Source organism: Salvelinus fontinalis, chromosome 13, assembly GCF_029448725.1.
Source record: "Salvelinus fontinalis isolate EN_2023a chromosome 13, ASM2944872v1, whole genome shotgun sequence".
Classification (NCBI taxonomy): domain Eukaryota; kingdom Metazoa; phylum Chordata; class Actinopteri; order Salmoniformes; family Salmonidae; genus Salvelinus; species Salvelinus fontinalis.
Window position 1 is genome coordinate 40,291,881 of NC_074677.1, and position 261,934 is coordinate 40,553,814.

The following is a 261,934-nucleotide window of genomic DNA, read 5'->3' on the forward strand; positions in this document are numbered from 1 at the left end:
CCCACTACTTGACCACACCTGATCTTAATGAGTGCTTGTTTCCTTTGAAATTGGGTCTGTTTTAATATACAAAACTGTTCATTTTAGTATGAGTAAAAAAAAAAACATGGCATGCTATTTCCGTCCATGTGGCACAGTGGCCTAAATCCATGTATAGAGAACAGAAGATCATAGGTTTGAATCTCACTGACGCACTGCCACAATAGAAAAATATGTGCGTTTGCATGATTAATGCCTAAGGAAATTAATTTCCATGTGTCCTATCTGTGCTTGGAGTTCAAAACAGTTAACCTAAGCTAGCAGTGTTAATACAAGTCTTATTGAAACATTCAGTGAAAGTTAAGGAAATTATTTTAAAAACTCAAAATAACCTTTAATTTCCATTCTCAGAACGTTGATAAAACTTCCTAGGAAAACTTTCAGGAAACCATAGTAAAACGTTCTCAGAACCACTCAAAAATTTCAATTTTACTGGTAAGGAAACTTATGGCTTCGTTCCTAGAACCAATGGGAAACCAAAAACACACGTTCCCACAACTTCCAAGGAACCATATGTGCTAGCTGGGTTGGTTGCATGTCAGGGAGTTTGGCAACAGACTATGGGAACCAGACCATGGTGCGTGATGTGTTCACAACACCTTCTCCAATCACAAAAGAAAGGCAATGAAAACACACACCCCTGCAGTGGAAATGGATCTGGGACCTTCGTCTCAAATTCCTCATACCCGCCATATGTGTTCGGAACAATAAACACACTACATCGAGGTCAATTGCAGAGAGATCTAATTCCTTTCTGGCTTGTGTCTGTAGAAACTGCCATCCACAGTTGGTACTCTAAACCAGCTCATTCCTCTGTACAGAAACGTGACAGCGTAGCTAAACTGAGTGATAGTATCTTTTGTTTGTGATTTTCAAAACAGTTTGGTTTATACATACAGAGTAGAGACAGTACTTGAGACAGGAAGGTTGACTTCACTTTTTATCAAGGGTTATTTGTTTTCTTAGAGGAGAGGTCACATCGTTTTGTTTTTACAAGGTTAAATACTCTGAATGTCACTACAAGGAAAAGCCATTGTATTTCAAGGCTGCACCTCAATCTTACATAAAGTGTCTATCGTCTTATGAAATGTAATTTTCTCTTCCTGCCTTGTGTTGCTCTTAAACCTGGAGCATTCATTAATCCATCAACAGGTGCTATTATTGGGGGTGAGGAATGGATAGACACACAATTCTCTTGGCATAAATTGTGGTAAAGACACTATGTATTGCCCGGCCAGTACACTCAAGTCTGAATCTGCAATGTGAAGTCTTAATAATCGTCACGAAATCATCTGAATAAACAACTGACTGCAGCAACCTTTGATTTGGATAAACATTATGTGATGCTGGACACGTTCATTCACGTTCTCACCTCATGAAAAACAACTGACAGAGAGAAGTATAAATGGGCAGTATAAGGGTGGATTTACATGATTAAAATATGTCTAGTGAGATCTCGCTCTTCAACATCAGCCTTGGATGTGGTGTGGCCAAAGCTACATTCCTGCTTCATGTGTGTGTGCACCTATTAGCATACTGTAAATAGAATATAGACAAACTAAGTAAGGATAGCAATTCAAACTGCACACGTGCTTCTCATCTAAACCATATTGCAGTTGATAAACGCAACGATTGACACATTTTAAAATCCTGCGTGCAGTTCTAAAGAAATCGCTAACTAGCGTTAGCACATTGACTGGAAGTCTATGGGTATCCGCAAGCACACTAAAAGATACCCATACACGTCCAGTCCTTGTGCTAACGCTAGTTAGCATTGGCTAGGGAAACTACCTCCAACTTCCTTCATACTGGACACAGAGACATAAAAATGGTTCACCTGACTCTGTTTGAAGTAGATCAAGGGTCTCATTGACAAAATCCGGAAGTGTCCCGTTAAAAGGTAATTAGGGTAATTATTGGGAAAGGGAAAGGTGGATACCTAGTCAGTTGGACCCGAGATGTGTCTTCCGCATTTAAACCAACCCCTCTGAATCAGAGGTAGTGTGGGAGACGTCGCTTAAAAGTGAGATTTCAATCTAAATCTCTCTCTTTACCCAAGTATCTCTCCTGGATCTACTTTGTGTCGTCAAAGTAGCGTAGTGTAAAGAGGCCCTAAGATTGCAACCAGCTGTCTACATTCAAAAGTGAGATGTAGCAATAAAGAGATCGGAAGTGTATTAGTGCTGCTAGGGGTATGTATATGAGTGCTTATTGAGGCCTCAGCAGTCACCACCACAGCGGGAGAGAGAGAGAGAGAGTGACTGTTGCTTTGCCACTCATGTCTGGAGAGAGGGAGTTTAATAGCCCAGCAGTATTACTGTGATTGGGTGTCGGTTCTCCTTTCAGTCAGTTCACAGCAGCAACAGCGTGAGACGACCAGTCTCACAGTATCTTTACATATACAACCAAATGGGGCTGAGGGGGAATAGAATGATGGCTTTCCTGTCAATTTCCTTTTCAACCACCACCTGTTCAAACACAGAGGTCTCTTGAGACAGACACCCATGTTTAAGGAAATATTATTGATTTCTGTGAAACTAGCCCGTGGAGCTCTGTCTGTTTCTCTCTAAGGAAATGTGGTCTAGTACCCCTTCTGCTTGAAGCTATTTGTCAGTGAAGATATGATTGGGAGTGTATGTATTTGTCAGTGAAGATACACTCCCAATCATATGTATTTGTCAGTGAAGGTACACTCCCACCATATGTATTTGGACAGTGAAGATACACTCCCACCATATGTATTTGTCAGTGAAGGTACACTCCCACCATATGTATTTGGACAGTGAAGATACACTCCCACCATATGTATTTGTCAGTGAAGGTACACTCCCACCATATGTATTTGGACAGTGAAGATACACTCCCACCATATGTATTTGTCAGTGAAGATACACTCCCACCATATGTATTTGTCAGTGAAGATACACTCCCACCATATGTATTTGTCAGTGAAGGTACACTCCCAGCATATGTATTTGTCAGTGAAGGTACACTCCCAATCATATGTATTTGTCAGTGAAGATAGGGGCGGCAGGGTAGCCTAGTGGTTAGAGCGTTGGGCTAGTAACTGAAAGGTTGCAAGTTCAAATCCCCGAGCTGACAAGGTACAAATCTGTCGTTCTGCCCCTGAACAAGGCAGTTAACCCACTGTTCCTAGGCCGTCATTGAAAATAAGAGTTTGTTCTTAACTGACTTGCCTAGTTAAATAAAAAAAAAAAGGTTAAATGTAAGTCGCTCTGGATAAGAGCGTCTGCTAAATGACTTAAATGTAAATGTAAATGTAAGATACACTCCCAATCATATGTATTTGTCAGTGAAGATACACTCCCAATCATATGTATTTGTCAGTGAAGGTACACTCCCAATCATATTTATTTGTCAGTGAAGGTACACTCCCAATCATATTTGTCAGTGAAGGTACACTCCCACCATATGTATTTGTCAGTGAAGATACACTCCCACCATATGTATTTGTCAGTGAAGATACACTCCCACCATATGTATTTGTCAGTGAAGATACACTCCCACCATATGTATTTGTCAGTGAAGATACACTCCCAATCATATGTATTTGTCAGTGAAGATACACTCCCAATCATATGTATTTGTCAGTGAAGATACACTCCCACCATATGTATTTGTCAGTGAAGATACACTCCCACCATATGTATTTGTCAGTGAAGATACACTCCCACCATATGTATTTGGACAGTGAAGATACACTCCCACCATATGTATTTGGACAGTGAAGCTACACTCCCACCATATGTATTTGGACAGTGAAGCTACACTCCCACCATATGTATTTGGACAGTGAAGCTACACTCCCACCATATGTATTTGGACAGTGAAGCTACACTCCCACCATATGTATTTGGACAGTGAAGATACACTCCCGCCATATGTATTTGGACAGTGAAGATACACTCCCACCATATGTATTTGGACAGTGAAGATACACTCCCACCATATGTATTTGGACAGTGAAGATACACTCCCACCATATGTATTTGGACAGTGAAGATACACTCCCACCATATGTATTTGGACAGTGAAGATACACTCCCACCATATGTATTCGGACAGTGAAGGTACACTCCCACCATATGTATTCGGACAGTGAAGGTACACTCCCAATCATATGTATTTGGACAGTGAAGATACACTCCCACCATATGTATTTGGACAGTGAAGATACACTCCCACCATATGTATTTGGACAGTGAAGATACACTCCCAATCATATGTATTTGGACAGTGAAGATACACTCCCACCATATGTATTTGGACAGTGAAGATACACTCCCACCATATGTATTTGGACAGTGAAGATACACTCCCACCATATGTATTTGGACAGTGAAGATACACTCCCAATCATATGTATTTGGACAGTGAAGATACACTCCCAATCATATGTATTTGGACAGTGAAGATACACTCCCACCATATGTATTTGGACAGTGAAGATACACTCCCAATCATATGTATTTGGACAGTGAAGATACACTCCCAATCATATGTATTTGGACAGTGAAGATACACTCCCACCATATGTATTTGGATAGTGAAGATACACTCCCACCATATGTATTTGGACAGTGAAGATACACTCCCACCATATGTATTTGGACAGTGAAGATACACTCCCACCATATGTGGTGGCATTTGCAGTTTGTTTTGAGTTGTTTTGCCTCGTAGTAAAAGATGACAGTATAGACTGGCTGTGACTGTGAGGCTGATTGAGCTGTGATGTGAATGCTGTAATACATTTGACACACTGCATCTCCCGCTACAAGAAACAGTGCAAATAAAAAAATAAAAACTGTTGAACACATTTAAACACACAGAACTGTTGAACAAATAACAAAGATGAGCATTTTCTAAAGAGATAAAAAAAAGGGAACGTTTGCAACAGTTGATCCTATACTGTAGGTGGTGGTAGACCTCATAAAAAAAAAAATTAGAGTTCCTCAACACACAGTGGAGACCTAAGATCTCGGCAAGATGCAAACAAATTGCATCAGTTACCTCGAGAATGAAACTGCTTGTGGATGGAACTGTGTCCGACCATGTTAATGCGTTCACATTTGCCAAGATGTTGGAATGTGTGACGCAAGTTAACTTTCTGGAATGAAAACAGCCCCCCCCCCCCCCCCCCCACACAATAATCAGAAGAATCCGAAGACGGTGTTTCACCTTTCAATACATGATTGCTTGGGTGGGAAAACATCCGATACAACAGCCAATCGCAACTAGCTTCTCAGGACTTGAGTTGTGATGCACTGGTGTGGTGTGATGTGTGCATTAAAGCGGCAATCCGCAGTTTGAACAATAACAAAGCGGCACCCTGCCACTGATTTGGTAAACAGCTGAGGGATGGGGCTGGAATAATGTAACCACTCTCAAAATCCTTGTCAGAGCTTTGGATACAAGGACTTACCATCCATGATATCATCATTATAGTTGCGGGTATACAGTGTTTGTTTAGATTTACATTGAGTTAAAACAAGCTTATATTTTGTGTTCTGATGGGGTAGGACAACTAAGCTCATAAGTTATTTCCTTCAAGAATCAAAAGAGTATACATCATTCATTTAAAAGTCTAAAAATAAATGTACCAACTACAGATTGCCCCTTAAGTAACACAAGAGCATTTCTCAACCTCCACAGCAAGTGTCTGCTTGCACTGTAGACTATACAGTGTTTGTTGAAATCAACACAGTAAATCCACATTCCTGTCATTATATTCAAGTTCACTTCCCTGTATTTCTTATGTTAAGGTTTTCACCAAATAAATAAATACATACAGGGAGTGAGTTTGGCATATGGCATTGTGACAAGACTTGCTGCCAGAGCTGTTATACTGCCAGCCTTACATGATTAGTCAGAGTTTACTACAGTAAGCAAAGCAGACACTATTGTTAATGTGTACACAGTACAGGTAATGTAGAGATGATATCAGTGAGAAGTGTTGGCCTGCAGCTCCCAGGAAGACAGGTAACATGATTATAGCCCTATGATTATAGCACCTGGCTCTTCAGTGCCAGAGAGACACAGTGTGGGAATTAGTAAACACAGATTCTACTGAAAAATCTCAACCCTGCAACATGCAATCCCGATCTCTCCCAACACACAACCCAAGCTCTCCCAGCCATACTGTATTATTCAAATCAGCAGCTGTAAACCAAGCACAGGAGATCTGAATAAACTATGCTGTGATCAGAGAGGAAAAGCTCTCCTCATTTAAACCCACTTCTCTACAACAACGACAAAGGAGAAGAGATGCAGATGGCGCCGTGACTTAATTGAAACATTCCAACTTTACTCCAACATGATCTAATCTTTTATGGGTAGACTGGAACAATAAAAGGATAATGTGATGACATTATCCATGAGTTCACATCAATTACTGTCTCACTTAGCAACAATAAAACAGTGTTGCTGTCACAGACCTCGGACGATCAAAACAAAGCCACGCCTCATTCATGGTGGCTAGTCCTCTAGCGCTATAAAATGAAGACATAAAATCGTGTGTAACCCTTCCTATAAAGTGCCCAAGTTTCTCTAGATATCATAGCCAGAACACTGTCATCAGTGAAAAACAAAGCCTAAGACGCCACCTTCTGGTGGCTTCTCCTTGCATCCGTCTCCATGGAGGTAGACACGTCAGAAAAGCTGGAAGAACGGAACTTCCTCATTGTCTAACTACAGAACCGACATAAATAACAGTTCGTGACATCAACCTACTGCTGCATAAAAATACATTAAAAAAGGAATACTTCCACCACAAATCAGATTTATTTGGTCTTATCGTGTACGATACACATGTAATGCAATGCCACCGTCAACAGAAGCAGGCCGCAGGCTTTACAGCATTCTTATTGCTCTTATGATTATGTACATGGGGGGGGGGGGGGGGGGGGGGGGGGATAAGTCATTGAAAACTGTAGGCTAAACCAGGAATAATACATTGGGCCTTGTGTACAATCAAAGCAATATTAGCTCCAGTAAAATACTGTTCACAAGGCTGTCCAAGGGAGGTTATAGTATTTCATAGTACTGACACTTCTGACAGAAGCACTTTAACCAAACAAGACACCATAGGGAAAGGCTGTATCAAACGTAAACAATCGACATAAAACAGGGATAAAAGTATCTTTGTATTGTCAGAATTGGTGGAGCTCGGTAATAGCGATACACTGCAATCAAAGGCAATTCATTAAAAAACTCCCCCCCCAAAAATGTATAAGCCCATTGCATAATTACAGGAAAACCATGTCAAAATATGTGGAATCTCGACATACAAAAGCAAAAGACAGAGTAAGCCTAAAAGTTGAATTTCAATGGCTTTCACATAGACGTCCGAGAGTCCTCACGGTTCCACAACCTAACAGATAAGTTCCAAAAGTGTCATTATTGATCTAGTCAGAGTTAGCTGTGCTTGCTGGTGTCCAGACTCTGGTCTACTTCCTGTGTGTGCAGGAGGTCCGGGTTTAAGTTGCGTGTTTCGGCGATGAGACGTTTGACCCCCACCATCCACTGACTGACCTCGTTAACATGGTCCACTATCAGAGCCCGGTGGATCTCATCAGCAGCGTCCCAGTTACAACTCTTCAACTCTGACAGGAGCATAAAGACAGGAGCGTCGCAGACGTGGTTAGGTCATTTGAACATTCGTTTGTCACATTTGTTTCATATAAAAATGGCGGGTGACCCATTTAAATCAGAGATTTAAACTGCTGAGGGACCAAAAAGGTGACACTTTTTTTGTTGTTGCACTGAAACATGCAAAGAAAATCCCTGCTAGGGGGAAATGCAGGTTTTAACTAATTAAACAACAAAGAATATGATCTACGTGATCAGTCTCTGTGTGTAAAATAAAAAGTGGTTCATGTGAACCTCAATCACAGCTAAAAAAAAATGATAAAAGAAAGCAATCCAATGTTATTTGTTGCCTAGACTTTACTGCAAATGACACTCAAGTCTTGAGAGAAAACAATACACTAATACTGCAGTTAGCCAAGACAGCCTTTATAATAGAACGCGTGTGACCACACACACATCTAAATATTGCACTTAGGGGGAAAAAACATCTTAAAGTAGAAATAGAATGCCTGTTTGTTTCATTCTATTTTTGCTCTATTATAGTGGCCACTATAGTAGATATTGATCAAGTACACAAGGCTACATGTGTGCAAAAAAACGTTTACAGAGTAAAATGTATTTTAATAATCCCCCTAAAAGTCACACACACACACACACACATGCTGTCAAGTTCAACAACAAAAAGAATACATTTGGGCTACACTGCACATTATGACATTGTACACTTTCTGCAGAGAGTACACCTGGCATACCCCTTTTTATATACGGTATTGCAAAAGTGAGAAAGAGGGAAAGTGTGTGGTGTTCCTTTCACCTCTATAGTGGCATCCTGTTTAAGCCAGACCCAGCTACACTCGATCCCTGAATTCACTTGTTTAACAAGCAACGCCTCATTTTCACCTAATTCTCTCATTCTGAAAATTAACCACATACCATAGAGGGAAAACATTAGTTCACAGATAGTAGTTAGTTAACTTTTCACACAGATTGCCAGGGTCCAGTAAGCAACTAACGAGTTATAACTTGAAGAACGGCAAGGAGTCTTATAATGTTGCCAGTTAATACTATAACGAATTGGTTCGGTTACTAACGTTGGCTCATCTGATGTTGTAACGTTAGCTAGCTGTCTGACTTCATTAGCCAGCTAATTTTCACACCATAAACTCAATTATTTGATCAGTTAGTAAGTCGTCTTATTTTGCTCAACATTTCTCTGGCCAGCTAACGGAGAATTCGATCCAGCTAACGTTAGCAAGATACTTAACCATGCTAATACTTGTTCCACCACACTTTCTCCCTCCTTTCAAACTCTCCAAATGCCAGTTGTTTTTCGGTTACAGCTCATGAAGTACACTTCATCACCTTCTCAACCCCGTCTCCGTGGTCAGGCTTCTCACCTACCTCTTCGTTATCGTTAAGGGGACGTGCTGCTAGATAACGGGAAAGCTGATGCTGTGACTAGCAAATGGGTTGTCTCTTCTCTCCAGTCACGTGCTGCATTCTGTTAAGTGAACGATGGGCTGAGCCTTGGATACAGTCAGTATTGCGCCAAACGCGCATTACCCTATTGCATACAGCCAGTAGTGATCCACCCCCCCCCAAAATATACACGAATGACGTAGGTCACTAGTTTGCATCCCTGATTTATTTTTCATCAGTAGAAATATGACCTCATCTATCAAACTATACAGGTTCTCCTACCTTGCACCAGTCCATTCATTCTTCTCCTAACAGGAAGTGACAGCTTCCCAGATTTCCACATGTCCTCAAAGAGCTTCAGACGCTTCGCCACATCATTACACACCTGTTTCTGCAAGGTGCACAATAAAAAATTCAGCAATTTGGTTAGCAAAGCAGTGAGTGTCATTTCAAACAGTGCACTGCACCATATCACAGCTACATACAACATGCTATTTGTAATTGGTTTGCCAACTGTGGCTGGGAATTAGAGCTATAGAAATCATTCTTACTTTGACTGTGTGTCTACAAGCTGTCAGTGCCCAGTTGAGAAGAGTGACTACATCGTCGACATCTGGCTCACTCTCTGATTGGCTACTGGAAGAGTCTGTGTGCTCTACCACAGGGAAAGGTGGTGGAGGTGTGGCCATCATCATCACCCCAACAAGAGGTGCTGCGACAGGACATGGGCGAGGGGGCGTGTTCATACTACATGGAGGGGCCAGTGGGTTGGTAGGAGGAGTCATTGGAGCTGTTCGGGAAGGAAAATCTCCTAGGACAGGACCTGTGGATAAATAGAACCAGGATGAGTCATTATCTGCTCTGACAGTCTGGGGAAAGTACAGTCATCAGAAAGACAATCTCACAACCCCTGAGTAAACATCAAAAGTACCAAGGTACTCAAAAGATCAATGAATTTAAACCATGTTCAAGGCACAATTTCCAATTCTCTGCCAAAGTCTAGAACGTACAAGGGGATCCTGTGAGTTGAGGTGGGGGCACTCTCTTGTTGAGAGGGGTCCTCTTGGGACCACCTTGTGCTGCTGTCTGCAAACCATAGGAAAACTGTGGAGGGTCATTCCAGCCCCGCTCCTGATTACCTTAAAAGGCAAAGAGGGTTTTATTTATTTTTTAAACTACCAATTTACTAACTACTCATTAGCAGCTAGCACACACGCACACAGTTGAAGTCGGAAGTTTCCATACACCTTACCTAAATACGTTTAAACTCAGTTTCACAATTCCTGACATTTAATCCTAGTAAAAATTCCCTGTCTTAGCTCAGTTAGGATCACCACTTCATTTTAAGAATGTGAAATGTCAGAATAATAGTAGAGAGATTGTAATATTTCAGCTTTTATTTCTTTCATCACATTCCCAGTGGGTCAGAAGTTTACATACACTCAATTAGTATTTGGTAGCATTGCCTTTAAATTGCTTAACTTGGGTCAAACGTTTCAGGTAGCCTTCCACAAGCTTCCCACAATAAGTTGGGTGAATTTTGGCCTATTCCTCCTGACATAGCTCTTGTAACTGAGTCAGGTTCTTATGCCTCCTTGCTCACGCACACTTTTTCAGTTCTGCCAACAAATGTTCTATAGGTTTGAGGTCAGGGCTTTGTGATGGCCACTCCAATACCTTGAGTTTGTTGTCCTATAGCCATTTTGACACGACTTTGGAAGTATGCTTAGGGTCATTGTCCATTTGGAAGACCCATTTGCGACCAAGCTTTAATTTCCTGACTGACTGAACCCTGGTCCCGTGTGGCTCAGTTGGTAGAGCATGGCGCTTGCAACGCCAGGGTTATGGGTTCAATTCCCACGGGGGGACCAGGGTTCAATTCCCACGGGGGGACCAGGATGAATATGTATGAACTTTCCAATTTGTAAGTCGCTCTGGATAAGAGCGTCTGCTAAATGACTTAAATGTAAATGATGTCTTGAGATGTTGCTTCAATATATCCACATAATTTTCCATCCACATCATTTTCCATCGTCATGATGCCATCTATTTTGTGAAGTGCATCAGTCCCTCCTGCAGCAAAGCACCCCCACAACATGATGTTGCCACCCCGTGCTTCACGGTTGGGATGGTGTTCTTCGGCTTGCAAGCGTCCCCCTTTTTCCTCCAAATATAACAAGGGTCATTATGGCCAAACAGTTCTATTTTTGTTTCATCAGACCAGAGGACATTTCTCCAAAAGGTACAATCTTTGTCCCCATGTGCAATTGCAAACCGTAGTCTGACTTTTTTATGGTGGTTTTGGAGCAGTGGCTTCTTCCTGTGGATATAGATACTTTTGTACCGGTTTCCTCCAGCATCTTCACAAGGTCCTTTGCTGTTGTCCTGGGATTGATTTTCACTTTTCGCACCAAAGTATGTTCATCTCTAGGAGACAGAACGCGTCTCCTTCCTGAGCGGTATGACGACTGCGTGGTCCCATTGTGTTTAAACTTGCGTACTATTGTACAGATGAACGTGGTACCTTCAGGCATTTGGAAATTGCTCCCAAGGATGAACCAGACTTGTGGGGGTCTACAATTCATTTTCTGAGGTCTTGGCTGATTTCTTTAGAGTTTCCCATGATGTCAATTAAAGAGACACTGAGTTTAAAGGTAGCCCTTGAAATAGATCCACAGGTACACCTCCAATTGACTCAAATCAAAAGCTTCTAAAGCCATGACATTTTCTGGAATTTTCCAAGCTGCTTAAAGGCACAATCCACTTAGTGTATGTAAACTTCTGACCCACTGGAATTGTGATACAGTGAATAATAAGTGAAATAATCTGTCTGTAAACAATTGTTGGAAAAATTATTTGTGTCATACACAAACTAGATGTCCTAACAGACTTGCCAAAACTATAGTTTGTTAACAAGAAATGTGTGGAGTGGTTGAAAAACGAGTTTTAATGACTCCAACCTAAGTGTATGTAAACTTCCGATTTGAGCTGAACATGAACATGAAACTGATTATGTTTATAATCATGATCAACATCATGTGATAACGTTACCTGTAGTCACGCTCAAATTAGATGTCATAAAGCAGTGGGGAAATAACTCAAGTGAAGAGGTAGTGTAAAGTCTATGCAAACGCATCTTCAAGATATTTTGACAACTTTGTTAGCAAGAGAGCAATGTAGTTTGATAGTTACTGCTAGCTAGCTTGTCTTCAAACTAGCTTGCATTATAACCCTAGCACAGTTGCAGTACACTGATGTCTATCGTTAGCGAACTTTTCTCGCTAAATAAACAAAGTAGAACTATTCAATTGGACAGAACATACCTGGTTTGATGTAAAGGTCCTCCGCCTCCATGGCTTCTTTTCTTCTTTCATATACAACAAATCAACTTGTTTTCCGGGACACGTGGACAGGATGTTGAACATTGACATTACGCATGTCCGGTTGGTCAATAGAATAGAATGGAGTAAATTAGTAAATTTTTCTGGTCTAGTAAACAGTGGATGACTTAATGTAGAGCAAAGTGCCCAGATTCTGGGTAATGAGACTAGACTTCATGTTGAAATAAAAGGCTCTTTCTTTGTAAGAGGAGTTGAAGTTGAACTTTGATAAACGTAACACACAAAAAAACAGAACAGGATTTCCAAGCAATTTATTATTCCAGCATAGACCACCACAGTGTGGACCTAGTGAGGTATAACTGCGCGAAATAATCACAATTTAAAATAGTTTGCATTTACATGACATCCTATTTTCTTTTGTGCTAAAATATTGCAAATATATAGAGACATATGTATTTACTAGTAGTATAAATAGCAAAAACCAAAAAAATCTCAAGGTGCTACATTAGCATTTTTATGACATTACCTCTCCCAAGTTCTCCTGGATAAAACGGATTTCACTTCTCCATCCATGTTATTTTACGCCAAAGCTCCACCTTTTCATTCTTCCAACTTTGACATGAACCTTCCACTAATATGGAGACCTGAGTTATTTTCTCATATAATATATATTTAGAATGGGGGAAGAGGAGCTGTTGCATATCGGTAATATATAGCATGACCTCTCTGAAGTGCCATTCCTTTTATGTGCCCAAGTGTTTCACAGCATACAGACAGCATACAGTGGGCCGGCCTACTGTCGCAAGTGACTTTGAAAATCAGCATGCAATAAACCAAGTGCCTTTCACCCCCCCCCCCCCCCCATACTTAATTCAATGCAGTGCAAATAAATCTGTATTTTGGGGGGAATCACAAAAGTGATATCAATTCAGTGTGTTTTGGTGTTTTCTCAAGTGAACATGCTGTTTAGCGTGTCTTTCAATAGGAACAACATAACACGGGCTTTCAGTGGTGGGGACTGGTTGAATTTAGAGTTTAGTCATTGACTTGATTTCTAAGTGTTTTCAGTTTTACTAGTGAGAGTCAAGTCTTTTTTTTCTCTTCATTGCCAATAGCATGGAAAGTACCTGAGCAAAGCATTTCATTCCCAAGCGTGTGCGAAAGCATGCAGTGCTTCTGTAGAGCTTCAGGGGACTGTCTACATACCTTTCTAAATCTTTTTTTTTATTTTTTTACACTTTTATGCGTTTTGTGCTGCATGTACTAACACAAACTTTTTTCAGAACAGAACTAAAACACCTTCTCTTTCACTCTAATGTGAAGACCACTGTGGCACTGGCGCCACTCCTGAATCCTGCTTAATAAAGGGATTCTTTCTGAGTATGCTGCATCAAAATTGTACCAAAGCCCAGATCTGATTGGACTTCATTTGCTGTTGACAAACTGGGGTCTCGGATGTTCATCGGTCTGATTCTCGATTTTGCCACGTCTAATTTGAATAATGGAGGAATATATAGTGTGATATCTTCTCTCCCATCTTTATGATGCCTAATCTGACATTTGAAATCTATTTGTTGTCAACTGTCAGAGGGACTATAGGCTATAAATTGACACACTTATATGAATATATCTGAAGTTAAAGATCCCTTTACATTTATTAGAAAGAACAGTATAGGTATTTAACACAACCTACCTAGCTACATTGATTGTACAAGAATGAGGTCACTGTTACATTTTGCTGATGTTCAATATCAGAAAACTATATTAAAGAGTAGTCAATTACTGCACCATATTTTTTGCTACTGTATGCTTCACTTAGAACCAGGGAGCCATTGTTGTGTATTTGATGGCATTTTGCAATAAAAGTACAAGATCCTAATGACCTAAACTCTTCCTTGACAAGAAAGGTGTGGAATGTGAGAGTACAGCACCTCAGTGTTCTTTTCTAAATCTGTACCACAAACCAGCCTAGTTGAGATATGTTGTATACCCAAAGAAACACAGTAGAAGCAGATATGCAGCACGTTTGTTTTGTTTAGGATAATGGTCATCCCCTGCCTGGTCAAATAGAAACTCAGCTGGCCTTCAATCTTCACATTCTAATGGCTGGTTATACATCTGTTATACATTCTACCCTTCCCCTAAAACTGATTTGCCGTACCTCCCTTTACCCAAGTCCCCTTCCCTCACTCGCTCCCTCCCTATCTGGTTGCTATGGTGTGGAAACTGCTGACTGTTTATTTCGGAAAGTCTCAAAAAACGCCAGCATGCCCTTTTTGGCTGTGGAGGAGCCAGTCATGGGTGGGGACAGTCCTTGGTGAAGGGGAGCTGGGAAAGTGAAGCCGTCCATGGAGTTGGCCCTCTTCACCTTGGAACCCGCCTGCCACATTTTGGACCTGGGTGGTGGAGTCTGGGCCACCAAGCACTTCTGGTACTGGACCTGCAGGGGGCACAATGGAGCCATGTTAAGCAGTGACCTTAACTTCTCTTTCATTTTAGAAAGATACCATACATGACTCATGGCTCTAGTACATTCTCTACCGTTACCTACTAATTCCATTAAAATATTCATCATTCAGCCATGATAGCATGTATAAATTCAAGTATTTTTCATGCTAGCTTCACCTCTGCGTCTACAGAAGCCATTTTGTACATTAGTTCTCCAGCCCTGTGTTTCATCCCTCAGGGTGACCCCTGAGTCACTCACCATGCACGCAGCCTGCACAGCCTCAGAGATGATCCCTGCGTCTGGCTCACACCAGAAAACATGACAATCAAACCGCTGCGTCCCGCCATCCACTATCACTGCAAAGGTGTGTGTGTCATGGCCCACACCCAGAAAGGTCAGGTAACGCACTTGACATTCCCAGAAGGGATCATCTCCATCCTGAAAGAGAAAGAGAAAGAGAGAGAGAGAAAGAGAGAGAGAAAGAGAGAGAGAAAGAGAGAGAGAAAGAGAGAGAGAAAGAGAGAGAGAAAGAGAGAGAGAAAGAGAAAGAGAGAGAGAGAAAGAGAAAGAGAGAGAGAAAGAGAAAGAGAAAGAGAGAGAGAGAGAAAAAGAGAGAGAGAGAGAGAGAGAAAGAGAAAGAGAAAGAGAGAGAGAGAGAGAGAGAGAGAGAAAGGGAGAGAGAGAAAGGGAGAGAAAGGGAGAAAGGAAGAGAGTGTAAGAGAGAGAATCAGGTGGACAGAGAAATGTAATCATTTCATTGGTTGGTCTGACCACTGCATTTACAGGTTTCCTGAGCACTCCTCACCTCTCCTTTCCAGAGTGAAAGCACAGTATCAGAGATGTGGATGACGATGGGCTCCCACTCGTCACTGTCTGAGGTGTTCATGATGCTCTCTATGGCCCGGTTCAGCACCTCCATACCTGCCAGAGGGTCTCACATAAAGCCCCTTAATAAAGCTGCTTCAGTAACAGCACAGTGACTTCTAAAAGTACTGCAAAACCAAGGTTACGGTTAGATCACCTGTTTTGAGAGAAAATGCTCCTAGCGTCAACTCTTCTTCATTGTAACACACAGTATGATCAAACGACCTTCCAGTGATTGCGAACCTATGCGATCATCCCCTCGGGTGTGTAATCGCCAATGACGACTAATGGCTTGTCATCATTAATAAGAAAACCTCTTTGGTAGCTACAATCTGCCTTTATTGCCTTGCAGAAAGCCTTTAGTCAACTGAAATTGGTACTTAACGCAGGTAAAACCAAGCATATGTTGTTTTCCAAAACGCTTAAAAATGTATCTGATGATTTATGCATATATACATTGATCGTGGGGCGCCTTTTAAATATCTGGGCATCTTGACGTTTAAGAAGTTAAGACTTAAAATGGGCTTCCTTTATAGGAATAGACCATGCCTTTCGTTAAATAGCAGAAAGCAAATAATTCAGTCGACATTCATACCGGTTATAGACTATGGCGATATTGTCTATATGCATGCAGCTGCCACTGTATTGAAGCCATTGAATGCAGTTTATTACAGGCAGCAGGTTCAGTGCACATTACTGCTTTCTGTATCAGAAAGTAGACTGGCCCTCTTAGAAGTCTCATAGATCATTGCATTGCACTCTTTTTGTATATAAAGCCCTCTTGCACTAACTTTCGCAGTACCGTACTTCATTGTTAACCTACAGACGTACGAGCTACCAGAACCGGGATCAGGGATGGCTAACTCTGGGGATCCCTTCTATCTCCACTGAGTTAGGTTAATCTGCTTTTCGTTTCTTTTCTTCTTCAACTTACTTGTGAAATAATCTCTGAAAGTTGAAAGGTTAAATAAAAACCTCAGTGGACCATAATATCTCAGACATAAAGCATCTGTGACTGGGCGTTTATGTCAGTTAGTCAGCTGATCCAGCTAACAACACCTTGATGGATGCTACCGTTTTGGAGCCTGTAATCAATAATTCATTTTCTGAAAGTGCCGTGTTACATACTGCGATACGACGCCTCGCCTGGGGACAGCCAACAACACAGTGAACCTGAGAGTTAGCTAGCCATGAGACGTGACTCTGCGTATTTGCTGAGGATAAAGAGACGATGTCTCGTTATCAAGCACCAATTTTAAACATGCCTGTGACTCCTGGCTGCTGTCTAATCCGCTATATCTGATGATGTGATATTACAGATCCTGTTCCCCTGTTGACTCTCAAGGTTGTTATAGGAAAGGGAACATTGGCTCGTTTAAAAAAATCTAGTTCAATAGATGACAAGTTTGATGGTATTTTGCCAGTTTAATAAATCAATAGGATGAGATTAGAATACAGTACACCTACCCATCGCCCTGGAGACAGGCAGGTTTCCGATGTACTGCACCTCAAACTTCTGCACCCTTTTCCTCATTGCATCCAGGAAGTCCACTGCAGCAAAAAATACGAATAAAATGTATCATGTGATTTCTGCCATATTATGGAGTTTACCATCCGTATAAACTACACATTGTAGCTGATGGGTTTCTGTGGGCTCTGAGCTCAGCCAGGCTACAGCACCTTGACGTGGCAGGTCCTCAGGGGAGATGTTCTCCATGGTGAGGGAGCGGGCCATAGATGGGCTTCTAGTCGTCTTCTCTGCCATGATCTGGATACACACACAGACACATCCTTCACACTGGCTCACTCTAGAATGAACCTAAATTACTACGATGGGCTAAAAGGGATGTTCAACCACTTCCTATGCTGGAAACCTTGGGTTACCTTTGAGGACATTTCATGCAAAGCCGTGGCGATGGTTTTTGCTGGGGCGTTACAGCGAAACACATGGCACTTCAGCATACAGGTGTCTTTGTCACTGGCCACAAAGGCAAAGTCTCTGTAAACGGTACAGAACACAAAGGCAAAGATTAGCACAGAGAACGGGCCTCTATATGTCTGGTTTGTGGGGAAGTCAACCGACTTCACAATTTATCTGGTGATCTGGTACTGTGTGTATGACAAGATAATAGCATTAGTATGAATGGAATGGAATTCAAAGCCATATTGAGTACACGTGACACATCAACCTATTGCTTCTTCTGCACGACTACTGTACCGCATGACCGCGTTGGTCCACTGAACTGAAACCAATGGTACACCAGCCAGTATCACGTAACAGTTGGTTTGGTGAAAATGCACAATCATCAAACGACTAAGCAACTGAGCCCTGAAGACAGCACAGGCTCTCGCAACATTGATGCTATCAGTTCCATTCTGGCTCAACACATTGTGACCTCAGGCTGTGTCGCTCAGCAGCTGATAGGAGTAGGCCGTGTCAGATGTCAGGTCTATAAATACCAGTGATGCATATGGACAGACATTGTTCTCAGGACTTTGAGGAACAGGGACATGGAATACGTCGCCCTGTCACCAATTTCTAATATCAGAAAAGGATGCAAGAGATTCACGATCTCTTCTACGCTATAATCACATACCAGAGCAAAGATACTCAACTGACAAGTAGTTAGTTCATAAAGAACTGTTCTGTGTGCTATGTGCAGTTGCTAATTGGGGAAAAAGCTCAGTGGTCGCAGTTTGATGGCTTTATGTGGCTTTACGTGTGTAATTCTCTCTATAACATCCTTTGTGAGTTTTGAAAAGATCTTGAAATGACCTCGAGCAACAGTGCTGTTTTATAGTCCACAACTCTGGTGCACCAGAACATGCCGATGCCTGGGAAAAGAACTAAGATACCTGCAGAGTTTTAATTATTGAGGGAAAAGCGGGAATAACAGATGCGCTTCCCTTTTGGCATCGAAGGTGGGCCCACAAACGGTAGGGTGGGATCCTTCCTCTCTATTAAATCTCAGGGAACCACTCAAACAGATTGGCAGTCAGTGCAGGCCACTATGTCCTCTGATCTTGTCTACACAGCATCTCGCCACCACGTCACAAAGAAAGAGTGAATCTGCCTGCCTTCATCTGAGGCCGTGTGTGTGTATACAATACTCTGTATTCTGACCAGGGTGGAATGACAGCTATTTTATGACCGATGTAGCCGGCCCTAGCCTTTTGGGGGCCTTAAGCAAGATTTGGTTGCGGGGCCTCCCCACCTAGTGGGCAAAACCTTTTAGAGGCCCCCCTCTTGACAGCGGAGAGAACATTTGCCATTTTAAAGTACATTTCGTGCAATTCTACACAGTTCGCCATGGGGAGTAGAGAAAATGTTGCAGGTTTAAAGCAAGCTTTCATGCCATTCTACTCATTTTGCCATGCGGCAGAGAAAACATTTGTAGTTTTCCAGCTAATTTCTTGCAATTATACCCATTTTACCATGGGGTGGAGAGCACAGAAGGTTGGTAGCACCTTAATTGGGGAGAACGGGCTCGTGGTAATGACTAGGGCCAAATGAGTGGTATTGGTATCAAATACATGGTTTCCAGGTGTTTGATGCCATTCCATTTGCTCCGTTCTGGCCATTATTATGATCCGTTCTTCCATCATCAGCCTCCAGAGTGGAGAGACATTTTTAGTTATAAAGCAAATTTCCTGCAATTCTACAAATGTTACTAAGACTTATATGTCATGTTAATAATAGCTGAGTGAGAGTAACTAACACAATCAATAGGGGCCCCATAGAGGTCAGGGCCCCTGGGCACATGCCCTGCACGCCCGATCGGTATTCGGCCATGATTACTACAAGTTTAGATAGCTGGCTAGACTAACATACCAATAAAAACATTGTTAGCTGATATGGCTAATTGAGTGACTGTCAGTGATTGACATAAGAGAAAAACTACTGATGCACAAACACATTGCGAAATCGCACCTTGTGAATTCTACTATTCTAACTCTGAACAGTAATTTGAGAGTGGGGGCCCTTAGTGACCGCTTATGTCGCTTATGCTTGGAGCCGACCCTGCATAATCCACATCTTTCGTTTGGGTGTAATACAGTAAAAGCGAGGAGTAGAGTGCCTTTCAGAAAGTACTCACACCCCTTTACTTTCCCCCCAAAACATTGTGTTACCACCTGAATTTAAAATGTATTCAATTATGATTTTGTGTCACTGGCCTACACACAACACCCTATAACGTCAAAGTGAAATTATATTTTAGAAATATTTAGAAATTCATTTAAAGTTAAAAGCTGACATGTCTTGAGTCAATAAGTATTCAAGCCCTTTGTTATTGCACGCTTAAATAAGTTCAGGAGTAAAAATGTGCTTAACAAGTCACATAATAAGTTGCATGGATTCACTCTGTGTGCAAGAATAATGTATAGCTTCTTAAGGATCGGACTCTTTTTTCAATTTTCGCCTAAAATGACATACACAAATGTAACTGCCTGTAGCTCAGGACCTGAAGCAAGGATGTAATACTACAAAGATACATTCGTCCCTCCTAATTCAGTTGCCGGAGAGGAAGGAAACTGCTCAGGGATTTCACCATGAGGCCAATGGTGACTTTTAAACAATTACATAGCCTAATGGCTGTGATAGGAGAACACTGAGGATGGATCAAGAAAATTGTAGTTACTCCACAATACTAACCTAAATGACAGAGTGAAAATAAGGAAGCCTGTACAGACTAAAAATATTCCAATACATGCATCCTGTTTGCAATAAGGCATTAAAGTAAAACTACAAAATCTTAAAATTAACTTAACTTAATTAACTTAATGTCCTGAATGCAAAGTGTTATGTTTGGGCCAAATCCAACAAAACACATTACTGAGTACCACTCTTCATATTTTTAAGCATGGTGGTTGCTGCATCATGTTATGGGTATGCTTGTCATCGGCAAGGACTAGGGAGAGCTCAGCACAGGCAAAATCCTAGAGGAAAACCTGGTTCAGTCTGCTTTCAAACAGACACTGGGAGACAAATTCACCTTTCAGCTGGACAATAACCTAAAACACAAGGCTTACCAAGACGACATTGAATGTTCCGGAGTGGCATAGTTACATTTTTGACTTAAATCGGCTTGAAAATCTATGTCAAGATTTGAAAATGGCTCTTCAACAATGAACTTGACAGTGTTTGAAGAATTTAGTCATGTGTAATGTGCAAATATTGTACAATCCAGGTGTGCAAAGCTCTTAGAGACTTACCCAGAAAGACTCACACCAAAGGTGATTCTAACATGTGTGTTAGAAGGGGTGTGAATACTTACGTAAATTAGATATTTCTGTATTTCATTTTCAGTAAATCTATAAAAACATGTTTTCACTTTGTCATTATGGGGTATTGCATGTAGATGGGTGAGAACAAATATATATGTATAACATTTTGAATTCAGGCTGTAACACAACAACATGTGGTATAAGGCAAGGGGAATACTTTCTGAAGGCACTGTATATGGGGAGTCTTTGTCACAGCGAAAGGTGCGACTGTGCAGTTTAACTCAGGCTGGCACAATAGAAAGGACTGCTACTTGGCAGAGGCTCAGGGGAGCTGATCAATTGGACACGACCCAGCAATCTCTCCTGGTCCATTCGTCAACAAAAAAAAGCCCATTCAACTGTAGTAGAAAACCTGTAAGATGAATTTACACATTGATGCGTCCTCCACTTGGCTCTCAAAGGAATGCAATCACTATGGCTTCTAATTGATTAAAATGCAGTTTGAGCTGAATTTACCTCAGGTAGATAATACCATTATGAATCTCACTTTATAGATCAATCATCACCAGTAATAATTTGGCAAGACAACAGATTGGGATAGTACTGAGTGGGCATTTGTTGTGAGACAAGGACAGAACAGCACATTGCATAAGAAACAAGGGTCACTACAAGTCGAGAAGGAAATGGACAGGGGTTCCTTTGAACATGCATGAGAAACAGGGCAGCCATTCACATACAGTACATTACATGTCGGCAGAAGCACGTTACATTACCGATGAGACGCTAGAGCACGACTACAGAAACTACACAGAAACCTACCGAGGCACCAAGCGTTCACTTGCGACCATGGCGCAAGCTGTCAAAGTCACAAATGGCACGTCAACAGGAAATGAGTTGACCAAGAAGAGAGTGATTACCTGTCTCTGTTTTCATGAGTGGCAGTTAAAAAAAAAGAAAGAAAGTTCATTATTACAACTACTTCAAATATGAGACAAAACTGTTGCATTGGTTTACAACTATGATCATAACACAATATAGCGTACCGTGTGTAAAAAATGTTGAGCCCAAAAATTGACTTATTTTCAGTAGTTTCAGTCTTGGATTTTATCAAATCCTTAGCGTTTTCTATCGTTGTCACGTTTCTTCCTCGGGGCTATTCCATTCTACTTAGATGTAGTTCCACTGACACTGCCATCAGGTCAATGCCTGAATGTTCTCCAACAAGAGCGTAGACGAAAATATAGCTGCCCTCAAATCCACTCAAGATGAACTCCCAATGTATTACAATGGGCCATAAACATCAGTGACCCAGAAGAACTAACCTTACCAAAGGCTGTCTGGCCCGTATGAAAACAATATCATATGAATCCTTTACTTTCTTCACTCAATGGAATATTTCCATGTCATCAAGTATACACAATAACAAACACTTTGAACAGTCTTTCCTGACCTAACAACCCAAGAGCATTGTGCTTAGTTGGCCAGTTCACCATATTATACCGTATTTCAAAATGTAGCTACAGATATATTCATCTCTCGTAGACAGGATGGAACGTGTAAGGATAATGAGCAGCACTGGTTCCGTTGTTTGGGTTTTCGTCACTGATCATTTGTACATATCAGGACGAGGGAACTTCACGCGTGTGGTGAAATGAGCTACGGCTGAGAGTTGACTTTTGCGAGGGAGGAGACTTCGTAAACCGGAACTCCCCATTTCTAACACCTATGGACCAGGAAATAAATCACACAGCTGACCAAATAATGTGATATTTTCGTTCTGGGTTAACCCGAGATCACAGGTACATTATATAAACACTGGCCATAAGAAAGAGGGGGGGGGGGGAGAGAGGACTGGGGGCATTTGCCCATACGATCCCCCAAGTTGGCCCACCTGCCGTTGTTGCATCCCACGCCCCACACACGGATGTTGATGATAGGTTGGCAGTGGATAAGGCTGCGGTCCACTGGGTCCATCAGGCTAAGGGTGTCCTTCTTCAGCACCATCATCATGTCCTGGCCCTGGGAGAGACAGAGATGACAGGGTGGGGGGGGGGGGGGCTTCAGTGGGACTGCTTTATGGTGACAGTAAGGGTAATCTGGCCTGCAAACTGCAAGCTCACATGTACTGGACCAAACCCAAGGTCGTATGAGGTACTGCGGATTCTCAAAGCTACTAATGGTTTAATTTAAAGGAGTAACGCACAATAAACAATTGCACAATGAGCCATGTACTGCTTGCCAAAATAGACCAAACTAAAACAAAACCTAATAAACAAGTAATGTTACTGTATTCTACTTCGCCACCCACCATTACTCCCCCCCCCTTACCTCTCCCCAGGCGCCTAGTGCATCGCGGCCCTCTGCCTTGCTGCTGGACAGCTGCTGGATGCAGTTATTGACAGCCAGACTGCTCTTCCCCGGGGTCAGCTCCTCCTCTGGGATCTCCACCCAGCCCAGGGAGCGCACCGCAAAACACTGACCAAGACAACCACACCACGCCAACAGGGCCCAGGAGGCAGCGGAGAGGAGTGGATGGTAGAAGTGAGGAGGAGGCAGAAAGAAAAGGGAATGAGCAGAGAGTGTAAGAGAGAGAGAGATGTGCATGGATACGCAGTGTTTTTTCCGATCATGTACAGCATAAAAGGTTAAGTGTCTTCAGCATCTTCAGTATATCGACATGATGCATCCACGAAATGCATTTAGAGACGTTCAAAGATAACGCTCAAATCCTTTTAGTGGACATGGTCTATGAACTCCTCTAAGAGCTGCCTAGCCTGGGCCAAAAAACAACTATCGACCAGGGCTTGCATAAAAAAAGGTGTCCTCTTTTAACCCTCAACGAATACATGCTGGCAAACACTGTTAGAGTTCTGATTCGTCGAGAATGTATGAAAGAAAACGTTTTACAATAAGCTGACAGAAATGGACAAATCTGGTTTTATGGATGTTATTGGTCAGAACATGCTGTTCTGCAAAAGGGGAGGGATTTGGACATCGTAGCCCACTCTACCTTGGAGTCAGGATCCATGTTGGTGCAGAAATAATCGTCCTGCCAGGAGATCCTGTGGGAGATTAGCAGAACAGTCAAATGACATGAAGGATTACCACCACGGCAGCCCAGATGACACGGTAGCCTTTTCTGCATCCCTCACTGCTGCCCTGGATGATGCTGTGTGGAATATTGTGTTACATGTCACCATCTAGTCCTTTGTTGATCTGTTTGTGTTTGACTTTGAAAGTAAAGCCCTTGCCTGCCACTGATGGAAACAGCTGTTGAGTGAGCAGTGGATGATAAAAACAAACAGAGAGCTGGTTTGATCACCTCATGCGGACTGTCTCAGAGGTGGAGTTCTCATTAGCCCTCTGATACAGCTGACTGGAGACAATCACAAGGGCTGCTATTCCTGCAACCAGGAGCCCACTGAGTCAAGACTCTCCCTCCCTTTCCATTGCACTCTTTGGTGAAGCAGAGTAGGATATGATTATGTCCATTATAAGACCTATGGATTTCTTGACGCTATGCTCAGTGAGCTGAGTTTCACTATTCTCCACAATCTCTGCCCATACAGAATGTTGACACTCCCAGGTGTCAAATGCATCCTGATTCTACACATAACCACTGCAGCAGAGACTGTGTTTATTGGTGGAGTCAACTACCTCTACATGTTACAGGACACAGTGCCCCTCAAGGGGCTGCCAGAATAACTCCTGATAATTGAATTGTTGAGTGCTTTTACCCTTAGGTGGTAAAAGCAAGGCAGCCATATGTACTGTTAAAGAACTTATGAACATCCATCAAGTTCATATGACTAAACAGGTTGTACCTCGCCTTTATGCTAAAGAAACCTTAGAATACTGGTTTGTGTGACAGATGGTTAAGACTTATCTTCAGGCACTCTATTGGACAGATTTTTCCCCCCGTAATTGCCTGTATGTGTTCAGATTATGGTACAAAGGCTGGACTGTGATGATATGACGTAGTTTGGTGCAGAACTAGGACCTTAAATGGTTGTCCCATCTGCACACGACGCCTCAGAGAACTTATCCATTACCGATAAGGCAGGGGACAGATCTGGCCTCTGCTCAGAACACAGAGAATGGAATAATGGGTAGTGTTCCAGGAGGCATAGGGATATGTGGTCTGCCACATTCCCGGGCTAGTGAAGCCATCATGAGCCCTTTTGCCATCAAACAGATTCAAAGAGAGAGAATACATTCCATGCACTAACCCTCTCAGTTGATTACACAATCAATGTCTTTTATTTCAAAGAGCTCCCTAAGCATCCCGGATCTGCAGGTGATACAAATGTACCTCATCGACCCATTAACCTTGTAGAATAACTTTGGCACAGAGCTTAATTGTGTAGTACTCAATACTCTACCATGGATGGCCTGAGCGAGTTTGTAACAAGGCTACAGTGCTTGTGAAGGTCAATGAGTGTTGGTGTGGGTCTGCAGAGGATTTTGAAGGAGTACCTGTCATTTACGGAGGCCACTGGGCTCTCTGTCAGCCTTGCCCTTGATCCACGTCTGCCACCAGCCTCCAAGCTCTGGAAAACAGGACATGAGACATTATTAGAGGTGGGATCCTTTCCTCTCTGATGAAACCACATTCAGTCTAAAGCAGCCAAAGTCAAAGAGCAGGACTGAACGGTGTTTTGAAATTGAAACCCTAACCTTGAGGTCCGTGGCAGCGACGCTGTTGCCGGCGCTCTGGTCCTCCTCATTGCTGTAAGATGGGTGCTGCCATTGTGTGGTGCCTGTAGGCACGTGCCAGTAGTAGGTGCCAGTGCTGTCCCGGATGGTGCGCCACCCTGACGGCAGGTCAGTGTCCAGATCAAGACTCGGGTCATTCCAGATGTTGTCTGAAGAACACAGAACAGGCAAGGATCACAACGATGAGAGGCGAAAGTAAGTACGCTTAATGAATAAGCACCCGTGACCAATATTACAGTGCATTTGGTGTCATATGAATTAAGCGATGAGGACGATAATAGTTTCAGATCAATATTTCATTATGTTCATAATGGTAACTGGCTGGAGCATAAACACAGCTCTGAGGTCCATCGTACCCAGGGGGCTGCATCCCATAGGCATCTAGCGTTAGCCTCACCCAGTCTAAAGCCACACGGCTGACCTTACTCTCCACAGCCCCTGCCACACGAGACTGGCAGAGGAAAGCAAAACAGATCCTCGTGAGATCATCTGGCAACAAGCCAATTCTGCCAAATTCCAGATCGGAATTCAGAGCAGTCCCTCTGCATCACAGCTGGCTAGCAAAGCTACCGTGTCTGAGGCGCGACTCCTTTGTTTTTCCCATAACACTGAATATGTGATGGAACAGCTTCGAGTTCGGGAAAGGGCAAATGATTATGTAACGCACTCACGAAAATGACAAATTCTGCACATTAACTCAATGTGATGAGCTCGAAGGGAGAGCGAGCCGAATAGAGTGGTGGTAAAAATAAATAAGAAGAGAGAGAGAAAGCAAGAAGTGGGTCAGTAGTGACACGAGGGGGCTGTGTCCCAAATGGTACCCTATTCCCTATGCGGTGCACTACTTTTGACCAGGCCGCATAGGAAATAGGGTGTAATTTGGGACACGGCCGAGGTCACCTGGGCACGGGTGTCTCTCGCACAGCAGAATGCCACAGTGGCTGTGTCACCCTCAACCCGGGGGCACAGAATGAAAATAGAGAGGCTAAATCAAGCATGCAAAAAGCACTTATGCCTATTTTTCTTGATTTAATTCTGGGCTGTCATTTGTGTGTGCGTGACCCAAATGAAATTTGACATGGTTTCATGCCTTGTACATCTCATCCCCATTCATCTGGCTTTTTAACCCTGGTCACCCCTGTGTCTGGCAATGAAAAACACCACCACGCATCCCTGGGATAAATAGCATGAGAAGATTATACCCAGGAACAGATCGGCTAAACCCTGCTACAGGGAGGGACAAATCAATAAGAGACAGCAGTGTTAGAGAGAGATGGAGGCAGAACTCTTCCTTCTTCGTGGATGCTTCTATAGGCAGGCGGGCGGGCGGGCGGGCCTCCTGGGCTTGGATGACACTACTATTCAATACATTTCACAGTCTGATTGACGGGTCAGTGCACCATCTCTGGGGCGTGATGGAGCTGTGTGAAGAATTAGAACTCATCCCGACCCGGAGGACGAAGCCTCCAGAGGAGACAATTTGGCACAGAGTTCTCCTACTGCAGCCTCCCTTCTCCCATTATTGATATTATAACCAGTGAGTAATACAGGGGAGGGATTCTAAGACCTAGCATCCGTGGGACATAGTAATGCATGACAGTTTGAAAGAAATGGATATTTTCTGCTTTTAAAATGGAACGGTAAAGTATACTTGTCACAAACAACTACTGTATATCACAATGGCTGATGAGGTCACTGGTCATACCAGACTAGAGTAGAGCGTTACTCCCTCCTTCAGATCAGAACAAAGTCTCGGAGTCTATATGACGTCGCCTAGTCCTAATCCGTGTTGCAAAGGTGGGAGTCAGCTCCTAATGCTGGGTTCTTACCGGTACCCCAGGGTTTTTACTTCTACGGTGGGTTTGTAGTTTAAGTCAAGCTACTTGGTATTACCAGGGCTGATGGGTAATCCTCATATCACAAGACCTCAATGTGAAAGCATAAAACATAGCGAATCGTCGTCTTCCATGCCACTGACCCCATTCACCAAGATAGTGGCATGAATCCTCTCCTAGATAGCAACATCGTACCGCTCAGACGGCCAACTGTACAGAGTGGACGTCCAGTCCTTCTGGGATCTATGGAAGACTACGAGGGACTATGAGAGTTCCAATAGCTCCAATCATGAACCGATCAAACATTCTTCTGTTCCCCCGTCGGCTGCAGCAAAGCCTTCTGCTGACAGCCCATAAGCAACGACCGCCCAAATTACTTTTTTAGTGTTTTAGGCTGACTAGTAATTGTGTTGTCAGCATCGTGTGATGAAGCACACTTGGGGACAGCCACTAAAAGAACAAAGCTTGGGGAAATGGGAAAATCTATCATGTAGTCTCCACTGTAAAATGATTTCCAATAACAGATGAACTGTGCCGTGCAATTCCTACGGTAAGCGAATAGTATTTATGTAACTATTTTGATGTTGACACAGTGCACAAAATAGCCCTCGTTTACAGTTGGCATGGATCTGTAATGGGGCATTTCCAAGTAAAAGGACCCCATGAGCACTAACATGTGAAGTTCAAAACTCATGTCAAACGAAAGCTACATGTCTATCTTTGAGAAATGAAGGCATATATACATTTTTCAAAAATGTTCTATCCTAAATATTAAGACAGACCAGAGGGTGTAATAAAGGCAGAGATTTAACGTGCCCTACTCGTCAGTGGCACCTGCCAATAGTCCTTTAACAGGTCAAAGTTGCTCACAAACTTTGCTGCTCCGACTTGATCAATGCAGTCCTCCATCCGAGGAAGAGGAAATGAATCTGGCTTTGTGACACTGTTTACCTTACGGTAGTCCGTACAACATCTGTTTGTCCCATCCGGTTTACTGACCAAGATACAGGGAGGAGCCCATCTGGAGAAAGAAGGCTCTGCTATTTCACTCTCCAGCATGTACCTGACCTCAGCATCCAGACAACGCAGTTTCTCTGAAGACACTCTATAGAACCGCTGACGAATGGGGTCAGCATCTCCAACGTCAATATCGTGTTCTATTAAGTTTGTCCATGTAGGTGTATCAAACCTGGAAATCTCAGAATCAGACCGACCATCTCTTCCCGCCCATCAACAGGTAGATTTAAAAAAAAAAAAAAATTTTTACCGTTATTTTACCAGGTAAGTTGACTGAGAACACGTTCTCATTTGCAGCAACGACCTGGGGAATAGTTACAGGGGAGAGGAGGGGGATGAATGAGCCAATTGTAAACTGGGGATTATTAGGTGACCATGATGGTTTGAGGGCCAGATTGGGAATTTAGCCAGGACACCGGGGTTAACACCCCTACTCTTACGATAAGTGCCATGGGATCTTTAATGACCTCAGAGAGTCAGGACACCCGTTTAACGTCCCATCCGAAAGACGGCACCCTACACAGGGCAGTGTCCCCAATCACTGCCCTGGGGCATTGGGATATTTTTTAGACCAGAGGAAAGAGTGCCTCCTACTGGCCCTCCAACACCACTTCCAGCAGCATCTGGTCTCCCATCCAGGGACTGACCAGGACCAACCCTGCTTAGCTTCAGAAGCAAGCCCGCAGTGGTATGCAGGGTGTGTCCTTAGATGAGCGAGAAGGCTGTCTAAAACATCCAGTGTCTCTGAATTTTTCTACTCTGCAGTATGCAATCGTCGGAACCAGGAACATCTTCCTCCCCATGCACGGACCTAGCATGACAAGAACCCAGCGAAATAACGGTAACGGCCAAAAGAACAGGTTTACCGTCCTCTGTAGACTCCCCCTGTTCAGCCTCAGAGGAACGTGCATCATAGGGTTTTAACAGATTTACATGGCACAGCCGGTGTGCTTTTCGTCGTTCTGGAGTGGCAACTAGATCGTTTTGCTCAGTGCACTGGCGCACAACCGTATATGGACCTTGAAACTTGGCTTGAAAAGGAGAACCAACAATTGGCAGCAGAGCAAGAACCTGGTCACCTGGACTAAAGTGACGAGGCTCAGTTCGCCGATCAAATATGCCCTTCATCCTCTCCTGTGAAGATGATAGCTTCTCTTTAGCCATTTCACCAGCGGCGTACAGGTGTTGCCGGAAATCACACACATAAGATAACAGGGACTGAGGGGGCTCGGGAGACTTCCAGTCATCTTGGAGAACAGATAGAAGTCCACGCACCCTATGTCCAAACACAAGGTCATTTGGACTGAAACCCGTGCTCTCCTGTGAAACCGCCCTAGCGGCTAACAGTAACCAAGGCAACCCCTCCTCCCAATCCTTATCCATCTCAGTACAATAAGCTCTCAACAAAGACTTAAGTGTTTGATGGAAATGTTCCAGCGCTCCTAGACAAATTGTGTTTAATATGGAGCTCTTGGAAAACCTGACCAAACAGATTAGAGGTGAAATTAGATCCTTGATCACTCTGGATGACCTTAGGATTCCAAACAGTGAGATAAACTGAGTCAAAGCTTTTAGCACAGACTTAGTGGTGATAGACCGGAGAAGATAGGCAGCAGGAAACCTAGTGGTCTGACACAGCACAGTGAACAGGTAACTACTACCCTTTTTAGAACAAAGCAGAGGACCAACACAGTCAATAATCAGATACTCAAAAGGTTGGCTGAGTACAGGAATAGAAAACAGTAGTACCGGCTTAATAGCGATATTAGGTTTACCAGTTAATTGGCAGGTGTGTTGATGAACTCAGAAACATCCCTCTTTAACCTAGGCCAAAAGAAATTAATATGCAATTGTAGGTTTTCCACACACCCATATGTCCAGCAACGTCATCGTGGGAAGTTGTCAACACCAACTCACAAAGCTTAACTGGTACAACAACTTGACTAATAGCCTCCCCCACAAAACAACTAACATGAGACACCCACTTCCTCATCAGGACATCCTCCCGGAGAAAATAGCCATGGGCGACATTTCCCAACTGTTCCACGGGCACGCAACTCTTCCAATATGTGGCAGCCCGTTGCTCCTTGATTAGATTGGAGCGGGGTACAGATAACGGGATAACAGGGAAAGTAGTGACAGATTTCTTTGTGCCATTCTCGTTAGCCGGCGCAGTGACCAGTTCGCCACGGCACATAGAACGCGTCACTGCACACACAGAAAACACATCTGGGAAACTCTGCGCACTCTCATCAGGAATCCCTACAAATTACGGCTTAGTTGAAACCACTAGGGATTCCCAAGGATAACGTCGATAGCCTCAATAGGCAACGAAGGACGCACCCCCACAACAACCTCACCTTTCACCAGTCCACAATCCAGCATCAGTTTATGCAATGGAACTGACAGAGTGTTCAAACCTATTCCCCTAATTAGAACACTATTCCCCGAATCGGTCTCAGCAGAGAAGGGTAACACAGACTGACTCCAACACAAACGACTCAGAGGCACCTGTGTCTCTCAGGATCTTCACTGGCACTAGGTCGTTACTTCCTAACATAGATACAAAACCCTCCGTAATGAAAGGTAAATAGTCTGGGTCAAAATGGACTTTCACATGCCCCTGGGCATGAGACAGTGTGTCAGGAGTGAACTGATGTGAGACAGGTGCTGCGTACACCATAGGCTTAGATTTAACATAAGCGCTGCATTTACCCTTAGCCCTGAGAACCGGACAGTCGTTTCTCCAATGACCTGAACCTTGACAGTAGTGACACTCTTGACCAAAGTCAGCTTTACCACAGGAGCCAGGCTCAACCCTAGTTGAATGACACTCTGCCCGTGAACCAGTATCTCGGTGAGCAAAGCCCAAATCTCTCTGAACGCCCCCACTCACTCCGAATACGGGGCTCTGCAAAGACACTTTTGTGAGTCAAAACATACTCGTCCGCCAAAACCGCAGCTTCAGTGACAGTCTTTACTTTTTGTTCGTTAATGTACGTGGCTATACGAGCAGGGATTGTGTCCTTAAATTGCTCTAGCATAATCAGATCACACAGCCCTTGGAAAGTCATAACTGCAGAGGTGGAACACCATCGATTAAACTGTGAAGATAACTCTCGCGCAAACTCAACATGAGTTTGTTTATCATCCCTTTTTAAAGTTGTAAATCGTTGGCGGTAAGCCTCAGGAACCAATTCGTAAATCTGTTCACAGCCATTTTAACCTTATCATAACTGACACTGTCGGCTACACGAAGATCTGAATATGCTTCCTGCGCTTTACCAGTCAACACACACTGCAACACTAAAGTGCGGTCAGAGTCAGGCCAACTCCTAGTGTCAGCAATACGCTCAAACAATGAAAAGAATGTCTCAGGGTCCTTCTCATTACATTTTGGCAACAATCGTAAGTTCCCAACGATACCAAATGTGTCCGGGGCATGACCAAAAGAGGAGCGACCCCCTAGGTAAATCTGGATCACCTTCCCAGAGCAAACTCCCCCCTAAGAGCTTTTCTTCCCTAACCAACCGGTTTTAGCACACTCCAAATCCTGTTTAAATGGCAATTATTTTTCATACTTTACACGGTCGTGCTCTAGCTTCTCACGGTCGTGCTCTAGCTTCTCACGGTCGTGCTCTAGCTTCTCACGGTCGTGCTCTAGCTTCTCACGGTCGTGCTCTAGCTTCTCACGGTCGTGCTCTAGCTTCTCACGGTCGTGCTCTAGCTTCTCACGGTCGTGCTCTAGCTTCTCACGGTCGTGCTCTAGCTTCTCACGGTCGTGCTCTAGCTTCTCACAGTCGTGCTCTAGCTTCTCACAGTCGTGCTCTAGCTTCTCACGGTCGTGCTCTAGCTTCTCACAGTCGTGCTCTAGCTTCTCACAGTCGTGCTCTAGCTTCTCACAGTCGTGCTCTAGCTTCTCACAGTCGTGCTCTAGCTTCTCACAGTCGTGCTCTAGCTTCTCACAGTCGTGCTCTAGCTTCTCACGGTCGTGCTCTAGCTGTAACAGAAGCAGTTCTTTCTGCTGTTCAAAAAGAAGACTCTTTCTGCTGTTCAAAAAGAAGACTAGTAGGGCTAACAGATGGAGCGGCCATTGTAACGAAACGGGGAGACGGTGAGTCCTTGGCTGAGGCTGCTCCAGTGGTAACTTCAAGAGTACCACTCTCCGTCAGATTGGCCTTCAATATCAACCTAACAGAATTTGACATTTATCACTAATTTCAACCTTGTAGTCTTCAGCAATCTTCAACAGCCATTCTTCAGTACATAATTCTAACAGTTCCTCTGAAGGAAAGTGAATGAACTCGTCTACGTAAGACGCCATAGTCACAAGTAAATACAAAACAATTCAATCTTGCTCTTCCCCTCTGCTGAGCACACCAGACCACAAGATAAATGACAATCACACCGGGCACCACAGAAGAGATGAGATATATGGAGCTTCCCCAAAACCTACAATAACTCAACCCTAGTCTTCGTGCGGATTTGCGGTGGGTAATTACAAAAAAAACACCCAGCAAGCTGGCAGATTCCCCCCAAGCCACGGATGTGCCCCTGAGACAACTGCTCAGTCCACGGACACCACACAAAAATAACAAACAAGATAACCATGTATTCCAAAGTGAAACACGTCGCTAAACCTAACAGGGGGAAAAGGCTATAGCTCTGGGTAGCAAGTTTCACTGGCCTACCCAAATCTCCCACTGAGGTACACAGCCGATTGTACTCACCTCAGACCGATGTCCCAACAGCGAGTAGAGCAAGAGTCTCCAGCCTCGGCAGGGGCCTGGAAACTAACCAATATACTCTCTCCAACGCAGCACACAACCAACTATCCACCGCAGTGGAAAGTTTACCAAACAAACAAAGGCAACCAACACTGGGCCTACCAAACATTATAATTTAAAAGCTGTAATCAAAAGATGCAAACAAAGCACCTACAGTTCTCAAACATTAACTCCACGTTTTCTCCCAAACACAACACACATACTAGTAAGCCCAATGACACTAGTATTAGTCCTTCATAATGCAACAAAGTGCTATACGCCAAAATGTCTAGGAACCAACCTTATGATCCCGGACAAGCCCCCACTTGTCACGAACCGGCTCAAAGTCCGTAACAAAAAGGGAGACAACGTGGAGATTAGGAATAACAAAAATATATTTGTTAACTGAGGTAATGTAAATACAATTAATAATGGTGTGTGTAATCAGTAGTGTAAGTGAGTGGTTGCGTGCTTAAATGTGATAACGAGGGGTGTTGAAAGGTGCCAAAGCAAGCAAACAAAACGGCCACAACCAAACTATCAGTGTGTCTGCATGGAGAGAGTCTCCTCAATGAACGGGGAAGAGGTGTATTTATCCCAGGACACACCCGAGTCCAAGTGTGTCCCATTTCGCTGACGACCCTCCCGGCTCCGCCCACTGACATCCTATTAAGGAAAACAAGAGAAAAAATTTGGCAGACAGAGTGGGAGGGTCGTCACACGTCATAGCTGACACCCCATTCTTTCATTTACATTTTACATTTACATTTAAGTCATTTAGCAGACGCTCTTATCCAGAGCGACTTACAAATTGGTGCATTCACCTTATGACATCCAGTGGAACAGCCACTTTACAATAGTGCATCTAAATCTTTTAAGGGGGGGGGGGGGGGGGGGGGGGGGCAGAAGGATTGCTTTATCCTATCCTAGGTATTCCTTGAAGAGAAATACCTGCTGACATCTTGGAATCTTAATCCGGAGTGTAAGGACAGACGCTGGAGACGAGAAGCAGGTACAGGGAGTGAACATTTAATGAAACACAGACATGAAACAGAACACGGACAGCGTCTGGACAGGGGAAACGTAAATGACAATGCTGACGCGGGGAACCAACGGAGGAACAGACTGATATAGACGGGGCAATCAACAATGTGAAGAAGTCCAAGTCAGTCCAATGAACGCTGATGCGCGTAATGATGGTGACAGGTGTGCGTAATGAAGGGCAGCAGACGTAACAGTACCTTTGGGGAGCCACCTGGCATCCCACATGGGCGAGCCTGACGGGCTGGCCGAAGCATGGGCGATGGACAAGCCGGCTGAGGCGTAGGAGCCCGACGAGCCGGCAGAGGCGTAGGAGCCCGACGAGCCGGCAGAGGCGTGGGAGCCCGACGAGCCGGCTGAGGCGTGGGAGCCCGACGAGCCGGCTGAGGCGTGGGAGCCCGACGAGCCGGCTGAGGCGTGGGAGCCCGACGAGCCGGCTGAGGCGTGGGAGCCCGACGAGCCGGCTGAGGTGTGGGAGCCCGACGAGCCGGCGGAGGCGTGGGATCCCGACGAGCCGGCTGAGGCGTGATGTGGGATGGGCGCCTGCCAAGCCAACTGAGGCAATAAAACCTCACGAGCCAGCAAAGGCGTGGGGCAATCAACATAGTGAAGGAGTCCAGGGGAGTCCAATGAGCGCTGATGCTCATAATGATGGTGACAGGTGTGTGTAATGAAGGGCAGCATGGCACGCTCGAGCGCCAGAGAAGGAGAGCGGGAGCATGGTGACACGGAGAAGATATAGAGAGCAATAATAGTATTTTTTTAGGCACAGGGAGATTTTACTGAAATTCTTTTTCCGAACTTTGCATCTGCACAGTTCTTCCAGTAAATGTGTTTTTGTGTAAAATGTTCCGTGTAAATTGTTAAAAGTAGTCCTTCTGCATAGAGTTGTATGGTTCGTTAACCTTTGAAATCAACATTTTTAGTTTGGAATACAATTCAAAGTGAAACATCTGAGTCTCAGCACCAATGGCTTTCCTGACTCAAGAGGGCTTTCTATTGAATAGTGGAGTTCATGAAGTCCGTGAAGTATTAGTGTATTGTCAACACCAATGACACAGGGGAGTAATAATTAAGCCCGTGGTTGGTCATTTCAAACGGTCATCTCTGAAGTAATATATGTCATCACCATGCTATTTTGAACCAGTTCCTGTCTATTGTCATAAATACTCTTCTCTATATCATGGCTTTTCTTCTACCTAAATATTTACTGATCTGATGTAAGTGAAGCCTCCATTATGACTTCCATTGTAGTGCTAGGCTTCTGTCCGTGGATTGTACTGACCTGTAAAGGTGAACAAGTGTATGTGTTCTAATCGCACAGAAGGTAAGCTACACATGCATTTCTTGCAGTTTCACTTAGTGTTGGGAGTAGAGAGCAGAATGCAGACGAGTGAAAGTGTGTCATATACAGCAGTGAATCTCCAGGAGAGGGTGTTAGTGAATTATTGATGAATCCCAGAGTCTGCACTGCTTGATCAGTCCCTATAGCAACTCCTGCTGTAAACCAGCTGGTCCAATGAGCTAACAGGGGAACAGACATTCGCGTGATATTGTTGTGTGTGTGCACGTGCATTAGATTAATGCATGAGCATGAATGTGACTGCTATTCCTATGACAGGCAGAAACGAGCTAGTCCACCATGCGGTATCAGCCATAGCTTTGTCAGAGTTGCCTTTACTCATTGGTGCCAGTCTGCACTTGAGAGGTGTTCCCAAGTATTTTGTTACATTGATTTTGGCAGGCTTTATTTAATTATGGTCCCCGTTCAAATAACTCAAGTCTCCATTGGGACTAAGTGGATGTAGGGCCGCGGTGTTTCTATGGGGGAGGAGTACAGTACAGTCCTCGCCCCCCTTTGTTATTGTCACTGATGGGTGACTATCTACTCTACTCTAGATACAGATACACACTTGAGTCTCTCAACACACGTTTGGACTGAGCCTGTTACCAAAGCACTCCAAAATGGCCAATCAAGACAGAGCCGCAGATTGCGCTCCCTACGAGGCTGTAAACAGCTGTAATTGAGCAGTCGTGATGGCAGTGATTGCAGTCAGGTAGCTCTCTCTGCCCAGAACTGCCCCTTACACTAGAGAATGGGGAACGAGTAACTGGGACAGCAAATAGAATATTGAAGCATAATGGGATTTAGAAATGAGAGCTACGATTAAATATAGAGAAAGAATGTAGAATATGTTTATAACAATGTAAAACACCTGTGCTGTAGACTAGAGCCAAAGAGAAAGTGAGACTAGAAATTACATTATGCAGAGAGAATTAAGTAGAGACTATAAATAACAGTAATATGATAAACTGTAGAAAAGGAAAGAGAGGGCGGGGGGAGAGAGAGAGACAGAGAGAGAAAGACACAGACAGAGAGAGAGAGAGAGACAGACACAGACAGACAGACAGACAGACAGACAGACAGACAGACAGACAGACAGACAGACAGACAGACAGACAGACAGACAGACACAGACAGAGAGAGAGACAGAGACAGACAGACAGACACAGACAGATACAGATGGAGAGAGAGAGAGAGTGGAGGGAGAGACAGAGAGAGAGACAGAGAGAGAGGCAGAGAGAGGGGGTGGGGGGGAGAGAGACTACAGTACATCTGGAGGAGAGAGTAATCCCAATGGTGCGTCTGTGCAAGGTCAGAGCTGGGCTCTATCTGCCAGAGGGATTATGGGCCAGAGTGGATCACAACTTCAATCTGGGATTCAGCTCTCAATCCGGGAGCAGGACGGCTATATCCTTTTCTACCAGCCATGCCACGCACCCCTTGACTAGTCGTAGATCTGAAGCCTATGTGCCAACCCAACCCAACCATGGATGGCATGACAACGAAAGTCAGAAAAATTAATTCAAAACACATACTGTACAGATATGGGACCAGTTTTATGTTCCGCAGGGTGCTATTAAGACTCCATTCCCCACCCTAACCCCCTCCAACCCTGCAGGATAATGTGTATGCGATGTTAACATTAGACAATACAGTTTTTTCACAATAAACTACTGACACACAGTGTCCCTGTTTACATGTATCATGCCCAGCATAAGGATGACGCTCTCTCTATCTCTCCATTTCTCTCCCTCCGCCTCTTTTGAGGGGAATTATTTTGGGATCAATGACGTACACAGTCAAGGCAAGCGCTTTGTTTGAGGAACCTGTGGTGTTGATAGCAAAAAAAGGTACAACAAAGGGACAAGACTTCTATAGTCTCCTGAGAGGATATTAACAATGTTGTTGCTCAACAATATGCATTGAACTTGACAGTTAATTCATCATTACTACAATACTAAACTGTCGAATAAATAATTGATGGTAATATCAACAGTTTAGTCCACAAACGTATAATTGACTCTGCTCTCCTTTGTGCTGACAACTAAACATTGTGCCTGCTGCCTACTGTGCAATGCATTACCCTCCCTAATAAAAACCAGCCACTCCTAACACCAGGAGAGCAACAGTTACCAAGACAACGCCGAGTCACATGGCAACCCACACAGTCACCAAGGTGAACAACACATCCTGCCCTCTGTAAATAAGAGCTCTGGGCTTGTTTTTGTTTACTGTGTGTGTGTGTGGAGAGAGGAACACTCAATTGAACACAAAAAATGAAACTACCCTCATCTAAACAATCATACTAACACATTCTCTATTTAGAAATGATGGCATGATATTGATGGTATTGATTTCAATACCACAAAATCCAAGAATTACATCAAGATCGGCGGCAAACATACGATGTACAGAAGTTTAACCAGCCATGCAATGAAGAGTTGAATTCATGTCGGCCCTCGGGGAACACAGAGTGCAAGGGCAAACTGTAAAAAATAAATAATAATAATTGTCCGGAGGAACTCACAAGGAGAGGTCGACCGATTAATCGGAATGGCCGATTAATTAGGGACGATTTCAAGTTTTCATAACAATCGGTAATCGGCATTTTTCGACACAGATTATGGATGATTACATTGCACTCAACGAGGAGACTGCGTGGCAGGCTGTTACGCGAGTGCAGCAAGGAGCCAAGGTAAATTGCTAGCTATCTTATAAAAAACAATCAATCTTAACATAATCACTAGTTAACTACACATGGTTGATGATATTACTAGTTTATCTAGCTTGTCCTGCGTTGCATATAATCGATGCGGTACCTGTTAATTTATCATTGAATCACAGCCTACTTCGCCAAACGGGTGAGTTAACAAGTGCATTCGCGAAAAAAGCACTGTCGTTGCACCAATGTACCTAACCATAAACATCAACGCTTTTCTTTAACATCAATACAGAAGTATATATTTTTAAACCTGCATATTTAGTTAATATTGCCTGCTAACATGAATTTATTTTAACTAGGGAAATTGTGTCACTTCTCTTGCGTTCTGTGCAACAGAGTCAGGGTATATGCAGCAGTTTGGGCCGCCTGGCTCGTTGCGAACTGTGTGAAGACTATTTCTTCCTAACAAAGACAGCCAATTTCGCCAAACGGGGGATGATTTAACAAAAGCTCATTTGCGAAAAAAGCACAAACATTGCACGAATGTACCTAACCATAAACATCAATGCCTTTCTTAAAATCAATACACAGAAGTATATTTTTTTAAACTTGCATATTTAGTTAAAAGAAATCCAGGTTAGCAGGCAATATTAAACTAGGGAAATTGTGTCACTTCTCTTGCGTTCATTGCACGCAGAGTCAGGGTATATGCAACAGTTTGGGCCGCCTGGCTCGTTGCGAAATACTTTTTCAGAATTTTACGTAATTATGACATAACATTGAAGGTTGTGCAATGTACCGGGAATATTTAGACTTATGGATGCCACCCGTTAGATAAAATACGGAACGGTTCCGTATTTCACTGAAAGAATAAACGTTTTGTTTTCGAAATGATAGTTTCCGGATTTGACCATATCAATGACCTAAGGCTCGTGTTTCTGTGTGTTATTATATTTATAATTAAGTCTATGATTTGATAGAGCAGTCTGACTGAGCGGTGGTAGGCAGCAGCAGGCTCGTAAGCATTCATTCAAAAAGCACTTTACTGCGTTTGCCAGCAGCTCTTAGCAATGCTTCAAGCATTGCTCTGTTTATGACTTCAAGCCTATCAACTCCCGATATTAGACTGGCAATACTAAAGTACCTATTAGAACATCCAATAGTCAAAGGTATATGAAATGCAAATGGTAGAGAGAGAAATAGAATTCTTACCTGGGAATATTGAAGACTCGTGTTAAAAGGAACCACCAGCTTTCATATGTTCTCATGTTCTGAGCAAGGAACTTAAACGTTAGCTTTTTTACATGGCACATATTGCACTTTTACTTTCTTCTCCAACACTTTGTTTTTGCATTATTTAAACCAAATTGAACATGTTTCATTATTTATTTGAGACTAAATTGATTTTATTGATGTAATAGAAGTTAAAATAAAAGTGTTCATTGAGTATTGTTGTAATTGTCATTATTACGAATAAATATATAAAAATCGGCTGGTTAATCGGTATCGACTTTTTTAGGTCCTCCAATAATCGGTATCGGCGTTGAAAAATCATAATCGGTCGACCTCTACTCTCAAGGGTGTAATGATCCCATAATGATGTGTGAGCAAGAACACCTAGTAACACTGTGATATATGATACTGTTCAGAAGCAACAGACAGATACATCACAGCTTGTGAAATCCCCACCATCGCCCTTATTATCATGAAAGGGAAAGTTCACCCAAATTACAAAATGACATATTGGTTGATTTACCCTGTAAGCAGTCTATAGACAAGGTATGACATCAATCCATGTTTTGGTTGAGTTTCCCCGGCACTGTTTCCAAATGCTAACGTTTTAGCATTTGTGGAACAAATCCCAGTCAAGTCATGGTACCGATATTAGCACTTCTCGCGCATCATGTTCAAATCATCTGTAAGTTACTTTGTTTGAGCTGCACAATAAATGTTAAATACTTTGGGATGATTTGGAAATGATGTGCAAAAAATGCTATTGACTTGAATTGGATTTGTGCCATGACTTGAATAGAGAGAACTAGTAATGGCTTTTTTTTGTAGGCACTAACTCTGCCGTGATTCGTTTGACAAAGCCTATGGGGAAATGAATGCCGTTTTTGGATAAATCCCGAAAATAAGGTATGTGGTAAACACAGGCTTAGGAGATCTTATTCTTTTGGTCTATGAGACAAACTTCATCAGCAAACATCACATTTTGTGAATTTTGAAGCTCATAAAGGACATAAAGGCTTCATAATTCCTAAAGGTCAGGTTAACTGACTGATATTATCTCATAAAACAAAATGTATAAGATCTCCTAAGCCTGTGTTAACCTCAGACCTTATTTTCGGGATTCATCCCTAAACCCCATTCTTTCTCATTAATTTTCCCCATAGGGATGGCTGAACGAACTAGAGGTAACTCATTTCCGGGTTTTAGGACTACAAGCCGGCAAGCTCTATGGGATTTGTGCCACAAATGCTACAATGTTAGCATTTGGAAACAGTGCCAGGTAAACTAAACCAAAGCATGGTCTGCTGTAGACTGCTAACAGGGTAAGGAAACTAATGTTATTTTGCAATTTGGGTGAACTATCCTTTTAATACAAAGCTAAATACAAAAAAATCTAGTCCACTACCTGAACTCTCAACAAACACACAATCGCCCAACTCAATCTTAATAACCCTTCAAACTTTCCGACAGGTAGCCTAGCGGTTAGAGCGTTGGGACAGTAACAGAATCCCCGCGCTGACAAGGTGAAGAAAAAAAAACACCTTTACATTGCACACGTGTATAATACACACTTTTACACGTGTATAATACACACTTTTACAAATATAAGCACCCATCGTGTATTTCCAGTTTCACTCTACAAAGTGTGTGGGACAGAATGCCTGGCTGGCCCTAGATGACACAGCACCTGTAGTTGACCCTGTCTACCAGTGAAAATCAGATTATGAGCTCGCACCTGTAGGCCAGTACCTACTGCACTCACTACTCCTCGGCCGGCCGGCCGTCTCCTCTCCCTCTGGGGAACCAGGGACGAGGAGAGAAAAAGGTCTGGAGGAGCCCAGGACAGTGTGTGTGTGTGTGTGTGTGTGTGTGTGTGTTTACTCACCGTCGTAATTGACTATGATGATGGCGAGCATGTAATCCTTCCCCAGCATGCTGATAGGTGTTCCTTCCTTCCTGGCCACCTGGCTTAGCTGCACCACATTCCAGTCCAAAACGCCCTGATGCCGCCAGGACAACTCTCCCCCGCACACTCCTTACAACTGCACACCCCGCCAAGCGTCAAGGGACACACTCACATGCCAAGAAGATTCAAATAGATTCACTCTTTCTTTCTCTGTCTGACTCTCTGTGCAAGCCCCGTCCGGGAACTCTCTGAATAGAAAATAAACAATCCCTTCTCCCCCCCGTCTTGATGATCTCTTTCTCTCTCTATCTCTCTATCTGTGCTGGAGGGATGCTGTTTGTTACGCTGCTGCTGCCTTTCGTTTCGCTCTCTTTGTATTGCGCTCAGTGATGCCTGCAGCTTCAGCCACTCCCCCTCCTTTCTCCCCGCCCCTTTACCTCTCTCTCGCACACGCTTTTCTATCGCTCTTCCTCTTTCTCTCCCTCCTTCCCTCCCTCTCTGGTTGTCCCCTGGCTCTCTGTGCCTTAAGGACTGCTGAGGCAGAGAAAAGGGCACTAAAGACAAAGGCACACCCAAAAAGCATGCTTTTTCTAGAAGAAATACATTACTACAGTTATATCTGAGGCCAACAAAAGCGCAATAATACAGAAATCAAAACAAACGTGCTTTCTCACAGACTGAATGCGACTGGTGTAGCCTATCAAGTATTCTCGTAGTGAGGGAGTCGTAATAGGTTTCAATTCAATTTGAGATGGGATGCCTCTGTGTAAAAGGGGTGTCTCGGGAAGATTGGAGACATAAATCTGCCCCTCACAAAGAACCTGCATCTGCCAAGCCCTACTCTAAAAAGATATGAGAAGGGACACTTTGAGAGTGCTTTTCATAGCAATGCCAGCAACACCACAGAATAGAGGATGATTTACTGTACATCTTAACTTTCCTGATGGCTGCATCAGTACGCTGTGGGTGCTCTATAGGCAGGCTTCCTTGAAGGCAGCGTCTGTTGCTGCAGCTTTTCTAAACCCATCTCTTTTCCCTCGATGCAATGTTGTAGTGTAATGATAGTGTAGTTCTAGTGTAGTTGTGTGTAGCTCAGTTGGTTTGATTCCCACAGGGGACCAGTATGAAAATGTATGCACTCACTATTGTAAATTGTTCTGGATAAGAGGGTCTGCTAAATGATGTAAATGAATCTGGCAGTTACACTATCCTTGTCACAGTACAACCAGAGGTTTCAACCGAGCAAATGTTAGAGGCAATGTAAGATAGAGAGCCTATGGCTGCATCTGTCATATGGCCAGTACAATCCACAGACAATCTACATCCCGGCTGCATATTCATTAATCAAAGGGCCATACATGTTGTATTCAGCGCGTGTGACAAATAACATTTGATTTGACGTAGCCTAATAATGTGTCCCTTTGAGCATTCTTATATGGAAATTGTTTGGAAAACATGACTGCCATTGGCATCACATGGTCTGTAGCTCCATCATGTACTTTATTTCTATGGTTCACCTTAATCAGCATCCATGTCTTGACGGCTCACACTGCCCGTCAACGTTCAGTCTGCTTGCATCAACCTCTTCTCACATCCACCAAATTAATGTATATATGAAGCCTCCACTTCGGTTGCCGTGGCACCACCACCCAGTTCGCGTGTGGAATTACAACCCCTCTTGATGTACAAAGCTCCTCTGATGGCATTAGGCAGAGCCATGTATTTGTGCAAACTCTTAGAATTTTGAATATTGTTGTACTTGTTGACATTCAGTTTCATAGCATTATGCGAATGTTCCCCATGTAATCCCCCCAAAAGGCTGTCCAATTACAATTACTAATAGTTTCAAATCAGTTTATTTTACTTGCGAATACTGCAAGCTAACTGTACGCCTGCCGTGTCCTGTAACTGTACTGGCCTCAATTCCAATTCTAATCATGTAATAAATAAATAATGCTAGTAGCTAGATTTTAAAATGAATTGATATTGCCACATTGTAAAGAATGCTTATAACAGCGATGTAATCCAGAAAGCAAGCTGAGTAAAAACAGTCGGCACAGCGCACATTACTTTTAGTCACACATATTTTAGCAGGAAAGAAAATCGAGCCCAGTCATAAATCAGTACCACCAGCATTGATTCAAGACATGGCGGACGACAAGGTTAGTGCCGTAAACTTTAGCCTGTGGAGAGTTAAAAATCCGACCTTGTATTCGCGGTTGTAGCAGTTGCTTATTAGCTAGTTTTAGGTATATTCGGTGTAGCTAACGTTACGTGTAGATAGTCGACTGACCGTTATTTAGCTTGCTAGCTTTTATGTTTTTGCTAAGAAACTGTCAAACTAGCCCAGCTATGCGAGCTAGCTAACGTTTACTAAACATTACATTCATGTAGCAACCTGACCTGCTGGGCCATTGGTGACTGCTAGTCTATATAGCTAGCAATTGTGCTGGATATGATTGTGATAATGTAGACTGGAAACACGATACTCATATGCCATATTGTTTTAACCGGTAGAATACACATTTTCCTTGACTGAGTTACGGATAGAACGAGCAGACCGGTGTTTCACCAGATGTATAAATCAGAAGCAACCGGTTGGAATTGCGACTACCCACCAATTATGTTGAAGAGACGAGGGAGTATGGAGCGAGATGGAACTGATCCGACATTCCGCTGATTTTCTAATCGAAGAGCCCGATCTCAGTATAGTTTTCTGTTCGCCAAACTATAAACGGTTACGAACAGAATGCACACATTTTTGTAGACGTGACCGTTTGCCAAAGTTTCAAAAAATGTGCGTTGTTTACAAAGAATGGAGGGGCTAATTGAGTTACGGCGCACTTCACAGAGAAGGCGTTCTCTAACTGTTATATGCAAATTATGCTTAATCACGCCAATAAAATCTCTAGCCCGTGTTTGGTTCTGCCCACCTCCTTGCTTGTTCGGCCTACTATGCCTCATTTGCTCCCATTGAAAACGACACAGAGGAAATATCTTAGTTTTACATATCTTTGTCTGAGTGGTCAAAGCTGTGCACACTAGTCCAGGGTAATCAATAGTCGATCAAGATGTTAAGTTCATTCATTCATTAGTATCGGCGAAGAATGGATTTCGTATACAATATAATGGGACTCAGTAAGAGGAAGAATTCGGATGGAATATTTGATTGTTTTGGGACACACATTTGGGACTAAAAAATCACTTGAGTGTAGATCTACCTTAGATATCAAATCAAATTGTATGTGTCACTTGCGCAAAATACAACAGGTGTCGACCTTACAGTGAAATGCTTACTTACAAGCCCTTAACCAACAATGTATTTTTTCTATTTTATTGATAAGAAATAGAAGTAAAGAGGAGGTTGGTGGCACCTTAATTGGGGAGGACGGATTCAAGTTTTATGTGTCAATAACTTGCCTTGCTTACAGTCCTAAATTGACTTTTGACATGTACTACTACCCTTTGAGACAGCTAAAGGATCTGGCAGAGCTCAAGGACCAGCTAGAGGACATTCAGCGCCGTGTGGAGAAGGAAGTACAGGCTGGGATCCCACAGGTGAGCAGTCAGATATCCGACACACAAACCAGGGTTTTCCAAAAATGTGGAGCCATACATTTGACCAGCAGCACTTTTAATTTACTGGACGTTTAAGAAATGCACCGGACCCATATGCATTGGATGCTTAACCCAATTATGGCGTCCACAAACAGTGCTCAGAATGACTGAATGCAACAGAGAGACTCATGCAACAGATCAGAACATTTAGCTTAAGATTTTGATAAACTAGGATTTCTTTACATTATAAGCACAGCAATGCACACAAGGCAGTAAGCTACGCGTGAATGTTAATTCCATAATGCAATTAGTGGGAAAACACCATTGGCAAAAGCACACAGCACATGTGAGCGATTTCATACCGAGATGAAAATATCTGTTTGAAATTTAGACAGAGGGGAGATAAAGATGCAACAATTAGCATGGGTTGCTAATATGACTAGGATTGTGCCTTTGGCTACTGGACAATGAAAGACATTTGAAAACCAATTGAACATGAGAGAATAGGCTACTGATTTCATTGGCATAGTCTTTATAAAATAATTTCCTGCTGCACATTTGGTTGGATTTTTGCTAGGTTTCTTTGAAGCAAGGTAAGACATGCCTCATAATATGTAGTAAAACGTTCAGGTTTCAAAAAATGAAGTAGTTACATATGTTTTCAAAATGCATATTGGCTCCAGCTTATTGCAAAGTGTGATGTCCTGTGTGATGTCCTGAAGCCTGCCTAGTTGCCTATGCACTTGAATGGTAAACGGGAAACATATATTAGCTCTTTTTAATCGTGGCCATCAAAACGTTTTTTTAACAAGCGATTACGTTCAGAATTGTTGCGCAATTATTAGGCTGATAAAAGCACGTTTCACTCCAGCATTAACGAACAAGCTGTTTGATGAGCTGCAGTAACCGTTCTAGCGCTACATCGACAGGTATTTCAATCAATGAATAGGCTAAAATGCATTTTCGCAATGGGATTTTTTAAATTCTCCTGGACAATTGGCCGGAGCTCATTTTATTTGTCTTTTCATATATTTTGGGGGGGAAGCCCTGAAACACACACACACACACACACACACACACACACACACACACACACAGGCCTCACTAGGGTGGCCTCACTAGGGTGTCCACCCATGATATGAGTAGGTGAAAACGTGCTTTGGTGATGAAATTTCACTTCCGTAAGTTATAAAATATTTTTTGACCAAAACAAATATGATTGTTCACGTTCAGTGGGGTCTTTCTCTAACATATCATTAACATTATATCCCAAAAGTCAGATTTTGTAACCTAGTACATACGATAATAAGCACCGAGCTCTGTTGACATAGTGGTGCAGGTTTCTCGTAACAACTTTTGAGCATTTTACATTTTGTGGCCTTTGTCTTCAAATTTGTTTCCACGGGTAGCAAAAAGCTAAATTAGCATGGCAAGAGCTGAATTAAAAGTAAAAGGCTTTGAAAATCAAAAGTTTTGATATATCCGTTGACATTTCACAAATAAACGCTTTTTTTGGTGAGAAATCTTCGAAAAAGAACAGGAATTTCAAATTAATATTTAAAGTGTATACTAAAATATGAAAATACTACATGTCATGTCTCAAAACCGATATCCACCTTACCTCTATATTGTTTTATGTCCTGCGGATTTGAGAAGAAAATGATGAGTTCAACGAAAAAGCGAGCCTGTCAGGTAGCCAGTAGCCTTAACTCTTGCACAGAATCCAGCCTAGCTGATACAACCCATTTTTTTCTCTGGCATCCATTGAATTAGTCACCCTAATGCCGGCCATCCTACAAAAGTACAAGGGTAAACACTCCAATAGCTTTTGAAAAATATTATGATGGAGACATGACGTTTGGACCATTGGTTTTCTTAGAGGATTATCTACACAATTAACTTATTAGTTTACCAATTGGTCAAAGATACGTTTTTGATTGGACACCCTAGCCTCAGGCTGTGTTTTCACATAAACATGACCTCATACAAGCCCTCTCTCTTCTGTAGTTATTAGGCAATATATCAAGTCTGTTTGTGTGCATGGATGCATAGTGCACAGGTTTTCCATACATCTTGTCAAACTGTCAGATGAGAGCAACTACACACCTGTGTGTTGCGTTTGTTTCTAACATGAGGATTATTGTGCATTTATTTGTTCCAGGGTGGCAGTGTGCTGGCCTCTCCTTTCCTCAAGGGCTTCTTGGCAGGGTATGTCGTGTCTAGGCTGCGATCCTCTGCGGTTTTGGCCGTGGTCCTTGGGACTTGCACAGGCATCTTTGCAGCTCAAAACTTTGGCGTGCCCAACATCGAGGAAACTCTGAAAGACTATTTCAACACTCTTAAAGGACCCAGCAAGTAGCAGCCCTGGTTTTGGGGGGAAATATGGATCTCTGAACCAATAAACCACACCTCCTTGCCCCCTCAAGAAGATCCATTGGACTACCCCACCTCCAAGCCCTCTATTTTAGAACTGAGAGAAATTATACGATGTGTGTTTGTTAGGAGACATTTTGGGGGAAACGATATATTCCTTGAATTACGCATTAAGTGTCTTTACAATCATCTCTTGCAATGTGTGCAATAGTCCTGCAGGGACTTTAGCCTATGTTTTTATATTAACTGGAAAGATAACATTGTTCCTATTTTATGCAATAGGGATTTTACTTATGGAAGTAGGTGCTTTATAGTGGGAGATCTTGTTTGCCTCAGGTCAGCTTTCTATTTCGTCTTGCTCACAGATCAACCATATAACCTTGTTATACCCAAAACAATATGTATAACCTGTAGTATCCAGACTTTAAACATGACTAAGATAATATTATGTTCATATATACAAATATGTCCCCAGGGAGATACCAGGTTCTCAACCTATTTCTGGACTTTTAGGTCACTGTAAGTCTACAGTGTTCACACCCCTTGACTTTTTCCACATGTTGTTGTGTTACAGCCTGAATTTAAAATGGATTACATGTGGATTGTTTTGTCACTGGTCTACACACTACCCCATAATGTCAAAGTGGAATTACGTTTTTAGACATTTGCACAAATTAATTAAAAATTAAACGCTGAAATGTCTTCAGTCAATAAGTATTCAACCCCTTTGTTATTGCACGCCTAAATACGTTCAGGAGTCAAATGATAATAAGTTTCATGGACTCACTCCATGTGCAATAAGTTTTTTGCATGATTTTTTAATGACTACCTCATCTCTGTACCCCACACATACAATTATCTGTAAGGTCCCTCAGTCGAGCAGTGATTTTCAACCACAAAGACCAGGAACTTTTTACAATGCCTTGCAAAGAAGGGCACCTATTGGCAGATGTATATATAGAAAAAAAAGTAAGTCCAGTAAAAATGTGCTTAACAAGTCACATAATAAGTTGCATGGTCTCTGTGTGCAATAACAGAGTTTAACATGATTTTTGAATGACTACCTCGCATACAATTATCTGTCCCTCAGTCAAGCAGTGAATTTCAAACACAGATTTAACCACAAAGACCAGGGAGGTTTTCCAGTGCCTTGTAAAGAAGGGCAACTATTGGTAGATGGGTAAAAAATAAAAAAGCAGACATTGAAAATCCCTTTGAGCATAGTGGTTATTAATTACACTTTGGATGGTGTATCAATACACACAGTCACTACAAAGATACAGCAATCCTTACAAACTCAGTTGCCAGAGAGGAAGAAAACCGCTCAGGGATTTCACCATGAGACCAATGGTGACTTTAAAACAGTTACAGAGTTAATGGCTGTGATAGGAGAAAACTGGGGATGTGTGAAACTTACTCCTCAGCCTTAAGTGTCCTGCTTGCGTCACCTCATTAGCTAGCTTTTGAGATGGCGCGATCGGCTAAGACACTTGAGGAGGGCAGTCACATGGGTTTGTGAGGTACTGGTACTCGCTAAGCAAGCAGCGTGACATCCTTTACAAAGGCACTAAAGCAATACTGCAAAAAATGTGGCAAAGCAATTTACTTTTTGTCCTGAATACTGTGCTATGTTTGGGGCAAATCCATCACTTTACTGAGTACCGATCTCCATATTTTCAAGCATAGTGATGGCTGCATCATGTTACGGGCAATGTTCCCTGTTTTTTGGCACTGAGCAAATGTCAGGTCTGCTGAGCGCAAACTTGAACGTTGTGAAAATTCTGTGCAGCCAATGTTTGGTGTTCAATGTAGGCCTACATTCCATGAGATTTTTGGGAAAAAAACATGTTGTGGTGTTTCATGCAAGAAGACATTTTACAAAATAAAATGCATTATTATTCCCATACCATTATTACAGAGAATCAGACCAATTATGCTTCCCTCTGCCTTTTGGCTACTTAGCTTATTCAAGCCTGTCTCAAAATACAACACGGCCCCTTTAAGAGGGAAAAAAAGCTCTTTACCTGACATGCTTTTCAAAGATGTCTAGAAATGTACATGTTTTGTGCTCTTGTAGGAAGCAATCACTTCCCTATTGCTGACTACAAATTACCTATAACTGGGCTAATAACTCACTAACTTGCAAAGAGTATGTACAAAATGTGCATATGTGGCTACATGCAGCTCTCGCTTTCATCTCAAAACAAGTTCATCTACTCACGACCGCTCATGCTGTAAACACAGTCCAGTTCAAAGTAAATGGCACAGATCCATATATGGCAATGGTCTAGCTGCATATAGACCTACTGCAGCTCTGATTGTTTATGCAGCACCAGTCTTGTTTATGCCTCACCGTGTAGAGTACGTGTCACGCCCTGACCTTAGAGATCCTTTTTATGTCTCTATTTTGGTTTGGTCAGGGTGTGAGTTGGGGTGGGTATTCTATGTTCTATTATTTGTATTTCTATGTTTTGGCCGGGTAGGGTTCTCAATCATGGACAGCTGTCTATCGTTGTCTCTGATTGAGAACCATACTTAGGTATCCCTTTTTCCCACCTGTCTTTGTGGGAAGTTGACTTTGTTTATGGCACATAGCCTTTAGCTTCACTTTTTTTTTTGTAGTGTTTATTGTTTTGTTTGGCGTCTTTTCGAATAAAAATAAAATGTACGCTCACCACGCTGCGCTTTGGTCAAGTTCTTTCAACGGCCGTGACAGTACGGGCTGATGCATTCCGCCTACAACAAAATCTCTTGCATAGTTTGTTTTGTTTCGGTATGTAGCATTGAAAGTGGATAATATTGTGTTGATTCGATCACAATTGCCACATTAAAGGGAAACGTTATAACAGGGAAAACTCTAGAACATTGGTCACCAACCTTTTCTAAGTCAAGATCACTTCTGAGTCAAAACGCAAGCCGAGATCTACCACTCAGATTTTTTTTTAACATGGCTTAAAAAACGTAAGCCTTTGCAACGTTAACCAATTAAAAACAGTACTGTAGCAATGAGGTTTGTGCAGTAAACTATAGGCCCAATACATTATCACCGCATATTGGCTTCGCTTGAATTGCCCTGTCAATGCATTGTTCAGGACATTTTTTTAAATTATATTTCAAAATTTGAGGTAGAATATATGATCACACCGGTAATAGATCCGTTGTTCTATTACTTGTGAGGCACAGCTGCGTGAGCATACATTTAAAGACTGGACTAGATAAGACTGAACTAGATCAATTCAATAGTCAATATTGTGTTGCACCTTCAACCAAAAGCCTAACAATTGAACAACTCTTACAAATAAAGTACAAAGACCTAACTTTTAATTGGCTTTTTTAAGTCATCCTCTATATCCAATTTTAGCCCGAGCTGCCTGCACACCCGACTCCCACCAGTCTAGTCAATAACTCAACTGTCTCCCGAACAACTTCCTTCCTATCTTTTTACGTCTCAAGCGTAAGGTTTGAAAAACATATGTTTAATAAAAACACACCTACACCTACACATTAACACACAGAAACAGTACATCCTCCATATAATTCATATCATGGGCCTAATAAAGTTATTTTTGCACACAATATAGCTGGGTCACCCCGTCCTGCCCCTAGGGGTCCACGGCCCTGCAGCGCCACAACCCAACACACCTACTCAACTTTAGGATCTTAGTAAATCATTCATTATTGGTTTCAGGTGTGTTAGGCCAAGGCCAGAGTGACAACCAACAGTACGGCAGACCCCCAGGGCCAGGACTGAGCGGCCTAGCAGCTAGGGATGGCCTAAATAGGTATCTCCCCTGATGTGGGCATGTTTTCAATACAGACTCCTTTTGTCGTACAGTATTCCATATAAGGCATCCAGACGTTATGAAAGTTGCACAGTATACCCTTAATCTTGTAATAAATCAAATCTAGTGATACATCATTTGACATTTCAGCCATCCATTGTGGCATTGTGGGAGGATAACCAACCTTCCAATTAATGACAATACATTTCTTAGCCACTATAAATGCTAGATTACACATTTTCTACTGATAACAGTCTCCATTAACAGTCTCCATTATCAACATTTTCAAGCAAACAAAAACAAGGAGAATCTGTAGACATGCTGAGATTAAAAAACATACTCTTTGCCAGCATTCAGCCAGCATTCACAAGACCATAAGGTAGCCTAGTGGTTAGAGCGTTGGGCCAGTAAGCTAACATTTGCCAACTTTTGGCTAGCTCTAGCTAACGCTACATCGTTAAATTGACTTCTGTTGAAACAGGACAAAACAAAGGCTACAAAACATTTCCATACACACAAGACCTGTTAGATACTGCTACCTGACAGATAACGAGAGGCTAGCTAGACCTGACCTGGCTGTGGAGGCTACTAGCTAGCTAACTAAACTAGCTGCTAGTGTTTAATTCACTTCAGTGGAGAGGGGATGAAACATTAGCTAACGTAACATGTCAGTTACACTACTAGCTCAGCACTGGGAATAAACACATTTTTTTCTGTCAAACAGCAGTTACCTTGCTAGCTAGATCTTTCAAATAAAGAGTATCCAGTTTCTGCTCTGCTTGCTTTTACAACTCTGAGAAAAAGTGCAACACACAGAGACAGCAGCTGCCTCTGTTCATCTCTCCCGTGCTGGTCCTATACACCAGCCTTTTAAAAGCTTTGCCTTCACCCAGCCAGCCTGTCCGCACGATCTACGGTGTCCGTATGGTCCTAAATCCAGCCGTATAAAACCGTAAAACAGCATACCCAACTGCTCTGAGGTGTCTGCATGGGGGGGACAAAAAGGCAATTTCAGAATGTGGGGGGGGGGGGGGTGTCACGCCCTGACCTTAGAGAGCCTTTTTATGTCTCTATTTGGTTTGGTCAGGGTGTGATTTGGGGTGGGCATTCTATGTTCTGATTTCTATGTTTTTGTATTTCTATGTGTTGGCCGGGTATGGTTCTCAATCAGGGACAGATGTCTATCGTTGTCTCTGATTGAGAATCATACTTAGGCAGCCTTTTTCCCTTTTGTCATTGTGGGAAGTTATCTTTGTTAGTGGCACTTAGCCCTGCAAGCTTTTGTTGTTTTGTTGGTGACATTTACTCAAATAAAAGAAAATGTACGCTCACCACGCTGCACTTTGGTCCACTTCTTTCGACGGCCGTGAGAGGGGGTCATGTCCCCAGTGAACGTTGGGCCCCTGGTGCTGAGTAAGAACTTAAACATGAACTCACTCATAAAAACAGCAGCTCTAGGACATCCCGAGTGGCGCAGTGATCTAAGGCACGGCATCACAGTGCTAACTGTGCCACAAGAGATTTTGGGTTTGAGTCCAGGCTCTGTCCGAGAGCGGGAGACCCATGGGGCGGCACACAATTGGCCCAGCGTCGTTTGGGTTAGGGGAGGGTTTGGCCGGCAGGGAAGACCTTGTCCCATTGCGCACTAGCGACTCCTGTGGCGGGCCAGGCGCAGTGCACGCTGACACGGTTGCCAGGTGTACAGTGTTTCCTCCGACACATTGGTGCGGCTGGCTTCCCGGGTTAAGTGGGCATTGTGTCAAGAAGCAGTGTAGCTGCTTCTTGGCTGGGGTGCGTCGCTGCACTGTTATTTTCAGGTCTCTCCAGAGATGTTCGATCGGGTTTAAGTCCGGGCTCTGGCTGGGCCACTCAAGGACATTCAGAGACTTGTCCCGAAGCCACTCCTGTGTTCTCTTGGCTGTGTGCTTAGTGTCGTTGTCCTGTTGGAAGGTGAACCTTCGCCACAGTCTTAGGTCCTGAGCGCTCTGGAGCAGGTTTTCATCAAAGATCTCTCTGTACTTTGCTCCATTCATCTTTCCCTTGATCCTGATAATTCTCCCAGTCCCTGCCGCTGAAAAACATCCCCACACCATGATGCTGCCACCACCATGCTTAACCATAGGGTTGGTGCCAGGCTTCCTCCAGATGTGACGCTTGGCATTCAGGCTGAAGAGTTCAATCTTACTAAGACCAGAGAATCTTGTTTCTCATGGTCTGAGAGTCCTTTAGCTGCTTTTTTGGCAAACTCCAAGTGGGCTGTCATCTGCCTTTTACTGAGGAATAGCTTCCGTCTGGCCACTCTACCATAAAATCCTGGAATGCTGCAGAGATAGTTGTCCTTCTGGAAGGTTCTCCCATCTCCACAGAGGAACTCTGAAGCTTTCTTCTTGGTCACCTCCCTGACCAAAGCCCTTCTCCCCCGATTGCTCTGTTTGTCCGGGCAGTCAGCTCTAGGAAGAGTCTTGGTGGTTCCAAACTTCTTCCATTTAAGAATGATGGAGGCCACTGTGTTTTTGGGGACCTTCTTTGCTGCAGAAATGTTTTGGTATCTGTTCCTCGACACAATCCTGTCTCAGAGCTCTACGGACAATTCCTTTGACCTCATGTCTTGGTTTTTGCTCTGATGCACTGTCAACTGTGGGACGTTATATAGACAGGTGTGTGCCTTTCCAAATCATGTCATGTCCAATCAATTGAATTTACCACAGGTGGACTCCAATCAAATTGTATAAAACAGGAAACAGGATGCACCTGAGCTCAATTTCGAGTCTCATAGCAAAGCGTCTCAATACTTATGTAAATGAGGTATTTCAGGTTTTTATTTGTTATAAATTTGCAAACATTTAAAAAATCCTGTTTTCTCTTTGTCAATTATGGGGTATTGTGTGTATATTGATGAGGAAATAAAATAATTTCATCCATTTTAGAATAAGGCTGTAACGTAACAAAAAAGGAAAGAAGTCAAGGGGTCTGAATACTTTCCGAATGCACTGTATACTGCATTGTAAATGCAAAATTACTGCGGTAATTTTGGACGCAGTATTTGCAGCATACTGCAGTACTACTGCACTCTGACTGCAATCTTTTTTCATAAGGTGCTGTGTACTCTAGCATGCGGTTAATTGCCGCATGCTGCTTCGGCCGCCCAGAGTGGCTCGCTTTGCCTCCCGAGTGGCACAGCGGTCTAAGGCATTGCATCTCAGTGCTAGAGTCGTCACTACAGACCAGGTTCGATCCCGGGCTGTATCACAACCGGCCGTGATCGGGAGTCCCATAGGGCAGTGCACAATTGGCCCAGCATCGTCCAGGTTAGGGGACGGTTTAGGCCTTCATTGTAAACAATAATTTGTTTTTAACTGACTTGCCTAGTTAAATAAAGGTAAAAATAATAATAAAAGCATATGGCAGCAGTTCGGTTGTGCATCAATAATTTAGCATAGCAAGTTTGTATGAATGTTTGGTTATTAAATGGGTAAATAGTTTAATCCATTCTCCATTTAATGAATTTATTCACAGGTAAATAGTAATATGCACTTAACCACTTTGGTGACAAACTTTTCTGCCCTGTTACTAATCGTCCTCATGGCTGGGAGAAGCTATTCAAGTAATTAAATACATTTTGAAAATGTAAAAAAATTAAAATATTATTAGCTAACTAAGCTACAGTGCAGGCGAAGTCAAACGAGCTGCTAACATACAGTACCAGTCAAAAGTTTGGGTTTTTCTTTATTTTGACTATTTTCAACATTGTAGAATAATAAGTGAAGACATCAAAACAATGAAATAACACATATGGAATCATGTAGTAACCAAAAGTTTTAAACACATTTTAGATTCTTCAAATTAGCCACCCTTTACCTTGATGACAGCTTTTCACACTTTTGGCATTCTCTCAACCAGCTTCACCTGGAATGCTTTTCCAACAGTCTTGAAGGAATTCCCACATATGCTGAGCACTTGTTGGCTTCTTTTCCTTCACTCTGTTTTCCAGGGGTCATCTGATGCAGCACTCCATCACTCTCCTTCTTGGTCAAATAGACCTTACACAGTTGAAGTGTATTATTGTAATGCATACATGCAGACAGCATCATTCAAAGACTGGAGTTTGATACTCCTGGTATTGGATATGACTACAAAAGAATGTCACAGATATTCATACCTGAACCACACCTTTATTTGCCAAGGTAGAGTACATGATCAGTGAATATATTCAGGCTACAATGTGGGGGAACTCATGTTTGGTAATAACTACATGTCTATATGACTTGCATCTTTGGCACAATACGGTTGTGTTATATTCTACTCAATCCATTGATGCCATTCAGACTGTCTTGAAGTCAATACAACCGACTGTGATAGCTGAGGTTTATAGCTAGCTAACATTGACATTATAATATTGACATGTAACAGTAATGTTCTGCAATTTATGGAGGATGAATGATTAACTGGTGGAAGCAATTAAAACCACTGTTCTGAACTAATATTTATACCAAACTTTTTAGGGTCTATACACAGATCAGTTATATAGCTATCTACACATCCATAGGTATACAGGTATTTTTATCCTCCACTACACAATAAGCAAGAAAATAGTTAGCTAGCTCCTTTACTTCAGCTGCATTGCATGGCAAATATCAGCAATGCAAGCTTACAAAATTGTACAGTCAATTAGCAGTAAATTATTTACATCCACTGTTTCACAAGATACCAGCCTGGTTTGGTTTTCTCAGGAGTCGTTAAAACATTAAACGACACGAATTTCAATTTCATACTCATGTCACAATGCACATAAAGCTAGCTAGCTGGCTAATGTTAGCTAGTCAGCTAGCTTGCTAAATAGCGATTTTTGTCAATTATCTTTATGATCGTTTGTCTCTACATTATCTAACATATTCCTCTCCACTGTACATTTTTTTCATTATTCGTTATGATGTTATAATTACTTACATTTGCTTCCATCCTAGTATTTTTGTCAGTGATCTTTGCTGAAGAAAGTCTCAAGCGTTGGGTCGCATAGCTTCAAATTCATCACAGTAAGCATTCCATATGATTGGTCATCACAGCCCGAAATGAATAAAAAATGAATTGAAACATAAGGCTTTATTCGTTGTTTTTTTTACAGAAATATTTGGTGATCAACTAAAAATGCCTTCGATCGCAATCGACCGGTTGGTGACCACTGCTCTAGAAAGTTGAGTGAAGTTCAATCTCATGCTTCTCTCTGTGGGCTGATATTTCTTCTGCGCTGCATATTTCTTCTGCGCTGCAGTCTTGGGGCTACTGCAAGCAGCTTAAAGGAAACATTGGTTATGGGTATGCTTATAATCATTAATTACTGGGGAGTTTTTCAGGATAAAAAATACATGGAATGGAGCTAAGCACAGGCAAAATCCCAGAGGAAAACCTGGTTCAGTCTGCTTTCCACCAGACACTGGGAGATTAATTCACCTTTCAGCGGGACAATCACCTAAAACAGATGGACAAATCTACACTGGAGTTGCTTACCAAGAAGACAGTGAATGTGGCAGAGTTACACTTTTTACGTAAATCTACTTGAAAATCTATGGCAAGAGTGAAAATGGTTGTCTAGCCATAATCAACAACCAATTTGATAGAGCTTGAAGAATTTTGAAAATAATTGCACAATCCAAGCGTGGAAAGCTCTTAGAGACTTACCAAGAAAGACTCGCATCTGTAATCGATGCCAAAGGTGCTTCTACAAAGTATTGACTCAGGGGTGTGAATTCTTATGTAAATTTGATATTTCTGTTTTACATTTTCAATAAATTTGCAAACATTTCTAAAAACATGTTTTTACTTTGTCATTATGGGGTATTGTGTGTAGATGGGTGAGAAAAAAAAGATGTAATACTTTTTGAATTCAGGCTGTAACACAAGAAAATGTGCAATAAGTCAAGGGGAATACTTTCTGAAGCCACCGATTGACCTGCTCCAAGTAGACCCGTTTTTTGTGTCTGGCTGATAGATAGTTTTGAATGAGAAGTGTACACAGTACATCACAAGGCAGTCTATAGAATGGTACACAGGGACCTCTACAGGGGAACTATTGGACCTGCAGTTTGCATGCATAAGTCTTGCAGGAAGTACTGGCAGGGGTTCATTAGTCGTATGTACAGGATACAAATGGTATACAGACAATGCAACAGCAATAAGAAATATTAAAAGATAAGAATTTGAACAAAGTAAATGGCAGTAACAGAATAAATATTTTAGCATAAGTATAATACATGAAGGCAGAATTTATAGTCCAGTATTTACACGTGTATTGGGGAGGAGGGGGACAAGTGTATAAATTAAGCAGTATAATCAGCAGACTATAATAAACATTATAGCATAACTTTAATAAAGGAAGAACATTTATAGTACAATATTTACAAATGATTCAGATTGGGGTGCAAGTGTTTAAATTGTGCAGTATTATCAATAGGAGTCTGGTAGCAGCAGCAGTTGTGATGCGTGTGTAGCATGAGTGTGTGTGTGCTAAGGTGCGGATAGACAGTGCAGGTGGTCAGTGCAGTTCAAGTGTTCAGCAGTCTGATGGCTTGTAGATAGAGCCTGTTGGTGTCAGACCTCATGCTCCAATACTGTCTGCCCAACGGTAAGGGAGTGAATCGCTCATGGCTGGGGTGTTTGGGGTCCTTGATGATGCTGCGGGACTACCTCGGGCACTGTTTCAAGTAGATGTCCTGGATCCGTGGGAACACGGCCCCAGTGATATACTGGACCGTCTTCACCACCCGCTGGAGGGGCTTGCGGTCTTGAACGGAGCAATTCCCGTACCAGGCCGAGAGGCAAGTGGTCAGGACATTCTCAATGGTATTTACCAACGTAAATCCATCTACCTACTGATATAACACTGGACATCTGGATTGTACATTACAATTCCATTAGTGTCCAGTACAGCCTTTCAGCCAGGAATTAGTATATGGGCGAAGTTAAACTGATTTACCACAATACTTGTTTTTTTAGGCCCGTTCTTGAGAAATGCACTAAAAGTTAAATGATTTTGTCCTCAGACAGTGGGTTGTAGTCTCCTAACAGCCATTGTCACGAGGGGTGTAGTCACTAAGAACCAACAAACTAAACGGAAGTCAACAGAACAAGAGAGGAGAGGGACATACCTGAATTTGAGTAGAAACTCATTTTCGTTGCAAAGTGTTTCCGTTGCAAAAGGTTTTGCATCTGTTTGCATGGTCTTTCTTGGTCTGAATGAATACCCCCAGACTGACAGGTGTTTGAGAGCTTAGTGGAAAGAGATGCTCCCAATATTATTCATGTTCTCAGCACTAAGATGCAGTCTATCTGTCAATACTTTAAAGAACTGTCAGGAACAGTGAAACAAGAAATTCTCAATATCAGAGCATTTTTAATTGGTTTTCCTTTTTCTGCATAGATGATGCATGTTACAGTATGTCGGTGTTGTATGTTGGACTGTTTTCCTTCTTGTGGTGACAAAATGTAATGGCACATTTTCTTTTGCTTTAATTGGCATTGGATGGTTTGTTTTGTACACTTGAAATGGTATGCAACTTGAATTTTATGGCATCTCAGTTTTTAACGATTAGCAGTGAGCAGCAGTCAGTACACCTGACCATATTATATTGACTATCGTAGGTTAATTAAAAATACTTTCCACCCATAGAGAAAATACAAGAATATATAACTTTTTAGTTTCCAATGTAACTTCCACAGAATCAGGGGGTTCGGAGAGGAAGTGCTTACATGTAGCTAGACTACATGACCAAAAGTATGTGGACACCTGCTCATCAAACATCTCATTCCAAAATCATTGGCATTAATATGGAGTGTGTCCCCCCTTTGCTGCTATAACAGCCTCCACTCTGCTGGGAAGGCTTTCCACTATATGTTGGAACATTGCTGTGGGGACTTGCTTCCACTCACACACAAGAGCATTAGTGAGGTCGGGCACTGATGTTGCGCGATTAGGCCTGGCTCGCAGCCGGCGTTCCAATTCATCCCAAAGGTTTTCGATGGGGTTGAGGTCAGGGCTCTGTGCAAGCCAGTCAAGTTCTTCCACACCGATCTTCGACAAACCATTTCTGTATGGACCTCACTTTGTGCACGGGGGCACTGTCATGCTGAAACTCTTGCCACAAAGTTGGAAGCACAGAATCGTCTAGAATGTCATTGTATGCTGTAGCGTTAAGATTTCCCTTCACTGGAACTAAGGGGCCTAGCCCAAACCATGAAAAACAGCCCCAGACCATTATTCCTCCTCCACCAAACTTTACCGTTGGCACTATGCATTCGGGCAGGTAGCGTTCTCCTGGCATCCACCAAACCTAGATTAGTCTGTCGGCCTGCCAGATTGTGAAGAGTGATTCATCACTCCAGAGAACACGTTTCCACTGTTCCAGAGTCCAATGGCGGCGAGCTTTACACCACTCCAGCCAACACTTGGCATTGCGCATGGTGATCTTAGGCTTGTGTGTGTAGCTGCTTGGCCATGGAAACCCATTTCATGAAGCTCCCGACAAACAGTTCTTGTGCTGACGTTACTTCCAGAGGCAGTTTGGATCTCAGTAGTGAGTGTTGATAGAAATCTGAACACACTACCAGTACTTTGAAAAGTGTATTTAATTATGCTTTCCTGTGGATATATTGTCTCCAACCTGCAAAAGAACCAACCGGACAACCGGTAAATTAAGCGAAAATATCAGGTCTTGAGAGGAAACCTAATTTCATTAGGTCTCCAGGTTAGATAATAATGGTTTAAACATGTAATTTCCATAGCTGGAGACTAACCCCCTCAGCAGACTCATCGATCAGCACAGGCATGAATGCTCATGGGCACATCTGTAGACAGAGGAAAGATAACCTTTTTTTGGTTCACTTATTTCCCGTTCAACAGGCTCCAAATAGAGGTTATAGCTGTGATAGCGATTAACTGACACTAGATCCCACAGGCCCAGGCCCACAGTCTCACCAGTGAGCCCTAGACTCAGGTCCTTCTTCAGAGAGTTGCTCTGTTCCTCCTGGGCTTTAATGTTGTTCCTCTGGCCCAGGACGAAGTAGGCCGTCAAAGCCTGGCCAGAAATGAGCAGGCAGGCCAGGAGGGTGAAGCTAGCTATCTCGAAGGCCCTCTTGTTGGACCCTCTGAGAAGGAGACAGAATATAAACATTTAAAACATGATGGATGCTTTATTGCTTTGTTATAAGTATTTTAGGTTTCGTATGATTCCAATATTACAGTAATCAATATAAAAGTGTTAGAGGCGAAACTAGATTTTAATTAATTAATAGACCATACTAAAGCATGCGTTCTTTCTGCTGGTATAAGTAAATTCCACAACATAGTGTCATCAGGGGTTTCAGGAATTGATCTAGTTTCTAAATCACATGAAAACAAAATCTATCAGCATCTATATAGACAAAATGTATCCAATCACAGATTAAAACTAATACTGCTCGACAATTATTTATATCTAGATAGCCTTTTAGCCAATCTGAAATGGCTCCCCCAAAACAGACAGTTTATAGTTTGAAGAGAAGTGAAATTGAGACTGTGGTCAGGTCCAAGGAAGAGCTGATAGCCGTTGAGGGCTGATAGCTGTTGCCCGCTTGCCTTGAAAAACAGTTTGTCCTAAAGCCAATTCTGTCAAATCAAAATAAACTGCAAAAAATAATCAGATTATGACTCGCTGATATGCAAAGACATTTCAAGGAGAGGCGGTACAAAAATGGTCAGATCAATACTGCCATAGAGAAAATCTTAAACAAATCGAGACATGATCTCTTTCAAGGACAGTCTTGTAAAAAGAGGCATTCATCATTCACAAACATTGGCACATTCTAAGATCCAATGACAGTATTGGTAATGTGTTTTCGGAACCTCCCTTGGTCGCATTATCGCGGGGCAGAAATATCAGAGATCAATTGGTAAACTCTGATTTACCACCCCAAAATACCCCCGCACAACATCTATTTTGCGAAATTACAAGTGTAATGGCTGTGCTCGATGCAATGGCACTTACAAATGTAGAGCCTTCAAACAACCCTTAAACAGGGAAACAGATCCCAATCAAAGGTGTTTTTAAGTGCTCCACTAATGCAGTTATTTATCTTATAACTTGTTCATGGTAAAAATGATGTGGGTAAAACGAAGCGCGAATTAAGAGCAAGAATCTCGGAGGATCGTAGTGCCATTAGATGAAAAAACTACGGCCCACTTTTTGGAAGCAAACCACTATTTCTTCCCTTCGCTATATCGGCATCGAACACGTCACCCTCCCTTGGAGTGGGGTTGACCCCGACAACTTATTGTTAAAACGATAGGCTGCATGGCTCTTTAGTTTAAAGACCCTTGTTCCCTTCAGTCTCAACAGAGACTTTGATCTGAAACCATTCTTGTGATTGTTATTTTGCTATTCATTGTAGATGTTTGTAGGCCTATGTAGCCAAATTGTATCTACAGTTGAAGTCGGAAGTTTACATACACCTTAGCCAAATACATTTAAACTCAGTTTTTCACAATTCCTGACATTTAATTCCTGACATTAATTCCGTCTTAGGTCAGTTAGGATCACCACTTCATTTTAAGAATGTGAAATGTCAGAATAATAGTAGAGAGAATGTAATATTTCAGCTTTTATTTTTTTCATCACATCCCCAATTGGTCAGAAGTTTACATACACTCAATTAGTATTTGGTAGCATTGCCTTTAAATTGTTTAACTTGGGTCAAACGTTTCGGGTCGCCTTCCACAAGCTTCCCACAATAAGTTGGGTGAATTTTGGCCCATTCCTCCTGACAGAGCTGGTGTAGGCCTCCTTGCTCGCACACGCTTTTTCAGTTTCTGCCCACAAATTTTCTATAAGTTTGAGGTCAGGGCTTTGTGATGGCCACTCCAATACCTTGACTTTGTTGTCCTTAAGCCATTTTGCCACAAATTTGGAAATATGCTTGTGTCATTGTCCACTTGGAAGACCCGTTTGCGACCAAGCTTTGACTTCCTGACTGAGGTTTCATGAGACCAGAGGACATTTCTACGAAAAGTACAATCTTTGTCCCCATGTGCAGTTGCAAACCGTAGTCTGGCTTTTTTATGGCGGTTTTGGAGCAGTGGCTTCTTCCTTGCTGAGCGGCCTTTCAGGTTATGTACATTCACCAAAGTACGTTCATCTCTAGGAGACAGAACGGGTCTCCTTCCTGAGCGGTATGACGGCTGCGTGGTCCCATAGTGTTTATACTTGCATACTATTGTTTGTAGAGTTGAACGTGGTACCTTCAGGCATTTGGAAATTGCTCCCAAGGATGAACAAGACTTGTGGAGGTCTACAAATTTTTTTCTCAGGTCTTGGTTGATTTCTTTTGATTTCCCCATGATGTCAAGCAAAGAGGCACTGAGTTTGAAGGTAGGCCTTGAAATATATCCACAGGTACACCTCCAATTGACTCAAATGATGTCAAATACATCGGAGAAAAAAAAAGTACATCGAAAAAAATCAAAAGAAAACTGCAAACTGAATAGGAGACCAAACAAACAGCAAACAAAGAAGAAATGCTTTTGAAAAAGTAACAATTTTTTCATAAAATTATATCGTTTTCTTAGCTAGCTAAGTTGTTTACCTGTTGCTAGGCAGTTGCTAGGGACATTCCTGGAAGAAGCTAGCTAGCTAACAAGGAGTGTCTAGTTGGCAGAAGAGAAGAAGGGACAAAGAAGGGACAAAGTGGGACAAAATAAGGACAGAAGAAAAGGGAAAGGGGGGAAAAGGGACATTAAGGTGAAGCAGTCCTCTAAAGACACAAAAGACAATAATACAAGAAACAACACTTCTATTGCCTCTCCCTCTACGATACGCACTTCCGGGTTGGAGCGAGTAGTTGCATTCCGCTTTGCTCCACAGGTAGTATAACATTTCATTTCATTACAGTACAACAGTTTGATTTGTTTGATCTTAGCTGGCTACATAGCCGTCTTTGTATCCAAGATAATTGTGTAGTCTAGAGTAATTGTCGAGGTTACCTAGCCAGTTAGAGGTTACCTAGCCAGCTACACTTTCAAACAAAGTCAACAACGCAGCCACTGCTAGCTAGCCTATTTCACCAGCCAGCAGTACTATATCATTTTAGTCAATAAGATTTTTTGCAACGTAAGCTTAACTTCCTGAACATTCGAGACGTGTAGTCCACTTGTCATTCCAATCTCCTTTGCATTAGCGTAGCCTCTTCTGTAGCCTGTCAGCTATGTGTCTGTCTATCCCTGTTCTCTCCTCTCTGCACAGACCATACAAACGCTTCACACCGCGTGGCCGCTGCTACTCTAACCTGGTGGTCCCAGCGCGCACGACCGACGTGGAGTTCCAGGTCTCAGGCAGCCTCTGGAACTGCCGATCTGCGGCCAACAAGGCAGAGTTCATCTCAGCCTATGCTTCCCTCCAGTCCCTCGACTTCTTGGCACTGACGGAAACATGGATTACCACTGATAACACTGCTACTCCTACTGCTCTCTCCTCGTCTGCCCACGTGTTCTCGCACACCCCGAGAGCTTCTGGTCAGCGGGGTGGTGGCACTGGGATCCTCATCTCTCCCAAGTGGACATTCTCTCTTTCTCCCCTGACCCATCTGTCTATCGCCTCCTTTGAATTCCATGCTGTCACAGTTACCAGCCCTTTCAAGCTTAACATCCTTATCATTTATCACCCTCCAGGTTCCCTTGGAGAGTTCATCAATGAGCTTGACGCCCTGATAAGTTCCTTTCCTGAGGATGGCTCACCTCTCACAGTTCTGGGTGACTTTAACCTCCCCATGTCTACCTTTGACTCATTCCTCTCTGCCTCCTTCTTTCCACTCCTCTCCTCTTTTGACCTCACCCTCTCACCTTCCCCCCCTACTCACAAGGCAGGCAATACGCTTGACCTCATCTTTACTAGATGCTGTTCTTCCACTAATCTCATTGCAACTCCCCTCCAAGTCTCCGACCACTACCTTGTATCCTTTTCCCTCTCGCTCTCATCCAACACTTCCCACACTGCCCCTACTCGGATGGTATCGCGCCGTCCCAACCTTCGCTCTCTCTCCCCCGCTACTCTCTCCTCTTCCATCCTATCATCTCTTCCCTCTGCTCAAACCTTCTCCAACCTATCTCCTGATTCTGCCTCCTCAACCCTCCTCTCCTCCCTTTCTGCATCCTTTGACTCTCTATGTCCCCTATCCTCCAGGCCGGCTCGGTCCTCCCCTCCTGCTCCGTGGCTCGACGACTCATTGCGAGCTCACAGAACAGGGCTCCGGGCAGCCGAGCGGAAATGGAGGAAAACTCGCCTCCCTGCGGACCTGGCATCCTTTCACTCCCTCCTCTCTACATTTTCCTCTTCTGTCTCTGCTGCTAAAGCCAATTTCTACCACTCTAAATTCCAAGCATCTGCCTCTAACCCTAGGAAGCTCTTTGCCACCTTCTCCTCCCTCCTGAATCCTCCTCCCCCTCCTCCCTCTCTGCTGATGACTTCGTCAACCATTTTGAAAAGAAGGTCGACGACATCCGATCCTCGTTTGCTAAGTCAAACGACACCGCTGGTTCTGCTCACACTGCCCTACCCTGTGCTTTGACCTCTTTCTCCCCTCTCTCTCCAGATGAAATCTCGCGTCTTGTGACGGCCGGCCGCCCAACAACCTGCCCGCTTCACCCTATCCCCTCCTCTCTTCTCCAGACCATTTCCGGAGACCTTCTCCCTTACCTCATCTCGCTCATCAACTCATCCTTGACCGCTGGCTACGTCCCTTCCGTCTTCAAGAGAGCGAGAGTTGCACCCCTTCTGAAAAAACCTACACTCGATCCCTCCGATGTCAACAACTACAGACCAGTATCCCTTCTTTCTTTTCTCTCCAAAACTCTTGAACGTGCCGTCCTTGGCCAGCTCTCCTGCTATCTCTCTCAGAATGACCTTCTTGATCCAAATCAGTCAGGTTTCAAGACTAGTCATTCAACTGAGACTGCTCTTCTCTGTGTCACGGAGGCGCTCCGCACTGCTAAAGCTAAATCTCTCTCCTCTGCTCTCATCCTTCTAGACCTATCGGCTGCCTTTGATACTGTGAACCATCAGATCCTCCTCTCCACCCTCTCCGAGCTGGGCATCTCCGGCGCGGCCCACGCTTGAATTGCGTCCTACCTGACAGGTCGCTCCTACCAGGTGGCGTGGCGAGAATCTGTCTCCGCACCACGTGCTCTCACCACTGGTGTCCCCCAGGGCTCTGTTCTAGGCCCTCTCCTATTCTCGCTATACACCAAGTCACTTGGCTCTGTCATATCCTCACATGGTCTCTCCTATCATTGCTATGCAGACGACACACAATTAATCTTCTCCTTTCCCCCCTCTGATAACCAGGTGGTGAATCGCATCTCTGCATGTCTGGCAGACATATCAGTGTGGATGACGGATCACCACCTCAAGCTGAACCTCGGCAAGACGGAGCTGCTCTTCCTCCCGGGGAAGGACTGCCCGTTCCATGATCTCGCCATCACGGTTGACAACTCCATTGTGTCCTCCTCCCAGAGTGCTAAGAACCTTGGCGTGATCCTGGACAACACCCTGTCGTTCTCAACTAACATCAAGGCGGTGACCCGTTCCTGTAGGTTCATGCTCTACAACATTCGCAGAGTACGACCCTGCCTCACGCAGGAAGCGGCGCAGGTCCTAATCCAGGCACTTGTCATCTCCCGTCTGGATTACTGCAACTCGCTGTTGGCTGGGCTCCCTGCCTGTGCCATTAAACCCCTACAACTCATCCAGAACGCCGCAGCCCGTCTGGTGTTCAACTTTCCCAAGTTCTCTCACGTCACCCCGCTCCTCCGCTCTCTCCACTGGCTTCCAGTTGAAGCTCGCATCCGCTACAAGACCATGGTGCTTGCCTACGGAGCTGTGAGGGAACGGCACCTCCGTACCTTCAGGCTCTGATCAGGCCCTACACCCAAACAAGGGCACTGCGTTCATCCACCTCTGGCCTGCTCGCCTCCCTACCTCTGAGGAAGTACAGTTCCCGCTCAGCCCAGTCAAAACTGTTCGCTGCTCTAGCACCCCAATGGTGGAACAAACTCCCTCACGACGCCAGGTCAGCGGAGTCAATCACCACCTTCCGGAGACACCTGAAACCCCACCTCTTTAAGGAATACCTAGGATAGGATAAAGTAATCCTTCTAACCCCCCCCCCCCCCCCCCCCCCCTTAAAAGAGTTAGATGCACTATTGTAAAGTGGTTGTTCCACTGGATATCTTAAGGTGAATGCACCAATTTGTAAGTCGCTCTGGATAAGAGCGTCTGCTAAATGACTTAAATGTAAATGTAAATAGCCTATCAGAAGCTTCTAAAGCCATGACATAATTTTCTGGAATTTTCCAAGCTGTTTAAAGGCACAGTCAACTTAGTGTATGTGAACTTCTGACCCACTGGAATTGTGATACAATGAATTATAAGTGAAATAATCTGCCCGTAAACAATTTTTGGAAAAATGACTTGTGTCATGCACATAGTAATGTCCTAACCGACTTGCCAAAACTGTAGTTTGTGAACAAGAAATGTGGAGTGGTTGAAAAACACATTTTAATGACTCCAACATAAGTGTATGTAAACTTCCGACCTCAACTGTATGATCGTATGTTATCACTTCATGCTTTTTAAATATATTTAATTTATATCTGTAAATCAACCAATGACATCAAGCCACACCCGGCCATAATTACAGAAGCCTGTGAACTTCCAAACTATATAAATGAGTGACCCGCAGTTTGTCATTATTCCCCGATAAAGACAGCTTGTCTGTCAAAGTTGGTTATTAAATGATTGCATCTGAGCTCCTGGTGTGGCTCTCCTTTTCTTTTCAAGTGTTCTACTTTGCTAGCCAGCACCTCACCTAAAAAAGGTCTGCATTTCTTTCGCCCCCAGACATAATTTATCCAGCTACCCACGCTTTAGCCTGTTTCTTTAGCTGTCACCTTGACAAATTGGCTACACTATCTAGCTATCTCTCTGGCACCATTCGACACCCTGTTAGAGATTGCATGTCTCGCAGCGTCTGTGTCCTGAGAAGGTGTCTGCTGGAACTAGACCCTATTGAAATAATTGCCAAAAGATCTGAATTCGGCTGCCTGTGTAAACGAAGCCTTTAGTGTCCGATGGACATCCAGGTTATCCCAGATTGATTGAGTGTATGTAGTACAATTAAAAATATTTCTCTCTACAAAATGTTAACTACTTTCCAGCTACAAACCCGATCCAAATTCAACACATTGGAATATGGTAGGGCAGCAGCCTATAATATTGCATTATACAGTGCATTTGGAAAGTATTCAGACCCCTTCCCTTTTCCCACATTTTGTTACATTACAGTCTTATTCTAAAATGGATTAAATAAATAAAAATATTTTAGATGTTTCTACAACTTGACTTTAGCGTGTGGTAAATTCAATTGATTGGACATGATTTGGAAAGGCACACACCAAGGTTCCACAGTTGACAGTGCATGTCAGAGCAAATAAGGTCAAAGGAATTGTGTCGAGGCACCAAAAAATGTCTGCAGCATTGAAGGTCCCCAAGAACAGTGGCCTCCATCATTCTTAAATGGAAGAAGTTTGGAACCACCAAGATTCTTTCAAGAGAAGGGCCTTAGTCGGAGAGGTGACCAAGCACCCGATGGTCACTGACAGAGCGATGGAGTGATGAATCACGCTTCACAATCTGGCAGTCCGATAGGTCATACATTGGTTACTACGTGATACAAATACAAAAAGTCCATAGTGGACGAAACCGATATGACGGCTTGGTAGACAAAGGAAATGGGTGTGGATAGCTCAAGAGCGGGAAACTCAGAGCTGATAACTACACTCATAGAAATTGCTAATACTTTGAAAATGAGCAACCGCTCATTCGAAAAGAAATGGCAATTTACATATTTACAAGTGTCTTTGTTGTCCCTCTCTGCGATCGCCAGTCCGTCTGCTGGATAGACAGTCGACAGAAAGCCTCTGGTTTGTCCACCAGAGATCAAAGTTTGTCGTAGTTGTAGATTGGTACTCTGAAGTAGCCATTATATTTTATATATATATATATATATATTTTTTTTTAAATTTTATCCCCTTTTCTCCCCAATTTTCGTGGTATCCAATCGCTAGTAATTACTATCTTGTCTCATCGCTATAACTCCCGTACGGGCTCGGGAGAGACGAAGGTCGAAAGCCATGCGTCCTCCGAGGCACAACCCAACCAAGCCGCACTGCTTCTTTAACACAGCGCGCCTCCAACCCGGAAGCCAGCCGCACCAATGTGTCGGAGGAAACACCGTGCACCTGGCCCCCTTGGTTAGCGCGCACTGCGCCCAGCCCGCCACAGGAGTCGCTGGAGCGCGATGAGACAAGGAAATCCCTACCGGCCAAACCCTCCCTAACCCGGACGACGCTAGCCCAATTGTGCGTCGCCCCACGGACCTCCCGGTCGCGGCCGGCTGCGACAGAGCCTGGGGGCGAACCCAGAGACTCTGGTGGCGCAGTTAGCACTGCGATGCAGTGCCCTAGACCACTGCGCCACCCGGGAGGCCTGAAGTAGCCATTATAACATTCAGAAATGTTCTTAGGACAGATGTGTTTACCAGACTAAAGTATTTAAACAGCTGCAGGCTGAATAATTGGTCTTTAGTTTGTTGATTTCTTCACCATTTCAGCGTTGGGATGATCTCCACGTTTTCTGGTCTTCTCCTTTTGTAGAGTTGTAGTTTGAACCACTTCACACACCAGCTTCACCCGGCATGTTTTGGTCTCTAGAGTGCACAATTTTCTTATTTAGAAGGTTGACATCACCTCTTTTCACAAATAGTTTCATATTTAATCATATACGTTTCAAAACATTTAGATGTAAACCCCATAATTGAGAAGTGTACACAACCAAAGACACAGTAATGTGTGTTTCCTGTCCTTCATGAGATCACCACATGAAACAAACTCGACATGATTGTCCCTTAACTGTCCACAGACCATTTCAACTGCTTGGAATACAGAAATACTTTTCAATTATTCAACCTTTAATGTCTAAGTGTCTCTCTGTGTTCCCCAGTTACATTCCAATCTCGACCACTACAGAGCATAGAGGCAGCGTATTTTACGACCGCCATAAATTGGCCCCCTCCCCCTCTCCCTCTGCGGGAGAGAGAGAGAGGGCGTTGTAGAGACTGCAACCTAATCCTTCGAATCTTCACAGGAGTTATGATAGTAGAGTGGCCAGATGGAAGCCACTCTCAGAAAAAAGGCACATAACAGCCTGGAGTTTGCCAAAATGCACTTAAAGGACTCTCAGACCATGAGAAACAAGATTCACTGGTCTTATTAAGATTGAACTCTTCAGCCTGAAAGCCAAGTGTCATGTCTGGAGGACACCTGGCACCATCCCTATGGTGAAGCATGCTGGTGGCAGCATCATGCTGTTGGGATGTTTTTCAGTGGCAAGGACTGGGAGACTATTCAGGTTTGAGGGAAAGAGGAACAGAGCAAAGTAGAGTGATCCTTGATGAAAACCTGCTTCAGAGCACTTAGGACCTAAGACTGGGGAAAAGGTTCACGTTCCAACAGAACAATGACCCTAAGCACAAAGCCAAGACAACGCAGGAGTGGCTTCGGGACAAGTCTCAATGTCCTTGAGTGGTCCAGCCAGAGCCCAGACTTGAACCGGATCAAACATCTCTGGAGAGACCTGAAAGTAGCTGTGCAGCGACACTCCCCTGACAGAGCTTGAGAGGATCTGCAGAGAATGGGAGAAACTCACCAAATACATGTGTGCCAAGCTTGTAGCGTCATACCCAAGAAGACTCAAATTCATTTAAAGATTCTATGAGTTTTTAAGTCAATTCACATTTGTGCACCCCAATACTTCAGACCCATGCTTAAGTTATGTACCCAGTAGGTGCTTCAGGTCTTCTGGCACTGGCCTTTTAACAATCCCAAAGCCTAGGACCAAGAGGCATGGAAAGGCAGCCTTTAGTTACTATGCCCCCAGCCTCTGGAATAGCCTGCCTCAGAACCCGATATGGCGGAAAAAACACTTTTTTAGCTTTGCTTATCCTTAAGGTGCTTTTGTCATTCGGTTATTTGTATCCTTGTGTTTGTGTAGTAAATATTAACATTTTTATTTATTCTTCCTTTGAAGCACATTGTGTTGCATTCCATGTCTGAAATGTGCTGTATTAAGCATGATTTGACATTGTTAATTTCTCTACCATAAGCCACCTACAATCAATGTGGCAACAGCTCTGGTTGACATTCCTGCCGTCAGCATGCCAATTGCACTCACCCTCAAAACTTGAGACATCTGTGGCATTGTGTGACAAAACAATTTAGTGGCCTTTTGTCACCAGCACAAGGTGTACCTGTGTTATGATCATGTGGTTTAATTAATCAGCCTCTTGATATGCCACACCTGTCAGGTGGATGGATTATCTTGGCGAAAGATCAATGCTCACTTACAGGGATGTAAACTAATTAGAGAAATAACCTTAATGTGTATGGAACATTTCTGGGATGTTTTATTTCACCTCATGAAAGATGGGACCAACACTTTACATGTTGCGTTTATATTTTTGTTCAGTGTAAATCAACCCTTTGATAAAGCCACTCATATCCCTGCATACAACTTGCAAACAAGTCTTAAGCCAAGCTGGCTTGTTTTGCTAAATAATTAAAATTATTTGCTTGACATATAAGAACATTCAATAGGATATTTTTCCTAGACAGACTTGGGAAATAATAATAAATCGAGAAACCACTGAAGAACCAGACAGAAAGCAGAGGTTGGAATTAACCTTTTATTGAGTGAAAATCTCAAAATGAGCACATTTACAGACGACGCCCACGACGACCTCCCTTTCTGCGAGTGCTGTCTGATGGAATAGGGGTGACATCCTCTGCAAGAGAGCAAGGGTTAGTGAGCATGATAAACAGTAACAAGAATTGTACATTGAATCCTTTATTCATCAACATCCTCATTTTAACATGTTCAATGAATAGTCTGAAGGGCATTGAACAGATTCATACATTTGGCCAACATGTCTCATCCAAAGTCGCTTTGAATATGAGCATCTGCTAAATGTGTAAAAAAGACATGGTTGTGACAACAGTATTCCAGAGTACCGTAAAACTTTAATGGAAGCCTTATAGCCGCCTGTCCCCTTTAACCGGGCAATGACACACATTTCAGCAAATAAAGTGTTTCAAATAAACACCCAGTCTAAATCTACGGTTTATGAGCTTACCATGAATTGGTAAAGATTTAATGTTTGATTTGTTACACAAATCAATAATGAATCGAATAAGATGTCAGTCATCCCATTTTTTATTTTAATTTTATTGTATTGTATCGGCAGTAAGAAACTGCTAGCCATTGGCTGCTAACAGCTGAATACTGCTAGCTAACTGGCAATCACAAACAGTCAACTTTGGGAGTACAGAACAAGTAATCGACTGATAGCACTCTAGTGGCCAAAGTAAGAACTGCCGAAAACGCACAGAAAGAAAAATGATTACCGTAGGATGTTTTAGGACGTTCTTGAAATAGAGGCATACTAAGACAATAAATGTGATGTAAATAACAGTGCAGGAAATGAAGAAACTGATTAAAATGCTTTAAGTGAATGCTGGAATTAAATAATTAACTAGGCAAATGAGCAAAAGCGGTATCCATTATGGAAATTGACGCCCGGCTCAAATAGAAACCCGTCTAAGCGCCTGTTGTGGTTAGTGATTTAAGCTAATAAAACACCCAGGCTAATAATTGAAAGTTTTACAGTATGCATATAAATAACACCGTGTTCAGGATGCTTAAACCAAATCAGACCAACAGAAAAGTAGAATTGTTTCACATTTAGTTTAAGACTAGCAGAAAAATAATTTCCCAAATGAAACATTCTTATCCCCCGGAAAACATCAATATAAGCAGTATATATAACCATTCATGCATGAAATAGGCAGACACATGGTAGTGTTTCCCAACGCTGTCCTTGATTAGTTGAATCAGCCATGGCAGTGCAGTGCTATAACTGGGCGATATGGATTAAAATTCAATTATGGGGGATTCACAATATACACCTACTGTAGATTGTTTTCGTTTGTCTAAATAAGCTTGCTGCACAATTAAAAAAGGCTGATACACTGCATTTCAAACAGTCAGGAATAATCAAATTCAGGGCATGTAAAGTTATACCTAGGCTAAATATAAGTCTTCCAAAACCATAAGAGCCTCAAATAATTATAGCAAAAAAATGTACGCTGCTTTTTTGCAATAATCACTCCTCAAGTCTTGTCTACGAAAAGGCAGTTTGTTACAAAATTAACCAGAACTATGCACATCCACTAATGACCAACTTCTAGTAGCAGGCATTATAGGAAATTAAAAACACGTCTCAAACAATGAAGCACAAGCCCACGTGCTAGTGAGTAGCCAGCTAATCTTTTAAATTTAAAGGCAACGTGGATCTAATTGCTTGCTAAAAAGGTAGAAGTTAACTTATGAATAGACCCTCCTGTCCGTCTCCAACTGTTTGAACATCGCCTGGTCACTTTGTCTAGATGAAATCAAGTGGCCTACCTGGATAAGATACTTTCTCAGAATGAGAACCGAGTAGCCAATTCCTTACATAACAATTCCTTACACAAATTTATAACACAGCCTAGACAGCTAGCACACAACTGTGGCTAAAATGCTGCTAGCGGTATGGGGGTACTGCAATGGCCTGTGCGATACGGGAGGCTTGGGAGGTCCAGACCACCGATTGAAGTTAAACTTCTATATGGTCAAAGTTATGCTGAAGTTTCGGGCCATTCCAAGGATGCCAAATAGCACTGACCGTACCGCAATGCAGAGCGCAACAATCTGCGCATTAATGTTCCAGTTTTACTGTAGTAGGGTCTGCTTTTATTCATTTTGGAAGTTAAAACAAAAACTGCATCGCAAGACAGATTCGGTTGGCCCAAATCTTAAAATGCAAATAGCGAGTTCAAACTGCTTGTTGTCAGAAAGGGAGACGTGATCTTGTGAGTGGCAGTGGGAGGGGCTTTGTGTCTGTGCAAGTGGGGAGGTGCACAGTGCACACAGTACAGAAGGCGCAAAGGGGATAAACCAAAAAGACAAAAGCTCATTAAAAAGTAAAAACCTTGATTTTTGTAATACTGGTATTTGGAACATCGCACTAATACAAATAAATTCAATATAAATCGCCCAGCCCTACTAACAAGTGGGCCATCTATTGGTCGAAGGCAGGGGCTGAGAAAAAAATAACAGCACCATCTCGTTTATTACAGATACTCCTGACAGACTAAATGAGCTATAGCTTACCGATGCGTCCAATCTTCATGCCAGAACGAGCCAAGGCACGGAGAGCAGACTGTGCGCCTGGTCCAGGGGTCTTGGTTCTGAAAGGCAAAATGTTCACACTGAATGCTGTTGCACACAAGACAATCTAATATAGTCCACTATAGATAAATTCAGTTCCACAACACAGACAACCGGGCAAAATACAGAATACACGTAAACGCCCACACCAGTAGAAATCCACTTTCTCGAGCTGTAAGAATGGTGTTACACAATGATAAGTCAAGTCATAGCTTTAGTCAAAGTATGATATATTAGGCCTTGAAGAGACAAACCCAAACGACCCACTTTGTGCAAATCCGTGTGAATGCATATGATTCCCACGTTTCGTTTCAGGGCTGGGTTTATTTCAATGTCACCACCCACCAGCATGGCACTGTTTATTAATATTAACCAGAAACAGGTGCTAAGTGATTCTTCTTGGCGCCCGAGATGAACCAAGCAGCCTCATGTCCACCTGGCTGCCTGAGCAAATTAAGATGGGGCGGGGTACAAACTTGATATTGCACCTCCACTTTTCCCCCCCTCCAGAAGATTATCTCAATCCATTGGATCATTTGTAAATTCTCTTTAGCTAGTATGTATAAATAATAATCATATCTGACCATTTTATTAAATGGTATAATTGCGTGATGTCATTTAACAAAACCTGCTCCCCCAAGATGAATGTGTTGATCACTAAAGTTCCGCCTCACTACAGTTCTTTGATTGGTGTAACGTTTGCTAAAAAACATTTAACTTCCAGGGTCTGTAGTGACGCCTCTAGCACTTACGATGCAGTAAACCGTTGCGCCCAGAAAGCATGCTTATCTTTTTGTGTGTTCTGTTGGTGTAATTTTAGTGGGGGGAAAAATATTTGGGATGGTAAAAAAAAAAGTGATTGGCTGGTAGATTTTTTAAAAATTTACCTGCTAGCAGCTGGTGGACCAAAAAGGTAATTTTATTCTCTGCTCATATAGTTCAGTTGGCTGATATTCTGACTACCAGAAAGGGCCCAACATTAGAAACTCCCATACTACCTCACTTCTAAATTGGAAATCTAGTAACTATAAGACTGGTTGGTTCTAGAGGTTCTGCAGGTCTCTAAAGTTAGGGAAGACTACTTTCCGTTACTATGCCCCTCAGTCCTGTAATGACCTACAGGTCACTAAAACTTTAGTCTTTTGTACCAAAAGGTGAATTTGTGGCTCTGATACCAATGGAAACTGCACTTGTTTTGACTGATTGTATACATTAGTTTCCACTGACCTTAATGTAATGCAACGTATTTGTACGTATGCAACTAATGCTGTAGTGATAATGCTTGAATTGTTGCTCACATTGCTCAAACTAACATTGGAAAGACGACCCTGGTCTTAATGGTTTCCCCTGGTTATATAAAAGTTATAAAAAAATATATATATATGGCAAAGTCAAAGACATGCCAGTGGTTTCCATCTGTGGCGAAGTTTTCCTTAAATAAATGTTTATTGCAAATCCAGCTCCAGACATAGAGCCAGCTTGGCTAATCTTTTGAATATGGTGTAGGAAAAAAACGAGAAAAAAAACTGAAAAAACACCAATAATATTAGCTAGCTAGATAAGGTTAGCAAGATACTATACCTAGCTATCTAACTAGATAAGGTTAGCATGCTGGCTAGCTATATTGAGCTGTCAGTGACCTATTCGTTGAGGTTTATCAACTCCACTGGAAATTCTCACACCCAATTCGTGAATATGTAAAGTAGCATTCTTCATACTTCAGAGGTGGAACCTAAAGGTACATTTCCTCTCTTGGACAAGAAATTACATTTAAATGGTGGCTGCAACTTCCCCTGGGAGTGGGTTCTTTAATTGCATGGTATATTTACACATGCAACAAGAGTAGTTCAAGGACAATGTACCAGAACAATTTAGCTGCATCATCCACTGTAGATGTACAAAAGACATGGAGCAACACCAGATTGTGCTTCAGATCAGTGAGGGGGGTTCCTAACCTGTTGCCGCCAGTGGCCCTCAACTTGATGTGCAGGGCAGTGATTCCCAGCTCCTTGCACCTCTGGGCAACATCCTGGGCGGCCAACATGGCGGCGTAGGGGGAGGACTCGTCTCTGTCGGCCTTCACCTTCATACCACCAGTCACACGGCAGATAGTTTCCCTGGAGGGAGCAGGTACATGTTTAGAGCAAAGCATGTGAAACCAATTCAGACAAGGCATTTACTCACAATATGATCATACGACCGATTGCCATTGATGGATAGCATGCACTTTACACACAGTTATAGCCAAAAACGGCACACATAGTATTTTTTATTATAAAGCTGGGCATGCACTGTTCCATTGTATCCTGTACTTACTTGCCAGAAAGATCAGTGACGTGAACGAAGGTGTCATTGAAGGATGCAAAGATGTGGCAGACTCCAAAGACATTCTCGCCTTCGGCAACCTGAGGTCCCAGGGCGATGACCTGTTCTTCCTTCTTTTCCTTACCCTTACGAGGTGCCATAGCTGCAAAAGATGCATTTTTCAGTATTGATGGCGTCAGACATGTCTGGCATTAGCATCCATTCAAGCGCCTCGATTTGGGACCAGGTGGAGTAAGCACCAGTGCTAAATAGTTAACAGGCTAGATCTTGGTTAGGATGGGTTCCTTTGTAGTTAACTTCACCACAATATACTTTTATAACTAGCTAGTTGGCTAAGTAACTGTAGGGGAGCATATTAACTAGATATTATCGCAACTGACCAATAACCAACTATCTGGCATAAAAGCCAACGCTCGATAGAAAAAGTACATAGCACGACAGGAAAGCAGCTAGACTTGCTAGCTATATCATAGCATATACGACAATTTCCATACAAAAATAATCCATGTGTGATTGTCAGTCACAGCAAAATCGAGACTAAAAACTGCAGATGCCCATCGTTAGCCGACTACTTTAACGTTAGCACTGAATTACCACGACAGCAACCTAACTAGCAACAGTCAACATGTCTTCGATTTAATTTGAAACGCAATCGACTTCAAAGCTGCAAAAATGCACATGACTTAAGACAATATGGTTAACATGGCAAATCATAAAACCCACTCAATATACTCCATTCAGTAAGCGAAATTCAGGCCTTACAGTGATGGATGCCGCTGCTTACAGCCAACACCAATGCCGTCTAATCCAAACGTCTAAAGCCGATTTCAGACAAATTACACATTTAACATACCAATTAAAGTTCAGTGTATCGATTAAAATCCCCAATGACACTTTGTACTTCATGTGAAACAGGATTAATTTGGATATAAATTCTGCGACATTGTACCTGTGTGTGTCTCTTCTAAAGCCGAAACAGGAAAGGAAAGAATAAACGCAACCGGGTTCAGAGTTCAAGCTTTCTTTTTCCGGAAGTGGACCATGCACTTCACTGCCATCAAGCGGTTCATATGTAGCCTAAACAGCACGCGCAGTCGATCTCTCTCGTTGTATACACGGTGTATAAGGCAGAAATGTAGGTCAGATATATGAAAACGGCCCATTATTGTATATTTCAACAGATACAGTATGTGACATATATGTACTTATGTGTGTGGATACATATATCTGTATGTATGGGCATAATACTTATATGCTCATATATGTGTGTCTCATACAGTATTCACATTTATATTACATTCACTACATGGCCAAAAGCATGTGGACACCTGCTCGTCAAACACCTAATTCCAAAATCATTAATATGGAGTTGGTCTCGCTTTTGCTGCTATAAGAGCCTTAACTCTTCTGGGAATGCTTTCCACGAACCAAAATATATGGAAATGTCTGCTTTACTCAAAATTACAACCAACTAATTGCAGGATTACCACAAAAATGGAAGAGGCAAGTGGAAGGGGGAGAAAGTAAGGAACTTGTCTGTCAGTCCTGCATCAAAGACCAAAATTGGTTAAAGAAAATTGTGATAAATAAAAAAGTATACCAGTTTCATTTAAGGACCCAAAAATTGACAGCTGTGCCACATAGATTGCAAAATAGTTGGGAAGAGATTTTCGATGTACCGATTCCATGGCACATGGTTTATGAACTGATACTCAAAATGACGCTGGATTCAAAACTTTTTTTTCATTTAAATTATTATACAAAATTCTGGCAACCAATAGAATGTTATATATTTGGGGGCTCCCGAGTGGCGCAGCGGTCTAAGACACTGCATCTCAGGGCTAGAGGTGTCACTACAGACCCTGGTTTGACATATATGTGACATATATGTACTTATGTGATTGGGAGTCCCATAGGGCGGCCCCCAGCGTCCGGGTTAGAGTTTGGCCAGGGTAGGCTGTCATTGTAAATAAGAATGTTCTTAACTGACTTTCCTGATTAAATACATGTTTCTTTTTAAACATCCCAGCTTTACAGATTTTGCTGCGATGAGACAGAATCATTAGATCATTTGTTTTGGTACTATCCATATGTAGCTTGTTTTTGGTCGCAGGTCCAGGAATGGCTGAAGGACTGCAGATAGCACTACTGGGTGATTTGAAAAGTCATATTCAATCGATCAATAATATAATAATACTTTATGCAAAAAAAATTCTCTTTAATTTAGAATCTGTAGAAACTATGAGAATAGAAAGGTTCAGAACTTTTGTGAAACATCACAGCACAGTTGAAAAATATATGGCAAATAGAAATCCAATAGGGATGGTGTTAAGAGATAGGTGGGAGGGGTTGAGTGGATCTGAAGGGTGGGACTAATAACAAGATAACTAATGTAAAATATACTGTGTCCGTAAAATGTATATAGGGTCAGAACTTTGTGAAACAGCACAGTTAAAAATATAGGGCAAATAGAAATCAAACTGTATGTTCTTCAGAAATAGATGGGACGGGTTGATGGTAGCGGAAGGATAGGAGTAAAAACAAACAAGAATAACTATTGTAAAATAGATGGTGTCTATAAAATTTGAAAATGTATATACAGCACCAGTCAAAAGTTTGGACAGCTCCTCCTTCATGCTTCACGGTGGGAACCACCCATGTGGAGATCATCTGTTCACCTACTCTGCATACTCTGCATCTCACAAAGACACGGTAGTTGGAACCAAAAATCTCAAATTTGGACTCATCAGACCAAAGGACCGATTTCCACCGGTCTAATGTCCATTGCTCGTGTTTCTTGATCCAAGCAAGTCTCTTATTATTATTGGTGACCTTTAGTAATGGTTTCTTTGCAGTCTCCTCTGAACAGTTGATGTTGTTACTGTGTCTGTTACTTGAACTCTGTGAAGCATTTATTGGGGCTGCAATCTGAGGCACAGTTAACTCTAATGAACTTATCCTCTGCAGCAGAGATAACTCTGGGTCTTCCTTTCTTTGGCGGTCCTCATGAGAGCCAGTTTCATCATAAAGGTTTTTGCGACTGCACTTAAAAAAAAATCTTCTGTATACCACCCATACCTTGTCACAACACAACTGATTGGCTCAAACGCATTAAGAAGGAAAGACATTCCGCAAATGTACTTTTAATGGGATGGGTGTCCCTAAACCGGGACAAATGTTACTAACGTGCGCTAATGTGACTAGAATGACGTTGTATACAACAGCTAACTTCCCGGGACATAGACATGTGTTATATGGGCATAAAGCTTAAATTCTTGTTAATCTGACTGCACTGTCCAATTAACAGTAGCTATTACAGTGACAAAATACCATGCTGTTGTTTGAGGAGAGTGCACAACAACAAAAAACTTTTATCACTGGCTTGATACATTCACCTCTGAAGGTAAATAATGTACTTGCTGTCACGTTCCTGACCGGTTTTCTGTTATTTTGTATGTGTTTGACGGTCAGGGCGTGAGTTTGGGTGGGTAGTCTATGTTGTGTGTTTCTATGTTTGTTAAGGGTGACCTGATATGCCTCTCAATTAGAGGCAGGTGGTTTTCATTTCCTCTGATTGATTGCCATATTAAGGTAGGTGTTTTCACACTGTTTGTTTGTGGGTGGTTGTCTCCTGTATCAGTGTTTGTCACGCCACACGGGACTGTCTCGGTTTATGTAGTCTGTTCCTGTTCGTGAGTTCTTTGTGTATTTATGTAAGTTCCATTCCTTGAAAATGTATGAATTGACCAATTCGGCACATTTGCGCAAACTCCTGGCAGACTTGATACAAAATATTGTGCAGTAATGTAATTCTTCACTGGATCAGTCTGAAATGTTGCACACACACACTGCTGCCATTTGGTTTCCAAAATCTAAATTACACCTAGACTCCTATCTGAAAGTATGGCCTTTCTCTTGCATTTCAAAGAATGTGTTATATTGTCCTACATTCATTTCATATTTCCACAAACTTCAGTGTTTCCTTTCAAACGGTATCAAGAATATGCATATCCTTGTGTAACAGTATAACTTTAAACCGTCCCCTCGCCCCGACATGGGCGCGAACCAGGGACCCTCTGCACACATCAACAACGGTCGCCCACGAAGCATCGTTACCCATCGCTCCACAAAGGCCGCGGCCCTTGCAGAGCAAGGGGCAACACTACTTAAGTCTCAGAGCAAGTGACGTAACTGATTGAAATGCTACTAGTGCGTACCCGCTAACTAGCTAGCCATTTCACATCCGTTACACTCACCCCCCTTTCAACCTCCTCCTTTTTCCGCAGCAACCAGTGATCCGGGTCAACAGCATCAATGTAACAGTATAACTTTACGTCGTCCCCTCGCCCCGACACGGGCGCGAACCAGGGACCTTCTGCACACATCAACAACGGTCACCCACGAAGCAGCGTTAACCATCGCTCCACAAAAGCCGCGGCCCTTGCAGAGCAAGGGGCAACCTACTTAAAGTCTCAGAGCAAGTGACGTAACTGATTGAAATGCTACTAGCACGTACCCGCTAACTAGCTAGCCATTTCACATCCGTTACACTCACCCCCCTTTCAACCTCCTCCTTTTCCGCAGCAACCAGTGATCCGGGTCAACAGCATCAATGTAACAGTATAACTTTAAACCGTCCCCTCGCCCCGACACGGGCGCGAACCAGGGACCCTCTGCACACATCAACAACTGACACCCACGAAGCGTCGTTACCCATCGCTCCACAAAAGCCACGGCCCTTGCAGAGCAAGGGGCAACACTACATCTAGGTTTCAGAGCAAGTGACGTCACTGATTGAAACGCTAGTAGCGCGTACCCGCTAACTAGCTAGCCATTTCACATCCGTTACACTTGCTTCAGGTCCTGAGCTACACGCAGTTAGATTTGGGTATGTTATTTTCGGCTAATATTTAAAAAAGGGTACAATCCTTAAGAGTCACACCTGTTAATCGAAATGCATTCCAGGTGACTACCTCATGAAGCTGGTTGAGATAATTCAAAGCTGTCATCAAGAGTGTGCAAAGCTGTCATCAAGGCAAAGAATATAATTAGATTTTTTAAACAGTTTTTTTTGTTTACCGCATGATTCCATATGTGTTATTTCATAGTGCTGATGTATTCACTATTATTCTACAACTTAGAAAATATTTAAAAAAAATGAAAAACCCTGGAATGAGTAGGTGTGTCCAAACTTTTGACTAGTACTGTATATAGACTGATGGTATATATATACCATCAGTCTATATACAGTACCAGTCAAAAGTTGACACACCTACACATTCAAGGGTTTATATTTTTACTATTTTCTACGTTGCAGAAAAACAGGCTTTCCACTAGATGTTGGAACATTACTGCAGACAATTGCTTCCATTCAGCCAATTGCTTCCATTCAGCCACAAGAGCATTAGTGAGGTCAGACACTGATGTTGGGCGATTAGGCCTGGCTCACAGTCGACGTTCCTATTCATCCCAAAGGTGTTCGATGGGGTTGAGGTTAGGGCTCTGTGAAGGCCAATCAAGTTCTTCCACACCGATCTCGACAAACCATTTCTGTATGGACCTCACTTTGTGCATGGGGGCATTGTCATGTTGAAACAGGAAAGGGTCTTCCCCAAACTGTTGGAAGCACAGAATCATCTAAAATGTAATTATATGCTGTAGCGTTAAGATTTCCCTTAACTGGGACTAAGGGGCCTAGCCCAAACCATGAAAAACAGCCCCAGACCATTATTCCTCCTCCACCAAACTTTACAGATCGCACTATGCATTCGGGCAGGTAGCGTTCTCCTGGCATCTGCCAAACCCAGATTTGTCCATCGGACTGCCAGAAAGGTGAAGCGTGATTCATCACTCCAGAGTCCAATGGCAACAAGGTTTACACCACTCCAGCCGATGCTTGGTATTGCACATGGTGATCTTAGGCTTATGTGTGGCTGCTTGGCCATAGAAACCCATTTCACGAATCTCCCGATGAACAGTTATTGTGCTGAAGTTGCTTCCAGAGGCAGTTTGAAACTCGGTAGTGAATGTTGCAACCGAGGACAGATTATTTTTTACGCGCTACGCACTTCAGCACTCGGCGGTCCCGTTCTTTAAGCTTGTGTTCTACCACTTCATGGCTGAGACTTTGTAGCTCCTAGATGTTTCCACTTCACAATAGCAGCACTTACAGTTGACTGGGTCAGAAATTTGACGAACTGACCTGTTGGAAAGGTGGCATCCTATGACGGTGCCACATTGAGAGTCACTGAACTCTTCAGTACGGGCCATTCTACTGCCAATGTTTGTCTATGTAGATTGCATGGCTGCTCGATTTTATTTACCTGTCAGCAACGGGTGTCGCTGAAATAGCCGAATCCACTAATTTGAAGGGGTGTCCACATACTTTTGTAGTTTATGTAACAGGAGCATTATTTCAGTGATACTTAGTAGTCATGGTAATAAAACGTTCGAACAAACGACACAACACACTAAACACATTTAATCCAATTAATTACATTTTTTGCTCTCATCGCTTCTTAATTCAGCCATTTATTGTTGTAAGCCATTCCCACGTGTCCATTTGTTGAACCAGGGAAGCACTTCATGACAGAATCTGTGGAGAGAAAGCAACAAATCCAAATAAATAGCACATAGAACAGTTAGGGGTTGGGTTTGGGGTCATACATGTTTTTTTTTCAAACCTTTATGTGAAAAGCTTATCAGATTCAGTTGAATAAGAAGTCCTTGACCATTAATGCCCTATTTGCAATGATTAAATTAACTTCTTGACACTAGGAGGCAGAATTTTTATGTTTGGAAAAATAACGTTCCCAAAGTAAATGGCCTATTTCTCAGGCCCAGATGCTAGAATATGCATATAATTGACATATTAGGATAGAAAACACAATAAAGTTTCCAAAACTGTCAAAATATTGTCTGTGAGTATAACAGAACTGATTTTGCAGGCGAAAACCTGAGGAAATCCAACCCGGAAGTGCCTCTTATTTTGAAAAATCCCTGTTCCATTGCCTGCCTATCCTCCATTTAAAGGGATATCAACCAGATTCCTTTTCCAATGGCTTCCACAGGTTGTGAATAGTCTTTAGACATAGTTTCAAGCTTTTATTCTGAAAAATGAGCGAGATTTATCAGATCGTGTCAGTGTCCTTGGTTAGTTCTTCCGCGCGAAAGTGGTAGCTCGACATTTTATTTCTGTCTTGTATTGAATACTTTATCCTCCGGTTGAAATATTATCGATTATTTATGTTAAAAACAACCTGAGGATTGATTATAAAAACGTTTCACATGTTTCTACGAACTTTACGGATACTATTTGGAATTTTCGTCTGCCCTTCATGACCGGCACGAGCCTGTGGATTACTGAACATAATGCGCAAACCAAATGGAGGTTTTTGGATACAAAAATCATCTTTATCGAACAAAAGGAACATTTATTGTGTAACTTGGGAGTCTCGTGAGTGCAAACATCCGAAGATCATCAAAGGTAAGCGATTAATTTGATTGCTTTTCTGACTTTCGTGACCAATATTTATTGCTGCTAGGTGTTCGTAATGTTTTGTCTAGTGATCGATAAACTCACACAAACGCTTGGATTGCTTTCGCAGTAAAGCATATTTTCAAAATCGGACACGACAGTTGTATTATCAACAAGCTAAGCTGTGTTTTGCTATATTGCACTTGTGATTTCATGGAAATAAATATTTTTAGCAATTTTTTTTATAAATTTGGCGCTCTGCAATTCAGCGGTTGTTGATGACAATTATCCCACTAAAGGGATCCGTGCGCCAAGAGGTTTTAAGGGATAGTTCACTTTTTTACACCTTATAGTCAGTAAGATGGTTCCTTACCCTGAAAGTAGTCCATGGGCCAGGAGAAACTGTAATCCATGGTTCAAGGATTTTTAAATAGCCACTATTAACTTGAGGGGATTTAGCAATCTGACTATAAACTCTAAAAAAGTAAACTATCCCTTTAACATCTTAAATTTGTTGAATGGGGGAAAAAAAAGAAATCTCGAGATCAGTGTCTGGAATAATATTCACCATTCTTTCTGCCATGAGTCATTTAGAAGTGATATTATTTTTTAAACAATATCATGACGATACCTGCACACTGTCAAATGCTTATTTGTAATCGATGAAGAAAACAACCTACTCACCGGTTATTGTTATCACTTTTTCAGGATCCAATCTGTCTTTGTTCCCCCATCTTCTTCCATTTTAGCTTTGCAACTTAGAATTGTTCAAAATAAACATGTTCAATGTGTCATGATTAATGACACAGCCAAATATTTAAGTTTGAGTTAGGTCTAAAGATAATGACTCTGGTTTAGCTGTACAATGCTACAAATAATACATACATATATATACATACTTTACCACAGCCATGGATGTCGATTAAGGGAGCCCCCCCCACACCTCTCTGATTCAGAGGGGTTGGGTTAAATGCGGAAGACACATATATTTTTTATTTTATTTTATTTTTTAAATTAATTTTAACCCCTTTTCTCCCCAATTTTCGTGGTATCCAATCGCTAGTAATTACTATCTTGTCTCATCGCTACAACTCCCGTACGTGCTCGGGAGAGACGAAGGTCGAAAGCCATGCGTCCTCCGAGGCACAACCCAACCAAGCCGCACTGCTTCTTAACACAGCGCGCCTCCAACCCGGAAGCCAGCCGCACCAATGTGTCGGAGGAAACACCGTGCACCTGGCCCCCTTGGTTAGCACGCACTGCGCCCAGCCCGCCACAGGAGTCGCTGGAGCGCGATGAGACAAGGAAATCCCTACCGGCCAAACCCTCCCTAACCCGGACAACGCTAGCCCAATTGTGCGTCGCCCCACGGACCTCCCGGTCGCGTCCGGCTGCGACAGAGCCTGGGGGCGAACCCAGAGACTCTGGTGGCGCAGTTAGCACTGCGATGCAGTGCCCTAGACCACTGCACCACCCGGGAGGCCCCTGGAAGACACATTTCAGTTGAATGCATGTACAACTGACTAGGTATCCCCCTTTCCCTTTCCATAGTCCCATAGAATTAGAATGAGTAAAACGGACAGTGTTGGTTTGCGTGAACAGCAACTAGCCTCTTTCACAGGCGATGTGCCAACGGTTACCTGTTATCCTTATATGTGCATTCTGAGATGGAGACCCCCAAAAAATGACCCAATGTGATTAGATCTTCTTCAAACTTGGAGATGAAATTTGACTGAGCCTGAACATACTTCTCCATCACCTGCAAGGCCCAGCCCTTCCATGATCTAAGGGCCTATGCCCCTTATAGTCATTCTAATTCTACGGTCTATACAATCTCTTTACATACCTCTCAGGTTGCACTTCAGCAACATGTCAACATTAAAAGCACCCAACAGCGCTCTTGCCATGTCAGTGGAACTGTTGACCTAGTTGCATGACCGCCCTCCAGACGAATTTGGAACCGTAACTTTTGAGCCTGGGTGAATTTTGATCTGCAAAACATGAATAATTCAGTCGGATACTGTAAAAGACTAGAACGTACTGTAAGTACAGTAACATAATACATTCTCTTTATTTAAAATAGTCATGCTAGCTAATACATTGACTTGTATTTAAAAATACACCATTATCTTAACCTCAGTATATATATACGTTAACAATGATCAATAAAAATAAATACACATAAGTAAGCCTGTTTTAACCTTTTTAGCTAAATAAAAAATAAACCAAATCAGCCATCTCAATACTGAGCAAGCCTACGGTAGCACCAAGCTAATAGCAACCCTATAGACTTGACAGGCTAGTGTTAGCGCAGTTAGCTTAGCGTTAGTGTATACCGTTTAAAAAATGAAATAAAACAACTGTAATATATAACACTTGAAATCTGGAGATGTCAGGGTATAGAAAATATAAACGGAGTAGAAAAGAAACCACAATATTACCTCAGAGAAGCTATGAATCAATAAATTCAAACCAGAATATTAGCTGGCAGCATTTCTTCATGTTATTCTATGGGCTAGGCTAGCTTGGCCGCAAACCCAGTCATCTCTATGCCAAGATCGCTTACAGTTTTCACTCGATCAATTTACACATTTAAACTTTACAAGTTCAACATAAAAGGTAAATATCACTCAGAACACCATTTAGTCTACAACATTTTCTATAAATAATGTGCTTGTTTACAGTAGCGGTGCGTGGGTCAAATCACTGGGGAAGCCAAGCCAGAAAAAAGCTATATTACAACCTACTGTATGTGTTGTGATAACTGTGTTGTTTGCTCTGTAACCTGTTAGTTCATATACCCTGCGACCATGATATAGGCTTAAGGCCGAGACAATAAGAAGACACAGTGGCAGAATAAATTCAACCACACCTTTGTTTCATCACAAAACTGAAATCAGAAGAGCAACCTCTGTCCGGTGAAATCCATAAAGCACATTGCATGTAACAAACAGTTATGTAACAAACAAAACCATTTCAACTTTAACATTATCAAATTACCTATGCTTAGTCTAATACATTGACAACTAAAAGATACTAAAAACAATTTAGTCCAATCAACATAAGCTAAATATGATTTGGCTGAATACACTGCTTGTGTACACCACACACCTGTTTAACAGAACAAAGACAAAGTAGACAGGAGGAGAAACGTCCAGTTGTCACAGACTTCTTCGAGTGTTGGTGAGGGAAGGGGAGCCGCTCATACCGCGCCCCCTGCTGTTGGCAATATGCATAAACGATTCCCAATGGAAATTCTCGAGGACTCAGTCCAAAATAATAGGGAATTACAACCCTACTGCAGTCATTAGTTAGAACAATAATATCCAAACCATATTTTATAAATCCAATGTGATGCCATAACCTTATGGGCAGCCACAACTACAGTATGACAATAAACAGGTTTCTGTGCATTTTCAAAACTTGTACATAAATTATAAACCTACAATAGTTATCCACGCCATGTCAATCTATTCTCAAAATGTTGGCAAGTATCATCTACAGTAGCTACAAGAAACAAAGTAGTAATAATGTTGCCTAACACCAAATGCAATGACTAAATAATGAATCCCTACATGTGAGATGTATGTATGGTTTTTAAATATATGCTATGTAAAAAAAACTTTTATGGAAAACATTTCAAAGCAATAAATCCATTGAACAAAAGAATAATCTACGTACATTTTGCATATTGAAAATATATATCAATATTAAAAAATGTATGGGGGTTGTGAGATTTATATGAGTTTTAAATATATGATAATATATTTTAAATTGTCTGTCACGTTCTTTGATATTTATGGGCATACATTACTTTTCCCTATCCTATTCCGGCAGGATTCAGCTCAAATGAAGCACTGGATTTACTGTTATATGACAGCTAAGAAGACAATTTACAGTCACTCACCACGTTTCCGTCCAGTTTTTATGAAAGTAAATTCATATCTTATTTTGAAAAAATCACGACAGCTGTGATAGAAACAGGTAGTTTCGGTACAATTTTATAAATGCCGACATAATTTGTTTGACATGGGATCTTTTTGTGTCGGTGAAATTAATTGACATAAATTGTGGTGGAAACGCCCTTATGCGCAAATGTTATATAATAACCATCAGATCGAAGTAAACTTGGAGTCAACGCGATGATATGGTGTGTGGTCCTCCCAATACGACTCAGGACACCATGCAGTCTATTAGGCTACAGATGAAGTTATGAACTTCACAGGGTGGTGAAAGTGCACGATGATTTTGATGCTCCTTTCCCATATATATCAAGGGTCTTATTCTGGTGACATGATTGATGCTTGCCTGCCGTTTGACAAATAAAACTATTCTCGCTCTTATCCATAAACTAGCCTACCCGCACTGTATCTGCGTGCTGTTGGTTAGAGCTCAAATGCCAGGACCAGAGTAGCTGTATTTGCTATTTCACGCAAAACACGGTAGAATTGACTCGGTAAAATTTTAAATGCGACGGAAACACATTGAACTTTTATTATTCGGTACATGAACATTTAAGTGAAAAAACAACAACATTTCTGCACTGTCATCACGCACTGACTTTTATCCGCAACAAATCCGTTTAGTGCGAAAATGCGCATATTTTCTTTATGATTTTTATTATATTCGCATGAAAATCTGTCGCCAATTGGGTGAAACCTCGTTTGTGTGCCACATTGTCTTACACAGCTTTTACGGTGAGTCCCTGTCCTGCTCTTATCATATTACATACTCCAAAATATCGTCGTCAACTACATGGAAAATTTAAATGCATGACAAAAGTTTAAAAGACAGTGGTTTCTTTATTTGTAAATTAAAAATCAAAAATATTAGCTACAAACAATAAAAAAATATTAACAACAATTGGTTGATTGTACAGTCCAGATGATTATCATGTCCTTATAGTTAATGAATGATCACTACTCAATGTCCAACATTATCATACAGAGTGAAATTCACTGGGACTTCGGCTGAGTGAGTGGGGTAAAGAAGGAACTGCCCAGACATGGGAACTCGCTCGGCCCATCTCCTGACCGTAGTGTCTAGGCTCAAACAACACAACACCCTCCCTGATACTCTGAACCAGAACACTTGTACTTTATATTGCATTGTAAAACGGCTCAAAAGCAAAAGGAAATGACGAGACAAAGGATTTGTGAATATATTACAGCTCCTTGAACAAATTGAAATGAGAGCAGCATTTGTGTCACCACACAAGGTGCATGATTCAGTACCTTAAATACAATTAATCTAGAATGGACCCATAAGACCACACTTCTTTACAAGGGTCCAGGTAATACAAAATGCTAAATGGACCCTCATATTCTGGAGCACTGCAAAATCCCTCACACAAACAAGGACTGTTCTCTTTAACAGGAAAGTTGTACCAAAACCTTCTTCTTACATCGTGTTGAGAAATAAATATTGTGCTTCTAGGAGAGCATGGATTCAGAGTAGATCATGTATTTGTACATACCGGATTGTAATACAACAAAGAAACATTAACCTCCCAGATATGTTCATAGTATTCGTATATGCATCCATAGCAACTGACAGGAGATAAAATGAAGTGAGTTTACATTCCTATAACCTTGACTAATAAACTGAGAGAAGAAAAGGCTCTCAATGTCTCCTGTATAGAACACCCCAGCTCCTCCAGAGGGTGGGATTAACCGTCTTGAATTTGCAGCTTCAAATCCAATTTCACCTCTTAATTCTCCCAAAGTCTTTGCAGAACACACCTGATTGGACACTATGAAGTGGGCTAGGACTATAAGCTGCGTTGATGAATAATGTCCGAGGATGACATGGGACAGTGTGAACCTTTAAGAGCCATCCTACACGGAAGGATAAGGACCACTTCTTACAGGCCGCCAGTTACACTACCAACTGATCCAGTGGGCTTGGGTTCAAAGGGCATACTAAACCAACCACTGCAGAGCTAGAGATATGTTGCTGTGACCGACGCTCCTCTGGTGTTGGTTTGACCACAACATGTGGCAAAGCCATTCCAAGCGGAAGGGAAGACGGTGTTGTCTGTAACTGGAGACTAGGAGACAAGGGCTAGGGGTACCAGTATCCTTCCCCAGTGGAGCCGATCAAAAGATATCCTTGTATTCTGCACTCACCTATTGTACAGGCACAAAAGGAGTAACCGATCAGATGACAGAATGAATAGGGAAGTGATTAAGCTCTAGTCAGCTGAGTTGGGAAAGACTAGAAATCAACATCCTGCTCTATTAGCGGGAAATCAAGAGACGTGCTCGGTACAGTAACAAGTTGGATGGCGACGAGGATGCCCGTCTCCTTGGAGTGAAATTGCAATATCCACTTTAAGGCCTTTAAAACATGCAGCTACATTTTTCATGTCACATTTACGTTCAGTTTGTAGTGTACTCTACAGACATGGTAGGGTCCAGCTGTATTTAGGAATGGGTTTCATTATTTCATTATTAAGGCAGTTACGACCAAGGACAACGTTCCACTGACCAATACAAAGCAAGCTGGTCTCATTTGGAATTGAAGGTCTTAAAGACCAAAAGGGGATTTGACTTGATAAAGGTCAAGTGTCGGTGTGGTCTGTGGGAGCAATTCATGGACTCCAGTTATGTTTTCAGATGAACACAGATTAAAAACATGGGACAGTTGAAAGGAACATACAATGCTCGAAAGACGCATCGTGCAACCATAACAGCTCGGAAAGAAATACAGACATCCAGCAGTATATGAGTGTTAATGATTAAAATATAAATTCAGAAATACTTTCAAATTAACATTCCACTCCGGCACTTGAATATCCATTATTGGCTAGTGTATTTTTCCATAACTGGCACAGAGAAACAAAGTCTTTCTCCGCCCTCTGCAAAGCGTACAGAGAGTGAGTGTGTCTGCCTGTCTGTGTGAGAGACCGAATAACAACATTGGTTCTCCTTGAGGAAATGATACATCTCTTTGATCCCTCCCTCCTCTCTCTTGGCCCCAGCGTTGCTGTGTGCATGTGCCCATGGTCAAGACGGGCACTTTGTCATTCTTTCTGAGAAAGAAATGGAACAATCCTAAACACAGTTCATGTCTCTCCTTCACCCCTGCCTCTTTTCCCTTCTGAGGCCCACACCCCAAACTGGGGTCGCTGGGGGCCACTGGGTTGAGTGGGCATGGAGGGCCTGCTGTGTCTCTCCTGCTTCCTCAGCTCCTGGTCACCCCGTGTGGCGCTGGCTGGCTGGAGCGGAGGGGAGAGTGCACCCCCTATGTGTGGGCAGGTTGGGGTGGCGTCTCTGTCCTTGTGTCCCCGGCCATGCTGAGGCTACCTGGTGTGGATCAGCTCCTCCCTGAGCCAGCTGGGCAGAGGCTGGCCCATCTTATAGAGCAGCTTGGACAGCTCTATGTTGTGGTCCCTGTAATGCTCCCTAAGGAAGGCGCGAGACTGCCACAGGATGAGAGAGAGAGAGAGGGGGAGAGAGCGAGTCAAATATAGGGCCATATAGTTACAAGAAAAAATTGAATAGACCAATACATAATTTATAGCTCCCACCCACAGTAGCTGCCCATTTAGGTGGTGCTCAAATTATATACAAATATTCAATGTTATCATGAATATCTAACTTTTATGCACAGGGCACAATACCACATTACATATGATCTGTAGTTAACGTAGTGTGCAGAGATTTTTTGCCCAGATACTGAACAACTCAGGCAGCGGGCACTGCAGCTCTGTGAGTCTCATGAGCCCTGCCATTCTGACTGCAGCAGAGAGAAAAATCACCCGCCATTACCCAGCTAATTACCTCCGAGGTGTCTGTGCCAAAACAGTCAAGGTAACTTCAAGGACCTGAGCTGTGCCCACTGCCCACCCTGCCCCCCTCACAACCCCTCTCTATGTCTGCTCATTAGACACTCTGCCCGATCTGGTGGCTTTCCAAACACAGCCTGAAAGGAGCGGAGTCTGTCACAGACAAGCAACGATAAAGCAGCACTGACTGTTAGAAATAAATATTTTGTTCTTCTATAAAATCTAAAAATACTTGCTTTTCAAGGTGACAAAAGTGAAATAAGTGTTGAATAATTTAATCCACTTCTCTTTAGGGAAAGGTTCATAACTTACATCTGTGTCCATGTCGGGGTATCTCCGTCCTTTACTCTTGCCCAAGCATTTGGTCTTCCCCCCATCTAACAACTGGCACCAGAACCCTTTTTTGGGATCAAACCTGGAACAGAGGAACGCAGAACCATAAAACGGAGGAGGGCCAGTCAAAATGATGAAAATAAATTCCCAACCTAATCAAAAAGGGAACATCCTGAACAGATGGTTTGCGGCTCTTCGTGTTTAGAGAAGAGACGCGGGACAAAACATATCCATTGTCTACAGAGGATGTGGCCGACAGATGTTGCTGTTTACAAGGATGGCTGAGTGATTATGTGGTCAAGCATCAGAGACAGAAACAGAGATATATGGGGGGGCTGGAGACCAGGGGGAGGCAGAAGAAAGGGAATAGGTTGGCAGAGAGATGTCAAAGCGATGGTAATCCCTCCAGAAGGGAACATTCTGAAAATCACATCAAAGCTGTTCACAAAGCAAGCACCTCTGCTCTAAACAGGAAAGATAGGCTCCTGCAAACCACACCGGTGTCGACCAGCTCAATGCATTAATACGCATAATGTTACATTTCACAGCGGTTAGGGAAACAAAAGCCTTCATTTGCCATGTGTTGGCTCCAGCAAGTGGGTCTACAGTGTGTCGAAGCCCGAATAAGACACTCACGCTAGAATCTTGTGGTAGTTCAGTGTGTTTGTCAGCCCAAGGAACTTCTGGATCTTGTCCATCAAGGCAAAAGGCTCTGTTCTCAGCACCTGACCATCCAGAACCAGAATCTGAGGAACCAGTTACAACAGCACAGTAGGTCAGATAGACTAGGTGAGCGGTCTTAAATTCAACACCAACAACAGTCTACACACACACACACACACACACACAGTACTAAACACGTTCATATAGTATATACAGACTGAATAAATGTTTGTTTCCATTTAACCACATGCTTATGCACAATCCCTGTAAACACACACGAGTATAAACAGGCACACCTGGGACCCAGATGACCAAACGTACCTGGCTGGGGTGGTAGTGGTTGAGCCAGCGGCCCAGATGGGTGGCGTACCAGCCCGGTACCAGACAGCGGTTCTGGAGCACCCGCAGCTTGATGGGGGCATTGCGGCCAGCAGTGATGACGTCATGGAAAGTATACTTCAGGGCGACCGAGTCACCATGGGCACGTTGGTGCTGGGGCAGAACAGACAGATATGACGTCACAGTCAGCCCACCTTGCCAGATATCTCCAGAGTGCTGTGTCCTTGCAGAGGGCATTCCAACTCATTTCACACTCCTACAAACCGGTACATCACCTATTTCTATACCAGCATATTAGATACTTTATTTGCAAGCTCAAGGGAAATCAGCAATGCGGCTGACCTGGAAAAGGAGTGAAGCTACCCTGAAGCCACCCACAGCATTTCACCCAATTCCTATCCCTATAATAGAGTCTGGCGTTGGAAATGGAACGATGGGAAGTGTTTTTTCTCTGGGATGGAGGCTCACCTGGTACCATGAGTAGGCCCTGTCTGCAGGGTTGATGAGGATGGTGATGATTTTAGCCTTGGGCAGGAGGGCGGCTGTACGGCGTGCAGCCACCTCCGAGTCAAAGTAGTTGGCGCTCTTCTCAAAGTAGAAGTCTGAGCTGGTGTTGGAGGGTAGGGGAAAGTACTCCATGTACCTGTTCCAGCGAGGACAAACAGACAGAGCAGTTTGAACCGGATTAGATGAATCGGTCACCAAAAGACAATTTGGTTATCACCATTTAAAAGTACAACAATTGCCTGACAAAAAGGATCTAAGGGTCAGAATGATTCAAGATAAACAAATGTCATTCTTGTCCGTATAACAAATACCAACATCCTACGTAAACAGACTAGTTTAATGTTTCATCAATAACTACGAAAATGATGAAATGTTCTGGATAAAACATATGACTGCGTCGGCATAAACCAGTCACTAGCTGAAAGAGACCAATTTTCCACAACCGAGCCCACCACACATTAATACAATGGTCTGCTTTCTGTTAATCAATGATTGAGCTCAGAGGGGGATGAACCAAAGCCTCTGCCTTTGAAGGATGAAACATTCCACTAAAGCCAAAAATATTAACTGGAATATGTCTCAAAACAGTTGGTTTAATACACTATGAAAAGCATGGCGGGTTAACATTAGCGATTTCTCTTTCCATTCTAACATGCTGCCCCCAAAACCCAACCAGGAATGTTGGAAATGTCTTGGAGAAGAGGAATTAGTGCCAGAGTGGTGGTAATGAAAATGATAAAGTAGGACAAGGGAAGTCACATACCAGTCGATGCCTCTGTGGTAGTTGTGGCCATTGAAGAACTGGATCTCCTCAAAGGTCTCTTTGCTGGGGTAGTTACTAGTCAGATCAGGATGCATCCCCAGGAACAGATACAGGGCTGTGGTGCCTGCACAAAGACCAGCAGTTTTCATGAGTATTGCTGATACAAATATCCAATATAGATACTATTAGACGATGTAAATACATGTTAGATATTAGACATAGTCCCTTCAGAAAGTATTCGCACCACTTCAGTTTTTCCAAATTTTGTTGTGTTACAAAGTGGGATAAAATATATTTCATTCTCATTTTTGGTCAACGATCGACACAAAATACTCTACAATGTCAAAGTGGGAGAAGAATTCTAACATGTATTAAAAATGAAAAATAAAACACTAATATAGCTTTATTAGATTTTTATTTATTTTATTTATTTTACCGTTATTTTACCAGGTAAGTTGACTGAGAACACGTTCTCATTTGCAGCAACGACCTGGGGAATAGTTACAGGGGAGAGGAGGGGGATGAATGAGCCAATTGTAAACTGGGGATTATTAGGTGACCATGATGGTTTGAGGGCCAGATTGGGAATTTAGCCAGGACACCGGGGTTAACACCCCTACTCTTACGATAAGTGCCATGGGATCTTTAATGACCTCAGAGAGTCAGGACACCCGTTTAACGTCCCATCCGAAAGACGGCCCCCTACACAGGGCAATGTCCCCAATCACTGCCCTGGGGCATTGGGATATATTTTAGACCAGAGGAAAGAGTGCCTCCTACTGGCCCTCCAACACCACTTCCAGCAGCATCTGGTCTCCCATCCAGGGACTGACCAGGACCAACCCTGCTTAGCTTCAGAAGCAAGCCAGCAGTGGTATGCAGGGTGGTATGCTGCTGGCCGATTAGTATTCGATGTCGTGAATAGTATTCAATGTCGTGAATAGTATTCAATGTCGTCTTGGTAAGAAACTCCAGTGTATATTTGGCCTTGTGTTTTAGGTTATTGTCCTGCTGAAAGGTGAATTCATCTCCCCGTGTCTGTTAGAAAGCAGACTGAACCTGGTTTTCCTTTAGGATTTTGCCTAGTCTTTGCCGATAACAAGCATACCCACAAAATGATGCAGCCACCAACATTCTTGAAAACATGAGTGGCACTCCGATGTGTTTTTTGGGGGATTTTCCCAAACATAACTTTTCGTCCTGAATACAAAGGGTTAATTTATTTGACACATTTTTTACTTTAGTGCCTTGTTAAACAGGATGCATGTTTTGGAATATTTTATTCTGTACATGCTTCCTTCTTTTTACTCTGTCAGTTAAGTTAGTATTGTGGAGTAATTACAATGTTGATCCATCCTGTTGTTTTCTCCAATCACAGCCATTAAACTCTGTAATTGACTGGAAACCCCGAGTGGTTTCCTTCCTCTTTGGCAATAGAGTTAGTAGTAGTGACTGGGTGTATTGATACACCATCCAAAGCCTAATTAATAACCATTCTCAAAGGGATATTCAGTGTATTTAAAAAAAAAAAACATCTACCAATTGGTGCACTTCTTTACAAGGCATTGAAAAACCTCCTTGGTCTTTGTGGTTGAAATTCACTACTCGATTGAGGGACCTTACAGATAATTGTATGTGTGATAATTGTATGTGTGGGGTAGAGAGACTGGGTAGTCATTAAAAAAAAAAAAGAAAAAAAAGAAAAAAAAAAAAGAAATCAGGTTAACCACAATTATTGAACACAGAATGGGTCAATACAACTTATGTGATTTGTTAAGCACATTTTTTTCTCCTGAACTTAAGTCGCTCTGGATAAGAGCGTCTGCTAAATGACTTAAATGTAAATGTAACTTATTTAGGCTTGCTATGAAGGGGTTGAATACTTACTGACTCAAGAGATATCAGATTTTCATTTTTTTATTGATTTCCAAAAAGTTCTACAAACAAAATTCCACTTTGACATTATGGGGTATTGTGCGTAGATCAGTGACACAACATCTCAATTTAATACATTTTAAATTCAGGCTGTAACAAAATGTGGGGAAAAAAATCAAGGGGGTGAATACTTTGAAGGAACTGTAAATGCCAGGGGTGTATAGTACTTAAGTAAAAATACTTTAGAGTATTACTTAAGTCGTTTTTGAGGGTATCTGTACTTTACTTTTTATATTTTTGACAACTTTTACTTTATTACATTCCTAAAGAAAATAATGTACTTTTTACTCCATACTTTTTCCCTGACACCCAAAATTACCCGTTACATTATGACAGGAAAATAGTCCAATTCATGCACTTATCAAAGAGAACATCCCTGGTCATCCCTACTGCCTCTGATCTGATGGACTCACTAAAAACAAATGCTTAGTTTGTAAATTATGTCTGAGTGTTGGAGTGTGCCCCTGGCTATCCGTCAATTAAAATGTAAAAAAATAATAATGCCGTCTGGTTTGCTTAATAAGGAATTTGAAATGGTTTATACTTTTACTTTTGACACTTAAGTATATTTAAAACCAAATCATTTTAGTCTTACTCAAGTAGTATTTTACTGGGTGACTTTCACTCGAGTCATTTTCTATTAAGGTATGACAATTTTTCACTTTTCCCACCACTGGTAAATGCTAAAAAATTTGATATTTCTGGTTATTTACCACAGCTATTTACTACCCATCTGAAATGTGCTATAGCTTTAAATAGCAACAGGTCTAGCTAGAGGCTGAGAGCCCAAAACACTACTAAGTAAGAGATAAAGTGCCAGGTAAAGAGGAGTGGTGGATGTGAAGTTGACAGACAAGATGGCTGACGAGACTATAGTGAATGCTGGTGCAGTTTGATAATTACAATGGTGAAATGTGTACATTTACTCAGACCCAACCCACTAATCCGTTTTTATTGAAAAGGTTAACATGGCCGTTTTACAGAAGTCTCAGGAGGGCTATCGCTCCCTTAAGACATCTTTAAGAAGTTTAATTAGGCTACGCACTAAACCTGAAATTCCCATTTAGTGGGAAGCAGTCAAGGTTACAATAAAACCCAATGACTGACTGCTTGCCTGCCTCTGTGGTGATCCTATAAATTAAATAAAGTGTATGACACTCCGTAAATGACTGCCCAGATGCCAATTATCCATCCCTTCTCTCCTTGCTGTCAATAAACAGAGGGTCAAGGCTGTTCCATGTCAGGCAGAGAAGCGCTTGTCCTTCTGCTGCAGTGGATCTAGTACAGTTAGTCTACACACCACTAGGGTATGGCTATCTGAGACACAGTGCATTATCTATAACCCCCTAGCTTCACCTGGAACGAGCTCAGGTCACGTCTCTCTGGATGTACAGGTAACTGCCAAAATAAAGGAAACACTTGAGTAAATGAGGGATACAAAGTATGTTGAAAGCAGGTGATTCTACACAGGTGTGGTTCCTGAGTTAATTAAGCAACTAACATCCAATCATGCTTAAGGTCATGTATAAAAATGCCCGGTTGCCCATTATTTTGGCTATCATGGCTAGAAGATGTCTCAGTTACTTTGAAAGAGGGGTCTCAAAGGAGTATAGGGGGTTTAAATGGTGTTTGTGTCTCAGTCACCAGATCTGAACTCAATTTGAACACTTTTGGGAGATTCTGGAGCGGTGCCTGAGATGGCGTTTTCCACCACCATCAACAAAACACAAAATTATGGAATTTCTTGTGGAAGAATGGTGTCGCATCCCTGTAACAGAGTTCCAGACAATTGTAGAATCTATGCCAAGGCGCATTGAAGCTGTTCAGGCGGCTCGTGGTTGCCCAACGCCCTATTAAGACACTATGTTGGTGTTTCCCTTATTTTGACAGTTACCTGTACGTTAAATGATGACCCCAGAGGAAATTGCTGCCACTATTTCAACGTAATTTCCTGTCATGGAACCTAAATGTGCATTTCCGCTCTACCTCTGAGGGATGGCGAAGGCTTCTTATACATATTCACAAATTGGGAGAGGGAATTTCCACGTGGCGTTGACAAACATCCACAAATAGGGCACTGACAGCTGTCAGTGTAGCTAGCTAGCATGATTACCTTATCTAGATAGCTAGCCAGCCATTTTGCTAACCTTATCTGGAGCATGTAGTGACTTTTTGTGGTCAAAACCATTCTTTTTGGAGGGACGGGGGTAGCAGGTTTTGCAAAATGCCATCCTATCATGCAATTAAACCATTTATAAAATGGTCAGATATATATTTATAACATAGACTAGCTAAAAAATAAGTAAACATGTATTTTCTTTCTCTAATGGATTTTGATAATTTTTAAAAATAGTATAAAAAAGTGGAGGTGGCCAATAACGTTGGAATAACTTTGCAGCTGCTTCTAATTAACAAACAATGCCATGTGGGTGGCTGATAACAAAATAAAACCCAGCCCTGGACAAACCAGATGGGATGGTGTATCGCTGCAGAATGCTGTGGTAGCCATGCTGGTTAAGTGTGCCTTGAATTCTAAATAAATCACTGACAGTGTCCCCAGCAAAGCACCCCGACACCATCATACCTTCCGCTCAATGCTTCACGGTGAGAACCACACATGCGGAGATCATCCGTTCAACGACTCTGCGTCTCACAAAGACACATCGGTTGGAACCAAAAATCTCAAATTTGAAGCTGGTTGAGAGAATGCCTAGTGTGTGCAAAGCTTTCATCAAGGCAAAGGGTGGCTACATTGAATAATCTCAAATATATTTGGATTTGTTAAACCCTTTTTTGGTTACTACATGATTCCATGTGTTATTTCATAGTTTTGATGTCTTCACTATTATTATTCAATATAGAAAATAGTAAAAATAAAGAAAAACCCTTCAATGAGTAGGTGTGTCTAAACCATTGACTGGTAGTATACATACACATACATTTGAAGTCGAAGTTTACACACACCTGACCCAAATAGATTTAAACTCAGTTTCACAATTACTGACATTTAATCCTAGTAAAAATCTCCTGTCTTAGGTCAGTTAGGATCACCACTTCATTTTAAGAATGTGAAATGTCAGAATAATAGTAGAGAGAATGATTTATTTCAGCTTTTATTTCTTTCAACACATTTCCAGTGGGTCTGAAGTTTACATACACTCAATTAGTATTTGGTAGCATTGCCTTTAAATTGCTTAACTTGGGTCAAACGTTTCAGGTAGCCTTATACAAGCTACAATTTTGGCCCATTCCTCCTGACATAGCTAGTGTAACTGAGTCAGGTTCGTATGTCACCTTGCTCGCACACACTTTTTCAGTTCTGCCAACACATTTTCTATAGGATTGAGATCAGGGCTTTGTGATTGCCACTCCAATACCTTGACTTTGTTGTCCTTAAGCCATTTTGCTACAACTTTGGAAGTATGCTTGGGGTCATTCTCCATTTGGAAGACCCATTTACAACCAAGCTTTAACTTTCTGACTGATGTCTTGAGATGTTGCTTCAATATATCTACATAATTCTCCTACCTCATGATGCCATCTATTTTGTGAAGTGCACCAGTCCCTCCTGCAGCAAAGCACCCCCACAACATGATGCTGCCACCCATGTGCCTCATGGTTGGGATGGTGTTCTTCGGCTTGCAAGCATCCCCCTTTTTCCTCCAAACATAACGATGGTCATTATGGCCAAACAGTTCTATTTTTGTTTCATCAGGCCAGAGGACATTTCTCCAAAAAGTAAGATCGTTGTCCCCATGTGCAGTTGCAAACAGTAGTCTGTCTTTTTTATGGCGGTTTTGGAGCAGTGGCATCTTCCTTGCTGAGCGGCCTTTCAGGTTATGTCGATATAGGACTCGTTTTACTGTGGATATAGATACTTTTGTACCTGTTTCCTGCAGCATCTTCACAAGGTCCTTTGCTGTTGTTCTGGGATTAACTTTTCGCACCAAAGTACGTTCATCTCTAGGAAACAGAACAAGTCTCCTTCCTGAGCGATATGACAGCTGCGTGGTCCCATGGTGTTTATACTTGTGTACTGTTGTTTGTACAGACGAACGTGGTACCTTCAGGCGTTTGGAAATTGCTCCCAAGGATGAACCAGACTTGTGGAGGTCTACAATTTTTTTCTGAGGTCTTGGCTGATTTCTTGAGATTTTCCCATGTCAAGCAAAGAGGCACTGAGTTTGAAGGTAGGCCTTGAAATACATCCACAGGTACACCTCCAATTGACTCAAATTACGTCAATTAGCCTATCAGAAGCTTCTAAAGCCATGACATCATTTTCTGGAATTTTCCAGGCTGTTTAAAGGCACAGTCAACTTAGTGTATGTAAACTTTTGATCCACTGTATTTTTTATTCAGTGAATTATAAGTGAAATAATCTGTCTGTAAACAATTGTTGGAAGAATTACTGGTGTAATGCACAAAGTAGATGTCCTAACCGATTTGTCAAAACTATAGTTTGTTAATTAACAAGACATTTGTGGAGTGGTTGAAAAACGAGTGCATGTAAACTTCTGACTTCGAGTCATGTGTCCTCCGAAACATGACCCGCCAAATTGTGCTTCTTAACACCCGCCAGCTTAACCTGGAAGCCAGCCGCCCCAACGTGTCTGAGGAAACGCAGTTCAACTGACGATCGGTCAGCCTGCAGGCGCCCGGCCCGCCACAAAGAGACGCGAGAGGGCGACGAGCCAAGTAAAGCCACCCACCGCTAAACCCTCCTTTAACCCGGACGACGCTGGGTCAATTTTGCACCGCTCTATGGGACTCCCGGTCACGGCCGGTTTTATCACAACCTGGGATCGAACCCAGGTCTGTAGTGGCGCCTTAGTCCGCTGCACCACTCGGGAGGCCTCATGAGATATTGTTTTTGTACAATATGATATCTGTTGTTTACTGCTCACCTGTCTTCTGTGGTCCAATGATGAGCAACTTCGGGAATCGGTCGCATGTCTTCTCTTTGGACCAAATGTCTTTGTGCCTTTTGTCCTCACAGGGGTCCTGTAGTGACAGAGTTAGTTCACCTGGAAGTTCAGTACAGTAAAACGGTAAGGTGCCTCAGGATAAGTTGCCATTGATGTGACTTGTGTACACACACACACACCACACACACACACACACTTCAGGTTCCAGTATCATATCTAGCGGCAGTCTGTTTGTAATTAAAGTCCACCGCTGACTTGGCCAGGGGACTTCAGTGTTACGTGATTAAAGCCAGCCAAGAAAGCAGCGAGACCTTTGTGGGGAGTGAACAAACATGCGACACAATGGTTACAGGCAACCGTATCCCCCCTGTGGGACCAACGATGCCAACCGGAGGACGGCTACTTTCAATTCAGCTCAAATGAACCCAACCAGTCCAGTCCAACAGAGGTTTGGGGGTGCAGACTCAAACATTCGGTTACTGATTCACCCCTTGATCAATTTTGCTTGTACAAGAAAGGACTAGGGAAGAAACCCGTAATCAGTATCAGGCAGGCTGTCTTTCCATCGTTTTTCCTGAGTGGTAAGTAGCCTTCAGTGTATCTGTGTGGAAAATAGTTCAGAGCAGCCCTGCAAGGCGAGCATCTTCATGTGCCTCAGGGTCAATCTGCATGTCAAGCTGACGCCAACTACCTTCAATCTACCTGCCTGCCTCCTTCCCTTCGGTCCCCACTGACATCTGCCTGATGGGTAATGAGGTGACCAGGATATCACATTAATCCCAAGACACTTAACACAGCGCTGTGATGAAGAAGCCTTTGGACCCAGGCAGGCACAAGTTTGCTCCAAACTTCAAAGGAAGCCCCGCCGGCTCACATTAACCTCTCCCCTTTGTGAGAACTCAATATTGACAGTCAGTGTGAGCAACTGCCAAGATGGCACTTGGACCTCTTAGGGAAGGAAACCTGTCTTCTTTCTGCGTTGATGGGAAACAGTGTCAGAGTGCTACTGTGGAAGCAGGAGCACCACAAAACCACAGTTCAAAGAGCCAGCCTTTCCTAGCCGTACCTACCAAAATAACATTTGCACTGTATGACGCAATGGAGACTGAGTCAAAAGGCAACATCTCTTCTAGCCTTCTCTTAAATCGTCAGCCTGGTTTATGATAGTCCCGAGTTCCAAACACCCAGTGACCCCACAGCTCTCATGGCCTCTCACACAAAAAAAAACACACACCTGCCAGATGGGGTCTCTCTCCTCGGGGAAGATCTGGAAATAGCGCTGGGCCAGCTGCACAGGCGCCAGGGTCTGCAGCCGCAGGTTGGTCCATGTCTGGACGAACTTCACCAGGTTCTTAAAAGTGTACAGACCCAGACGGTCGTTCCCGTAGTTGGACAGGTGGGTCATGAAGATGCTGATCTGTGAGGACGGAATGAAAAAACAAACAAAAAAACAGAACGACATTCAGAGAAAAAGATCACGCAATGCACCGTTGTTTCCAACCACCCTGGCACAAAATGAGATTAAAAAAAAGTATAAATATAATCAATTTTAAAAAAGGGTTTTCAAAGCAGCCGTAGAGAGATGAGCAGCACTATCCGTGATGGTGAAATGCAATCCTCTCCTGATGCTAGTGGTGTCTGGTCTCACCGGGTTGAGGAGCACCGTGAGGAAGAGCTCCCCTCCGTTGATGAGTTTGTCTAGCTCCTTGGGTCCTCCAGGGTACTCGTTGTAGAAGATGGTGTGAGTGAACAGGCCACACGTCTGCCTGGGCAGCACCTACAGTACATTAACACACACAATCAATATTACATAGCAACACATCTGCACAGTGGGGAGTGTACTAATAGAAGCAGACCCTGGTACCCAGTGAATAACTAATCAAATACACAAAAGTCCAAACATGGCCACTCGGTCAGAAATGCTTGATTCCACTCTTCCAGCTCAGGTGGTTCAATATCATTATCCCAATAAACTAGAGTGGTCACACTGTCATTGTGGAGAATGAAATTTGACGTAGCTCAATTTAGTCTGTCAGCGAACCCAGTTCTCGATCCGAACGCAAAGCCTCTGTCCTAACATAGTTAAAACACAACAGCCCACAATCGGTTGGCATCTGAGCACACAATCGCAGGAGCAGAACGACCTGAAAAAGCATCGCGCTGTCTGCTCAGCCGAGGTGCACGGTGTATCAAATCGGGCCCTGTCATAATAGCTAGCTGGGGCTGTGGGTAAAAATAGCAGCGAAAGCAGCAGTGAAATGCTTAGGGAGGGAAAGGACGGGAAGGCTGGATGTGCAGACTGAAGCTCCCAGGCTTTTCTCGCTCTCTCTGATTTTTGAAAACACAAGAGTGGCTAACGGTCCCACGCTAACAGGAGTCACAGACTGCTGATGAAGGGGTAAAGAGGGAGTGGAAGAAAGAAGAGAGAGAGAGAGAGAGAGAGAGAGAGAGAAAAAAAAAATCTAGGTTTACTCCTCAGAGGGTCTCCGCCAACTACCCAGTGAATATTTCACAGGGACGTGTTGAGGTCGGAATTAACATCTCCGCGACATCGTCGCCCTCCTCCAACCGACAAGAAATAAATAACTGAAAACTGCTGGAGCTAGAAAAAGGGGCCTTCTGACAGAGATAAAAAAAATACAAATAAATCCTAAACACATTGTGTATAAAGAAAATACAAATGTCTTTCAGCTTTAAAATGTATGAGACATCTGAGCGTAAATATCTTACCCAGGCAAGCTGTTGTTTATGCCCATGCCAAGCATATGGACATAAAATTACACTTCGTAGAGATACTGTAAATAAATTGGCATTGACAGCGATATTACATTCGTCTGAAAATGACAATGTTCTCGTCACATCACAAGCCAAGCAGTTGGTCTTTGTTGATTCTGGCAGGGCTGTCATCGACGGTGAGATTGTCATGTTGAGCGAGCTTAACATAGCAATCATAGCAGATCATTTCAAGAACAGCTAGTTTATACATAGAACCTAGTGTGTGTGTGAGAGAGAGAGAGCAGGACGATAGGGGGTGATTGGGCCGAGTCCTTACACTGATGCCACTGTGGTAGAAGCCTCGCCTGAAGCGGGCAGGTTTGAGGTGGGGGTACTCCTCCGTGCTGGTCACCTTGATGCCCCACACCTTCTTCCAAGCGTCGTACAGCTGGACGTGGACGGGGTACACCCCAGAGTGGTGGGGAGCCACCGCGTAGCCCATGTTGGTGGGGATGCCATGCTCCTGGGAAGAGACAACCGGTTGATTCAACACGTTATGATGTATCACCGTGCTATTTATCTACCTTTTTTAAAAATCAACCGTAATGCTAACATTCAAACAGAAAAGCATTTTTTTTTTAACACACCACCTAGTATGACGTCTCCTAGTATCAATATAACAAAACCCTCAGTGTGTAGAATATGTAGAGTGTGTGTAAAGACCGCAGAGGCCACCCCAATCTACCTGCGCAAACCTCCTGTTGAGCAGCATCTGTTCGGCCAGCACGGATTGGTTGTGGAAAAGGTGGGGCTGCATGTGGCTCCACATGTGGGGGAACCACCAGAACTCTTTCCCATAGGAGAGGAGCAGGTCATCCCCCAGGTCCTCCTCGTCCGTACCTGGAGCATAGAGACAGAGGGAGACTGGGGGTTTAGTCTAGTCTACACATACGCAGACATAGGTGTGTGACGGTGTTGAAAACCTAGCTATTAGCGCTGTGAAAATCTGAAGTTCATTCATTAATAAGCATAAAAATGTGTGTATTTTTGTTGTTGTTGATATTTGATCTGTGCATTTTCATGGTGATGTACCTCACGATCAATGGTATTCTCTGGAACATGCAAGACTTGGATTGTCTGTCATGAGACATTCTATTATAAGCTCTGCCCTGGGTTCGCCTATACAGTCATACAGTGGGTAACCAACTGCCTGTCCACTCACCAGTATGGAAGAACTTCCCAGAGAAGCCCAGGTTGAAGGTGAAGTTGGGGACGAAGGTTCGGAGGTCATTCTGGGTCTCCAGTAGGGCCTGGACAGAGGGGACATGGATAACTGTTAGGAGTCATTCACATGCATTACATAAATTTAATACACTACCGTTCAAACGTTTGGGGTCAATTAGAAATGTCCTTGCTTTTGAAAGAAAAGCACATATTTTGTCCATTAAAATAACATCAAATTGATCAGAAATACAGTGTAGATATTGTTAATGTTGTAAATTACTATTGTAGCTCGAAAAGGCTGATTCTTTATGGAATATCTACATAGGCGTACAGAGGCCCATTATCAGCAACCATCACTCCTGTGTTCCAATGGCATGTTGTGTTAGCTAATCCAAGTTTATCATTTTAAAAGGCTAATTGATCATTAGAAAACCTTTTAGCAATTATGTTAGAACAGCTGACAACTGCTGTGCTGATTAAAGAAGCCATAAAACTAGCCTTCTTTAGACTAGTTGAGTATCTGGAGCATCAGCATTTGTGGGTTCGATTACAGGCTCAAAACGGCCAGAAACAAAGTACTTCCTTCTGAAACTCGTCAGTCTATTCTTGTTCTGAGAAATGAAGGCTATTCCTTGCGAGAAATTGCCAAGAAACTGAAGATCTCGTTGATCTTCATTATAAAGGTTTTAAACACTGTTTCCCATGCTTGTTCAATGAACCATAAACAATTAATGAACATGCACCTGTGGAACGGTTGTTAAGACACTAACAGCTTACAGATGGTAGGCAATTAAGGTCAGTAATGAAAACTTAGGACACTAAAGAGGCCTTTCTACGGACTCTGAAAAACACCAAAATAATGATGCCCAGGGTCCCTGCGTGAACGTGCCTTAGGCATGCTGCAAGTATGCATGAGGACTGCAGATGTGGCCAGGGAAATAAATTGCAATGTTCGTACTGTGAGACGCCTAAGACAGCGCTACAGGGAGACAGGACAGACAGCTGATCGTCCTCGCAGTGGCAGACCACGTGTAACAACACCTGCACAGGATCACACCTGCGGGACAGGTACAGGATGGCAACAACAACTGCCCGAGTTACACCAGGAACGCACAATCCCTCCATCAGTGCTCAGACTGTCCGCAATAGGCTGCGAGAGGCTGGACTGAGGGCTTGTAGGCCTGTTGTAAGGCAGGTCCTCACCAGACATCACCGGCAACAACGTCGCCTATGGGCACAAACCCACCGTCGTTGGACCAGACAGGACTTGCAAAAAGTGCTCTTCACTGACGAGTCGCGGTTTTGTCTCACCAGGAGTGAAGGTCGGCTTTGCATTTATCGTCGAAGGAATCAGCGTTACCCTGAGGCCTGTACTCTGGAGCGGGATCAATTTGGAGGTGTAGGGTCCGTCATGGTCTGGGGCGGTGTGCCATAGCATCATCGGACTGAGCTTGTTGTCATTGGTGGCAATCTCAACGCTGTGCGATACAGGGAAGACATCCTCCTCCCTCATGTGGTACCCTTCCTGCAGGCTCTTCCTGACATGACCCTCCAGCATGACAATGCCACCAGCAATACTGCTCATTCTGTGCGTGATTTCCTGCAAGACAGGAATGTCAGTGTTCTGCCATGGCCAGCGAAGAGCCCAGATCTCAATCTCATTGAGCACGTCTGGGACCTGTTGGATCGGAGGGTGAGGGCTAGGGCCATTCTCCCCAGAAATGTCCGAGAACTTGCAGGTGCCTTGGTGCAAGAGTGGGGTAACATCTCACAGCAAGAACTGGCAAATCTGGTGCAGTCCACAAGGAGGAGATGCACTGCAGCACTTAATGCAGCTGGTGACCACACCAAATACTGACTTACTTTTGATTTTGACCCCCCCCTTTGTTCAGGGACACATTATTCCATTTCTGTTAGTCACATGTCTGTGGAACTTGTTCAGTTTGTCTCAGTTGTTTAATCTTATGTTCATACAAATATTTACACTTGTTAAGTTTGCTGAAATAAACGCAGTTGACAGTGAGAGGACGTTTCTTTTTTTTGCTGAGTTTACTTACACACACAAAATCAAAGTATTCAGACCCCTTGACTTTATCCACATTTTGTTACGTTACAGCCTTATTCCAAAATGGTTTAAATATGTTTTTTCCTCATCAATCTACACACAATACCCCATCATGACAAAAACAGTTTTTGACATTTTTGCAGGGAGGTGACCAAGAACCCAATGGTCACTGACAGAGCTCCAGAGTTCCTCTGTGGAGATGGGAGAACATTCCAGAAGGACAACCATCTCTGCAGCACTCCACCAATCAGGTCTTTATGGTAGAGTGGATAGACGGAAGCCACTCCTCAGTAAAAAGCACATGACAGCCCACTTGGAGTTTGCCAAATGGCACCTAAAGGACTCAGACCATGAGAAACAATATTCTCTGGTGTCATGAAACCAAGATTGAACTCTTTAGCCTGAATGCCAAGCGTCACATCTGGAGGAAACATGGCACCATCCCTACAGTGAAGGCTGGCTGTGGCAGCATCATGCTGTGGGGATGTTTTTCAGCAGCAGGGAGACTAGTCAGGATCGAGGGAAATATGAGCGGATCAAAGTACAGAGAGATCCTTGATGAAAACCTGCTTCAGAGCACTCAGGATCTCAGACTGGGGTGAAGGTTCACCTTCCAACAGGACAACGATCCTAAGCACACAGCCAAGACAACGCAGGATTGGCTTCGGGACAAGTCTCTGGATGTTTTTGAGTGGACCAGCCAGAGCCCGGACTTGAACATCTCTGGAGAGACCTGAAAGTAGCTGTGCAGCGACGCTCCCCATCCAACCTGACAGAGCTTGAGAGGATCTGCAGAGAAGAATGGGAGAAACTCCCCAAATACAGGTGTGCCAAGTAGCGTCATACGGTACCTAAGAAGACGAGGCCATAATTGCTGCCAAAGGTGTTTCAACAAAGTACTGAGTAAAGGGTCTGAACACTTATGTAAATGTGTCATTTCAGATTTTGCTTTGTCATTATGGGGTATTGTGGGTAGATCGATGAGGGAAAAGACAATTTAATCCATTTTAGAATAAGCCCGTAACGTAAAAAATAATAATAAATACTTCCCGAATGCACTGTACGTGAACTATTTTCGACGTTTACTGGACAGAGAGAGAGGGGGGGGGGGGTGAAAGGTAGGAGAGAGATCTGAAAGAGCCTTTGCGCTACATCTTCCATGTGACTTAGATCACTACGCCACCACATACGCATTCTTTATCCGTTACTCCAAGACGCACTGTAGTTAGCGGCAGTGTTTCAGTCCACACATTTCCCCCCCGGCACAGACAGACAAATGCACTCTCCCTCCCTCTCTGACAAACACACACCGATGTCAGTTGTTTATTGTGCCTCCAGCAACTTAGCGTCTCTCTCATCATCCCTCTATACTTCATTACCCCGTCCACATTCACTTTGCATCTGGGTCCATTTTTTTTGTTTTTTTTGTTGAGGTTTAGCCCCTCCCTGCCACAGCTCAATCAAAGCCTGATTCATATTTAACACTGTGGTGGCAGACAAGACGACACTGCTTTGATTGTGTTTGTGTTTCATTCCCCCCCTTCACGGAAGAACAGTCCATTGCACCGGAATGGGCCTCTCAGAAGAAGAATACGAGAGGAGAGATTAACAACACAAACGATGCAAAGCTGCGTCTGTATCAAATATTCATGCTGTAGGGCCCGGTCTGCGGACGCCCCTTGAACAGTGACTCATCACGAAGCAAAGCCGAGGATAGTGGTTGAGCTTCACACCCTGCTGCTGCTGCTGCGGCAGGGAGGGGGTGTTAAAAGGTCTGGACGGCTAGAAAGACTGGACGGACAAAGGATGTCCTCGGGGTTGGAGGGAGAGAGAAAAAGATGTAGACAAACACTGGAGGGCGGTTCGTGACCTTTAGTTTGAAATAAGTGTTTGACTGAGGAGGAGGCTGTATGGGATTCCAGTCTCACGGAGTCTTATTCTACTTTCAAAAGAGACATTGGATGGCAATACAATAAAATATATTCTGTTCCACTCAGTTGCATTCTGATCCTTCTCTGGCTGTGAAGGGGATATACAGTGACAGCGTGAGGGAGAGACAACCATGGCAGTCAGGCCAGCTGTGGCCCCCTGTCCTGTGTCCTCAAGATGCTCCGCCCCCCCCCCCCCCCCGGGGACAGACATGTTGGTGGCTGCCCCTGTGCCCCTCGGTCACTGCCACATCTGCACAACTCTGGCATGGGCTCACTCACACATGGTAAAGTCACCTGGCTGTCTCACTGTCTGTGTCCCTCCAAGGTCAGCTCTGCCTCTGGCGTCGACACCTGAATGACTCACTGCTAATTATAGTTAAGTGTTTTTTATACATTTATTTTTATTCAAAATTCAGTTTAGCTTCAGTTGGTTTTCAGACCCGATTTGCTCGTTTTCATTTAGTTTTAGTTTTCTAAAAAAACATTTCTGTTTTTATATTATTTAGTTTCAGTTTTAGTTTCAGGGTTCGGGACTGAAAGGACGCGTGGGAGTTTGTATAGTTGGTTTGTATAGTTTGTGTTTTTTGGGATGTCACGTCTTGCCACTATGGGGCGGTAATACATAAGGTGATGGGTCAGGTAATAGGTTTAAATGATAAAGTCAATATCAACGTGACTTGAATTGAAAAGGAATAGCGCCTAGACTGGTGCAAGGGATGTGGTAGACTGAAACTCATGCCTATGTTCACACCAATCCAATGCTTTAACTTTAGTAGTACATGTCAGAAGAATCAATAACTGTGACCTTTATCTGACAAAAGTTCTCAAAGTAATCCTCTACGGGGCTTTGCTGTTATCGACCGACCACTGGAGGTTCACGGTTTGCTATTGCTTAAACACTGCGCTCACCCTTTGGCTAGGTCATCTACCTACCGGATTTCTTCCCTTTTAGCTAGCTTGTGATGCACAAGCAAGGTCCATTTCAAACCTCACCATTTCCTGGCAGCATTTACCAGCCAGATTCAGTGGCTTGAATCCCCTCCAAAAGCATGAAAACCCCATGAATGTTTGGCACACAGTTTAGGAAAAAAATTAACTAAAAACTGACATGATTCATGATGGTTTTTATTTTAGTTTGTTTTGGAGTCAAAGATAGTTTCAGTATAGTTAGTTTTTAGTTTGTTAATTCTTTTATTTCAGTTTACTAAATCACTTTTTTATGACTAGTTGTTGTCTTAGTTTACTATAATAACCTTGGCACTATCACACAGTAAAGCTCTCTGGGAATATGTATGCCAGCAATAGAATAGGGCAGATTGATATGCAACAGATTAGTGACTAGCAGAGGTGTGGACTCGAGTCACATGACTTAGACTGGAGTCTGACTCGAGACACACATTTCATTACTTGAAACTCGAGTTGATAGAAAAAAGAAAGAAAACTTTAATCTGACCAGGTTTAATAAACGTTTTGTAACTCATTTTGTGGCACAGAGTCTACGTGGATTAGGGTAATGTGGGGTAACAAGCTCCCCCCACCTGAGAACAATGTCCAATTGCTGGCACAGTTTGGTATGTGGATGATGGTCAGGCTTAGGCCAACAAACTATGAAGGGAAATAAGTGGCTACAGTTCACACTTATTTCATTAAAATGTTTTTAGAAAATGGGCATTTTCCCCAAGTACCGGGGTAACTGCGTCTTGAATGTTGACCAATGACCAGTCATTAGCATGCAAAGGCGGGCACACGTTAGTGACCAGAAAGCGCTTGTTTAATTTTCTCATTTTTTTCCTGGCAAAAACAGAGTAGCCTATGCCTTCCTACATTAATATTATCTATATAAAGTACCATTTAGCAATCTGCTACGGACGCATCTTTGCCACAACAATAGGCAACCAGGTGATTTCATTGATCATTTTCATATTTCAGATCGGTCTAGTTTGGTTGGGTTATAACTCTATACCTCAGTGGTGGTACTGGCTATTTGTCTAAAGATGGCTGTAACATCGCACTACCTTCAATACTGATGGGATGAAGACGTAACTAGGGCTGTTACGGTGACCGTATTACCGTCACACTGTCAGTCACTAGTCATGACCGCAGTTCAATTCCACGTGACCGTTTAGTCACGGTAACTTGGCTTCTCCAACCTCTGATGCTGCTGATGGTCAACATCCCGCTGACGGTCTATATTTCTCAACTTTCCTAATATTAAGCACACTGCTGATCTTTACAACAGGAGTATAGCCTACCTGGATGGCATGAAAATGAACCATGAGAAAAGCGTCCTCCATTCGCTATTTAAGTGCATAGATGACATGTATTTTTCCCCTGCCCATGTTCCGAGACAGGTGCATGATACTGGTCCATTTTAAATCAAAACTCATTTCTAAAATATATTATGTAGTATATGTAAAGACAAGACTACATTAAGAATAGTCTGATGGGTGACAATATTAGCCTTTAACTAGTGAATGATGTCCAGCTTGTGCAGTAAGGCAAGAAACAGTGCAGGCCTTTTGCGACTTTTTCAAATTACAGTCACACACCTCATGTAGCCGAGCCCATAGGCCTATATGTTTTGATAAGGTTTGTATCACAACTAAAGTGGCCAAATAATTTTAAGAAGTTAAGCACATTAATCCACTTTTTTTATTTATTTATTTATTTAACCTTTATTTAACCAGGTAGGCAAATTGAGAACACGTTCTCATTTACAATTGCGACCTGGCCAAGATAAAGCAAAGCAGTTCGACACATACAACAACACATAGTTACACATGGAGTAAAAACAAACATATAGTCAATAATACAGTGAAAAAAAATAAGTCTATATACAATGTGAGCAAGTGAGGTGAGATAAGGGAGGTGAAGGCAAACAGATATATGTATAAATAAATAAAATATAAAAAGGCCATGGAGGCGAAGTGAGTACAACACAGCAAGTAAAATAAAAACTAAAAAACACTGGAATGGTTGGTTTGCATTGGAAGAAAGTGCAAAGTAGAGACAGAAATAATGGGGTGCAAAGGAGCAAAATAAATTAATTAATAAATACAGTAGGTAAAGAGGTAGTTGTTTGGACTAAATTGTAGATGGGTTATGTACAGGTGCAGTAATCTATGAGCTGCTCTGACAGCTGGTGCTTAAAGCTAGTGAGGGAGATAGGTGTTTCCAGTTTCAGAGATTTTTGTAGTTCGTTCCAGTCATTGGCAGCAGAGAACTGGAAGGAGAGGCGTCCAAAGGAAGAATTGGTTTTGGGGGTGACTAGAGAGATATACCTGCTGGAGCGCGTGCTACAGGTAGGTGCTGCTATGGTGACCAGCGAGCTGAGATAAGGGGGGACTTTACCTAGCAGGGTCTTGTAGATGACCTGGAACCAGTGGGTTTGGCGACGAGTATGAAGCGAGGGCCAGCCAACGAGAGTGTACAGGTCGCAGTGGTGGGTAGTATATGGGGCTTTGGTGACAAAACGGATGGCACTGTGATAGACTGCATCCAATTTATTGAGTAGGGTTTTGGAGGCTATTTTGTAAATGACATCACCGAAGTCGAGGATTGGTAGGATGGTCAGTTTTACAAGGGTATGTTTGGCAGCATGAGTAAAGGATGCTTTGTTGCGGAATAGGAAGCCAATTCTAGATTTGACTTTGGTTTGGAGATGTTTGATGTGGGTCTGGAAGGAGAGTTTCCAGTCTAACCAGACACCTAGGTATTTGTAGTTGTCCACATATTCTAAGTCAGAGCCGTCCAAAGTAGTGATGTTGGACAGGCGGGCAGGAGCAGGCAGCGATCGGTTGAAGAGCATGCATTTGGTTTTACTTGTATTTAAGAGCAGTTGGAGGCCACGGAAGGAGAGTTGTATGGCATTGAAGCTCGCCTGGAGGGTTGTTAACACAGTGTCAAAAGAAGGGCCAGAAGTATACAGAATAGTGTCGTCTGCGTAGAGGTGGATCAGAGAATCACCAGCAGCAAGAGCGACATCATTGATGTAAACAGAGAAGAGGGTCGGTCCAAGAATTGAACCCTGTGGCACCCCCATAGAGACTGCCAGAGGCCCGGACAACAGACCCTCCGATTTGACACACTGAACTCTATCAGAGAAGTAGTTGGTGAACCAGGCGAGGCAATCATTAGAGAAACCAAGGCTGTCGAGTCTGCCAATGAGGATGTGGTGATTGACAGAGTCAAAAGCCTTGGCCAGGTCAATGAATACGGCTGCACAGTATTGTTTCCTATCGATGGCGGTTACGATATCGTTTATGACCTTGAGCGTGGCTGAGGTGCACCCATGACCAGCTCTGAAACCAGATTGCATAGCGGAGAAGGTGTGGTGTGATTCGAAATGGTCGGTAATCTGTTTGTTGACTTGGCTTTCGAAGACCTTAGAAAGGCAGGGTAGGATAGATATAGGTCTGTAGCAGTTAGGGTCAAGGGTGTCCCCCCCTTTGAAGAGGGGGATAACCGCAGCTGCTTTCCAATCTTTGGGGATCTCAGACGACACGAAAGAGAGGTTGAAGAGGCTAGTAATAGGGGTGGCAACAATTTCAGCAGATAGTTTTAGAAAGAAAGGGTCCAGATTATCTAGCCCGGCTGATTTGTAAGGGTCCAGATTTTGCAGCTCATTAAGAACATCAGCTGACTGTATTTGGGAGAAAGAGAAATGGGGAAGGCTTGGGCGAGTAGCAGAGGGGAGGGCAGTGCTGTTGTCCGGGGTAGGGGTAGCCAGGTGGAAAGCATGGCCAGCCGTAGAAAAATGCTTATTGAAATTCTCAATTATAGTGGATTTGTCGGTGGTGACAGTGTTTCCTATCTTCAGAGCGGTTGGAAGCTGGGAGGAGGTGTTCTTATTCTCCATGGACTTTACGGTGTCCCAGAACTTTTTTGAATTTGTGTAGCAGGAAGCAAATTTCTGCTTGAAAAAGCTAGCCTTGGCTGTTCTAACTGCCTGTGTATATTGGTTTCTGGCTTCCCTGAAAAGTTGCATATCACGGGGGCTGTTCGATGCTAATGCAGAACGCCATAGGATGTTTTTCTGATGGTTAAGGGCAGTCAGGCCAGGAGAGAACCAAGGGCTATATCTGTTCCTGGTTCTAAATTTCTTGAATGGGGCATGCTTATTCAAGATGGTGAGGAAGGCATTTTAAAAAAATGACCAGGCATCCTCTACTGACGGGATGAGATCAATATCCTTCCAGGATATCCCGGCCAGGTCGATTAGGAAGGCCTGCTCGCTGAAGTGTTTCAGGGAGCGTTTGACAGTGATGAGTGGAGGTCGTTTGACCGCTGACCCATTACGGATGCAGGCAATGAGGCAGTGATCGCTGAGATCTTGGTTGAAAACAGCAGAGGTGTATTTGGAGGGCAAGTTTGTTAGGATGATATCTATGAGGGTACCCGTGTTTACGGAATTGGGGTGGTACCTGGTAGGTTCATTGATAATTTGTGTGAGATTGAGGGCATCAAGCTTAGATTGTAGGGTGGCTGGGGTGTTGAGCATGTTCAAATTTAGGTCGCCTAGCAGCACGAGCTCTGAAGATAGATGGGGGGCAATCAGTTCACATATAGTGTCCAGAGCACAGCTGGGGGCAGAGGGTGGTCTATAGCAGGCGGCAACGGTGAGAGACTTGTTTTTAGAGAGGTGGATTTTTAAAAGTAGAAGTTCAAATTGTTTGGGAACAGACCTGGATAGTATAACAGAACTCTGCAGGCAGTCTTTGCAGTAGATTGCAACACCGCCCCCTTTGGCCGTTCTATCTTGTCTGAAAATATTGTAATTGGGGATAAAAAACTTTACAACCAATGTCGAGCTTAACTGGCATACATAGGCGGCGCATGAGTTTCAAGTTTGAAGACACGTTTGAGGTCACTTTTGAGAATGGTGTTTTCCCACTACTGGAATGCATTTTGGAACATTCACGCTTATAGCCTACGGCCGTGTGCGCATTGCTAGAAATAGCTTAATAGTTTATCAACATTTTAAGCTTAATGTTCTGATTTGTTGCATCAGCCCCATTGCTTTAAAAAAAAGTTACGTGAGTGGTTGTATTTATTTGGGATCTATCGCATCCCACAACTGTCCCAGAGTAGTTTTGGAATATTTCTTTCTCGCAATAGAATAGGTCAACCTTTGTACTATGGGGGATAGTAGATTGACATAGGCTAGTGCTTTTGCTGTTCGTTAGGCCGACTCATCTTATTGGCTGACGAAAAGTAAATGTGGACAGTTCTAACATCTTCAATGAATTCAATAAGGACGAGCGCAGTTGCGTTCCCGATGCGTCTGTCTTCACTTGTAGCCTACGTCGGAGCTGAGATGCCTGTGAGAAGGACCCGATCACGTGACGTGCATTGGCTAATAATAATTGCGATATCTGAGAGAGCCATGTGAGTGAAAGGTTTTTCGGGGCCGGGAGAATGGAATTTGAATTATTATATTCAGACCAAGAGCACAACGGCCGCAAAAGGCACGGATGTTTTTAGGTGGCATTACGGCTACACAAGGGGGAGGCCACCGGGAAATTCGAGGCATAATCAAGAGCTTGTCAAATTGTGAACGAGAGACTGATGAAGTGTGTGCAGCCTGTGCAAGAAACAAAGCAGAGCGCATGCCTTTTAGGGAACTCTTTTCTAATTATCATTGTAGACGCATCATGCAGCCTTAGAATGAATAAAAAAAATCGAAACATATAGCCCAACGTTTGTATCACAACTAAAGTTGCATAAATAACTCAAAATAAAAAACATATAGGGGGACCTGTTTCTTCGTTAACCGCTGAACACAATAGCCGCGCGCACGCACACTTCCTCAGAAATCGTTCAGAGAAAATATCCTTTCCATTTTATTCCGCTATGTTCAATTGTATTCTTCAAATTACAAAACAATATAAAACAATGCCACGGAATTCTAAGCAAATATTGTCTGCTAAATTAGCTAGTGTAGCCAACAGCCATATGGCATAGCCAGATCAGGGTCTAACATAAGGACACTCATAGTAAGGTATTATGTTCTTCTGAAATTACTACATTTTCTTCATAACGTGTTTCTTTGGACCTGTCTAAAATAAATAAACGGATTTACTGTGATGGCGTAGGCTATATTAAATTGGATTTACTAGACGTTTTCAAATGTAGATGTTCCAAAAGTCTTCATCAGTGGCTTGAAGGCTATGCGTGTGAAGAAAGGAGATGCTAAAGCTGTTTATGTTAATTAGCGGTCAATTACCGTGAGACCGGCAGTTATTTGCTTGACAATCACCGGTTGATTACAATTTCCTGACACCCACAGCCCTAGATAACATAATCTGGCTAATTAATAATGCTATTTGTACAGAAGAAAAGGTCTACAGACAGATCATGCTCTCCATCCGATCCTGTAACTTCAGCTGCATACAGGTCCGTATGATCCTGCTTGCTCTGGACTCCAGATAAGTGAGAATGTGACATGATATCCCTAGTTGATATTGACTGCTAACAAGAAGGACTTTCAACAAAAAAAATGCAGGTGTAAAAACAATCTATTTCTGTATCTTCCATTTTGAAAATGCATTACCATTTATGGCTATAATGACAGGTTACAGAGGATTTGGAAAGTATTCAGACCCCTTGATGTTACAGCCTTATTCCAAAATGTATTAAATCTTTCTTTCATCAATCTACACACTATACCCCATAATGACAAAGTGAAAACAGATTGACATGTTTACAAATGTATTACAAAAAAATATCACATTTACATAAGTATTCAGACCCTTTACTCAGTACTTTGTTGAAGCACCTTTAGCAGCGATTACAGCCTCGAGTCTTCTTGGGTATGATGCTTAAAGCTTGGCACACCTGTTTTTGGGGAAGTTTCTCCCCATTCTTCTCTGCAGATCCTCTCAAGCTCTGTCAGGTTGGATGGGTAGCGTTGCTGCATAGCTACTTTCAAGTCTCTCCAGAGATGTTAGATCGAGTTCAAGACCGGGCTCTGGCTGGTCCACTCAAGAACATTCAGAGATTTGTCCCGAAGCCACTCCTGCGTTGTCTTGGCTGTGCGCTTAGAGTCGTTGTCCTGTTGGAAGCTGAACCTTCACCCCAGTCTGAGGTCACAATAATGGAGGCCACAGTGTTCTTGGGGACCTTCCCCATTTCTGTGCCTCGACACAATCCTGTCTCGGAGCTCTACAGACAATTCGTTTGACCTCATGGCTTGGTTTTTTCTCTGACGTGCACTGTCAACTGTGGGACCTTATATAGACAGGTGTGTGCCTTTCCAAATCATGTCCAATCAACTGAATTTACCACAGGTGGACTCCAATCAAGTTGTAGAAACACCTCAAGGATCATCAATGGAGACAGGATGCACCTGAGCTCAATTTCGAGTCTCATAGCAAAGGGTCTGAATACTTGTGTAAATTAGGTATTTCTGATTTATTTATTTTGAAATCATTTTAGAATAAGGCTGTAACGTAACAAAATGTGGACAAAATCAAGGGGTCTGAATACTTTCCGAAGGCACTGTACATTGCGCAGCGATTGTGCGCGCGTGTTCGCACTGTGCCTGATTGCATGTGCACGCGCATGGGTCGCAAGCTTTGAACCACTCCTTTTTGGGGGTCGAGGGTCAAAAAGTTTGAAAACCACTGAGCTAGCGAAGAAATTGCTGATTTGCTGTACAGGTATAGGATCTGGTGCAGCGCAAAATACAAATTGTAGGGCGAGAGGATTGCCATAAAAGAATATGCAGTTCCAAAACGTTTGGGGTGATCAAGAATATGAACCATTTACTTACCAGCAATGGGGCTTCAAGCAACAATTACTAGCATAGATTTACTAATCTTTGCATGTCAAAATTGCTTGAAATCGATCATTTACATATGAAGCTCGCATTTGGAATTTGTATGTGTTATTACATAATCAAAATGTGTTGCAGACAAAATAATGAAAAGGGCCGTCTGGTAGCCTCAAACAGAAACATTTGTCATTGCCTGTACAGCTTTTTTCATTTTTAACTTGACTTATGACTCGTCATGCTCTTAGAATGCACGACTTGGACTTGACACGAGACTCGACCCGTTCTACTTGGGACTCGGACCTTGTGACTTGAGACTTGCGACTCGAACAATAGTGACTTGGTCACACCTCTGGTGATTAGCCTACTTACTGAACTAAACGTAAATATATATAGTCACATCACGCACAGAGAAACACACTGACACGAGTAAACGCACTTCACAAACAAAACCCCCTTTTACAAAGACCAATACACCGCGGACGCTTACCTTGACGTCTGAGACCTTCATGCGGGTGCCCTCCTTGCCCACGAAGATGTCGTCGATGTCCACCAGCAGGTAGCGATCTAGAGCCAGAGACAGCCTCTTGCCCGTCAGGAAGGCCACCGCGTCCACAAACACCAGCTTGTGCAGCCAGAAGTTGAGGTTGTTGCCGAAGAGCACCCGCTGGATGCCGTCGTGGAGCCCCAGGTCCTGGACCACAGAGGCATGGAGGGGGCCGCCCACCCCCACCCCCGCCCCGGATGGGCCCAGGTCAGGCACCCGGGTCCTGGCTAGGAGAACAGGCTCGTAGGTGGAGTGGTTGGACTGGAAGACGGTCCAGTCGTCCCCGGGTAGGGGGCCTCGCTCCACCTCCCGGGCCTTAGTGATGAGGAGCAGGGGGGACTTGGGGTTGACGCTGCAGTCCCTCAGGCCCAGGTTTGAATGGAGGAAGAGAGGGAAGCCCTTCAACTGGGCACTGAGCAGGCTGTTCTCATTGGCCTGGGAGAGAAGAGAGGGGAGAGATGGAGCCAGGTCACAGCAGGCATTTCAGTTTACAGTTAATTTCCTCCGCAACTCGGTGGCCTCAATTCTCTTCCAATGCTGAAAACATTTACCAAAGAGTTACGGGCTCTGGCCATGTGTGGGTTGCGCAAATCTCTGTGTGCATTTGTGCAGGAGCGAAAGAAAAATGTAGGTGAACCCTCTGCCCCTTATTTGTTAATTTACATTCTGAGCAGGAGCCCCATAAAGCTTGTATCGATTGGTGATAAACAGCATTTGGTAATTCGACACAATCACAGCCATAGACAGTCCGTGTCTGCCAGACTCACATCCAGACTAGCAAATCATCATTCAGTGGCTTAGCAGATGGTGCTCTATTCTCAGAGCCACTGGCAATATCTGACTTTGGAAAATATGATTTACTATCCATCTATCTGGCTGGATATTGACTTAAGGAATTCAACATCATGCAATATATGCCTCTAGCTAGTAGCCACCCTTTACACAAGAGCCCCTCAGTCAGATCCAGAGACTTGGGTGGTTATCACCTATTAGGCTTAGCTTTCAGTGCGTCATGGCCAGTGGTGGGAAAAGTACCCAAATTGTCAAACTTGAGTAAAGTAGTAAAGTACAGACACCCCAAAAAACGACTTAAGTAGTACTTCAAAGTATTTTTTTTTTTTACTTAAGTACTTTACACCACTGGTCATGGCAACATGGCTACTAGCCCAGGGACACTACGGGGTTGATTGGCCAAACGCCCACAGCAAGAAAAGGAGGCAGTTCTTAATATAGCCTGGGTGAATTATGAGGAGACTGACTCTAGTGCTAGTTTAGAAGGGGAGGATGTATTCCAATTACACAGCAACAACATGGATATGGGATTAAGCTCAAGGACTAATGGGGAGGACGAGAGGGGCTTAAAGCAGCCTCTATCACTGCCTGGGTGTAATTAAAAGTGAGGGTGCTGGTTAGCAAATGGGCCGAGCTGGCATTTCAGGTTGTGAAAACACTGCTCTAGTGCTTGGACTTCACCCTGTCTGTCAGCTCTGGGACCAGGCTGGGTGAGGCCACTTAGTCCCAGTGTTGTGGTACTAACAGGACGGGGTTTACTTCAGACCCGACCAAGGGGAATTAGGCAGGCCAATTTACTGTAGCAGCCAAGCAGCTGAGTGAGTCCCACTCCCACCCCTGGTGAATTTTCCAGCAGGGCCATTATCAGCTAAGCTACGGGCCTACGGTCGATGAGCCATGACAGGACCACTGCACTAGAGGAACGGCAGGGTAGCAACCAACCACAGGCAGAGACTCTGTTGATAGACCTGTACTGTATTATACTGTACGCGCTGAACACAGAGGTAGACTTCCAGGTTAGACGACACCCTCAAGGCGGAACCTGCCCGCCTTTTACACAGTCGGGAGTCATTTAAAATTAACGAGCGCACATTTCATTCAGACACTTTTATTGCAAACCACTGAATTCCCCCTCGGCTTCAGGGCGGACCCGGAGAATTCTGCTGTCTCGCAGCTCACGGTCCACTTTTCTACTCATCCGACTATGTACTTACACAAACCAGTCTAGGTGTCCACTTTCTCTGACCTGACCTCCAGCAATGCCTGCCTATCCCAGACTATGAGAGGATGCTTAGTGGTTAGGAGGACCTCTTCGAGTCTATATGGTGATTGTAGCCTGAAGCAGTAAAGTCAGGGTGAGGAGATTTTGAGTGGAGGCATGATGATAAATATGATTACTTTTTCAGCACGATGAACCAGGGATCAGATTGAACACACAAAAGGTCTGACACAATCAGCACAAGTGCACCTACCCGGCGAATCAGTATAATTTCTATAGCGCTTCTTAGGACGTATAGTTTCTTTATACAGCTGATTAAAGATACTTGAGATTGATAAGCAATGTACACCTATCTTAGCAGGCTGCAGTCAGTGACTGGCTCTCACCTTAAATGACCCTATGATCGCCCCGTAGTCCGCACAGTACTAACCTTAAACACTAGAAAAGCCTGGCCTCGTTGGACCCCCCTCCGGGCCAATGGCGCCTCTTTTGAACGTCAACATTCTAGCAGTCTAATAAATAGACTTCATATATGCGATCGCAAAAATATTCATTTGGTTGTGTTTATGAAGGTCTTTGGTATCAGGGGGGAAAAAAATATTTCAAAGAACATAATAGCATTTATTAGTTTATGTTACTGTAAAAACAAAAAACACTAAAACCACAGCAGTTCAAGAGTTAAATCCATCACAAAAAAATCTATTACAATTTACTTAAGAAACATTATAGAAATAAGAAAAAGTACTTCAAAAGAACATATATTTTAATTGTGTTGAGCGATTAACATTTTGGTTATTTTAAAACAACTAATAGAATTCCATTTATTTATTCATTTTCCTGTGAGTTTCTCTAGAGATAAAATCAGAGTAAGCCCGAACTGTGTGATGTAGTTGGGAGTTGTAGTTTCCAAAAAGTCCATATTTTATATAGTTCAGTGCAGAAAACATAGTAAGTAACTACAATGACCACGCCTACTTGTCCGGTCTGAGGCTGAGGGAAGACACAGAAAAACGTGTGATCGAGAGGTAGAGAGAGAGCAGTTTCTTCGTGCAGTATAGTGCCTTCAGAAAGTATTCACACCCTTTGACTTTTTCCACATTGTTGTGTTACAAAGTGGGATTAACATTTATTTAAACGGTAATTTGTTGTCAACGATCTACACAAAATAACCTGTAATGTCAAAGTGTAAGAAAAATTTGAACATTTGTAAAACATTTATGAAAAATAAAATACTAACATATCTTGATTACATAAGTATTCAACTCCGTGAGTCAATACATGTTAGAATCACCTTTGGCAGCAATTACAGCTGAGTCTTTCTGGGTAAGTCTCTAAGAGCTTTGCACGCCTGGATTGTACAATATTTGCACATTATTCTTAAAATTCCTCAAGCTCTGTCGAGTTAGTTGCTGATCATTGCTATACAGTCATTTTCAAGAATTGCCATATATATAAGCCTATTTAAGTTAAAACTGTAACTAGGTCACTCTGGAATATTCAATGTCTTGCTGGTAAGCAACTCCCGTGTATATTTGGTCTTGTGTTTCAGGTTATTGTCCTGCTGAAAGGTGAATTTGTCTCCCAGTGTCTGTTGGAAGGCAGTTTTCCTCTAGGATTTTGCCTGTGCTAAACTCTATTCCGTTTATTTTTATCATAAAAAAAAATCCCTAGTTCTTGCCGATGACAAGCATACCCATAACATGATGCAGCCTCCACTATGCTTGAAAATATGAAGAGTGGTACCCAGTGATCTGTTGTGTTGGAATTGCGCCAAACATAACGCTTTGTATTCAGGATATAAAGTTCATTTCTTTGCCACATTTTTTGTAGTTTGACTTTAGTGCCTTATTGCAAACAGGATACATGTTTTGAATATTTTGAGTGTTCTGTACAGGCTTTCTACATTTCACCCTGTCATTTAGGTTAGTATTGTGGAGTAACTACAATGTTGTTGATCCATCCTTAGTTTTCTATCACAGCCATCAAAATTAAATCTAGAATCGGCTTATTTCGGCCTATTTCGCAAAACAAAGCATCCTTCACTAAAGCAGCAAAACATACCCTCGTAAAACTGACTATCCTACCAATCCTTGACTTCAGCGATGTCATTTACAGAATAGCCTCCTAACACTCCACTCAGCAAATTGGATGCAGTCTATTACAGTGCCATCCGTTTTGTCACCAAAGCCTCATATACTACCCACCACTGCAACCTGTATGCTCTCGTTGGTTGGCCCTCGCTTCATACTCGTCGCCAAACCCACTGGCTCCAGGTCATCTATAAGTCTATGCTAGGTAAAGCCCTGCCTTATCTCAGCTCACTGGTCACCATAGCAGCACCCACCCGTAGCACGCGCTCCAGTCATCCCCAAAGCCAACACTTACTTTGGCTGCTTTTCCTTCCAGTTCTCTGCCGCCAATGACCGGAACTAATTGCAAAAATCACTGAAGTTGGAGTCCTTTATCTCCCTCTCTAACTTTAAGCATCAGCTGTCAGAGCAGCTTACAGATCACTGTACTTTTACACAGCCAATATGTAAATAGCACACCCAACTACCTCATCCCCATATTGTTACTTATCCTCCTGCTCTTTTGCACAACAGTATCTCTACATGCACATCATCATCTGCACATCTATCACTCCAGTGTTAAAGCTAAACTGTAATTATTTCGCCTCCATGGCCTATTTATTGCCTTACCTCCCTACATTTGCACACACTGTACATAGATTTTTCTATTGTATTATTGACTGTACGTTTGTTTATCCCATGTGTAACTCTGTTGTTGTTTGTGTCGCACTGCTTTGCTTTATCTTGGCCAGGTCGCAGTTGTAAATGAGAACTTGTTCTCAACTGGCCTACCTGGTTAAATAAAGGTGAAATACAAAAAATGTAAATAAAGGGGGGGGGGGGGGGGGGGGGTGGAATGACATGTCCTCTTAACTATGAGAAATTATGTTTGTGATATTAATATTCTAACAACGACAGTCTTAAATACACTTATTTAGCAAAAGTAAAGGGTTGAGGGGCATTACTTAAAATGGCAGAGTAATTAAAAAAGTACATTTGTTTTGAGTCATTACGACACTCATTACTCCACACAGTACTAACCTTAAAGAAGCCTATGATACCCACGCCGTATTCCACGCAGTACTAACCTTAAAGAAGCCTATGATACCCACGCCGTATTCCACACAGTACTAACCTTAAAGAAGCCTATGATACCCACGCCGTATTCCACACAGTACTAACCTTAAAGAAGCCTATGATACCCACGCCGTATTCCACGCAGTACTTGTCCAGTAGGTCTCTGTTCCAGGCGTCCAGGTTGACGTATTTCAGGATGTTCTCGTAGATGACCAGCGTGAAACGGCCTCGGTCCTTGTCTGTCAGGGTGGGCATGTCCCCCTTCCCCGGGGCGATCTCGGTCCGGTAGCGGAAACGGCCAGACTCTAGGATTGCCACAATGTCCTGGCCCAACTGGGAGTACAGACTCTCCACAAACACCAGCACCACAGGGTCGGTGCGTGACGCGTCTGAGGGCCTGGCCGTGCGTGGAGGGAGAGCTCGGGAGGAGGTGGAGGGCGTGGTGGCCCGAGGGTCGTCCCAGTCGGCAGTGCCTTCCTCCGGCCCTCCTACGCCCCCCGCCGCCGGCTCCAGCTCCCGCTTGACTCCGTAGAGGAAGTAGGCAGAGACCAGGACGCTGACCATGCAGAAGAGGAAGAGGAGCAGTAGGCTGGTCTGGAGAGTGAGGGCGTGAGAGTGACGGAAGAGCCGCCGGAGGCGACCGCATGACGGCAGCAGCATCACCCTGCGCAGAATCAGTCACAGAGTTCACGGCGAAAGCAAATCGGAATGCAACAGTTGCTTCAGAGGTGGCAGAGATTCTTCTTCCAAAATACAATAGGCTCCTTCACGTCACATACACTCATGTCACCATTGCAGAGGGGTGGTGGGAGCGACATGGGCAGGGGACACCATCAGGGTGGGTGGGTGGCTCGCTGGCAGAAGGGATGTGTGCCTTTCCTCCATCCACCAGCCCAGGTCCCCTGCCCTCCCCACCCCCCGACCCCCAACTGCTCACACTAAGTCTTTGGGCTCTCCGCAGCACTGACAGAGGGGCGAAGGTGGCGACGGGGTAAAGATGGTTCTCTGGGGTCACACGGCTTGTCCAGCAAGGTGCTGCTCTTCCAGCAGTTCATCCCCAAAACATTCTCCTGGAGACCTGGAGGACAAAGACAAATATACACACAGTTTAGAAAAGGACTGTTCAGTGTTCCAGTTATCTCCTTTTACAGAGCTCAACCTCCATCCCACCCCGCATTTCTTGATTGCATCTTTGATTCATTATTTTCAAATGTTGTTTAATGACATCCACTTTGAATAAACTAAAAAAAGTCTCTCTTAAGATAGGCCACCCTGATCAAAATGTGTTGGAATTGTGCCTGTGTCTACCTGACTGCTCTACCTGACTGTCTATCTGATTGCTTCAACATGCTCCCAGGGATATCAACAAGCCAACATCAGATCCCCTAGATCAGTGGTTCCCAAACTTATTATAGTCCCGTACCCCTTCAAACATTCAACCTCCAGCTTTACCCCCTCTAGCACCAGCGTCAGCACACTCTCAAATGTTTTTTGCCATCATTGTAAGCCTGCCACACACACACACACACACACACACACACACATTTATTAAACATTAGAATGAGTGTGAGTTTGTCACAACCCGGCTGGTGGGAAGTGAAAGAGAGCTCATAGGACAAGGGAACAAATAATAATATAATAAATAAATCAATAGTTTTGCTTTATTTAGCCCTTTCACACAAAACTTTATTTGTTCATCAAAAATTGTGAATAACTCACCACAGGTTAATGAGAAGGGTGTGCTTGAAAGGATGCACATAACTCTGCAATGTTGGGTTGTATTGGAGAGAGTCTCAGTCTTAAATCATTTTCCACACAGAGTCTGTGCCTGTATTTAGTTTTCATGCTAGTGAGAGCCGAGAATCCACTCTCGCATAGGTACATGTTTGCAAAGGGCATCAGAATCATAACAGTGTTATTTGCCAAGGCAGGATACTCTGAGCGCAGCCCTATCCAGAAATCTGGCAGTGGCTTCTGATTGAATTCAATTTTCACAGAACCATTTGTTGCAATTTCGTTGAGGCTCTCTTGTTCAGACATCGGTAAGTGGACTGGAGGCAGGGAATGAAAGGGTGAACGAATCCAGTTGTTTGCGTCGTCCGTTTTGGGAAAGTACCTGCGTAATTGTGCACCCATCTCACTCAGGTGCTTCGCTATATCACATTTGACATTGTCCGTAAGCTTGAGTTCATTTGCACACAAAAATCATACAATGATGGAAAGACATGTGTTGTCGTCCTTGCTAATGCAGACAAAAAAAAGAGCTCCAACTCCTTAATCATTGCCTCAATTTTGTCCTGCACATTGAATAAAGTTGAGGAGAGTCCCTGTAATCCTAGAATCCTAGAAACTCGTAATCATGCAAGCGGTCAAGTGAAAATGATGGTCAGTAAAGAGAACTTTGAGCTCGTCTCTCAATTCAAAAAAAGGTGTCAATACTTTGCCCCTTGATAACCAGCGCACATCTGTATGTTGTAAAAGCGTTTAAATGGTCACTGACCATATCATTGCATAGTGCTGCAAATACACGAGAGTTCAGGGGACTTGCTTTAAAAAAGTCAAGCATTTTCACTGTAGTGTCCAAAACGTCTTTCAAGCTGTCAGGTATTCCTTTTGTAGCAAAAGCCTCTCGGTGATGCTGCAGGTAACCAAGTGGAGTCAGGAGCAACTGCTTGCACATGCGTTACCACTCCACTCCACTAGGTCTCCCTGTCATGGATTTTGTGCCATCAGTACAGATATCAACACATCTTGACCACTAAAGTCCATTTGATGTCACAAAGATTTCCAGTACTTTAAAAATATCTTCTCCTGTTGTCCTGGTTTCCAGTGGTTTGCAGAAGAGAATGTACTCCTTAACTGTCCCCCCATAAACGTAACGGAAATATACCAGGAGCTGTGCCAGGCCCGCCACGTCTGTTGACTCATCCAGCTGTAATGCATATAATTCACTGGCTTGTATGCGAAGCAGTAATTGTTTCAAAACATCTCCTGCCATGTCACTGATGTGTCGTGAAACGGTGTTGTTTGATGAAGGCATCGTATGTATAGTTTTTTGGGCCTTTTCCTCCAGCATTGTCCCAGCTATATCCGCAGCAGTCCTCCACAATAGTATGGGACTTGCCTGTCCTAGCCACTCGGTAGCTCACCATATAAGATTCTTCTAGTCCCTTCTTATTAATGGTATCTGTTGCTTTTATACATCTTACTACGCAAAAGTCGTCTTAGTTATCTCTCAAAAAACATGTGGCTTATTTTTCAAATTGGCATGATTTGTTTCTAAATGTCTGCTACCTGTATTTGACATTGTGTTATTTCGCTGAACACTAGATGATTTTATTACATTTTTGGCAGTGAAACGAAGCTACTCAGGCGAGAAAAAAACCTCACGCAAATGTATAGCCCCGTTGGAAAATACAAAATGGACCGTTTGAAAACATAACTGTTTTTGGGGAATGTGAATCACATTTTTATTTGGCGTACCCCAGATTGGGGATACCTGCCCTAGAAAGAGGCGCATTCCAACGCGTACAGTAAGGTGCTGATTCTGATGGGTGCTGCCCCATCATTTTTTCATACCGTTTGACAAAGAGAAATGTATAATGGGTTTTTAAAGGAGAGCAGAAGACCCAGTCAGTGAATTAATGTGCTGATGTCACGAGATCCCGGCATTCAGGCATTCCTCTCAGAGAATACCAAGAGGATCCGGGACAGGCCAATTCTGGAGTACAGAGTAACGACACCCACCTGAATTGATTAGCAGGGGCTTTCACAAATGATCCTTGCGCTATTCCATTCACTTCAAAAGGAACCTTTTCCGTCTGTAAAGTTAAAACTAAAAACTTTAAGAAGCGAGTGTGGTACAGGTAAAGAGAGGGGGTGGAGCAGAATATGAATGACCTCTAGTCTCTAGAAGCCTGCATCATTGTCAGGACGGACAGCCCTGTCCACAATGTCTCCATCATGACTCCGGAAACCAAGCACCAATCCAGGGTCACGTCATTGTATAATAGAAGTTGCTTGCATACTGTTAATGTATTGTCAATTGGGCAATTTCAGCTGGAAATGTTTCAACGAGCCTAATCTGTTATGACATTCGGGTTCAAAATGAACCCAAAAAAGGTCGAGCGAGTCTGTAGTGAAGCTAACAAAACACAGGTCTGCAAACAGAACTTCTATTTACCCACCAAAAAAAAAAAACGAACACAAAAACTGGTACATTTAACCTGCCTGGGTATATTCTATAGGGTTGCTTGTTTAGAATGGCCGAACCTTGTTTTTTTTTGTCTTCCTCTACAAAGCACCAATTTTCAGAGGACAAATACACAAGCTTAAAACGAGAGCTTGTTCAAACTTTGGAAAGGGCTGAGGTTGACAGGGAGACAACAAGATCCTGCGTGCCTGAGGTGGGATCCAGCCAGTATATGGAAGGTGGGAGGGCGCATGGGAAAAGAGCATGGAACAAAGAATCAAAGCCCTGCAGGGGTACGGGGATAAAAATGCACGACTACCAAAGCAAAGCAAGAGCACAAAAGTACATTTATAAAGATGAAAACACAGGCAAGGCCGTGGAGAGGATAGGAGAGGAGGGCCAGGGAGAAAGCCATTTCATCACGTCAAAAGGGTGCTGGGAGCAGAGCATGTGAAAGACGCCCGAGACGCCCTCCCTTTGGTGTGAGACGCAGCTGTTCGTGTTCTAGTCCGTCTGTGTGATCCAATATCCCCATCAGAAAGTCTAGAGGCGGGAAAGGGGGCTCGTTTCAGGAAGCAACAAAGCAAGAGAAAATTCCAGAAGGGGTTCTAAGGATGACGTGCAGGCATTTGAGTCCTTTACCCCACTCCCTGCCCCCTCCCCAGTCCCCACACCCAGAGTCTAAGCTCCAACCACAATACCTGTCACTTGGCTCCCATTGTGGCCGAGAGAGTGACGTGAAGGCCTGTCACCATGTCATCTGGGCCAGGATTAAAAGGGACGGGGGGGGCTCTGCTATTCATACACAAGTTATTTAATATGCACCAGGCAGCCACCGCGACGGGAGTAGCCCACCCTTTAAAATGTGTAAAGGATTATGAAAACCCCAGTATGATTCAGATGACACAATGCATTTGTCAAGTGAAACAGATGGGATACACCCCAAAAAAACAAGGAGTGCAAAAACTGCTCTGTCATAGACAGTTGGTTCTACTGTAGGACGGGGCTGCGTTACACAAGGTAGCTATGGCTAAAGTATAACGTAGACCTGGGCGATACGGACAATCCATATGGTGATAAATTGTCTGAATTCACGGGATAAATAGAAAAATACGTTTATAACAATGTGCACCACAGCTTCTTTTTCATGATCCTTTCAAACAACTGCTACTAGCTTGATGGTTGTTGCCGTCGATTGTCCCATTAACAAATCAGCCATATTAGCAAACTTCTTTCATTTCACTAGCACAGGCAACTTATCGTAACGAACGATACCAGCAAAATTCTGCAATGAAATACTTTTTTGGGGGGGGTCACATGCGCCGAATACAACAGGAGTTGAAACGCTTATATATAAGCCCTTAACCAACAATGCAGTTAAGAAAAATAACTGTTTAGTAAAAAAAATAGATGGGTAGAAAATTACAAATAAAAGTAAGAAATAATTAAAGAGCAGCAGTGAAATAACAATAGCGAGGCTATATACAGGGGGTACCGGTACACAGTCAATGTGCAGGGGCACCAGTTAGCCGAGGTAATATGTACATGTAGGTAGAGTCAAAGTTACTAAGCATAGATAATAAACAGAGTAGCAGCAGTGTAAAATAAAAGGGGGGGGGGGGGGGCAATGCTAATAGTCTGGGTATCCATTTGAGTAGCTGTTCAGGAGTCTTATGGCTTGGGAGGGGTTGAAGCTGTTAAGAAGCCTTTTGGACCTAGACTTGGCGCTCAGGTACCGCTTGATAGCGGAGAAAACAGTCTATGACTAAGGTGGCTGGAGTCTTTGACAACTTTTAGGGCCTTCCTTTAACACTGTATAGAGGTCTTTGATAGCAGAAAGCTTGGCCCCAGTGATGTACTGGGCCGTACGCACTACCCTCTGTAGTACCTTGCGGTCCGAGGCCAAGCAGTTGCCATATCAGGCAGTGATGCAACCCGTCAGGATGCTTTCGATGGTGCAGCTGTAGAACTTTTGGAGGATTTGAGGACCCATGACAAATCGTTTCAGTCTCCTGAGGGGGAATAGGCTTTGTCGTGACCTCTTCACAACTGTCTTGGTGTGTTTGGACCATGATAGTTTGTTGGTGATGTGGACACCAAGGAACTTGAAGCTCTCAACCTGATCCACTACAGCCCTGTTGATGAGAATGGGGGTGTGCTCGGTCCTCCTTTCCTGTAGTCCACAATCATCTCTTTTGTCTTGATCACGTTGAGGGAGAGGTTGTTGTCCTGGCAACACACGGCCAATAAGTGATTGGTATGGTCAGTTTATTGTCCCAGCTCTAGTATAAGGTTTGAATATCTGTGTCTTCTTGTTCTCTGGCAGTAGAGATACAGAGCCTTCAGAAAGCATTTCACACCCCTTGACTTATTCCACATTTTGTTGTGATAAAGCCTGAATTGAAAATGGATTAAATAGATTCTCTCACCCATCTACAGTACACACAATACCACATAATGACAAAGTGAAAACATGTTTTTAGAAATGTATTGAAAATGACATACAGAAATATCAAATTTACATAAGTATTCACACCCCTGTGTCAATACTTTGTAAAAGCATATTTTTGAATATTTTTTATTCTGTACAAGCTTCCTTCTTTTCACTCTGTCAATTAGGTTAGTATAATAAATAATATATAAAGGTTAGCGGAATAACTACAATGTTGTTAATTCATCCTCAGTTTTCTTCTATCACAGCCATTAAAACGCTATATATTATTTTTTAAAGCCACCATTGGCCTCATGGTGAAATCTCAGAGTGGTTACTTTCCTCTCCGGCAACTGAGTTAGGAAGGACACCTGTATCTTTGTAGTGACTGGGTGTATTGATACAGTATCCAAAGCGTAATTAATAACCTCACCATGCTCAAAGTGATATTCAATGTCTGCTTTTTCTTAACCAATAGCTGCCCTTCTTTGTGAGGAATTGGAAAACCTACCTGGTCTTTGTGGTAGAATCTGTGTTTGAAATGCACTGCTCGACTGAGGGACCTTACAGATAATTGTATGTGTGGGGTACAGATATGAGGCAGTCATTCAAAAATCATGTTCAAAATACTATTATTTGACACAGTGAGTCAATGCAACTTATTGTGACTCGTTTAAGCACAGTTTTACTACTTAACTTATTTAGGCTTTCCATAAAAAAGGTCTTGAATACTTATTGACTCAAGAGAGTCAATAAGCTTTTATTTTTGAATTCATAGGTAAAAATGTCTAAAAACATTAGTCCACTTCGACATTATGGGGTATTGTGTGTAGGCCAGTCACAAAAAAGCTACATTTAATCAATTTTAAATTCAGGCTGTAACACAACATTTTGAAAAAGTCAATGGGGGTGAATATCTTCTTAAGGCACTGTAAGTGACATGAGTCACAGTGCCTGAGGCAAATAGCAGACAAAATAACAGAATTTTCACATCTCCTCCAGATCAATACATCTCGCTTTTCCTTCACATCAATTGTCTCTTCTGAGAAACTGAATACCAGGCTGAAGTGACGGCAGATAGTCTTACAAGCCGAGTGACAACGGCTTTCAGGAGTGTTCTTTTTTTGTTCCATGTACCTGACAAAAACAGGGAGAACGGAAGGGAAAGAGTGGTATTCCTGGCATTTGAGTCTTATGTGTATCTAGAGCGCAGAAAGTCGATCCTAACTTTGAGAAATGATACCTTCAGTAATAATAGCATGAGCAACATTAATGAGCACGAGCAGAGACTGGCTGTCTGCGTCACCAACACACCGCTCACTCCACCCAACGCTCACAAATTGCTTTCGTGTCACAAGTTTCCAAAGCCTCTACAATGACATACCAAAAATGCTGAGATGGTGGTGGTGGTGGGGGGGGGGGGGGGGGGGAGAGAAACAGGACTGTTAGAAATGTGGGAAAATGAGGACCTTGACATTTACCAATAAGTCACCAACTCCCAAGTTCCCAAAGTCCATTTTTCTCTTCTTCTTGCAGTCAGAGAGTTCTGACAGACGTGAAAAAGAGCCGAGGGCCTCCGGGAACACACACACACACACGGCCATTTTCTAGGAGCATGATCAGTGCTAGCACACACCCTTCCCTCAGGGCATCACATACGTCATGCATCATGTGTTCCTAGAGGGACAGCAATATGCTGTCAGCTCTCGCCCTGACCCAGCCACATACAGTACAGAGGCCCTTACGACACATTAAGGAACAGATGTGGAGAGAACCATTTGGCATGGACTCACGTTCCACCAACTCTAGGAATATCATCTTTAAATGTGGCTATCAAAATGAGGACAAGACATTGTATTTGAAAACGTAGGTCGCCTATGTTAATTGTTTAAATGTTATGTCATCATAACCTCAGGTATGTGAGGAATCTGTATCAACTACCCTTATTAAAGTAGTTCAAATTGGAACGTCGCTGCACCTAATCAATCGCGTTGTTAGAATGTAATAGACGGTCAGAGATCTTAAATGTGCTGGAATTACTGGTCATTCGATTCAACCAATCAATGGGATTTTACTGGAGAATAGAGACTAGAAGAGGGAAGAGGTTAGAATATCAATACATTTAGGAGACCGAGTTCTCCTTGCATATGAGGGGCTGTGTGACACAGTGGAATAATTTAAGACAGAACAAAAAAAGTTCAAAGTTCTAGTCTTCAAAGCCTCTCTGCTTTTGCTTTATCTTAGTCAAGGCTTCTTCTCAATCCTTTCTTTTTTATTTTCAAAGCAAATTTGGACAGCGGAGATGGGCTACTGAAATTAAAAAGATAACGTGAAAACACAAAGGCGTCATGCCTCAACACTCGGAATATTAGCGAGCCACTGATTGGAGCGTTGAGCCAGTAACACCGGAACACTTCCTGTAATGAGCACCGTGGGTAACTGCGCCAGAGGCTTGGGCTACAAGACCATCCCTGGCCGCTGGCCCTGGGTGGCTAGCCTTGCAGGACTGCTTTCTCTTAGTCTCAGGCGACCCCAACTTCAGATTCACAGAGTGTACCCTGGCCTACTCCCCTAGGCCCAGTGCCATTTCACATTCACAATGACAGACATTGTTTGAAGCACATGACGACGGACTGAGAATCCGGTCCTTGCTCATGCATGAGGGGTTAGCAGACTGAGACTAATGCAGGTTTTAATGGGCTTCCCTTCCTGCCTCAACTTTCGTCTCCACTGTACGCCTAAAAAGAAGTCAGGGTGCATCTAGTCGACACAGGGCAGAGGGAGTGGTTTGGCGGCAGTACGATGGAGGAGCAGCATGTTGTGATAGACGGCAGGAGGACAGACACATTAGAAAATACCTCTTCAAAAGCCAGATGTGGACACTGATGTTGCTTCCTGTTCCAGAGGTTATGTTGTGTTATTGCAACTCTTGCAATCAATGCGTTGATAAAAGGAAATGAAATGGTGGAGAGCTGGTGTAGAGTGAGGAATGTGCTCATTATGTTAATGCTTGTACTAAAATGCAACTGCCAGCCACTGATTATGTGCAATTAGCCAGGCTCTGTATTCTAAGGCACTGGGATAGTTACTGATAATTAGTCCTCGGACTAACTACTATCATCACCGAGGTCTGATTCATTTCACTAGAAGCTGTGAATGTTTCTGGATCATCACAGCGTTGGACTGTCTTGGGTTATGGGTAATAAGACCATGGCTTAGGTTTACAGATAGACCAGCTTAACTATGATGAAAGGGTTGCTATGGCTAAACACAACCCAGATGAATAGGCATTACAGAGGGATCCATGCTAACTGGATAATATAGGCTGTTACACATAGACCGAATGTATGTTGAGGCCAACTTACATCACAGAGGGGGTGATGTGTTTTAGAGACTCTGGAATCCTCCACATGGACCCAAGTTGAGATATCCGGCATACCATAGAAGTCTCACATGAGTGAGGAATTTGTCTGCCAACACATACATGAAGAACATAAATATTGCTGACTGTGTGGCACTATCTGTACATATACGGGTTGAAAATGGCAGATATGGGCACAGATAAACGCCTAAATTGAACTTACAGTAACATGATATACATGACGTCAGAGCTCTGGCTCTGCGCTTCACAGTGCTGTAAGGGTTTTGACTTGACAGCCGTTCTGAAATTCAGCACCCCGCTCATTTTATTTCCCATAATCCTCAAACTGTTCCCTTTCAAATCGCTACCATGGTCATTTATGCATATGCATTTTATATTTCGTCTGGAAACAAATATGACAATTTAGCATGAAACATATAGGTCAATTCCCACAAGTGTAAAGGGTTAAGTAAATAGGAGGAGGACATAAACGATGTGAAAACAAGGCTAAAAACAAGCGTTTGGTTGGATCAACTGTTCCAGCTACCACTTCTAAAAGGAAAAGCACAACCACATCATCCTTCAGAAAAGCAGAAGTCAAACTGTGTCCTATATCAGACATCACCACAAAGTCTCCTGTCTCCATATGAATTTGAATTATTTCGTGGAGAGCTGGCAACTGCCACCCGTGAAAACAGACACTGCAAAACTTCAGACGAGATCGTGCAGAGAAATGCGATCCGCCGCTGTAACAAACAGAAGTAAAAAAAATAAAAATACAAAAAAACGGTATTAAGAGCGCCAATGCCTTCTGATAGCATCTAAATCTGTTTGACTGAGGAGCCTGAAATCCCAGCGCTGAACTTTTATCTAATCGCACAAAGGAATTTCTTAGTTTTCGGTGCATTTTAATATGACATGACATGAATGTAGAGCACCATAATACCTACTAGAGTGTGTCATCTTTACTATGGCATGACTGAAAAACAAGATGAAATCCAGAGTTCTTACACCGTTGTCCTCACTTGCTTATTAATTGGCAATAAAAGTCAGTCGCAACCACAACGCTGTTTACTGCCTCCATGCAGCCATTCGTTTAGCGCAGTCACTATTCTTGCCTGCTTAAAAACAGCAATTTCTTATTTTTATGCACAGAGGCTGTTCTAAAAAGGGGCACCAAGAAATGGCCCATGGAGAAGCGATTTTCAAAACGGACAAGAAAAGCCACTGAATACAAAACCAATACGCATTCAAATGCTGTGAGACACAGAATAATTTCCCCCCCCAGGTCATCAGCAACCCAATTGGATATCAATGTGGCATCGGGTTGGTAGTTACCTCAGTCTGAGGCAGGGTTAAAACTAAGCAGTAGCAATCTGAAAAGGCCTAGACCAGCACAATATGGGGAGGGTCAGGGAAGTGTAATCCTAAATATCTAATCCTGTTAATCTAGCAGATGCGCAAACAAGCGGCAGATGAAGACAGAGCCGAGTCAGTGGCCACAACCAGGTGTCCAACATGGGACACCTGCATAGAAGGAGCCAGAACATTTGCAGGAAACACAATTGAATCCGTTTGAACTCTAAGGACTCAATGTGAACCAGTGAATAACATGTGTTCAACATAGCCGAAGCCTACAGAGGGAACATACAGTGCCTTCAGAAAGTATTCATAACCCTCGACTTAGTCCACCATTTTGTTGTGTTGCAGCTTGAATTCAAAAATGGATGAAAATCATTTTTCCCTCACCCATCTATTTACACACAATACCCCCATAATGACAAAGTGCAAACATGTTTTTAGACATTATGGCAAATGTTTTGAAAATGAAATACAAAAAGATCTCATTTACATAAGTATTCACACCACTGAGTCAATACATGTTAGAATCACCGTAGGTAGCGACGGCAGCTGTGAGTCTTCCTGGGTAAGTCTCTAAGATCCTTTGCACACCTGGATTGGACGATATTTGCACATTATAACTTCAAAAAAATTCTTCAAGATCTGTCACGTTGGTTGTTGATCATTGCTAGACAACCATTTTCAAGTCTTGGCCATAGACTTCCACGCCGATTTAAGTCAAAACTGTAACTGGGTCACTCAGGAACATTGTTTGTCCTCTTGGTAAGCAACTCCAGGGTATATTTGGCCTTGTGTTTTAGGTTCTTGTCCTGCTGAAAGGTGAATTTGTCTCCCAGTGTCTGTTGGAAAGCAGACTGAACCATGTTTTCCTCTAGGATTTTGCCGTCTATCACTGTTGATGGGTCTCCTATCACATGCGTAAAAATATAAAGAGTGGTACCCAGTAATGTGTTGTGTTAGCTCCAAAAATAACTGTCTTCAGGACATAAAGTTCATTTCTTTGCCACATTTCTTGCAGTTTTACTTTAGTGCCTTATTGAAAACACGATGCACGTTTTGGAATATTCTGTACAGGCTTCATTCATTTCACCCTATCATTTAGGTTAGTAATGTGGACTAACTACCATGTTGTTGATCCATCCTCAGTTCTCTCCTATCACGGCCATTCAACTCTGTAACTGCTTTAAAGTCACCATTGGCCTCATGGTGAAATCCCTGAGCGGTTTCCTTCCCCTCCGGCAACTGAGTTAGGAAGGACAACTGTATCTTTGTAGTGACTGGGTGTATTGATACACCATCCAAAATGTAATTAACTACTTCACCATGCTCAAAGGGATATTCAATGTCCGCTTTAAGGTTTTACTTTTTTATTTATTTAACCCATCTACCAATAGGTGCCCTTTTTTTGCCAGGCATTGGATAACCACCCTGATCTTTGCGGTTGAAATTCACTGCTGGACTGAGGGATCTTACAGAGAATTGTATGTGTGGGGTACAGAGATGAGGTAGTCATTCAAAAATCACGTTAAACACCATTATTGCACACAGAGTGAGTCCATGCTACTTATTATGTGACGTGTTAAGCAAATCTTTTGTCCGGAACTTATTTAGGCTTGCCATAAAAGGGGTTGAATACTTGACTCAAGACAATTCAGCTTATCATTTAATTAATTTGTAAACATTTCTAAAAATATAATTCCACTTGGACATTGTAGTGTATTGTGTGTAGGCCAGTGACACAAAATCTCAATTTAATCCATTTTAAAATTCAGGCTGTAACACAAGAAAATGTGTAAAAAGTCAAGGTGTGTACTTTCTGAAGGAACTGTAAGTGCCTAGCCTTCATAAGACCATACAATCCCTTTTCTCCTCAATGGAGCTACTCTGCAGGAAAGCATCAGCCACAGTACCTTGTGAAGCGCGTCTGGGGAGCTCTATCCTCCCATGTCCACCTCGAGGGCCCTCCAGCAGCCTGTGTGTGCCCCTGCCAGGCCAGTCTCTGTTCGTGCTCCTCCACTCTCCACTCTGCTAGCTAATGCTGCTGCCTACCTCCACAGGCGCTCTGCTCTACTCTGCTCTCAGAGCTTTAGCACCACTTCACCACCAGCCTCACTAAGCTCAGCTCTGAGCTCACAAACACACACACGCGCTGCTTACATCTGGTGACAAACACACACAGTCCGCCAGCCCAGCACACACTGTACCACCACTAGTGGTACACGGGTCAGCTGTTTGTTCACCCGCCCGCAATTGCTAATAACCCACCCATAACCGCCCGACTATATGTGATAGTGAAAATTTGAGACCCAGACACCAACAGCTAATACAGAAAAGGGACTGTACGCTACAGGCAGATGGCGGAACGATTTTGACAGAGGATGCAGGATTTCTTTTTGCCTGATTTAGATATGTATCCGATTGTAATTTTAAACATTTTGCTAGGCTATTTGTTAGTCAACTTGCCTAGAATTAGGAACATGCAGTTTCTCTTCTGTCATTACTCGTTGCCCTAGAAGACTATATAAACCCTTGCTCACCAGAATGATGTCATAAATCGATAAATGATGCTTCAAATCTAGTTGACATCGGTAAAGTAAAGTCGTCTCTGCTTCTTTTGCGGAGCAAAGACGTTTAGGGACCGGGGAGAAATTGCAATAAAAAAAATTATAATAAAGATTTGCTGTCCAAAATGATATCAGTTTGACCGGTGGTAAGGAAATAGAAAGCTTTGAAAACGACCCAACATGTTCTAATAAGACTTCAGTTTGGCTTGGATACATATTTTACGTGGTCGAAACACTCAAAATCGGCTTTTAGTATGCTGATAAAACAGCACCTCTACAGGTGGTATCTAACTGTGCATTCCCTTTCCCTCGAGATGCTGAAAGAAATAAATCAACATTTTGCCTACATTTGGTGTATAAATGCAATAGAAGAAATGCTTAATTCTGTAGGAGTGAATATTAAGGCTATGTGAGAGGTTATAGACCTACAGTCCGTGTCCAGATTTCAGTTTCCAAATTAACCCATCTAAACAGTAGGCTACAGTTCCCTTGATGTGCCAGAGGCCTATTTGAAGTCCCCATCTTGTGACAGTCAAACTTTGTATCGCGCCTCACAAATCGTCACACATATTACTGATATCATCGTTTTTTACCACTTCACCAAATCTAGCCCAAACATTACAGTACTTACACTTCTTTATTTTCACCTCTCCGTTTTGCAGCATGTCTATTATTGAATTCAACCCCGACATTGATCCACGGAGGCTGAAAAGGACCATGTTAACTTTTTCTTCCCATTCCCAAAAGCATTTGGCGATAGGCTGTAGGCTATTTGGCACACTTACATTAAGGCCCTAAAGCTTAGGCTTACGCTCTAATGCCAGATAGCCTAAAATAATGAAAACTGAATGTATAAATTGCACAAGAATTATACATTTATAGATTGTTTTTAAGGTATTGCTTTCTCTTTATTCAATCCGCCCGCCACCCATCCACACAATATGTCATGACCCTAAACCAGCCCCGTGGATATACAGTAACCGCGGCGACTGCAGGCTGAGTCAACCCACGCGTCAATAAGCACCACGACTGCTCTGCCGGTCCCTCTGCCAACCCTTAGAGAGGACTTGCTTGGACAGAGCGGGTCCACCCCCCCACGCACAGCATGGCCAGTGTTTGGTGTGAGCGGCGAGCCCACCCCGCTGCTTATCTAATGTGTGCTAATCTCCTGTCATTGGGACGGTGCTAACCCTGTGAGCTGTACCCCTGACATAATCCCCCTATGGACTGACTCCGGCATGAGGGTAAGGGGATTACTACTGCCCGTTTGGAGGTGTCCTGTTTGTCTCCTGAAATTAAAAAGGAGGGAGGGCAGGGGACAGGGGAAACGTCTGTGTTTTCAGAGATAAAGACTGGGGGAAGGGGTGGGTCTAAATCCAATATGATACACCACAGCACGCTTGCGCTATGTAGTTTACCTTGAATGCTCTACTGAAACGGCACAAATATGAAACATGAAAAGAGACCGTAAACTGAAACAGTCTTTCCATAACTGCTGTCCATAAGCACCAGTAGCGTTCAACAACCACTTGGCGGTCATAAAATGCATAAATTGAATTGGGTCGCGCTCAATCCATCTGTGACCATGATGAAGTATCGCGCCCAGATGGCCTGACAAGCAAGACAGACAGACCGATCCCAACTACTGCTGCGGCTAGCGACGGATGTAGTCAATGTGGTTCCAGCATGCAGTCACACTCCGATAAAGCACTACGGCGAAACAAAAGGTAGGAGGCTGAAATCAGTTCCAGTGGGTACAACGGATCCACCTGCTGCTGCAGTGCTCAGATCTCCACAGTCACTCTAAGAGGACTGTTGACGTGACGTCCACTCCTGACACTCCTAAACGCAACAACAGGTTGAGAGCAAAAAACAAAAACAAAGGGCCAACTCTTGTTCTTTCTAATTCCCTTTCCTTTGAAAAGAAAGAAGAATTTAGCGTTCCACTGGAATTTCGCTATGACATAGTCATGTTGTAGAGTTAGAACATATCCCATCATGCAGTGCGCAACGAAGAGGCCGTGCTGCCGCCAGTTCAAAAGCCTTATACCTTTCGATTTTATGCTATGCGATGATGCAGTGATCATTTCTGTCTGTCACTTCAATTAGGGCGATATGGCCTTGAAAAACATCTAACAAAATGTTTTTATAATGGCCAGTTCACAATATACAGTACCAGGCAAACGTTTGGACACACCTAATCATCCAAGGGTTTTTCTTTATTTTGACTATTTCCTACATTGTAGAATAATAGTTTAGACATCAAAACTATGAAATAACACATATGGAATCATGTAGTAACCAAAAATGTGTCAAACAAATAAAAATCTATTTTCTATTCTTCAAAGTAGCCACCCTTTGCCTTGATGACAGCTTTGCACACTCTTGGCATTCTCTCAACCAGCTCCATGACGTAGTCACCTGGAATGTATTTCAATTAACAGGTGTGCCTTGTTAAATGTTAATTTGTGGAATTTCTTTCTTTCTTAATGCGTTTGAGCCAATCAGTTGTATTGTAACAAGGTAGGGGTGGTATACAGAAGATGAGTAAAAATTTCAGATGTTTGGTTCCAACCGCCGTGTCTTTGTGAGATGCAGTGTAGGTGAACGCATGATCTTCGCATGAGTGGTTCCCCCCGTGAAGCATGGAGAAGGTGTGATGGTGCTTTGCTGGTGACACGGTCTGTGATTTATTTAGAATTCAAGGCACACTTAACCTGCATGGCTACCACAGCACTTAGCAGTGATACGCCATCCCATCTGGTTTGTGCTTAGTGGAACTATCATTTGTTTTTCAACAGGACAATGACCCAACACCTCCAGGCTGTGTAAGGGCTACTTGACCAAGAAGGAGAGCTGCATCAGATGATCTGGCCTCCACAATCACCCGACCTCAACCCAATTGAGATGATTTGGGATGAGTTGGAAGGCAGAGTGAAGGAAAAGCAGGCAACAAGTGCTCAGCATTTGTGGGAACTACTTCAAGACTGTTGGAAAAGCATTCCAGGTGAAGCTGGTTGAGAGAATGCGTCATACAAGGTTGTAATTGCTACCAAAGGCGCTTCAAAAAAGTACTGAGTAATGGGTCTGAATACTTATGTAAATGTGATCAGTTTTATTTTTTAATACATTTGAAAAAAATTCTAAAACACAATTTTTGCTTTGTCATTATGGGTTATTGTGTAGATTGATGAGAACCCATCCACCCCATCCAATTTAATTAATTTTAGAATAAGGCTGTAACGTAACAAAATGTGGCTAAAAGTCAAGGGGTCTACTTTCCAAATGCATATGCTACCTCTCAAATCAAATGAGCTCAAAAAAAAAAAAAAAAAGGTGAATATTGTTTTGTGTGACTACTGCGCCAGTGATGAAATGTAAATAGAGACACGTTCTAATTAAGCGAGGCGTCAACGCGGACAACACGCATGCCTGGCTTCGGTTGGGTCATTATAATTCAAAACAATGCATTCTAAAATAAAATCGCATGCTCGCGTTTGGTGAGTTTAGGCCATAATTCGGCCAGTCCTAACCTCAATCAAAAGTCATAGCAGAGTAAGCAGAAGTGCTCCTTTTTCTCACCTTCATCCTGTCCAACCCTTAGAAGACCATGCATAAAGCAAAGCTAAACGGGTTTACATGCATCTTTTTTGCTGACAAAGTCACAGTGGTTCTAGCTCAGGGGTGGGCAATAATTTTGGCCGAGGGCAACATCAAGATTACGAAATTCAACAACAACATTTTTTGGGGACTGATTTGTTCGTCAAATCCATTTGCGGGCCGTCATTTCCCTTATCCGTATGTAAAACATGCTGACCCTCATCTCCATCCAACATCCTACTCACTGTCTCTGTCAAAAGTATTCCCCTAGGAGCGAAGACCGAGGCAATTACTTAGGGAACAGCAATAGGAACCATTTTGCCATTCTGTGTCCAATTTTTAACTGGCTAAATTGATTCTGGAAACACAACGCCAGAGCTATTACCATAAATCAAGCGAGGACTGGAACATGACTGTCTCAGACAGACACAAATCTACATTGTTCACTTGTTTACAAAAAGTGGGATGTATATTTCTTCCCTAGCCTTCAGAAGAATATTGGGAGGTGATTTACTTGAATTAGTTATTTTGTCAAGTGCATTTTTAAAAATGATTTTTTTAATTTTTTAAATTTGAAATCAGGGATTGTTCCTTTAAAGTTGTATTAACTTCAGTCCGTGATTCCTGTGGGAGTACCCTTGGATGTTGGAGGATCACACAAGGCATACCACGTTACTGGGGATAATTGGAAGCGGTGTGCAAATACTAGAGTGTGTATGAATGGGGTAGCCATTCCGCACCAAGCCCAGATGCTTGGGAGCACCTTCGTCCCCCTTCTTAATTAGGCTGCACAACACGGCAAAAGGCCGCTATTTATAGCTGCTTTAACAACTGACAGATATCACCCAGAGACAGAGGCAGGCTGGGGAAACGCACAAATCTTACCTTTATTAGAGGACACTGGCACTTTTTTGGCTATGGTCTCTGAATTTTGAGAGAGATTCAGGCTACGGTCATCGGAGTTGAAAATCTTATTTTAAATCTTATTTTCAGAGTGGTTGGGAGGATACAAAGTCTAACTGCCTTTGTTAACCAATGACAAGACTGCACTATACAGTGTGCAGTGGCACTTCTACACACCCGGCCCAGTATGAGATAAAGGCCTTTAAATGGTTAATTCATAATCCCTATAATGACATCCTAGACATTGCTGTGCCCTTGACCCGTCTGGATTACAACGCACAACAACTCATTAAACAGCTTCTATCTGGCTGAGACCAGCCAGCCAGCCGTCTGAGTGATGCCAGGTAAGGCCCCCCCCAGAGGACGATGTATACACACACACACACAAAACGAAACTTATCCTGATCCCATAGCTTTACATCCTGCTCTATTGATTGGAACCAACTGCACAAATAGCACACGCATACATGCCTTTTCTTTACCCATGTCGGGGTGGTTTGTTTAAATAAGCCTAAGGGAGCCATCTGTTCCATTACCAGTGATTAGACCAGGGCTAACATGATTGTTTAAGTCGTCAGCTTCAGTTCGGCTGCCGGCGAACCAAACGAGTGTGCTCGTATACTCCCTTAAGACCTTTCGCAAAAAAAAAAAAAAATAAGCAGCAATAGTACCGTTTGTCCATTTTGAGATGCCGTAGCCAGTATGCACTTCCTCAAAATAGTCAGAATGAATCTAATATGCACGAACTCTATCGAACTGGTTCGGCTGGGAAGCATGCGGACTCCTTAAGTGGATTGCTCGGAGCGTGGGTGTGCAGATAGGGCCGTTACGCGAGACACAACCGGATGACTAAACTAAAACCCTTTTGAGAAACTCAAAACCTCCCCTGGTTCATTTGCCCACTACCTCAGTTAATCATGTTGCTTCCTGAAAGAAAAGACGATCTGAGACAACAGCACTGTGTATTAAATCATGGCAGAGGCTGCAGATCTGTAGGTAAGCGCCACGTCCCGCCACCCTGGATCCCTTTCCCCCAAAATCTGAAGATCCTGAAGATTGTTTTTCAAAACCTCTACTTTTACGCACCAATTGTTGCGGTCACCCTCCCTTCCCATTTCTGTTCATTTATTAATGATAATTCTTCATGTTTTACCAGTGAAACACCCATGTAGCATCTACATACCAACCATTTGATCTCAATCAGTTTCATGGGGATATGCATTTAGATCTAGAGTTAGTGTCGTTTTGAATTATTTACCGTGAGCAAATTCTTTAGCAAATGGTGTTAAACTACAGCATAGCCTACCTGTGTTTAGTTGCAATCGATGCACATATTATGTCTAGTGGAGCAATCCGGAGCCACTCCGTTAAATGAATAGGCTTAACTTTCTACTCTGAACTATTTGTATTGTTTAAATTTCCAGTTAATCAGCTCCCCTCTACCTTAGGCGGCAGCCATCATCAGCTGTAGTTCGATGTGGAATTAAGCTTTGATTTTCCATATTACAGCAAGCTTTTCAGTGGGAGAAGCCAACATACAACCGAGGCCTCTCAGCGATAAGGAACAGGTTTCTGTGGAAAAGGGCTAGGAATGAACGCAGTCCTGAGAACTCACCCATTCTAGCTTGGATGTGTGTCCGTTGTAAGGCTAGAAGGTGAGAATTATAGAAAGCATGTTGCTCATCCCACTGCCCCCCCCCCCCCCCCAAACTTCAGCAGAGAACCCAATTTACTAAATGTATTTTGGTCCCAGCTGGCACCCGCACTTCCTCATTAATCTTAATTTCGGAGAGGTGGAATAACAGACATCACCAGATACTGGTAACCTTGTTAAGCCACCATGAAAAACAGCAGACAAATACAAAAACATGTTCCAAGATGACACTCAATTCATTCTAGAAGAACGTGTGCATTATTTAACCCGGGGCTGGATATTAATATACATTCCATTTGAAAATGAAAAGAGAGGGTGAGTGTGCGCGCGCCCCTATCGAGGGTCCTGCTACAGGAAAACATCCACAGCCCTAGTGTTTGTCAGCTTCCATATCCCCATTAGCTGTAGACAATGAACAGGCAGTGAACAAATGAGAGAGTGTGAGGGGAAGTATACTATACTTGGACCAGAAGACAGAGGTTGGTAAAGGTTTAAGAGAAAGGGAAAAACGCTAAGGAATGCCAAGATTGAGACATAAGCTTGTCATGATCCAAGCGTAGAGGAGGCAGAGTTTACTCCAATGGATTGCAAAAGAAAGCAATAGGATTTGCCTTCCCAGAGACGTATCACGAGCACTACCAATTAAAACGTCAGGAGATCTCGCCGCCATTGATCTTTTACAGGAGAAATCTTTTGCTACAACTTCATTGATGCATACAGTGAATTTGGGAAGTATTCAGACCCATTGACTTTTCCCACATTTTGTTACGTTACAACCTTATTCTAAAATTGATTAAATAAAAAAAATCCTCAATCTACACACGATATCTCATAATAACGAACGTATTACAAACAAAAAACAAGAACCTTATTTACATAAGTATTCAGACCCTTTGCTATGAGACTCGAAATTGAGCTCAGGTGCATCCTGTTTCCATTGATCATCCTTGAGATGTTTCTACAACTTGGAGTCCACCCGTGGTAAAGTCAATTGATTTAAAATGATTTGGAAAAGCACACACCTGTCTATATAAGGTCCCACAGTTGACAGTGCATGTCAGAGCAAAAACCAAGCCATGAGCTCAAACGAATTGTCTGTAGAGCTCAGACAGGATTGTGTCGAGGCACAGATCTAGGGAAGGGGATCAAAAAATGTCTGCACCATTGAAGGTCCCCGAGAACACACTGGCCTCCATCATTCTTAAATGGAAGAAGTTTGGAACCACCAAGATAGAGCTGGCCGCCCAGCCAAACTGAGCAATCGGGAGAAGGGCCTTGGTCAGGGAGATGACCAAGATCCCGATGGACACTCTGAAAGAGTTCCAGAGTTCCTCTGTCAAGATGTGAGAACCTTCCAGAAGGACAACCATCTCTGCAGTACTCCACCAAATCAGGTCTTTATAGTAGAGTGGCCAGACGGAAGCCACTCCTCAGTAAAAGGCACATGACAGCCTGCTTGGAGTTTGCCAAAAGGCACCAAAAGGACTCTCAGGACCATGGGAAACAAGATTCTCTGGTCTGATGAAACCAAGATTGAACTATTTGGCTTGAATGTCAGGCATCACATCTGGAGGAAACCTGGCACCATCCCAACAGTGAAGCACGGTGGTGGCAGCATCATGCCGTGTGGATGTTTTTCAGCTGCAGGGACTGGGAGACAAGTCAGGATCGAGGGAACGATGAACAGAGCAAAGTACAGAGAGATCATTGAGGAAAACCTGCTCCAGAGCGCTCAGGACCTCAGACTGAGGCGAAGGTTCACCTTCCAACAGGACAACGACCCTAAGCACACAGCCAAGACAATGCGGGAGTGGCTTCGGGACAAGTCTCTGAATCTCCTTGAGTGGCCCAGCTAGAGCCCAGAATTGAAGCCGATCTAACATCTCTGGAGAGAGACTTGAAAATAGCTGTGCAGCAACGCTCCCCATCCAACCTGACAGAGCTTGAGAGGATCTGCAGAGAATGGGAGACACTCCAAATACAGACGTGCTAAGCTTGTAGCGCCATGCCCAAAAAGACTCGAGGCTGTAATCACTGCCAAAGTCGCTTTAACAAAGTATTGAGTAAAGGGTCAGAATAGTTACGTAAATATGATATTTTAGCTTATTTAAAAAAAATAAAAAATTGCTAAAAATTATTTAATCCATTTTAGAATAAGGCTGTAATAATATTTTTTTAAAGGACAAAAGTGAAGGGGTCTGAATACTTTTCGAATACACTGTATATTTACAGAGTACTGCAGCTGGGGGAAACACACAACTGCAGACAACTCTTAGTCAACCGCTGTATGGAGATAAATATATGGCAGTTTGGCCTCCTTGAAACCTCGGCCCAGTTCTCTGAAAATGCCATCGCACACACCGCCACCCCCTAAAAAGAGTGGCCAATAGCCCTCAAACTGCACCTGTAGATTTGCAACAGTGGAAAACCAATTTGTGCTGACAAGCACAGCAACACAGATGAATTACGGAGAGTTGAGAGGTTATTAGAATCGGCCCATCTGTGGCATCGGTTCAACAAACACAGACTTAAGAAGCAATTAAATAATCACCAGCTAACAGATGGTAGGCCAAGCAAGCGCTGGCATACCTGCCTGCTTTCTTCTCCGTATTGCTTTAGGTGGTTTGTACACAGTCTGCCCTGACGACATTTACTGACACTCAGAGACAAGGCACCATAGTACACACTGCTCACCCAGCCCTGATCATAACCACTTGCCAAAACATGAGCTTCCTCTATAGTCTATACCAGCCGTATTCAACTCTTACCCTACGTGGTCCGGAGCCTGCTGGTTTTCTGTCCTACCTGATAATTAATTGCACCCACCTGGTGTTCCGTGAATAAAGCAGTCCCTGATGAGAGGGGAATACTTTTATTATATTTTTTAAATGCAGTGGAACTGGCTTCGGAGGTCCAGAGTTGAGTTTGAGGGATCTATACAGCTGCGTTTGTTCTCTTAATGGCTGAAAAAAAGAAGTGGTGCGCAGCTCAATTTACAGTGGACAATAAGACGGAAAAGGGGCGAGCTGGGCATTATCAACATCCCCAAACAGCTCCCTTGTGGCCCATTGTTTAAGTCTATGGTCGAAGCGTTTCGGGCCGCTCATCTTCGCTGGCACTTGTAGTCAACAGTGTCCTGTTTGAAACTCATGACCGCGCATTTAGAAATGGAGCAAATGGCAAATGGAACCACAGGCATGGGCTGCACCACTAACCATATCCATTAGCAGGGTTCCCTGTGGAGACGACATACCGGTACTTTATTACATACCAGATGCCATACATTCTTAAGGCTGTGGTGAAAGGGGGGTTGTTTCTCCCATAACTCGGTTCTCACCTCCAACCCTCTCTGGCAAAACCTCATGGGGTGGAAGGGCAAATTGAGTGCTTCCTGAACTATACATTAGGCCAATAATCTTTACACTACTGACTTTGACTTTTGGCGCAGTAAAACCGCAACAAGTCTAGACTGTTTTGTAAAAAAAACGGAGGCAAAAAAAAAAATGCTCTCACTTTAACGGAGCACGGTCAATAAGAACAAAGTAGGAAAAATAGGGCTGCAAGAGTCGATTGAAGGTGCATAGCGGACACGTTGGAAACGTGTTGATTGCATGCCAGCCTTTTCTCAGAACTCTGAGCGGGAGATAGACAGCGGTGAGATGTATGATCGCACGTCTTCTTGAAAATCAGCGATGCCGTTCTGAAACACTAGGGATGGCTCGGGCTGCAGAACGCAACCTTAAAAACATCCAGATCAATGACACTCACTCGTTGGCTCCTCAAATCAAAAGCGCAGGGAGACTGCCGCACCTTATCTCTTCCACTCTATATCCGCTCTTACCATGAGCAAACACACCACAACCAATATCTCCCGCTTTGCTGGGTCCCTTATCTTAAATGACTGAGATTGGCTTACAATTGGACAGATCAGATCAAACTCAATAGCTACTACATATTTGGACCCTGAATAAATAATTATGAGTAATTCAGAATGTGCAAACCTTGCCTTGTCAGTAGACGCAGAGCGAATGGACATTTTACAGCCACTTGTAGTCACCAGTCTATTTCCCTTAACGGAGAACAGCAATGTGCTGTTATATTGAATACTACGAACTCCCATTTCCTCTCCGATTGTGTGTCCACCATGACATGATACTAAACAAGCCCTAGGTTTTTCAAACTAAGTATTTTGGATTTTTTAGGGGGTAGGTCAGCTTTAAAATTGCAGATAGATTGTGGCTTCAATCAATGTTGTTATTGTCTGCATCATTTCCAATCCCCCATATTTATTTTGTAAAATATAGAGTACCAGTCAAAAGTTCCAAGGGTTTTTCTTTATTTTTACTATTTTCTACGTTGTAAAATAATTGTCAAGACATCAACACTACGAAAAAACACATATGGAATCAAGTAGTAACCAAAAAGTAAAACAAATAAAAATATATTTGAGATTTTTCCAAAGTTGCCACCCTTTGTCTTGATGACAGCTTTACACACTATTGGCATTCTCTCAACCAGCTTCATGAGGTAGTCACCTGGAATGCATTTCAAATAACAAGTGTGCCTTGTTAAAAGTTCATGTGGAATGTCTTTCCTTCTTATTGCGTTTGAGCCAATCAGTTGTGTTGTGACAAGGTAGGGGTGGTTTACAGAAGATAACCCTATTTGGTAGAAGACCAAGTCCATATTATGGCAAGAACAGCTCAAATAAGTAAAGAAAAATGACAGTCCATCATTACTTGAAGACATGGTTAGTCAAAGAGGAAAATTTCAAGAACTTTGAAAGTTTCTTCAAGTGCAGTCGCAAAAACCATTATGCGCTATGAAACTGGCTCTCATGAGGAACACAACAGAAAAGGGAGACCCAGAGTACCTTTGCTGCGGAGGATAAGTCCATAAGAGTTACCAGCCTCAGAAATTGCAGGCCAAATAATTGCTTCAGAGTTCAAGTAACAGACACATCTCAACATCAACTGTTCAGAGGAGACTGTGTGAATCAGGCCTTAAAATGGTCAAATTGTTGCAAAGAAACCACTACTAAAAGGACACCAATAAGAAGAGGCTATCTTGGGCCAAGAAACACGACCAATGGACATGAGACCGATGGAAATCTGTCCTTTGGTCTGATGAGTCCAAATTTGAGAGTTTTGGTTTGAACCGATGTGTCTTTGTGAGACGCAGAGTAGGTGAACGGATGATCTCCGCATGTGTGGTTCTCATCGTGAAACATGGAGGTGGTGGTGTGATGGAGCTTTGCTGGTGACACTGTCTGTGATTTATTTAGAACAAGGCACATTTAACCAGCATGGCTACCACAGCATTTTGCTGCGATGCGCCGCGCCATCCCATCTGGTTTGCACTTAGTGGGACGATCATTTGTTTTCCAACAGGACAATGACCCAAAACACACCTCCATGCTGTGTAATGGCTATTTAACCAAGAAGGAGAGTGATGGAGTGCTGCATCAGATGACCTGGCCTCCACAATTCCCAAACCTCAACCCAATTGAGATGGTTTGGGAGGAGTTGGATCGCAGAGTGAAGGAAAAGCCACCAACAAGTGCTCAGCATATGTTTGAACTCCTTCAAGACTGTTTGAAAAACATTAATCATGAAACAGATTAGCTCAAACACATTAAGAAGGAAAGAAATTCCACAAATTAACTTTTAAGAAGGCACACCTGTTAATTGAAATGCATCCCAGGTGACTACATCATGAAGCTGGTTGAGAGCATGCCAAGAGTGTGCAAAGCTGTCATCAAGGCAAAGGGTGGCTACTTTGAAATATCTGAAATATAAAATATATGTTCATTTGTTTAACACTTTTTGGTTACTACATGATTCCATATGTGTCATTTCATAGTTTTGATGTCTTCACTATTATTCTACAACGTAAACCCTTGAATGAGTAGGTGTGTTCAAACTTTTGACTCGTAATGTAAATATAAAATTATATTTTCCTCATTATTTTCCCCTAACCCTACCATCCCTCGTCTAATTTGAGCAAACTAATGAACAAAACTTCGGCTTCTACTTCCAGATTATACATACATTTTACAGACACAGGATATTTCACAATAGAGGTTTTCTTTTGGTTCATTTTTAGTCCCATTCTTCACTACGTATTTTGACTACATTCTATTGAAAAATAATGCCAGCTCCCAGAGCAATCCAAAGGATATAAAGGGAAAGAGGGAGAGGGCATTCCGTGCATTATATCTATGGAGTTAAATACTCACAGCGATTAGAGGCCTTGACTGTACAGTGTGGCCTCACTATCAAGTTACACAGGGGATACAAAGTTACACCACTGTTAAGGTTAAGATGACAAGGCGCTGGGACTGGAGAAGTGGGGCGTCAATGCACTTGGGAGCAATTGGCAACATGGCAACAGCATCTCACTAAAATGGGGTCATTTCACCCTGAAGTTCATCCACTTTAGGCCATTACATTCCCCCTGCTCCAATGGTGTCACAGTTGGGGAGAAGAGGAGACGAAGGGTGGAGTGATGGACTCAAAACGCACAGGGAGTCCAGTCTGGTGGGGAGGGAGGGGGGCCTGCAATAACACTCCGGTGGATGAGGCATGCTCAGAGGTAGCTGACTGGAGCACACCACAGGGAGAAGACTAAGTGGAAGAGGGCATTTTCCTCAGAACATAAAAATACAATTTTTTCCACTACACAATCCCCTTTCAGCAGTGGTGTACAAAACGCATTGAAATAGTAATTTTACCCCCCAAAAATTGGAAAACGCAGTCTGTATCCCTTGATACATATTTTATTTATTTAACCAAGTCAGTTAAAAACATATTCTTATTTACAATGACGGCCTACCGGGGAACAGTGGGTTAACTTCCTTGTTCAGGGGCAGAACGACCGTTTTTTACCTTGTCAGCGTGAGAATTCGATCCAACAACCTTTCGGTTACTGGCCCAACGCTCTAACCACTAGGCTACCTGCCGCCTCAATGAACATCGATATTTTTCCCAAGTCAGTAGATTTGAATTTCTATGAACGTGAACAATACTCTCACGACAACACAATCTGTTGGCATTACAGGAACATGAGAAACACAGACAAATAACATGACTGCTCTTTTTATCCTGAAAGAACGGGTACAGGATGAGGATGAGCGGTCCGAAAACTACAAAATGATTAAGAGAAAACAGGCAATTGTTCAGACAATGACAGCTTCAGCCTCCAACTTGAGCATATGCGACTAAAGCAGGATTACCACACCAAATATCTTACATAACTACCATATGCACATCGGTCAGTAAAAAATAATACCAGACATATAAAATACAACCAAAACGAAATAAAAAGGAGAATAGAAGCCTGGCATGGACCCCGAGCAAGAGTATAGAGGGAGAGCAAGAGAAAGGAGGTGAGAGTGAAAGAGTGGAGAGTCACCTTTACTATTTCATTTGGCTTGGTACAGAGGAAGGCAGGTGAGGGAGGGGTAGTTTAATGTGGCCCCCTCCTCCCCCGCCATTGTAATTGCCAGCTTGCAGAGAATTCCTAAACACAACACGCCATTATTAAAAGGGTACAGGCTAGTACTCAGCCATTCAGATAATTGAGTTGAACAGCAGCTGAAGAGAGTGGCGATGGGGTCTTGTTCGAGCAGTGCCGTGGGGGTAGGGGTGGAGGAGGGAGGGGGGGGAGGCGCTGGAAACATTTCCGCTCTCTCTCTCTCTCTTTCACAGCATAACCAACGACGTTCATGGACTTGTGTTCCTGCCTTTTCTTCTCCAAGTGCGTTACGGATATGGAACTAATCTCTTACGTGTCCGTGTTTTGCTCTGAGCGTACAATAAAATATTAAATGATGTGAAGACTGCCTTAATGCTCGGGGAGCAGAGATGGAACCCGAAGAGCTGGTGATAAAAAGAAGGGCCTTGCAATAGTAGAATTGTCTGTCTTTCTCCGTCGGTGTGTCGGTGTGTCTGTGTGTCTGTGTGTGTCTGTGTGTGTGTGTGTCTGTGTGTGTGTGTGTGTGTGTGTGTGTGTGTGTGTGTGTGTCTGTGTGTCTGTGTGTCTGTGTGTCTGTGTATTCTAAAAGAAAAGGCATGCACACTGAAACAACGTGGAAGACTACCTTTCAGGGTGAAGCAAGCAGGTATTAGGCCAATAAACAGCAGCATCATCTCACTCTCTGAAAGGGGCCCTCCTTTCATCCTCCCTTTCCTGCATTTAGTGCTGAGCGATTAAACAACATTTATTTTATTTTTCATTTTATAAACAAGTAATTGACCGTCATTGGTTGAAACTTTTTTCAATTCCAATTCGTTCAGGGTTTTTCTATGAGCTCAATGTGCAGTTTCTCCAGACATGGCTCTACAGTGCGACCATTTTACTCATATTTGCGGCTTAATATTTTGCTGTGCGACCTGGGAATTTGAATTTAGGTGTACCAGTGAGACTAGAAACATTGGATTGTGTGCCATTCAGAGGGTGAATGGGCAAGACAAAGGATTTAAGAGCCTTTGAACGGGGTAGAGTAGTAGGTGCCAGACGCACCGGTTTGTGTCAACTGCAACGCGACTGCAACGCGACTGCAACGCTTCGGAGTTTTTCACGCTTGGTTTTTCAAGAATGGTCCACCACCCAAAGGACATCCAGCCAACTTGACAACTGTGGGAAGCATTGGAGTCAACATGGGCCAGCATCCCTGTGGAACACTTGATACCTTGTAGAGTCCATGCCCAGACAAATTGAGCCTGTCCTGAGGGCAAAACTCAATGTTAGGAAGTTGTTCTTAATGTTTTGTACACTCAGTGATCATGTGACCGAGAGGCAGAGAGAGCAGTTGCTTGACTGCTTCGCAATATATCTCTGCCTGAAAATACATGATCTAAGTGATCGCTGGTATTGATTTTGTCAGACGGCATAAGCAGCAGCTCTACGGAGATGAGATGACAACTTGGAATGAAATAATAAAGTCATCAAATAAAACAAATGTAATCTAGACAACAACTGTAATATTTTATTAAAGTAATGTGAATAAACTATGGTTAAGCCGTAATGCAGTCATTACCATCATAGCAGTTCTATTGATTGTTTCATTCTGTGTTACAGAAATCAACTCGCATAATACGTAGTGCATTTAATGTAAACATAATAATCGAAACCAAAGTCTGTGATTATTTTGTGATAATCACACTGAAACAGACCTCAAAAAGCACTAAATCGCTCAGCACTACCTGCATCTCTTCCCAATGGGTAGCCAACCCTTTCTCCAACAAGCTTCAACCACTGTCCACTGGGGAGCTCTGCTGTGCTCTCATCAACAACAGCTAAACCAGCTCTGATGTCTGGGCAGCAAAGCAACCTCTCGTGGAACACATTCAGGTCAAGTTTAAGGGCGGCTGGTGGGGACGACATGCGGTCAACTTTGTAACAGGTGCTGCAGCACATACCCTACCTGCAGACGAACCAGGCCATTCAGAACACAACTGATCAATCAGGGCAAACAAGGGAGAACAGGGATGGCGTCAAAGGCTGGCCGCCTGGGGCGAGGTAGAGGGCACAGCAGACCAACACACACACACGCCCAGCACAGAGACCATCTGCCAGCTCGCGGTCTGTCGAGGGGGCATGGATCTAAAGAGCGCCACACCAGACTGCTGGCGATGCTCAGAATAACCTGCTTAAAGGCTTTTTTTTGTCGTTTGCCTCCCTGCTGATCTCTCAAAAAACCCTAACCAAGTGTCATTGCGTCCAGTGTCAAAGACGGTAATATTTTGAAGAGACCCTATTGACTGTATTCTCTTTAATTATGTTCCAAAGCTGCATGGCTGTGATTTAGCTCCATCCTACTACTCGAACGAACACAACTCCATCCAAGAGTGAGCCTGGCGGTGCTAAGTCGGAGCCGAATACGTGCCTATTCCAAATCAAATTATATTTGTCACATGCTCCGGATACAGTGAAATGCTTACTTACAAGCCCTTAACCAACAACGCAGTTAACCAGGATGCTCTCGATGGTGCAGCTGTAAAACTTTGAGGATCTGAGGACCCATGCCAAATCTTTTCAATCTCCTGAGGGGAAATAGGTTTTGTCGTGCCCACTTCAAGACTGTCTTGGTGTGCTTGGACCATGTTAATTTGTTGGTGATGTGGACCTCAAGGAACTTGACGCTCTCAACCTGCTCCACTCCAGCCCAATCGATGAGAATGGGGGCGTGTTCAGTCCTCCTTTTACTGTAGTCCACAATCATCTCCTTTGTCTTGATCACATTAGGCGAGAGGTTGTTGCCCTGGCACCACACGTCCAGGTCTCTGACCTCCTCCCTATAGGCGGTGTGTTGTGTCAAACTTAATGTTGTGTTGGGAGTCATGCCTGGCCGTGCAGTCATGAGTGAACAGGGAGTACAGTAGGGGACTGAGCACGCACCCCTGACACGGAACCCAAACCGGCACCATCGCGCATAAATGTATTTTGTCCTCCCACACCAAACGCGATCACGACACGCAGGTTAAAATATCAAAACAAACTCTGAACCAACTATATTAATTTGGGGACAGGTCAAAAACCATTAAGCTTACACTTGCTAGCTATTTAGCTAGCTTGCTGGTCCTCTACTTCACCAATTAATCCACACATAAAACGGTCAACCGAATCGTTTCTAGTCATCTCTCATCCTTCCAGGTTTTTTCTTCTCTTGACTTTATATTGCGACTGGCCACTTTCATAAATTAGGTGCATTACCACCACTGACCTTGTTCGTCTTTCAGTCACCCACGTGGGTATAACCAATGAGGAGATGGGAGAGGAAGGACTTGCAGCGCGATCTGCGTCAGAAATAGAACTGCCTTCTATTTTAGCCCTTTGCAACGCAGACGTTCGTTGGCACACGCGAGCAGTGTGGGTGAAATAATTGAATAATCTAGATCTCTACATTTATTTTGCAATGCTTGTGTGTAGTCAGCCTGTGAGGGGCCCGCCGTGTTGAGGATCAGTGGCGGATGTGTTGTTACATACTAGAGGTTGACCGATTAAATCGGAATGGCCGATTAATTAGGGCCCATTTCAAGTTTTCATAACAAAATCGGAAATCTATATTTTTGGACACTGATTTGGACAATTATTATTATTTTTTTTTTACACCTTTATTTAACTAGGCAAGTCAGTTAAGGACACATTCTTATTTTCAATTACGGCCTAGGAACGTTGGGTTAACTGCCTTGTTTAGTGGCAGAACGACAGATTTTTACCTTGTCAGCTCAGGGATTCAATCTTGCAACCTTACGGTTAACTAGTCCAATGCTCTAACCACCTGCCTCACAAGGAGCCCGCCTGTTACGCGAATGCAGTAAGAAGCCAAGGTAAGTTGCTAGCTAGCATTAAACGTATCTTATAAAAAACAATCAATCAATCATAATCACTAGTTATAACTACACATGGTTGATGGTATTACTAGTTTATCAAGCGTGTCCTGTGTTGCATATAAATCGATGCAGTGCGCATTCGCGAAAAAGGACTGTCGTTGCTCCAACATGTACCTAACCATAAACATCAATGCCTTTCTTAAAATCAATAAACAGGAGTATATATTTTTAAACCTGCATATTCAGCTAAAAGAAATCCAGGTTAGCAGGCAATATTAACCAGGTGAAATTGTGTCACTTCTCTTGCGTTCATTGCACGCAGAGTCAGGGTATATGCAACAGTTCGGGCCACCTGGCTCGTTGCAAACTAATTTGCCAGAATGTCACGTAATTATGACATAACATTCATAAATAAATAAATTTTGCCCCCCCCTTCCACACCAAACGCGATCACGACACGCAGGTTAAAATATCAAAACAAACTCTGAACCAATGACAATTTGGGGACAGGTTGAAAAGCATTAAACATGTATGGCAATTTAGCTAGTTAGCTTGCACTTGCTAGCTAACGTTAATTTGTCCTATTTAGCTAGCTTGCTGTTGCTAGCTAATTTGTCCTGGGATATAAACATTGAGTTGTTATTTTACCTGAAATGCACAAGGACCTCTACTCCGACAATTAATCCACACATAAAACGGCCAACCGAATCGTTTCTAGTCATCTCTCCTCCTTCCAGGCCTTTTCATCGTTTAACTTATATGGTGATCGCATCTAAACTTTCATTGTATTACCACGACTACTGGCAAAACAGTTCGTCTTTCAAACACCCACGTGGGTATAACCAATGAGGAGATGGCACGTGGGTACCTGCTTCTATAAACCGATGAGGAGATGGGATAGGCAGGACTTGCAGCGCGATCTGCGTCAGAAATAGGAATGAGTTCTATTTTAGCCCTTGGCGTCGCAGACGCTCGTTGGCGCGCGCGAGCAGTGTGGGTGCAATAATTAAATAACATGGATTTCTACATTTATTTTGCGACGCTCGCGCACGCGACGTGTCCGGTCTGGTCAGCATGTAAGGCTAGTATTTCTGTGTGTTATGTTAAAATTAAGTCTATGATTTGATAGAGCAGTCTGACTGAGCGATGGTAGGAACCAGCAAGCTCGTAAGCATTCAATCAAACAGCACTTTCATGCGTTTTGCCAGCAGCTGTCGCTGTGCTTCAAGCATTGCGCTGTTTATGACTTCAAGCCTATCAACTCCCGAGATTAGGCTGGTGTAACAGATGTGAAATGGCTAGCTAGTTAGCGGGGTGCTCGCTAATAGCGTTTCAAACGTTACTCGCTCTGAGACTTCGAGTAGTTGTTCCCCTTGCTCTGCATGGGTAAAGCTGCTTCGAGGGTGGCTGTTGTCGATGTGTTCCTGGTTCGAGCCCAGGTAGCAGCGAGGAGAGTGATGGAAGCTATATTGTTACACTGGCAATACTAAAGTGCCTATAAGAACATCCAATAGTCAAAGGTATATGAAATACAAATCCTAGAGAGAGAAATAGTCCTATAATAACCACAACCTAAAACTTCTTACCTGGGAATATTGAAGACTCATGTTAAAAGGAACCACCAGCTTTCATATGTTCTCATGTTCTGAGCAAGGAACTCAAACGTTAGCTTTCTTACATAGCACATATTGCACTTTTACTTTCTTCCCCAACACTTTGTCTTTGCATTATTTAAACCAAATTGAACATGTTTCATTATTTATGAGGCTAAATTGATTTTATTGATGTAATATATTTAGTTAAAATAAGGGTTCATTCAGTATTGTTGTAATTGTCATTATTACAAATAAATGTAAAAAACATATTTAAAGAAATTAAAACATTTAAAATCGGCATCGGCTTTTTTTTGGTCCTCCAATAATCAGTATCGGCGTTGAAAAATCATAAAATCGGTCGACCTCTATTACATACCCTTATCACCTGGGGGCAGCCCGCCAGGAAGTCCAGGATCCAGTTGCAGAGGGAGGTGTTTAGTCCAAGCGTCCTTAGCTTAGTGATTTAGTATTTCCCCAACACATTCTGATACACTACAGCTATTTGGTGTGGAAGACAGTTCAATGATTCTATATGACACATGGACATTTAGGATAGTTATTGGAAAACATGGTTATCACGATGTGCTCCCACTCAATCAAGCGTTTACATATTCTGTGTGAGTATAGGCCCATTTTCAGGGGTAAAGCCAAAGGCAAGTAAAAAACTCACACTAGAGTGCTGCTGCTGACCTCTTGTCTCCTCAGCTCTATCGAGCCTTTCTACCCGTAAATGCCAACCTTCTGACTGGCTTGTCAGTATGAACTATCACACTGGCCTCTGCAGTTTAGTGCCACCTGGGTCCCATCAGTTTAGTGGATGTCCTCTGCATCTTTTGTCCTGTGTGAGCATTTGTGTTTTAAACTCCCCCCTGAGGGTTAGAAAGCTCTGAGCTGGTGGTTTGGAACGTGGCCCGAGAGCCACAGGTACTGAGTCAGGGAAAGGGACTGAGGCTAGGCGCCCAGGCTACGGCCAGACAGACAGCAGCCGTCAGTTCCCCTGCTCTGGGCCAAGTCCAAAGAATCGCCTTTTAAAATGTTCATGGATTGTAGGCCGGGTGAAAGAATGAGTGAAAACAAAGAGTGTAGAAGATGTACCATGTCTATTTGGATATGCATTTAGCCCATGCATCGGTAGTTGTGTGCTCGCATATGTTTTCCTGAGAGACTGCTCATTCATTATTCATGTGCAATCATGATAGCGACGGCCTCAGAAGTTTTTATGACTGGAAAACAAGTCTCCACACTCGAGTCAACTAAGCACATCTCTATCTGCAGCTATTCTATGGCGGAGTAGGTGAGATTTGCCTGTGCCGACTACGGAGTTACTGGTCCACTTATGATCAAAGGACCTCAAGAGGTCTTGAATACGCATCATCTGACAAAGTTATGTCTGTCCAGACTGGCTAATCTCCAGCCTGAAGAAGGCCTGCAGGATCCGGCAGTGTTGCGAGTTAATCCCGGCACAGCAACCGGCTCCAGGAGATGCCTTTCTCTCACATTAATTATTTAAACCTGCCAATTGCTTTCAATTATTCATGGAAGTTCATAATTCATCCTCCTCCATCACTTCCCTATAGAAGGTGAAGAACATTTCAAGTTGGTGAGAGACATTTTGTCTATGAGCCAAAATGCTATTTATTTCATTAATGCAGTACACATGAATAGTCAAAGAACTTACCTGTGGTGTCGTACAACAATAACTTTGTTAACACCAGCCATTTTGAAATTGTGTTCCTAAGAGGATATGAATAGACTGGGTAATACGTCAACCCAACAACAGGCTACTATTAAATAAAAGCAACATCTCTTTGAGAACTAATAAACTCAAAACAGCTAGATCAGGGATGGGCAACAATTGATAGGGGTGGAGGCCACGGAAAAAAAATTAATGGGGGGTGGCGCAATTGCTCGTGGGTCTGCATACCCACATCCATACCCACACATGCAGTCAGAGCCAGCCCTAGCCTTTTGGGGGCCCCAAGGAAAATTAGATTTTTTAGAGTGAATTTCCTACAATTCTACACATGTTTACATTTTGCAGTTTTAAAGCAAGTTCGCTGCAAATCTACACATTTTGCCATATGGCGGTGATAAGATTTCACAATTTATTGCAATTCGATGCATTTTGCCATGGGGCTGAGAGAAAAATGAGCAGTTTTACAGCAAATTTTCTGAACTTCTACACATTTTTCTAAAGGATGGAGAGAAATGCTTGCCGTTTTTAATATGATATGACTGATAGTGACAAAAAAATCTAATGAGGGCACCCCTGATTGGTAAGTTGACCATGATTACTAAAAGTTTAGATAGCTGGTCGTAGTGCTTAATTTGAGCTGGAACCTGACGGAACAGAAACCGGCACCTCAATTTTGAACCGTTTTGTTACGGAACCCATTTGCCAGGATCTACTACCTCTCTTAGCATGAAATATATTTTTCACTTGTTTGCAATGTAAAAAATTATAATGAAATCAGAGTTAATTAAAGTTACCTCCTAAAAAAATACAATGTGAAAACATGCCTGATATTCTTAGAATTGATTTGTGTTAGACTTGGCCCGAGTTTATGGTTTGCACAACATTGTGGTTTTGAGAGAAAGAGAAGTGTGCTTGTATCTAAGAGAACTAGAATGAGACTCACGTTCTATGATCTTGCTCCATCTCTCTGGTCTGACAGACATGAGCCTGAAACTGTCATCTCACCAGCGTTGCACTTCATCATTTATTTCCTTATAGAATCAGGGAAGCGTGCTGGAGGTGCCGCAGCACCCCAGATAAATTGAAATACATTTGCCAAAGTTATAGAATTACTGTGGTCTGTTCAGATATAAATGAAATAGTTCAGAATTCTACACCAGGTGTAGGATTATAATTTAGCCACAGTATATCAATAACTTATTTATCTAAAATTGCTTAGTTGTGGACTGTGTGTAGCTCAATGACAAGGCATGGCTACAGATGGGAACGTGCATCAAATCTGTCAGTGAACTCAAAACAAGCATTTCACAATATTGCAAAAACAATCGCAGGGGAAACAGGTTGGAAAGCAAATGGATTCTGCTGAAAAGAGAAAACTAATTCTGTCTATAACAGGCCTTGAATTTCCCAGGGGCATTGACGGCCATGTCCATCTGTCCCCTTCTGGCCGTAATACCCCCTAAACAAAAATCTATGCCTTGTGCCGAATAATAATAATTATATGCAAATGAATTCAAAATTCGAATCAAACACTTCATGAGAGCCCATGAGCTCATGTTACGCAACATTTCTAAAGGCTATGCAATTGTGGGATAAAACAGAGTGATGGCCTCTACTAAATAGAGGAGGATCTCATCAGCTTTCTATAGGCTAGGCCTAATATAATTTATTTTTAAACTTTCCTAATATTAAGCACATTGCTTATATTTCCAGCAGGAGAAAACACTACCTGGATGGCATGAAAATGAACCACGGGAAAAGCGTCCTCCATTCGCTATTTAAGTGCATAGATGACATGTATTTTTTCCCGCTGCCCCTGTTTCGATACAGGTGCATGATAATGGTCCATTAAAAATCATAACAAATGTCACACATATATTATTTAGTATATGTAAAGATTAAATCAAGAATAGTCTGATGGGTGACAATATTAGTATATCATTCACAATTGATAGGCTATCACTTGATAGTATATCATGAATGATGCCCAGCATAAGAAACACCTCATGTAGCCTAGCCCATAGGCCTATATGTTTTGATTAGGTTAGAATCACAACTAAAGTGGACAAATAACTTCTTAAAATTAAGCACTTTATCCGCTTTACACCATAAAATGCACCTTTAAAATAAAAGCATTACATGCATAATTGCATTTGCAGTCACTTTTGATAATGGTGTTTTCCGCTAATGGAACGTTCGCACTTATAGCCTATAACCATGTGCGCATTGCTGCGCTTATAATGTGAAGAAATAGCCTAAAGGTTAATCAACATTTTAAGCTAAAAGTTCTGATCTGTAGCAGCAGCCACATTGCATCAAAAGTATTTTTTTTTATGCTAGTGGTTGTATTAATTTGGGATGTATCGCATCCCACAACTGTCCCAGGCTGATTGGAATATTTATTTCTCGCACAGAATAAGTCGACTTTTGTACTATGGGGGATAGTAGATTTTTGCTGTTTGTTAGGCCTACTCATCTTGTTGGCTGACAAAAAGTAAAATGTGAACAGTGCATCCAATATCTTCAATATGCACCTCGGAATTGGATAAGGACGCGCGCAGCTGCGTCCCCGATGTGTCAGTCTTCACTTGTAGCCTGTTAGAGAGACCCGATCACGTGATGGTGAGACGCTTAGAATTGTGCAGCACACTCAGGGAGAAGGGCACAATGCAGCTCTCCTGGGCGCAAAGGGCATGGATTTTTTTAGGGTGCATTACGGCCACAAAGGGGATGCTGGCTTGAAATTCGAGGCATTATCAAGTGCTTGTGAAATTGTGAATGGAGACTACTGGTGTATACAGCCTGCGCAAAAAACAAAGCCGACCTCATGCCTTTCAAGCGAGTTTTTTCAAAATCATCAGTAGTCTCACCATGTAATCTTACAATGTACTAAAAATCAAAACATACAGCCCAACATTTGTAAAACTACTAAAGTTACAGTAATAATTAAGCAGATAGGCATACCCATTTCTTTGTTAACAGCTCAACACAGAATAGCCGCATGATAGATCCCAAATTAATACAACCACTATAGGCTACAATTTAAAACAAAAACGCAATGAGGCTGATGTTTAGATCATAAGGTTTAGCTTACATTATAAGTGCAGAAATGCGCACACGACAGTAGGCTAACTGCAATTATCAGAAAAACACTGTTCTCAAAAGCGCACCACAAATGCCAGCGGTTTCATTTGACAGATTTTTCAAAAATCCTTTAGAGATTTTGAAAGACGGAAAATCTCATTTCTATTTTACCCTGTTTATCATAAGTGTTGGGGGGAAAAGAAACTGTCAATAATCAACTGACTGGCTTTCTTGAGGTCTAAAGTATTCTCTCTGGTATGCAATCTGGTTTCTGCTCAGGTTATGGATGTGTCACTGCAACCTTAAAAAGGTCCTCAATGATGTCACCATTGCCTTTTATTCTAAGCAATGTTGTGTTGCTATTTTTATTGACTTGCCAAAGCTTTTTATACGGTAGACCATACCATTCTTGTGGGCCGGCAAAGAAGTATTGATGTTTCTGAGGGGTCTTTGGCCTGGTTTGCTAACTACCTTTCTCAAAGAGTGCAGTGTATAGTCAGAACATCAGCCACTGCCAGTCACCAAGGGAGTACCCAAAGGCTCCATCCTAGGCCCCACTCTCTTCTCAAGTTATATAAACAACATAGCTCAGGCAATAGGAAGCTCTCTCATCCATTTATATGCAGATGATAGTCTTATACTCAGCTGGCTCCTCCCTGGATTTTGTGTTAAAGGCTCTACAAAAAAGCTTTCTTAGTGTCCAGCAAGCTTTCTCTGCCCATAACCTTGTTCTGAACACCTCCAAAACAAAGGTAATGTCGTTTGGCAAGAAGAATGCCCCTCTGCCCACCAGTGTGATTACTACCTCTGAGGGTTTAGAGCTTGAGGTAGCCACCTCATACAAGTACTTGGGAGTATGGCTAGAGGGTACACTGTCCTTCTCTCACCACATAGCAGAACTGCAGGCTAAGGTTAAATCATTGACTTGGTTTACTCTATCGTTAATCACTCCTCTTTCCCCCCAGCTGCCAAACTAACCCTGATTCAGATGACCTACCCATGCTAGATTACGGAGACGTCATTTATAGATTGGCAGGTAAGGGTGCTCTCGAGCCGCTAGATGTTCTTTACCATTCGGCCATCAGACTTGCCCCAATGCTCCTTATTGAACACATCACTGCACTCTATACTCCTCTGTAAACTGGTCGTCTCTGTATACCCGTCGCGAGAACCCCTGGTTGATGCTTATTTATAAAAACCTCTTAGGCCTCACTCCCTATCTGAGATACCTACTGCAGCCTTCATCCTCCACATACAACACCCGTTCTGCCAGTCACATTCTGTTAAAGGTCCCCAAAGCACACCCAGGGATGTTTCAGTTCGCTGCAGCTAGTGACTTGAACGAGCTGCAACAAACACTAAACTGGATGTGACTCATCTAAATCTCTTCATTCAAAGACTCTATCACGGACAGCCGGCTGCGACAAAGCCTGGACTCGAACCCAGAATCTCTAGTGGCACAGCTAGCACTGTAGTGCCTTAGACCACTGCACCACTCGGGAGGCCCCAATCATGGACACGCTTCTCGACAGTTGTGGCTGCTTTGCGTGATGTATTGTTGTCTCTACTGTCTTGCCCTTTGTGCTGTTGTCTGTGCCCAATAATGTTCGTACCATGTTTTGTGCTGCTACCATAATGTGCTGCTTCCATATTGTTCTGCTACCATGCTGTGTTGTCATATGTTGCTGCCATACTATGTTGTCATCTTAGGTCTCTATGTAGTGTTGATTGTTCATCCCAGCCCCCGTCCCCGTAGGAGGCCTTTTGGTGGGCCGTCATTGTAAATAAGAATCTGTTCTTACCCGACTTGCCTAGATAAATAAGGGTTAAATAAAAAAATAGAAATCACCGTTGAGTGAGTCAGTGAAACCGGAATGCTGTTTTAGGACTATAATTCCCTCCTCCCACCAGTTGGCCATCCCTGAGCTAGACAGACCAATCAATACCGTGGCAATGGTCCAAATGGACAAGGGTCTTTTGACCGCTCTATTTTAGTTATCCTTTTGCCCAAGTCCAAAATTAAATTTGGACTCGAAACCCAATACTCTATTTCCTGCATTTGATGCTATCCAATAGTGTGAACTGCTTCTCCAAGTTGACGGGATCTTTTGTGTAAACGTACCAAGATCAAGACCAAGGTTAGAATGCCTGTTGAACAAGCTGCTACTAGCATTCCACTGGTACACAACTCCAGCCCAAATGGCAAGTGATGGGTACAGGCACTTCCACCTCCCACTTAAGCACTGGGTGCGTTGTCTTATTAGTGGAGGGAGGCCTAGATCTGCCACATCTGCCATTCAAACAAATCATTCTCAGAGAGGGTTTGGTAAATGCAAAGCTTTGAGCTTTTGAACCATGGTGTCCAGGGTTGGAAATGAACACCGACCATCTGCCAAATGCGGGTAGATTTTGTCATTGGCGGGTAAGAATGCCTATTTCACCAGCCACACTGGCGGGTGGTCACACAGCATTGAGGGAACAGTGTTTTTTTTTAATCCAAAGCCCATATGTAGAAGTTGGTCAAATTGACAAGAAAGGCTACTAAAGTGTGACTTTGTCTTTGTGTTTTCTTTGGCCAGTTACATCGTTTTGTTCACGTTAGGTTGTTTTTCAATGTTAGTTCGAGTTTGCTGCAACTTTCTGCTGCTAGGAAGACAAGATTGTTTTTTTTACATCACAGAAAAGGGAGTGCCCAAGTTAAGACGATTACAGCCAATCCCTTACAGGGGCAGTGGAATGTTTTGGTCTCACCTAATGATTGTGCTTGATTGAGCATGGATCACTCTGCAAAACTTTAATTCACTAACTTTTAGTCATCGTTCTCCTAGATTTGCGTGCTTCTACATTTCTACTTAGGAACACATCATGTACTCAGTGTACAAAAATCCCTTAGTCCATTAGTTTCTCCATGACACCCTGATTCCCATTGAACTGATCTCAGGATGAAACTAAGCCTTGTCTGAGGCCAGAGTGGCCCATAGGGCAGGACCCTCTCTCCTGTTTACCTAGAGTGAGGGAGCTTGATGTAGCCTACACCCCCTGGACAGGACACTAGTCAGGATGAAAGTTCTTACCCTTTTCCAAACAGTGGAGTGAGTGTAGAGGTATCTTCCCTAGAAGTCCCCAGCCACAGTGCAGTGGTACTCTGTCTTCTGGAAGAGCATCAGATACAAAAGACGCTTCAAGTCAAGTCAGGGGACCCTGGTGCACTTGGTGATGTGGACTAATGTTCCTCCGGGACGCACCACAGTCAGGCACTAAGAGGAAAAACACAAGGAGAAGACATTCATTAAAATGAAATATAATATATAAAACAATAATAATAATATAAGCCATTTAGCAGACACTTTCATCGAAAGCGATTTACATGCATGGTTCTTTTTTTTTTTGTCCCGGGAATCAATCCTACCTGGCATTGCAAGCGGCCCGCTGTACCTAACTGAGCTACAGAGGACCGTCCTTGCAACGCATGTAGCCTACGCATGAGAAGAGTCTGTATGGAGGATGCAGAGTAAGGGGGAAAAAAGCTCCATTGCAGATAATTATGACATAGGAGGGGTTACACATCAACAGTCATGTGGGTTGGGACAACATGGCATAGCTTGTATCAGATGTAACTATATTGTTGTCGCTTTCATGAAAATACTTATCAAGCGGACCTACATTCAAGACAACTGAATAACTCATTTGATTGCACTGGTATATACCAAAGTGATTATCATTGTCAATGTTAACACTGTACAGGTTCCTGCAAATCAACCCTGCTGATATGGTGTTCTCTACGGTTTAATTACCTAAACATCCTGGCTTAAGATAGAGGAAAGAGTACCGTTTTAAACAGCAGTTCCAGCAGCCGTCAGATTACAATTGGGTCTACTCAAATCGCTCTGTCTTCTGTGCATACCAGCGCAATAACAAGAATCAAAGCGGAATAGGGAATAAGGCAGTGTTAATTTGGGCATTTTTGCTTTTTAAAATGTAGTCTAATCTTAGTCATGTTGACCAAAAAAATATATGTCTTAGTCACATTTTTGTTATTTGAATAATGATTTAGTCTAGTTAGTGTCAAAACAATGAAAGAAAGTTGACCATTTTAGTAAACTAAATGCCATTTAATGAGTCACATTTTTATTGCCTCGGGAACATATAGTAAACATAAATCACTAAGTTCCATGTGCACAAACAAACATAGCCTAGTCCTCCCCAAAAGACTTCTTGACAGGCTCCAGACTAACATTTTCCCCTGGTGTCACTAACTTTCAGTTGGTGGCACCAGCCCATGATTTGGTCACACCAACTTTTTTCCCACGGCGTCACACAATAGAAAACATTTGTGATCGTTCACCTTACAAAGTCATTCACAGTGCTTTAGATTGTACAAGAAATAAGCTGTTTCATCCAACATGCATGACTCAACATATTTCGGTGTGCAACCGAATCCAGTGGTTGCCATGAATTGTGGGTTGACAATAGGGCATTGTTATTATATTTGACTGTTGAAATAGGGCTCCAGAATTTTCTGAATTTTGTTGTTCAATAGTGATGAATTTGCCTACATCTTGATGTGCAGTAATATCATAGGCAAAGTTATTTTTGTGGACAATTCACCACGAGGAAGTGAAGACTCAAAATACATTTCGTATCTTAAAGCCGTATCAAATATCTTGGTTTTAAAAATAGTTGCTATTGAGACGCTCAATATTAAGAAATGACAAACAGAAAGTATACACCCATAGAAAACTGAGAACAGTGTCTTCCAAAGACGTGCATTTCCCACAATTGGATTTTGAAATGTTATAGAATCAGAAGCCTTTTTTCTCTCTCTCCAGAGTGCACATCAAGCAGATTGCTCATCACAGCAGCAGGCCCCAGCGAAACAGGCCCAGGGGCTAGGCAGACACTTTCATTAAAGGAATCATGGGGATAATGCACTTTAAATGCTAGACCAAATCATGGTTTCAGCCTCGCCCCAAAAACCAAGACGTTTCGAAACTTTTCAGTGTACTCGCACCGCCATGTCAAAAGGGTCATAGTCAAAGTTCTGTCATAAGTAGTGGTCTGAGAGTGCTAGCTAGTAGTTTGCTGGAACCTATCAATCTGATATTACCTCAACATATACACCAAGTGTACGAAGCATTAAGAACACATTAATAACATTGAGTTGCACATCCCCCATTTCGAGCTTAGAATAACCTAGATTTGTCTAGGCATGGACTCTTCAAGGTGTCGGAAGCTTTCCACAGGGATAATGGCCCATGTTGACGCCAATGACTACCACAGTTGTGTCACGTTCGCTGGTTGTCCTTTGGGTAGTGGACCATTCTTGATACACACAAGAAACTGTTGAGCGTGATAAACCCAGGAGCGTTACAGTTCTTGACACAAACCGGTGCTTGACTACCACCATCTGAATGGCACACATTCACAAAACACATTTTATTTGTCACATGCGCCAAATACAACAGATGTAGACCTTAGTAAAATGCTTACTTACAAGCCTTAACCAACAATGCTTTAAGAAGTTAAGGGGCCTCCCGAGTGGCGCAGTGGTCTGAGACACTGCATCGCAGTTGGTAGCTAGAGATCCTAGTTCGAGTCCAGGCTCTGTCGCAGCCGGCCGCGACCGGGAGACCTATGGGGCAGCGCATAATTGGCCCAGCAGCGTCCGGGTTAGGGGAGGGTTTGGCCGGCAGGGTTGTCCTTGTCCCATCGCGCTCTAGCATCTCCTGTGGCGGGCCGGGCGTATGCACACGGTTGCCAGGTGTACGGGGTTTCCTCCGACACATTGGTGTGGTTGGCTTCCGGGTTAAGCTGGCATTGTGCGGCTTGGTCGTGTCGTGTTTCAGAGGACGCATGGCTCTTGACCTTCACCTCTCCTGAATCCGTACGGGAGTTGCAGCAATGAGACTAACTACCAACTGGATACCACGAAATTGGGGAGAAAAAGGGGTAAAAGTAAAAAAATCAAATATAAATTCAAGAACAAAAACATGTTAAGTAAAAATAAAAATAAAAATATGAAAATGAAACAAATAATTAAACAGAAGCAGTAAAATAAAAGCAATAGCGAGGCAATATACAGGGGGTACGAGTTAGTTGAGGAAATTGAGGTAATATGTACATGTAGGTAGAATTAAAGTGGCTAATGCATAGATAAACAGCGTAAAAGAGGGGTCTGGGTAGCCTTTTGATTAGCTGTTAGCTGCAGCCCTTTGGACCTAGACTTGGCGCTCCGATACCGCTTGCCGTGCGGTAGCAGAGAGAACAGACTATGACTAACAATTTTTAGGGCCTTGTATAGAGGTCCTGGATGGCGGGAAGCTTAGCCCCATGTACTGGGCCATACGCACTACCCTCTGTAGTACCTTGCGGTCAGAGGCCGAGCAGTTGCCATACCAGGCATTGATGCAACCAGTCAGGATTCACTCGATGGTGCAGCTGTAGAACCTTTTGAGAATCTGATGACCCATGCCAAATCTTTTCAGCCCCCTGAGCGAGAATAGGTTTTGTTTTTATTTTTTTACCTGTATTTATCTAGGGAAGTCAGTTAAGAACAAATTCTTATTTACAATGACAGCCTACAGGGAGAGCAGTGGGTTAGCCTGCCTTCGGGGACAGAACGAGAGATTTTTACCTTTGCCAGCTTGGGGATTCGATGCAGCATCCTTTCGGTTACTGGCCCAATGCTCTAACCACAAGGCTACCTGCCGCCCTTTCTCCCGCGGAAATGTGGCTTTTGGTCTTGTTTGAATCTGTGGCTCCAAACAAAATGTGGCTCCAAACAAAATGTGGCTCCAAACATCGCCCATTTTTCTACAAGGAGATTGTACGACAGGGAGAGCAGCCATGGCGTGTGCCTTAACAATGATTTGTTGCCGCCAGATTGGAGAACAGTTGCGGGCGAGTGAATGACCTGGGCATGGTACACTGTATACAAAAGTATGTGGACACCCCTTCAAATGAGTGGATTTGGCTATTTCAGCCACACCCATTGCTGACATGTGTATAAAAATCGAGCACACAGCCATGCAATCTCCAAAGACAAACTTCGGCAGTAGAATGGCTCGTGCTGAAGAGCTCAGTGACTTTCAAAGTGGCACCGTCATAGGATGCCACCTTTCCAAAAAGTCAGTACGTCAAATTTCTAGGAGCAACAACGGCCCAACCTTGAAGTGTTAGAACACAAAAGCTCACAGAACAGGACCGCCGAGTGCTGAAGCACGTAGCGCGTAAACGGGCGGTATCCAGATTTTCATATTGTTCATGTCCTCTCATCCCGGGATTTACGGTATTACCTACATAGCACACAAGGGGGCGCTAAAAATGCAAGAAAAGTCCATTGGGTCTCTTATCAGAATGCTAACTAAATTAGCACAAACTAAATGGCAAAATCACAGATGCTGCTAGCTAATCTCACCCTCTCGCTCTATAACAATACTGCTCACTTACATAACACTACCAACACACACTCGGTGTTGGACATGTGGTTAATGGTTACTGGGCAGATCACAATACAGGGTTTAAAAGATCTAACTGGGTAACCAAAAAGCCTAATCTGTAAACCAGCTTTTGAAGTAAAACGTGCCATTTTCCTGTTATGATAGAAACCCGTATGGGATAGGTACTATTTAAAATTATAACAAACAGTCTTTGCCAATGACCACGCTTGTCCCAGTGAAAAGGTTATGGGATGGTCCACGTCCCTGACAATTTACTGGGACCACAAGGTCTCATCTGCCTGACCTGCTGACAGCCAGCATGCCTCCCCATAGTGACAACTTTCCATCGAACATGCCAAATGACAGTGAGCATGAGCAGATTAAAAACATACTTATATTCCATGGGGAGAGAGAGGGGGGGGGGGGGTACGGGTAGCATGCAGAAGGTTATTTCAGCTGTTCAGGGCCCCTTTATTTTGGGTTGACATCTGTCATTTTTAGAGTAACGTAACACTTCGGAGGTGAGAGAAGGGGACAGCCACACACAGCCAACAATAACAAAACCACTCTGGACAGCAGTCAGAACTCACAGCTGACGCCATCTGTCACCAGCTCTGGTGGTAATGTCTGATTGTTTTGTCTTTGGTTTCAGGATATGAGGCATTCATCTATGAAACAAATAAGAAATCCCAAATTCTCTATCCCACAAATATGGGGCTAGAGCTATCAGATATGTTGTTGGCAAAATGTATAATATCGTTAGCTTAACGCAATTGCTGTTTGTCTGCAGGAACTACTCGCCAGCTCCTCTCAAAAGCAGGGAAATAGACCTAACTAGTCGGAAGCACAGAATCGTCTAGAATGTCATTGTATGCTGTAGCGTTAAGATTTCCCTTCCCTGGAACTAAGGGGCCGAGCAAAAACCAAGAACATTATTCCTCCTGCACCAAACTTTACAGTTGGCACTGCACTGGGGCAGGTAGCGTTCTCCTGGCATCCGCCAAACTCAGACTAGTCTGTCGGACTGCACGATTCTTCACTCCAGAGTACTCGCACAGTTTCCTCTGCTACAGAATCCAATGGCGGCGAGCTTTACACCACTCCAGCCGACGCTAGGCATTGCGCATGCTGATCTCAGGCATGTGTGCGGCTGCTCGGACCTGGAAACCCATTTCATGAAGCTCCTGAATAACAATTCTTGTGCTAATGCTTCCAGAGGCAATTTGGAACTCGGGAGTGAGTGTTGCAACCGAGGACAGGCAATTTTTACGCTCTACGTACTTCAGCACTCGGCAGGACCATTCTGTGAGCTTGTGTGGCCTACCACTTTGCGGCTGAGCCGTTGTTGCTCCTAGACGTTTCCACGTCACAATGACAGCACTTACATATGACCGGGGTAGCTCTAGCAGTGCAAAAATTAGACAAACTGACTTGTTGGAAAGGTGGCATCCTATGACGGTGCCACGTTGAAAGTCACTGAGCTCTTTAGTACAGGCCATTCTACCGCCTATGTTTTCTCTCTGGTGATTGCATGGCTGTGTGTTCGATTGTATACACCTGTCAGCAAAGGGTGTGGTGGAAATAGCCACATTTGAAAGGGTGTCCACATACATGTATGTGTGTATATACATATATAAACTTCAAAGTTGGTTATTTATAGTCAACGTTATACAGGATTTCCTATTTTGTACGAGGTAACCTAAATCCTTCAGCACATATGGAAAGACATACTGTATGGGCTCAGTATTCACAGCACGGAAGCATGTTGTTTAGGAAAGGTGTGGCGTGAGTGAGCGAGCGAGAAAAGCATATGGAAAACAAAATGGCAAGAGAATCCGACCTGCTTGACAATAAACGCAAATCACCTTCGTGGAAGGAATGAAGGTGGAAAGAATCATAATTCAAAAGGCTACTAATTTAACATTTTCTTCCCTCATTTTGTCTCTCTCACACGCACGCACACAAAAAGCCAGAACAGATAAATGCACTTAAGGCTTAAGAATTAGAAAGAAATATTTCACTGCTCTGTTTAACTACCAAGAAAAGGAACATCGTTGAGTGAAACCATGCATTATAATGTGGGCGATTCCAGCGTCATGGTCATTAATGTCTCACAGAATGGACAAACAAAATATACATTTGACTTTTGATGTGTCTATAGTAGCTCTGGGGGAATGTATACTCAAGAAAGCGGACTTCTAAATATTGGCATGTTGGAGAAATAAAGCATGAAGCACATATGGAAAACCATATGGGCTCAATTGATGCCGGTTCGATACACACACATTTTTTTGCATTAAACACATTCCTTTTCCATTAATATCTGCTGATGGGAGCTCAGGAGCTGGATCTGTCTGAGACGAATTCTCTAAACTGAGTGGCCCTCTGTATATGTGTGTGTGTGTGTGTGTGTGTGTGGCCACCTGAGCTGAGCCATAGGGCAGACTGAGCATCTACCACCCCATTATCAGCTTAGGGTTGGGGACAATTTTTTCCCCCACTTATCTGAAATCACCCACTGATAAACTTGGCATTTTTGTAGATTAAAATTGGTTTTCAACTATTAATATGTCAATTCTGGTCTTTAGAAATTGGCATGGCATTTTGCCAATTAATATAAACGCAGCTTTGGATTTTACCCATATCAAAAGTGAATAGTTTAGACCGTTTTACGGAGAGGTTTTCCCGCTCCGACCAATGAATGAATGCGACCATGCGCAGCTGTCAAAAATGATTGCCGTCCTTTGACATTACCCTGTTCATGGAAAAATGACCAAGTACACTGACTGTTTAAAGCAAAACCACCAAAACTACTTAAATAAAATCTGAATGATTGAAAACCCCAACCAGCAGTTGGAAGTGAGTTGCGTCTACTCCGGTAGAACACAATTTTCAACAGCGCATTTGGTAAAAATGACCCAGCAAATTACATTTGGTTGTCACTAAACTAATAAAGCTGTGCTAAATATAAAACGCAACAACTTTAACGATTTTACTGAGTTACAGGAAAATCAGACAATAGGAAAAAATGAATTAGCCCCTGATCTGTGGATTTCAAATAAATGGGCAGGGGCGCAGCCATGGGTGGGCCTGTGAGGGCATAGGCCCACCCACTGGGTAGCCAGACCCAGCCAATCAGAATGTTTTCCCCACAAAAAGGCTTTATTACAGACAGAAATACTCTACGTTTCATCAGCTGTCTGGGTGGCTGGTTTCAGACGATCCCCGCAGGTGAAGAATCCGGATGTGGAGGTCCTGGGCTTACATGTGGTCTGCGGTTGTGAGGCCGGCTGGATATACTGCCAAATTCTCTAAAACAAGGTTGGAGGCAGCTTATGGTAGAGAAATGAGGGATGCACGATATATTGGAAACGGCCGATATTAGCTAAAAAATGCCAAAACCAATGTCAAACCTGAAGTGCATACCTATATAAACGTAGGTACATGACGTAATGACGCCACGTAAAATTTTGCTCTACACGTGCCACAAAGCATTCCTAACCTAGCCCACAATGTCTGCTGTGTGGATCGAGCAGTCATTTGAAAGAGAAAGAACATTTCAGCGAGACAACTCAAAGGCGAAATCCATTAATGCCAAGATAATGGAATTCATTGCCCTTGACAATCAACCGTTCTCGGTCGTGGGTGATGTTGGCTTTCGCCGACTGGTCGAGCACCGGTACACACTACCAAGTGTGCTATTTTTTCAGATGTTGCCCTACCGGAGATACACAGTAATAGCGTCACTGCTATTAGCTTCACGACTGACATTTGGACCAGCGATATCAGCCCCATGAGCATGCTGAGTCTGACAGCACAGTGGATCGTCGAGGATTTCGTACTGAGGAAAGTCGTATTGCATGCTCCTGAATATGCTGGTTGTCATACCGCTGCTGCCATTTCAATGACATTTGAGAACATGTTTGAAACATTAACACACTAGATAGCTCCATTCTAACAACTGACTGGAGAAATACTCATCAACTGCGCCTGCAGCAGACATGATATCCTCTTTCATGGCATTGAAACACCTGCTCAATAAAACTGGCGACACAGGCTGAGAACAAGCAATTCGGTGGCACTCTCTCTTTACTGTGTCGCCACCATGCTCGATGCTAGGTACTAGGACCTCTACTTCGATGCAGACAAGAAACAGGGTTTATGTGAAATGTTACATACACAGCTGGACAAGATGGACACAGACACAGTGACAGCGCGCACCGAGGAAGAGAGGCCACGGACAGACAGAGTTGAAACTTCACCGCTTGACATGTATGATGAAATCCTGGTTGAGACTGAACAAATGAACAACGAAACAGCACAGTAATTAAGTGAAAGAAATAGGTTTTGGTTACGTTTTACTGGTAACGGGGACATACGTAAATGCCAACAAAATAACTTTTTGGTCAGTGTGGTGTGTAACCTTTATTTAACTAGGCAAGTCAGTTAAGAACAAATTCTTATTTACAATGACGGCCTACCCCGGGCAAACCCAGACGACACTGGGTCAATTGTGCAGTGCTCTTGCACTGAGATGCAGTGCCTTAGACCGCTGTGTCCGTGCAACCATTTACCTGTACTAGAATGCTTAAAAAGGCTGCGAGAATTTTAAATATCTGTATCATTTTTTTGGGCAAGGTAGATTAACATTCAATTCTATGGCAACAGCTTTGGTGTACATTCCTCCAGTCAGCATGGCAAATGCACGCTCCCTCAGAAACATAAGCCATCTGTGGCATTGTTTTGTGTGACAAAACTGCACATTTTAAGAGTTGCCTTTTATTGTACGCCAGCACAAGGTGCCCCTGTTTAATGATCATGATTTTTTTTAAATCAACCGCTTGATATGCAACACCTGTCAGGTGAATGGATGATCTTGGCCAAGGACCAAGGCTCACTAATAGGGATGTAAACAATTTTTTTCACAACATGGGAGAAGTAAACTTTGTGCATATGGAATATTTCTGGGAGCTTTTATTTCTGCTCATGAAACATGGGACCAACACTTTATATTTTTTGTTCTGTATAGTTAGTTAGCTAACTAGTTACGTTTCATCATCTGAATACCCACATTTAGAAGACTGTATTTATTTGTATTTGGTAGATGGTTAGACCAGGTCCGGTAAATGCAAAGGCTAAGATTTAACACATCAATATCAATCACATCCACAACAGGTATAGATGTTTACGATATCATAATGCCCAGAAAAAAAAGGACACTCACAATGGAGAGAAACCAATTATAGACAACTTTCTCTGTAAAGCTTACTTTAAGATGATCCAAAGTACGCTGCATGTAAAATAAATATATATATTTTTAAAGATTCATATTTATTTTTGGATGTTACATTGTCTGTCCCAGTCACCCCCATATCTTTACAATACTGTAGAACACGCAAACAAAACTCAAGATACTTAAATTTGGCTCATGGTTCTCACACCCTTCCATAGACTTACACTGTAATTGTGAAGACTTCCAGAGGACCTGCTTCAACCTATCAGAGCTCTTGCAGCATGAACTGACATGTTGTCCAGCCAATCAAAGGATCAGAGAATGAATCTAGTACTGAAAGAATAACCTACAGCTAGCTAGCACTGCGGCGCATAAAATGTGTTGAGTAGTTGACTCAAAAGAAAGGGAAACACAAATTGAGAATCAGCAGAGAGATTTCATTGGATTTTTGTTCACTTCCACAGTAAGCTAATGCAGCTAGCTAATTTAGCCTACACAAACACCTGGCTAAAACAGACAGGAATGCTATATGTTAGCTAGCTGGCTAAGGCTATCCAACACTGGAACTCTTCCAAGTCAAGGTAAGCTTTCGGTTTTGTTAAATTTACTGCAACTGGGGCCAGCCGGTGTAACTGCTAAACTGCTTGCTGTACACTGTACTGCGTGACTGTAGCGGGTTACATAGCTACTAGAACTATGACGTTAGCCAATATGGTGACAACGATGTAGGCTATGTAGCGGTTAACAGTTAAGGTATGAAGATTTGGCTTGGAAAGGTCACAGACAGCAGGTGTGTCCACAAGCGAAGGGAAATGGTGGGAGGAGAGCGTGTAGATGCGAGAAGGAATTATAGAACAAACAAGGTGAGCATGCTGTTTGTATGTGGCTGCTATGAAAGTGAACTGTGTGTGCGGGTGATCAGGGTGTATTCATTCCTCTGATTCTGTTGAAAAACATTTCTTAATCAGAAGCAAACGAAGCAGGGATAAACCTAACTGAATTTGTCCATATGAAAACTCTCATTTGCAACTGTTTGGACTAATGATTACACCCCAAATCAGCTAGATGAAGGCAAGTGCGTGCAAGGCGGTATTGAATGTGTCACGGTCTGTCAGTCACTTTGATTACTTCAATTTGTTTCTCAAATGTGTGCATCTACGTTATAAACTTTCATTTGTAGGCAACCTCATAATGGGTATAGGGAAAATTCAAGTATCATATAGTAGCCTAAACCTATTGATGTTACATTGAGCTTGGTGAATGGAATATGAATGACAGTCATCAAATATGCTGTAATAGAAATAAGACCACACTGATCATTTTTTAAATTGTCCCCCCTAATCTTACACAGCACTGACCGCCACTGCCCTATGCTAAACCCTAACTTTAACCCCTACCCTATCCATAACCATTTTACATTTCTACTTCAATTGGGTAGGGACATCCCAAGGACGCCGGATAGCAAAGACCATCCACTGAGGCAACGCTTTGGGCAAGAGGCAAATTTTGTGATTGGTTCTCACTTGAAAGGAAAAACATCAATGTTCCCTCTAAGCTGCACCCGCACACAGCCCCCTCGGGACTGCCGGGCAGAAGAAATATCAACCCGCACAGAGAAGCATATTCAGAGCTCTGAGGGAGAATTTTCCCCCTTAGTTAAACACTATCAACATTTCCCTTTACTATTGGAATTGTGATGGAATCAACGCAATATTAGCCACTTTCAATGCAACACATAAAGAAAACTTCTGTTGGCAGAACGCATTGGAGTAGGATTCTATTGCATTGATATGCACAACAGCCATACTCTACACAGTCCGGTGCGGCATAACCAAATCAGAGCTGCAATAGGCCTATATGCAAATCGACCATTGCCATTCATGGATCTGTGCCATTGACTTTGAACTGGGCTGTGTTTACAGCATGAGCAGTAGATGCGCTTGTTTTGAGATCAAAGCGAGAGCTGCATGTAGCCATGTGTGCACATTTGTTCCTATCCTTTGCTAGTTAGTGAGTCATTAGGCCAATTAGACAATTTGTAGTCAGAAATGGGGGAGTCATTGCTTCCTACAAGAGCATAAAACGTGTAAATTTCTAGATATCTTTGAAAAGCGAGTCTGGTAAAGATTTTTTTTTTTCTTGTCTTAAAAAGGCAGTGTTGTATTTTGAGACACGCTTGACTAAGCGAAGTAGCCAATAGGCAGAGGATTACATAATTTGTCTCGGAATAATGCATTTTATATTGGAAAGATGTTTCTTGCATCACACAACATCAAATCACCTCGTCTGAAGGACAAGTGGATAAACAGGTTAATGTCAAGCCACGTCAAGTTCTATTTCAAAAAAGACATGAAATGTAGGCCAACAGTGAACACATTGGCTGCTACTGTAGGCTCAATGATAGCAGTTCTATTTCCCTGTTAAAATGTTATGAGATACATTTGATCATTTTTTATGTAGGCCACTCTGGTAGGCCTACATTATGACCAAATAGCCACAGTAGCTTACTTGACCACTGTCTGAATCTGTAACGTAAAGCGGGTACAGATTGTACAAGCGATGAAAACGTAGCTAAATACCAATACATTGAAAATGTGTCCTATGTTGTTGTTTTCCAGATGGCTAGCATGAGATAGTCTTCAGAGTTCAGGCAAAATGTTTTGCTGGAATTAGTGCAGCTTAGAGTAACACACAGTCACCCCCCCCCCACACACACACACAAAAAACAACAACTCATATTTCTGGGACTACTAAATTTGATGTGGTGCTTACATTAATGCTCTTTCCACAAATTTAAGAAACCAGCTTAAATACACTGCCATTCAAAAGTTTGGGGTCACATAGAAATGCCCCTGTATGTGAAAGAAAAGCATTTTTTTGTCCATTAAAATAACATCAAATTGATCAGAAATACAGCGTAGACATTGTTAATGTTGTAAATGACTATTGTAGCTGGAAATGGCTGATTTTTAATGGAATATCTACAAAGGTGTACAGAGGCCCATTATCAGCAACCATCACTCCTGTGTTCCAATGGCATGTTGTGTCCAAGTTTATCATTTTAAAAAGGCTAATTGATCATTAGAAAACCTTTCTGCAATTATCTTAGCACAGCTGAAAACAGTTGTCCTGATTAAAGAAGCAATAAAACTGGCCTTCTTTAGACTAGTTGAGTATCTGGAGCATCAGCATTTATGGGTTTGATTACGGGCTCAAAATGGCCAGAAACAAAGAACTTTCTTCTGAAACTCGTCAGTCGATTCTTGTTTTGAGAATGAGTTGGCATTCTAGTAGGCATTCTAGGCAATATGATGGTCTGCGGGTGCTTTAGTGGTGATAAAGTGGGAGATTTGTACATGGTAAAAGGGATCTTGAAGGAGGAAGGCTATCACGCCATTTTGCAACGCCGTGTCATACACTTTGGACGGCACTTAATTGGAGCCAATTTCCTCCTACAACAGGACAATGACCCAAAGCACAGCTCCAAACTATACAAGTACTATTTAGGCAAGAAGCAGTCTGCTGGTATTCAGTCTATAATGGAGTGGCCAGCACAGTCACCGGATCTCAACCCTATTGAGCTGTTGTGGGAGCAGCTTGACCGTATGGTACGTAAGAAGAGCCCATCAAGCCAATCCAACTTGTAGGAGGTGCTCCAGGGAGCATGGGGTGAAATCTCTTCAGATTACCTCAACAAATTGACTACTAGAATTCCAAAAGATCTGCAAGGCTGTATGCTGCAAATGGAGGATTCTTTGATGAAAGCAAAGTTTGAAGGACAATTATTTCAAATTTTTTTTTTTAAATCATTATTTATAACCTTGTCAACATCTTGACTATATTTCCTATTCATTTTGCAACTCGTTTCATGTATGTTTTCACGGAAAACAAGGACATTTCTAAGTGACCCCAAACTTTTGAAGGGTGGTATATATCGGTTATCTGTGAATATTTCCACAAAAAATCAGATTTTAAAAAATCCCATAACGGTCGGGCTCTAGTCACCCACGTATTCGGCTAGAGCAGCGCCAAGGTTTGGTCGCAGGCTCAGGTAATGCACACACGTTTTCCATAGAACTCAACAACCGACAGGCCAACCATTTCATGACATTTTGTAACCATGACAAGGGCCCACGAAGAACACAAAACGCTGAGGTGAGTACAAATTGTAATTGGGCTATGAATACCATATTAAAATTCAAGTCATTTTCCCTTCAGTCCTTTCTTTTCTTTGCCTTTTGGATCATCGTGTGTCTTTTGTTGTGTCTCTAATTTCCCACCAAACACTAGCATGTTGTTATTATGATAATAGCCATTCATTTGCTCTGGTCATGGCAAGGCATTAGCCTAATTCAGCTCTGCTATAACAAAATGTATGAAAAAAGGTCATTCATTAAATGCAATCATCTTTTTTACCAAAAGCTTAATACGAGCACAGTTCTGAGCCACCTCTAGGCCTATCCTTTAGCAGCTGTTCGTGCCCGATAGAACTGGGAACATGTGGCATAGTCCTCTGTAGGTCAGTTAGTAGAGCATGCCACTTGCATTGCCAGGATAGAGGATTCGATTCCCGGGACCACCCGTACGTAAAATGTATGCACGCATGACTAAGTCATTTGAATAATAGCGTCTGCTTAATGGCATATATTATATGTAGGATGAGCCAGGCAGGCGGTTTTCAGCATGTCAGCTCCATAGTGCCTCTACCTCACAGCTCAATGAAGCTCACCTTTCCCAGATGGACTGGGATATAAAATGTCATCAAATCAAGATACAAAAAAAAAAATGTAATTGGTTCATAGGCCTAATCAAGTGTTAATTAGTAAGTCAATTAAAAAAAAGGCAGGTAAATAAGCATAGCAGTTGTATTTACATATGACAGCTTACGGCTCAATTCCCACAAACACAAAAAAATAAACTAAACCCACATCAGTTTCTCTGGAAAACAAAGCCAAGATGGATACAAGAGAACCTCTCCTGGCAACTTCACCAAAACAGTATAAAACAGATTTTGCACCCGTGAGTAAATGTAGCTGAAAACAGCTTCAAACTGAGCTTAGGGCTCCTCTAAAACAACATCCCCGTGCTGCGAGAATGAGGGCTTAGACTTAATTGATGAGAAAAACAATGTTTGTGTGAACATTTAGGAGTACCCCCACCGTGCTAGGTTATCCTGAATAGGTCAAGACTGAGGCAGCAGCTGAATCAAAAGCAACCTAGAACCAAACTCACGCATGGACGAGGAGCTTCATCAAACGCAGATTCTGGAAGGAGGTCATATGCATGTACGACAAGTTTACTGACAACTGGCCTAGATGCTCAAGATTAAAGGGTCAAAACTTACAGGAGTGGAGCTCATCATTTACATGTACGGCCCCAAAACAAACAAGCTCTAGCCCACATCTGTGTGCGGTCCCTTGAGCCAAAGAACCATGTTCCAATCGAATCTCAGAAAAATGTAGAAGAGCTTCACCAGCTCAGAGCGGCTAAAAACAGTGTCCTATAATGAGGCATGTCGACATCCATTGATTGCAGCTCACATTTAGTGCCCCATGCTATGTCGGCTAAACATAATGTAAGCTTTGCCACGAAGCCTATTACACAACTCCCACACAACCTTGATCGCCCTGTTCTCACAAGAGAGCTAGTCTAATTCTTTTTTTCCTTTTTTTTTTTTTAAAAACAGGTTTTCATATTTGAATTTATATAACACATTCTAAGTAGTAAGTAATGTAATATTAACACAAATTACATTCCAAAGTAAACATTAAAAAAAAATACATTATCAAAAGGAAGCAGCCTCATGTTTGTAACTGATAAGTGGAGCTCGTCTCCCACCTGAGGGCCCAGAGGCAAATGAGGGAAATACAGTATCTTTCAGATGGCACATTCAATCTCTCTTCCCCATGCAGTACCAGACAACAGAGGGAAAGCAGGAGAAATTACACACACCCAGCACCAGTGTCGCTCCATATCGGATGTGCCCATGGGTGCAAGATAGTGGAAACTAGAGCAACAAAGGCAGACACTTAAATTCAGATGAGGGAACGAAAACCGTCCTTGAATCAGCAGTTCTGCTGCACAGAACATGCTAACAATCAGGGCTGAGATCCTGGGCTTATTTATATATTACACACATGCTTCCCACAGTAGACTGAGGGAAGCATGTGGGTCTGCAGAAAGGCCCAGGGCACCTGCTTAGGCATATACGGCGCACAAACACATGCTGATCATGGTTTGCTTTTGGGAATAAAACAGAACATCAACTTTTCGATTGCAACAACATTGAGTCTCCAGAGATGTAAAGGGAAATAATTAAGGCGTGTTAATGAACTAGTAGAAAAAGGAGGCTGGGGCTGTACTGCAGCAGAATCCCCTTCATCTAGACTCTCCCTTCTTACAGTACTTCTGAGAGAGAGGGGTGGGGGGAGGGGAGGGGGAGAAAAACGTGAGCACGGACACAAAAATGTCCTGTAATAGAAAGCTCAAAATCTGTCTTTCCCAGAAGACGGAAGATTGGATAGGACATTCCAGCACAAAGTAATAAGAAAATGAATCAGATGTCCATGTGAGATGGGGTGTGTTGCAGGGTGAAGGGGCTCTGGTACAACCAAAAGTCTTAGGCTCCACGCCAGCCATAGCAGTGGAATTACATCATGTGGGGAATTGTCTCTGGCGTTAGAGGGGCTGAAAGGCTTGAACTGCTGCCTTCCACAGCCTAGTCTCTCCTCTGTTTCCTCCCCATGACAACTCCACCTTTGTCAGCTCTCTGGGTGAAATAACACAGACAAGGAAGCAAAAACAAGTCAGTCATTTTGTCACCGCTCTTGACATTTGAACCCAATTTCTTCCATCCAGCAGCAACGTAACTCAAACAGCTTGCTTGCCTGGCTGGAAGAGACAAGTATATCACACTTGGGCTGACAGAAGAAAAAAAAGCAAGCGACAGAAATAGCCATCTGTGTGTCGTGTGCAAGCATTGAGACGAGCATTATCACTTATCCGAGCACACGTTGTGTGTCTGAGCAAGTTAGAGCAACTCATTTTGAAAAACAAAATTGTACTGCGACAAAGTGCCAATACTGGCCTTGACCCTGTCTGGGAATGTATATTTCTTGCAGGCATACGCTGTGTGATGCAGTGACCTTTCTCTGCTTGCTCCCATTGTGTTCTCTGTCTGCACTCTTCCCCCGGCCCTGTGTAAACACATTGTGTCAATCTCACAGGGCATCAACTGGAATGGAACAAGTACACAGGCAGAATAAATCCAATTATTTCATTAAATTCCACTAAGAGGAGCAATTGCTATGTAATACCTAACTCCCGGAATGTTGCCTGTAAAAACAAAAATTGGGCAATATTGATATGATCCCATTTCAAAAACAGCCCCGTCGTTACCTTTCTTGTTGGCATTCACCTTCTATAGAGCCATTGCTTTGCCCGGCATCTGAGCAAGAGACATTGAAGTTTGACCCTGCTGTTGCAATCGTTATCATGGTAACCTGACATGACAGCAAGCGGTATCAAGTGCTCAATTCCTCAGAACGCACTGCTTCCATTTCTTCACAACAACGTGTGAGAAGCTGGCCATACTTGTAAACAATTCCCTTGTAAAAATATGTAACCTTTCCTGTTACGGTCAATAAGAAGTTGGCTCCAGTTAAACGCAAAATGTTTTCAGATATGTTCTGGTAATTATATGCGCTGGCTAGCCAGATAGCTAGATAAAACATTGACTAGAAAGTTGCTTGTTTTAGTCGCTGTTTGAGGAAAAGTTTGATGATGTCGGCCAACAACAAAATAATGTTCGCGCCAAAGCTGGTTCTACAGTTGCACCATTGAGAGCTGCATCACTACTTGGCAACTGCTTGGCATCCAACCGCAAGGCACTACAGAGGGTCCTTTTTTCTTATTTACCCCCCCCCCCCCCCCCCCGTTAGTAAGGCTCGTTAGTAAGGATTTCACTGTAAAGTTTACACCTGTTGTATTCGGCTCATGTGACAAATAAAATTTGGTCGGTTGCCGGAAATATACATGGAGTGTAAAGAAAGAAAACATTTGGCGACACTGGTTAAAGTAGGATATTTAAGCCTTGAGACATGGATTGTGTGCCCCATTCGGAGGGTGAACGGAATGGACAAGACAACATTTTTAAGTTCCTGTGAACGAGGTATTCTAGTAGGTGCCAGGCGCACGGGTTGGTGATAAGAACTGCAGTGCTTCTGGGCTTTTCATGCTCAAGAATGACCCACCACCCAATGACATCCAGCCAACTTGACACAACTGTGCAAAGCATTGGCGTCAACATGGGCCAGCGTCCCCTGTGGAACGCTCTCGACACCTTGTAGAGTCCATGCCCGACGAAATGAGGCTGTTCTGAGGGCAAAGCGGGGGTGAAACTTAATATTAGCACGGTGTTATTGACATCTTGCACACTCAGCGTAAGTACAGGCTTTGCTTGCGGGCTATAACTTTCAGATATAAAGAAAACAAAAAGCGGGCATGCTAAAGTTGGCAGCTTTTCGTCTTGGTTTGAAAGGGGTATAAAATTGTAAAACTGAATGACAATCGCTTCAGTTTTTTTCTCTCCAATTTTATTTAATTAATTAAGCCACTGTGGAACGCAGAACAACATGCTCAGCCACATCTGCTTTCTGCAGCTAATACCCATGAAGTCATTGGTGCCTGACTGGCTCATCATTAGGGACGAGATGAGCTGCTTGTTAAGACACAAAGCTACTTACCGCACAATCTACGTAAGGCAACTTTCAATTTCCATTTCAATGGAGAATCCATCTACTGGCGCGGACAGGGCTGCATACCAATAGAGCGACTGACTGCACCTGAGACACAAGGGGACAGGAGGCGGCTCTACATCCATGTGGGAATACAGTCTATTCCTGCTGGGAGAGACCTGTCCTACAGTCTGACTGAACATTTCAGCTGTCTGAATGCTTTTCAAATTATTCCGTTTCAAAAAAAGACATTAGATCATTTCCCTGACTGCTGAAATAAATCTGAAACTAGCTTGAAGAAGTCACTCATTGTGACAGTTCCATCGTCTGGTACAAGAGAGAGGTGGAAGCCTGGCCTGGGAGACTGATGTAACAAGGGGAAACTGAAGAGTAAGGCTGGTTGATACGGCCCAAAAATCCCAATAACTTCATATCAGTAGAATATGGGACTGCAGAGACGTAATGTGTGTAGAATAGATAGCATGGTGTAAATGTAACGGTAATAACATAGAACACTGAAATCACACAAACCTAATACATTTTTTATTATTCCACCTTGATTTAATTAACCAGGTAGGCCAGTTACAACTGCGACCTGGCCAAGATAAAACAAAGCAGTTCGACACAAACACAGAGCTACACATGGGATAAACAAACGTACAGTCAATAACACAATAGAAAAATCTATATACAGTGTGTGCAAATGGAGTAAGATTAGGGAGGTAAGGCAATAAATAGGCCATAGTGGTGAAACAATTACAATTTAACATTAACAGTGATAGATGTGCAAGTAGAGATACTGGGGTGCAAAGAAGCAAAAAATAAATAACAATATGGGGATGAGGTAGTTGGGTGGGCTATTTACAGATGGGCTGTGTACAGGTGCAATGATCGGTAAGCTGCTCTGACAGCTGATGCATAAAGTTAGTGAGGGAGACTTAAGTCTCCAACTTCAGCGATTTTTTTTGTTGTATTTTTTTGTGCAATTCGTTCCAGTCATTGGCAGCAGAGAACTGGAAGGAAAGTCGGCCAAAGTAGGAGTTGGCTTTGGGAATGACCAGTGAAATATACCTGCTGGAGCGAGTGCTACGGATGGGTGCTGCTAAGGTGACCAGTGAGCTGAGATAAGGCGGGGCTTTACCTAGCATAGACTTTTTTTAATTTTACCTTTATTTAACTAGGCAAGTCCGTTAAGAACAAATTCTTATTTTCAATGACGGCCTAGGAACAGTGGGTTAACTGCCTTGTTCAGGGGCAGAACGACAGATATGTACCGTGTCAGCTCGGGGATTCGATCTTGCAACCATTTGGTTACTAGTCCAACGCTCTAACCACTAGGCTACGCTGCCTACTTATAGATGACCTGGAGCCAGTGGGTTTGGCGATGAATATGAAGAGAGGGCCAGCCAACGAGAGCATACAGGTCGCAGTGGTGGGTAGTATATGGGGCTTTGGTGACAAAACGGATGGCACTGTGATAACAAATTGGATGCAGTCTGAGTAGAGTGCTGGAGGCTATTTTGTAAATGACATGGCCGAAGTCAAGGATCGGTAGGATAGTCAGTTTTACGAGGATAGATTTGGCAGCATGAGTGAAGGATGCTTTGTGGCGAAATAGGAAGCCGATTCTAGATTTAATTTTGGATTGGAGATTCTTAATTTGAGTCTGGAAGGAGAGTTTACAGTCTAACCAGACACCTAGGTATTTGTAGTTGTCCCCATATTCTAAGTCAGAACCATCCAGAGTAGTGATGTTAGACGGGCGGGCAGGTGAGGGAAGCGATCGGTTGAAGAGCATGCATTTAGTTTTACTTGCATTTAAGAGCAGTTGGAGGCCACGGAAGGAGTGTTGTATGGCATTGAGGCTCGTCTGGACGTTAGTTAACACAGTGTCCAAAGAAGGGCCAGATGTATACAGAATGGTGTCGTCTGCATAGAAGTGGATCAGAGAACCCCGCCAGCAAGAGCGACATCATTGATGTATACAAAGAAAAGAGTCGGCCCGAGAATTGAACCCTGTGGCACCCCCATAGAGACTGCCAGAGGTCCGGACAACAGGCCCTCCGATTTGACACACTGAACTCTGTCTGAGAAGTAGTTGGTGAACCAGGCGAGGCAGTCATTTGAGAAACCAAGGCTGTGGAGTCTGCCGATAAGAATGCGGTGATTGACAGAGTCGAAAGCCTTGGCTGGGTCGATGAAGATGGCTGTACAGTATTGTCTTTTATCGATGGCAGTTATGAAATCGTTTAGGACCTTGAGCGTGGCTGAGGTGCACCCATGACCAGCTCGGAAACCAGATTGCATAGTGGAGAAGGTACGGTGGGATTCGAAGTGGTCGGTGATCTGTTTGTTAACTTGGCTTTCAAAGACTTTAGAAGGGCAGGATGGATATAGGTCTGTAACAGTTTGGGTCTAGAGTGTCTCCCCCTTTGAAGAGGGGGATGACCGCGGCAGCTTTCCAATCTTTAGGGATCTCAGACGATATGAGCTTGAACAGGCTAGTAATAGGGGTTGCAACAATTGTGGAGGATAATTATAGAAAGAGAAGGTCCAGATTGTCTAGCCCAGCTGATTTGTAGGGGTCCAGATTTTGCAGCTCTTTCAGAACATCAGCGATCTGGATGAAGAAGAAGTGGGGGAGGCTTGGGCAAGTTGCTGTGGGGGGTGCAGAGCTGTTGACCGGGGTAGGGGTGGCCGTAGAGAAATGCTTATTGAAATTTTAAATTATCGTGGATTTATCGGAGATGGCAGTGTTTCCTAGCCTCAGTGCAGTGTGAAGCTGTGAGGAGGTTCTCCTTGGACTTTACAGTGTCCCAGAACTTGTTGGAGTTTGTGCTACAGGATGCAAATTTCTGTTTGAAAAAGCTAGCCTTTGCTTTCCTAACTGCCTGTGTATATTGGTTCCCAACTTCCCAGAAAAGTTGCATATCACGGAGGCTATTTGATGCTAATGCAGTACGCCACAATATGTTTTCGTGATGGTCAAGGGCAGTCAAGTCTGGAGTGAACCAAGGGCTATATCTGTTCTTTGTTTTTTTTTAAATTGAATGGGGCATGCTTATTTAAGATGGTGAGGAAAGCACTTTTAAAGACTAACCAGACATCCTCTACTGATGGAATGAGGTCAATATCCTTCCAGGATACCCGGGCCAGGTCAATTAGAAAGGCCTGCTCGCTGAAGTGTTTTAGGGAGTGTTTGACAGTGATGAGGAGTGGTCGTTTGACCGCAGACCCATTACGGACGCAGGCAATGAGGCAGTGATCGCTGAGATCCTAGTTGAAGACAGCAGAGGTGTATTCAGAGTGCAGGTTGGTCAGGATGATATCTATGAGGGTGCCCGCGTTTACGGATTTAGGGTTGTACCTGGTAGGTTCCTTGATAATTTCTGTGAGATTGAGGGCATCTATCTTAGATTGTAGGACGGCCAGGGTGTTAAGCATATCCCAGTTTAGGTCATCTAACAGCATGAACTCTGAAGATAAATGGGGGGCAATTAATTCACATATGGTGTCCAGGGCACAGATGGTGGCTGAGGGGGGTCTAGAACAAACGGCAATGGTGAGAGACTTGTTTCTGGAAAGGTGGATTTAGAAGTAGAAGCTCGAATTGTTTGGGCACAGACCTGGATAGCATGACAAAACTCTGCAGGCTATTTCTGCAGTAGATTGCAACTCCGCCTCCTTTGGCAGTTTTATCTTGTTGGAAAATGTTATAGATAGGGATGGAAATTCCAGGATTTTTGGTGGCTTTCCTAAGCCAGGATTCAGACACGGCTAGGACATCCGGGTTGGCGGAGTGTGGTAAAGCAGTGAATAAAACAAACTTAGGGAGGAGGTTTCTAATGTTAACATGCATGAAACCAAGGCTTTTACGGTTACCGACGTCAACAAATGATAGCGCCTGGGGAATAGGTGTGGAACTGGGGGCTACAGAGCCTGGGTTAACCTCTACATCACCAGAGGAACAGAGGATGAGTAGGATAAGGGTACGGCTAAAGGCTATGAGAACTGGTCGTCCACTGCTTTGGGAACAGAGAATAAAAGGAGCAGATTTCTGGGCGTGGTAGAATAGATTCAGAGCATAATGTACATAATGTAGGATGTGAGTACAGTGGAGGTAAACCTAGGCGTTGAGTGACGATGAGAGGTTTCATCTCTGGAGGCACCAGTTAATCCAGGTGAGGTCTCTGCATGTGTGTGGGGTGGGACAAAAGAGCTAAGGCATGTTGAGCGGGACTGAGGGCTCTACAGTGAAATAAAACAATGAGAACTAGCCAAGACAGCAGTAGACAAGACATTAACATTAGAGAGAGTCATAAAACAAATCACAGGTGTTGATCAGGAGCGCTAAGACAACAACGGGTAAATGGCGATGAATGGGCAGAGCGGGTCAGTTAGGTACATACAGGACCTGAATTTGAGGCTGGGGCCAACAGGTAAACAAAATGAGGTACCGTGTTATTGAAACAGTCCAGGGGGCACCAGCTGTGTAGCCGAGTGATCATAGGGTCAAAAGAGCAGCAATAGGTGAGTCAGAGTGTCGTTCGGCAGTCACTACTACGCTAGACGAGCAGGGGACACAGCGTTCAGAAAAGTTAGCGGGCCGGGGCTAGTAGAAGGTTCTTCGGCGACGTAACAGAATAGCCTGTTGAGACCACATCGGGCGATCACGTCGGCAGTCCAGTCGTGATGGATTGCCAGTTGGCAAAGGAGGTATTGTAGCCCTAGAATTAGCTGGTATATGGGCCTAGCTCGAGGCTAGCGCAAGGCTAGCTGGTGTTTGCTTCGGGACAGAGGCGTTAGCTAACAGTAGCCACTCGTTTGCAGCTAGCTAGCTGCGATGATCCGGTGTAATGATCCAGAGCGGCAGGAATCCAGTGATGTGGTAGAGAGAAGCAGCCCGATATGCTCTGGGTTGATATCTCGCTGTGCAGACTGGCAGGTATTGTCCGAGCTAAGGCTGGCTGGTGACTGAGAAAAAGGTGAAGACCGCTAGCCGTGGCTAAGAATGTAGCTAGTTAGCTGGCTAGCTCCTGGTGGAAGTTCCAGTTATAAGGAAAAAAAAATAGCAGATCCGTACCACATTGGGTGAGGCGGGATGCAGAAAAGTATATTTAGTTCGTAGATAGAAATTGAGATTAAGATATACAGGAAAAAGACCGGCTATTTACACAGGATAAAACGAAGACAAACACACACACGTCCGACTGCTACACCATCTTGGATCAGAAAATACATCGCTAAGCTCTACTGCAGACTGGTACCATCATGCCAATCTCACTTCAGGGTAAATTAACAAGCAGCAGATTTCCTACTGTATCATGGCTGACTGAAAATGAAAGGAATGGCAGTCTGATACCTGGGGGATTGTATGCCACTGTGTGTGTGTGTGTGTGTGTGTGTATTGCGACATTTACAGAGTCAAAGACATGTAATTCACGCTGGCTGCGTGTTTATCTGGATCCATGTGATTACAGATGCAGGGCTAATACAACCACCTGCAGTGGCCGAGCTGCAAGGCTCATGCCCACTGGATTATCGGATCATACTCAGATTAACATCATACTCAGCATTATTCCTGTGACATTTTCACTGCTGGCCTGGGCAATGACCATGACACTAACATGTGCATTTTAGACCTCACTGGTTTGTCAGATCAGTGGATTTGACATGCTGGTAAATACCGGTTGTTGCTATTGACATGCCAGTATGTGTTGTTGCTATTGCCATTTAATAAACCGTACAGTGTGAAAATGTACATTTATATTGAGAGAGCATGCATTGAACGTAGTGCGTTTATGAGAGCATTGTTGTTGCAACTGTGAGTGCAAGCTGGCAATGGCCAATTGAGTAAACAGCAGCCCATCTAGCCTAGCTGTGCTAATTTGGCACACACCGAAACATGGTGGCTCATGTGTCAGAGGCCCTTTACTGAGTCAACAACGCTGTTCACATCAGCTGTGACAACAACAACGGCAATGTGGATATGAGAGGGGGGGGGGGGGGGGGGGATAAATGATTGGATGTTTTCCCAAATGCTGCCCATCTGTCAGGAAATGTAGAGACATTTTTTCAGCCAGATCTAACTCGGTGCGCAGATTTTGTTGGTGAGAATCTTCTCTGATCTACTCTCATGAAATCAATCTGGACCTGAATGCCTGACGCTCTGCCGGGTCAAACAGGACTAAATCAGACAGGCACAAACACTGTTGGATAAAAGAGCAGAACCATACTGTCAACAAACTTCATTAACTGTAGTCTCCGCAGACGAACAAGTGACTCACGAGTATGAAACAGTAGCACATTCTTAGAGCATTTAGTGTCACTCTTTGTCATACTCCCATGAACTGCGTTCCAAACATGCAAGCAGACAGCGAGTCCCCATTGTTCTATCACGCTACTCTCAATCAATTCTAATTCCATTTTAACCAGTCAAAAAGAATCCCAGCAGTGTAAACCTAAGGAACTGATCTCTGTCAAACAAATTACATTAGTGTGGTTTACAATAGTAGCAAGGACCCCTGGATAATCATTAGTCTAAGATGATGGATCAACAGAGTAATCCCAGTCATTACAGAGAATCAGCTAGTTGGCTCGTGTACACGCGCAGACAAACACAGAACCAGGACTTTGAATACAGTATGTCTGACTTGGAAGGTTTTACAACAGATGGGGGCTAGGCCTTTACTGAACTAAAAGCAAACTGTGGCAAACTGGGCCTATCATTTGCCCTGTGCCTTACTTCAGATCAGTTAGACATCATATCGTTATCCTTCACTGTCTGAACTTTGACCCCACACACTTCCAGAACAACACATGCACCTTATTAATGAAGTCAAGCGGCTCGCTGTGCCAAGAGATAAGAGGCCAGCTGCTGATGTATTCTACCGCGAATGAGAAGGAGTTGATACTTGGGTGAGTTGAACACAAATATCCCTGTGTTGACAAAGAGGCAAAGTGACAGCTTGCTCAGTGTCGGTTCCAGCAGGGAGGGTGGAGGGAGATACTGGGCCAGGCAGAACTTGGCAGTGCCCCTGCGAAGAAGACAAATTGTTATGCAGTCCCTAGATTTGGCACGCTCCTCCTGGAGATTAATTACTCTTTCCTCCGTGTCGAACAGAATGAGAGCTGGAGGAGAGAGAGGCACTGGCTGGCTGGCAGCATGAGGACTGGGGAGAGGACCAGTGACAGGCACACAGGGCCATAGGCATTATGTGGTCCGGTTCCTTTACTTCTGGTTACCAACAGCCACAGACGGGGACAACCAACCCTCCTCCTGACCATCACTCATCACAAGTGGCAGTAGTAGCCATTTAATTGTTTTGGTAAATTGTTTTGCTTTGTAAGGAAGTGTACTGCCAGAATGTATGGAATTGAGTTAAGCGGCAATGAGTATTGCACGTGTACAAATATAGTTTGGCCTACAGACCCAATAGTGGAATATCTTGACTAGAATACATCATCTTACCGGTACTACTTTTGTTCATTCATGGACCATGTAGAACACACCCTGATGCAGATAGCCTATTGTTCTACAGAGCCAATCTGAATGGGAGAGGAGGTACTTAACTTGTATTCATCATACTTTCCAATAATTTGTAATATTACTACACGATCAAACAATAGATGGCTTGATGAGCAACCCAGGTCATGCTTCACAGCCTCAGGGGTTCTTTAAAGCTGCAAAATGTAACAAAGAAATGTGTGTTATAGATGTCACTCATTGGAAGCAAGTCTAAGAAGTGACAGATCTGTTCTATGTGCGCTATTTCTATGCTTCCCATTCTAAAGGTCCGTTTTTCGCGTCTTTTACTTTCGGTTTCGTATATCAACTTCATACTGCTGAATTAAAAATATATTTGAAAGCGGTTTAGATGGTACAATGATTCTCTACACTATACATGGCTTCTTTTGTCATAAACTGAAAATAGGTGAACTGAAAATAGGTGAACTATTAGAATTTTTGCAGCACAGGAAATGGCGGAGCAATTTCTGCATATTGCACCTTTAAGTAGATTGTTTCACCATCAATTAGGGATACATTAGAACTCAGTTGAGTTGCAACCGGACACTGACAGGTCATGGAAGCAGGGACTGGATGCCATTAATCGAGGGGCATATCAATCTGCAGTACATTATTACGTAACCATCTATCTATGGTAACAGTTTAATGGAATATACTAATGGATATTGCACAAGTGGAGGATGATCTTGATCATACCTACAAAAAGTGTTTTTTTTAAAGAGCATTTCAAAGCCGAGGTATAATTCTCAAGTACACTAAAATCTACAGTCCGGGCCATAAAACATATTAAAAGATTATAGTGTAAAAACATCTGGTCTTCATTTTGCTAAAGGTCCATTACACAGATTATACCACCACAAGATAGGCCAAAACGTAATTGCTTATGGCCAAAAAGTCACTAATGGTGGCTTAAGGAAAGTCTTGGATATTATTTACTATCCATTACATAGGTGAAGCGTTTCTGTGATTAAACTCAATAAGTGAAATAGATAAATGATATTTTCGTTCTCCATTCGCCCTGGATAAAAATGGAAAAACTAGTGTAGCCAATGAGTCCTGGTAACCATGATGAAAAGGTATGATCACATCATTAGTGGGGCGCTCTAACTACTGTACAATGACTGTGGCCAATCAACCACAGGCCTGTAACATCCAGCAGCACATGTGTTCACCAACCTAACATCACAGTGAAGTCTAGAGGCAGAAAGTTGGCAGAGCGACTGGGACTCTCTCCATACAATGATGTGTTTCATCAAAGACGAGCAATCGCATTCATGTCAGTGCTTCATGTCAGGCAAACAAAGTGCCTTGTGAGAGGGGAGCATACATCATGGACTTGGGAGGGCAGAGGGTGGGGTTTGGGTTTTAGGAGAGTCAGAGCATAGGCTACTGCAAAAACTGGAAACCAACATCTGTTGAATGCAGTAAAATACCAATTCCACATAGTGGTTTACAATAACATAATATTTGTGCATGAACAGTACCATTGTCTAATGTTATGGCATGAGATATGAGTGAAGGCAGATTTCTGACAGATAAAATAGATTAAATGAGATCCATTTGAAAAATGTACCTTTAGATAAATCTGTCAAATAAAAAGTCAAAAACTGAATAAATAGCATTATGTAAGACACTAACTAATCAGGTCAGGTGCACCCTAAAGTAAACATGATATTAATAGATGTAATGTCAACATCGTTCTGCGTAGACTTACGTAACATCAGAACCAAATGTATGCATTGCAATTTTATTTATGTAGCCCAAATCATCATCACTCTACAAATAAGCCATCTCCCAGGGGGGGGGGGGGGGGCTATGCGGGGCTATGCGCAGATTCTGATTAATTTGCCTAAGTGGTGGTGGTGGACTGTGACCCACTATAGGAGAGAGGGAAGCACCCTGTGGAGTAGCACAGCAAGTGCTCAGTGAGGGAGGTTTAGACTAGAGGTCCAAGGATTGGAAGGTTGACTGAGTCCAATCCCATGATAAAGGAAAGCTTAACCTGACACAGTGAGGGAACATTTTCTGTGCTGCATGTGCAGTGTAACTTATGATAAGCCCTCGCTGATGGAGCTATCGAATAATAGCTCAAACGGTTGGTAAGTTGTCAAGGTTGGTGGTCACGCAAGCAGAGGATCACTGGTTCGAGCCTGGTATGGGGACAGGGACAGTGGAGGAAGCTAAACTGTCAGCAGCACACTGACGTCTGTCTCACAGCATGAAGAAAAACACATTGTATGCATAAGTATGCAAAGGGAACCTGTTGATGTTTAAATGTCAAAAAACAACATAGGTTTCTTTTATTTCCAAATAAAGTGGGGTCTAAGGTTTAAAACATTGCAAAATACAGCCAAATGAAGTGATCACTCCCGAAAGTGTTTGGCAGAAAGCAATCTGACCCAGTGTACTGACAACTGACCAACAGGAACAGAAAGAAGTAGGCAAAGCATATTGCTATAGGAAATGGCATATGCCTGAATCTAGAAACGTAATCCACTTTTCACAGAAAAGGAATACAATATGGTCAGAACTGCTCTGCTAAAACAATTTCAAGGGGGAGGGTGACCAAGGCAAAAACATCTTGCAGATCCTCTGAGAATATGAGTGCAAAGAAAATGGGGCTCCCGAGTGGCGCAGCGGTCTGAGACACCGCATCTCAGTGCTAAAAGCGTCACTACAGACCTTGGTTCGATTCCAGGCTGTATCACAACTAGCCGTAATTGGGAGTCCCATAGTGGGCGCCGCCCGGGTTAGGCCGGGGAATGCCGTTATTGTAAATAAGAATTTGTTCTTAACTGACTTGCCAAGTTAAATAAAGGTTAAATAAATGTAAAAGAGCTTACCCACGCCATCCAAAAATGTATTTGTAGTTGGCTACACTTCTATTATAACACTCAAACTGTGTGCACAATTTGGCAACATTGTCAGCTAGTAACGTTAGCTAGCGCCAAGTATAGACAAAACAGGACATGTTGCTGTTTACGTGTGCATTGCATTGCAGTAGTAGGCTCCATCACTGGGGTTCTTAAATGGTTACATTTAAGCACTGGCATAATAAGATGCATTCAACATTGATATCCATGTTACTATGTTGTTTTATATTCATCATCACAAAGTGATCCTTCTGGAGAAAAAAAACATTCACTCAGCAACTGTGCATGGACACAAAAGCTTTAACGTTAAATACTATCCTCCCTGGCTGGTTAGTTAGCTTGATCGATTCTGTACACCGAAAATAGCTGGCTGTTTTCAACTCATGGTTTAGCTGGGCTAGCAGAACTAACGTTAGTTAGTTGGCAGGCTAGCTGAATCAGTGTGAAGCTAACGTTACCAGATAAGCTAGCTATCATCATGCATTAGCATTGCAGTTTACCAGGTTAATAAATCACTGTGTACTCTTTGTTTTATTGTTGTAAATATAGGTCGCGATCAACCGTATTTACGATTTTAGACAACAATTTAAAAGGTTCACATATCTAACTAACGATGTCCTCGTTTCTCTGTCGTTGTAGCTACAGTAGCGGGCTCCCCGCGTCTCCAAATTTCTCGAATTTGGAGAAGCGGAGACTTTCAGAGGCTAACGTTATTAAGTACAGTAGCGTTCTCCGGGAACGCGTGTGTTTCCTGCAGCACGCTTCCTACACAAACCCATTTAACTTACCCACTTGATTGTTTCATCGACACGATCAAAGCTTGTTGTATAAAAGCTGGACTTGAAGTTCGGATTTAGGCAGTAGCTTTACCAGAATTGGGGCGTCCCGGTTTAGATTTAGCCTACTCCTAGGGTGAGAGAAACACGAGTGGACTCGCCTCACTCCTTCTACTTGGGAGTATTCATTAAGCCGATTCTGTTGCAAAACCTTTTGTCTGTTGTTAAACGTTTTGCAACAGAACCCGTTTCCTTCAAACTGAAAATGCTTTTGCAACGAAAACGAGAGTTTATATTGGACAAATGCAGGTAGCACTCGCAACGTTTTGTTCCATTTGCTCTGTTTGGTTCTTAAAATGTGAACGGTTTCCGTTTCAATACGCAATGAATACACCCCTGGTCGCCTTCTCGGAGAGTAGCGAATGGTCGCTAGATGACGTAACAATACCTCGACTGATTCCCCCCCTAAAAACAAAGGGTCAACAAACTGATGAGGCTCTTTGCAACATTAGTTTGGGATTATATATATATATTATATTATATTGTTGTTTTGTTGAATATAGGCTGTAATTAAAAATTACAAAAATTACACATTCCACTGAACATTCACGATGGGATAAGAATCACAATAATCTCTATCTCTTCTCTCACTCGCTCCATCTCGGCCTCTCCTCTCTCTCTGAAGGCATGGGTTTCATACTATATAGATGCCTTATGACACGAATGGGGCAGGGATCCGAAGTCTTCTGTGAGAGTTGATCCATTGCTCTTCAACAGAAACATACCTCTTTACACCTGTGCCTGCTATAATGCATTTATGAAATCACTAAAATACATAAATGTGTTAATCCCTAATCCTGGTTATTCTTATGACTTTACAGATACATAGTAGTATTTTTTACCTCTGCTCAGGCCATGCTGTTAATCATCACAGTCATGGCCCAGTTTTTCAAAACTTTTTATCTGGATCAGAATGATCCGTATTTGAAATTGTCTTTTTTGCTATTCAGGATCAGATCAATCTAGCTGTTTTTTAGCCATTTTTTTCAGAAAATAATCAGATAGGATCCTTCTGATCTAGATACCACAATATCAAGATCACAGAATCTGGATTTTCAGTGCTTTGAACAGGCCTACACTTTGCCCTCCACTGGACAGATTGTGATAGGCTACTTTGTCTACACTGTCATAGGAAAAAGGGATGACTAAACTACATGAATAAATGTATGGTTAGTGCTATCCGGGGTCCTTAGGAAATCCCTACCCTAAACCCTTAGCCTAGCCATAACCCTAACCTTTACTTAAGAATTTAAAATGTCAACTTCCATGGGGTAAGGATGACCCAAGGAAAAAACAATTATAAAACTCACATACTTGCATTTACTAGACACTTCTCAAAATAACTGACAACATAGCCTACCTATACCGCAGTTCATTTAACATGATTAACCTTTGGTTTTCAGATGTAAGAACAGATGTAAGAAACAAAATAATCCAGATTTTCGCATCAACATTTTCCTAATCACTTTCTTTGAGTTTTGAAAAACGCAACAAAAACATATAATCCTGTTTAAAGGTCAGATTAGGTTACCAAATCCTTATAATAATACATATTTTTTTAAGTTTTCAAAACCCAATTCTAACATTTAATCCGATCAGATAATTTAACAAAAAAAAAAACCCACGTGAGAGACTGGGGGTGATTTACTTTACCCCTTTCCTCAATGAGCAACAGCTATATACGCACAACCATGCTGGTAGAAGTATTCACAATACACATGAAAATTATCTCCAAATGATCCACACATTAAAATTATCCAAATAATTGTTAAAGACGTTGTTTCGACTGTGAAATAATAGTTATACACTTTTATAAAAGCGTGTGTGTGAACGCGTGTGCGTGTTTTTGGTCTGATCACGTGAGATGCTTTTGCTGCATTGCATACTGGGAAGCAAACTTTTTAAAAATGGCGACATCTTTAGGAGCTAATATTTACAACAGACAAAATTGGGAAGACGCGGTATGTTTGAAATTACATTGTCATTTAATCAGAATTATTTGAAAGGAATATGTCATTTGTAATTGTTATTCCGTGACATTGACTGTGTCAATAAGCGGTGGTAGCGTTGTACTAGGCAAGTGTTGTCATTTGAGCTCGCTTAACTAGCTAATGTTAGCTAATACCTAACTGGCATGGAGTCGCCCAATAATAACAGTACAAATCATATATGGTTTCTAGCTAGTTTACCAAGTCGTTGCGCTAACAAAATAAAACAAAAACATTCACAGTTACGTAGGTAGCTAAACATGTGAACAAAAATTGGTTCGAGCTAACCTTAGTAAGTTTGCTAGCTGACATGAATTGTTTTGTTTGTTACTGTAATGTACTAATCTTCCCTTACGCAGGACTTTCCTATTCTCTGCCAGACATGTCTTGGAGAGAATCCTTATATTCGAATGGCAAGTTTAATCAATTGTCTTTTGGTTATTGTTCTGTAGGAGTTAACTGTTAACAATTTTATGCTGAATTTCATGTGACACCATATCTCTATGGCTGAAACCTGTTATTTTGATTGACATGTTCTTCTAGTTATGGTTATTTAAAAAACTCGCCCTGTATCACACTGTTTCTGTTTGATAGACCAAGGAGAAATATGGCAAGGAGTGCAAGGTAAGAAATTAAGTTAATTCATTCTTACTTGGATAATCAGTCATTGTTTACTCGTATAGCAGAGTTCTCCAACTTAGGTTCTGAGGAGATACTGCATGTGCAATCTATGACTAGCTGATGTTTTTGTATGAGCTACTGCTAGGCTGGAAAGAGAGCCTGCACATATACATCAGCTCTCCAACACTGGAGTTAAAGAACCATACTAAAGTACAGAGTATGAAACTGCAATCTAAACAGGCGGACACCCTGCTACCGCTATGTCCTGCTTAGATATGTGCCAGGCCCTTCACAGTGTTCCGATGGTGTCCTGGGACCCGCATGCGATTCAAAAAGACAGAGGTGTGCCAGACGTGCAGTAAGATGAAGAATGTCTGTCAGACGTGCCTTCTGGATCTAGAGTATGGTGAGTCAACAAAGACAGTTTTTGGAACACTCATCCTCTGGCCAGGTTATGCCTGTTACCATCCAGAGAATGAACATACACATAGTTGTACGGGTATAAAATAGAGCTATTGCACTTCAGACACATTCAGGGTGGCTGTTGTCTAAATTGACATAATTCCGTCTAGGCTTGCCAATACAGGTCCGAGACACTGGGCTGTCAATCAAGGACGACGTGCCAAAATCCGATGTGAACAAGGAATACTACACTCAGAACATGGAAAGAGAGGTGATGTATTTTCCCTTATTTAAGATAAAAGGTCATTCCTAACATTAAGATCTGAGTCCCGCGAGTAAACTTCTAATTGTGTCGTTAATGTTATCAGACAGATCTACGTTTACATTCTGTCATATAACTTGGCTTGCTTCGTAAATATCCTTACATTATGTTCATGCCAAGAAGGTTCAGATGGCACCCTTTGACCCTTCTCATTTTCCCTTGGAAAGATTCCAGACCATGTTTACTCACTGATTTGAGTACCACCCAAAAATATCTGCTCTTTGGTCCTCTTGTCTGAGTTGTGTACCTTCATGGCCAGGTCATTCATCATTATTTCATTCTTCATGAGGTTTCCTGTAAAATCGAACACCCTGGTTTTAATTAGAGGCTGGCGAATATATAGTTTCACCGATATTATCAGCCAATATTGGCCCTTTACCGATAGGAAATATCATGCTCATCTGAGTACTTGTTGAATAGGTATCCACTTTAGCAGTGAACACTGCCAATGATTCATTTATGGGTTTGAGTTGTAAGTCGAGGGCAGAGGTGATCTCCTCACAAACAATCTCTTGTATAGTAGCGGACAGCTCTTTCTATTGTCTGGTGCTGAGAGATGCCATCTTCCCACAGTTTAATTGTGGACGGACAAATTCTAGCTGCTGGAGCGAAATAGACCTGCTAGTTATTTCTTGTCACACAATATACACTGCTCAAAAAAATAAAGGGAACACTTAAACAACACAATGTAACTCCACGTCAATCACACTTCTGTGAAATCAAACTGTCCACTTAGGAAGCAACACTGATTGACAATAAATTTCACATGCTGTTGTGCAAATGGAATAGACAAAAGGGTTGTTGTCCTCCTACGGCCTCCTCCACGTCTCCTGATGTACTGGCCTGTCTCCTGGTAGCGCCTCCATGCTCTGGACACTACGCTGACAGACACAGCAAACCTTCTTGCCACAGCTCGCATTGATGTGCCATCCTGGATGAGCTGCACTACCTGAGCCACTTGTGTGGGTTGTAGACTCCGTCTCATGCTACCACTAGAGTGAGAGCACCGCCAGCATTCAAAAGTGACCAAAACATCAGCCAGGAAGCATAGGAACTGAGAAGTGGTCTGTGGTCACCACCTGCAGAATCACTCCTTTATTGGGGGTGTCTTGCTAATTGCCTATAATTTCCACCTGTTGTCTATTCCATTTGCACAACAGCATGTGACATTTATTGTCAATCAGTGTTGCTTCCTAAGTGGACAGTTTGATTTCACAGAAGTGTGATTGACTTGGAGTTACATTGTGTTGTTTAAGTGTTCCCATTATTTTTTTGAGCAGTGTATGTCCCACACCATAATATTTTGTTTAGTATTGCTAAGTTTTACGAAATAAGTTCATTCATTCATAGTAATTTGCAAAAGAAAGCCATGGAAACGCATGAACCGGATTCCACCCGAACCGGAAACAGATCTGAACACCTGTGACCATTCATGATGTGTCATTACTGTCACAATGTAAAAATTCAACATTTGAAACCTTTGTCTTCTACAATTGCTCTTTTGGTTGACAATTTATGAGAACTTGGTGTGTAAAAATCGTGCCTTTTTTATTTCCTCGGCAGATGTAACAGTAAGTTGTCCGCCCAAAAATCAGAATAGGTATCGGACCCAAAATACCAATATCGGTGGTGCTTTAGTTTTAATGGAACCAAAAATGCACCCTCTTGACAGTAGCTCTTTCCTGACCGCAGATCGGGAACTCTGATGGTACACGGCCAGTGGGTCTCCTGGGTAAGGCCCCCAGCTCTAGTGACATGCTGCTGAAGCTAGCCCGCACCACGCCTTACTACAAGAGGAACAGACCACACATCTGCTCCTTTTGGGTGAAGGGAGAATGTAAGAGAGGAGAAGAGTGTCCCTACAGGTGAGCAACTGTCAACATCATGAAACCAAAGGTGCAAAGAGAGACTTGACACACGTGTTAAACATCAGGCAGCTGTTTACTTATGAGCCAATGGAAAAAGTTAACTTAAGGTCTGATTATCTACTTTGTCCAAGATAAGATTGTTTCCAAGGATGTTGACATATGTTTTGCTTTAACTCTCATTAACTATGAACTACTGAACTCCAGGCATGAGAAGCCAACTGATCCTGACGATCCCCTGGCAGACCAGAACATTAAGGACCGTTACTATGGTATCAACGACCCTGTGGCTGACAAGCTGCTGAAGAGGGCCTCCACCATGCCTAGACTGGATACGCCAGAGGACAAGTCCATCACTACGCTGTATGTGGGGGGGCTCGGAGACTCCATCACTGACTCAGAGCTCAGGTGAGTGTCTGCTCGGGAATGAATGTAGTACATTTTACTCCAAATGAAGCATATGAAATTTTGTCACGTGTGCTTTCCTGAATGTTTACAATGGTTGGGTGCGGCAGTCGTGCTGTAACCGCGTGCCTCCAAACAGGAACCATTTCTACCAGTTTGGGGAGATCCGGACCACCACCATCGTTCAGAGGCAGCAGTGTGCCTTCATCCAGTTTGCCACCCGTCAGGCTGCAGAGTTGGCTGCTGAGAAATCCTTCAACAAGCTCATTATCAAAGGTCGCAGACTCAACGTCAAGTGGGGCAGGTAAAGTCCCACCCTCTGATATGACAATCTCATACACTTACACCTGTGGTTTGTAATACTAGTGACAGATGGCTGTGCCAGCAGGTTCCCATTCGTCTGTTGATTGATAGCTCTGTTAGCATAGATATTACAAGCTGTGCATTTTCAACCCAGTATAAATGCCCACAGTGTGACATTAATTGATTGATATGTGTTCTGTCCCAGGTCCCAGGGAGCAAGGGGGAAGGAGGGAAGGGAGAGGGAAGGGGTGACTGAGATGGGGATGAAGCTGGAGCCGGTACCTGGACTGCCTGGAGGTGAGGGCAATTAATTACATTTATTTATAAAGACTTTTTAATGTTAGTATTTGTCACAAAGTGCTATACAGATACCAGGGGGAAAAAAGCCTAAAACCCCAAAAAGCAAGCAAGCAATGCAGATGTAGAAGCACCGGACACGCGAGAGCTATACTTTTATCTTTTAGTAGTAAAACTCTCACATTTTACCATACACTTCCAATAATGTGATTGTCAATACTGACCCTCTGTCTCTGTCCTGCAGCGCTACCTCTGCCACCTGTGGATGAAGATGCCCCTACCAACTATTTCAACCTGGGCCCCAACTCAGCCCCCCCTGTCATGAACATCAGTCTACCCCCACCCCCCGGCGTGGCTATGCCCCCTCCAGGTAAACAAGAGTCCCATGAATTCTTCTCCCACCTTTTCCCATACTTTCCCCCCTGTAGAGGACCACATTTGAAAGAAGTGTTTTATTATCCCGAGTCCTAATGTACTCTGTCTATCTGTATAAGACTTTGTTTAACCCCCAAAGCAGATCAGCAGCACTAAGGATTTATAACTTGTGGTCTTTCCATCTCTACAGGCTTTGGCCCACCAATGTTCCACTCCATGGACCCCATGGTGATACCCCATCCCATGGGGATGAGGCCTCCTGGCCATGTCCACTACCCCTCCCAGGATCCACAACGCATGGGTGCACACGCCAGTCGTCACGGAGGCTCCTAGGCCCTACTGTTAATAGTGATTGCTGTTTTTAATGACATTTTAATTTAGTCTTGTACCAATTCCTTACCAAATGATCAACTTCACCCTATAAACAAACCAGGCACGGTAACTGTAGGCACATTTCACTGATGTGAGATCCGTGTTCTAGAGGATAACCTCTGTTTGTGCACCAGCAAGGTCTCGCTGGTTAGGAAAAGGGAGTTCTGAACAGTGTCATTTTTAATGGTTCCTTAAACCTTCCTCCGTTTGAACCTATGTTCTAACCAAGGGTTGGAAGCGTTTCAGGGAGCAGAACCGAAAATAAATTATTTGAGTAAAAGAAGCCGAACTGAAAACGTGATCTATAGTGTTCCGGAACAGTCCACAAAAAATCGCAACGAAGCACCTCTGCAAAGCCCTCTCTGTCACTCAAACTTATTCCAGCGTCTGCCTTCCAGCTGGAAATCTTTGCCAGTGGGTGTGTGTGTTGGTGACTTGCCCCTCCCCTCTGAAGCATAGGTTACTGTGGCCTACTGATGACGTTACACGCATACTTCAGAAATTAGGGAGAGATGTTTATTTAAAGAATGAATTGACTTTTTCAATGATAGTTAAGGATACTATTGTTTTCACACCTCACATTGGATGTATTAACTACATAAAGGTTAGATGTGTTTTTAATTCTAGTTCTGCTCTGCACACACAAGCTTGTTAGCTAATGTTTGATCTGGTCCAACATTAAACCAACTCGGAAGTTCAGTGATGTTCAAAGTTCCTCTATAGAAGCCGATCCTCCGTAGGTATAATTCTGTGGGCCTAATTCAGATAATGCATATCATAACAAGATGCCCAGCGCTTCAAGGCAAGCTTCCTCCATCCTCTCTCTCTCCTCACCCTCAAATGTTCTGTTGCATTTCACGCCCTACACACAGTGTGTGTGTGTTTGTCTCTCATTATGATTAAACCATGCTGTTACTGCAAAATACTATTTGCTCTTAACGACTTTCCTATACAGATTAAATCGCTTACGCGCTCCACAGCAAGCTGCTCTATCCGCACTGTTTGGTGAAGTAATTTAATGTTGAGCTAAATGTAAACAAAAATGAATATTTCAGAGGTTTAAAAAGGAATAGGAAGGAACTGTATGTTCGAACCGGTTCAGAACTTTATTTTGCTGGTCAGAAAAGGGAAACGGAATGAAAGAAAATAATGGTTCTGTTCAAAATGAAACGATCGTAAAATTATTTATTTTCCAACCCCTGGTTCTAACTCTGATGGCTTCTAGATTTGAAAGGAGGAAGGTTTATGTTTGCAAAATGTGCATATTGTACAAATATTTCTTATACAAGAAAATGTCAAACTATTTCCATTTGTACAAAATTATTCTGTATATCATGTATTTTGTGCAGAATTGTCAGACGTTAAAGATGGAGTCCTCATTAGGGCAAACGGCTCCTTTATTTATGTTGTTGTTGAAATGGAGGTGAGCACCGTGGCAATTTTTTTTATGTAGTACATATTCTGCTCTATCGTGTGTGCAACAGTGTCAAAGTGGGGGGAAGTGTTCATGTATGTTTTTGTTGTAATATCCCAAATGGACATGGCAATTTCATCAAGTACTACAGCTTTAACGGTCTTCAGAAATTCCAATTGTTAAGACCATTTACTTCCAAGTGGTGGCACTATTAGCTAAAGATTGATGAAGTTGTCCATGTCTCTGTAGAATTGTAAATGTCTTTGTTTTAATAGAACTGTTGAAGTGTATGGTTGTCACATTTTAGCTTCATGAATATTATCCTTTCATTTGAAAAGTTATGTACATAGTTTACCAAGCTCCGTCCTTGATAAAGAATTACCTGGTTTAAGGCATTCTTGATCTCATTAGTTGTGGCAGAAAAAGACAGGGAGTGAACAGCATTTTCTCAAGAAACACAGCAAATATCCACTATTTGGACTCCCAGTTTATGTATGGAAGAGTACAAAGATAAGGCCTCGGCAAATCATTTGTCATCTAAGTTCTAAAGCGGTCATGGTGTCACCGGTATGAAGTCTTAATTTTATCAGAGTACTGGGTGGCCCAGCCCCTGGGGGTGCAGATGAAGTTGGGATGGTCACACATGCTCTCCCAGGTCAGACTAGGCTCAACACGGGCCTGCAGAAGCTCAAACTCAGGCAGGGGGAATTTCCACACACTATCTGCTGTCCCTCTAAATGGCATTGGGGCCCTTACAGAAATAAATGGGTGTCAGGATTTGAATTAGTAAGTATAACCATATATTACATTTGCCCTCTTTCTTCTCAAAAGCCCTCTAGTGTGTGGGTCATGGTAGCATGGTGTGAAGAGACCATCTCAAAGTTGAGTGACACAAGACAGATGACCAGTTTTGATTAGTTATTTCCCTTTGTGTCTAGATATAAATCGGTCTTGAGAGTTTTTTTGTGTGTGTGTGGACTTTGCCTTGTTAAAATATAAGCTTTACTCAGTGGCCCAGACTGGTGTGTGAGCCTGCGCCACATTCTGGATTCACAAGCAGACAGCAACCTTATATATGTAGTGGTTTCAGAAGCCGGCCAAGAAGGAAACCAGACTCCTAGAACTTTCTTTGACTGAGACTCTTAGACTGAACTGAAAGGTGTGTGTGTGTTGAGGGCAGCTACAGAGGCAGTAGCTGGGGCTTACCTGTTGAAGCACCTGTAGTTGGATGGGGTGATTTTCTGAGGCAGCTAAGGGAGACGGGCAGAGATGGCAGACAGCAGCTGGTCTTGCCATGGGGAGACGTAGAACTTGGGGATCACAGTGTCATTGAACGTCACACGAGGAACTTCTTTCAGAGGACCAGAGTAACCTTTGAGGTGGATTGTTAGAACCTCTACTAGACAGCAGGCTGAGCTCCTCCATCACATCCTTAGGAACGGCGATCACTTTCCCCAGGTCGAAGTGCTCTGATACAGACAAGAGACCACACAAAGGCAGATACAGTAGATGGTGTAGTCATAAAATGTACATACAATCCCATGCTAGAGAGATGAACACAGACTAAAGTATCCATATCCTCCAGTCTTTTAACTTGATTGTAGTGACTTCTTTACCTTGTGAACAAAGCCACTGCCCAAGCTGGAGCGGGTTTTTTCCCCCGACATGTAGGCCTACAGCCAACGTTCAAAGTTCCGTTTTGTCTTCTGTGTTCCATAGAATATGACTGACTGGCTCTAACAGTGCATGACTGAATTGCAGACACTAATCATGTAGCTAGCCTCTCACTCTTTGTAACAGTGTCTGAGACTGGCACATTGCACTTTTTCAGATCATCAATGAGGATGATTACTTCAAGAATGTGTTTGATTACTACAATCAAGTCAAACGACATTTCTATGCGCCAGTAGATATGGAATATATTAACTTTTTGTAATCAAATAGGATTGAACCCAAAGATGATCGAATTCTCTAATGAAATGCAATGTGGCTTTCTTTTTCAGTAGCCCGTCATGATTCCCTCAGTGGACTGTGGGTGGTTGCCATACCTTCTTGTGTCTCCATGCGCAGTTCCTGGACCAGGTGTTTCCTCTGCTTGGCCATGTCACAGTGTTGTGCCTGCATCATCCCTGTCAGTAGGATTACACCCTGCGGTCAGAGAGTATGGCAGGGAGAAATAGTCGCAGTAAGCGTGTGTTCTTATGTTATGGTTTTGTTACTGCATAACAATACAGCATAGCAGCAAGTACAAATCCAGAGATGTTACGAGTAAATTGGTCACAGCGAAACCAGGATGTCACTATATAGAGCAGGAGTAGTTCAGTGATAACATGAGACTAACCAACAGAACACATATGCGTCTCAATGTCTTAGAATTCCAGAACTACCTCCAGATATCCATATCCAGATAACTCACTTCTTAATGTTGGTGTAAGAAACTTTTCCAAAGACAGTGCAGTTTTCCGATCCTTTATCTGTTTGCTTTTCAAATTGTATCTGTCACATACACATATTTAGCAGATGTTATTGCGGGTGTAGTGAAATGCTTGTGTTCCTAGACGGTAGGCAATTAAGGTCAGTTATGAAAACTTAGGACACTAAAGAGGCCTTTCTACTGACTCTGATAAACACCAAAAGAAAGATGCCCAGGGTCCCTGCTCATCTGCGTGAACGTGCCTTAGGCATGCTGCAAGGAGGCATGAGGACTGCAGATGTGGCCAAAGGCAATAAATTGCAATGTCCGTACTGTGAGACGCCTAAGACAGCGCTACAGGGAGACAGGACAGACAGCTGATCGTCCTCGCAGTGGCAGACCAAGTGTAACAATACCTGCACAGGATCGGTAAATCCGAACATCACACCTGCGGGACAGGTACAGGATGGCAACAACAACTGCCCAAGTTACACTAGGAACGCACAATCCCTCCATCAGTGCTCAGACTGTCCTCAATAGGCTGAGAGAGGCTGGACTGAGGGCTTGTAGGCCTGTTGTAAGGCAGGTCCTCACCAGACATCACCGGCAACCACGTTGCCTATGGGCACAAACCCACCGTCGCTGGACCAGACAGGACTGGCAAAAAGTGCTCTTCACTGACGAGTCGCGATTTTGTCTCACCAGGGGTGATGGTCGGATTCGCGTTTATCGTTGAAGGGATGAGCTTTATATCGAGGCCTGTACTCTGGAGCGGGATCGATTTGGAGGTGGAGGGTCCGTCAGGGTCTTGGACGGTGTGTCACAGCGTCATCGAACTGAGCTTGTTGTCATTGCAGGCAATCTCAATGCTGTGTGTTACAGGGAAGACATCCTCCTCACTCATGTGGTACCCTTCCTACAGGCTCATCATGACATGATCCTCCAGCATGACAATGCCACCAGCCATACTGCTCGTTCTGTGTGTGATTTCCTGCAAGACAGGAATGTCAGTGTTCTGCCATGGCCAGCGAAGAGCCCGGATCTCAATCCAATTGAGCACGTCTGGGACCTGTCGGCGGGTTAGGGCCATTCCGCCCAGAAATGTCCGGGAACTTGCAGGTACCTTGGTGGAAGAGGGGTAACATCTGTTGGGGCTGAATCAGAATTAGTTAGGTAACATAGAGAAGTAATATGTTTTATTTACATAATATGCTTATGTGAGATACTTGTTAGAATGTCTCCCTTTGGACTATACTGTTGACAGTTGCAGTTATCCATTCTCAGCTAGGGCTCAGTCACTTGGGGCCCAGAGAGGGGAGAGGTCAGGCTTGTCTTCATATGTCAATGTATCTGTTAAACCATGTGGTGCTATGCAGAATATCAGAAGGGGAGGAGGACAGAATGGAACATTGTCTTCTGATGGGAATGTGTCTGTAACTATTCCTAAACCATGTGAAGGGATGGTGTGATTAATGGGGAACCAGTTAGTTGTCTCCTCAATGTCTGTATGCCAGTCACTACCTCCTTTTCCCATTGGGGGGAGGAGTATGGCAGTGTCTGGAACCATTGTATGTCCCCTCTGATGTTGCCCTTCTTTTGACCTAGTATATGACCTAGTGGCTCACTCCCCTCAGTGAGCTTGTCCAGGAGTGGGGAGAAGAGGGGGTGTATTTGAGATGGGAGTATCTAGAATTGACAATTGATATATGCCATTGGATGAGGTAATGTTTTGGTACTATGAAGTACCAAGAACGAGATTAGAACCTCGTCTTAGAGACCAAACTGAACGACAATTTATAGCTAATGCTATCTGGCTACGGGATACTCCTCTCTCAAGTAAAAGGCCCTTTGTGAAGTTCCTGAGATCTGTGGTTCGTCATGTGAGTTGAGAGGGGTGTATCTTGGCTATAAAAGATACTAGAATTATTTTGTAAGCACTCTCAGAATTCATTTACAGACACTGAATTGATCTGAAAGTCAAAGGGCTATGGTGAAGCTCATATAATTAAAGATGAAGTTTAAATATAACTCTGACTTGTGTGTGGTTTGTAAACTCTCCTCATTTAGTAATACAGGAAATTACCACGACATATCTCACAGCAAGAACAGGCAATGAGGAGGAGATGCACTACAGAACTTAATGCAGCTGGTGGCCACACCAGCTACTGACTGTTACTTTTGATTTTGACACCCCCTTTGTTCAGGGACACGTTATTCCATTACTGTTAGTCACATGTCTGTGGAACTTGTTCAGTTTATGTCTCAGTTGTTTAATCTTATGTATACAAATACTTATGTAAATACAAATATTTACACATGTTAAGTTTGCTGAAAATGAGAGGTGAGGGGATGTTTCTTTTTTTGCTGAGTTTATATACGCACGCACACACACACAAACACATACATACATACAGTGCCTTCGGAAAGTATTCAGACCCCCTGACTTTTTCCACATTGTGTTACGTTACAGCCTACTAAAATGTATTATCGTTATTTCCCCTCATCAATCTACACACAATACCCCATAACAATGAAGCAAAAACGTTTTTTTAGACATTTTTGCTAATTTATAAAAAAAACGGAAATATCACATTTTACATGAGAATTCACCCTTTACTCAGTCCTTTGTTGAAGCACCTTTGGCAGCTGTTACAGCATCGAGTCTTCTTGGGTATGATGCTACAAGCTTGGCACACCTGTATTTGAGGAGTTTCTCCCATTCTCTGCAGATCCTCTCAATTTCTGTCAGGTTGGATTGGGCGTGTCCCTGCACAGCTATTTTCATGTCTCTCCAGAGATGTTCGATCGGGTTTAGGTTAGGGCTCTGGCTTCAGTCAGGTCCTGAGCGCTCTGGTGGAGCAGATTTTCATCAAGGCTCTCTCTTCTACTTTGCTCCGTTCATCTTCGCCCTCGATCCTGACTGGTCTCCCAGTTCCTACCACTGAAAAACATCCCCACAGCATGATGCTGCCACCCATGCTTCACCGTAGGGATGGTACCAGGTTTTCTCCAGATGTGACGCTTGGCATTCAGGCCTACAAGTTCATCAGACCAGAGAATCTTGTTTCTCGTTGTCTGAGATTCCTTTAGATGCCTTTTGGCAAACTCCAAGTGGGCTGTCATGTTCCTTTTACTGAGGAGGGGCTTCCGTCTGTCCACTTTACCATTAACGCCTGATTGGTGGAGTGCTGCAGAGCTGCTTGTCCTTCTGGAAAGTTCTCCCATCTCCATAGAGGAACTCTGGAGCTCTGTCAGAGTGACGATCAGGTTCTTGGTCACCTCCCTGACCAAGGCCCTTCTCCTCCGATTGCTCAATTTTGCCGGGCGGCCAACTCTAGTAAGAGTCTTGGTGGTTCCCAACTTCTTCCATTTAAGAATGATGGAGGCCACTGTGTTCTTGGGGACCTTCAATGCTGCAGACATTTTTTGGTACCCTTCCCCAGACCTGTGCCTCGACACAATCCTGTCTCAGAGCTCTACAGACAATTCCTTTGACCTCATGGCTTAGTTTTTGCTCTGACATGCACTGTCAACTGGGGGACCTTATATAGACAGGTGTGTGCCTTTCCAAATCATGTCCGATCAATTGAATTTACCGCAAGTTGACACTCAAGTTTTAGAAACATCTCAAGGATGATAATTGGAAACAGGATGCACCTGAGCTCAATTCCCGAGTGTCATAGCAAAGGGTCTGAGTATGTCTCTTTATTCAAGGCAGTGCTTCCTTTGCTGGTGAAAGACAGGGTTCTGACAGTCGGACCACCTACTTCAGAACACAGGCTTATTTTAGTGAGTGGTCGGCAGAGTGTGCTGTGCTCCTCACAGGGACTAATGAGATAGGATTTAGCTGTCATCCATCCATATCCCTGAGGATAAAAACACGATCCAGCTGCTGACATCGACTCTGAATTGACAACATAGTCCAGGGATATTAAAATGTTACCCTACGAGGATTAGACTACTGCTGGTAGTTCTACCTGATAATTAGTTGCACCCACCTGTTATCCCAGGTCTAAATCAATCCCTGATAAGATGGGAAGAATGGGGAAAAAAGCAGTGGAACTGGCTTCGGTCCAGATTTGAATTGAATTAGCATAGTCTATAGCGATATAGATACTTCTCTTTCAGTTGTTCGCTGAGCCCTCATCGTGTGTGCGACAGGAATAGACATTTACTTACAATGTATTTGACACAGACCATGGATTGTTTTTTGTGAGTTTACTATTCCTGGCACAGGTGTAATGATGACAGTCCCCCACTGTGGGGCAGCACTGACTTACTGTCGGACAGCAGTGACAAACAGAGGATGGAGGAGTGCTTGCCTATTGCTTTAATTGATGGTACAAACAAAGCATGCATACATATGAGCAGATTTTGCCAATTCAATATTTATTTTGTATCACAGTCGCGATTCACGCGATAAACAAATAATGTATAAACAATGAAACCACACCAACTACAAAATGTATGAATTTTTCCTAAAATGTGCTTAAAAGTAAAGAGATGTTCTACTAAAATTTATGTGGGACTATTTGCCCATGAAATGCTCTGTCCCTTGGAGTACTTGTGCTCTTCCAGAATAGTTTTTTCTTCCATAGACTTATATATCAAAGAAAGTATCATTACAGAGCATTAACCCTTCATGGGACCGGGAGAATATGTGTTTTTTCTCTCTTGTTGATGGTTTCTATTGTGACCCCCCCCCTCCTCCAGTCCATTTTCCTGTGGCTGGATTTGAGAAGCCAGAAAGATCTCAAATGTTTTGGGGCATCCTCAGACAGATGGCTTCATCTATAAAACCTGTCACCGTTGCATTGGGTGTTAACATTTGTACAGAGTTTTCATGAAGCACAAAAAAGTATGTGTATACAAAGCAGCATGTTGAATATTCAGGGTTTAGTCAGCTTTCTTCCTATTCGCAATGGTGTCGGAAATCCAGTTCATCCCGTCCTGTGAGAACAAAACGATTACAAAGCAATTACAGCATATACCGGCCGTAGATGTACAGTATATTGCAGCTACAGTGTTACGTATTTCATTGGACATATAGTCAGGTGTTATGTTGGGGTCTGACCTCCTGATCCTCTAGGACAGTACTCGGGCAGATGCTAATCTGGAACTTTACGCGGCTTTCACGTTACGTTACGACGATGAGGCAAAGCATTCCAGCAGTTTGTTTTAGCTCTTCATTTTCACCCCTACTGAGACGTTGCCCTGACAACCCTGCTGTAAACTGTAATGACGTAATATGCTGCACACTATGTGAAACCCAGTTATAGGTTCTGAAAAGATCCTACTAATGATATGGTGGCTAACAGAGAATAACTTACTCTCCTGTGGGCTCCAATTATTTTACTACATGAGTAGTGAGAAGAGGACGTTTTCTGGAGTACGCACAGCACTCCCCTTTTACTACACGAGGAGGAACAGAACATGACCGCCCACTGAGTCCATTGAATTGGCACTTGATGTTGCCTTTAATATGTCTTGTAAGTCCCAGAGGATTGTACAGTACAGTTATTTTATATTGTGATATGGTGTCCCTCTAACTTCATTAAATGGTAACTGTGACATGAGCTGTCCTATTTTCTGAGATGTTGTGGCCTACCTGTACTCCCTCTCCAGAGAAAGCGGAGCAGGCCTGGATCTGCCACGCCCGGTCGCGGTACGTGTGCAGGTTCAAGCCCTCTGCAATTTCGCTGGCAGGCGAGGCCGTGGCCAGGTCCTGCTTGTTGGCAAAGATAAGCACTGGAACCCCCTTCAGGTTCTCGTCAACGATCAGTTCTGACAGCTCCTGAGGGGGTCAGCAGTGTTATTTCAGAGAGGAGCATAGTGTGTGGACTACATCTCCGTGTTGTCAGCAATTACTGGTTTGCGTATCCACTGTTATAATACAAGGCTTACTGTTAACATTAAAGATTTACAAGACAACGTTTGGAATAGAGAATGACTGCTATTTCAGTTGGCCTCACCAGTCCAGTTTCTTCAAACCGCTTCTTGTCTGCACTATCTATGACATATATCTGGAGGAAAGAGGAAATAGGGGGTTAATTTATCATCTTGTAACACATATGATTGATTCTCTATTTGGTATCTCACTTTTATTGAGATTGAGGTAAACTAATGCCCAAGCAATAAAACAGACTGTAGTCTAAACCTAACTGGCTTCTATTTTACTCTCTGAAGCATGTTATAGATACAGTGCCTTCGCAAAGTATTCATACCCCTCGACTTATTCCACATTTTGTTGATACAGCCTGAATTCAAAATGGTTTAAAAAATAAAATAAAATGTCTCATCCATCTACACATAATACCCCTTAATGACAAAGTGAAAACATGTTTTTAGACATTTTTGCAAATGAATTGAAAATGAAATACAGAAATATTACACCCCTGAGTCAATACATGTTAGACTCACTTTTGGCAGTGATTACAGCTGAAGTCTCTAAGAGCTTTGCACACCTGGATTGTACAATATTTGCACTTCATTTTTTTTAATTCCGCAAGCTCTATCAAATTGGTTGTTGATCATTGCCATTTTCAAGTCTTGCCATAGATTGTCATTCCGATTTAAGTCAAAACTGTAACTAGGTCACTCAGGAACATTTGTCCTCTTGGTAAGCAACTCCGGTGTATATTTATTTATTTATTTATTTATTTTATTTCACCTTTATTTAACCAGGTAGGCAAATTGAGAACACGTTCTCATTTACAATTGCGACCTGGCCAAGATAAAGCAAAGCAGTTCGACACATACAACAACACATAGTTACACATGGAGTAAAACAAACATACGGTCAATAATACAGTGAAAATAAGTCTATATACAATATGAGCAAGTGAGGTGAGATAAGGGAGGTGAAGGCAAACAAAATATATATATAAATAAATAAAAAATATATAAAAAGGCCATGGTGGCGAAGTAAATACAATATAGCAAGTAAAAAAAATAACACTGGAATGGTTGGTTTGCAGTGGAAGAAGGTGCAAAGTAGAGATATATATTTGGCCTTGTGTTTTAGGATCTTGTCCGAAAGGTGATTTTCTCCAAGTGTCTGTTGGAAAGCAGACTGAACCAGGTTTTCCTTTAGTATTGTGCCAGTACTTAACTTAATCTTTTTATCCAAAGAAACTTCCTAGTTCTTGCCGATGACCAGCATACCCAAAACATGATGTAGCCACCACAGTGCTTGAAAATATGAAGAGTGGTACACAGTGATGTGTTGTGTTGGATTTGCACCAGACATAACACTTTGTATTCAGGACATAAGGTTAATTCCTTTGCTACATTTTTTGAATATTTACTTTAGTATGTTATTGCAAACAGGATGCATGTTTTTGAATATTTTTATTCTGTACAGGCTTCCTTCTTTTCACTCTGTCGTCTAGGTTAGTATTGTGGAGTAACTAAAATGTTGTGGATTCATCCTCAGTTTTCTCATACCACAACCATTAAACTCTTTAACTGTTTTAAAATCCCCAATGGCCTCATGGTACAATCCCTGAGTAGTTTCCTTTCTCTCTGGCAACTGAGTTAGGAAGAATGCCTGTATCTTTGTAGTGATGATTATTATTATTTTTTTAACCAATAGGTGTTCTTCTTTGCAAGGCATTGGAAAACCTCCCTTGTCTTTGTAGTTGAATCTGTGTTTGGAATTCACCGCTCTTATTATGTGACTTGTTAAGCACATTTTTACTCATTAATGTTTTTAGGCTTGCCATAGCAAAGGGGTTGAATACTTATTGACTCAAGGCATTTCAGCTTTTCATTTTCATTAATTTGTAAAAATATCTAGAAACATAAATCCACCTTGACATTATGGGATATAGTGTGTAGACCAGTGACACAAAATCTCAATTTAATACATTTTAAATTCAGGCTTTAACACAGCAAAATGTGGAAAAAAATCATGGGGTGTGAATACTTTCTGAAGCCACTGTATAATCAGACAAAGTGAGAAATCTGCTAACAGGATTTACACACCAACAAATCTGTGTTTTCCAAATATTTCTTCCAGAAGGGTCGAATCTTCCTCTGTCCTCCAATGTCCCACACGTTCAGTTTCATTCCGTGAGACGTGAGACTCTTAATGTTGAAGCCCTTTGGGATCAATGGAGGAGCAGAATTAGGAGGTAACACAGTTCAGCAGAACACTGCCTTAATCTTGTAGGCTACCTTGTGTCTCTAAATAAGCATTTGTTTCTAACATTCTGACATTACAAGACAGACATGTACATTGATAATAAACCTAGACCCTCTGTTTTTAGCTAGGCCTTACAAAATGTGTGTCACACCCTCTGCCTTAATGGTTAAGTAATCTTCAACCCCTGGATTAAAGTCACAGCCTGGTCTCTGTTCTTAGTCTAGCTAAATGTACTATTGTTAATGTGCTATTTTGTGCAAAGTCTGCATAAACCAACTGCTTAAACAAGCACTGTCTGTGATTGCCTTTGCACATATGAAAAACCAAATCAAATCATACTGCACTACTATGATGAACTTGAATAGACAACGTGTCGACGTTTGATGATACTACTTGTTTATTTCCAAAGCCCCTTATCTCTTGGTCAGAGGGATATACTGCAAAGCAGGACACTGAGTTAGCCATGTGTATTTGGTCGTTGAGTTAATTAGACCATACCCATTTCAAGTTCATCTTTCAAAAAAGCGAACTTATTTCAGAATATTTAGGCAAGTGACTCTTTGATCCTGCTTTGTAGTATAACCTTCTGGAGTGATCTGACCCTTGTGAAGTCATCGGTACAGCCAGAAGGGGACTGGGCAGTGGTCATACCTCGGAGACTATTCTTTCTAGGTTTCTTCCTAGGTTCCTGCCTTCTAGGGACTTTTTCCTAGACACTGTGCTTCTACATCTGCTTTGCTTGCTCTTTGGGGTTTTAGGCTGGGTATTTGTAAAGAACTTTGTGACAACTGCTGCTGTAAAAAAAAGGATCATAAAATACATTTGATTTATTGATCTGGGATCAGGCCATCTATTTCCCTTTCCATGTCTGACATGAAGTGTGACAATTCTTTGCATCTATTTGCATCTATTTGAACTGCTGACAATTAGGTTAATATGCCATTGTTTTCTCAAATGTCACCCATGTAGAGATCCAAGAATGATTATAGCTTGGTAGAAGACATTGATATGATCAAAGATCCGATTTTGAATCAGCAGGTTAAAAAAAGATCTGACATCCGGCTTCCATTGAGTAAGTGTCATTCCGTGTAAGCCTTCGGCAACAACCTGAGGAAGGAAGTGTAATATCCTGCCACGGAGGTGGGTCACAGAGTTGTCATTACAAAACTACAGTGGGCCTGCTTATGTAAGTTCAGAGCATGGATCTGACCTGTGTAGGAGTAATGGTGTTGACATCCTCGGATGAAAGCTGTTTAAGCAGCGTTGTTTTGCCAGCGTTGTCTAGACCCAGAAGGACTATCCGAAGTTCCTGCTCTGTTATTCCTTTTAATTTCTGTAGGATTGAGAAAAACCCCTGAGAAAAACAAGATAGAAGAGGATATTGCAAACAGACACAGAAAAAAAAGCAATTAGGAAGCTTGTAAGAGACTACTAGGCATTTTATTAGCTGAGATTGTGTCAAATCGTCAGTTGGTTAATGAAAAGGGAAAACAATTTGTCCCTGAATAACCCTTTAGGACTCATCAAGATGTGCATTTCCATCAAACTCAAAGATCGGCAGCAGAAGGTAGCGGAATTACCTTTTGAACTTCTCCCATGTTGAATGATGTGCTTCAGATGGTGGGAAAAAGGACAGGTAAGAGGGTAAATCCGCATTCTATGGTGAATCTTCAGAGGTGAGCACAGTGTTGTCCAGGTACCCAGTAAATAGGCCTAAAGGTATCTCCTCGGTACCCCTTACATCCGTTTGAAGCGTCCAAAGCCAGGGTGGAATCGTCTCCTGCTTGGCCTCCCTCAGCAGCTCTCCCTCAGGAGGAGAAGTAGGTAGGGGCCAGGGAAGGATTACCAGGCTACAATTAGCCCTCCCTGTTTTGCACACCTTTACCCCAACCCCATTGGCCCCCACCCCTCCCTTGTCCTTTCTGTGCCTACCTCCATGCATTAAAGAATTTACCTGGATTATCCTCCCCACCACCTGCCACACGGGAAGCAGTCTTCATCTGCTGCCTTTCTCTGGTCTCTGCCCACTATCCTCCAACCCCTCAGCCTTCTCCCTCCTCCGTGTTCCTCCAAAATATTGTTTTGTGTTTTCCTTACAAATCAAATCACATTTCTTCCCAACAATGAAGAGAGAAAAATAGACAAAAAAAAGAAAGATAACACAAGGAATAAATACACAATGAGTAATAATAACTTTGCTATATACAGGGGGTACCAGTACTGAGTCAATGTCCAGCAGTAAGAAATATTGAGGTAGATACTGTATGTACATATAGGTAGGGGTAAAGTGACTAGGCAACATGATAAATAATGAGCAGTAGCAGCAGCATATGTGATGAATCAAAAGAGTTAGTGCAACGGGGAGGTCAATGCAGATAGTCCGGGTAGCTACTTGGTAAATGTAGCAGTTTTATGGGTCCTGAGCTTAGTGATGAGCTTGGAGGGCACTATGGTGTTGAATGCTGAGCTGTAGTCAATGAACAACATTGTAACATAGGTGTTCCTCTGATCCAGATGGGAGAGGGCAGTGTGGAGTGCAATAGAGATTGCGTCATCTATAGATCTGTTGGGGTGGTATGCAAATTGCATTGGGTCCAGGGTATCTGGGCTGATGGTGTTTATGTGAGCCATGACTAGCCTTTCAAAGCATTTCATGGCTACAGATGTGAGTGCTACGGGGCGATTGTCATTTAGACAAGTTATCTTGGCGTTCTTGGGCACAGGGCCTATGGTAGTCTGCTTGAAACATGTAGGTATTACAGACAGGGTCAGGGAGATGTTGGAAATGTCAGTGAAGTTATTTGCCAGCTGATCAGCGCATGCTCTGAGTACGCATCATGGTAATCCATCTGGCCCTGCGGCCTTTTGAATGTTAACCTGTTTAAAGGTCATACGAGATAACACAGTCGTCCAGAACAACTGGTGCTCTCGTGAATAGTTCAGTGTTGCTTGCCTTGAAGCTTGCATTTAACTTGTCTGGTAGGCTCACGTCACTGAGCAGCTCGTGAATGATAGTGATAGTTTGCAAGACCTGCAACATCTAATGAGCGTCAGAGCCGGTGTAGTAGGAATCTATCATAGTCCTTTATTGAAGCTTTGCCTGGTTGATGGCTTGTCGGAGGTTGTAGCGGGATTTCTTATAAGCATCCGGATTAGTGTCCCACTCCTTGAAAGCTGCAGCTCAGTGTGGATTTTTCCTGTAATCCAGGGCTTCTGGTTGCTATATGTACAGTGGGGCAAAAAAGTATTTAGTCAGCCACCAATTGTGCAAGTTCTCCCACTTAAAAATATGAGAGAGGCCTGTAATTTTCATCATAGGTGCACTTCAACTATGACAGACGAAATGAGGAAAAAAAATCCAGAAAATCACATTGTAGGATTTTTTATGAATTTATTTGCAAATTATGGTGGAAAATAAGTATTTGGTCACCTACAAACAAGATTTCTGGCTCTCACAGACCTGTAACTTCTTCTTTAAGAGGCTCCTTTGTCCTCCACTCGTTACCTGTATTAATGGCACCTGTTTGAACTTGTTATCAGTATAAAAGACACCTGTCCACAACCTCAAACAGTCACACTCCAAACTCCACTATGGCCAAGACCAAAGAGCTGTCAAAGGACACCAGAAACAAAATTGTAGACCTGCACCAGGCTGGGAAGACTGAATCTGCAATAGTTAAGCAGCTTGGTTTGAAGAAATTAACTGTGGGAGCAATTATTAGGAAATGGAAGACATACAAGACCACTGATAATCTCCCTCGATCTGGGCCTCCACGCAAGATCTCACCCCGTGGGGTCAAAATGATCACAAGAACGGTGAGCAAAAATCCCAGAACCACACGGGGGGACCCAGTGAATGACCTGCAGAGAGCTGGGACCAAAGTAACAAAGCCTACCATCAGTAACACACTACGCCGCCAGGGACTCAAATCCTGCAGTGCCAGACGTGTCCCCCTGCTTAAGCCAGTACATGTCCATGCCCGTCTGAAGTTTGCTAGAGAGCATTTGGATGATCCAGAAGAAGATTGGGAGAATGTCATATGGTCAGATGAAACCAAAATATAACTTTTTGGTAAAAACTCAACTCGTCGTGTTTGGAGGACAAAGAATGCTGAGTTGCATCCAAAGAACACCATACCTACTGTGAAGCATGGGGGTGGAAACATCATGCTTTGGGGCTGTTTTTCTGCAAAGGGACCAGGACGACTGATCCATGTAAAGGAAAGAATGAATGGGGCCATGTATCGTGAGATTTTGAGTGAAAACCTCCTTCCATCAGCAAGGGCATTGAAGATGAAACGTGGTTGGGTCTTTCAGCATGACAATGATCCCAAACACACCGCCCGGACAACGAAGGAGTGGCTTCGTAAGGAGCATTTCAAGGTCCTGGAGTGGCCTAGCCAGTCTCCAGATTTCAACCCCATAGAAAATCTTTGGTGGGAGTTGAAAGTACGTGTTGCCCAGCAACAGCCCCAAAACATTACTGCTCTAGAGGAGATCTGCATGGAGGAATGGGCCAAAATACCAGAAACAGTGTGTGAAAACCTTGTGAAGACTTACAGAAAACGTTTGACCTCTGTCATTGCCAACAAAGGGTATATAACAAAGTATTGAGATAAACTTTTGTTATTGACCAAATACTTATTTTCCACCATAATTTGCAAATAAATTCATTAAAAATCCTACAATGTGATTTCTGGATTTTCTTTTCTAATTTTGTCTGTCATAGTTGAAATGTACCTATGATGAAAATTACAGGCCTCTCTCATCTTTTTAAGTGGGAGAACTTGCACAATTGGTGGCTGACTAAATACTTTTTGCCCCACTGTACGTATGGTCACTGTGGGGACGACGTCGTCGATGCACTTATTAATGAAGCCAGTGACTGATGTGGTAAACGGCCTCAATGTTATCGTGTTCATCCCAAAACATATTCCAGTCTGTGCTAGTGAAACAGTTCTGTAACTTAGCATCCATTTCATTGGACCACTTCCGTATTGAGCACGTCACTGTTACTTCCTATTTGAGTTTTTGGTTGTAAGCAGGAACCAGGAGGATAGCTTTATGGTCAGATTTGCTAAAGGGAGGGAGAGTGAGAGCCTTGTTTGTGTTACTGTGTGTGGTGTAAAAGTGATCTAGAGTTTTGTCGCCTCTAGTTGCGCAGGTGACATGCTGGAAAGAATTAGGTAAAACGGATTTCAGTTTAGCTGCATTAAAATCACCGGCGACGAATGCCGCCTCTGGATGTGCATTTTCTAGTTTGCTTATGGCCCTATACAGTTCGTTGAGTGTGGTCTTAGTGCCAGCATCTGTTTGTGGTGGTAAATAGACAGCTAAATATAGATTATCATGAGGTATTCTAACTCAGGTGAGCAAAAACTTGAGACTTCATTAAAACCTCTTGGCGCACGGATCCCTTTAACGGGATCATTTTCGTAAACAACCGCTGAATTGTAGAGCGCCAAATAAATAAAAAAATACTACAAATATTTATTTTCATGAAATCACAAGTGAAATATACCAAAACACAGCTTAGCTTGTTGTTAATCCACCTATCGTGTCAGATTTTGAAAGGATGCTTTACAGCGAAAGCAATCCAAGCATTTGTGAGTTTATCCATCACTGGACAAAACGTTACGAACAGCTAGCCGCAAATTAGCTTGGTCACGAAAGTCAGAAAAGCAATACAATTAATCGCTTACCTTTGATGATCTTCGGATGTTTGCACTCACAAGACTCCCAGTTACACAATAATGTTCTTTTTGTTCGATAAAGATTATTTTTATATCCAAAAACCTCCATTTGTTTTGCGCGTTATGTTCAGAAAACCACAGGCTCGTGCCGGTCCTGAAGGGTAGACGAAAATTCCAAAAAGTATCCGTAATGTTCGTAGAAACATGTCAAACGTTTTTTATAATCAATCCTCAGGTTGTTTTTAACATACATAATCGATCATATTTCAACCGGACGGTAAAATTTTCAATACTACAGAGAAAGAACATGTCGAGCTACAACTCTCGCGCGCATGAACTAATCAAAGGACACCTGACGCATTTTGATAAATCTTGCTAATTATTCAAAATAAAAGCTTTAAACTATGTCTAAAGCCTGTTCACAACCTGTGGAAGCCATTGGAAAAGGAATCTGGTTGATACCCCTTTAAATGGAGGATAGGCAGGCAATGGAACAGGGATTTTTTCAAATAAAAGGCACTTCCGGATTGGATTTCCTCAGGTTTTCGCCTGCAAAATCAGTTCTGTTATACTCACAGACAATATTTTGACAGTTTTGGAAACTTTAGAGTGTTTTCTATCCTAATATGTCAATTATATGCATATTCTAGCATCTGGGCCTGAGAAATAGTCAGTTTACCATTGGAACGTTATTTTTCCAAACATAAAAATAGTGCCCCCTAGCTTTTCAAGATCATTAAAGATCACGCATCAGCTGCTGTTAACAAACACAAGATAAAACATAAAACAGTCGCTATCCACTGCAGCACCATCTTAAAAGATAAGACATACATAAGTCTTTAAGACAATTTTTTGAAATGATGAATGCCATAACATATGACAATTCATTAATTGGTGGCCTCTGACCTTAACCTTTGATTCCCCTGGGTCATGCTCAGGCAGCTGGAGAATACAATGGTTATGATGAGGTACTGCTTCTCATAGATTTTATAAATGACTATTAGTGCAATGTTGCTCCTATACAGTAGGGGGTGTCAGCATACACTGAGTACATGGAGATGACTATTAGTAGGACAGAAGTTTGACAAACTGACTTTTTGGAAAGGTGGCATCCTATCCTATATGCAATCTGGTTTCCGCACAGGTTATGGATGTGTCACCGCAACCTTAAAGGTCCTCAATGGTGTCACCATTGCCCTTGATTCTAAGCAATGTTGTGATGATATTTTTATTGACTTGGCCAAAGCTTTTGATACGGTAGAACATTCCATTCTTATGGGCCAGCTAAGGAGTATTGATGTCTATGAGGGGTCTTTGGCCTTGTTTGCTAACTACCTCTCTCAAAGAGTGCAGTGTATGAAGTCAGAACATCTGCTGTCTCAGCCACTGCCTGTCACCAAGGGAGTACCCCAAGGCTCGATCCTAGGCCCCACGCTCTTTCAATTTACATCAACAACATAGCTCAGGCAATAGGAAGCTCTCTCATCCATTTATATGCAGATGATAGTCTTATACTCAGCTGGCTCCTCCCTGGGTTTTGTGTTAAAGGCTCTACAAAAAAACTTTCTTTGTGTCCAGCAAGCTTTCTCTGCCCTTAACCTTGTTCTGAACACCTCCAAAACAAAGGTCATGTGGTTTTGCAAGAAGAATGCCCCTCTCCCCTCCGGTGTGATTACTACCTTTGAGGGTTTAGAGCTTGTGGTAGTCAACTCATTCATGTACTTGGGAGTATGGCTAGATGGTACACTATCCTTCTTTCAGCACATATTAAAACTGCAGGCTAAGGTTAAATCTAGACTTGGTTTACTCTATCGTAATCACTCCTCTTTAACCCCAGCTGACAAACTAACCCTGATTCAGATGACCATTCTACCCATGCTAGATTACAGAGACTTAATTTATAGATCGAAAGGTCCAAGGGTGCTCTTCGAGAGGCTAGATGTTCTTTACCATTCGGCCATCAGATTTGCCCCAATGCTCCTTATAGGACACATCACTGCACTCTATACACCTTTGTAAACTGGTCATCTCTGTATACCCGTCGCAAGACCCACTGGTTGATGCTTATTTATAAAACTCTTTTAGACCTCACTGCCCCCTATCTGAGATACCTACTGCAGCCCTCATCTTCCACATACAACACCCGTTCTGCCAGTCACATTCTGTTAAAGGTCCCCAAAGCGCACACATATCCCTGGGTCGCTCCTCTTTTCAGTTCACTGAAGCTAGCGACTGGAACGAGCTGCTACAAACACTCCAACTCGACAGTTTAATCTCTATCATTTCATTCAAAGATTCAATCATGGACACTCTTACTGACAGTTGTGACTGCTTCACGTGATGTATGGTTGTCTCTACTTTCTTGCCCTTTGTGCTGTTGTTTGTGCCCAATAATGTTTGTACCATGTTTTGTTCTGCTACCATGTTTTGTGCTGCTGCCATGTTGTGTTGCTACCATGTTGTTGTCATGTTGTGTTGCTACAATGCTGTATTGTCATGTGTTGCTGCCATGCTATGTTGTTGTCTTAGGTCTCTATGTAGTGTTGTGGTGTCGCTCATGTTGTGATGTGTGTTTTCTTCTATTATTATTATTATTTTTAATATCCCCCTCCCCACAGGAGGCCTTTTGCCTTTTGGCAGGCCGTCATTGTAAATAAGAATTTGTTCTTAGTCATGTTAAAGGTTAAATAAATAAATAATAAAGGTTAAATAAAATGTTTAAATAAAGGATAAATAAAAGGACGGCACTACGTTGAAAGTCACAGAGCACTTCAGTAAGGTCATTTTACTGCCCATGTTTGTCTATGGAGATTGCATGGCGGTGTGCTCGATTTTAAACACCTGTCAGCAAAGGGTGTGGCTGAAATAGCTGAATCCACTATTTTGAAGGGTTGTCCACATACTTTTTATATATAGTGTATATACAGTATATGATATGCTGTAATATAAAAAAAACACTAGCAGCCAACCCGCTTGCACCAATCCCAACTACAGTTAAATACAAACCTGCCTCCCCTCAATGAATTTAATTAATTAATTCAACCATTAATTCATTCATTTCAATTACCGTAAAAAAAAACACAGTAAGAGTATTGGTACTGTAAAACAGATTACAGTAACATGCTGTACTGTACATTTACAGCATTATATTGGCATCAGATTTGCCAGCAAATTACTTCATTATATAATATCCTATCGCTGTGTTGCTGTAATGATTACCGTTGGCCCGTTTACATTATTTACAAAATTACAGTATTTAACTGGCAACTGTCAGTAAAATGGTGTAAATCCACAGGGAAAGTTTGTTTTACAGTTTACAATAGGACCATCTGGAAGCTGTAAGAGGAATAGCCCATGTATACATTTAGACTGAGTGGTGGAGTGCCCAGGGGGGGATCAACTTTTGTCACTCAGACACATACATTTTCCTAATTTGTACAAGGCACTCCAGGATATGTCTGAATCAATGAAATACAATGAATAATATAATATCAATGAAATAATAATATCAAGGGAAACACAGTCAGAGTCCAGGGTTCATTAATCATCATCAGATGATCATGTTTGACATCGTGCGTGTTTGTGTGAGGAGAACACAACATAGAGTCTTCTCAATTGGGATTTGTGTTTGGAGTAAAAATAGCTTTCTGAAAGAGTTTCAAATTTCAAATCACGACTCCGTTCACCCTCTCAGAGGACCGTTACTCAAGGATTAGTAGCTTGAGTGTCCTCTCCCTCTCCCAGTACAAAAGCCTGCATTCCTCTGGTCTGGGTCTATACTCAACCAAGGGGGTAATCTTTGTTATTAACTGTCTGTGAAATGGGACAGAGGCTTAACAAGTCTGTCAGAGTGACAAAACTAACATGTATTGCTACAGTTTACACAATGCAGTCCAGCACAAATGCCTTTTGAAACATCTCTGTATGATAGACACTCAGAAAAGATTGCACCTTATCTTGGAATCCCTCTCAATCTTAAAATAAAGCAATCCTGAGTAAAACCGAATGACAACTATAGCAACCCTACCAACTGCACTAGTTATTATACCTTCTTGGCCTCATTGCTTATTTGCTGCAATACAAATACCTGGGCTGCTAAGAGGAGAGGGTGTTGTCGAGGTAATCCTAGCGGTCACACTACCTCTCAGTCTCGTGGCCCGATGCTCCTAGAGTGAGAGCGGAGTGCCCCTAATAGTGCACGTTAGTCCTGTTTGAAGATCCAGTCTGCGCCGGCTGTGGTCAGTTCAAAGCTGCATTGCTGCTAATGCATTGAGCGAGAGGATAATACAGATGTAGGATCTCAATTTGATCACCATGTTACAGAAGAACATTCCTGCCATGCAGGAAATGTGCAACTTGTAGCATATTTGAAGTGTTCTGAAGTTTCTAATTTCCACTTGATTTTCACATGTAAAAAATGCATCAATCACTACAAAAATGTCCATTAATTATAATCCACATAATAATTCACATTTCCTGTTCCAACAGGATTATGTTCCCACTGTAGCAAACTGATTCAAATTAAGATCCTACATCTATACCATACAAGGAGAAAAGGGGGCTTATTCTCATGATATCATACAAGAGAAACTGCTGAGACATTTGTGTTTCGTTGCACCTGTAATCTCTTTGCTTTTCTCTTCCAATAAACTCTACTCTATCGTAACAAGAAATGTTCTCTTGAGTCACAAATTCAAAGCAAATCACCTTGGTTTTAGTTTTTGCTCTTCTTCCACTCATGCATCGTCTCGCCATGAGTCAGATTTGTCTGACACACCTTCACACTCTTATCCATCAGTTACCTACTCTATTATCATTCTCTATGCACGATGCCCTGCAAGCTGAAGCTCTCATCTTTTCTCCTCAGTTCCTCTCTCGGTATGATTGAGTCACAGGCAGATTGAACGTTTAGGTAGCATTTGCATTGTCGTTTTCGTTGCACTTGCATTCAGTAGCAACTATGAAATCACATTAATATTATGAATAGCATTGACGTCAAATGGCAGAACCAAGGATACGGGTGGTTCCTAATGTTGTGAGATTCTCGCTAGTGTTTACAGAAAAACTGGTTCTGAGAGATTAGGATCAGGACCTGCAATTGTAACAGTAAGCAACTGCTACAAACTGGAAGACTGCAGTGTAACCTTTGTTAGGAGGACATATTGTATGAATTGCTCAGGCATAAGAATATGTGTGTATTCTTATTTAAAATGTATGTGATTCTGTCTTTCAGCTATCATTGTCTGTTAGTATTATGTATTATTTTAAGTTTTGTGTGGACCCCAGGAAGAGTAGCTGCATCTTTGACTGTAGCTAATTGGGATCCTGATAAAATACTAATAAAATACTACTAGGTTACTGCAAAGAATTAAATGTTACAGCGAATGGTGTCATATACAGTATATTACACAAGGATGAAGGTCAATCTTATTTTCTTGAATTGTGAAATAAAAACATGGTATGCACAGGTCTATATTGTGTATGTATAAATGGCCATATGGGCATGCAGGCTGGTTTATGTTCAAATGGGTTATGAGTGGGTTACATGCGGGCTGGTTCACACAGTTTTAGGAACAGACAGTCACTGTGAAACTGGAATGGAGGAGGAGACAACCTGAGACTTCCCCTTGAGTGGATGTTGTGTTTATCTATCTGTGTCCCACCCATTGATTTTTATATCCATGTGAGCTGTGGTTTATGGCTGGGATGTTGTTTGTTCAGTGATAAGCCATCATCACTGTGGGCCCCAGACCAGTCCCCTGGCATCAGCCGCCCAGAGCTGTTAACCTCTCATCTCCTTTCCTTTCCTTTCTCTCTGTCTATTCCAGTAGGCTCCACCACTGTCATGGAGACCTCTGCATCCTGCCACTGTCCTATGAGGAAAACAACTGGAGAATCCAGAGAGAAGGTACAATACTTTTACATAAATTTAATCATGTGCAGTAGATATTCTGTATCGTGAGGATTGTGGCTTTTGGGGGAATTTCCTGTGGTTCCTTTTGTAGCATTTAGGGATAGCTAGGATCAGATTTACCCGCTCCCCTTGGGTTGTCATGGAAGTTCAAGATTTTTAGAGAGTATGAAACATGCTCAGACAAGTCATATTATAGTTGAGCCAAGTGTGACGTTAGTTATCTGATCAATGTTGGATTGTTTTGAATTTATCCTACAGAAAACAATGATGTTCAAAGAGTTCACCAAAGGATTCTCTCAACTTGCCCTGAGATCCTCTCTCCGAAGGAGACTTGGAAGATACAACAATGAAACCAGCATTAGACCACTGAATCTCACAAGGGTAAACCTATACTAAAATTCTCTTATAGATAATTAACTTCATTCACTTGTAGATAATAATGTACTAACTAATTATTAACTAATATTAGATGACAATATGTGAGCTGTGGTTTATGGTGGTGATGGCGTGTGTTTAGTCACTTACAGCTGGTGGCAATTTATCTTGGTTAAGCATAGCGATCCTCCTAATTCTATATGGTTAAGATCCAGTTTTATGCTAATTAAAACACATGACCAATATTTGGCTAGAGAAACTCAAACACCACAAACAATTTTCAAACTGGAATCTTCAGTGTGTTCATTTCATGTTTTGGTGTATTCTATTGTCTGCATGAATGAGAATTATATTGCTTTAGACAAGGGGGTAAAGTAAGACGAGGGTTTGTGTAGAGTGCACACACATCCTCTTGTGGTCATGTCGCTATGGCAAGACTTCCTGTGCAGTCAGGAAGTGGCAGTCACTGCAAAGCAAGTAGGTTCAGAGAAGAACATTACCGGAACCCTTCTTCAGTGATCTATCAATGTCTCTCTCGGAATCTTTCAATTAACCGAAGCGATACGGCAATGTTCCTAACACATAAAAACCTTGGAATAACGAATGGACGTGCAGTAAGTGGGCCTAGACTGTCTGTCTGTCTTTCTGTCTTACAGTCTCACTGTCTAAGCTCTAAAGTCTTCTAAAGATTAGAGGTTTTACGCCAACTAAAAATATGTTACTTTAGATATAAAATCATTGTGTATCTGATTGTTGTTACCCTAATCCAAAGCAGATTTATTCACTAGTCTATGTTTGTGGTTACAGAGTCTGGCAGTGTCGGACGGAGGTGAGTTCAAACATGGACACATTCGTTTTTTTCACTGAACATGTTGGACCAGACAATAGATGGTCTGCTTTCTCCCAGTTATACATATGGATGCACTCACTCACTCACTCACTCACTCACTCACTCACTCACTCACTCACTCACTCACTAACTACTCACTCACTCACTCACTCACTCACTCACTCACTCACTTACTCACTCACTCAGTCACTCACTCTTCTGCTGAGTGCTTTGAGGAGCTGTAAATCAGAGCTGCGTGTGAATAAGTGAATGGCCCTGTAGCACAGTGTCCTCCTCTCTCAACATGTTTCACTCTTATACAGTTAGCTCCAAAAGTATTGCAGTGAAACAATGAAATTATACAATGACTGTCAGCTTTCCAATAAAAGTGACTCCAAAAGGACATATTACATTATTTACCATTAATTTCTATTGGGCACAAAATAATCAGAAACGAAACTAACAGCAAATGCATCCAACAAGTTTGTAGAGTCACAAGCTTGATGTAGTCAATGCATGCTAGGAATATGGGACCAAATACTAAACTCTTGACTACATTAATACACATAAGTGAATTTGTCCCAATACTTTTGGTTCCCTAAAATGGGGGGACTATGTACAAAAAGTGATGTAATTCTAAACAGTTCACCCGATATAGATGAAAATACCCTCAAAGTAAAGCTGACGGTCTGCACTTCAACCTCCTAGTCACTGTATCATTTCAAATTCAAAGTGCTGGAGTGCAGAGCCAAAGCAACAACAAAAATGTCACTGTCCCAATACTTTTGGAGCTCACTGTATGTACTGTTTACTGTTTGTAAAAGCTAAAGAATGGACTGTCTATTGGGTTCACCTGCCTGTCTGGCTCTGAAGTTACAGTGCTACCACAATGACTTCCTCCTCAATAGCTGACAGCCGTATGTGAGAGAAAGTCACGTGAGGGAGCTGCTCAGGACTTGTTCTCTTGTACATTCATCTTTTAATTTCCTGTAGATTTTCACAACTCAGTGATTAGATTAAAGTGTTCTGTATTCAAAATCACGTTACTATGTTCAAGTGCAGGAGAAGACACAAATAATATTTCAAAGTGAATAATGATGAGTGAGCACAAATATCACCCCCCCCCCCCCCCCCTCCCCCAACAACAAAAAAAGTGCTAAGCTCCCCTGTTACCGTAATGGAGAGAAGGTAGCACGTCTTGGGTGTATGATATTTGTGCATCTGTAACTTTCTCACTCATCATTATTCATGATTCATTCAGGACTGTCCGTAATCATGGTAGCATCCACATGAATGTAGAAGTGTTTAGAAACGTATTCTATTCTTATTTACAATACAAGTGACTCCAAAATGACAATACATTATTTAACATTAATTTCTATTGGGCACAAAATAATCTGAAACACAACCAAAACAGCAAATGCATCCAACAAGTTTGTAGAGTCACAATAAGCTTGATGTAATTATTTAATGCTAGGAATGTGGGACCAAATACTAAACGTTTGACTACGATAATACACATAAGTGAATTTGTCCCAATACTCTTGGTTCCCCAAAATGGTGGGGTGGGGGGGGGGGGGGGGACGACGACGACGACGACGACGATGAACAAAAAGTGATGTAATTTCTAAATGGTTCACCCGATATGGATAAAAAAATACCCTCAAATTGAAGCTGACAGCCTGCACTTCAACCTCACAGTCATTGTATCATTGTGCTGGAGTATAGAGCCAAAACAACAACAAATGTCACTGTCCCAATACTTTTGTAGCTCACTGTAAGTAGTGTTTACTGTTTGTAAAAGCTAAAGAATGCACTGTCTATTGGGTTCACCTGCCTGTCTGGCTCTGAAGTTACAGTGTTACCACAATGACTTCCTCCTCAATAGCTGACAGCCGTATGTGAGAGAAAGTCACGTGAGGGAGTTTCGCAGGGCTTGTTTTTTTTGTACATTCGTCTTTTCATTTCCTGTACATTTTCACAACTCAGTGATTAGATTTAAGTTCTCTGTATTCAAAATCACATTACTATGTTCAAGTACAGGAGAAGACACATATCATATTTCAAAGTGAAGCATGCATGGTAGTTTCTGTATTGCATCCAGTACAGCCCTGTTGTTAATGTCTCCAGAGCTGAATGTGGCACCAGAGGAGCGTGGAGCCAGTGTGGGACTGTGTTCCAGCAGTAACTCCAGTCTCCCCACCGTGCCCAGCGATGGAGCCAGTGGTGTGGGGAAGGTGGCCAGCTGGGCTGTGAGCTTTGAGAGGCTACTACAGGACCCAACTGGTGTCCTCTACTTCACGGTAGGACCTAAACCTGACTGTACACCATCTTTCAGGCTTCAGTCATGATGAGCTATATAGTGTGTGTTTATGGGTCTTGTTTGTTTGTTTCAAGCAGAGTCCGTTGTTTTGAAGAGATAAATTAAGTCATTTTGAACACTTACATTGTCAGGTAAAGGAAAGACTATGATTTTGTATGGATCATTTGACCTTTATTTAACCGCGGTCTCAGGATGTCATCGCCATCTTAGACATGGCAGCACTGCTTCTAGCTGCTAAGCAACTTTGCAGTATTTTACTTTTTTGTGTTATTTCTTACACTATTAGCCCAGAATGTTTTTGTGTTATTACATACAGCCGGAAATAACTTTTGGATATCAGTGGCGGTAACTCACCAGCATATTACGACCAGGAATTTCCCGAAGTGGATCCTTTGTTCTTACGCCTCAGGGCAATTTAAAACCTGTTAAGGCTAGGGGGTGCTGTTGTCACTATTTATGGAAATCGTGTAATTTTTGAAACGGCTTCCTACAAAATTCTTGATCGTACAATATGCATATTATTATTGTTATTGGATAGAAAACAGTCTATAGTTTCTATAGCCGTTGAAATTTTGTCTCTAAGTGGAACAGAACTCATTCTACAGCAATTTCCCTGACATGGAGTCAGATTTCACACATTTTGGCCCCTGTTCTGGAGTCAGTTTTAAGGCCACTGTTATTCCTATGAGTATACGGACACTGCTTACGTCTTCCCCTGGATGCCTTTACGTGATGACGCTTTGAATGGTATCGATTGCCCAATCACAGCCACTATAAATGAAAAAATCCTGTAGGTAGGAACTCTTTTCTAGGTGCGTCAGGCGCGCGGAGGACACCGACCTACTGTTTTTCCAAGCATTAGTGTAGCCAGTTATATTTCTCCGGTCATATTTTTACTCGTTATAGGAGTTAAAAACATCATAAGGTAGTTAATTTAAAGCGTTTTATAGCAATTTATATCCGTTTAGTGCGATTTTGGGACATTTATTTCTGAGCCACTGTGAATCTCTGGGCACCGTTCCAGTTCATGCCGAACGCAATGTGCATTTCTGCATGGCAAGAGGACAGCTTTCGACCAAAAGACGATTAGACCCAAGAAAGGATTCTTTGACCAAGATTCTGATGGAAGAACAGCTCAAAGTAGGAACAATTTATTATGATAAATCGTGTTTCTGTCGAAAAATGTTAGTGGCTTAGGACGCCATCTTTTTTGACGTAGCTTCGCTTGGCGCAAACTGTATTGAAAAGTAAGGATAATTTAAAAAATGTAATTCCGCGATTGTATTAAGAATTAAATTGTCTATCAATCGCTGTCCACCCTATATTTTTTAGTCACGTTTATGAGTATTTATGTATACGACTAGATCACTGTCTAATATGGCGCACGACATTTTCTGACCAGCTGGGCTACTTTTCTCATTGTCTAACCATGATTTTGGTGGCTAAATATGCACATTTTCGAACAAACTGTATATGTATGTTGTAATGTGATGTTACAGGAGTGTCATCTGAAGAATTCTGAGAAGGTTAGTGAAAAAATTAATATATTTTGGCGATGTTTACGTTATCGCTCTCTTTGGCTAGAATCAATGCTGGGGTAATGTTTGCACATGTGCTATGCTAATATAACGATTTATTGTGTTTTCGCTGTAAGACACTTAGAAAATCTGAAATATTGTCTGTATTCACAGGATCTGTGTCTTTCGATTAGTGTATGCTGTGTATTTTTACGAAATGTTTGATGATTAGTAGTTAGGTAAACACGTTGCTCATTGTAATTATTCTAGTCCATTTGTGACGGTGGGTGCAATTGTAAACTATGACATCTACCTGAAATATGCACATTTTTCTAACAAAACCTATCCTATACCATAAATATGTTATCAGACTGTCATCTGAGGAGGTTTTTTTCTTGGTTGGTGGCTATCAATATCTTAGTTTAGCCGAATTGGTGATAGCTACTGGTGTTGGTGGACAAAGAAAAGATGGTGGATTATGCTAATGTGTTTAGCTAATAGATTTACATCTTTACATATTGTGTCTTCCCTGTAAAACATTTTAAAAATCGGACATGTTGGCTGGATTCACAAGATCTGTGTCTTTCATTAGCTGTATTGGACTTTAATGTGTGAAAGTTAAATATTTAAAAAAAAAAAAAATTTTGAATTTCGCGGCTCTGCCTTTTCAGTGGGGGTGGGGGGGCTGTGCCGCTAGCGGCACCCCGGGGCTAGACAGGTTAACTTATCCCAGAGGCTGCTCCAAGATGCTGCTCGTCGGAGAAAAGGTATTCGGAGTGGACTTCTAGTCTGACTCAGGAGGCGGGCACACCATCCACCACTTCTGAGTATATTACTCGCTAATGTTCAGTCTCTGGACAATATAGTAAAGGAGCTCAGGGTGAGGATCTCCTTCTAGAGAGACATCAGGGAGTGTAATATACTCTGTTTCATGGAATCATGTCTCTCTCTGGATATACTGTCTCCATCCATACAGCCAGCTGGGTTCTCAGTACAGACAGGAATAAAGAACTCTCCGGGAAGAAATGGGCATGGTGTATGTTTCATGATTAAGCACTCATGGTGTGATTGTGATAACGTACAGAAACTCAAGTCCTTTTGTTCACCCGACCTAGAATACCTCACAATCAAACGGCGAGCGTATTACCTCCCAAGTGAATTTTCTTTGGTTATAGTCACTTTTGTGCATATTCCCCCTCAAGCCAATACCCCAACGTCCCTCAAGGAAACTGGAAACAACATACCCTGAGGTTTATTGTATTTATTGTAGCTGTGGATTTTAACTTCTACTGCCTCAGAAACCCGGATCCGGGAGCACCCCCCACCCCCCACACACTGTTTAGCATAGCTAGCATAGCTTCACAAGTAGATAGTAGCATCTAAATATCATTAAATCACAAGTCCAAGACACCAGATGAAAGATACAGATCTTGTGAATAAAGCCACCATTTCCGATTTTTAAAATGTTTTACAGGGAAGACACAATATGTAAAGATGTACATCTATTACCTAAAAACACATTAGCATAATCCACCATCTTTTATTTGTCCACCAACACCAGTAGCCATCACCAATTCGGCTAAACTAAGATATTTATAGCCCCTAACCAACAAAAAAACTCATTAGATGACAGTCTGATAACATATTTATGGTATGGGATAGGTTTTGTTAGAAAAAAGTGCATATTTCAGGTAGCTGCCATAGGTTACAATTGCACCCACCGTCACAAATGGACTAGAATAATTACAATGAGCAACGTGTTTACCTAACTACTAATCATCAAACATTTCGTAAAAATACACAGCATACACGAATCGAAAGACACAGATCCTGTGAATACAGACAATATTTCAGATTTTCTAAGTGTCTTACAGCGAAAACACAATAAATCGTTATATTAGCGTAGCACATAGCACATAGCAGCCCAGCATTGATTCTAGCCAAAGTGAGCGATAAAAGTCAACATCGCCAAAAGATATTAATTTTTTCACTAACCTTCTCAGAATTCTTCCGATGACACTCCTGTAACATCATTTTACAATATACATATACAGTTTGTTCGAAAAGGTGCATATTTAGCCATACAAAACCGTGGTTACACAATGAAAATAGTAGCAAAACAAGCCTGAAAATGTCGGTCGCCATCTTTCAGAGTGATCTGGTTTAATTAATAGCTAATCATATACTTGACTAAAAAATACAGGGTTTACAGGAATCGAAAGACAAATTAGTTCTTAATGCAACCGCTGATTTACATTTTTAAAATTATCCTTACTTTTCAATACAGGGTTCGCCAAGTGAAGCTATACCAAACAAAATGGCGAAATGTGCGTTTAAAATATTTCGACAGAAACACGATTTATCATATTAAATATTGCTTACTTTGAGGTGTTCTTCCATCAGATTCTTGGGCAATGTATCCTTTCTATGTTATAAACGTCTTTTGGTCGATAGATGTCCTCTGTCCTTCGAAATGTCCACCACCAACGACCGACACCCCAAAACGTGTCCAAAGTTTCAGAGTGCACAACAAATAAATTCCTCTAAAATCGCACTAAACGGATATAAATTGCTATAAAACGGTTCAAATTAACTACATTTTGATGTTTTTAACACCTAAAACGAGTGAAAACATGACCGGAGAAATATTGCTGGTTAGAAAACGATTTGGAACGAGGCAGGTCCGATGCCCTTCACGCTTCAGGCGCACGACGAGAAAGGGCGGTCTCTATACATTTTGGTCTTTTATACTGGCTGTGAATATCCCATCGATTCCATTGAAAGCGTGATGACGTACAGACACCCAGAGGAAGACGTAGGCAGTGTCGGTTTCTTCATAGCATTCACTGTCGCCTTAAAAACAGACCCCAGATCAGAGGTAAAAAAAATTGAAATCTGAACCCTGTCATGAAAAGTGCTGTAGAAATTGTTCTGTACAACTCAGAGACAAAATTTCAACTTCTATAGAAACTAGAAGGTGTTTTCTATCCAATAATAACAATAATATGCATATTGTACGATCAAGAATTTAGCACGAGGCAGTTTAATTTGGAGACACAAATATGCTAATGCGGAACAGCACCCCCTATAGTTCCAAGAGGTTAACAAACATAATTTGAGGAAAACGCAACCGAAGTTCTACCAACACATTGACTATAGTACTCGTGATGGGAAAACACTCGACCCCTCCTATTCTCTCTTCCTGGATGCCTACACTACAAGGCCCCTTCGGCAAATCAGATCACGACTCCATTTTTCTCCTCCCTTCCTAGAGGCAGAAACTCAAACAGGAAGTCCGTGCTAAGGTCTATTCAACGCTGGTCTGACCAATCGGAATCCATGCTTCAAGATTGTTTTGATCATGCGGACTGGGATATGTTCCGGGTAGCCTCGGATAATAACATTGATGTATACACAGACACAGTGACTGAGTTCATCAGGAAGTGTATAGGGGATGTTGTTCCCACTGTCCCTATTTAAACCTACCCAAACCAGAAACCATGGACAGATGGCAGGATTCGCGCAAAACTGAAAGCGCTAACCACCGCATTTAACCATGGCAAGATGACAGGGAAGATGGTCGAAATACAAACCGTGTAGTTATTCCCTCCGTAAGGCAATCAAACAGGCAAAACGTCAGTATAGAAACAAAGTGGAGTCACAATTCAACGGCTCAGACACAAGACGTATGTGGCAGGGTCTACAGACAATCACGGATTACAAAGGGGAAAACCAGCCATGTTGCAGACACCGACGTCCTGCTCCCAGACAAGCTAAACACCTTCTTCGCCCGCTTTGAGCATAACACAGTGCCATCGATGCAGCCCGCTCCCACGGACTGTGGGCTCTCATTCTCCATGGCCTTTCTGGCGCAGGCGTTCCGCTAGCGACCCACCTCGACAACATCCGGTGAAATTGCAGAGCGCCAAATTCAAAATACAGAAATAGTCATAATAAACATTCATAAAAAATACAAGTGTTATACATCGGCTTAAAGATGAACTTCTTGTTAATCCGGCCACTTTGTCAGATTTCAAAAAGGCTTTACGGCGAAAGCATACTGTCACGCCCTGACCTTGGAGATCTTTTTTATGTCTCTATTTTGGTTGGTCAGGGCGTGAGTTTGGGTGGGTATTCTATGTCTGGTGTTCTATGTTGTTCTATTTTTTGTATTTCTATGTGTTTGGCCTGGTATGGTTCCCAATCAGAGGCAGCAGTCTATCGTTGTCTCTGATTGAGAACCATACTTAGGTAGCCTGTTCCCACCTGTGTTTGTGGGTAGTTGTTTTCTGTTTTGTGTATTGCACCTTGCAGAACTGTTTTGTTGTTTTGTTCAAGTGTTTCGTATTTATTAAAAGTAATATGGACACTTACCACGCTGGACCTTGGTCCTCTTCTCCTTCTCCCGACAACGTTCGTTACACATACCATGCAATTATCTGAGGACAGCGCCCCGCTTACAAAAGCATACAAACATTTTACAACCAAATAAAGGAATTACAAAAGTCAGAAATAGCGATAAAATGAATCACTTACCTTTGAACATCTTCATATAGTTGCAGTCACAAGAGTCCCAGCTACACAAAACGTTTTGGTTTTGTTTGATAAAGTCCCTCTTTATATTCCAAAAACTTTGTTTTGTTGGCACATTTTGTTCAGTAATCCACTGGCTCAAAGGCGGTCAAAACATGAAGACGAATACATCCTAATAGTACCGGTAAAGTTCATCGAAACGTGTCAAACGATGTTTATAATTAATCCTCAGGTTGTCAATTGTCTAAATAATCGATAATATTTCAACCGGACAGTAGCGTATTCAATAGAAAGGAAAAACAACGAAGGGCGCGCACTCGGTCACGCACTCGGTCACGCTCATTCTTCTTCATTTTTCAGAAAATAAGCCTGAAACAATGTCTAAAGACTGTTGACATCTAGTGGAAGCCATAGGAGCCGCAATCTGGGTCTTAACCCATTAGATACTCTATAAGGCATTCAATTGAATATACCCACATCAAAAAAATCCCACTTCCTGGAAGGATTTTCCTCAGGTTTTCACCTGCAATATCAGTTCTGTTATACTCACAGACATTATTTTAACAGTTTTGGAAACTTTAGAGTGTTTTCTATCCAAATGTATTATATATTATTTATCCAAATATATTATATATTATTATATGCATATCCTAGCTTCTGGGCCTGAGTAACAGGCAGTTTACTTTGGGCACGCTTCTCATCCAGACGTCGAAATACTGCCCCCAAGCCATAAGAAGTTGCATGGCTGCCGGCCCAGACAGTATCCCTAGCCGCATCATCAGAGCATGCGTAGACCAGTTGGCTGGAGTGTTTACAGACATATTCAAGAGGAATACCTATGTAAGAATGCTGTTCATTGACTACAGCTAAGCCTTCAACACCGTAGTAACCTCCAAGCTCATCATCAAGCTTGGGGCCCTGGGTCTGACCCCCGCCCTGTGCAACTGGGTCCTGGACTTCCTGGCGGGCCGCCCCCAGGTGGTGAAGGTAGGAAACAACACCTCCACTTCACTGATCCTCAACACACGGAACCCCACAAGAGTGTGTACTCAGCCCCCTCCTGTACTCATTGTTCACCCATGACTGCATGGCCAAACACGCCTCCAACTCAATCAGCAAGTTTGTAGCAATGATGAGACAGCCTACAGGGAGGAGGTGAGGGCCCTGGGGGAGTGGTGCCAGGAAAATAACCTCTCCTTTAACGTCAACAAAACAAAAGAGATGATCGGGGACTTCAGGAAACAGCAGAGGGAGCACGCCCCCATCCACATTGAAGGGACCACGGTGGAGAAGGTGGGAAGCTTCAAGTTCCTCGGCGTACACATCTCTGACGTTCTGAAAAGGTCCACCCACACAGACAGAGGGTGAAGAAGGCGCAACAGCGCAACAGCGCCTCTTCAACCTCAGGAGGCTGAAGAAATGTGGCTTGGCCCCTAAGACCCTCACAAACTTTTACAGATGCACATTTGAGAACATCCTGTCAGGCTTTATCACCGCCTGGTACGGCAACTGCACCGCCCGCAACCGCAGGGCTCTCCAGAGAGTGGTGCGGTCTGCCCAATGCATCACCAGGGGCACATTGCCTGCCTTCCAGGACACCCAGAGCACCCGATGTCACAGGAAGGCCAAAAAGATCATCAAGGACACCCAAGCCATGGACTGTTCACCCCGCTATCATCCAGACGGCGAGGTCAGTACAGGTGCATCAAAGCTGGAACCGAGAAACTGAAAAACAGCTTCTATCTCAAGGCCATCAGACTGATAAATAGCCATCACTAGCTGGCTACCACCCGGTTACTCAACCCTGTACCTTAGAGGCTGCTGCCCTATATACATAGACATGGAATCACTAGTCACTTTAATAATGTTTACATACCGCTTTACTCATTTCATATGTATGTGCTGTATTCTATTCTACTGTATTTTAGTCAATGCCACTCTGACATTGCTCATCCTAATATTTATACATTTCTTAATTCCATTATTTTACTTTTAGATTTTTGTGTATTGTTGTGAATTGTTAGATATTACTGCACTGTTGGAGCTAAGAACACAAGCATTTCTCTACACTCACGATAACTTCTGCTAAATATGTGCATGTGACCAATTAAAATTGTATTTGATTTGATATAAGCCCTGCATGAACACATCAAAAAACAACAATTACACAATATCTACAGTACCTCCACAATCACCCGACCTCAACCCAATTGAGATAGTTTGGGATGAGTTGAACCGCAGAGTGAAGTCAAGTGCTCCGCATATGTGGTAACACCTTCAAGACGGTTGGAAAAGCATTCCAGGTGAAGCTGGTTGAGAGAAGGTCAAAAGTGTGCAAAGTTGTCATCAAGGCAAAGGGTGGCTGCTTCGATGAATCTCACATATAAAATATATTTTGATTTGTTTAATAATTTTTGGTTACTACATGATTCCATATGTGTTATTTCATAGTTTTGATGTCCTCACTATTATTCTACAATAGTCACAATAAAGAAAAACCCTTGAATGAGTAGGTGTGTCCAAACTTTTGGCTGGTACTGTATATACACATCAATTACACAATACATGAAAAGCAAACACAAAACATTATTTGAATGAAAGCATTTTACTGACTGGGAGACAATACATAACACTGCCACAAAGATTGTTTGTCAAAATGCCCAAGAAAGTAAAGTGAGAAAGAGGCCCACGCAAGAGTCCCTTAAATAGACAGAACCACATGGGCGTCTGATTTTCTCCTGAGGGCTGGAGGATTTATGGGAAAAGAGATGAGATTCACCAGTTTGGATTACGAGGCCTGTGGAGAGCAGAGGAATGTGTGTGAGTGAGACAGAAATATCACGTAAACAATACCCAGCAAACCGAGAACATTCCCAGGACATTAGCTAACATTTCCATTAAGTTCTAGTTAGGGTTTTTCCTAACGTTAGGATGATAACGTCCCAAAAACAATCAAGTAATGTTCTTGATAAGAATATGTTTGAAATTAAATATCCTTTGAAAGTTCTCCTAACATTCACTAAAAGGTTGTGCACAACATCTGTAACAACCACCACAGAGCATTGCCCTAAGGTTCTTATTAGGTTTCCAGGTGATGTAATAACAAAATGTTTTCTGGGAACTGTTACGATCAATGAGGACAATTGTAAGGAGTCAGGCGCAGAGAGCAAAGGTAATGGGGAAAAACCACTCTTTAATGTCCAACCAGATGAACAACTGGTAACGTCAAAAACATTTGGCGTAAAAATCCGACTTGAATAAAGTACACACTGGAAAATAAATCCAGACTGTGGAAAACCCCAACATACACGAACAACCTCATACAAAACAGAAAGACAAGCCCGCACAAACAGAAACGGGCTAAACGAACTTAAATAGCACCACCCTAACAACCAAACAATAAACAGGTGAAATCAATTAGTCAAAACCAAACGAAAAGGAAAAAGTGGCAGCTAGTAGACCGGCGACGACCGCCACTCGAACAGGAAGGGAAGCCACCTTCGGTAATACTCGTTACAGTAACATTCTTGCAACATTTTTTACATTACATTTTAGTCATTTAGCAGACGCTCTTATCCAGAGCGACTTACAGTAGAGTGCATACATTTTATTACATTTTTTACATACTGAGACAAGGATATCCCTACCGGCCAATCCCTCCCTACCCCCTAACCCGGACGACGCTATGCCAATTGTGCGTCGCCCCACGGACCTCCCGGTTGCAGCCGGCTGCGACAGAGCCTGGGCGTGAACCCAGAGACTCTGGTGGCGCAGCTAGCACTGCGATGCTGTGCCCTAGACCACTGCCCCACCCGGGAGACACAATGTTTTATACAAACATTGCATAATCATCAGCACAACTAGACAGTTTTTATGGCAACCTAATGAATGTTCAGGGAACGTTCTCAGAACCAATTTTGGTTTGCAGGGTATACTGTAAGTCAAATTTAAGGTAGTGTTAAGGTCCAATAAAAAAACACTGTGGAAGAGGTTTCCCCCTTAAAAGAAACTACCCACAGTTTTTAGACAGTCAAAACAGGCTTAAGATTATGCCTGGTGATAAGGTATTGTGGTTGGGTAAATACTGGTGACATGACTATTTTTCTGCTTAAACCCACAGGCTTTCCTGAAGTCGGAGGTCAGTGCCGAGAACATCTTATTTTGGCAGGCATGTGAAAAGTTCAGACAGATCCCAGCCAATCAGAAAGAGAAGGTAATTCACAGATGAAAATGGGGTTTTGACATCTTCAAGATTACCCCATGTGCTATTCTAAGAGGGATCTCTATCTGTCAGGGTTTGACCATGTTCCTTTTCTGTCCAGTTAAATCAGGAGGCTCGCTCCATCTACAGCAGTTACCTCTCAGGCAGTGCCTCCCATCCCATCAACATTGATGACAAAGTCCGCATTGAGGAGTGGGAAGTGAGAAACCCTCAACCTGACATGTATCACAAGGCTCAACAACAGGTACACCATCATGGACACATCATCTACTGTAGCAAGCCTCCATTAGAAAATAATTAAATATTCCTTTATTAAGTATTCATACAGTAGCGTGGCCATCTTTTGCTGTGTGAAACAGCAGGAAAAATAAGAAATGCCATGAAAACTGAGTTTAGTAACAAAGATGGTTGTGTTGCCTGACTTAAAAAGGCTTCCCCCTCTCTCTCTCTCTCTCTCTCTCTCTCTCTCTCTCTCTCTCTCTCTCTCTCTCTCTCTCTCTCTCTCTCTCTCTCTCTCTCTCTCTCTCTCTCTCTCTCTCTCTCTCTCTCACTTCAGATCTTCAAGCTGATGAAGTTTGACAGCTACACACGCTTTGTTCGCTCCCAGCTCTATCAGAGCTGCATGTTGGCCAATGTGGAGGGCAGGCCTCTACCTGAGCTGGGCCCCCGCTCGAAGAGCACAGTAACCAGAAAGACTGCTGGGACTGACATCCACTCTCTTAGTGACAGACCCAAGGCTGACCAGAAACCCAAAGAGGTACCGTACACAGGGCCGGCCCCAGGTATAAGCGTACAAAAATAAAAAATACAATTGGAACTCAGTTGGAGTTTCAACTTACTGTTTGTTGAGAGTTAGAATTGTAAAATACACAAGGTGCAGTTGAGCGATATGGTTGTGTATCAGCAGTTTTCGTCTTGTTATGTCAATCGCTGACAGTCACTCAATTATTCCAAGTCAGCTAAATATTTTTAGATTGGAAAATGAGTCTAGCCAGCTATCTGAACTTGTAGTAATCATGTCCGAATTAACGACCGGGTAAGAAGAACACATGCTCAGAGGCCCCCATTGATTTTGTTAGTCACTCTCACTCAGATCTATTAACATGGAATAAGTAATGGCAAAATGTGTAGAATTGCAGGAAATTAACTGTAAAACGTAATAATGTTATATCCGCCCCGGTGGCAAAATTAATAGAATTTCATGAAATTAGTTATAAAATGGCAAAATGTTATCTCCACCTCATGGCAAAATGTGTAGAATTGCGGAAACTTGCTTTAAAACTGCAACATTATCTCTGCGCCCCATGGCAAAATGTGTAGAATTACAGGAAATGTACTTTATCTCAGCCGTCAAGAGGGGGGCCACTAAAACATTTTGCCCTCGAGGTGTGGGGCCCCTCAACTAAATCTCGCAAAGGGCCGCCAAAAGGCTAGGGCCCTGACCATACAGTACTGTAAAAATGTGCAATGAAGTTTGTGCATAAACCAACACATCACTTCATAACTGAGTATTGTTCATAGAAACCAAAGGTCAAACCGGGAAAGTCTCTACCTTTGGATTTGAACGAGGGTGCAGAGAAGAGAAAAGGAGTGCCACAAAACAAGCTGACCAGAGAGAAAGGACAGGAAAAGAGAGGATCGTGGGGAGGTATAATACAATAGGGAAAGCATTGGTTCAGAATTTACATTACAGTCTATTACTTTTCTGGTCTGATGACATACAGTATGCATGCAGCTGAATATACCCCCTACCAATTCCCTTAGCTGAGCTTGCTGACCATGCTGCAGTCTTACAGAGCACAGCCAGGTCGGGATCTCTCCTCAATGCAGTAGAGGTGAGCACACACACACCAAGCTCTGACGATCACATAATAGTTGTTTAGACTTTTAAATTAACTTATGCCTTTTCCCCCTTTCCCCCCCAGAAGTTGGAGAAGGAGCGTTGGCGTGCGGGCCAGGCAGAGAAGTACTGTTGTGTGTTCCTTCCTGACGGCACTGCCTCCCTGGCTCCAGCCCGACCTGGCCTCTCCATCCGCACTATGCTCACTGGGCTCTGTGAGAAGAGAGGCCTCCCCCTCTCGGATGTCATCATCTACCTGCAGGGCAAGGACAAGGTGAGCCTCAGTCAGAATTGGCCAGCTGTGTAATATCTCTTACCCTAAGAAGTCCGGAGCTTGCTGTTTTTCTGTTCTACCTGATAATTAATTGAACACACCTGGTGTCCCATGTCTAAATCAGTCCCTGATTAGAGGGGAACAATGAAAAAATGCAGTGGAACTGGTTTGTAGGTCCAGAGTTGAGCTTGAAGGTGTTAGTGTAGATGTCATCCCTGTTCATCGGTTCTGTTATATTGTCATCATTTTAAGTTTGAACACTGACAGTTTGGTGGTTCAATGAAGCTTAGAGATCCTCAACCGCTTATGCAAATCCCAAAGTTGGAGTAGTTACCACGTTATTACTATATGTATTCAGCAATATTAATATTATATTAGAATATGTAACATGCTTAAATATTTGAGGAAAATTTAAATTTGAAGTGTATAAACTTAACATTGCGGACAGGAATGGCAAACGGCTGGCAAAAAAAACTATAGTAAAGCCACGCCTCCAGTAAGCCACGCCTCCAATCTCCTGATAGGCTGCCAGCTCTACAATATATTATTAAAAAGGTTCAACATTTAGTACCACGGTACCACTTTTAAACCTGGACTGGAAATGGTTCCAATCGTTTTTCCGCCATAATTCTTTCCCTCTGGGGTTTAAGAGCTACTTCATATAAGTTCTGTGTTTCGTGTAGGCTTACCCTGGTGTGACGTTTTGATAACCGCGCAAATCTCTCTCGGTTGGACAAGGTAAGTTTCATCAATAATTGTCATTGCAAATTTTTGAGAGGAAATTGAGGTGAATATGTTGATAAAACTCACCTTGTCTGAGAGAGAAATACACAGCCATCAAAATGTCTCATCAAGGTAAGTCTACACCAAACACAATTCATTCAATTTTTTTTGTCAAATTCATAATGTGAAAAATGTGTGGCGGAAAAACAATTGGAACCATTTCTGTGTTTTTCTGGGTATTATGACGCGTCCACTGTGGCGGACTATTGAACCCATCCCATCACAAAAAGGTTCCGGTTTGAACCTTTACACAGGGGTTCCTCTAAGACCCTTTTCAAAGGGGTTCCTCTGGGAACCTTTTTGACCTGGAATGGTTCCACTGGTGTGGCAATTCTTAGAACCTCAAAAGGTTCATCCAGGCACCTTTTACTTCTAAGCGTGTAGAGTATGTACCACAATGGGACCACAAGGGATCACAATGGAAATAAGTCAGACTTTATCGTGTTAACCCTGACAAGTTTGAATATGTACTGGGTGTATATGTATTTTTTTTGAACTGGCTTATAAAATCAATCAATCAAGCAACCTCTCAAACAGACTATTGGTTTTACCCAAAATGGTGTCTGTCTGTCACTCAAGCAGCATCTTAGTTGGAGGAGAAGGGAGAATTTTCTATGCCAAGTATAGTTGATGTACTGTGTTCATTATTCAAATTCTGTTCTCCGGCCTCTCCCCAGAAGCCCCTCTCTCTGGATCAGGACAGCTCAGTTCTGAAGGAGCAGCAGGTCTTCTTGGAGCTCAGAGTGACTTTTGCGTGAGTGTCCACATCCTGATATTATACGACATGTTCACTTTTGTATTTCCTGTCATTAAATAAACCCTACAAAACAAACAAAATCATACTAATGCCAAGTTGTGTCTATTTCTCAGGGTGGAGATAGTGTCCACAGGGAAGACAGTGGGTATTGTGGTAAAGTCCAGTAAGTCTCTACAGGAAGCACTGACCCCAGTGCTCCAGAAGCAACGTCTGCGACCACAGGACGTCATAGTCACCATGGTGAGTCGAACTATGGGACTCGGATTGTGACATTCTATGCTGTTGCATAACTCATAAACCCTCTGAAGTTTTCTCTCCATACTTCCTTTTATTTCAGAGTGGGAGCAAAGAGTCCCTAAGCATGAGCATGGCCGTAACCTCCCTGGCCAACAAAAAGATAACACTGGACAGAGTGAAAGGCTAGTACGCTGCAATATCCTGTTTGTTTTCTGCGTTTTCTATTGTGTGTATGTGTGTGCAGGAGAGAAACCTAGACAGTGCGATTGCTTGTGCTCAAGACTGATACTGTATCCACAAAGCTTATGCATATATATCCCAAAGGAGTCAGTACAATATTCTGCAATACGCTATGTCCTATTACGCCAAACACTATGATTTCCTATGAGAATTTTCTGTAAAGCATGATAATTTACAGTGCTTGTTTAGCCAGTGTTTGTCTGGTATTTACTCAGAACTTCATGGTAATCACTTCCAAGAAGACAGCACAATTGGCAATACTTAGTGGTGATCGTTTGTTTTTGCAATGAATCTGAAAGAATTAAAACCAATCATTTTTAGGCAATTATTATGTAATTACAGTACCTAGTCTAAGTGCCAGTCTGTTTGTGCTATCATGCCAACCCTGTATCACTAATTGTCTTGTTTTGCTTGACAATGACAGGTATGGAGTTGGACAATGTGATTTCAATGTAAACAGCAAATAAATAGCTGACTGTAAAATATAATATAATATGCTCTTTAAGTACAACATATCTTCTGATGAAGATTATACATCTACTGTGCCTTCAGAAAGTATTCACACCCCTTGACTTTTTCCACATTTTGTTGTTTTACAGCCTGAATTCAAAAATGGATTCAATTGTGATATTGTTTCACTGATCTACATGCATTTGCACTATACCCCATAATGTCAAAGTGTAATTATGTTTTTAGAAATGTTTACAAATTAATTAAAAATGAAAAGCTGAAATGTCTTAAGTCAATAACTATTCAACCCTTTTAACAAGTCACAAAATAAGTTGCATGGATTCACTCTGTGTGCAATAATAGTGTTTAACATGATTTTTAAATGACTACCCCATCTCACATACATTTATCTGTAAGGTCCCTCAGTTGAGCAGTGAATTTCAAGCACAGATTCAACCACAAAGACCAGGGAGGTTTTCCAGATAACTGAGGATGGATTAACAACATTGAAGTTACTTCACAATACTAACATAAATTATAGAGTGAAAAAGGATAAAAATATTCCAAAACATGCATCCTGTTTGCAATAAGGCACTAAAGTAATCCTGCAAAATATTTGGAAATATTTTGTCCTGAATACAAAGCATTATGTTCGGGGCAAATCCAACACAACACATCACTGAGCACCACTCTTTATATTTTTTAAGCATGGTGGTGGCTGCATCATGTTATGGGTATGCTTGTCATCGGCAAGGATAGGGAGTTCTTTGGGGATAAAAAGAAACGGAATAGAGCTTAGCACAGGAAAAATCCTAGACAAACTTGTTTCAGTCTGCTTTCCAACAGACACAGAGACACAATTTCACCTTTCACCAGAAAGACTCACAGCTCTAATCACTGTCAAATATGATTCTTACATGTATTGACTAAGGGGGTTGAATACTTATCTAATTAAGATATATTAGTTTTTTTATTTCCAAATTATTTATTTTCAAATGTTAGCCTTTTTCTCCACTTGGACATTACAGAGTATTTTGTGTAGATCGTTGACAAAAAATGACAATTAAATCCATTTTAATCCCACTATGTAACACAGCAAAATGTGGAAAAGTCAAGTGGTGTGAATATATCTATATATAAGCACTGTACTACTGTAGTTGTCCTTGCGAGTGTACTTGCTTCGTTTACAGTACATTATCTCGTCATCTTTTACTTATGTGCATCAGTTACCAAACATTTTTTTTCCTCATAATACCAATGACAGTGGGACATTTTCATCATATTATGTTCCTTTAAACCTGTCTAAAATAAGTAATGGATTTAGTGTGAAGATCTAGGCTATATTACATAGATTTATTAGACTTTTTAATATATAGATGTTCCAAAGGTCTGCATCAGTGTGGAAGCCAGGAGATGCTAAATGTGTTTATGTTAATTAACGGTCAATTACCGTGAGACCGGCAGTTATTTGCATGACAATCACCGGTTGATTAAATTTCGGGACCGCCACGCATCTAAATTGTTTTGCGTAGTTTTGTTTATGAGATTGAGAATATTTTATCCTATTATTTTCCCCAGGTACTGAGCAGAGCAGCAGCTCAAGGGTGTGCGGTAGCTCCTCAGGCCCTGTGTTTCAGGTGAGTGGTACTTGAGCAACGTTCTGTCTGCTTGTCTGTCTGTCTGCCTGTCCGTCTGTCTTTATATCTGTCTTTCTGCCTGCAAAGCAGTTTCATTGTTTTGATTTAGGCAATATCGGAGGTAACTGCATTGGAGCTGTCAAATCAGGATATCGCTCCTGGCGTTATACCCACATGAAAAAATATCATAGTTTACTATGTTATTAAAACTGTAGTATTAGTATATTTAAAAACAGTGCCCTCTGTAATTATTGGGACAGCGAAAAATGTTCTCTTTGTTTGGCTCTGTACTTTAAAACTTTGGATTTGAAATCAAAACAATGCGTATGAGGTTAAAGTGCAGACTGTCAGCTTTAATTTGAGTGAATTTTCATCCATATTGGTGAACCATTTAGAAATTACAGCACTTTTTGTACATGGTCCATCCATTTTAGGGGACCAAAAGTATTGGGAGAAATTTCACAACATTTGCTGTTTGTCTTGATTGTGTTTCTGATTATTTTGTGCCCAATCGAAATCAATGGCAAATAACGTATTGTGTCTTTTTGGAGTCACCTTTTATTGTAAATAAGAATATGTTTCTAAACACTTCTACATGAATCTGGATGCTATCATGATTACGGAGGAACCTGAATGAATCATGAATAATGTGAGAAAGTTATAGACGCTCAAATGTCATACCACTTAAGAAATGCTAAGCTCCCCTGTACCTCCCATGTAGCGTCTGTAACTTTCTCACTCATCATCCAGGGTTCTCCGTAATCATGGTAGCATCCACATTACTGTTGCAGTGTTTAGATACGTACTCTATTTAACATTCATTTCGTTTGGGCACAAAACACTTCCGGCGCCGACCGAGATGGCTGCCTCGCTTCGCGTTCCTAGGAAACTATGCAGTATTTCGTTGTTTTGTGTGTTATTCCTTACATTGGTACCCCAGGTAATCTTAGGTTTCATTACATACAGTCGGGAGGAACTACTGAATATAAGAGCAACGTCAACTCACCATCGTTACAACCAGGAATATAACTCTCCCGAAGCGGATCCTGTGTTTTGTCTTCCACCCAATACAATGGATCTGATCCCAGCCGGTGACCCTAAACAACGATGCCGTAAAAGGGGCAAACGAGGCGGTCTCCTGGTCAGGCTTCAGAGACGGGCACATCGCGCTCCACTCCCTAGCATACTACTCGCCAATGTCCAGTCTCTTGACAATAAGGTTGATGAAATCCGAGCAAGGGTAACATTCCAGAGAGACATCAGGGATTGTAACGTTCTTTGCTTCACGGAAACATGGCTCACTCAAGAGACGCTAACAGAGTCGGTGCAGCCAGCTGGTTTCTTTACGCATCGCGCCGACTGAAACAAACATCTTTCTGGTAAGAAGAGGGGCGGGGGTGTATGCCTTATGATCAACGAGACGTGGTGTGATCATAACAACATACAGGAACTCAAGTCATTCTGTTCACCAGATTTAGAATTCCTCACAATCAAATGTCGACCGCATTATCTACCAAGGGAATTTTCTTCGATTATAATCACAGCCGTATATATTCCCCCCCAAGCAGACACATCGATGGCCCTGAACGAACTTTATCTGACTCTTTGTAAACTGGAAACCACACACCCTGAGGCTACATTCATCGTAGCTGGGGATTTTAACAAGGCTAATCTGAAAACAAAACTCCCTAAATTCTATCAGCATATCGATTGTGCTACCAGGGCTGGTAAAACCTTGGATCATTGTTATACTAACTTCCGCGACGCATATAAGGCCCTAACCCACCCTCCTTTCGGAAAAGCTGACCACGACTCCATTTTGTTGCTTCCAGCCTACAAACAGAAACTAAAACAGCAAGCTCCCGAGCTCAGGTCTGTTCAACGCTGGTCCGACCAATCTGATTCCACGCTTCAAGACTGCTTCGATCACGTGGATTGGGATATGTTCCGCATTGCGTCCAACAACAACATTGACGAATATGCTGATTCGGTGAGCGAGTTCATTAGAAAGTGCATTGACGATGTCGTACCCACAGCAACGATTAAAACATTCCCAAACCAGAAACCGTGGATTGATGGCAGCATTCGCGTGAAACTGAAAGCGCGAACCACTGCTTTTAACCAGGGCAAGGTGACCGGAAACATGACCGAATACAAACAGTGTAGCTATTCCCTCCGCAGGGCAATCAAACAAGCTAAGTCCCAGTATAGAGACAAAGTAGAGTCGCAATTCAACAGCTCAGACACAAGAGGTATGTGTCAGGGTCTACAGTCAATCACGGATTACAAAAAGAAAACCAGCCCCGTCGAGGACCAGGATGTCTTGCTCCCAGACAGACTAAATAACTTTTTTGCTCGCTTTGAGGACAATACAGTGCCACTGACACGGCCCGCTACCAAAACCTGCGGGCTCTCCTTCACTGCAGCCGAGGTGAGTAAAACATTTAAACGTGTTAACCCTCGCAAGGCTGAAGGCCCAGACGGCATTCCCAGCCGCGTCCTCAGAGCATGCGCAGACCAGCTGGCTGGTGTGTTTAAGGACATACTCAATCAATCCTTATCCCAGTCTGCTGTTCCCACATGCTTCAAGAGGGCCACCATTGTTCCTGTTCCCAAGAAAGCTAAGGTAACTGAGCTAAACGACTACCGCCCCGTAGCACTCACTTCCGTCATCATGAAGTGCTTTGAGAGACTAGTCAAGGACCATATCACCTCCACCCTACCTGACACCCTGGACCCACTCCAATTTGCTTACCAACCCAATAGGTCCACAGACGACGCAATCACAACCACACTGCACACTGCCCTAACCCATCTGGACAAGAGGAATACCTATGTGAGAATGCTGTTCATCGACTACAGCTCAGCATTTAACACCATAGTACCCTCCAAACTCGTCATCAAGCTCGAGACCCTGGGTCTCGACCTCGTCCTGTGCAACTGGGTCCTGGACTTCCTGACGGGCCGCCCCCAGGTGGTGAGGGTAGGTAACAACATCTCCACCCCGCTGATCCTCAACACTGGGGCCCCACAAGGGTGCGTTCTGAGCCCTCTCCTGTACTCCCTGTTCACCCACGACTGCGTGGCCATGCACGCCTCCAACTCAATCATCAAGTTTGCGGACAACACTACAGTGGTATGCTTGATTACCAACAACGACGAGACGGCCTACAGGTAGGAGGTGAGGGCCCTCGGAGTGTGGTGTCAGGAAAATAACCTCACACTCAACGTCAACAAAACAAAGGAGATGATTGTGGACTTCAGGAAACAGCAGAGGGAGCACCCCCCTATCCTCATCGACGGGACAGTAGTGGAGAAGGTGGAAAGTTTTAAGTTCCTCGGTGTACACATCACGGACAAACTGAATTGGTCCACCCACACAGACAGCGTTGTGAAGAAGGCGCAGCAGCGCCTCTTCAACCTCAGGAGGCTGAAGAAATTCGGCTTGTCACCAAAAGCACTCACAAACTTCTACAGATGCACAATCGAGAGCATCCTGTCGGGCTGTATCACCGCCTGGTACGGCAACTGCTCCGCCCACCACCGTAAGGCTCTCCAGAGGGTAGTGGGGTCTGCACAACGCATCACCGGGGGCAAACTACCTGCCCTCCAGGACACCTACACCACCCGATGTCACAGGAAGGCCATAAAGATCATCAAGGACAACAACCACCCGAGCCACTGCCTGTTCACCCCGCTATCATCCAGAAGGCGAGGTCAGTACAGGTGCATCAAAGCAGGGACCGAGAGACTGAAAAACAGCTTCTATCTCAAGGCCATCAGACTGTTAAACAGCCACCACTAACATTTAGTGGTCGCTGCCAACGTACTGACTCAACTCCAGCCACTTTAATAATGGGAATTGATGGAAATTATGTAAAAATGTATCACTAGCCACTTTAAACAATGCCACTTAATATAATGTTTACATACCCTGCATTACTCATCTCATATGTATATGTATATACTGTACTCTATATCATCTACTGCATCTTGCCATCTTTATGTAATACATGTATCACTAGCCACTTTAAACTATGCCACTTTATGTTTACATACCCTACATTACTCATCTCATATGTATAGACTGTACACTATACCATCTACTGCATCTTGCCTATGCCGTTCTGTACCATCACTCATTCATATATCTTTATGTACATATTCTTTATCCCTTTACACTTGTGTGTATAAATAAGGTGGTAGTTATGGAATTGTTAGGTTAGATTACTTGTTCGTTATTACTGCATTGTCGGAACTAGAAGCACAAGCATTTCGCTACACTCGCATTAACATCTGCTAACCATGTGTATGGGACAAATAAAATTGGATTTGATTTGATTTGAAGTCATCTGAAACACAACCAAAACAAACAGCGAATGCATCCAACAAGTTTGTAGAGTCACAAGCTTGATCTAGCCATTGTGTGCTATGAATATGGGATCGAATTCTTACGTTTTTACTACTTTAATAAACATATACGTGAATTTGTCCCAATACTTTCCTCCCCTAAAAGGTGAGGACTATGTACAAAAGTGGTGTAATTTCTAAACGGTTCACCCGATATGGATGAAAAGACCCTCAAATTAAAGCTGAGAATCTGCACTTTATCATCATAGTCATTGTTTCACTTCAAATCCATACTTTTGAACTATAGAGCCAAAAGAAGAAGAAAAAGCTTTACTGTCCCAACTATTGTGGAGGGCACTGTACTATAGTATTCATTGTAGTATTTTTACGGACTTCACTGTAGCACAGCAGTTTTTTTTATCTCCCAGAAACATTACAGCACATACTGTAGTATTTAGTCTGGTGTTTTTGCTTCAGCATACTGTAGTATTTAGTCTGGTGTTTTGCATACATTACTTCAGCATACTGTAGTATTTAGTCTGGTGTTTTTGCATACATTACTTCAGCATACTGTAGTATTTAGTCTGGTGTTTTTGCATACATTACTTCAGCATACTGTAGTATTTACTGTAGCATTATATTGTAGTATTTCTTGTCGCAGTTTTGCAGACATTTCTGTAGTATATTGTAGTGTTCTATTGGACAAATAGTAAAACAGCAAACTTGCCATAACCTGCAAGTAGATCAGAATGAGTATGACCAGATCAGCACTCCTGCTCTTCTCCATGACCTGTTGGCCGACAGTAGACAATGGACCTGATTGGACAGCTCAGAGCTTCTGCTCTTTTCTGTCCATGAAAACAAATGGATTGGTGGAAGAGGCCAGGAGCAAGGAAGGAGGGTGTGGTCAAGCAAGGCATCCCCCGAGGCTAAATGCCCTAAGGTTTTTATCAGCACAGCAGGTGTAGATTAGTTTCACCTTTTTCCGACATGAGTTTGTTGGGTTTAAAAGCAGCTTTATTAAAATTATAGCTCACAACTGTGCAGGGGCAGAGGGGTGGGGGCGCTAAGGAGTGCATTCGCATATATCTACACACTTTCATACACACACACTTTTTATTTTGATTTTGGGGAACAACAACATATGATCTATACTTGGCATGTATGTTTCTCACTCATGGGAGGCAGAAATTTGAACATAGGGGAGGGGGTTGGGGTATATGCAAATGACATATTAGCATATCAATGCAGTGCGTAGTATATAGTGTTCTACACTGTACTACAGTTTACTACAGTGTACTAAATCATTTTATAGTAAGTACTGTAGTATTCGAAAGTAAATTATAGTATTTTTTTTACGAGGTAAAGCATTATTTATTTCCATAATGATCATATTCATGGTATGATTTCCAGCTTTACACCATGATACATAAGATTTGTTCAATGGCTACATATTTACAGTACAGCACATTCATTGTGTACATGATTGTCATTGCACAGTAGAGTAATATGGATAAATAAATACCATTATTTACAAAGTTATCATAGGCCTAACATAGTGTTCATCACGGTATACCATGGTAAACTATAATACATAATACAGTACATTATGGTAAAATTATTAAGTGCTGGTTCAGTTTTTCTGAATCACGTACAAGCATTTTTTGGAACAATCTTGTCGATTTTCAAAACCGACTCCGCAAGACATAGAATTCTGTGGCCTTTTGCAAAACAATGTGTTTTCAAAATGTACTTGCCTTCTCAAAACATAAATACGTTCATCAAAACTCTATTATACAGTCAAAATTGCAAATACACTCATCAAAAGAACACAACTGCCTGCCAAAGAAATTGCGCAACCATACTTTTCTCTTCAAGCTCTTCAAGAGCTCTTCAAGAGCTCGTCTGTGTTTTACATTTAATCAAAAATACGCACATTGTGTGCAGGATTCATTCATCGGTATCATCACAACTCAATTCCATGTATTCAATACACACTTTTGTTTGCTCATAGTTTTGTAGACTTTCCATTGGCACACAGAAACACAATCCACAATAGAAATAAGGAAAGGTGAATACAATGGAGAAACACAAAGATGTGAATGTATTGGCCTAAAGCTCTAAGGAAGGTCACAAAGTTGGAGATGATGATTTAGCAGTAACCCAAAGTTACTTAAAAGTAACCCAACTTCATTCTCTGCATCTCTGCAAAATTTTAAAAGATCATAAAAATTGGACAGTCCCCATTGCCTAGAACTTTCCATATAGTTTACATGGTATGACAGTGATTGGATGATTTAGAATTTTGTGCAGTAGTATTTACATATTGCCGGAAACAGTGAACACAATTGTACACATTTCTCTTCTGAAGAACTTTTTGGGTTACCCGACCAAATTCACATAGAAATGTGAGTTATAGATTTGTCATTCTCATTGAAAGCAAGTGTAAGAAGTGTTAGATCTGTTCTATGTGAACTATTTCCATGCTTCACGTTTTTAAGCTTAGTTTTTGCGTCTTTTACTTTTGGGTTTTGTATACCTGCTTCAAACAGCTGAAAATTCTATATTTCTGGTGATAGAAAATATATTTCACGGCGGTTTAGATGGTACAATGATTCCGTACACTATGCATTGCTTGTTTTGTCAACAAAACTGAAATTAGGCAAACTATTAGAATTTTAGCAACCAGGAAGTGGTGGAGCCATTTATGCATATTGCACCTTTATTATTATGTCAACAAAACACTAAACAATGAATTTTGTAGTCACTGATGACATTTGTGTTGAATAGTTTTTGCAAAAGGTGGTCTAAGATATGCAAGTCAGGTACTAAGGCAAGAAAATGATCAGAAGTCCTATAAATGTATTTGAACATTAAAGCATCTGTTCTGCTATATCTAAGTTTGTGCAAGTGCTGTACATTGATTGACTGATTAATATTATGCTACACAAAGATAAATGACATACATTTTTCTAAAGTAATCCAATCAGCGTTTTCGATTTTTGCACCTGTTACTGAAATGATTGTTCCAGTTGAAATGCCTTCGGTAGTCTCCTCACAATGTTCCTAACCCTGGCACTCATTCTGAATGCAAGGTTGCAGGTGAATTCAAATTCCATCTGTTGGATATCCTAACTCTGGGTGGAGTTCAATAGGAATTACACATAACCTTGCAAACTAGCATGATGTGACTTGCATGTAGGGTTGAAAAATTCCCAGGATATACAGAAATCCTGGTTGGAAGTTTTCTTAGAAATGGAAGGAGAAAAACAGAAATCCTTCAATCACGATTTTAGACAAATCTGGGAATCCAGAATTTTGCAACCCTACTTGGGGGTACACTTATGCACTTATAATTAAAGGTACAAAGGATGACATTACATGGTGTTTGTACCCCGTTAGGAACACATTTTTAAAACAGTGGCCTGAAACTAATGGTTTACATCAGGCCTGCAAGTTGCATTATGATGGCTTGCAACGTGATGTGTAATTCATATCAACCTGCAATAGAGCATCCTGGGAAATATGATAATGATAGGTGTGGTTTTGGTTCAAAGTGATGTGTAGGAGATTCAGGCTCCTGTATTAGGAGAAAAATATGCCCTCAAAATAAAACTTTTTTCATAATAACATATTCGTGAAGTCAATGGGACCAAAAAGGGATGAATGCAACAACCATGTCTCTGTCACTAACAAATACAGTCATGTAACTCTACAATTTACTTGAAAGGCAAGGCACTAAGCAGTGTGTTATTTTAATTCAACACTGTTCCGGTGTCTATAGGGGTCCACAGATGCAACACTTTCAGTGTTGATTTAACACGCTTAAAGTTAGAAATAAAAAATTAACACTAGAGAATTTGTTGTGTGGTTGTCACGTTCGTCATAGTGAGTGGACCAAGGCACAGCGTGCGTAGAGTTCCACATATTTTAATAAATCGAAAACTCACCAACACAAAAAAAAACAAGCACAAACGAAACGTGACGTTCAGGGATCCTCACAGGCAGCTACACAAACACAAGATCCCACAAACACAATGGGGAAAATGGCGACCTAAATATGATCCCCAATCAGAGACAACGATAAACAGCTGCCTCTGATTGGGAACCATATCAGGCCAACATAGAATTATAATTCCCCTAGACAACCCACCCTAGTCATTTTCACGCCCCAACCACCATAGAGAATAAACAGCTCTCTGTGGTGAGGGCGTGACAGTAGTGTAGTATTGTGCAGTATACTACAAAATTATATAGTAAGCACTACACAATCGAGGGATACTACAGTGTGGAGTATAGTATTCTAATTCTACAGTACACTACAAAATGCTATAGTAAGCACTACACAATTGAGGAATACTACAGTGTGTACTAATGGGTGCGTTCCTTATTCCCACTGGAGTGCCAAAGTGCGCTCTGGGCGTTCACATTCAGAGTGTTGTCAGTTCATAAATTCAGAGCATTTTGCTCATGGAGTGTTCAGAACGCACACTGGACACTTTGGCTGAGGAGTAGTGTTGATCTGAGCATTCTGACCTCGCAATGGCATTCAAGCACCCAAGCTAATAAGCTAAAGTTGTCTAGCTTGCTAGATACTTCCAGACACAAATGAGAGAACACCTCACTTGCCCTAGCAGAGCTGGTTAGGCTGTTTTCATGTTATATGGAGCGTTTGCGACTGTGCTGCTGACAACAATTTAATGACGTTTTTTTGCCAACGTTTATATTCAACGGGTGTTGATAATATCAGAACCGACAAGCCAGAACCGACAAGCCATCTGCATCATCATCTGGCGTCACCTGACATCGCCGTAATTAAACCATCATTTAACTTGGTTTAGGAGCCTGAGATCGCTGATCTACTGAGGGAGTCCTGCTCTAGGCTAAGGCAATGTCATCCTGTCCATTGTTTTTTTTTTTGTTGATAAATGTGTAACCAAAGAATGGCTAGTAGGGTATGTTTATGTGTGTAATATTTATTTCATGCATTTTCAAACTTTTTTTGTGTCATCCCTGATGATTTTAATGCATTATCCACATGTGGTTCTATTGTGTTTTAAATTGTCAAATAAATCTATCAACTACAGTGTGGAGTACAGTATACTACAGTATACTACATGTTATAGTAAGCACTAGAATGTTCTATATCAAACTGTAGTATTTTTTTTATGTGGGTATCGCAGACATTGCCATTGGATGGCCGAGTCACATGAATAGTTTGAACACTGGAATCTGTGTTGTAATCTACACCCCGATTAAATCCTTATTTCTTTCATGATTTTCATTATATAGCATACACTTTCTTGTTCTGAATTTCCAAAGTGAGTGGGGCAGTTGTAGCTTCGTGACAACCACATGAGCAATTTGACAGCTCTAACGCAGTTACAACTCAGACACCGCCAAAATACCAGCTATGTGGGAGTCCGCTATCACCGGTTAACACTTGATCTGATTGAATCTAGGCTTTAAAAAATTCTTGCCATTTCAAACAACGTGAAATTTTTCTGTATTGGTTAGGGAAGAAGATCAGCCGTTGTAGAGGTGGATACCAGCTCCCTCTTTAGTGCTGACAGAGTCCGGACCAACACCAGGCTGAGAAACCCTGCCGTTAGAAGAACCTATGACATGGATGGTAAGGGAGTGGTTTGTGTGGGATCCTACTAGACATTATTGCAATGATCAGCTGTTTTCAGGTATCTATGTAGCTATTACATTTACATTTACATTTAAGTCATTTAGCAGACGCTCTTATCCAGAGCGACTTACAAATTGGTGCATTCACCTTATGGCATCCGGTGGAACAGCCACTTTACAATAGTGCATCAGATCTTTTAAGGGGGGGGGGGGGGGGGGGGCAGAAGGATTGCTTTATCCTAGGTATTCCTTGAAGAGGTGGGGTTTCAGGTGTCTCCGGAAGGTGGTGATTGACTCCGCTGTCCTGGCGTCGTGAGGGAGTTTGTTCCACCATTGGGGGGCCAGAGCAGCGAACAGTTTTGACTGGGCTGAGCGGGAACTGTACTTCCTCAGTGGTAGGGAGGCGAGCAGGCCAGAGGTGGATGAACGCAGTGCCCTTGTTTGGGTGTAGGGCCTGATCAGAGCCTGAAGGTACTGAGGTGCCGTTCCCCTCACAGCTCCGTAGGCAAGCACCATGGTCTTGTAGCGGATGCGAGCTTCAACTGGAAGCCAGTGGAGAGAGCGGAGGAGCGGGGTGACGTGAGAGAACTTGGGAAGGTTGAACACCAGACGGGCTGCGGCGTTCTGGATGAGTTGTAGGGGTTTAATGGCACAGGCAGGGAGCCCAGCCAGCAGCGAGTTGCAGTAATCCAGACGGGAGATGACGAGTGCCTGGATTAGGACCTGCGCCGCTTCCTGTGTGAGGCAGGGTCGTACTCTGCGGATGTTGTAGAGCATGAACCTACAGGAACGGGCCACCGCCTTGATGTTGGTGGAGAACGACAGGGTGTTGTCCAGGATCACGCCAAGGTTCTTAGCGCTCTGGGAGGAGGACACAATGGAGTTGTCAACCGTGATGGCGAGATCATGGAACGGACAGTCCTTCCCCGGGAGGAAGAGCAGCTCCGTCTTGCCGAGGTTCAGCTTGAGGTGGTGATCCGTCATCCACACTGATATGTCTGCCAGACATGCAGAGATGCGATTCGCCACCTGGTCATCAGAAGGGGGAAAGGAGAAGATTAATTGTGTGTCGTCTGCATAGCAATGATAGGAGAGACCATGTGAGGTTATGACAGAGCCAAGTGACTTGGTGTATAGCGAGAATAGGAGAGGGCCTAGAACAGAGCCCTGGGGGACACCAGTGGTGAGAGCGCGTGGTGAGGAGACAGATTCTCGCCACGCCACCTGGTAGGAGCGACCTGTCAGGTAGGACGCAATCCAAGCGTGGGCCGCGCCGGAGATGCCCAACTCGGAGAGGGTGGAGAGGAGGATCTGATGGTTCACAGTATCGAAGGCAGCCGATAGGTCTAGAAGGATGAGAGCAGAGGAGAGAGAGTTAGCTTTAGCAGTGCGGAGCGCCTCCGTGATACAGAGAAGAGCAGTCTCAGTTGAGTGACTAGTCTTGAAACCTGACTGATTTGGATCAAGAAGGTCATTCTGAGAGAGATAGCAGGAGAGCTGGCCAAGGACGGCACGTTCAAGAGTTTTGGAGAGAAAAGAAAGAAGGGATACTGGTCTGTAGTTGTTGACATCGGAGGGATCGAGTGTAGGTTTTTTCAGAAGGGGTGCAACTCTCGCTCTCTTGAAGACGGAAGGGACGTAGCCAGCGGTCAAGGATGAGTTGATGAGCGAGGTGAGGTAAGGTAGAAGGTCTCCGGAAATGGTCTGGAGAAGAGAGGAGGGGATAGGGTCAAGCGGGCAGGTTGTTGGGCGGCCGGCCGTCACAAGACGCGAGATTTCATCTGGAGAGAGAGGGGAGAAAGAGGTCAAAGCACAGGGTTGGGCAGTGTGAGCAGAACCAGCGGTGTCGTTTGACTTAGCGAACGAGGATCGGATGTCGTCGACCTTCTTTTCAAAATGGTTGACGAAGTCGTCTGCAGAGAGGGAGGAGGGGGGGGGGAGGGGGAGGAGGATTCAGGAGGGAGGAGAAGGTGGCAAAGAGCTTCCTAGGGTTAGAGGCAGATGCTTGGAATTTAGAGTGGTAGAAAGTGGCTTTAGCAGCAGAGACAGAAGAGGAAAATGTAGAGAGGAGGGAGTGAAAGGATGCCAGGTCCGCAGGGAGGCGAGTTTTCCTCCATTTCCGCTCGGCTGCCCGGAGCCCTGTTCTGTGAGCTCGCAATGAGTCGTCGAGCCACGGAGCGGGAGGGGAGGACCGAGCCGGCCTGGAGGATAGGGGACATAGAGAGTCAAAGGATGCAGAAAGGGAGGAGAGGAGGGTTGAGGAGGCAGAATCAGGAGATAGGTTGGAGAAGGTTTGGGCAGAGGGAAGAGATGATAGGATGGAAGAGGAGAGAGTAGCGGGGGAGAGAGAGCGGAGGTTGGGACGGCGCGATACCATCCGAGTAGGGGCAGTGTGGGAAGTGTTGGATGAGAGCGAGAGGGAGAAGGATACAAGGTAGTGGTCGGAGACTTGGAGGGGAGTTGCAATGAGGTTAGTGGAAGAACAGCATCTAGTAAAGATGAGGTCAAGCGTATTGCCTGCCTTGTGAGTAGGGGGGGAAGGTGAGAGGGTGAGGTCAAAAGAGGAGAGGAGTGGAAAGAAGGAGGCAGAGAGGAATGAGTCAAAGGTAGACATGGGGAGGTTAAAGTCACCCAGAACTGTGAGAGGTGAGCCGTCCTCAGGAAAGGAGCTTATCAAGGCATCAAGCTCATTGATGAACTCTCCAAGGGAACCTGGAGGGCGATAAATGATAAGGATGTTAAGCTTGAAAGGGCTGGTAACTGTGACAGCATGGAATTCAAAGGAGGCGATAGACAGATGGGTAAGGGGAGAAAGAGAGAATGACCACTTGGGAGAGATGAGGATCCCGGTGCCACCACCCCGCTGACCAGAAGGTCTCGGGGTGTGCGAGAACACGTGGGCAGACGAAGAGAGAGCAGTAGGAGTAGCAGTGTTATCTGTGGTGAGCCATGTTTCCGTCAGTGCCAGGAAGTCGAGGGACTGGAGGGACGCATAGGCTGAGATGAGCTCTGCCTTGTTGGCCGCAGATCGGCAGTTCCAGAGGCTACCGGAGACCTGGAACTCCACGTGGGTCGTGCGGGCTGGGACCACCAGGTTAGGGTGGGCGCGGCCACGCGGTGTGAAGCGTTTGTATGGTCTGTGCAGAGAGGAGAGAACAGGGATAGACAGACACATGGTTGACAGGCTACAGAAGAGGCTACGCTAATGCAAAGGAGATTAGAATGACAAGTGGGCTACACGTCTCGAATGTTCAGAAAGTTAAGCTTACGTTGCAAAAAATAAGAATAACATACAAGATCTTATTGACTAAAATGATATAGTGCTGCTGGCTGGTGAAGTAGCCTGGCTAGCAGTGGCTACGTTGTTGAAAGTGAAGCTGGCTAGGTAACCTCGACAATTTCACTAAATTTCTCTAAACTACACAATTATCATGGATACAAGGACAGGAAAGACAACTAGCTAACACTACGCTAATCAAGTCGTTCCGTTGAAATGTAAGTTTCTACAGTGCTGCTATTCGGTAGAAGTTGGCTAGCTAGCAGTGTTGGCTAGGTAGGAGGACGGCAGCGCGGCAGGCGAAAAATAGCTGGCTAGCTAACCGATAATTACTCAAAGCTACACAATTATCTTAGATAAAAAGATAGCAAAGAAAACTATGTAGCTAGCTAACACTACACAAGTCAAGTCGTTTCGTTGTAATGTAATCGTTTCTACAGTGCTGCTAATCGGTGGCTAGCTGGCTAGCTAGCAGGGTTGACTACGTTACGTTAGGGCGAGAATACCTGGCTAGCGAACCTCAGCGAACCTTGATAACTACACAATTATCACCGATACAAAGACGGCTATGTAGCCAGCTAAGTAGCTAGCTAAGATCGAACAAATACAAATCAAAGATAGCAAAGACAACTGTGTAGTCAGCCAACACTACACTGATCAAGTCGTTCCGTTGTAATGCACTCGTTTCTACAATGCTGCTATTCGGTGGGAAGCTGGCTAGCTAGCAGTGTTTGGCTACGTTGCGTTACGTTAGGGCGAAAATAGCTGGCTGGCGAACCTCAATAACTACACAATTATGTTTGATGCAAAGACGGCTATGTAGCTAGCTAAGATCAAACAAATCAAACCGTTGTACTGTAGTGAAAATGAAAATCAGACCGTTGTACTATAATGAAATGTAATGAAAAGTTTATACTACTATTCGGTAGACGGTGGACGTTTGCTAGCTGCTGGGCAGATAGCAGTGTGGACTACGATAGACGACGGAATACGATAATTACGCAATTATCTTTTATACACAGACGGCTAAGTAGCTAGCTAAGAAGAAATTGCTAAGGTTAGACAAATTAACCGTTGTACTATAATGAAATGTAATGAAAATGAAATGAAAATTTATACTACCTGCAGAGCGAATGCAAATGCGACCGCTCGCTCCAAACCGGATGTACATTAAGACATGAGCCTAACATGATTTGTCTGTTGTCTGCAGGTCTGATGGAACTTCTGTCCAAAGCCCAGTGCTGCAATGTGGACGATCAGAGAGGCCTGCTGAAGAAGGAGCAGCTGTGGCTTCCTCAGTTCCTACAGCTCCCTCTGGCTGAGGCGCACGAGGAGGAGGACCAGGAGGAGGAGCAGGGGAAAAGAGGAGGAGGAATGGGGGGACTGCGGGGTCAGGATGGACGAGGGCTCACTGAGACAGAGCTGGAGCCATCTCCTGTCCACTTCCATGCCTTCCCTGAGTCCTTTCAGCTTCCCTCTGGGCCTCCACTGCAGTTCTCAGACACAGGAGTGGGAGGGGAGGAGCAGACCAGACCGCCCTCCTCAGACAGCCAGCTCTCAGACCCTGACCCTGGCCGCGAGACTGTGGTGTGACCGAGGGAAAAGAGAAATGCTGTGGATGAATGGATTATGAATTAGCCTGGGTACAAGTCTGTTTAGCAATGACAGAGGAATGTTAGCTAAACAGACTGGTACCCAGGCGAGTTAGGAATGCCTGTTTTACCTTATTTATTAAGCTGAATTACAGTTCTGTGCCTTCTATTGCCTCATGTTGTTTACCTGACCTTTGGTATTTTCACTTTGCTTAAAGGCTCAGTGCAGTCAGAAATGTGGTTGTCCTGTGTTTTCTATATATTTCCACATTATGAAGTTGGAATAATACTGTGAAATTGTGAAAATTATGATAATGACTTTTTAGTTTGAAAATACCTGAAATTTCTGCCTGTTTTGGTGGGAGGGAGTTTTGGCCTTCTATGGTGACATCACCATGCAGTAAATTAGTTAATATACCAATAAGAAAGAGAGTTCCAAACCTCTCTGCCAATAACAACAAATTTTCAATTTTCCCCTCCCCACTTCCAGACAGTCCTAGCTAAATTCTTGCTTGAGAAATTACTCCTTTCCAAGAAGCAATTTTTGTTTCTTTTTTACCATTTTAATTGAAAACAATCACAGTAAGGAACTTAATTGTTACCCAAAAAACGATTTGATAAAAACATAAAAATGGATGCATCGGACCTTTAAATGCACAGTATAAATGGTTACCTATAGTGTCTGGATGTTTTTACTGTTGCTTTGCTGTTTATTTTGCCTGGGAGATAATAAATGAATGTATTGATAACCTACAGTGTAAAGTGTAAATTAAATTATATTAGGTCATTGGAATACAACGTTTGCCAAAACAATTTCATCACTTGAAATAATCCAGTGGAGAAATGAATGTTTATCTTGCTTGGTGAAGAGATACTGTAGAGCATAAAATTGCCTGGGTATGTAGCAGCCTTTTATGTTCAGTCTCCTTCGGCATGTTTTTAGTATTCATTGCAAGTCAGACACAGAGAGCAGACAGAGAGGGGAGGAGAGAGAGGAAGAGTATAATTATTAGCCATCCCACTTAACTATCCACAGGCATGTCTCTTAGCCTTACACCTCAAGCAGTCCTGCATCTAGTTGTAGAAAAGAGTACAAATAGTCTACATCTTCTCAGAGCGAGCACTGTCTTTGTACTATAATTAAAAAATATTTGATGAAACCAAGATTGAACTATTTGGCCTGAATGCCAAGCGTCACATCTGGAGGAAACATGGCACCATCCCTACGGTGAAGCATGGTGGTCGCAGCATCACGCTGTGGGGATGTTTTTCAGCGACAGGGAGACTAGTCAGGATCGAGGGAAAGATGAACGGCGCAAAGAACAGAGAGATCCTTGATGAAAACCTGCACCAGAGCGATCAGGACCTCAGACTGGGGTGAAGGTTCACCTTCCAACAGGACAACGACCGTAAGCACACAACGCAGGAGTGGCTTCGGGACAAGTCTCTGAATGTCATTGAGTGGCCCAGCCAGAGCTCGGACTTGAACCCGATCGAACAACTGGAGAGACCTGAAAATAGCTGTGCAGCGACGCTCCTCATCCAACCTGACAGAGCTTAAGAGGATCTGCAGAGAAAAATGGGAGAAACTCCCCAAATATTGGTGTGCCAAGCTTGTAGCGCCATACCCAAGAAGACTCAAGGCTTTAATCACTGCCAAAGGTTCTTCAACAAAGTACTGAGTAAAAGGTCTGAACACTTACGTAAATGAGATACTTCAATGTTTTATTTTTTACACATTTGTAAAAATGTTTCTGCTTTGTCAGTATGGGGTATTGTGTGTAGATTGATGAGAAAAAATAATGATTTAATCAGTTTTAAAATAAGGCTGTAACATAACAAAATGTGGAAAATGTCTAAGGGCCAAGGTAATTTCCGAATGCGTTGTATGTGATATCAACAGAGATATATTTTTTGGGTTACCTTAATATTGGTTGGCTTTCATCAAGCTGCCCCTCAAGAAAAAGCTTTTTAACTGTAACCTGGTTCAGGTTGTCAGTGTTTACAACCTTCAAAGGAATGAAATCATCAACATGAATTGATCACATCTTTACTAATGCTGCAGAAATCTGCTTTAAAGCTGTATCCAAATCCATCAGCTGTAGTGATCACAATATAGTAGCCATATCTAGGAATACCAAAGTTCCAAAGGCTGGGCCAAATATAGTGTGTGAGAGGTCATACAATATTCCTATGTTGATGATGTTAAGAATATTTGCTCGTCTGTGGTGCGTAATGAGGAGCAACCAGATGCTGCTGTTGACACATTTATGAAATTGCTTATTCCAGTTACAAATAAGCATGCACCCATTAAAAAAATGACTGCAAAAATGGTTAAATCCCCGCGGATGGATGAGGAATTGAAAAATAGCACGGTTGAGAGGGAGGAGACTAAAGGAATCGCAAGTCTGAATCGCAAGTCTGACTGCACGACCAATTGGCAAATGTACTGCAAATTGATAAATCATGTGACTAAACTGAATAAAAAGAAGAATAACTATACTATGAAACAAATATAAATTATATAAAGAATGATAGTAAAATACTTAATTGAAAGAAAGCACCTTAATTGAAATTTTGGGCAAAAAGGCAAACTCAGCTCCATCATTCTGTCACGCCCTGACCTTAGAGAGCCTTTTTATGTCTCTATTTTGGTTTGGTCAGGGTGTGATTTGGGGTGGGCATTCTATGTTGTGCTTTTCTATGTTTCTTTATATCTATGTTTTGGCCAGGTATGGTTCTCAAATCAGGGACAGCTGTCTATCGTTGTCTCTGATTGGGAACCATACTTAGGTAGCCCATTTTCCCTCCTTTCGTTGTGGGTAGTTAACTTTGTTTGTGGCACTAACGCCCTGTAAGCTTCATAGTTGTTTCTTTCGTTTGTTGTTTTGTTGGCAACATTTTAAATAAAAAGGAAAATGTACGCTCACCACGCTGCACCTTGGTCCACTTCTTTCAACGGCCGTGACACATTCATTGAATCAGATGGCTCTTTCATCATAAAACCCACTGATATTGACAGCTAATTTAATTATTTTTTCATCTTTAAGATTAGCAAATT

The 261,934-nt window shown here is 42.8% G+C and overlaps 8 protein-coding genes and 1 long non-coding RNA gene across 13 annotated transcripts; 3 read left to right on the forward strand and 6 right to left on the reverse strand.

Moving 5' to 3' along the window:
* Positions 1 to 6,952: 6,952 nt before the first annotated feature.
* Positions 6,953 to 12,495, reverse strand: LOC129868666 (steroid receptor RNA activator 1-like). The gene is made up of 5 exons (XM_055942841.1): positions 12,390 to 12,495; positions 10,077 to 10,205; positions 9,618 to 9,889; positions 9,349 to 9,457; positions 6,953 to 7,661 (listed from the first exon to the last, which is right to left on the reverse strand). The coding sequence occupies exons 1-5, from the start codon at positions 12,418 to 12,420 to the stop codon at positions 7,474 to 7,476; spliced, it is 729 nt and encodes a 242-aa protein (XP_055798816.1). The 5' UTR covers positions 12,421 to 12,495; the 3' UTR covers positions 6,953 to 7,473.
* A 208-nt stretch (positions 12,496 to 12,703) lies between these two features.
* On the reverse strand, positions 12,704 to 41,849 carry LOC129868662 (amyloid-beta A4 precursor protein-binding family B member 3-like). Of its 2 annotated transcripts, XM_055942837.1 has the most exons (13): positions 41,447 to 41,849; positions 25,624 to 25,811; positions 25,423 to 25,496; positions 23,957 to 24,008; positions 23,275 to 23,421; positions 22,838 to 22,965; positions 21,864 to 21,869; positions 17,605 to 17,719; positions 17,401 to 17,488; positions 17,188 to 17,271; positions 15,662 to 15,777; positions 15,115 to 15,294; positions 12,704 to 14,847 (listed from the first exon to the last, which is right to left on the reverse strand). In XM_055942837.1, exons 1-13 carry the CDS (start codon positions 41,493 to 41,495, stop codon positions 14,620 to 14,622), a joined length of 1,455 nt encoding a protein of 484 aa, XP_055798812.1. In that variant the 5' UTR covers positions 41,496 to 41,849; the 3' UTR covers positions 12,704 to 14,619. The 2 variants fall into 2 exon arrangements, with proteins under 2 accessions (XP_055798812.1, XP_055798813.1); XM_055942838.1 differs by lacking the exon at positions 21,864 to 21,869.
* A 1,553-nt stretch (positions 41,850 to 43,402) lies between these two features.
* Positions 43,403 to 48,115, forward strand: LOC129868667 (SLC35A4 upstream open reading frame protein-like). Its single transcript, XM_055942842.1, has 3 exons — positions 43,403 to 43,629; positions 44,942 to 45,025; positions 47,187 to 48,115. Exons 1-3 carry the CDS (start codon positions 43,615 to 43,617, stop codon positions 47,382 to 47,384), a joined length of 297 nt encoding a protein of 98 aa, XP_055798817.1. The 5' UTR covers positions 43,403 to 43,614; the 3' UTR covers positions 47,385 to 48,115.
* Positions 48,116 to 70,984: 22,869 nt separating this feature from the next.
* Positions 70,985 to 76,952, reverse strand: LOC129868668 (40S ribosomal protein S14). Of its 2 annotated transcripts, none has more exons than XM_055942844.1 (5): positions 76,855 to 76,952; positions 75,897 to 76,047; positions 75,536 to 75,697; positions 73,524 to 73,600; positions 70,985 to 71,097 (listed from the first exon to the last, which is right to left on the reverse strand). In XM_055942844.1, the coding sequence occupies exons 2-5, from the start codon at positions 76,043 to 76,045 to the stop codon at positions 71,030 to 71,032; spliced, it is 456 nt and encodes a 151-aa protein (XP_055798819.1). In that variant the 5' UTR covers positions 76,046 to 76,047; positions 76,855 to 76,952; the 3' UTR covers positions 70,985 to 71,029. The 2 variants fall into 2 exon arrangements, with proteins under 2 accessions (XP_055798819.1, XP_055798820.1); XM_055942845.1 differs by lacking the exon at positions 76,855 to 76,952 and adding an exon at positions 76,759 to 76,783.
* A 5,453-nt stretch (positions 76,953 to 82,405) lies between these two features.
* On the reverse strand, positions 82,406 to 87,280 carry LOC129868670 (uncharacterized). Its single transcript, XR_008761790.1, has 4 exons — positions 86,494 to 87,280; positions 85,229 to 85,373; positions 84,067 to 84,139; positions 82,406 to 82,500 (listed from the first exon to the last, which is right to left on the reverse strand). It is a non-coding gene; the product is annotated as an uncharacterized LOC129868670 (long non-coding RNA).
* Positions 87,281 to 88,164: 884 nt separating this feature from the next.
* LOC129868669 (bifunctional heparan sulfate N-deacetylase/N-sulfotransferase 1-like) lies at positions 88,165 to 193,796 on the reverse strand. Of its 2 annotated transcripts, XM_055942846.1 has the most exons (16): positions 193,426 to 193,796; positions 163,904 to 164,086; positions 123,157 to 124,129; positions 117,838 to 118,329; positions 104,577 to 104,664; positions 104,100 to 104,254; positions 103,692 to 103,877; positions 102,288 to 102,416; positions 101,874 to 102,056; positions 100,619 to 100,715; positions 93,777 to 93,900; positions 92,975 to 93,149; positions 92,489 to 92,659; positions 92,141 to 92,250; positions 91,484 to 91,586; positions 88,165 to 90,805 (listed from the first exon to the last, which is right to left on the reverse strand). In XM_055942846.1, the coding sequence occupies exons 3-16, from the start codon at positions 123,709 to 123,711 to the stop codon at positions 90,686 to 90,688; spliced, it is 2,688 nt and encodes an 895-aa protein (XP_055798821.1). In that variant the 5' UTR covers positions 123,712 to 124,129; positions 163,904 to 164,086; positions 193,426 to 193,796; the 3' UTR covers positions 88,165 to 90,685. The 2 variants fall into 2 exon arrangements, with proteins under 2 accessions (XP_055798821.1, XP_055798822.1); XM_055942847.1 differs by lacking the exons at positions 163,904 to 164,086; positions 193,426 to 193,796 and adding an exon at positions 136,308 to 136,471.
* A 1,550-nt stretch (positions 193,797 to 195,346) lies between these two features.
* Positions 195,347 to 202,228, forward strand: LOC129868671 (pre-mRNA-splicing factor RBM22-like). Of its 2 annotated transcripts, XM_055942848.1 has the most exons (11): positions 195,347 to 195,434; positions 195,821 to 195,874; positions 196,056 to 196,085; positions 196,356 to 196,488; positions 196,655 to 196,755; positions 198,499 to 198,671; positions 198,879 to 199,079; positions 199,216 to 199,380; positions 199,585 to 199,676; positions 199,921 to 200,046; positions 200,242 to 202,228. In XM_055942848.1, exons 1-11 carry the CDS (start codon positions 195,381 to 195,383, stop codon positions 200,382 to 200,384), a joined length of 1,272 nt encoding a protein of 423 aa, XP_055798823.1. In that variant the 5' UTR covers positions 195,347 to 195,380; the 3' UTR covers positions 200,385 to 202,228. The 2 variants fall into 2 exon arrangements, with proteins under 2 accessions (XP_055798823.1, XP_055798824.1); XM_055942849.1 differs by having other exon boundaries at positions 195,388 to 195,434; positions 195,821 to 196,085; positions 196,323 to 196,488.
* A 6,408-nt stretch (positions 202,229 to 208,636) lies between these two features.
* LOC129868672 (ADP-ribosylation factor-like protein 3) lies at positions 208,637 to 215,678 on the reverse strand. Its single transcript, XM_055942850.1, has 6 exons — positions 213,977 to 215,678; positions 213,607 to 213,750; positions 212,237 to 212,353; positions 210,223 to 210,273; positions 209,859 to 210,044; positions 208,637 to 209,200 (listed from the first exon to the last, which is right to left on the reverse strand). The coding sequence occupies exons 1-6, from the start codon at positions 213,992 to 213,994 to the stop codon at positions 209,147 to 209,149; spliced, it is 570 nt and encodes a 189-aa protein (XP_055798825.1). The 5' UTR covers positions 213,995 to 215,678; the 3' UTR covers positions 208,637 to 209,146.
* Positions 215,679 to 224,791: 9,113 nt separating this feature from the next.
* On the forward strand, positions 224,792 to 259,624 carry LOC129868674 (regulator of G-protein signaling 14-like). Its single transcript, XM_055942851.1, has 15 exons — positions 224,792 to 224,992; positions 225,186 to 225,207; positions 227,338 to 227,510; positions 237,701 to 237,793; positions 237,903 to 238,046; positions 238,359 to 238,559; positions 239,324 to 239,450; positions 239,567 to 239,637; positions 239,728 to 239,916; positions 241,377 to 241,453; positions 241,570 to 241,696; positions 241,794 to 241,875; positions 243,962 to 244,020; positions 253,888 to 254,002; positions 258,492 to 259,624. The coding sequence occupies exons 1-15, from the start codon at positions 224,807 to 224,809 to the stop codon at positions 258,872 to 258,874; spliced, it is 2,049 nt and encodes a 682-aa protein (XP_055798826.1). The 5' UTR covers positions 224,792 to 224,806; the 3' UTR covers positions 258,875 to 259,624.
* Positions 259,625 to 261,934: the final 2,310 nt, after the last annotated feature.

Excerpts from the sequence above, each read along its gene's own strand:
- LOC129868667 (XM_055942842.1), top strand. Across the intron at positions 45,026-47,186 it reads TACAGGCTGGGATCCCACAG|GGTGGCAGTGTGCTGGCCTC; the intron begins GTGAGCAGTCAG and ends TATTTGTTCCAG.
- LOC129868674 (XM_055942851.1), top strand. The coding sequence starts at position 224,807 with ATGGCAAGACTTCCTGTGCAGTCAGGAAGTGGCAGTCACTGCAAAGCA. Across the intron at positions 225,208-227,337 it reads TCTGGCAGTGTCGGACGGAG|AGCTGAATGTGGCACCAGAG; the intron begins GTGAGTTCAAAC and ends TAATGTCTCCAG. Across the intron at positions 241,876-243,961 it reads AACACTGGACAGAGTGAAAG|GTACTGAGCAGAGCAGCAGC; the intron begins GCTAGTACGCTG and ends TATTTTCCCCAG.
- LOC129868669 (XM_055942846.1), bottom strand. The coding sequence starts at position 123,711 with ATGCTGCTGCCGTCATGCGGTCGCCTCCGGCGGCTCTTCCGTCACTCT. Across the intron at positions 100,716-101,873 it reads AGAGAGACCCCATCTGGCAG|GACCCCTGTGAGGACAAAAG; the intron begins GTGTGTGTTTTT and ends CTGTCACTACAG. Across the intron at positions 92,660-92,974 it reads GGGCCTACTCATGGTACCAG|CACCAACGTGCCCATGGTGA; the intron begins GTGAGCCTCCAT and ends GTTCTGCCCCAG.
- LOC129868672 (XM_055942850.1), bottom strand. Across the intron at positions 212,354-213,606 it reads ACACCATTACTCCTACACAG|GGCTTCAACATTAAGAGTCT; the intron begins GTCAGATCCATG and ends TTGATCCCAAAG. Across the intron at positions 210,274-212,236 it reads TGGAAAACACAGATTTGTTG|ATATATGTCATAGATAGTGC; the intron begins GTGTGTAAATCC and ends TCTTTCCTCCAG.
- LOC129868666 (XM_055942841.1), bottom strand. The coding sequence starts at position 12,420 with ATGGAGGCGGAGGACCTTTACATCAAACCAG. Across the intron at positions 10,206-12,389 it reads GGACCTTTACATCAAACCAG|GTAATCAGGAGCGGGGCTGG; the intron begins GTATGTTCTGTC and ends TTGCCTTTTAAG. Across the intron at positions 9,458-9,617 it reads CTTGTAGACACACAGTCAAA|AAACAGGTGTGTAATGATGT; the intron begins GTAAGAATGATT and ends TGCACCTTGCAG.
- LOC129868668 (XM_055942844.1), bottom strand. The coding sequence starts at position 76,045 with ATGGCACCTCGTAAGGGTAAGGAAAAGAAGGAAGAACAGGTCATCGCC. Across the intron at positions 73,601-75,535 it reads AGGGCCACTGGCGGCAACAG|AACCAAGACCCCTGGACCAG; the intron begins GTTAGGAACCCC and ends TTTGCCTTTCAG. Across the intron at positions 71,098-73,523 it reads CATGAAGATTGGACGCATCG|AGGATGTCACCCCTATTCCA; the intron begins GTAAGCTATAGC and ends GCTCTCTTGCAG.
- LOC129868662 (XM_055942837.1), bottom strand. The coding sequence starts at position 41,495 with ATGCTGGGGAAGGATTACATGCTCGCCATCATCATAGTCAATTACGAC. Across the intron at positions 22,966-23,274 it reads CACTAGGCGCCTGGGGAGAG|GGCCAGGACATGATGATGGT; the intron begins GTAAGGGGGGGG and ends TGTCTCTCCCAG. Across the intron at positions 14,848-15,114 it reads CTGTGCAGGCTGCGTGCATG|GTCCAGTACCAGAAGTGCTT; the intron begins GTGAGTGACTCA and ends TGCCCCCTGCAG.
- LOC129868671 (XM_055942848.1), top strand. The coding sequence starts at position 195,381 with ATGGCGACATCTTTAGGAGCTAATATTTACAACAGACAAAATTGGGAA. Across the intron at positions 199,080-199,215 it reads ATCACTGACTCAGAGCTCAG|GAACCATTTCTACCAGTTTG; the intron begins GTGAGTGTCTGC and ends GCCTCCAAACAG. Across the intron at positions 199,381-199,584 it reads CTCAACGTCAAGTGGGGCAG|GTCCCAGGGAGCAAGGGGGA; the intron begins GTAAAGTCCCAC and ends GTTCTGTCCCAG.